Source organism: Psittacula echo (genome assembly GCF_963264785.1).
Source record: "Psittacula echo genome assembly, chromosome: 5".
In the NCBI taxonomy this organism is placed as follows: Eukaryota; Metazoa; Chordata; class Aves; order Psittaciformes; family Psittacidae; genus Psittacula; species Psittacula echo.
Window position 1 is genome coordinate 61,145,052 of NC_137739.1, and position 207,196 is coordinate 61,352,247.

The 207,196-nt window shown below is 43.0% G+C and overlaps 2 protein-coding genes across 5 annotated transcripts; one reads left to right on the plus strand and one right to left on the minus strand.

Annotated features, from left to right (window-relative positions):
• Positions 1-27,318: 27,318 nt before the first annotated feature.
• CHGA (chromogranin A) lies at positions 27,319-39,322 on the plus strand (the record flags this gene model as incomplete). Its single annotated transcript, XM_080619150.1, has 8 exons — positions 27,319-27,364; positions 27,886-27,932; positions 31,931-32,024; positions 32,405-32,473; positions 34,630-34,725; positions 36,476-36,973; positions 37,439-37,896; positions 39,097-39,322. The coding sequence occupies 8 exons, from the start codon at positions 27,319-27,321 to the stop codon at positions 39,178-39,180; spliced, it is 1,392 nt and encodes a 463-aa protein (XP_080475276.1). The 3' UTR covers positions 39,181-39,322.
• Positions 39,323-42,599: 3,277 nt separating this feature from the next.
• ITPK1 (inositol-tetrakisphosphate 1-kinase) lies at positions 42,600-192,437 on the minus strand. 4 transcript variants are annotated; one of them, XM_080619802.1, is made up of 11 exons: positions 191,760-192,437; positions 190,968-191,154; positions 156,116-156,140; positions 115,385-115,510; positions 106,019-106,136; positions 62,737-62,835; positions 61,568-61,608; positions 57,220-57,385; positions 55,124-55,191; positions 53,493-53,655; positions 42,600-48,671 (listed from the first exon to the last, which is right to left on the minus strand). In XM_080619802.1, the coding sequence occupies exons 2-11, from the start codon at positions 191,060-191,062 to the stop codon at positions 48,349-48,351; spliced, it is 1,224 nt and encodes a 407-aa protein (XP_080475928.1). In that variant the 5' UTR covers positions 191,063-191,154; positions 191,760-192,437; the 3' UTR covers positions 42,600-48,348. The 4 variants fall into 4 exon arrangements, with proteins under 4 accessions (XP_080475928.1, XP_080475926.1, XP_080475927.1 ...); XM_080619800.1 differs by lacking the exon at positions 191,760-192,437 and adding an exon at positions 191,524-191,706; XM_080619801.1 differs by lacking the exon at positions 191,760-192,437 and adding an exon at positions 191,507-191,706.
• Positions 192,438-207,196: the final 14,759 nt, after the last annotated feature.

Genomic DNA, 207,196 nt, shown 5'->3' on the forward strand with positions numbered 1-207,196 from the left:
TGTTTCTAAGATTCAGTGGTGTGTATCAGTCCAGTCTACGCAAGAAAGTGTGGTTGCAATACTAGTATGACATGTTCGTCTGCTTGGAGAAGAGGCAGATCAACAGTGCTGAAGAAGCAAGTAGGCCTGAGTAGTAAGTTTTGAAGAGGAAGAATGATCTGGAGACCAAAGTCCAACCACATGCTCTGTACCTGGGAGGACTGAGTTCATCCCTCCCTAATAGAATCACCTGTCTCTCACCTTTGCCTCAGCATGCTGTAGGTATTTAAGGGCATGTCCCTTAAATCTGTCCAACAGACTTTATTTCAACTTTATTCTCTTATGATGCTGAAAGACATCTCCTACCTGTCATAATTTTAATCATGTCCCTTATATAAAAATGAACTGTGTTCTGTACTGCAGAACATGAGATTTAACAATACAAACAAAGCAGAGGAGGGACATGACTTTCTAGGCTTGTAATAGGCACATTGATGCTGAACTGCCTGGTAAAACGTATTTTTCCCTGAATATTTGACTAGTATAAGATTATTATACACTTCCAAAGAGATCAGACTTTCTCTTGTGCTCTTTTTGAAGGGTGAGACAGTGGCAGCTGGTATTCTGGAGTACTACTTTCCAGAAAAGCTCATAATACCCTTCTGAAGAACTGTCAAGCACATGTTATTGCTGATTGCTACTATTTTGGCTTCAAATTAATTCTAAAGTGTTCCATTTAATGCTGGCAAATGGCTCGTCCAGAATAGGCATAGCTTCATAAGAATCATAAGATGTATGGGCTGGAAGGAACCTTAAAGATGATCTAGTTACAACCCCTCCGCCATGAGCAGGAACACCTTCCACTAGACTAGGTGGCTCAAAGCCGCATCCAATGTGACCTTGAACACTTCCAGGGATGACACAGCCACAGCTTCTACGGGCAACCTGTTCCAACATCTCACAACCCTCAGAGTAGAATCATAGAGTAGTTAGGGTAGCCCAAGTTAGGCTCACCCAAGTCAGTTTGGGAGACCTACATAATAAGCTGTATATTGCCCCAAGACCCGTTTAAAAGTCCCATCTAATCCTGAACCTTGAATCCTTTAGCCCCAACCATCATACTGCTTAGCCTAAACCCTGCCTCTCCAAATCAGCACCTCAGCCCCAGGTCCCTGCCTTCCCCTTGTGATCTTACACAAAAGTACAAAGATCTTGGCCGCAGGAGGCTCAGAGCTAACACAGGGGTATTCTTCTTTGCACAGTGCAGAGGTAAACTGTGTAAATCCTTTCCTTAGGGTGTTAGGGATAATGAAAGCTTACATGGCTTCAAAATTTCATTAAATTTTCTTGGAAGAAAAACCAACCACAGGCTCTTAAACTGAAAAATGTTGTCTCTGGTGCAGGAAGCCTCTGCACTGCTGACCACTGGAGGCAGCATCACGATGTGGTTATCCAGTCTTAGGTATGTCCCCAAGCGTTTGTTTTGGGCTGCTGGCTGGGGCAGAGAGCTTGTGCTGTCCGCGCAGTGTGTTCCAGTGACCCATGGCTGGTGCACTCAGAGGGCATGCTCCTGTCTGGCCGTGGTGTCTGCCCCTTCTTGCGGGTATTTGGGGCAGGATGATGAGCTACACAGACCTCTGAGCTGACTTAATAAGGCTCCTCTTATACAGCAGGATGCTAGCATAGACCCTAGCACTGTGCAAAGTCCTGCCAAACAGGCAGCTGCCTGGTTACGGGGCAGAGCAGGGTGTGCTGAAGACATCCAGGGTCTTGAGCAGTCACCAGCTCCATGTGTGTCAGTGACAGCTGTGCAGGTGGGATATCCACCGCTACTACAGAAACACCAGTGGTGAAAAAAGCAGCTAAAGGCTCATATTTTCATCTAAATGAAGGAAATGGAAAGGAGTTATTCAGTCAATACCAACCATTTGCCATCTTTGAAAGCTAATCTTACGGAGGTTGATTGCAGCAGCAGGTAAAGAGAGGGGGCACATCTATGAGAGGAGGTTTGCATGGGCTTCCCCTTGATGCTGAGCTCCAGCAGTGGCTCTGACTGAGCAGCACTCACATACATGTCACCACATGTCTTAATCCTCTAGCCATGATTTGCTGCAAAATCTGCCTCCCACGTTTTCATACTGTCTGGATGACTCATGTTCTCCCCTCTTGGCTCAGCTGGCAGCCGTGAGAACATGGGAAAGCAGGGAGCCAAACTCTCCCCCCGCTCAGTGGCAGGGAGCACCCCTATCTTCTATGGTGCTCTCAGCACCCACAGCACTGGTTTTGGCACCTTGGTGTGTACAATGATCTGGGTTCAGACCCTTGTAATGAGGGCAAAATAGGGAGGATAGCACTTCCGTTACCTGGGAAAGCAAATAGTGTGAGGGGAAGGGGTGTTTCCAGCCACACACTACTGTGGAGCAGTGTCAACAATGCCACTCAGCAGGGAACTGGAAGTCTGAATGTGAGTGTTATACGGATCAAGCCATGGGTGTGGAGAAAGCATCTTACCCCTTACAAATCTGTGAAACCAGGAGGAGAGCTGTGGCTCAGAGAAACACTGCAGCCTTTCCTGGCCATGTGAAGGTGCTTTCACAAGTTGGTGAGTGAAGAAGCTGGCAGAGGGAAATCACTGTTGGATAAAGTTCATGGTGCTGAAACCACTGGCAGCTTGTATTTGGAGGTGCCCACACAAGCTTCCAGAGCAGGTGGCGAAGTGGCTCTGCCCCAAGATGGAGCTGCAGTGATGTCAAGCACCCACACCATGCAGGAAGTGGTTTGCGTTTCTCAGACACCTTCTGGTTTTGTGGGGACACAAGGGAGGGCTGATGTGGGTGGGTACTCTCTTGCACAAATCTGCCAAAGCCTGGATTTAAAGCCCACATAACATGGATGCTTGCTGGTCTGGGAATGTTTTGGAGCTAATGGTGTGGGCAGCTTCACTCTGTGAGCTACTTCTCTCTCTCCTATGTCTGAACTAAAGCTAGGGAAAGCTGAAGCACTTAAGCCCAACCTAGAGCAATTTCTGCCTTTGTTACGGTGACATCTAACCTAATGGCTTGACAAAAAGGTGGAGCAGTCCGTGGTGAACTGTGGATGTAATGGTTCAGATTCCACAGTGACCTGTCCACATGGCAGCTCATAGCTGTGGCCTCAGACCAGCAGCTTGCCTCTTTTTCCAGAGCATGAGCTCTGGAACAGTCTTGGGCATCTGATCAGTCTGGAAGTGCTTTTTTTCCTCCACCCCAAAGCCAATGAAACGTTCCCCTGGCTCAGAGCAGGGGGCTGTCCCCTCATTGTCCCCCAGCTCAGAGCAGGGGGCTGTCCCCTCATTGTGCCTTCCTGTGCTTGCACCATCATCACTTTGCAAGCCAGACCAAGGGGACAGTCTACCCAGCTGCAGCTGGAACAGGTTGTATAGATGTGCAAAGCTGAAGCGCCCTGGGCTGCCTGCCATTCACTGCTCCCTGCCAGGCGGCTGCCTCCCACTCTGCCTACAAGGCAGATGCAGCCGTGGAGCCTTTTGGCAGGGTCCCACATGGCTGCATCATTCATCATCCGGCAGGATGGTGGTTGAACTAGCTGTCTTGTGGCCTCCTAGCATGAAAGGGTGCAGCACGTCGCTGCTGGGAAGTGAAAAGAGCTCTCTCCCTTCCCAGTTTGCCATGCCTTGGTGTCAGGTATTACCATGTCATCCTGTCCTCATCACACATATCCCGTTCAGTACTTGCTTCTGGCAGACCTTGGGAAGCTCTCGCACACTGGGAGAGTGGAGGAGGTAGGAGGATGTGGGCGAAGGGTACAGCCATCAGGCTGTGCTCTCAGGGGACTGTAAAACTAATGCATTGCTTTATATGGCTGGGGATCTTTGATCACTTTTGACCTTAAGAAGTAAGACCTGGAATGCTAAAGTAAAGAAGAAAACTCACTGCCATAAGCATGAGCTCGTTAGTGACTTACCATAGTAGCTCAGCCACATTCAGGGCAGAGAGCAGTGACCCTAGCATGGCTTTGAAGAGACCTGAGTGATTGGCAGCTCATCTGAAACACTCAAATTCCCCACATTAACCAGCATTCTAGGTCTGCTGTGCATCAGGTCCCAGGCTCACCCAGCAAAGTCACCTCACCACATCAACACAGCTGCAGAGATGGATAAAAATGCAGACCTTGACGTGCCTGCTGTTGTACAAGAGCTCAGTCCTTGGAAACGGCGCTCCATCTAATGTGCCAGCAGCTCTTAGAAGGTCAGAGAGCTGGATGTGAGCAGTTGTGACTGTGACTTAGACCTTCCTCGGGTTTCTTAAACAATTTTAAACAACTTTTCACATCTTAGCTGCTGGAGCTTTCGTAGGAAAAAAGCTAATGAAACTCTTACTGTCTTTCAGAATGTTTTAACAGAAGTAGCTTCATTGCTCATATCTGGATAAGAATGTAAAAGGGGGATGTGAGCTTTGAGGGCCTTTTAAATCCTATAGACCTGCTACAACTTTTCAGATAATCTTAGAATATTACGGTCGACATATTCATACAACCAGCAAATATCTCTACCAGTATGGGTATATTTTGCCCCCTTTCTTGTATGTAAGATTTCATCTCCATATACATCTACCTGCTGCGCCAGGAAGAAGCTTGTTCTGATGCCTTTCCCCACCTTGCCATTAGTAATTTCATTTGGGAGCCCTGAATATAATTAAAAAAACCCCAAACAACCCAGAACTTCTGCTTTTGCAGGAATTACATTGTATTTCCAAGGAAGTGCGAAGCTCAGCTTGGAAGTTATGAACCTCTTTTCTGAGAATCTCTTGAATCTGCTCTGTATCACTTGAATTCCCATGTTCTTGGACAGGGTTTGAAGCCATCTGGCTGGATCTTCCGGCTGCAGTGCACACATATATCAGATTCTGCTGGGAGTAATGTTAAAATGTACTTACTTTAGTGGATGAGATACCAAGGTATTGACTGGAGGCATGAGTCGATGTCACTGTTAATTCATGCGCCTCATTACCCTACTCAATCAGCTGTCATTCCACTGGGAAATGTTGCTGTAATTAAGATCCTGATGCTTTTTGAGAAAAAGTAGTAGAAACAAAATAAATGAAGGAGAGCTGCTCTCAGCTGCTGTAAAATGCAGTCATCGTGTTTGACTTTTCTGCCAAGCCAGAAGAATGGTGTTTGACACACATCGTTGATTGCTTGGAAGCAAGCTATGGAGTGAGACCCAGGGCAGCTCTGTGAGTAAGTGTTGAGTTTAGGGTGAAAATACAGCGTGCAACAGCTAAGGGCTTGAAGCATTGTCTCAAAGAGAGACTTTTTCTTGAAGCGTTGGGTTTTCTTTCATTTCCTAAGCTTGTGCTTGCCCTCAGTGAGTTATGTTCTGCTGCACAGTGAGGAGTGGGGAGGGGACTCGCATTTGGGCAAGCCTCTCTGAGCAGGCATCAGGAGCATCAGTTTACTGTGCAGTCTGTGTGATGGGAGGGAAGATCTGCTTGCAAGTGAGTCCACTGATCAGTTTAAAAACAAGGCTGTGTTACAAAAGCTTCGTGGCTGAAGTAGAGAGTCTGCAGAGGCACGAATTACATGCCTCCAGCACGGTCTTTCAGGCTGCAGAGGACATTAAATGTAGGCAGTATATCTGAAACAGCAGAAGTTGGCAGAGGTGTAATCGATAATCTGATGTCCTGTAGACTCTCAATGAAATCCCTTACTACCCCACACCAGCTGGTTGATTTGAATTTCTTCCCGGCGTCCCAAACTATCCTTTTCTTAATGCACTTGGTAGAACTGCAACTGGCTTGGAAAAGAGCTGTGGTCAGCTGTCACAGAGCCACTGCAGCAGGCAGCCCCAGGAGGCAGCTGCAGGCAGGGCTTCCCTTGGGGATGCTGTGCCAGCAGGGTGCTCCAGGCCATGCCGTGTGCTGTGCCCATGCAGCCTCCCAGCATGTGTCCCGGGGATGCTTTCCCTCATGATTTCGTATCACAAAAGTGATACGCTAACCCACGCTCCATTGCTCTAACCTGGATATAGGTTAAATAAGTTAACGAAAAGATTCTCAACCAGTTAGACAGAAGAGAAGAAGACACATGCTTTCTCCTCCCTCCTAAGCTGTTTCCTGAGTTCATTTATTCTATTAAAGACAAGTTAGATAAACCCTAGCTTGGATTCCTCAATAATTGCTGTTTGCATGGTACAGAGAGCAGCTGGAGATGGAAACAAAAAGGGGAAAAGCTGTTTTCACTTCCCTATCAGCATGAAATATTCAGCATTAAAGAGCAGAAATTAAGATCTGGCCTGACAGAGCTGGCACAAGGGTCACACTTTGACAGGGACATCACCCAGCCTGTAGCACTGTCCTGTAAGTGATAATCTCCTGGTACTATTACACGCAGTGTCATTATGACTGTCAGCTTTAATAAAGCACACTTCCATTTGCTATTTACTTCTGAAGACTTCTCCAGAGCCATGGCTAATCCAGCATGCAGCCAAGTTTCATCAGGAGGGGTTTTTGCCTCGTCGAAGTTGGGTTTTGGTTACCATTGGTGGTGTTAGCTCAGCATTTTTGTGCCTGCAGCAAGAAGAGCCTTTACAGTGCATCAGGGAACCACAGTGGGAGTGAGTTATCCGTCTTCTGCCTTCCCCAAGATCTCAGCTGCTGCTGGCAGCGCATGGGGGCTCAGATGCAGAGCCCTTTCCCTTCCTCCCACGAGGGAGCCATGCAAACGGGTGCTGGGCATCCTCCAGCAGCTGAGCTGTGGGGACACAGCCACCACAAAGCCTCTTTGCATGAAACTTTCAACAAAGTCTTCAGCCTTCAGCATCTTTCAGCCTCTGCTTTCAGTTGATTGCGCAAGCATGAATTAAGCATTAGGACACCTCTGTTCTGCAAGGACACCGAGCACTGATACAGCCCTGTGTTTTATTCATCATGAAGAACTGAATCCTATTACATTGAAATTTCAAATATTAAACTGTATTATATGGAGATGTGGAGGATAGATGTCTGTGTATCAACAGATCAATTTATTCATAGGCTCTGCGGGTCCTAGATAGAGGTACAAATAAAGGGAAATCAAGTTACTTGTCCAGCCTCAGACAGTAAATTAGTAGCTGAGTCAGGAGAAGTGCTGAGGAGATGTTATTATTCACTGTTGGTTACATGGAGAAGCTTAGAACCTCCATCCATAAACATCCATTTTATGTGTGCAAATTATCACCGGCTTTCCTGAGATGGAGTTTATCTAACGTTTTGAGAATTCCCTCATTAGCTGCTGGGAAAAGGCTGTTATGGCTTCTTCTTTATTCTTCCATGCAGTTTTATTTTAAAGTCATCAAATTACTTGTACTGCTTTTCTTAGCATGTGAGTTTGACTGACCTTTCCTAAGATGAGCTTGGTCCTGCTTGAATGGACACCCAGCCCCTGCTAACATAAAGAGCACAGCTGAAGAGACAGTGAGGGGTGCAGAGTCTGGCTCCTCTGACAACCTTCACCCCTCACCTCTTGCTGCAAGGAGCAGGAACCAAGTTGTGCTCCTACAGACCCTCTCCCCTGTCATGGGGTGTACCAGGGAACACCTTGCCTCTCAAGCCCTACAAGAATCTGGATGCACTGGGCTGTCTAGAGAAAGCCTGGGTGTCTTTTGTGCACATCTGACCCATATTGTCAGCGTGGGTGAACAAGGTGTTGTCTGCTCTTCCACAGCACCGAGGAGTCAAGCAGACAACACGAATTAAAAATTTATCTTCCCACATCCCAAAGACTGGCCGCTGCCCATCACCATCCAGAGAGTGGCTTCCTTTTATTTGTGCCAGAAAGCTTCTCTACCTCTGGCTCCAACCAAGGTTACTCAGGAAATCTGCCCTCAGCACTGAGCCAAAAGAGCTGCTTTCTAGAGCAAAATGTCCTGATTTAAAGATTGATGGCCTTTCGTGGCTATATTATCCCTTAGCTAACTCTTCCTAAAGAGCAGCCCTGGCAGTGATCTTATCTCATTTGAACACTCAAGTGCATATATTCATGGAAAATACCCAGAGGGTAGATGAAGGTCCTTCACTGTCCACAGAACTTAATTATGGAGAAATGGCTGAAAGGCAGTAAATAGTAAGTCTGTTACAGGTCTAATGGCTTCAACAAGGTTTCACACATCTGTGAAGGCGAATGGCAGGGAGAACGTGGACTTTATGGAAAAACATGAGCTCAGCTATCAGTGTAGTCTTCTCTTAGTTGAGATCAGGCCCATATCAGCCTCTGAATAACCAAGTACTGAGTATGTCTACAGGCTATTTAAATGGTGCATTGTCCTTTGTTGTGTTCCACCTGTTGAAACTGGCCAACATAACTAAGGGAAAACATCTTGCTGAAAAATGTATATCCATATACACCGAAGCTAGTAACAAAAGAGAAGGTGCATAAAGGACCCTCCAGTGCAATCTTTAATTTGGCAACTGAATATGCTGTGCCTGGGGCAGCACAGATGGGATGATATGGGGTTTGTTTCCCCAAGGCATCTCTAAGAGAAGATGGCATGGTTGCAGCCCAGTAGTCTGAGGTTCCCATTGTTTAGCCCACTGTTTTTAAAATGCCACTCACATGTAGCCAATAGAGTGGCTACAGTTTGTTGGTTCTGAAGGTAGAAATGGGATCAGTGGGGGCCCGGTAGGGATGCAAACCTCCTTCTGCTTCCTCAGGCAGAAGATGAGGACTGAGGTATAAACTCCTAATTACAGGGGGAGCTTGCACAAATTGCCCAGGTGTGTAAAAGTGTGAAGGCCTAAGTACTGTTGTACAAGTTGTACTACTTGCACTGAAGTGCAAGAACTTGTTCATTTCAGAAAGTGCTCAGGACACAAAAAGACATTTCAAAAGTCAGAGAAATCAGAAAGGGCAATTTCAGAGCAATAAATTTAAAATATGACCTGAATTTCTCAGGTATACGTCACACATAGCAAAAGCTCATTCTGTGTTGCTTAAGAAATACAGTTACCTGCAGCGCAGGTATCAGCACAGTGAGATAATGAAGATTAGGAAATGAGTTGGTTTTTAGCTCTTCATTTGTAGTCGTGACATTGTGGCTTGGGTGAAGTATCCAGGCAACAAGCCAGGCTTCTTGATTAGCAGTACAATACCTGGCTAAACATATAGTTCACACGCACAGGTCTAATGAGACTGGTGCTAGGGGAAAGGAGCATTAAAAAGTTAATTAAGATATGCTTTTTGAAATGCGTTATACCTTATTGTTGTTGGTGTATCACCTGCAATGCCCAGCATGGTTCAGTGAAGGCTGTAGCCAGATCCAGTTACAGAACATCTGCTGAAGAACAAAGTGTGTCCTCCGCAGAGTGGTTGCACCACACTGAAGGGAGATGTCGTGCAATAGCAATAGCCCTGACTATATCCTCACATTCAGTGCATCTTGCATAAGAGTGTAGAGGTCAATGCAATCTATCACAGGAGCTCAGGGCAGCTCTGGGTATCCAGACTTCTTAGGGTCAAACAAATTTAATTGTGGGTAGCCCTATTTTTAATCCTTCCTCTGTTGGGCATGTGGAGGGACACAGTTTGTCTCCCAGAGCATGGTTTTGGTGCTGGCATACATCCAACCCTGCCACGTACACCTGCACGTGAGCCAGGAGGCAGACGTGTTCCTAGGCACCAGCTTGTTTAAAACATCAGCAGACCTTCCTCTCTGCTTGCTTGTCACCTGTGAAAAAGCTTCACAGCAATACACTGCAAACCCACTGTTGTAACAGTCTTTGTTGTGGTAGATTGTATTTGATCAGTCATGGGTTGGTATAAGTGCATCAAACTGGTTACCCATCACAGTGACTTCTGCCCTAGCTTCTCAAAATCATTTTGTGTGTTTGCTTGACTGTAAGTGTACAGTAACTATTGAATTTGAAAGGCTTGTTAGGCAAACATGCCCTGATAGAGTCTGTGGAAATCGTAAAAGGTAGATTAAATCAAGTGACTTTGCTTTTGAAAACAAATAAATTTCCTATGTATTCTTTGCACTCCACTAGTTAATTTCGTAGATACTCATAAAGCAAAATATTAAACTAGACAGTTGTTTTTGTTCGTTGATACTTACTGTATACGTAATGAAAAAATAACAAAAGTGGATGTTTACTGAAAAGCCCCTGCTCTGATTATCTTACTAGAAACAAAATAAAAGCGAGGCTACTAGGCTGGATTTACTGGTGTAGTTATATTTAAACCATGAGGTTATAACAGCTCTGCACCTGAGCCATGGAGCCTCAAAGCTTGTTATGCTTAAACTCTGCAATGAAGGGAGTGATTGGGACACAAGTTTCAGAAGCAATTTCTACTGTTGTTTGGATGATTTTATATGAACAAAGGCTTTTGGTACAGTTCTGAAGGCCTTCTTTAAACACAATTAGTTATTTTCCAAATCCACTCCTAGTGTTACAAACAGCAACATTGGCTGAAGCATCTAGAAAATGTGAAGTGCAGTTGATTCCCTAAAGGCATTCCCCAGATGCTCGGCTTCTGGCAGGCCTAGCTTTTGCCACAGAACACCTGCTCCTATGGAGGAGCACTTCTCCCATGTCAGAGGCAGCATGTTTGGAACCCCAGCCCTTGCCTTCCATTAGCAAACAAGGGAGTTACAGCCGCCTAAGCCAGAGCACGCTGTGAGCTCCCAGGGAGCCATAACTTGTTTTTTCCATTATTGAGGTGGAGTATTTTTTAACTTACATACTTTAATACAGATATTGTTGATTAATTCGCAAGGCTGCAGTCCAGAGACTGGGCAATTGGCATTTGGGTAGCCAATGGTTGTTAGCCTGGTAGTAACCGCGGGGCAAAAAAATATGTGCATGAAGTGATATTTAACAATTACAGGTCTGGAAATAGAATTAGTGACAAACAGTGTCACTAAAGAGTAATGGTTCCTGTCAGGCTCTAACCAGACAGCAAGAGACATGCTGATGACTGTCATGCACCTTCCTTGGAGTGTCTCCAGAAGGGACTTGCTCCCTGCAGTACATTTTGAGTGAACAGATTGTTCTGTGAGCAGTGTAGGTAACAAAATCTGGGTTTTTCTAGTCCCCTCTAACAGTTTCACCACATGGTCTTTACTTCAGAGTCTTTGTCAGTGCTGGTGCGAGTTGTCTGAGGGCTCCTACAGCAGCTGCCAGCTCATGAGCCCGTGCATCCCTGTTGGCATGTCTAAACCACTATTTCCTTGGTAAGATAGATCACAGCATCAAGAAATCCACAGTCTCTGCTCTGGTCCTGCATTTATTATGAAGAGTCCTTATCTCTTCTGTAATTCATCTCTTATACCAACTACTTCTTCCCTTATTAAATAAACATAGGTTTCCTTTAGTCAGCATTATGTATCTAAGTTTACCCAGCAATCTGTTTGAAGTCATTTATCTATTGGAATAAGGAGGAAAGGATAGATTGCTTTTTAACCAGAAGGATTTAGCTTTTGGGTTTCTTCATAAATTCAGCAAAGGATAAATTAGCCAACAGCTGTATTAAGCAGAAGAACTGCAGAGATAAATCCTTTGCTTGGAGGAGACTTCACTCCCTCCATGCAGATGTTTGGATCTTTCTGTCTCTCTGAAGATCTCTTTCTGAGGATTCTCCACTTGCTAATTCCCATCATGATAAGCAGAAGGCCTGTGAAGGGGACACTTACAGCTGCTTCAGCTGGCCTTTCCCGAGGCTGCTCTGCCTAGAGACTAAAAATGTAGCAGCTCCTTAAAAGGATGGAGTTTCATCATAAGAAGTCCCTGAGAAATGTCCTACAACTTGAGCAAAGTGCTCCTGGGGCCAAGCCTCTAGCCTCCATCCTGCCTGACAGAGTGAGTCATGAGGGATGTGATTTTCCCTTTGTGGGGTTCAGCCCTGGTCCTCAGGTTGTGCCTGAGCAACTGCTAGTACCACAGGACTTGGGGAATATCAGCTCTGCATTTGTTTTATCCTCCACCTTCACGATTTTGAGAATCCCACTCACATCACTCCACATCCCACTCACATCCTTTCCCTAAATTGAAGTGTCTCAGCCTTTGTGTTTCTCCTCCTGCCTCTCTCAGATGCTACATCCCACTGATTTTTTCAGGTGCTCGTCATAGTTTAGGTTATTTTTCCCCTATCTGCATTAGCTTCTTTATCTCCACTGAAGCTCATCTGCCACCTTCTTCTCCATCCAGCAGCTCTGAGGTCCCTCTGAAGTCCCCTGTGATGAACAACGGGTTGAGTGAGCAGCAAGGTTACAGGCAGTCATTAAGCTGGGAGAACATTCATCAGCCCCAGTCAAAGGATCCAACAAGTCAGAGCCATCTCACAGGGCAGGCTAATTGTAGAAAATTATTTATTAGGAGACTAAGCAGAGATCATTACGCTCTGAAGTCTGAAGTTAACATCCACTGTGGTTTCAGTCTTGCGAACAGTAAAACAGTTGTTTTCTTTTTACAGTCATTTGCTTCAAAACCCTGGGTACCTCGTCCTCCCTGCAAGCTTTAGACTTTGTGTGGGATTCATCAGGGGCAGTGGCAGAGCACTCTGACCGTGGGCACACCTGCTGCGCCCTCTTCCTTTCACCCATCACAATTTTCCCTTTCATTTCAGTGCCAGTTATTACCATTCCAGAAGAACCTTACACTCAAAGGAGCTTGTCTGAATATTTTGATATCCTTGTAGTTTGAAAGTTGAATTCTGCAGTTTTCTCCTAATTTCTCTCTTGCTTGCCTCAGGTGAGATTTTCCAATTTAGGATATGGAGAACTGCTGAGAGTTGCCTGCTCTGCAGCTATCCTGTGCAGCTGTAAGTTTGCTACCCCATTTAACCCCATTTACCCAGCCTGTTCCCCAGCTTTCTTCATTGTAAATCAACCCAGCCTATCCGCACACTCATGCATTTTCCAAACTTCTCATTCATGTTGCTTTGTCCTGGGTCTTTCCCATGTCCTCTGTCTTTCACAAAGTGGGGTTCCCAAGGCAGAAGACAGCAGCTCCAGCCAAAGCCCTACAAGAGCAGCAGTAACCCTGCTATGTGTTATAGAGAAACAAATGAAAGACATTAGCAAGGAAGCTCCTGGGTTAGCCCAGCTTGGGACCGTGCTCCTGCAACCTCCACTAGTAAGTCCTTACCAGAATTTCTCATTTCCATCTTGAACCCAGTAAGGATTTGCTGATCTGTTCGTATCTACTAGAAAGCTGTTTCAGAATTTCACCTTCTGATACAGATATTCTTCCAATTTCTGGCTCAAGTGTTTTCACAGGTAGTTTAAACCCTTTTATTTATTTGTTTGTTTGTTTGTCTGCAAGAGCTGCACAACCTTCATACCCAGTTTGTTGTTACTATTTCCCTTGAACCTTTTTTGTGGATCTCCATGCAATTGTGCATTGATTTCCCTTTTCTGCTTGCAGCAATTTGCTTTTCCTCTCACTCAGTTTTGTCTTGAAGGTTTCAGAGCACTTTTCTTAGTCATCAAGATAATTTTGAATTATGACCCTTCCTTCCAAAGATCTTGCAAACTCGACAGCTTGGCTTTATTCAGACATGTTGTAACCGCACTCCATTCCTCATCATCCATTCTTTCACATGCTGGTCAGACATGAGCACACATCCCCTGGCTCTTGCAGTGCTTTGGTACACCTTTTACTCTTCCAGTTTATCAAGTAGCTAGACTCTGTTCTCACAGCAAATACATGGTCTCTCTAGACTAGGTTTCCATGCTGATCACTTGAGCATGTTCTGTAGGAAAGTGTCTAAACTTTTCTTAGAATTAAATCTGTTTCCCTTAACCACTAGACTGAAGAGGAAAGGATAAAATGAATTGACACAGTTTACTCTTGGCAAATCCCTGCAGTGTGTTTTGTATAAACTCACCCACCTGTAGCTGATTATTAATTGAGGGTTTCATAATTGGTTCCAGCAATCTTTCCAAGAATCAAAGCTAGGCAGATTGATTTAAATTCCTTGGCTTTCCCTGCAAGGTTGGTACTATGTGTTCCTCTGTTATTCCTCTCTTATTCCCCAGCTACTTAAAAGCAATTGCTGATAGCTTGGAAATGGCTTTGAATGGGTCCTTAAGCCCTTGCAGATGAATTTTTTTTCTGGTTCTGCAAGCCGGAGCACATCTCACTAATCTAAATGTTCTTCGAGCTCTTCTTTCCTTATTGCATTCCATGGCTCTAATCCGCTTGTATATGTTTCAATTGTGTTCAACATCTGGTTATAATCAACCTTTCTCCAAAGTTTGAAGCAGAAAATAACAGTGGATGTTTCAGCCTTTGCTGAATCATTACCTCTCCAGAACACAACCTCCTTTTTCTTTCTCTGTAGACTGTGGTGCCATTAACCCTTTCCCTATGACTTCCTCAGATCTCCTCTCAGTAGGTGTGATGTTAATGCCGTGTGATAGAAATCACATTATTTTATTAACACAAGTGATTCAGGAAAAGCTGAAGCAGTCTGAAGGTTTGTCCTTGCTAATGCACCTCATATCCCTGTCTGTAGGTTCATAATTATATGTAGACATGATTTAGGCAAGGTTTGGTTCTTTATGTTATACACTGGCCCCAGAATGAAACCCAGAAGATAATGGTTGACTCCTGGTGAAATATATGGGGTCTGTACATGTCTGAGAGGGAGATAAGAAGCTTTGTCGAGACTCATCTCTGAGTCAGCTTGGGTACCTGACTCAGGACAAGGAGGACCCTATAGCAGCTTGGGCCTCAGATCCTACATCATCTCCTCAAGAAAGGTACCTACATGTGGAAAGGACTGAGCAAGAATCACAATTTCATGTTAAAAACAAGATCCAGCAAGGTAGCTGTAGTGCAGTGCCCCTTTCCCACCAGGACAGTATTTGGAGCATTCCTCCCTAAAAAAAACAAAAGTGTTTCAATGCTTCTCTTAGCTTAGGATGGTCATCCCTGCACCCAGTGGGCATCCAATGCCAAGCAGAGTTAGAGAAACCAGCAGCCTTGGCAGCACCTTTTTCCTCTGCACCCGTCAGAGAAGCATCTTCAGCTCTTCACCTTTTCAAACCATCTGTGTTAATGCAAATCTGCGCATCCCATTGCTCTCTTCACAGTCAAATAGAATTTACACTTGCTTTGCAGCATCTGCCTCCAAACTCTCTGGGCCAACTCTCTGCAGGGGGGCACTTGAGCCCTGCAGCAACATCCAGCCCTGCAGATAGGCTCCTCAAGCGCATGTGCCTCAGCTCATGACTTCAAGGTTCACTTTTCCCCCAGGCAGCTGATAAGCAGCTCTGCAGTAGCAAAACCGTGCTATCACATAACCCAGGTTTAGATGATGATCCCTTTAAACAGGAATGATATCTGTCAGAACAGCTTTCTTAAATCCCGAGATAGATACTGCTACTTGCATTAAATTGTTTTTCTTTGTATTAGCTGTTTAATGTCATTAGCTTAATATGCACTTGCATTTACAGAGGAAGTGTTTATCTGTATAATTTCACCAGAAACTGTGTTTGACTAATTAAAAAAGGAGGGTGGATAGGATTGCTGTGAGGATTTGAATGTAAATGCACTAGCAGATGCTTCCTGATCCTCCCAGCAGAGTACATCACTTTTAATAAACTTAGAACAGATGGCTGACTGCGGTGTCAAAGATGATCTGTATCAAAGTCCCCTATGCACCCTCCCAGCCAACTCTGTCCTCAGGCCTCAAAATCCAGAGAGGTGAATCCTCACCTGCATCCCTCTGGCAAAGCTCCCTCCACCTTAGGAGTTCTGTGCTTACTCATTGCAGCTGAGGAGCCCTCCCAGGGGTGCGCAGGGTTTCTGCTTCATGGGTCCTGTGGAAATGTGATGAAGCCGCTTGCTGGAATGCAGAGCCCATAGTTAGATTAATTAGGCTGCACAAGAAGGAGCAAGAGGTAAAGTACAGCTAGTTAAAAGTTCAGGTGTTCCTCTTCTTTCTTCTCCATGGGAGCTGGGTCCTGCTGATTGCAAGCAGGAAAAGCTCCTCTCAGTTCAAAAGAGGAGCTTTTAGCTTGAGCCAAGCCTGCAGAACTGAAGTGAGCTCTCACTGAAACCAGAATTTTGGTGTACCAAAATGATGCTAAAACTGTTTATGTGTTCGCCTTTTCTTCATTTAAAATATGAAAATTATAGAAAATTAATAATGCTTTCTTGAGTTTTTCTTTCCTAAGTCCCAGAGCCCTCTCCAAAGACGTGACATATAACTAGGATTTTGTCTAAGGAGTGAACTGAGGTACAGAGCAGTTAAATGTGCTGCAGAGGTCATGTGGGAAGGGAATAGCAAAACTGAGCATAGAAACCAGGTCCCCAATCTTTTATCATGTTTCCTCAATTTAAGCATGTCCATTACCTGACTCACTGCCAGCTTAGCACTGGTTTGAGCTAATGAGTTGCTTAACTACTTCACACCTACTTGCTGCCCAGTGCTGCTGCCGCCTGGTCTGGTTGCTAGCAGTAATTGTAGGAGCTGCTGGCTGGCAGTTGAACAGCAGCAAAGTTTGTGTGACTGCTGGAGAGGGAAAACAAGCTGTATGATTCAGTAGAAAATAGAAGGCGATTTTCTGACAACAGGGAAATGAGTTGAGTAGATCTTCCTCTGGACTGTCACTAGGAAGAGAGAATATTTGTCTTGAGGGACTGCACAGTTCAGGTGTTGCTAGCAGCTATTTCAAAGGCCACAAAGGGAATTAGGCTAACAGACTGACTTCTAAGTATCTTTCCCATCTGCAGCTCAAGCAACATAACCAGAGGCAAATGCAGGCTTAATTCCATAAAACGAGTTAGGTCTCATGAACAGTGCTGTAGAGAGGGAACATCTGGGACCTAGTGAGCAAAATTTCCAATGTGAAATCCTCATGAGGTTAAGGGCTGGCACTAGGAAGCTGTACTCTGCGTTCATGGTAAGAAATCTGGCCTTGGTGCAGCCTAGCAGAGAAACAGAGGGAGATGACATTCTAAGAAGAAAACAGAGATCTATGCTGAAACTGCTACTGAAACATCCCCTTTTTAACCAAAGCACAACAGAAAAGCATGTGGATATTCAACAGAAGGAATGGCAGACTGGCAGCAGAGTCCAGGGGAGCCTCCTGGAGAAGATGATAAATCTGGAGCATAAAAGTCCTGATCTGGGTCCCTGTTTACACTGTAGACCTCCAGCAAAGGCTGGATGAGACATACGGTGTCTCTGCGCCCATCCTTCTGTTGATTAAAGTGGATACCTATAACAGAAAAGCATGTAAAGCTGAACAGCCCAAGTTACACATTAAAGCAGATAAAACTTTTCTGGAATTGGTGAGGATGATGTGGGAACATAGTGTTCAGGGTAAGTGCAGGATGCAATTAAGCCCTCTGGAATTAAAATCGAAGAATGGGGTCAGGGGTTTTCAAAGAAAAGTGGGTGGATAGCAAGGAGGAAGCAAATAAATTTCAGGTAGGATACTCTGGAGGGGAGAAAAGAAAACATAGGTAAGGACATTATTGAAAGAAACAAAGAGTGTGGATGTGGATGACATGGTCCTTGGCCAGCATGACACCTGCGTATCACGCAACCTCCCATAGAGCTGAGATAACCATCAGCCAGTCCATCCCATTGCCTTCTTCAATAGACATCTCATACAAAACTGTGTCCTTTCATTTCTTGTTCAAAAGTAAAATATTTTTGCATATTGGAGGTATGAAATTAAGATAACTGCAGTGTGATTGATAGTGCGGGGGGTTAAAAATACTTCATAAAACTTAGTCTCTGCTAGTAAAATGAAGGCTTTGCTGCTGGATGAATGCCTGTCTTGGGAAGTTCTTTATTTTAAACATCCATTTATCACTGTAGCAGGGACCATTGGCTGCAAACATTCAGTGACTGCAAAATGAACTTTCCCATGAGTACAAACTCATCATTCAGCTGTAATGATCCAAAGAAAAGTTTCAAACTAATCCATACAAGAAAAACGGCAGTGTCATCCTGGGATGTTAATAGGAATAGAAACATCATACAAGGTCACCCTGGTAATATAGAGGAACTATATTTTCTTGAAGAAGAACCTAATATGTATCTAAGGGTTTCAAAACTTTGCTTTGCCTCTGTTCCAGCAGCAAAGGGCCTGCTTCTGGCTCATTCCAAAGTCCATGTGCATCCTATTGAAATCAGCAGTGGATGTGAAGGTTACAATTTAATGATAAAGGAGGTTAAGTAGGACATCAAGCTTCTTGCTATTCAATGAGTGATCTTGTCGATACTAACAAACATATTCCAAGGTAATTTCTGGTGGTCAGGGGATACTACTAATATGGAAAATAAAATATCAATACCCCTCAAAAAGGAGGAAGCATCTTCACTTGGTGGATGGGGCAAAGTGAGGCACAGGGTAGGTGTCAGCTTCTTGGTTGTTTAAACAGAGCAGCTGGCATAGCTGAGCCAAGATTCCTGCTCACTTCAAGATTCCTGATCACTTTTACTCACTAACACCATTTCACCATTTTGTGGTGGTTTTATTTTACCTCTGACGGTCTGACTTCTCTAATTAGTTGCTTTGGGGTTTTTTTTGTTACATAGGAGTGATACATAAAGATTTCCTTTTCTCATCTCTGATAAATAGAGGTAACAGCTTCATTAGACAATTGAGTGCTCTTCCAATAAGAGATATAACAATAACAGCAATGCGTTGTCCCCTGGGAGCTTTTTTTAACCACAGAATACAGGCAGCTGCTCTAATTGTGCTGTGCTGGAGGCCTTGTGCAAGGGCAACCAGGGCTGCTGCTTTTCCTGATAGCATCTTCGGAGCAGAGCAAGATGGAGTTCTGCATTAGGTTCCTCTATTACAGTGTGGATTTCCAGTGGGCCCCTCTGATAATCTACCTCTTCTAATTAATGAAGCTGCTCTCAGAGTATGAAAAATTAATTTCTTTGCTTGGCTCAAGGAATAAGCCCCGACAGGTTGATGGTTGGAAGCATTCAGATGTAAAATTTTAAAATAAAATGAAATGAAACTGGATACCCAGGGGTTTGTGAACAGAGGTGGAAAGATGAGGGCTGAATACCTCATTCCTCTTTGTGGCTATTGTACAGTGTGTTCCTGCTGTTTATAAAGGGTTAACAAATCATCAATAGATGCAATAAGCATGATGAAAACATGAGTAGCCTGTGATCCAGATGGTTATAAACATACCAGTTGATGCTGGTAAAGATGGTTTTCAGCGCAGTTATAAAGAGAGCTAATCAAATTATGGAAAAGTGTTTCTAAAAAATATTTTGATGAACCAAATTTGTTTTCAGTTCAAAGAGACTGAAATATGTGTTCTTATATATTAAAAAGTTAGAAAAATTATCCCATTTCTCTTTTGCTTTTATTTGTTTAAAATACAGTCAAAGTAGACATTGACCATTTGTATTGATCAACCCCGCTGTAAAATGGACTGCCAGTCAGTTTTCAAGGAGGGAGCTGATTTTGTCTCTCAGCCACTGAGAGTTTCTACAGAAATTATCTGGGGCTTTATCGTTGGAACGCTTGCACCTGTTTCTCCACATTTCACAAGAAATTCAAAGCAAGTGAAATCTGCATCTAAATATATTGTTGTTCCTATTGCTCTGACTTCTAAAATACTGGTTTTAAGTCTGTAGCATCACCTGTTGGATGTTTCATAGCTTCAAAGCCAGAGAGGCATATGGTTTTGTCAAGCTGAATCTCCTGAAGTAGACAACAAGCACCATTCCAATGTCTAGTAGCAGAGGAGAGAGAAACTGGTCAACATGTACATCAACAGCCGCGTTAAGGCAAAATAAATCTCCAAAATCATGGAAGGGTTCTCAGGTGGGAATGCCGATTTGCTACAGTTCCTTTCAAGGAGGAGGAGGTTCCTGTTAAGGTTTTGCAGGACAATTTGAGGTGCAGCAGATGCCACTTATGTATGGACTGGAGTGAAAATGAGTAATGGCATGTCTGCGACAGTGGAGGGGCTGGGGAAGGACACTCAGGTCATTCACACTTGCCTCCTGCTTTCAATCCTGCAAGAGCAGAAGAAACCTATAGCTGTCATAAAATGTAGATTAGGCCTAAGTTATAGCAGCAGGACCTATATTACACAAAGAAAACAGTGGGAGGCAGGAAATACCCTTTCCTCATTAAAACTGCTCAGAGATCACCTCCTTCCATGCAAGGACAAAGCTGATGGCAGGAGAGCCCTACCTCAAAAGTAAAGGGAGATGTGGGAAGACCATGATCCTTCACTTCTCAAGTGAGCACAGTAGTGGCATTTGTCAGCAAGAAACCTTATTTGTTGAAAACTGGTACAAATAATTCTTCGTGCTAGAGCCCACAGAGGCAGCTGTGTGGAGACGTGGCCCTCTGAGGCAATGCTCCTCCAGAGAGTTTCTGCACAGGTGATCTCGAGCCTGAGGGCAATCTGTGAGTGACCCAGGCAAGCAACTCAACAGCTGGTGTGGCTGGAGGAGCAGTGGGGACCATCTCTATAGTCATACTTGCAACCAGCCTGAAGCAAGTTGGCTCTTTGATCAGAACTGTTTTATACATAGTGGTTCTGCAGGTCTTTGACTCACCTCTGCCATATATGAACCCTACTCACACAGAAACCTGCTTCAGACCAGAAACAACTTCATTCCTTCGTGAAATACCACTTTAGATGAGCTGTGTTTCTTATCTGGCTGATTGCCTTGTTTTATTTGACCTCTAAGACAACAGGGAACATCTGTATAACTTGACGCCAAGTAAAGCAAGTTGAACAGGAGTAGGTGGCTCCTGAAAGCCAAGGAGCTCACACATCCTTGCAAGGAAGGCCAGAAGTACTGAACTCAACTTGCTCTTGCAGCAACTGAGAAGTGCACCCAATACATGGCTCTCCTTGTCCTGGCACAAGGCAGAAGTTAAGGCTTCACTGAAGCTGCTAATGACAGAAGTAATGTGAAGCTAGTTTAGGCAACGGGAGAGTCATTCCCGGTCTTACGTCACAACAACCCCATACAACACTACAGGACTGGGGAAGAGTGCCTGGAAAGCTGCCTGCCAGAAAAGGACCTGGGAGTGTTGGTCAAAAGCTGGCTGACGATGAGCCAGCTTGTTCCCAGGTGGCCAAGAAGGCCAACAGCATCCTGGCCTGTACCAGCAGTAGTGTGGCCAGCAGGACTAAGGAAGTGATCAGCCCCCTGTACTCAGCAGTGGTGGGTACTGGAAGAAAGACATTGAGGTGCTAAAGCATGTCCAAAGAAGGGTAACAAAGCTGGTGAAGGGTCTGGAGCACAAGTACTATGAGGAACAACTGAGGGAACTGAGGTTGTTCAGCCTGGAGAGAAGGAGGCACAGGGGACACCTTATCAGTCTCTACAGCTGCCTGAAAAGAGGTTGCAATGAGGTGGATGTTGGTCTCTTCTCCCAAGTAACAGCAGTAGAACAAGAGGAAATGGCCTCAAGTAGCATCAGGGGAGGTTTAGATTGGATACTAGGAAAAATTTCTTCACTGGAAGTGTTGTCAAGCGTTGGAACAGGCTGCACAGGAAGTGGTTGAGTCACCATTCCTGGAAGTACTTAAAAGGTGTGTCGATGTGGCATGTAGGGACATGGTTTAGTGGTGGACTTTGCACTGTCAGTTTAATGGTTAGATTCAATAATCTTAAGGGTCTTTTTGAAACTAAATGGTTCTATGATTTTGTGATCTCTGATTCATAGAATGGTTTGGGTTGGAAAGGATCATCTAGTTCCAATCTGCCTGCCATGTGCAGGGACACCTCGCACTAGACCATGTTACCCAAGACTGTCCAACCTGGCCTTGACCACCGCCCGGGACGGAGCATTCACAGCTTCCTTGGGCAACCCATTCCAGTGCCTCATCAGCCTCACAGTAAAGAACTTCCTTATATCTACCCAAAGACAATTTCTTCCATCTGTTTAAAAGAATTACATTGTTTAGTTATATGTACATATTTTTATAAGAGGAATGGCAGCAGAAATATATGAATTCTGGCTACAGTGCTCTTTTACAAAACTACTCTTATTTAGCATAGTTTGATTTTTCCAGGCAATGGAGCAAAATACAAATTACCTACAAAACCTGCTATCCCAACTAGTATATTTGAAAATAAAATATCATTATTTACCTAATATTTGTCATCTAGAGATCTTGAAAAATTTTACAAGTAAGAATGACCTTGAAATATCCTCTCTTATTACCTCCACTCCACCGAGTGAAAGTGCAGCGCTTACTCTGTTGAGCGATTTGCCACGTTTGACAAGCTGAGCCAGGAATGGGGTCTGTAATGGAGTTGTCTTATTGCCTGTTCCTTCCGTGGTATTGCCCATTGCTTTCAGCTGGATCGGTTAATGCTCAGAGGCCAGCAGACAACATTTAGAATCATAGAATAGTTAGGGTTGGAAAGGACCTTAAGGTCATCTAGTTCCAACCCCCAATTGCCTGACAGTTCTTTGCAAAGTAAAAGTAAGTCTCCCAGTTTGATCCACCTATGAAGTGTTGCTCTGGGGTTTTAGAAACATAATTGATTCTGGCATTCAAATATACATAACAATGTTTCCAGTATCTATACCCACAAGGAGTCTGCTCCTGTACCATTCAAATTCAAACTCCCATCAATGTGACCGCATGAAGATCAAGTCTTGAAGCTCCCTTTCCCAAGAGCCTTCCCAAGGACAGACGGAGCACTCTCCCAAGACTCATAGGCAGGCTGTCTAGGGCTTGCATCCTTCCATAGAAAAGTACAGGAAACCTGGAGTAAAGATCTAACTAGATGTTTTGCAACCATTGCCAAGTTAGGCCAAGTAGTCTGATCTCAAATAAGGAATTATCAGACTTAGTAAGCAGTGGCTGACATGCAAACATTTCGCCTCCAAATGACCCAGAAGAACTGACCCTTCCAAGCCACCATGAGGTGCAGCTTGAGTAATTGGAAGCCTGCTTCTGCTCAGGATTTGTCTGGGCCATCCGGAAACTTTATAGAGCCTTTCACTCTCCAAATTTTTATATTAGCACAGGTTTATAAAAATCTCCAGCTGAGGAAACCAAACCTGATCAGCCTTTGGTGGGTCTAAATTAATATTCAGAGGGAAGAAAGTTTCAAGTCTGCTGTTAGCCATGTATGTTGCTGTTGGGTTGGGTTTGGTTTTTTTAAGACCTCTTCTGAACAGCAGTTTTTCCCCCTTGTACCTGATATCCTCACTATTACCTTTACTACTTGCCTGAGAACCCTTAAATGTTCTCCTTGCCTCTGGAAAATGCATCCCAAACTCAGGAAAGGAAGCCAGGTCGAGGACTCAAACCAAAACTCACTTTCAGTGAGTCAGAGTCTCTCTATTGACCTGAGTATGTTTGGGCTCAGGCTCTTAATGAACAATTGTTTGGAAATGCAAACAACAAATTTGCTCTGTACACTTCCAGTTTCTCACTACATGAACCTATGTCAAGCAAAACAGCTGCAACGTTCCCCTCAGTACAGAAAGTCATGTACTCACTGCAGCTTTAAATATGAAGTGAATATCGTACCCATTTATCTTCTCTGCCTGGGGAAAACCTTTCCATTTCTGCTCTGCTGGGGTTACAAAGACAGCAATTGCCTCTTACATGGCACGAAACACGTACAAAGATTTCACTGTGTTTGTGGTTATCCATCTGCCTCCATAAAACAAAAAGCTATTGAGAGCCAGCAGACATTGTTTCAGGAAAAAAACCCAAAAAAAGTTAAAAACCAGAGAGAGAAGCATGGCCAGGCTTTTCTTCCTGCTTTTTTAATTCCCAGCAAAGTCGGAAGTGTGATTTGTCCTGAAACATTCCCATAAGCAGTTACTAACAGACGCTGAGTCTGAATTCAGCTGACTACAAACGGACAGGAGATCTTCGCAAGGTCAGTGATAGAAGCCCAAACTTTTCCCTCCACACAGAGCAAACTGGGGGCCAGAGAGCTGCGTCAGCATCTCCCAACTTTTCTTTGGGCTCATCCTGCAACGTGGAGGAACCTGTCAGGATGATTTTGTCTGAAGTGTGCTCAGCAGAGGCTCTGCTGCATTTGAAAGTGCCTCATGCTTCTGTCTCTTGCTCTGGGGATGGTAATTGCTGCTCCCCAGAAGCAGGGGCTGCAGCCCCAGCTCTCCTGGGAAGAAAAAGCATTGGTCAGGAAAGAAAAGTGAGCTCCTGTGGGGTAAGGAAAAGCCCAGTAACAGTAATTTAAGGTTCTGTGGCTGTTCCTCAGGCTGCTTTTTGCTGATTCTCTCAGGCAATTTAATACCTGAAAGGCTACCTCCTCCTGTTCTCTACTTAGTATAGAAGGAAAGGGTCTGCTTTGCATGTAAAGAGAACATTCATTAACTGGCATTAACGTGCAATCTGGTGTTCAAAACCTGCCTTATCAACAGAACATCTGAGGTAAGAGCCATCTGCGCTGCAAAGGCTGTCAATAGCTCAGGTTGTGCGGAGAATAGCCTGACCCAAACCAGGATGAATGGGTGTAGGGAAGGAACCAAGATGCTGACTGAGACCGATGAAGCCACAGTTGGAGTCTTTTTGCTTACCTGATTCAGGCTGAGTCAGATTGCCTAATATAGGCTGAAATAACTCTCTACTACTGACTTATTACTGGAGCATATCTGAGACCTCCAGACATCCTCTCTATCCTCTCTACAATGTCTTATATGAGGGAATAAATAGATCTTGAAGGATATTGACTCCTGAGACATCTTTGCACGGTCATTGCTAAAATGAAAACCAGGTATTTCAGGTAATGCCAGAAAGTTTCTGAGACACTAAGTGAAGACTGAAAAAGTCCTAGTAAGAGCAGGATACAGAATTTTTCTCTACAGACATAAACAGCTTATTTATAAGACTGGAACTGGTCAGAAATGTCCATCTTCATCACCTTGGCACTCACTAAATATCTACTCCTGTTCTCCATATACTAAAACACGAACTACTTCAGAGACCCACAAACCTGCTTTTCTCTTGAAGTCTGCTTCTGGCATCACCTTTCTCTGAATGGTGTAATACCTTCCACTTTTTTATTTGATCACTTTTGCTTGCCCTGACATGCTTTACTTTGACAGTTCCTAATATAGCTGTGCCTAATGAGACAAATCCAATAGCAGAAGTACTAATTGTGGCTGCATTAACTGTTTCATATCAATTTTCCTCGGCAATAAATATTAAAAAATCATCATCCATTATATGCCACTACAGTGAGAGAATGCATGCCATCCCTGGAAAACATTTAGTTTCTCCTTTGCAATGAACCTAATGGATGCAAGACCACAGCTTGAGAAAGAGAGAAAAAATTATAGTCATGGGCACTATGTATGTTGTTACATTTGTCAGAAAGAGGCCCCAGGGAAGAAAAGGGCTTCATGTAAGAAACTGGATTAGAACTGAGATAATTTGTAGCCCTAATAAGATCAACATTTATATGTAACAATAAGTAAATATTGACTAGGTAAATAGAGCCTGAGAAGCAGATCAATGTGTTTCTCTCTTAGGAATACATAGGAATTAACAAGCTTAATAACGTTCAATATTTCAGATTCAGAGACTAAAATGCTCTGGTGTATCCCAAAGAAGTAAAAGGCCATTATATATAACCTCCTTCTCTCCTCCCCCAATAAATAATTCAACAACACACACACACACATACACACACACGCAGCCCCAATGGAACAACCAGAAAGAAAGGATGTCCACTGTTCCTGGAGGATGCAGGTTCTCCATTCAACAAGACTGTCATGGGTGTTAATTTCATAGCCTCATAAACACTTAACAATCAATCAATGTCATCCACAAAGCACCGTTCAGAGGATCAATTTATTTCCAGCTTTCCTCTGCTATTAAATAAAAAATGCAGCAGATGAGGGGCTTTAATTTTGCATGAGGGGGCTTTTACAACCCAAATGTGCCTTTCAAAGCATGCATCTAAATCATATAGCTATTAGAGGACATTTGGAAGTACATTTGGGAGCACATTTCCATGCGCATATGGAAAAAGAAGGTGGAAACCCATAGTGCAGTCTGTGCTCCCTGGTGTCAGGGAGTATATCCTGACATACTACTTATACCAGAGAGGAAAGTTCTCATGACCTTAGAATGAATATGTTTTCTCCAACCCCTTGGCTGCAGGACCCTCCAGTGAGCAGAGGAAGGTAGGGCGCATTTTTCTGAATTTGGTTTTCTAGTATAAGTCCTTGGCTTTTGTGGCCTCAGAAATTGCTTGAGGGATAGCACACAATAGCAGAGGTGTTATTCCTAAAGAAGCATTGTCCTAAAGAAACACTGGAGTCACTTCCAAAATAGAACTCTAACGGCTGACCTGACAGATGCTCCATCCAAAGAATAAACAGCCATTTTGTCAAGAGCATGGAAATGCTTGTGACTAAGAGAATGGTACAATTTGTTATGTTCTCTCTCTCCCTTGTTAATGGAAAATAGTCACTAGGTAATATTGGTTACTTCAGCTTTCGAGTGCTTAGCAGTGTAGGTGTAGGGTGATGCTACAGTTTGTTTTGAACCACTGAACAAAGCATAGCAACCTCTTAAAAACTGCTGGTAGAGACACAAACAATCTGAGCAACAGATCCACCAGACTTTGCTATTTACCCCAAATTATATCCTACTACTGAAAAATCTTTCATAAAATACGTGGGACTTACTATCTCCCTTGGCAAACCTGTTTCATGGTGACCAGTTCTCTGGCTCTTGACCAGTCTTACAGGCATTTCTATCCTCCATGGAGACATTTAACAGGCATCTAAAAACTTAAACATCTGTTCTAGACTTCTGCGGTCAATGAAAGACAGGGGCAGCCTTAGAGGGCTAATCCATCTACAGATGGCTATGCTGGCTGGGATACCTGAGGTGACCCTCATTATTGACTACTGGTACACATAGAGAGGGCACATATGCAGAGGTGCTTGTAGATTGCAGTGTTGGGTAAGGTGCTGGAAAAATGATATCCTGGAAACATACCTCACAACATTCCTGCACCTGCTGAGTGTGAGAAGATGGAGTGCCTGGAGCCTGACACCTCGCTGCTGGAACCCTTTGCCCAGGCAGCCAAGGGAGTCGGGGGGATCCTGGTGATTGGTCCCTCCTCCAACACCCTGCGAGTGGTGGAGGCTGACGAGAAGGCTGTCTGCGAGGGGAGGGGGGAGAGAGGAGGAGGTGGCTTCCTCCTGACGCCATTTCCGAGGGGCTGAGATATATAAATGAGCCGGTTGCTGCAGTGCCCCATCTGGGATTTTCAGCCAGGGCACTGGTGCAGACACGCGCGCACGGTGCTGGTCTCCCCCCGGCACGTCGACCGGAGCCCCCACGCCAGGGACAGTCTCACCCTCTGACCTTTTCTCCCTCCATCTATCCCGCCGGCACCATGATCCGCCCAGGGCTGCTCGCCGTCCTGCTCCTGGCCATGCCGGGTAAGTGGGACTGGGCTGGGGTCTGTGTCTCCCATACTCCCGGGACCCCCAGCCCCGCGTACAGCCGTGCCCCCGCCCTCCTCTGTTGCCTCAGCGGCCCCTTCAGCACCGTGGACAAGGGATTATCCTCCCCCATTAAGCACCGTGGACAGCGGCCACTGCAAGGTCACTGCCCGGGACCACGAACAGTAACTTCCCTTCCCTTCCCTTCCCTTCCCTTCCCTTCCCTTCCCTTCCCTTCCCTTCCCTTCCCTTCCCTTCCCTTCCCTTCCCTTCCCTTCCCTTCCCTTCCCTTCCCTTCCCTTCCCTTCCCTTCCCTTCCCTTCCCTTCCCTTCCCTTCCCTTCCCTCTCCCCAGGGAAGGCTGTACAACACAGACATCCAGCTGCTGCACCCAGGGACTACTTATACCAGAGAGAGATTCCCCTCTTCTCCACTCCCATTTTTTAGCAGGATGTGACTTTTCTGCTTGTCTCCCAGAGGTGAATAACAAGCTCTTTCTTTTTTTCCCTCACCTTACAGCCATCTCCCTTCCTGTGACAAACGACATGAGTAAAGGCGACACTAAGGTAAGGATGGGCCTGTAGTGGAAGGGATGAGTTAAGATAAAGGATATAATGCTTAACCTGGTTGGTTTTGGGCTTCTGCTGAACTACCCTGTAGGAAGTGATAGAGATTTGCATGAGATCCTCACAGCAGGATCCATCCCCACTCCCTTCTTATCAGGATTTACCCTTTGTGCATCCTGTTCTGGGCACCTGGGCAGGAAAAAGTCTCTCAGAATGTACCAAAGGGATCAACAAACTGAGAAATGAGGAGGCTGGGGATGAAGGTTGGGTATAACCCTCCCTAGTCCTCCTACTTTCAGCTTTTCAAAGCTCCTACCAGGAGGTGACTCAGGGGAGAGTGGTGGGAGATGTGATTCAGGAACAGGCATTGCTGGAACTGTGTGTGTTTGAGGGAGCATATACATCTGAGTTTGTATGTGTGTAGTGTGTTTCTTAAACATACATGTTCCTGAAGAATAAGCAACTGACGACTCTCAGATTGTTAATCCATCCTCAGCTACTGCTCAGCCTCTCTGGGCAGCAAGGAGCAGTGTGGGACTTGGCTGACCTCTCCAAGCCTTCTTTTATAGGCTTCCATACATACCTCTGTGTCATACCTCTCTGTCTTTCATAGCTGCAGTTCACAAGTGTGAGTGCTCTCAATGGGCTTTTGGCACCTAAATGCTCACATAGGTGTGTTTGCCTGTGTTGAGATGTGACAAATACACCCTCACTCCTCCCCTGCCCCCCCAGTATTATTATACCTATAGCCTTTCAGATGAGATGATCTCTTTTAGCTGCTCAAATTAAGAATTCTACAACTTCTAATTTAGTATAAATTAATGTCCAGAAAGGAAATGCCAGCTATTTCCCCCTTACTCTTTGAACTGCTTTGTTTCATGAGAACTTCTAGCCACATCATGGTTTTCCCCCAGCAGCAGTAGGAGAGGGAACAATCATGTCAGTCTCAGCCACAGGCTCCATTGTACAGTGTCTCTGCTCATTACCTACAGGGCAAGTGCCATGAGCAGTGCCCCTCTGTCTCCTGTCACATGTGCCTGGGCCTGGAGAGCTTTGTTAAGAGTTTTAGCCTGCTTAGCCCTGGCTGCGGATGAGCCATGACCTGTGAGCCACTGGGTTCCTGCTTCAGACTGTGTGCTACTGACTGAGAAAGGGGACTCGGGGCAGGCACTTGCCCCTTCAACTGGCCATGCCAGAGTGGGATGCTCTTTGGCCGTCTGGTGGGACAATCCATGGATTTCACAGTTTTCCTTGTGAAGTCTATTCCCAGGATGTAAAACATGGCATATTTGTGGAAACTGGTGCAGCTCCATGGAAATGCTTCCACCAAGGAAGGATTCTTTCCTGAGCTTGTCACCTTCCTGGGTATTACACTGACACAATCTCTAGCTGAGAGCAAAATCAGATCGCACCTTTCTTTTGAATTTGCTGCAACTAGAAGGAGCCATTGGGGCTTTTCTGCCTTCACCATCCCCTGAGACGCAGCATTTCAGTGAAGGAAGTCCTGGTCTTCCGTGACAAATCAGGTCAGAGAAAACATCACATGGGTACAGGAGTGAGCACTGCAGTTTTTCCTACACACCTGTGCCACCAGCTCATGTGCCACAGGCTCTGTGCCACCAGCATTTGTGAGTGGCTCAGTGCACCCACAAATGCAGTGGCTAGTGCAGTGGCTAGTCAGCATATGCAGGCCTTTCCCGGGCAGCTCATCCTACTTCCCTTACGCAAAGGGCTTTCCATGGGGAGCTGAACATGACCAAAACATTTACAATATCTCTGGTGTTTGCCCACTCTTCTGCTCAAAGGACACTATTTCCCACTTTCAAGCATACATTTCAGAAGGTCCTGAGCATAGCTGAGCTCAAATGTGGCAAAGTCTGTCTTTGTAAAGACATGATCCTTTGGAGATTTCTGTGTAGGGACAGCATGACCAGCTTTTAAGGATCTAGTTACATGCTCATGGTTAGAGGATATCTATGGCAAAATTCCAATCTGAGTTCCTGCACTGGATTAATTACATTCATTTGGAAAGGATCTCCTCCATGTGCTGATGCAGGCTGTTATTTCATGACCTTGTGAAGCCTCAGTCTGTTCTTATAAAACGTCCAGGAGTGTTGTGTAATGACTGCACTCTTCCTTTCATTATGTTACAAAATTCCTCCTCAGAGTTGGACATATTTCTCTGGTGACTGATGTATTTCTTTGTGTTCAGACAAAGACCTTAAATTTGCTCAGCAGTCTTCAAAAAGCTTGTATAGAACATTTCATTGGACCAGACTCTTATTTCTCATGCTGAGAAAGTTTTGAAGCTGCATCCAGCAATAACTGGCTCCATAGGCTGGGAAATGTGGGAAGCGAAGTATCAGAATCTGGGGTTTCTTCTATTTAATGGTAAAGTGACTCAAAGTCTTCTAAAATCAATCTTAATGGACTGCTTGTGGTATAGGAAAATGATATCAGGGAAATTTCCCTGCTTTCCTTTTAGTAGATCTTTCCTGTAACATTTTCATTCCAGCAGGCAATACCTTCAAACTGTGTAAGTAGTTAAAAGAGCTCAGCATGACCTGCAAAAGCAGAATTCTCTCCTTACACTGGTGAAAATTTTCCCATTCCAGCTGGTCAACAAATATAGCCAATTGCTTCAATGAGCGACACTGTAGATGACTGGGAATTGCTGAGTTGCGTTTAATTTCTACTGCTGCCACACTGCACTGCTCTCCTGAGAATGGCACATTGTGAGGGAGATCAGGGCTCTTAGGGCTGCCTGCAGAAATCAACAGGAGAAAGATGTCCAGTGAGTGTTTTTTTTGCCCGCAAGGCTTACTTCTATTCTTTTTTTCAACTTATCCTTTCTTCTTCCACAGGCACTTGTGAGACCTGCATACTTTCCAGGCTGCTTTAGAAATAGTCATCCTTTTGAACTAAGCAGCCTGATTCCTGTGCTACTAACGGGCACCAAACTGTAGTGAATTCTGCTTTCCCTCCTGCGTGACCATGTGGGTCTACCATGAACACACAGCAGGGCTCCTGGCTGTGTGTCTCAGTGTGGCAAGGACGCCTTCACCCCTGCCAGAGGTGCCATCTTGCCTTTGTGCTTGTGGCTTTATTCTCCTACCACACATACAGCATTGGGTGATCCCTGTGGAATCAGCAGTGGTGTAGATGCCTGGGTGAAGAGCTAGGCCTGCAATCCCTGTATAGGTAACAAACTAGATAAATAATGCTTCTCATTTTACACCAAAGAAAAGGGCTGCTGGAAAGGGCAGGCCCAGAGCTCATCCTGTCTGGGAAGCTGCCTTAGGCAGTTGCAAATGCTTCCAAGGAAGTAGGAACTTCCTTACTTTCAGGTAACCCACCTCCATGTACAGCTCTTCCAGTCTATAATAGATGTCTTGAACACTCAAGCACAAGGTCAAACAGTCATGCCCAGAGTGTCATGTCCTTCTCTAGGGCTTGAGAGCATTATTTCTCATCCCTGTTTGAAAGTACCTTTTGCTTCACTTTGCCCTCTGAGCCTGGCTGCAGTCTAACTATGGTGCCTTTCTCAGAGCTTATATAGCTTGCAAGATTTCAAGGTCACCTACTGAAAAGCTATGACCACTTGTCGCTCTATACAACCTCCCACTGAGACGTTTTATGAGCTATATTGACTTGAAAGAGGATGATTTTGAGTTTTCTATGTATATATCCAGATCTCCTTTAATTTCCTGATGTGTTCAGCCTCTGGGATGGGCTGGAGTAATGAGATCTCCAGTTGAAGTGTGTGTCATGTTGAAGAAGCTCCTCACATTGCCATGTGTCATTTGCTCATTTCTCAGTTTCAGGAGGTACCTTCTGCTCCTGGGTTAGGTAGAAGAGGAGCTGAACATTCAGTTCTGACTCAACCAGAAAAGCAAGATCTGTACCATCATCTGCCTCATTTTAGGCTTGTAAAAAATAGATTTAGGAAAAAAATACAAAAGAGCAGTTCTTTAATTTGTATTTTCATCTCTTTCTAGGTGATGAAATGCATTGTAGAAGTCATCTCTGATACTTTGTCGAAGCCAAACCCCCTGCCAATCAGCGAGGAATGCCTAGAAACACTCAGAGGAGGTACAGGCTCAGATTTAATGCTGGGTATCAGCAAGAGCAGATCTGGCACCCGACAAGGGGTCCCCCACATTCACCTTCCTCATTGTCATGCCACTGGCTGCACCAGGCCCCAGAAGTGGGGACAGAGCTGCTGCTCAGCCCAGGCCATGCACCATGCTGGCATAGTGGCTGGGGAGTGCTGGCTGACATGAAGCTGCCTGGTTTTCATGGGACCTTCCTGTCATCTTAACCACATGGTTAAGAGATGTGGCAGCAAATCATACCATGTGAGAGAAAACAGCAAACGAAGAGGGAATTGGTATTTTGGGTTCTTTTTAATTTCTTGGGGGTGGTGGGAAGTTGCCTTTGACCCCCTTCTGTACCAAGTCTCCCTATTGCAGATGAACGAATCATTTCTATCCTTCGCCACCAAAATTTATTGAAGGAACTTCAGGAAATTGCTGCTCAAGGTACAGTGTCACTATAGCTATTTGGGAAGAGGGGCTTCATCTGTTATAATCCCTTGCACAGTTTTTTTGTTTGGGTTCTTTTCGTATTTAACATTAATTTGACATGATAGTAATATGTCTTAGGAGATACAGCTCCAGGACTTCCTGTAGAGACTGGGTGAGTGGGAGCAGGAATTTGGCTTATCGTAACTCCAATATGCTTTTTGATGATTTAAATGACAGTCAAAGTAAATTGGTGGTGATGCAGAGTATAGGCATTTTGGAGTGGGAGAACCCTAAATGGAAATGCTGCAATCTAATTCAACAAATAACCACCAGCTCCCGAACAAGAATGAAAGGCAAGAAAACCTTCACTGTCTGTGCAGCTAGAGTCTAGCGCTAAACCAAGGTGTGACAGAAGGGAAGCCTCACTGAACATAAAGTGGGACTTGCACCTGAAAGACCCCAGTTGAGAACATCCTTGAGCTAGTGGGGATTTTTCTGCTGACCTCCTTAGCTTGAATGCACGTTTCTTTGAAGAAATGCAGGCTGCTCACAGCAAGTCAGTGTGGGAGCAGCAGCAGCACAGAGCTGTGCAAAAGGGTGTGCAAGGGGAAAAGGCCTATTCTCAGGGGCCAAGGACCCTAGAGCTGATGGGCAGGTCCCAGGCAAGGCTAGCTCAAAAGGAGTGCAGGTTCCTCCACCCAGGTGATGTGGTTGAGGCTGCAACAGGGCTCTCCTCAGGCTGCAGGGAGAGGAGCCCCTGGCCTTCCCTCCTCCTTCTCCCTGGAGTAAGCCAGCTGGCAGCCTTTCTTTGCCAGGGCACATCTGTACCCTGCTCCTGTGTGGCATGGCTGCCAGGGATGGCTGAAGACATTGCCACCAGACTGCTTTCAGAGCAGGGAAGCCACAGAGGCAACAGGGGGAAGGGAGGGGAAAAATGCAAGGAGTCAAGACTGGGAGAGATCCTCATGCAGCTCCCAAAGCCATAGTTTGGTCACTACCCAAATGCCACTGGTGGAAGCACCAGACAGGCAGTGACCTCAGACAGGCTCCGCGGGTGATCTGATCATCCAGAATAAAGAAACCTGAGCCTCTTCCATGTGCTGGGATGCAGCTGCTCAGGCACACCAGGGTTGTGTGTGGGAGTGCTCAGCTACCAGTCAGGCTGGGCTGTATAGCATGGAGCCCACGTGAAGGGACATGTTTTACAAAGGTGCAACTTGCTCCACTCTTTCCTTGGCTTGAGCCCTTCACTTCATTTTGTCCCAGTGTAACGTAAGCTCTACCCTACAGATCACAGTGATTGGGGGTGGGAGAGTCATGTAGCCCAAGGGAAAAGCAAAGGTGCTTATTTGATCTCTTCTGTGCTGCCTGCACCTGGTCCTGCTCAGGCTGGAGAGCCCATACCAGCCAGCCCTGCCCTGTATAGGGCTAGAGATGACTGGGCTGGCAGTGTTGGCTCTTGCCTTCTCATTAAGGTGTAGAAGCAGGACATGAGCTGGGTTAGACAGGGCTTGCTTGGCTTGCAGATCCCATTGGGATGGGGCTTCCTGGGGAGTGCTGGTTGCCAAACAGCTGCACTCTGACTTCTGGCTCCTGTTGCCTTCAGACACCTTTCTCCAGGGTGTTGCTTTCATTGAGCTGACTCCATAATCCCAGCAGCTAAGGTCTGGGGCCTTGGAGCTGCAGGCTGTCCCCAGAGTGGGAATGAATGCTGCTTCTTCCTCCCAGTGTCCTGGGGAGAGGGGCCCCCACAACCAGGCTGCAGGGCACAGAGGCTTTCAATGCTCACCTCAACAGAGGTATGTGGGCAGCTTTTGTCAGGAGGCAATGTTTACCCTTCAATACTCCAGTGGTTTTTTTTTTTGCCTCTGTGCTGCAGTTCAGCATCCCTTATTCCCTAGCCCTCCATCAACATTAGTTTTCCTAGCAACCTTGGTTCTCTGTTTGTTTAGAGACCTTTTTCTTTCCATGATGTTTTTGATGGTGGCTTTGTTACTGCAGTTGATTCATGGATCTTCCAGTCTCACTTCTCACACCTCCCCTTTGGCAAATCTGTCTATTATAGAAAATATACATACAACTGTAAAGGACACAGAACTATTTTCCTACCTCTACTTTCTGAAACACGGCAGGGGCTATTGCCTTTCCCTACTTTTTGTTACTTGACACAGGTGCCAATGACAGAACTCAGCAGCAGAAGAAAAACAGTGGCTTCGAAGATGAACTTTCTGAAGTCCTTGAAAGTCAAAACAACAACAAGCAGAGAGGTCAGTGTCAGCCTACCCCCCAGGAAATCCAGGTCAGGCTGTAAACAAGGGTGCTTTTTCTAACAGCCTTGGTATGTCCGTCTGCTTCTCATTTAGGCATCTTCTTTGATGCTGCCGCTGACACACACAAGCAACCCAGTGTTTGCTTTGTTCTTACTTGCCAGCTGAAACAACATGTAATTTCTGAGCTATAATAACTGGTAATGATCAAGTTACCAAACTGATACTGATCGTTCCCACCAGCAGTCACTCCTAATGCTTAAAATGAGCCACAGCCATGGGAATTCCATACTGAAAGGCTCATGATACAGGCAAGAGTAATCAGGGTCTGCTCTTGCTGCCCCTCTTTCCAGGCATCCAAGACATTAGGTTATGGGTCTTTGAAAGGGAAATTGAACTGGAGATGAACACCCCCTCACAAAACACCTGCATCTTGGAAAGATCACATCCAGCTGGGATTTCCACTTGTCACTATGATTCTATGGCTGGGTTAGAGACGGCGGTGTAGCAGAAAAGAGGGTTTGGCCTCTTCCCTTTTCCACATCAGGAAGAGATGATGCCAGTGTGGGTGAGATGATTCCTCGTCCAGCAGTAGCACCCCCACAGAGGGTCTTGAGTGGGCTCTGGGCTGTGTGACTGAGCCACAGCAGCACGGCATCGCTGCGACATCAGCCTGAAATGATGAGGAGCGATACCCTTGGGGGCTGCTGCTGCAGGCAGCAGAGCTAAAAGTCATTGAGGAGGATGGGTGGCACTGGGTCTCCCTACTGAAAGGGCAGACCTGAACCTCTTGCTCCAGCAGTGTGGAGACTGCATGAGGATGAAGCGTGGCATGTTGGGCCAGCCAGGCCCACAAGGGATCCAGATGACACCAGTGCAGTGTCAGTGGTGGTCAGCAGCCCTGTATGACAGGCTCTCTGCATCCCCTCACCCCAGAACACTCCTCAGCCCTTCCTGGGGATGTGCCCACTTTTCCATGCCCATCTGGTTTTCCCACTGTTCTTTAGCCCCCCATCTTTTCTTGTGCAAATTGGAATGGGTTGCCCAGGGAGGTTGTGAATGCTCCATCCTTGGCGGTGTTCAAGGCCAGGTTGGATGAGGCCTTGGGTGGCATGGTTTAGTGTGGGGTGTCCCTGCCCATGGCAGGGGGGTTGGAACTAGATGACCTCAAGGTCCTTTCCAACCCTAACTATTCTATGATTCTATGATTTCTATGGCTAATTATGATAAAAGGCCAGACTCTGACATGAGCAAGAGCATATACCCAGCCCCCATTAAACTCCTGTTGAGTGGCTGCCCTTCCTCCAGCTAACCTGCAAGCAGTGCTTGCTGTCTCTTCAACCTGGTAGGAAAAATAAGGATGTGATATTAGCGCAGCACTATGAGCAGGGAGAGCTGTGCAAGTGCCATATTGCACTCCTAAATCATTTAATTCCAAGTGCTGTCTGGTTTCATGCGGGGCAAGTTTGTTGCTGGCATCTCAAGAGATGGTGATGAGGACCGCGCCGCAGCAAAGCACTTTGGCATATGTTTAACTTCAGCCTTGCGAGTCTCTCCAGGAGAGCAGGCATCAGTGACAGCACCAGCTTGCTTGAATGCAAGCATATGTTGAAGTGACTTGAGAAAGGATCCATGGGCTGGTTAAGCAGATTGCTGAACAGGGCTGAAGCTCCTTAAGAAATGCACAGGCTTCACTGGGTATGAAATGAGCTCTCAGGAGAGGTGTTGCTTCTTGCTCCTCCCTTTGCAGATGCAGCAGGGGAGCGCCCTAAAGAGAAGCAGCCCACTGGGTCCCTGTCTGAGCTGGCAGCACGGAAACGCCAGCAAAATGAAGATTCACGAGAGGAGGGGAAGAACAGCCTGGAGGAGAGGGAGCCCAGGCCACGGGATGCCAACCCTGGTGAGAAGGAGTATCAGGAGCAAGCAGAGAGCAATGAGATCAGGGACACAGAGGATGCCCAGCGAGATGAAGCTTTGGACAACCACATCAGTAAAGACTTCAGTGAGGATGAGCAGCAGCAGCAAGAGGATGAAGAGGAGCAGCCCAGAGACCCCAGAGACGGCCTGGACCTCGAGGATGAGGAACAGCAGCCATCCAGGAAGGACCAAGAGCAGAGCAGGGAGGCAGCAGGGGAGCATGGGGAGCGGGAGGATGACAGAGGAGATGATGCTACAGAGGAGGATCCTACCGAAGCAGAGAGGTCACTTGATTTGGCTGAGGAGGACGAGGAGATGCAGGGAGACGACAGTATGTATCCCAGATGACTGCACTGATACCTATCCGGGATGAGCTGAGGGCACTGAGACAGACAGATAAGAGGCTTTAAAGCCTGAAAGTTCAGGCAGGTGCATATTGGGTTTACAGAAATACCCCTGTCAACAGCCACCCAGACCCCCACACTAGTGCCTGACCACATGGGCCTATGCACAGCACGTGACACAGGCCCAGGAGCTGCCTTGCTGCTCACTGCTCAGCTTCCATAGCATCTCAGGACAACTGATTCCTTTTTCTTGAACTTCCTACATGGTTTTTGTCTGCTGCCTCCCAGCCCTGTTACTGACACGGTGACATGAGAGCAGGTATTTCTGGAATGCTGGGAAAACAGGCCTTAGTCAGGAAACCCACCTTGCATCGCCCCTGCAGTCTAGGTTCAAAAGTGGAGCGTACCGAGGTTAACACTTGTGATCTCTGATGTGCTTAATGCTCTTTCAGATAACAACGATGCTCTGGGATTTGGCAAAGATGAGCGGAGCTCTGAGGAGGAGGAGGAGGAGGAGGAAGAGCAGTCCCGGGCACTGAGAGGAGGAAGGCATCACCTGGAGGATGAGGGGATGCAGGGTGAGGAGGACACCTTCCAGCCCAGGGATGCCAAAAGTGAGGAGATGGAAGAGGAGTGGGAAGACTCCAAGAGGTGGAACAAAATGGATGAGCTGGCCAAGCAGCTGACATCAAAGAAGCGTACGGGGGAAAATGATAGTGGGGAAGACCCAGACAGGTCCATGAAAATAGCATTTAGATCCCGCAAGTATGACTTCAGTAGTCCAGAGGAACATGTGAGAAGGTCATGGAAGCACCACTCTAAAGAGGATAGCAGTGAAGGAGGCTTCCCACTTGCTCCCATGCCCGAAGAGAAGAAGGATGAAGAAGGCAGCGCTAACAGGAGAACAGAGGTTGGTGTACGTAGCCTTAATAAATTCCTGCTGGTTATTACTGGGGAATCCAAATTATGCTTAGAGGTATGGATGGTACCTTGGTGTTATGCAGCCAGCATTGGTTCTCTGTGACATTAAGGAGAGGATTGGTTGCCTTTTAGCCACTCAGCCCTAGGGATTATTGAGATTTGCACCACGCTGTGTTTTTGGTTTTTATTGTTGCTTTAGTGACTAATGCAAAACCATGCCCTGCCCAAGAAAGTCTTGAAAATATGACTTTTGCACTGGCCTGTGCTGAGCATGGTGACCAGAGCTATATCTGGAGCTTGGGGTGGGTTTTGTATCCCAGAGCTCCTTCAAGTCAAAGGGAATACTTTCCCTGGGCCGGGGATGGAGTCAGTAGTGTCAGACCTCCTACAGAGATAAACCAGGGGTGCAGCTGTGGTGGGAGAGCTGGGGCCATCATCTCAGCTCCTGCAGACCTGCTGCAAGCCACAGGTGATGGCAGGGGTGAGGGACAGGCAGGGCTGGGGCTGGCAGCGAGACAGGGCCAGTTGTGCACGACCAGAGTTCAGGCAAAGCCATGCAGTTAAGAATCTGAGTACCTGTGCCAAATAAAATAGCTTCAGGTGACGGCATAAATACACAAGAGCCACTGCAGAGAAGGCACCAAGTGACGGGCAGCTTGAACCTTCAAACCAGTGGCTTCCACAGTCACTGTTTTCCCAAACGGAAAAGCATTTTCCATGCTGACACTCAGGGCAGTGTGGGGAGAGGGGACAGCACCATCCCCTCCACGAGCAGGGCACATGCTGCACTTGCCACAGGTCCTGATTTGACATGACAGTCTCAGAGCAGGCACTCGGTGTTGTTTGGTAGCACCTGCCCCAGCCCTGGCTCCCAGGCAGCCATCTCCCTTCAGCCTCAGACTCTGGAGAAGGAAACCTGTTGGGGGCTGCCCTGCTCAGCAGCCGGGTTGGAGAGGGACAATAACTACATCTCGTCTTCATCACCAGTTGCAGCCATCCAACACCAGGACAGGACTAATTAGTGTTGCACACAAATATCTGTCCAGGGGAGCAGATGGGGAGATGGGGCAAGACATTGCTGTGCTCATACCAGCACTGGCGGGTAGCCCTGCACAAAGCTTTCCATAGTTCTGGGGGCGAGGGCTGCTCACCAGTGGCTGCTGACTTGTGTGCGGTGCTTTCTTTGCAGGACCAGGAGCTGGAGAGCCTGGCCGCCATTGAGGCTGAGCTGGAGCGTGTTGCCCACAAGCTGCACGAGCTGCGGCGAGGCTGAGGGCCCGGCCCTGCCCGGGCAGGCAGAGGCCACTGGTACTGCCCTCCCACCCACCGCATCTCCATTTCCTGATGCAAGAGCAAGCAAGCGGAGCAGAAGCATCGCACCCAGGAAACTGACCTTGCTAGCGCCCAGGCCTGCTTCCCTCACCATGGTGTTGTGCCCATCACTGCTTCTTCACCTCATGCTCCCCTGTCCACTCACGCTCACCCGCCTGGCTGGGCGCTGGTGGGTGTGAAGAGCAACCTACATATGTGTTTTCTGTCGGGGTGGGGTTTTTCCCTCTCTTTTATAAGACAAGACAGCTTTCTAGAGAGTTTTCCTTCCACTGGTAGTTTCACTGGGTAAAAAAACCTGCAATAACTTGTTATCTTTTGATTAAAAGCTAAGAACTCTGACTGTAATATATTCTATATAAAAAAATTATCTAAGGAAAAATAAAACTGCTGTGGGTCCATTCCTTTGTTCTGGCAGCTTTAGTCTCAGTCGTCAGCACGCTGCAGGGCTTGTATAGTCCTGGGGGAGAGGAGGGGGAATGGCACCCTCCCCGCAGCATGGACACGTTGGCATGGCACTTCCCTCCTTCCCCAGCCTTCAACGCTACTGCCCCCTGAGGCCCAGCATCGAGGACACCTTCCAGAGGTCGTGGGCGCTGCAGGGCTCTCCCTGCCTGCCCAAGGTCTGGCAGTGCCATACAGCCCAGCCTTGGTTCTGGGTGTCCCGGGCACTCCAGTGAGACACAGATCACAGCCATAGTCCATTGAAGATCATGGGGTTGACCAGAGAGAATACATTTGAGCAGTTTAAACACTGGGCAATGCTTGACCAAGTCAAACTATCTGGACAATGCATGAGTGGGTTAAAAAACCCCACAAGTAACAAATAGGCTACTCATAAGGAAAACTGCTGGCCTGTGTTCCCCAGGGGTGAAGGCCAGTCCTGAGAGGATGCCACTCCTCACAAGGAGCCGTGGTGGCCTGACACCTTGCTGGTGGGCAGTGAACCTTCCCCATCCTTAGGGCTGCAGGCCACACACCAGCTGCAGTATGGGGTGCTGCCGGGGCTGGAGAAGCTTGCCCCAGAAGTCTCTGAACACCAATCATAAGACTTCATGTGTATCAGCAGAAGAAGAAAAAGCATTCTCTGCCAGGGCTGCATCCCACCCACCCACCCCTAGTTTGAAGCTCGGTTCTATCCCATCATCAGCAACCCACAGAACAGCTGAGATGCTCCAGGAATGGCTGCCAGGCTTTGATCTTGGCATGTTCCTTTACTTTGCCAAAAACATTGGTGCTGTTGGCCTGTAGAGTGAATTGCCCTGGAGGTGGGCATGCGGGGTCCCCACAGCGCAGGAGGTGCTGGGTGTCCAGAGCTGTCCTTCTTGTCCCCAGGGAGGGCTGGAGGAGCAGCTACATGGGCAGTGCCTCTTGCCCCATCCCTGGCCAGCCATGCAGCAAGAGGAGGAGGCAGCAAGGCTCAAAAGCCGGAGTGGAACAAGCCAGAACAAGGCAAAGGGTGAGGGCCTGGCTGTGAGGAGTGCACTGGCGTGAAGTGCAAGTCTCCCAACCCCATTCTGAGGAGATCGCACTCTCACTGACCTCAGAAAAATGCATGTAGAAACAGGATGAAACCAACGCTGTTCCACAGAAATGGCACTAAAATGTTAATTATTAGGGAGTTAATATAGCTGTAAAAGTCACATTTCACATAGTGATTTTCATTTACATTTTAATTTGAATATAGTGTTTAGTTTCTCCTCTTTTTTTTTGTGGCAGAGCCTCTGCCAATAGCATCGCCCATACAAACCCTTGCAAACTCAGGTCTATATGTCAAAATAAATTCACAGAAACCCTCAGCCACTCACCCCTACCCCTGCCAAACGGAAAAACCCCCAAAGCAAAACACCAATCCCAATCCCAAGAAACCAAACAACACAGCCACCTCCAAAGGAGTTATGACAGGTTTTTCCACAAAGGATGGTTGCAGCAGACAGAACTTGCTGCAAAATCAAGAAGAGGAAAAATCACGTTACTTGATGGAGCTACTATAAACACTGTTTTAACTGGATATTCAAGCAATCACAAACATTTGGTACCCAAGGACTTTCTTCAAAGGGAAAGATGGAGGTTCAAGGACTGAGCACGGCACCTGGGAGGATGCCCCACCAGCAGGGAAGTGCTGGCCCTCCCATGGGCTGTATCTCTGCTTGATGGTGTCTCCCAGCTCACCACTGCAGGGCTTAGCCTTGGGCCTGACACCAAGCGCTGATCCCCAGGCAGTGTTTACATGAGTGTCCTTGCTGAGTGCTTGTTGCTTAGCAAAATTTAATGCCGCTGGGTGAGATATCTCTTTCCTGCAGCAGCCCCACATACAGTCCTGATTAAAAACCCCGCTAGGTTTTTTTAATCAAGAATTAATTAATCAAGAATTAATCTTGAAATAAAGAATTCCCTATCCACGATGATAAAGGAAGAATCTACTCAGAAGCCTATGCTGGGAATAAATGCTTAAGTATAGCAGTAGCCTAAATCCCAGTGGTGTTTAGCTGTGTTACATAGTAAGACAAACACTTCCCACTAGTGTTAGAAATCAAATCAAATCTTGCTGGTACAAGGAGGTCCAAAGTAACTGCAAACAACTGCACTGGGGAAAGATGCGAAAACCGAATTCTCATGGAAACAAACTTCCTTCAGTGAGCTGCTCACCTTGCTGCCCTATCCACTCATAAAGAGAAAGCAAAGTAGTAGTTGTTGTAAGGCATTTATTTTCATTATGTGTTGGCAAGGGACAATTCTGTCTTCAAAACAATTACAGAGATAATGCCACAAAACCTACCGCATATTGCTTTACTGTTGAAACCAAAACATTGTCCAAAACAGGTGCTTGCAAATGAAAAGAAAATGAATGCATTACCATTGAAATCAATGCTGTTAGATGAAAGCACCATCGCCATTGTCAGATCAGATCAGTCATGCAATCGAAGACGCCAAATAGCAAGTATTTTTGGTTTGTACAGTATGCCATGATCTTTTAAGGGTTTATAGAATTCTATACAAATTTAAGTACAAAATGGGAATCATGTTTCAGAAATCATAGTGAACCGGGCTGAAGTGAATTACAAGACACACTTGTTAACACTGTACAGCTGGATCTGAACACAGGTATCGATGAACTTGTAAAACCTAGCACACAAACAGAATGGTCCCCAAGATTCAGCCATGCTTAGGTGGGGAGCAATGCTGGAGAGTGAAGGAGAATATCCAACACTATGGACACCCAGAGGGCCAGTTTGCTCAAAATCGGGATCCCAAGGAATTGTTGTTACTTCATTTTAAGAATGACTGCATTTTAGCATGTGATTCTCACAAGGGTATACACAAGCTGTATCAAATACTGGATCAGAAATAAATAATAAAAGATACATCTAATACATCTTTTATTTTTAATTTTTTTTTTTTTTTACAGCACTGACTTTACAAGAGGATAAACAACTTATTTTTAGGGGCTGCTAACATCTGAAACAAAGAAGTCACTATTTTATACTCAACATATACTCAACCTTTTAATAACTTTATATATGTATATATGTCTTTTCACACAAAAAATGTTAAAATAATTTATATCTAAAAACTACTGTGTAAAGAACAAAGGAGGAAATAAAATGTGGGTTTCTTTAAAAAGGATGGAAGAGGAAGACCTGATTTTCATGAACTCCATTCGCTGTTTCAGCTATTTCTGGAGTTTCAAGAGATTTCCAGGCCATCAACAAAAGCTTTCCAACATGCTGGGCACTCTGCAAACTCACGGCACGCTGGGCAAGGTCACCTGCAAGGGAGCTCCTGTGGCCTACAGGCACTGGCAAGCATCAGCTCCAGAGGATTCAGGGTAAGAAAAGCAGAGAGAAAGAAAACATCTCCCCAGATTGCTATTAAAAAGGAGTTAAATTCTGTACCACTGGTATCAGGATTATACTCCCAAGCTCTGCCTCTCCTCACCCTCCTTCTGCATCATAGATACAGGACGTTTTCTTACAGTGGATTTTCTATTTCCACAAGAAAACTGCCCCAGAAGCAGGGATGGACCGGATCCCAAAAGCCACCTGCACACACACACCTTTGCTTGTACAGATGCTAATGTGCTCGTGTTGCTCAGGAATTGCTCTAACATCTCCATTTATACCTGGATCCTCACAAACTTCAACCATCTTTAATAATTTTTGTGGCCATGTAAACATGACAGAATCCATGTTGGATCTGAAATACATCAGGTCAAAAGCTCAAGTGTTGATGGCCTGGATCCACACAGAGTGAACAGGGAAAGGAAAGGTAGTAAAGATGTGGCAAGTACTTTTCTGGAGGTTACATTCCTCTCGAATGGATATTAAAGCAATGTTACAAACAAAATCGGCAATGTGATCTGCAACGGCGTGTCCATTTCTCTACGAAAGTGAGAGGAGATTATATTAAAGGAAATCTTTTAATCTACACAAAGCACTTTCACATACTCCTAATTACAAAACACACAGTTGCAACACAATAAAGTAATTGTATACTGAATACAGAAATCAATACATCTCTTACTAAAATGGAGAGAGGAAAAGAAAATTAGCAGGGTAATGCAAGTGAACTCCTGCAAGTATGCACATGGGGAGAATGCTACAAACTCAAAATAGACTCTATTCACTAAAAAACCAAAATTCAAGATCTTCTGCACAGCTGTGGAAGGCAAGGCTGCAAGCTAGTGTGAAAAAGCCTGACTCACTTGTCACTGCTGCCACTCAAAGACTTTTGGGAAACCAGTGTTAGTCTAAGAACTGAGAAGCCTAGATGCATTTTCTAGCTTTTTTCACTCTTTTTAGCCAGCCAATTCAAACACCTCTGGCCTCATTTATTCTGTTGCCTTTGGACTGTACCCTGACTCTGTTATCTATCCAGTACTCCACCTGCTTGTTCCCTGTCTGGATACAGCCCACAGTTAATCTGGAGAACCCGAGGCTTTATCTTGAGCAACCCTTCTTACCTTGGGAAGCCTCAGGGTCAGGTTTATAATTTGTACCCATCTATAATGAAAGCAAATTAAACTGGTAGCTTTCCGTCTGAGCAACCTGCTGCAGACCTCCTCTGCACAAACATTCACACCTTAAGGATGGAGATCTTTAAACAGCTCTATCATTCCAACTGTCTGAATAGTATTAACAAAAATAGTGCATCCTATCTACTGACCAGCTCAGTCACTCGGCTCCTACAGCATGAAGGTTGAATAGCTGACACATGGTTAACCAAAGGCAAATCAGCATCGACCCAGTGGTTGTTCTGCACTACACAAACCACAAGGGTCAGCACCAATGCTCCTAGTTGGGCTGCATTTCTGCAGTTGGTTTTCATGTAATGACCGGGATGTTCTGGTGCAGTCATTACAAACCCAAGCATAATGCAGCAAAGTCACTAGATGAGGAGGAGGATGGTGATGGCTTTGCCATTGCAGGCAGTAATGATACTACTCAAATTTTCTTCAATGGGGAAAAAATCTTCCCCTGCTGAAGCCAATTACATGATTACAGTGCAAACAGGAGTCCCATCTCCTCCATCACACTGACAGAAAAAATGGAGAAATTCGAATCAAGGTAATGATGTTCTTGTGGATTTCTAACAGTGAAGCAGAACAGAAATAGATCCCTAACAAGGAAACTGGTGACCATGTAATTTTAATAAAATTGCTCCAATCAACACAGCAATAATAGCTATGCCTCTGAAAACACAGCAGAACCTTTTCTAACCCAAACTAAAAGAATTCAAACAGACATTATGGAAAATCTCCCTCAGATTGTCTGCAATTTTAAGAGCAAGGGCATTCTGGTATGGTCTAATATGACTAAACTCCTCTACTTTTACGAAAAAAGACTACAGAATATTAAGTAACTTACTGGGAAGCTTATCTTAAATCAAAACTATCCTGAACTTATCAAAGGAGGCAGCAATTCAGAAAAGCACTTTAGCACAGGCTTAATGTCATACGCATGCTTGAATGTTTTGCAATAATGTAATTGTATGTCTGGCTACTTGGTAATTTACAGGTTTGGCTTTTAAAAGTTGGTCTCCCACTTTGCTCCTGTGATTTAGCAACATTCTAGCCATAATGAGCCATAACAATGATTTCTGCAAGGAAATACAGTAGTACAGCAATTGCATGGTAATTTCTGTGAAAACTCTATTGTAATGCTATATCATAATAGGTACCTGCATATCTGCACCTGGTAAATTAAAGTGATACCAATACATTTGATAAATAAAAAATAAATTACAGACTATGGGAAAAATATCACTGATCACACCAATGACTTAAACTTGTTCTCTAGTTACTTCTGAGGTCTGGAGTAATAGTTAAATATAGTATTTCTCCAGCCTTCAGAGAATTACAAAATAAATTTCTAACAATCACTTGTAAACAAGTTTAAAATGCACAATTATATTTCAGTAGTTTATTCTGGAGAAATAAAGCAGTGCAAAATAGGCCAACCAAAATTCAGAAGGCAGCCAGGAAAATAAAATTCTTATTTGATGTTCTAACTAGGAAACAGCATACAGACTTTTCCATTGGATCCAACACTCAGAATCATGTAAACATACTTGGTTTAAAAGATCTTGAGTTACTAACCCAGTTCTAACATCATTGCTTCTTCCCTACCACCCAATTAAAAAAGAAAAACAACCACCAACCAAGAAAAAACAAACAACCCAACAAAAAAACCCAATCAAAACCCAACCAACCAAACAAAAAAACCCATCAAAAAACCCCCCAATCCAAGCCATTGTAATAAAGGAAGCAAAAGGCAAATCTACAAACACTCCACCAGCTGGTTACAAGAAAGTACCATACAAAAATATGCACTGGCAAGTTCCTTCCTGAGGGTATCTTTTGTTACACGTGTAACATAAAAACACTTCTTTATTTTAAACAAACAAAAACAACCCCCAAACTGTAGATGTCAGATTTATTTCAGTCATGGCTTTATGAAAGGTTTGGTCTCTCATGAATACCTTTATAAACCCTTACCTATGTACATCTGACTCACACCAAAACCACTCAAGATCTGCAAGCTGCAGACAATGTGGGATCCAGCAGCTTCAAAGCATATTGTGCATATTCACAAAGCAGATTGTGAAGTGCGCCCAGCTCAGAACTGATCTGCAACAGCTGAGGAAGTTGGCTGCATTTACATGCACCCTGGAATTTGGCAGATATCACACTCATAAGGTCCTTCCAGTCTCTACAGAAATACCTTAAAGTTAGTAACCCCTCTAAAGGTGGAATAACTTTTCTTGTGTATATCAGCCTTGCAAATCCAATCCTGGCTACAGCAAATTCCTAAAAATGGCATCTTGGGAATAAACCCAATCTCTCCAATGAGTAGAAAGTAGAAAAAAAAAGTAGAAACACTGCTTACACAAAAGAACTGCTACACAACACTCCTCAAAACTTTTTCCCCTCAAGGACTGATACAAACAGGTAGGGTAGTGACATCTTTTACACAGTTTGATGTTCTCTCCATGGTCTACCTGGGCTTTAAGCTCTAGATCCTTTCCTTTTGAGTAGATATCTAACACATGATACTAACCAAACTGGTATTAAATGCTGCAGTGATGGATGCTTTAAAAATACCTGCTACAGAAAGACAGAAATTCCCGTATCTGCAATGTAGAAGCTTAACTAAGGAAATTTTCTTAACGCTACCCCTCTTAAACATATAAAATACGTTATAAGCCCTAAAAGGGGCCCTAAAAGGGCTTATATGGGGAAAGGAAGGCCACTCTGCCCACCAAAATAGTGTCTCTGTTTTCAGCGCTGACAGACATAGATACTTCCAGTTTAGTGTTCAGAATTGGCAAAAGTTGCAGGAATTCTTAACAGCAGAAGATGCTGACATGCTAGAAGATGCAATAGAGGGTGAACACTGTAAGTTTACTGCATATCTCAAGAGATACAAATAGGCTGTGTTGTAGTTCACAAATAGGATAAACTGCTATTGTAAATTACCACACAGCCTCATCTGGCAGCTTGCAACAAAATAATGTGGTCTCTAAGCTAGAGCTGTTGTGCACTTCTACCTCATACAAAGGTACACAATTCTGCTTATATTCAATTTGCAAAAAAAAAAAAGAAAATGCACAGCAGCATGGATCTGTGGAAGGCAGCAACTGTGATACCCCTTAAGATCTGCAGATCAGGTGTACTGCTCCAACGAAATGCGTGGCTCTGCAGCCTTTTTGCAGAGCTGTCCCAGAGTCCTCACAAGTGCAATGGAGGGAGAATCAAATTTCTTCTAAGAGATGAGCTGCTTCTATTAACTCTTCTAGGACTTCACCACTAGCAGACAATCGAAAGGATTACATTTAATTTACTAAATCACTCAACCTAACTATCAGCATCCTGTCCAGATAGAACATGTGCCGCTGTTGGCAAACATGGTTAGGAGCTGCTTTTGATTGAAGCAAGGAGGCCTGGGGGAAGAACTGCAAAGCTGCAACCAGGGTGATCAACCTCTGTTCTGCACCCTGAACAACCACACTGCTCTGTCCTACTCAAAGTGCCAACAGCTTTACAGCAAGCTACCTGTCAATATCTTGACTGGTCAATGTTTCCAGAGATTTGGTTTAGTGATACTGAAGTTGTCTTAGCTTTCTTTTGCAATGGCCTACCTGGAAAAAGGGAACAGGGAATATTTTAGGCAAAAATCTCTTGCACTGTTGCATTCAGACACTGCATTCAACATTATTATCTTCTTGAAACCATGAGGTCCGATTTTAAAATGCTGGTCACCAGTGATTAAAAAGAACAATAGAAATGAAAGAGCAACCCTCCCACAATGAAAGGACTAGTGTTAAAACCCACGTGTGTGTAAACTCACTATAGACTTACAACTGGAATCTGATGAAATGGATCTGAATCACTTTCTTGCCCTCCCCATTTCAGTCCATTTCATCAGCCAATTAGGTTAAATCAAACGGAAGGAATTTTCATTTTGTTTTTCTACGTTGTGTTTTGTGTTGTGGTTTGTTGGTTTGGTTTTGTTTTGTTTTGATTTTTCACATGTACTGTTACAGCCTGATCTGGTTCTGGGACCACAATTTGTATCCCTGTGGCTTTTTCTCAGTCCATGGCATTAGCAAGTTATTGAGAAGAAGCTTTTGTTGCCAACGTAGCGACGCAGTGCTGCTGGAAGCTGGGGGACACTGCCGAGTTGCAGCCTAGTCTCTGGTGTTGCAGTTTTACTGAGCTGTTGGTCTCACTTTCCACAATCCAGGAGGAGTCTTTTCCCATGACGCTGAGACAGCCTGTGCTAGCGCAGCATATCCGCTCGTCCATGATCCCGCTGGTCTGCTCTGTCAGGAGCTTGCTACGGTTTAGCTGGGTCACCTCAGGTGCCTGACCCTGCAGGACAGCAGCTATGTGGTTCAGGAGATCTGTGAAAAATTCAGAAACGCCCTCATAACCTGAAAAGAGGAAAAATGAAGGAGAGAAAAAAAAAAAAAGCAATTAAGTAATTTTTCCAAGTTCCTTGAAAGGCTTTTTCTACCACTTTATTCCTTGGGCTGTCCTTGTCCTCCAAGGACAAGGCTTCTTTTCCACAACGTCATTTTGAGTGACTGCATGAGCAGGTTAGTTTAAAGACGAACAGAAACCTTTGCTACAAAAACACTTCTGTTCAATCAAAACAACCTGTCACCTTTCAGATTTTCTGTTTCTTTTTCCTCCCAAGTATATATGTGTATACATAATCTTAGGTATATTCTATCACTTGTTGCCAAGTCCAGGTTTTTCCCTAAATTACAAACTTTGTGGTGAAACAGTGATCTTTTTTATTCTGATTCCAGGTTTATGATGGACAGTAGCTCTAATGCAGAGTCTCCTTGAGGGTCTGAACTCTCTCTAGAATTTCCCCAGTAATGCCCTCAGTTAGGGAACCTCAGAGGCCAGTGTGGCTGGCTTTATACCCTACAGAAAAGGGACCTTCCCACTGTGCAAGCATGTGATGCATGTCTAATCTAACCTAACTTGGCACCTAAAACATGTTCCTGCTATGAGCAATGTCTGAAAAAGCGCTCAAGGGACAGCAAGCATGTATCAGTGATACAGTATTGGATTGAAACATCAATCTTTTATTTCAGTACCGAAACCACCTTTCCGCGTGTTCTGTTAAGTGACTTCAAACAATTTGTAATGCAGAAGTTAACAACAAGTTTCCTGGTTAAAAAGTTGCTCAAATACCAGGAGACGTGATATTTTTGGTGACACAAAGGGTGGTAGTAGGCGTAGAGAGCTTCTGGCTCTATTTTAAACACTCTGGTACAGCCAAAGCTTTATCATTGCATTCATTTTATAATTGAAACAGACAAGCAACGTATTGGCACAATGTCTTGAAATGGATACTGCATTACCTAAAATTGTTATAAATTTGATTGAGTATGTAGAGATGTGTCCTGGGTTCAGCAGTAGCAGTCATTTTTCTCCTTCTTAGTAGCTGGTGCAGTGCTGTGTTTTTGACTTTCACCCTGGGAACAGAGCTGATAACACCGATGTTTTTAGTTGTTGCTAAGTAATGTTTAGTCTGACCAAGGACTTTCTGAGTCTCGTGCTCTGCCAGGGAGGAGGAGAAGCCGGAAGGAAGCAGAGACAGGACACCTGACCCAAACTAGCCAAAGAGGTATTCCATACCACAGCACGTCATGCCCAGGATGTAGCACTGGGGGCAGTTACCCGGAAGGGTTAGATCACTGCTCAGTCAGGCTGGGTATCAGTCGGCAGGTGGTGAGCGGTTGTATTCTCTTTCCTTGTTATTTCTCTTATCATTATTATTATTGGTGGCAGCAGCAGTGATTTGTGTTATACCTTAGTTACTGGACTGTTCTTATCTCAGCCCATGGGAGTTACATTCTTTAGATTCTCCTCCCCATCCCTCCGGGAGTAGGGGGAGGAAGGGGGGGAAGTGAGCGAACTGCTACGTTGTACTGAATTTACAGCTGGGCTTAAACCACGACAAGGTGACATATGACATTCAGTGTATTTAATGGGATAGGCTGATTGTTTTAAAATGTCTACAAAAGTATTCTGAAGCTGACCTGGTATTAATATAGGAGACTGAAGCAAAAAATAACAGTTTAGAAGTCTCACGTGAACAGCACACATACACACAGCAGCACATGAGCATAACCAGAGACATGCACATTTTAGAACACTTTTAGTGAGTGATCGCAAGGCAGAAGAGTCCCTCAGATCCATAAATAATACAATTTTAATCTCCATTCTCTTGTAAAGACCAACTTTCCTAGGCTATAAAAACCCAACTTCCTGAAAAAATTAAGGAAGAGGATAATTTCACTTTAAGATAAATGTGGTGATTTTATGGTGCATTTATAACCATTACATTAAGCAATTAACTCTTATTTGGGCTTGCTACATTGCTTTGGATTTTAATGAACTTGGTCACAGTTCTAGATACTTAACAGGTCACACAAAACATCAGCAATGTGAGACAACTGCTTCCAGTTTTCCTTTCTCAAAGGCCCTTAAACAGGTTCAACAAACAATTGACCATTTCAAAACATCAACTTTCCCACTGCCCCACATGATAATCCATTGGTCTGCAGAGGGCAACTAGGACTCTCACAGCCATTCAAGGGAGCCAGAACAAGGTCTCCACCTCTTTGACAGAGGTGCTTGTTACGCTTTCTTGCTTATGTAAAAGCCAGGGGATTAGGCTTCAAATCTACTCAGAGTGCTTCAAACACCCCAGGAATAAGCCATCTCCATAGTAACAGCTTTAATATTCAGAGAGGAGATCTCTACCCTAGAGTGTTTCGTGTCTACTCGCTGAAAACAAACCAGCCTTGTTTGAGGGCACCTGGCAAACTTAAAAAGAAGTTACTTTAAATATTTAATGGGAATAAGATGGCCAGTTATTTAGTTCTGAAATCAGCAGATGTTACAGCATAAGGAATCTGTATGTATCAGGCAGGCTTCCTCTGTGCAAGCCCTCTGCACACTGAGTGTAAAGGGCCAAGTAATTCTGCCTGGTCACTCAGAAGAAACTTAACACACTTGTAAAAAACAAATACAAAGAAGGGAGGAAGAGCACCATGGTGTCTCAACTCTCAAGCCACAGGATGCTGGGGAAGGCTGCAAAGTCTGTGTACGTTACCTCGCTCTGTTCACTGGCTGCTGCTGCAGGCCTCTCAAAAAAGGCAACTGTGGGCCATCACTGTGCTGTGATGATAACAAACCACGAAGGGCAGATTAAATTACACCTTCAGAAACCACTAGCAATGAACTCTGGATTCATGTCACACAAGGCATCAGTGGGAGGATATAAGTTCTGCATGCCTCAAAGCACAAGTTGCATGAATCGTGCTCCAGCAGGTACTATCCTAGCACTGCCCACTGAAACTATTTTGGAAATGCCTGCCTATAAGAGGCCTGAATTTTGCTATGCGGAAAACAGCCCCCAGAATCTTCTGGCTGAGCATGGATAGGAAGGATGTCCACCTAGCAATGCATCTGCAAACAAGTACAACGTAGACCTGTGCATAAGAAGCTTCCCCATGCTCTCAAGCCTCCTGCAAGGACTAACACACTCTATTAATTTAATGCCTCTTCAAAGACAAATTACTGTACAGATTAAAACACAGGATTTGGGCTGAGTGTCAAAAACTATTGCCTTAGGGTAGAAGTACAATAGAGCATGAAGCTGAAGGTAGTTCTGCAAACTTCTGCCATGTCATGAAGACATTACTCCTCTTTAACTAGTTAGTTTGCCACTAATTGTTCCCCAATCTGGACTTTTCAGCATTTCAAGAAAAGGGGAATTTCAGCAGCCTGTGCAAAGTACCAAATCCAAAATAACACTTGAAAAAAACCCTAACAAACAAAACTAAGACAAACAAACAAACAAAACCAAGCCACCCAACCCAAAAACCAAAATCAAACCCTCCAAACACCAAACCAAAATGCAGGATCGCAAAAGAATGTCCTGTATCTTTGACTTCCAAGACCCAGTGTCTGAAATATAAACCCATTCATAAAGCTGATATGGTACCATCTGACACCAATTTAGGTTGTTTCATTGTCTTTGCCAGAAGACTGTTTTCATAGGTATGCAGATTGCATCAATACCATATGGTAGAACCAAGCTGCAAAGTGACCCGAAAATAGCAGGGCCAGAGTTCTAAAAGGAAGCCAGTCACTGTGGAGATAGACAGGCAAGGTATTACGGGGCAGCAGTGGGGATGAAGACCCGAACTGAAAGATTTAGATAACTGGAGCTCTGGGCAAGATCTCTAGATGTAAAGATACTACAGCCATATTGAAAACTCAAGGTCTTCAATGACAGGTTAAATAAACTACGTAGTGGCCTGTATACACCTCTGGAAACAAGAATCACTATTCAGGTAATGAGAGGAGATTCTCAGATTGAAAAACCCCATGCAAAACAGCATCAAATGAGATGATGTATTCTTTTACCATGTTAGGTTACTAATATTTAGCACAACTGACAGAGCATTTTACTGTCTCCTCTTATACACACTTACAACTCCTTTTAACAATTCCAGTGGTCAAGGAACTTGTTTAGCTGTTTCCAAGACATACGTTGCACTAAAAAAAGGGGAGGACAAATTTACCTGTTTTCAAATGCTCCATTCTATTGTTTTACTCCAGGATGCACTTAAGAGAACCTGTGAGAATATTCAACTTTTTACACCAACTTCTCTGCATCTACAGTTTTATCATTATCATCACATTTCTGGTGCTATTGCTTTGTGCATAAATGTCTTTTTGTGGGGACTCACTTTACAGAGGAAGAGATTTTCAAGGGAACAGTTTGCTGCTTCCACCCCCACAACACTTTTAATGGCACAGAGTCTGGAAAAAAAGAAATCTTAAAATGCTCTCCTAAAATAGAATTTCTTCTTTTCTCTTCAGAATGTTGGACAGGTCCAGAAAGGCCAGGTGTCAGCACACAGTCTCACACTTCAGTTCCTGGGCATCCCTTAGCAAGGAGGGGCATGACAGCCATGTTACAGCTGGCCACTAAAATTTGACCATATCTCTTAAAAGCTGATATTTCAGTAGCACATTCCATATCTAGATTAGGATTCTGCCCTTCCCAAATCAAACAACATCTTATCTGAGACCAATCTGGCTGCTGCTTTCCTGTCCCCCACCTGGGGAGCAATGATGTGAGACACCAGCAGTAAAACTCCACGCTAAGTACACATGGCACAGTTTCCACAGAGCATGAGTGGATAAGCCTTTCTCACCTGGGAATGCATTTATATCGATGACAGCATGCTGCCCAGTCTGATTGTTAATGATGATATCAATTCCAAAGAGGGAAACTCCCAGAGCTTGCCGCAGCGCCTTCGAGATTTCCCGAATGACGTCATCATTTGGCCGCTCAAATACTCCTTCGATTTTATCCAGCTATAGTGAGTGGGAAAAGGCACGTTACTGAGGGACTTTGAAACAGGCTTTTTGGAAAGATTGATTTTCAGAGGTTTCCAGGTGCATATCCAACAAATCTAATTGCAGAGAACCAGTGGCATGAAACAGAGAAAGACACCAAAGAGAAACTGCTTTCATAACTCAGAATCCTCCCTACATTGGAAGTTCACTTCCTCTAAAGTACCTAGCTCTTCCCCTTCATTCTGGTGCAGTTCTTGAGAGATAGAGCAGTGTAGGAATAAATGAAGACTCAGAATATTTTAAGTACTAGATCTACACCTTAATAAACCAAATACATCTGGTGTGTTTAACCCCGTGCTGCAAATATGCTGCATATCATTCTGTTATTTCAATGTAGAATAAGACTTATGTTAAAGTGCTGATAAAAGAGACTCCTGCTATTAATCTGAGACATACAATCCAACTCAGCTGATACCTTCAGGGCTGAGGCTAATTCAAAGGGCATATCTTTTATGTGGGTTTTCATGTATAAATTGTTCCATAAAGATTTATTACAATGAGTAACTCAGGTTAACCCTGTCTGACAGATATACCTTTCTTCACTTTTTAAACATGTTAAGCAGCCAAAGTATGCTGTTAGGTATACAGAAGCATGTATGTGTATGAGAGAGATGGCAGGTAAATCACAGAGCATATACTCTAAGTTTCAAAGTAAATTTAGCCATAAAGGGATTTATGACTAGCACAATTACAGTTTTAATATTTTGCATGCCTATCGATGGTGTACACAAAATTTAATCATTGCCAACTATGGAACTACTTCCCAGTAGAGCTTGTGAAACAGAAAAGAATCTAGAGACTCAGATCTGGAAAGGACCCAGTTCTGTAAAGTGACTTTCTCAGCAGTTGGGTGCCCAAGAACTTGTTAGGATTCTTATGTGCAAAGCCTATTGAAAGGACTGGCAATGCAACCGTGAACCTGTGCAGCATGCTGGCACTGCTGGACTCGGAAGACACCCAGAAATGGTCCTGTGGTCACAGCTTGGCTGTGCTCCCACCACAGACAGCTAATGGCACTTTGTGGCCCTGCCCAACGTAATTTCTTTGCTTGAATTTTCACCATTTGTCGTTCCTCACAGAACTGAGTCCTAGAAGGATGATTCATGCTTATTAAGCTCTTTGGACAGGAAAAGGCCAGGTGTTTGCATTCAAAACTTCCTCATTCCCCTTGCCTAGATTAGCTTTAGGGAGTTTAGGACTGGCAAGCAGCACAGCCCTCCTGCATCAGTGCTTCCTCACCGGAGCTCGGTAAGGAAAACCAGAGGGGGACACAGTCATGCTGGCTCGTGGTACCAAACAGACCTCAGCCTGCAACACAGAAGCAGACAACTTGTGAAGGAGAGTCACTAGCTGCTAATGCTTTGATAAGAAAGGACTAGGTAAGTTTTACAGCCATGCTAGAGGAAAAAAGATCAAGTGTACTTACTGCTGTTAAGACAGATGAGGATTCCGGTTTTGAAACATTGTGGCTGTTGAAAAATATTGATTCTCTGTCTGGAATTAAAAGCAGGTTGTAAATAATACACCAAATTTTACTTTCCACAGGATTAGTGTAAGGAACAGTAGATGGCACTGCAGACTTGGGAATCCAGTCTTGATCCCTAGTGCGCAGCGCACACCACCCACCCCACCCGCAGGGCCTCTCCTGCCTGCTGGCACTTAGCTGCCTGTGGAGGCCGTGGTCACCCACGGGTTTTGGCTCTTGGACCACAGATAAACAGAACTGCACGGGGTTAAGTAGGCACTGGTTTTCTTTCCTTCACCTGAGCAAATTAACTAAGTTCAGTAGGATAATTAAGTTCATTTCTACTAATTCGTTATACTCAAAGTGACAGTTCCAATGCCAAAGTGTGTGATAGAAAGGAGAAGCTGCATTCACCGCAGGCAGTAGATCGCTAGCGTGTAGGGTACACTGAGATCCCTGTGAACCTTCGGAGGGCACTGCCACCATGGATGAAAGCAGTAAATTTCACGGTCAGGACCTGCCTTCCTTTTGGAGGCACCACAGGAATGCAGGACATATCCTGAGGTGACAGAAGCCACGAACATACTGGGAGAATCATACCAGCACCTCCCAACCCACTTGCTCTGTGCTGGAGGTTTTACTGGTGGGGAGAAATCCACCGCAGGTCTCCCCTTGGAACTGTCACCACAGGAGACTGATGGCATTGTACAGACAGTTCGCATGGGAATACCTGAGTCAAAGTCTCAGCACCCAGGTGGCACCAGCAATACAGTATTTCTGCCATGCTGGTCTCTCTGAGTGGATACTTAAAAGCAGCTGTAGGTCCACATTTGCTAAAGATGGGGAAGCTGTGAGAAGCAAACCCAAATCTACTCTGTAGTCTGACAGCAGCATATAATATTCTTGCCTTTCCTCCCATTTAGAAAGGCCCTGTACCATCAGCTCCTGGAGTACCTCAGCCGCCAGATCTGTTTAATTGTCAGATCTGCCTTGTCAGATGCCTGTAGCACAGCCCCCTTAAATTCTCCTGATGAGGATAAAAAATGCCAGACACTTACCCTAATCTGCCCACAAAACTCATTTTTATGTGGGCTTCCAGACAACTTTCAAGTCTTACACTAACAGATGAGACATTAGACAAGGCATTTTTAGAAAGATGCCTTAAAATGCTCCCTTCCAGAAAAAGTACAGACCAACTGTCATAATAGTTTACACAGATTCTGGCCTACTTCATTTGGTCAGGACATAGAGCAGACCTAAATGTAAACACAGGTATACATGCCTACAGACAAAGACTTACCAGGATCCTACTGTACATATACTAACAAAACACATATCTGTGTGCAGATCGCAATGGTGAACACATGTGGACATAGTAGTATCAGCTGAAAACACTAACAAAAATGACAAGAAACTGGCATTTGTTCATTTATCTCCTTTACTTCAATACCTTCCCCTCTCCCATCCCTACCTCCTCCATTTGTCTAGTTGCAAGCAGATCATGCTCCCATTCAAGCACTACTAATTCCTTCTTGCTTCTGCTGGACCACAGAATACAGTTCTCTGGAAGGGAACTTTTTCCCATAAAGGAAATTTAAGCAATCTTTAATGATATAATCAGCACAAGTGATCTTTAATTTAAACACACACGCATAATCAAGGTAAAAATAGGGAGAGGAAGTTCTGAAATGATGGAATCCAGGAAATTCTCTCCAATGCACATTTATAAACAAACTCTGGAACAAATGACACATGAACTTATTGTAAAATGAGAATTTCTCTCCTTCTCCCCCTTTCCACATGACATAAACTACTATTTCTAACAGGTAAGACTCAGGTTACCATTGCATAAATATTTACTATACGAATGTCATTCCTATGTATTCCAGAGCAGATGAGTTATGTCTCTCCCTTCCTACTGAAATAATACAGAAGAGGAAACATGGTATGCAAGGACCAGCTGCCTTCATGTCAGCAGCCTTTTCAAAGATACTTTTGAGCTGTCTGCTGCCAAGGCTCCATGAACTGACATCTCCTTTTAAATGGGCACAGCGTACCTGAGATTCCTGCAGAGAAGTTCTTTAAAGATGGTCTTTTCACCACTGTGTAGGATTCCCCAACCACAAAGACTTTATACAGCACGGCATTGTGATTGATGAAGCTCTGAATGACGCAAGGGGGGTGAACAGCTTTCAGGCCCTCCTGGTTGAAGATGATCGCCATCTGGAAACAAGCATATACAGTTGTGCACAAGTCTCAATAATTTCATGCTTACCCACTATCCGACTAGCAGTGAGGGGGAACATCTACAGGTGAATATATATGAATATATACTGACCACTTCCTTCTCAGCAGCAGCTAGTCCTATTTCATTGTATTTCATTTCACTGACACACTACTCTCCATAAGCTTTCATTTTCAATCAACATTTTCTTCTCAGCTCTTTGCAATTTCATTTGCTACTTCTAGCTGGGAAGCTACTGCAACTGCAGGTACAACAAAAGGATGAAACATCTGATCAACACAAACAACAAAGTTTGTATTGAATACAAGAGTGCATCCTGAGAACAACAGAAGGAACAGCTCTGTGTACTAACTACAAGATCTTCCCCACAGCCCTATTTCCAGTGGTCTGGTTCAGTCCAGCTGCGATGGCCTAAACACCAGGGTTTCACCCACATCTTCAGAGAACGTTTTCCAGACTCCAGTATTTCTTGCTGGAAACAAATGCTGGTCTAACAACATTCTTGGCCTAGTTTCACCCCATTATTTCAAATGGTTAGTCCTCTTGAAGGCACTGGAACAAATATGCCAAAAAGGAAGGCATTTATAGGGCCCGAATAATGAACAGCTGCCTCAAACTGCATGGAAGCGATGCTGGTAGGTGCACAGAAGTACTTCGACAAATCAGCATATCTCCAGCACGTTACACTGTTCTATCGATTCCTCCATTACCATGCTTACAGGCATATATATAATTACCATAACCACAGTGCTCCATTTTGCAGGTTTGTTATTGGAGTATGGATGCTGCCATGGCTCCAATTCAGAACCAGCAGCAAGCACCATTCTGGCACAGGCAATGAAATTACTTTAAGAGATGCACAGAGTATTATGGTAAGACCCAGAAGCCCAGATATTTGCCAAAGCTCTTGTTTCTTTTGCATTTCTTTCCCTAGAAAGGGTTGAGCCCTATAAGTACAGAGTAACGCATCATCATGGTCCTTCATGTCAGTGAGAGCCAGTGCCTGTATTCAGGGTGGAAGGAAAACCCTGACGAGATTTCTCAGGAGACAGCAGTGAGCTGCCCTCTGCCTGAGAGTTCGACTCCTTTCATATTGGAGCAAAGTCCAGCCCAGGCTGGGCACATCACGTCAAGAAAAAGCTGATGAGACCTCAGTGACAGTGGGTTCTTTAACAAGCACAGCAGCTGTGCCCATGAAGAGTAGATATTCTTGGTCTCATTTTGAGAGGGGAGGTTGTACATATTCAAAGTGTTACCACATTTTTGTTCTTACTCCTCCTCATCTGGTAAACCACATGAGGTCACATAATTGTCTGCACGCATGTGCAATGACTCAGTAGATTAACATTTTCTGAGTTCAAGTCAATGCACGCATTCATTATCTACTTGCAGCTGATATTCTTACTCTGTCTCTATTATACCAGATGCTATCTATCTGACACTGCAGTGTAAACTTGTGAGTGGTAATAACCTGTGCAAGAAAACCTACTCTAACTAGCAGAATCATCTATCAAGATGATTCACAGCAACAACATTGTACCTCATTTGTCTTTCACTGGTGGCAAGAAACACTGCTGTCTTCTTCCTTCTGTGCAGACTGTTGGCATTATAGTATCTACAACATCACACTGCCAAAACCTGTGCTGTTCCTATAGTGTTCTCTTCAAATATTAGTTAATTAATCCCCACAAACAAGTATTTATCCTATTTAGTAAGTATGGAAACCCAGAGAGTTTATCTTCTTGTCACAGAACTGACCTAGGCTACTGGAACCCATGTGAAAACTCTTCTGCAAAGCTTGTGTCAGTGGTCCCGTGGACTAGCACACAACCCATACAACTCCCATGGTGTTGTGTTATGCTGGTTCACTGCGATGTCTCATGGGTTTTAGCATGCACGAATACAGCTCCAAGAATTTGCTTGCAGGGTGCACTTGCTCTTTGTCATCTAGCACAGACCTGCTGTGTCTGGCAGTAACATGGGAACAATACTTTATATCATAATTTCCAAATAGCATTCCTCATTACAAATGCAGAGCTCTTTTGAAGGCAAAACAAAACATTTGGCACCAACAATTTTTACTGACAATGTCCTTAAGGAATTCAGTCTCAAAACCCACAGTGATTCTCTGCCTTTTCATTCCTGTCTGCTTAAGACTTAGAAAAATGTCATCCTGGACACATTTCTTCAGGTTATGGGTCTCAGTGATACCTCGTGGCAGCTTTACCAAATGTCAGTTATGTTCTGATGGCAGCCAGGAAGGATAACCTTCAGGCATCATCTCTGTTCAACTCTAACAAATGATGCTGATACACTAGGATTCAAGTCCTGAGCTGGCCAATGTGACTTCTAGTGCAGAGGCCATATAGAACTGTGGGACACCACAAGACAACTCACTAACAGCACCTTGGCTTAACTAACTTGTGTTCTCACTGCAAATTGTGCAGTCTGCCAGCCCTGGCTGGTACCAAACGCAAACTCAAGCCTGCACCTTCAGCTGTCCCTGTTAGCCAGTACTTGAATTTTCCAAATAGTCATCTTAGGAAGAAAAGCAGGCTTCTGGTCAGGCTGTGTTCTAGTTCCAGTGTCAGCTCTGCAGTGGGAACATCTCTACAGAAAATGAAGTCATATACCAAAAGCCAGAGGAGTCAGTAATAAAACAGGCAACAAATTCTTCTAGGCAGCATAGGCTTCTAGGCCTATGCTCCACCTTTTAAGCAGACTATACTGTAAGCAGAGTATTTATTCTATGCTTCCCTTGCCATTATTTACTATAAAATAGTAATTACAATTACATTTCCTCTCTGACAATAAACACACTTTTGGACTATTCCTGAAAACTCGGTAACTCCAAAAGTGACTACTACTACTAACTATGTAGAGTACCACGCAAGACTCTCAGGCTTTTTTCCAGAGGTCCTCCTAGGCTCCAGTCCTAAGTTCCTGTGATAAAGTGCAGCCTACAACTGTACTGTAGTCTAATTTTTGCTCAGAAAATGGAATCCTGGCAGGAAGCTGAGGTATGTCTGCACTGTATGAAAGAAGAGCAAAGCAAGATTCACCAGGGACATGAACTCCAAGCCTGACTGGACAAGCACTGAAAGATTCATGCATTTCAGGCTGCAGCGGAACTTTTGACAAAAAGTTCATCAGGGAAGCTGAAGTCTTACATTCATTAACAATCTAGTCCCCAAGCATTCTTGGGAATGGTAGCAAAAATATATAGCAGCAGCTTCAGCAAACTAACAGGACTGTCTGTCAGCTTGTGAAATGATCCAAGCTAAGGCCTGCATGAAAAATCTCCCTGCATTTTTAAAAGGAAGTGCTGGTTACTCAAGATTTCAGACACAGCCATTCTGCTCATCTAAGATTTACATTTTATTTTGTGGCCTTCAGCCCTCAAAGACACTGCAGCAATGTACTGCACGTTTCAGAAGCAGATGGAAAACCTGGACTGACGACCATGTTGTTAACAAAGGAAGTCAGGATTTAGGAGAGCCAGCAGCAAGGGCTGGATTCTCAAAACTGAGTTGTGGTAAGCAGGAAGGCAGGAAGCACAAACGGAAAAGAATTAAAACAGGACTCAACTCACCTAAATTTAGAGGAAGCTAGGCTCACTGGGAATGCGCTCCTTCCAGGAATACACAACCATTTTAACTGCAATTGCCTTACGGGAAGGAGTGAAGGCAGATAGTTCTATCAGCCCTGTTCTCCCCACAGTTCCAACTGTACTATTACAACTCAACATGTCTGGAAACTGTGTTTTCTATTACCTTCCCCTAAGTAAGAGGACCCAGATGCTTCATCTGCAGCATAAACCCACTTCTCACCTGTACCACATACATGTTGGAGAAGAAACATGGTGGAGTGGAAACATCACTTAGTGTGACCTCCCACCAAAGGAGAGGCTGAAGGAGATTCTTTGCAGACAGAGCTGACTGGAGACTACAAACTGCTAGATACAAGCAACTAGATCATAGAAGCTAGAAACCACTAAAAAGAACTTCCATTGTGTAATTAAACATGAGGGAGAGGTGGGGAAAGGGAAGTCGTTTGGGCATAGCCCTCATTCTGCCTACTGGAGGATCAGAAAGCAATCACCAAACCACCATGGGGGACTGAAAGCAGGGGATAAGACTGCAGAATTTTTTTTAACTCACCTCATGAGAGTTGGTTCCATGGGCCACTCTGGTTTTACAAACTGGGTAAATAAAAAAGAGAAAAAAACCAATGCACCACTGAAACAGGACACACAAAGCCCTTATAAATCTGTTCCTATCCACATGTGCAAACACTGGAGTTCACCAGACCAAGGTATCGACTTTATGAGATATCAGTGAATGTCTCTGCTTGAACAGGGTCCCCAGTCACTGCAAAGCTTGCTCCAAGCCCTATTCTCTCAGCTCCTCCCTGTAACTAATGTGCAAGCACAGGTCATTACTCGGACTGGAGAGAGGTGCAAAGGATCACCTAAGAAGTTAGTATCACTACTTGTATGGCCATTCTGATACTCAGAGGGCATCTTCAGAAGTATGTGATTTTGCCTGAGGCTGGAGCTACTTTACACCTACCACTGTCCTGAAAACAAAGGAACTGGGACACAGTGAAAAAATTCTTTTCCTACCTCCCTGTTTTGGGGGAAGAGCAGGAAACAGAATGGACTGAACCAAACCAAGATACAATGTATTTTTTGCAGGCAGCCATACAGGGGGGGCACCAAGGGAACAAACACCAACTAACTGATTCTGCTCACTTTATACTGTAAGGAATCAAATAAAGGTATGAATTAAAGCCCTACAATAAAGCTTGGTACAAAGCACAAACAGTTCATAGCAGCTGTTTGACGCTGTGGGCCCTTGGAGCCTGCTATCTAGGTTAAGTTTTTACACTCTTTCTTCTACGCTCTTACATTTCTAGCCTTGACCAGGGAAAAGGAGGGGTGGGCGAAAAAAAGCAGTTAAATCAGTTAGGCAGTGATTTTCTCAAGAAAAACAATGAATGCAGCTGGCATGATAAAATTCTTGCACAAATTCAGGGCAAGAGGCTAACTTTGTTAGAACTATTAGCATTTCCCAGGAACACATGTTTACAGTAGTGACATGTTTAAAGAAAGGAACATCAATAAAAGGCAAAGTAAAAGCTGATAGGGAGGGGTTTTGTTCCACATTCCAAGCAGACCACTTCAGAGTGTTTGTTTCAGCAAGGTTTTAACGTCCCTGACATGTTGGCAACGAAACTCACACTCCTACAGTGTTGGCTATGCCTTGAGGAGTGTATGTGCAATATTCAGGACCTACTAAAAGTGACAAGGAAGAGCCCGTGTACATACTGAATGGGAATGCCAGTCCATTCTTCTCTATAAGCTGCAAGGTATCTTCTCCACAGGCACTTGTCAGCTCCATAAAGGGTGGTGAACAAATCCTCTCATCTGCAAGACAAAAAAAGGAAGACTCATTAGTGATGAGGGGTTTAGCTTCTCAGCTGCATCATTACCAGTTCTCTCCATACTAACTGCTTCTTGATAGTCAGCTTTACTTTAATAGTTGATATTAAAGCACCCGAAAGATTATCAGCCAGGCCTGAATTTGGGTTTCTGGAAACATTTCAGAAGATGAAAGGCCCAACTTTCAGATAATCTAAATGGAAATATAAAGCCCATGTTTTCAGTTAGGCAGCAAAAACCATCAGCCGTTTAGGAATATGTAGCTGTAAAAGACTTAGCCAGTGAGGTGAAAAGCAATTGGGGTTATAGCTCTTAACATTATGCCTTCTGGTCTGTTCCAGAGTGTTTCTGTGACGTGAACATCGTGCTTGTTCACATGGGGTTGCAGGAGGGCTGGAGTCAGATCCCATCCCTCTTAGTGACTCAGTAGGTTAAACTGCTCTAGAATTCACATCCTGTTCACTGTAGGAGAACTTTGATTCCCCTAGAAATGCAGCAGAAGAGGGAGGAAGCACTGTAGGAACCAAAGTACTTAAGCATAAATCTCCATCTCTCAAGAGAGCTGGGTTGCAATTTCAAGCACAAACAGAACCTTGGCTTCAGCCACAGCTCTGGGACAGGTCAGCAGGCCCAAAGACTTTCAGATGAAAGGTGTTCCCACATTGACTAAGTCAAAGCAAGAACATCACCTAGGTAAGAGCAACTCTCCAGCTCAATGAGCAGTGTTACAAGTACTGCCTCCATGGAGTTTCAGCTGTGGCTGGGTTAACTTCAGAGATAGAAATGAATTGTAACTCAAGTAAGCTGTGCAGTACTGAACCACAGTTCAGAATTGGCCTGCCAAAACTAATTTCTAAGACTTATTTCAAGAGAAACAGCATAACACCTTCCTGCAAGAAGCAACAGGAGACCAGCACAAATGATGGGAGCGACTGTACCCGCAAACCAAGTCACAGGTTTATGTCAACCAGCAACTTGTCTTGAAAATAAGGAAAACGTGACTGTTACTACCAGCCACCCACATCTATGCCAGTGAGCAGAGAATCCAAACAGGTGGAGGCTATGCCATTGAGATGGTGCAGAAACTGAAAAGTACATGTAAACTAAAACTCCAGCAAAACTAACTATGTATTGTGAGAGCACCACGCATCCAGAAACCACTTGATGAGAATTGTTTAGATTAATATTTTTCATTTCATTCTAAGTGTATGTTTATGCATGTTCCCTCCTAGAAAATTAAACCACTGAAAATATGAGAGAGGCAAAACTCTATTTTGGTATACATATCTCAATACATGCTTCAACACTCTGTGAATATCTCAGAAGTCCAGCCACTGGCAATACTGTTCCTACAAGAAGTTTTATGTGAAAAGACTGTTTTCTTACATCCTAAAAGGAACAGAAAGATTGATGCTTTGAGGTCAACCTCTACAAAGCTAAACAAAACATCCCAGACTTCAAAGCTTTCAGTTCACTGCTATGAAAACAGAAAGTGGCATCCAAAAGTGACAGGTACTGTTAATATTTACAAGCCTTTGCCAGAGTGAAAGTTCCTTACTTGGATGAATTTAAGGAATCAGATTTAGTTTACAGATACTTGGGAACAACTTTGGCTTGGCAGCTCTCCCACCCATATGCTTAAGGCTCACAAATAACTTTGCCTTCAGAGTGCAGATGCAGAGGGATGTATGGTTCCTTCTCACTTCCCTCCGTTTCTCTTCCATGAAAGGGAGGATTTAGCATTCCTGCCGATTACATGACACTTGCATGGGGAGATGAAGGAAGGGGCAAACAAGTAATTTCTTTGACTTTATACTTAGAAAAAGCCACCTGGATCAACAAAAATTATCAGAGAAGACTCTTAGCATCTCAAAGTGCTCCCGCTGACTTTGCACAGCACTGGCACTTTCTCCACCAAGACAGCAGTTCTCGCCTACTGAAGCCTCTAAACAAGACCACTAATTCCCAGCTAGACCCGAAGATAAATAACCCCTGGCTCAACACAAGATTTCAGTGTGGCCTACAGCTAGAATGCTGCTGCTCTTAGTTTAGTTTTACATACTGCAATTCTGAAGGTTGCTGTAGGTTAAAAAAAAGGTCCTTCAGCTGCCAGTGATGATCCCCTCCTCCTTCCAGGGGTGGCAAACACATGCCGAAGCTTCCTCACATCACCAAGCTCCTGTTCTCAGAGTGATAGGAGTCTCAGCATACGTTCTGTGCACTGATGTCCAGGACAGATCTAATTCAGTGGCTGAGCGCCAATCTCAATACTGTTTTACATCAGCATGGAACTACACAATACCATGACAGGTCCAGAACTGCCAACTGAACAGCAACAAGGGAAGACTCTTCAGATCAGGAGAGGGTTCAGCTCTCACTTCAGACAAGTACCAGAAGTATCTGTAGCATTTTTTGTTGTTAGAAACAACAGATCATAATTAAATTTCAAAGTCAATATGCTGTCACTATCTTCCTCCTCCATCCTTGTCCTCATTTTTATTGTAAGCCTTGGCACAAACTTGGCAGTGTATGCTTTCTATATTTTCCTTAAATTATTCACCCTTTTCTTCAAGATTATCTGACCTCATAGGGACATCCCCCTCCCCTCATTTTTACTTTCTGCATTTTTTTCCTCACACTCATCCCCATTTCTTCTTTATACTGTCTTTTTCCAGCTGTTATTCCTGTTCTTCCACTGCTACCTACACTTTACCCCTCCATCACCTTTGAATGGAGACCCCAGCTGGGATCATATTCATTGCAAAAGCAGGGGAGTATTTGCAATGGGACCTCTGGCACATCCTACTCTGGGTGAGCTTTGTCAGAGGATTGCTTCACTCTCATAGAGCAACAACATTATTATGAAGATGGAAAACATGACTAATGAAGGCCAGTTTACAGAATAGCACAGCTAACCAACACGAGAGAGGTGAAAGAGTACTCAAACCTGGGTGTTGATGCCAAGGAGGGGATTATTCCAGATGAAGTTCAGCAATAGTGACAGGAGCAATGGGATGTAGCAGCCTTCCAGTATCTGAAAGGGGCCTATAATGATGCTGGAGAGGGACTCTTCATCAGGGACTGTAGCTACAGGATGAGGGGTAATGGGTTCAAACTTAAACAGGGGAAGTTCAGGTTAGATATAGGGAAGAAGTTCTACACTGTAAGGGTGGTGAGGCACTGGAGCAGGTTGCCCAAAGAAGTTGTGAATGCTCCATCCCTGGCAGTGTCCAAGGCCAGGCTGGACAAAGCCTTGAGCAACCTAGGTGAGGTGTCCCTGCCCATGGCAGGGGAGTTGGAACTAGATGATCTTAAGGTCCTCTCCAACCCTAACCATTCTATAATCCTATGTGCAGATGGGGAAGATGCAGACTAAACACTGGCTGGGGAAAAGAATTTTTGGCAGTGAGAATGCATGGAAATCTTTACGATTGGGACTTGTTTTAGTAAAATATAAGCAGTGCTCCTCTGCTCCTGCACCACTGGTGGCCTGCAGACAAACTCCCAAACAGTTACAGGATACCCAAACCCCCAAAAGGAAGAAGGCGTGGGAAACCTAGCACTAAACACACACTCCCATTCAGCAGGTAGGCAAATAAGAGAAAAATCAGAGTAATATATGACTGTTCCCAGTTGAACCAAATCTTACATGTTTGTAAATGGAAGCCACTATGACAGGGCTCTACAATATAGTCCCTGGGTGGTTTTTGAAGAGTGTAGATGGCTCTTGCACTATAGAAGTTTGAGAAGTACTGATACAGAGGACAGCTGTAGATCACTGGGGAAAAAAAAAGACCATAAGAACAGAAGAACTGTAAAATAGTTTTCTATTCAGATTTCTTTGGTCTTTATTACTTTGGAGAGGTAAGGCAACAAATATTAAATTGCAGATCAATGCTCTGCATTCATAGATCAACAAAGTGCATTTCCTTGTCTTTAAAAAAGGAGTTTAAAAAGAGAGTCCTGGCAAGGATAGCACAAAACCTCTGGCTAGAGAAAAAACCCCACAAACATGAGGAGGTCACCGCCTACTAAACTTCAGATTTACAGCCTCAAAATGTCTTCCTACCTTGTAATTCACCGTCCTTTACTACCTAATCTAGGGATTAGGAAGCAGAGCAAACAGGCTGCTCCCAGCACCGTCAATCTCTTGCCACGAGACCATGACCCCATCAACAAATGCATCCCGAGTTCCCATTTGCAAAGTGAGCAAAGGCTTCGCCTGTCCTTGGTGAGAGAGGGCTTTAAGGAACTGGTTTAAGGAGTTCCAGGAAAATGACCTTGATACTTTGGGATCATTGCAACAGCTGAACAAACTACCGGTTCGAAACTTCAGTCTGAGCATTGGCAACTAAAATCCTGAGAGTGTCACTGGAAAAACATAAAACTAAAGGTGTTTACTAAAGAATATCCTATCTTCTGACCAGGCTCAGTTCTGTCTCCTTAGCAGCATCTTCTTCTCTGTTTACACACAGAAGCTAACAGGAGTACCAAATGAGGTGCATGCTGAGGAGAAGGAAAAGGTAAAAGAAGTTGGTACAGTGAACTTCTGAAACAGGTGGAGGGAGGATGCCATTTGTCAAAGGAGCACTAAAGGAGGCCTTGAGTCCTCCAGGTGTCCAACAGACTTGGCTCAAAGCACATGAGTATGCAATCCCCTAATTCTGCTTACCAATTATAAAGGGAGCACAGCTTGTGCCTGAGTTGCTCTGGCTGGAAAGGTTGCCAGGATTATTTCTGAAGAAAAGGGAGAGTAATTTAATGAAAATAAAGAGGCAAACATGCCAAACTTCAGAACTTCATCCAACCTCTATACCACACATTACTCTATGCAGAGAAAGGACAAAGCTGCTCCTCAAAAGTGCTGTTCTCTGCTGTGAACACCCTTAAGATAAGGAGAAAAACATCCATGCCAAAATCAGGACTGGCTCAGGTCAGGCATCATCCAACACTCAGAGCAAATGTTAAGCCTTAAGCTATCTGAAAGATTTACCACAGATGGTATCAAACTCTAAACTTCCTATTTTGTTAAGAAAAGCTACTCTGTAATAGAATAGTTGGCTCTGTGATTTGAAAATGCTTAAGCCTCTTTAAAAATAAATGTATTTTCAGTAAACTGTACTTTCCACCAGCTTGCACTGTTGCACTCTGCTCCTGGGGGGATAGAGAGGATGCACAGCCAGGGCAACGTCTTTTTCTCTTAATAAGGGGAGGAAATCTGAACTTCCAGCTCACCCCTGCCTCCTAAGTTCATTTTTAACCAAAAAACCAACCAACCACACAAAGAAGCTGGCAGGTTTTTTTTTTAGCATGTAGCTGGACCTTATCTTGAAGGTATCTTAATTCAAACCACTACATGACTTGGGTTTTTTGCCCTTCAGAATCCCTTTAATCACTGTAAACTTTTCATAGCTCTGGACTGTCACTTCTGCTAAGGTCAAAAGTTGGTACATCAAGGAGTCAGCCAAGCTAAGCCAACCCACAACTTCAGAGCAGTCCAGTCTTGATCATCTGGAATGAACCTCGTCCTCAAGTAGGCAATTCTTCAGTTGAAGCTTTTTAAACCCCACATACTCACAAACACCACAACTTTTTAGCACGTTCAAGCAGGTTTATTTCAGCACTTCTGGGCTCTATTAAAAATGCTCTCAAGTTGTTTTCCCTTCCCCTCAGATGAGTGCTTGAGGAATACTGGGCAGAACAGATTTATTTCAAACGTATGTCAATCTGTACCCATCACTGAAAAATCAACCCATATCCGAATATCCATGTGTTTGCATCTTAAGTCTTATGTCTGTGGGGGAAAATTCCAGTTCTCATGATTAAGCAGCTCTATTTGGGGAACATTTGGCAGCATATTCCAAAGACACAAGAGGGCAGAGCAGACTCAGCTTTGAGGGCATGATTTTAACCTTACCCCAGCTTGACATACAAGGAATTGTGCACTGAATAACTATGTTAAATGGAACATCGGCGGAGCAGCAGCCTTCATTTCTAATAAAGTAGTGATTTTGAAGCATCTGGACAGTGAGTGAGGAAATCTCACAACTGACAAAAAAAAAAAAGTATTAAAAAAAATTCCCAATAACTTGCTATTTATTTACATGCAATTCAGGAATGCTAATTATGGGTTTTGAACACGATGAATTCAGCTTAGATTGAAGAGAAATTATAAAAGATAAAGAAGAAATAAAGGCAAAAGTCCAAGCAAAGCCAAACTGATTGAGTTTCCCCCCCCATCCCCAGCTGAACTCTTATTTAGAGACAACCATTTCACAAAGCTATCCTCTGTACAGGATCCTCCCCTACGTTTTAGATCTAGACTTTCATCTTACACCCACTTTCCCCAGCAGAATACTCCATTCTGATTCGCAAGAAAGGAATTCATCTCATCTCTTGGGTGCTCAGGCTGAAAGAGGCAGGTTTTGCTAACACGCATTCAGCTTACTTGTGGTGATAGAGCCTCAGGAGTACCTGGCAGTAGAAGAGTACAGCTACTGACATGCCTTCAGTTAAGATGGACCTGTAGTGAAACACGTTCACTGACACAGCCCGATAAAGCAAGCTCCTGGCAATGTAACAGATTTAGAGATGACAAATTATCTCACTCAGGAGACAGCATACAGTCTGCGAGATGTGTGTTCACCATCAAATAGCCTTGGTTTTCAGTAGGTAAGAGCAGCTACTCACCATCTTGCAAATGCAAAGACAGGAAGTTTTACAGTCAAATTAAAAAAATCCAAGCACAACTCCAATTACTAAACCACATGCCTTTAGGTGTTTGAAAAACACAGCATTTTGTCAATGTTTATATACTTACTGTACACAACCACTAAAGCTTATTTCCTGTAGTTTGACAGGATTACCCAAGAGACAGAACTATCTACCAACTTCAATTAACCCCCCTCCACTGTTTTTCATGCTTCTCAGTAGTATCCCATGCAAAGGCTCTTAAGGACGCACTCTGGCACACCTGACCACACAAAAAGGAACCAAATGGAGCAATTCCCAGGAGAACCTCCTGTTGCTTTTCAGAGCCTGTGTAAAGAAGAATGTTAGGCAAAACTCTGATAAGTAATGATAACAGGTGGAGAAAACCTGCTAGCACAGCTTTTGTTGAAACTGAAGCTGTATCAAAACTTGGAGAATCACTTTACAGGCAGGAATGTTTCCAATGTTATAGGATGAATGAAAGCAATTTTCCTCATCAAGGAAAAAAATTAAAGGGATTGTCTGGCAAGCTCAAAGATGACTTTATCTTCATTTTTACCTCAGTAATGTTCCACTCAGAACCCTGGCATTGAAAGTATTGGTATCTGTGAAACCCCAAAAGCATTTGCAGAAGAGAGACAATGCAAAATCTGCTCTGCTTGTCTGCTCTATATTAAAATGCAAGTATCAGTTTGAATACCTGAACCCAAATTAAAGCCAACTCAACTATCTCTAAACAGTAGTTTTTACCGCTGTCTCATATCCTTACCCATATATGCTAGAGAGAGGAACGATAGTTAGCATTTCCATTCTCAAGCAACAGAAGTTTTTGATTTTAGTACTCTTACCAACATGGACTACCCTAGTACACAGAATGATAAATGAGCCTCAAAGCCAAGAGCCAGTATCCAAATGTGACTCCTTCCTGTAAAATACAAAAGGTTTCTAATGGTCCTAAGGCAGCTGATTTCATGCTTCTTCCCTGAAATACTGAGAAGAAACTCCTTAGACTTCCACGAAACAATTTCCAAACTAAATTCCCATTTGCAAACTACACATCTCCAGGACAGGATCTGCTGAGACGCTGTTTACATCCCCCTGGCCTAGATGGTGGATGAGACCAACGGACAGTTGTGTGCACTTCCCTGCATAAACACACTCCGCTTGAAAATGGCCAGGCAGCACCAAGGCCCTCATGTGCTTGAACAATTAACATAGCACCAAGGTTTCTCATATAACCAACTGATGCACAGGATAAATTCACAGCAGAGAAAGCACCAGCATTCTCTGTGCAGCAAGATGCTAACCATATCTAGGAATCTAAGGTGAGCCTTGATGGTCCAATGCTGAACTCCCTACTGATTTTATATGCATGTATGCATGTAATTCTACTTACATAAGTGCATTACTTTCTTTCAGTTGAAGAATCAGTCTCTATGTGTCTTATACAGAGCACATTGTCTAACAAAAAAGAAAACCAGCAGTGAGTACATTCATGGTAGGGGGCATGGTGAAGACATGTCACAGGCAGCTTTTTCTCATCTACGACAGAGTTCATTTGCAGACATTAGAGTACCCAGAAGAGTTGAGTTCACTGAAGCTCTTTATAGCCCTAATCTAAGAGGGTTGATGGCCCTTAACCAGATCAGTTTAATGAGCTTTTGGAAGCTAAATCCTGGGAGAGACTACACAATGCATGTCCCACGCTTTCAGTAAATACCACTTCCAATCTATACGTGCTGGATCAGAGGCAAAGCAGAAGAGCAGAAGCCCACAAGAGTGTGAAATAGTAACAAAACTCTTTCCTAGGTAAAGAGAAATTTCAGGGACACACACTGGAAGGGGCTCTTATAGTATCAGCCAACGCTGAGATCAAGCCTCTGTAGTACAGCAAGACTCCTGCAGCAGCTGTGCCCCAGCTCAAGCTGGGAAGGAGCAGGAGCTGAAAGAGCATGCTACTTGCTTTTATTACCAGCTCACATGCATGTGAACACAAAGCAAAGTGGAAGTGATATATATGCAGATCTATAAAACACAGCAAGCTGCAGGGCTGACAGCAAGCTCTGTGGGAGAGGATCTCCAGTCAGCTCTGTTGTGGGTCTACCTCTGTGCTGAGAGGTCAAAAGGATTTTCCAGAGACTTGGTGAACACTGATTTCATTTGAGCTTCATTATGTAAAGCAGCTTCCCAGAACACAGCTATACAATAGCAATGCATTTCTAACTGCGTCATGGATGACACAGAAGAATGTAGTATTTCAGTAACAGTGGAAAGAACTGTTTAGTCTGAAACAAATAGATGTTTAAACAAGAACAGAGAAACCAAAGCAGAGACTTGGATATCAACTTAACAACATATGCAAATGACAATTGGTCCCAAGTTTACATGTAACATGGGAAACAAGAAGGTAATGCCCTGCCCTAACACTGTCTTCGCACAGGTTAGCAAACTTCTTCAACATATGGAGGACTTTTACCTTCCACACTTTGTGGTGTGGAAGAAACAACACTAAATGAACAAGGTTTTTTATTAAGAAGCATTTTGTATTTTCAAATGAGGATCTTAAAGAAGACTTGTAGGCAATCCTGAAACACTTAGGAAAATGTAACTGTGAAACACTTGTTCTGGCCTTGAGGGATTCTGCTCTGCCTTTGTCTGTGATGGCTTAAATGCTATTGCTGCGCACTACAGGGACTGGTGCAATTTGATGATTTCTCCGAGGTGGGGTGGATCGGGCTCACCCTAAAATCAAGGAGAAGAAATAACTTCTGAGACAAAAAAGCCAGGTGTATTTCAAACAGCTACTCAGGAAAGCTTTGTCAGTGTATGCTTTTCTGTTATAATTCTGTTGGTATAACTATAGCAAAGGAATGCACACATACCACTTTGTTTACATTGGATTAGTTTCCACCATTACAAAGTTTTCAGACAGCCCTGTACATTTCTTTCCCTAAACAACTCTGCAAAACACTCTGGGTAGATATTGCAGGGAACAGCATTCCCACACCAGGTCCCGAATGATAAAAACACTGTGCAACACCTGTGAGAAGTATTGGGAGGCAAGGACTAGCAGTCCTTACCCCCTATCCCAAAGCTGTGCTGTTTTGTAGAGCTGACACTATTTCCACACTGCTGACAGGCTGCAAGGAGGAAATTCTGTGCACCAGGATTGTGAGCGGCACCATGAAGAAAAGGTAGTGGCCACTGAATTGGCAGGAGCATGTGCCCAGACTTCGTATTTCTGTGGATGTCATCCACTAAGATGCCAGCCCTCTAGCAGTATCCAGTACAAAGCTGTTTCTATTTCTATTTGCTCTTGTGCTGTGAGGCTAGGTCTTTGGTCCTATCTTTGATGCAATTGATGCCTGAGTCTCTGGTTTGACGCTGAACATGTTGAGGTGCTAGCAGTAGCCAGAAGTCTCTTATTCCCTGAAAACCCCAATGCTTCAAAGCAGTAAGTCCAGCATTTGATCTCCTCCAGTAATACTTGGGCAGGACGCAGATGGCAATAAAAAAGCGGCAGGAAGAAGGACAGCTCCACCAGAGCAGAGTCCCTGACTGACCTGCCAGCAGCACATATGGCAGCACCAGCAGCCAGGCACCCTGTGACGGCAGCCTCCTGAGTGTGGCTCTGAGCTCCCACAAGCTGTGTGCCAATGGGTAACCATGACAGAAGGGGGAATTCCTCTCACCTAACTCCAGCAAACTTCTTTATGCAAGCTCCCTTTGTACCTGCTTAGTCATTGGGAACGGGCACATCTGGATAGTGATCTACTTTATACAATCAATAATTTCAGATTAATCACTTCTATATTCTAGACATACCTTACCTCTGCCCACTGACTGCAGAGAAATGTAGACTCCTAGCACTGAATATACATGCAGCTTTCAGCTAGATAGTGTCAGGTGCAATGAACTGCCCTTTGCTGCCAGACAATTTATCTTCACAAGAACTGTTGCTGCAAAGTAATCTTCTGTTTTCTTGAAATGTGCATTCCTGTTTTGCAGAGAGCAATGCTGACCTGTATAGTATGAATACACAAAGAAATGCATATCATTTTCTGGCTTCAGTTGCTACATTGACTCCTAATTCATGAACCTGATACCATCTCCTGTCAAAGAAACATGACAGCAAGGACAAAGGTGATGTCCACATGCAGAAAAATGCCCTGAGGGAAGCCCACCAGGACAGAGCTGGTGGCTGATTTCCTCAGTTTATATCCAGGAACACTGGCCGGGACAAACTGTCTCCTGAATCATATTCTCCACTTTGGCTCCCAAATAAACTTACTAGTATAATTTCACTTTAAAAGGGAGCGCAAGTATTACCCATGCCTACCTGACAGTAGGGGTGTCTCTTGGTTTTGTCTTGGGCTCCTCAGCACAGGATTTCTCCTGCTTACTGAATCTCATCCTTGTAACAATGTACTAAACCCTGGATTACACCTCTTGCTTAACTGATTAGCACAGACTCACACAGTGAGGGAAATTCTTTTTCTGTGTATCTCTTTGTAATGCATTGGGCAGGAGGAGTTACAGGGCTCTGCAAGTGGTTCCCATCTGCTGATATAAGGACCACATGTACTGAGGTATACCTTTTTCCCTCCTTCTCCATTGGTTTATGCATTTAAGACATGATATACCAGCTATGTCTGTGATATCTAAGAAAAAAATTAGTCAGGATTTAATGTTTATGGGAAGTGCTTTCCCTAAAACTTAGAACATTCTAAAAATTGCAATGCCTTCTACATATAATGGCCACTTTTTCATTTATCTCTTCTTTATCCCCTTCCTTTTACAAATGCAGAAAAACATTCACTGTCTAGGCCTTCTCATCCTGGAGGTCCTTCGGTTAGAGGACTGCTTCCAGGTCTTCTCACATACTGCTGGTTGTCCTTTTTGTTCACCCAGAGTCCTCCTTGTTCTTCTATCTGATGACTCACCCTGTCGCCATTCCTGACCTTCCCTTTCCTGCCTACACTTCCGTCTTGTCAAAAGCTTTCTCAAGAATAAACTCCTTCTGTGACATTCCCAAACCCATGGAATCCCTCCTTAAGCCCCCTCTGCCACAACTCAAGCTTATACAACGACGTTTTTCCTTGCTTGGGTGGATCCTTTTTACATCTTTCCTTGCTAGTCCATCTAACAACTTTAAAGTTGCAAAGACAAGTCTTACATTTACTACTCTTCTTAATGAAGTATATATGAAAAAGCCAAGTAATACCTCTAGAGGAAGAACCCTCAAATATCATAGAATCATAGAATAGTTAGGGGTGGAAAGGACCTTAAGATCATCTAGTTCCAACCCCCCTGCCATGGGCAGGGACACCTCACACTAAACCATGCCACCCAAGGCCTCATCCAACCTGGCCTTGAACACCACCAAGGATGGAGCATTCACAACCTCCCTGGGCAACCCATTCCAGTGCCTCACCACCCTCTCAGTAAAGAATTTCTTCCTTATATCCAATCTAAACTTCCCCTGTTTGAACCCGCTACCCCTTGTCCTATCACTACAGTCCCTAATGAAGAGTCCCTCTCCAGCATCCTTGTAGGCCCCCTTCAGATACTGGAAGGCTGCTATGAGGTCTCCACGCAGCCTTCTCTTCTCCAGGCTGAACAGCCCCAACTATCTCAGCCTGTCTTCATATGGGAGGTGCTCCAGTGCCCTGATCATCCTCGTGGCCCTCCTCCGGACTTGTTCCAACAGTTCCATGTCCTTTTTATGTTGACGACACCAGAACTGCACACAATACTCCAAGTGAGGTCTCACAAGAGCAGAGTAGAGGGGCAGGATCACCTCGTTCGGACCTGATGGTCACACTCCTCTTGATGCAGCCCAGTATACGGTTGGCTTTCTGGGCTGCGAGCGCACACTGAAGCTGGCTCATGTTCATTTTCTCATTGACCAACACCCCCAAGTCCTTCTCCGCAGAGCTGCTCTGAATCTCTTCTTTGCCCAACCTGTAGCTGTGCCTGGGATTGCTCCGACCCAGGTGTAGGACCTTGCACTTGGCATGGTTAAACTTCATAAGGTTGGCATCAGCCCACCTCACAAGCATGTCGAGGTCCCTCTGGATGGCATCCCTTCCCTCCAGCATATCAACCGAACCACACAGCTTGGTGTCATCAGCAAACTTGCTGAGGGCGCACTCAATCCCACTGTCCATGTCACCGACAAAGATGTTGAACAAGACCGGTCCCAACACTCATCCCTGAGGGACACCACTCGTTACCGGTCTCCAGCCGGACATCGAGCCATTGACCACAACTCTTTGCGTGCGGCCATCCAGCCAGTTCTTTATCCACCCAGTGGTCCACCCATCAAATTGATGTCTCTCCAATTCAGAGACAAGGATGTTGTGTGGGACAGTGTCAAACGCTTTGCACAAGTCCAGGTAGATGACGTCAACTGCTCTGCCCCTGTCCATCAGTTTCGTAGCCCCATCATAGAAGGCCACCAAATTGGTCAGGCAGGATTTCCCCTTAGTGAAGCCTTGCTGGCTGTCACCAACCACCTCCTTGTTTTTCATGTGCCGTAGCATGCCTTCCAGGAGAATGTGCTCCAAGATTTTGCCAGGCACAGAGGTGAGACTGACTGGTCTGTAATTCCCCGGGTCATCCATTTCCCCTTCTTGAAAATGGGGGTTATATTTCCCTTTTTCCAGTCATCAGGAACTTCACCTGACTGCCATGTTTTTTCAAATATGATGGCCAGTGGCTTAGCAACTTCATTTGCCAGCTCCTTCAGGACCCGCGGATGGATTTTGTCAGGTCCCATGGACTTGTGTACGTTTAGGTTTTTAAGATGGTCTCGAACCAAAGAGGGAATTGAAGAAAACTGAGCTACAGCATAGCTGCAGACTGGATTATTAAGACAATGGGCACTGAGTGGGTGCAGGAGCTGTGTAGGAAGCCCTTTGAACTCCTGATCAACTGTCCACAATTCCCCAAACATACTGTACCTATGCCAAGAAATACAGGAGATGCAGACTCCTAGAAAGCCAGACTATATCATATCCACCCCTTCTGAGGTTGCAATGAAATATACAATTCACAACAGCCAGTAACAGGATGCATGACAGTGACTGACAGATGGACCTTCTGGAAGATGCCTTGAGTCACACAGACACATCCGTTCTGAAAACACCGTCATTCTTTGAAGCTCAGAGTATCCAAGCAGTGCAGACAAAAGTTCCTCTTCTGTTCAGTGTCAATTCCCAGTTTTTACCAGATCCTTTCTCAAAAGAAAAAGAACATCCCATGTCTTCAGGAAATGCTGTTCTTTAAGAAGTAAATAGCTGCAAAGTCTTGGAGTACTTCATTTGCACCTGCTGACTATCTACCAACCCATTTTTTATGGGTGACAATGCTGCAAATGTATGTCAGACCCTACGTTCTACATATGATATATCCTGCGCAAAAAATTTAGAAGTTGCTAACAGGATAAGTAAAATCACAGTCTAAACTGTAACCTTAATTATGTTGTAATCAAAGCAGCATTAAAGACTACCCAGCAGAAGAATCCTGGGTTCATACCATACCAGTTGTAGGATCTGAACTCTAGGTGGATTAGAAAGTTATGGAAAGAGCTAAATTCTTGGCTAATTTTCAAGGAGAGAAACATTGCTAAGCTCAACAAGCTAGACAGCTCTCAGCATGACCCATCATGGTTTGTATAAAATATCTTTGATTTAGTAGACATGCTATTTCCTTTCCGTCTGATCTAGTTAATGACCTTTTTCCAGGCTTTGGGAATCTGGGTACTTTTGACAGACTGAAAATTCTGTAGCAAAGTCAGGGTAACAGAAGACATTCAGAAACAAAGCATTTCAAAAACAAGGAATGTATCCATAGGTCTGGGAAAGCTAAATTAGTAGAAAGTGCAATTAGTAGATTTCTGAGCCATGCAGTCATGTCTTTCAGTCAAAACTTTACTAATCTGCTTCCTAGTAGACGAAAAGAATTAGCTTGTATTTGCAACGATTAAAAAATCAAGCACAGAGTAAATACTAAGATTAAACTTTCCAACTAGTGAATATCCAGACTGAAGAATGCCCACAGAAAATCCAAGCTTCTGTCACTGATTCACATTTCATTTACACTGCTCTCGTGAGACCTCACTTGAATTATTGTGTGCAGTTCTGGTGTCGTCAACATAAAAAGGACATGGAACTGTTGGAACAAGTCCAGAGGAGGGCCATGAGGATGATCAGGGGACTGGAACACCTCCCGTATGGAGACAGGCTGAGAAAGTTGGGGCTGTTCAGCCTGGAGAAGAGAAGGCTGCGTGGAGACCTCATAGCAGCCTTCCAGTATCTGAAGGGGGCCTACAAGGATGCTGGAGAGGGACTCTTCATCAGGGGCTGTAGTGACAGGACAAGGGGTAATGGATTCAAACAGGGGAAGTTTAGATTGGATATAAGGAAGAAATTCTTTACTGTAAGGGTGGCAAGGCACTGGAATGGGTTGCCCAGGGAGGTTGTGAATGCTCCATCCCTGGCGGTGTTCAAAGCCAGGTTGGACAGAGCCTTGGGTGCCATGGTTTAGTGGGAGGTGTCCCTGCCCATGGCAGAGGGGTTGGAACTAGATGATCTTAAGGTCCTTTCCAACCCTAACTATTCTATGATTCTATGCTTTCTAATACACAAAGTTTCCCATGCCTCAAAGATTCTCTCAGCACCCCTGGGCTATCCAATGGAGGTTTCATTTTACTGCCTGGGAAGCTGAAACAGACACTCAGTGAACTGACCAATGCAATAATGAGTTTCAGCAGCAGGATCTGGCTCAGGATGTACCCCCAGTTTTCCCAAGCTCCCATAACAGCACTCCTTATTTGGAGATATTTCCCTTTTTACAAAGGCAGTGCTTGTCACTACTCCATTTTACTTACAGTGAAAACAAGACAAAACCATAGAAGGATTCTTCAAGAGACAGGCTGCAAACATGGGTGGAAAACCTCATCTTTTGTGCCTGACCCCCTCTGGACCAAGAACTTACCAGTTCCTGCATCTGTCCTGAGTCACCGGCTACTCGCAACGCAACAGATGAACAATACATGTTGAGGCATTTAAATACACATAAAGGAACATATGTTGAAATAAAAAAGTGCAGTGGAAAAGTTTATAAAACTGTGACCATCATATAGAGTATGAGCATTTTAGTTTATTCCAAGAAGGCAGAATGTGGTGCTAAATAATGGTAGGATTTGCAAAGATACATAACACAGACACATAGCTCAAGCTTTATATGAGATTTCCTCGTGTCTGGAAGCTCAAACGCTTGTCTATTTACTTGGTTTTAACTTTATGTTCTTGCATTGTATTGTGATTACTAGAGATTGCTTTCTTGGCCTTTGTGCCCATGGATGATTTCATGTAACTGTGCCACCAGCACCACTCAGTTCTGTAGAGCCTCTCGAACACAAGGATCTGCACATCAGCATTCAAAGCACTTCAGAAAGAAGCAGGACATGTGCTGTACAAACATCAGTTCTCTGGGGCAGGGAGGCTGCACTTTCTGACTTTAATGCATATTTACAGAAGATGAGATTATGCAAACACACGAGTTCTGAGACTATGGATTTTCCCTGACAAGAACAATTTAACTTTCCTTCCTCTTCTCAGAGGCCAGCACTGGCGCCACTTATTAGCAGAAGCCAGAGCACCACATGTTAAGCAAAGCAGACTACGTACAGCTTTTCTGGGTAACTTCTTCATGTTACCAGAGAAAAGTGCAAAACCAGGAGTGATGCACCTTCTGTCTCACAGGAAATAGTCCTCAAAACCTGACCTCAGCAGCTTCTCTTTGAGATGCAATGTGGAGGAGGATGCTGTTGCTTCTCCATGCTGCTGAATTCAACTCAGCAAGAAGGGGAAAGCACTTAGGAGGGAATGCTGTGTATGCCAAAAAAGGATGTGTTAGCACCGTACCAGGACACCAACCTAGGCAGCACCAACGTTTGTTTTGTTCCAGTAAGTCTGACTATTAGTCACATTTATGCACCAAATGCAGCAGCCAAATGCTGCAGTTAGACATATGAGACTTGTACAGGCAACTCCAGAAACTCATTCATCCTGTGCCAAAACACAATGTGCTGCCAGTTAGAGAGGGGGATTCTCACTCCAAGAATAAGGGTGATATTCTGTTTCCAGAAATATACCAGTCAGAGGCAACACAGGACCTGAGAACAGGAGGAATATACCAGACTCAGTCTGACATCGCACTTGTCCTTGGGAAACCCTTAGTTTTAGCAGAACAGGAGGAGGAAATGCCCTGAGCACTCCCTATAAGGTCTCCACAGGAAGAAGAATTGATTGTACTGTTGAACTGAGAAAGTGGGGGAAAAATTAGCTGTGTTCAGAACTAGAGAATCACAGCAGGTGCCAGTATTTTCCAGTCTTCAGGCATGTAACATCAACATTTCAAGCTTCCCTGTCAAGTGTTTAATAGTAGTCTCTAGGTTCCTTAGGAATAGTCTGCACAATGTATAGCAGAGTACAAAGGCAGGAAACCGTTGGGGGATTTGGTTTTTTACTAAAAGGGGAAGCAGAGAACTTGCCAAGTTTCTTGTGAAGAAAAGATGATTACACCTTGGGTAATGCTGCCAAGGACACGGCTGCGATCCTTATGGTGGTTAGGCTCCCACAGCTTTTCAAAGTGCCAGGGAGCCACAACCAAGAGAACACAGTAGCAGCAAAGAGCACACAGCAATACACCTATCTTGCTTACACAAAAATCTGTCATTGTTGCTACTTGATTCTGCAGGCCACTTTCATACCAATACACAGAGGAGGGAAGCATCCTGTGCACTTCATTCCTCCAACAGCAACAGTTTAGGCTTTCACATAGAACAGGCAGTTATGAACGCAGAGGAGACAAAGTTTAAGAGGACTCATACCCTGCAGCTCCTTCACATGATCTTGATTCAGAGCACTTAACACAATAATTTCTGGAGTTCTGGTGAAATACTGTCCTGGGTTCAGCAGTAGCAGTCAGTTTTTCTCCTTCTTAGTAGCTGGTGCAGCACTGTGTTTTTGACTTTTGGCCTGGGAACAAAGCTGATAACACTGATGTTTAGACTGACCAAGGACTTTCTGAGTCTCGTGCTCTGCCAGGGAGGAGGAGAAGCCAGGAGGAAGCAGGGACAGGACACCTGACCCAAACTAGCCAAAGAGGTATTCCATACCACAGCACGTCATGCTGGGGGAGGTAACTGGGAGCTACCCGGAAGGGCTAGATTGCTGCAGGGTGGGGGCGAGGTACCGGTTGGTGAGCGGTTGTATTCTCTTCCTTGTTATTTCCTTTATCATTATTACTATTAGTGGTAGCAGTAGTGATTTGTGTTATACCTTAGTTATTAAACTGTTCTTATCTCAATCCATGGGAGTTGCATTCTTTTGATTCTCCTCCCCGTCCCTCCAGAAGCGGAGGGAAGAAAGGTGGGGGGGGAAGTGGACTTCGTGGTTCTGATTTACGGCCTGGGCTTAAACCACGACAGTTCTTTTTGGCGCCCAACGCGGGGCTCGAAGGGTTGAGATAACAACAGTTCTTTTTTGGCACCCAACGGGGGGCACGAACCCACGACCCTGGGATTAAGAGTCCCATGCTCTACCGACTGAGCTAGCTGGGCAGTGGCATGGGGCACAGCGTATGTTTCCAGCCATCCGGTGGTTGCTTCCACCATGATAAGCACATGGCGCTTGCCTTGGCGGGTTGGTGGGAGTGTGATATAATCAATCTGCCAGGCCTCCCCATATTTATACTTCAGCCATCGTCCTCCATACGAAAGAGGCTTTAACCATTTGGCTTGTTTAATTGCAGCACATGTTTCACACTCATGAATAACCTGGGCAATAGTGTCCATTGTTAAGTTTTCCCCTAAAATCAAATCCCCTTGAGGTACGCATCGGACTTCCCCATCTTCCCGCATTACCCACCAAGTATATCCAGGTCCCTGAGCAAAAGCAATCCCACAAGTGGGTTTGCCTTTACCTGAAGCAGGAATAACCCAGACTGTCTTCCCCAGCAAATTCTTCATGTGCACCACAGGAAACTTTTCCCCCTCTACAATATGTAAAAGTTCTGACTGGGCTGGGCCAGCCCTGTTGGCAGATCCTCTGGTGTTGACCAACTAGGTGGCCTTTGGTAAGTGTGTATCCCAATGCTTCCAAAGCACTGGAGGGGCCCAGTGGATTAGATACTTGCCCATACTGTCCAGCCTTGGGGAAAACCTCTCGGTCTCCCTCAGCTCCCTGCAGCCTCACAAAGACGGAGGCGAGGACGAGGGCCAGGACAGTGAAGAGCAGCGGGACGGCCAGGTACAAGTCCACAGCCACGTCTTTGTTAAAATTAATTTTGCTTAAACCACGACAAACACCAACTAAATGCAAAACTAAACTCTTTCATTTCCTTCTCTTGGCCCTGTTTGGGCCTCATGGACAAAGGTTTTCCACTGCAGCAGACTCACAGAAGGTAAGTTTTAGCTCCAAGACTGATCAATGTGGAAAATACAAAATCAGAGAGGCCCCTTCCTTCCCAACAAGCCCTTGTCATTCACTTGCATTCTTCTGGCGTGAGGCTAGGGAAGGAGGCAAGCACTCACTCACTGTTCAGGAGGGCACAGGATAGGACATTCACGCTTACTCCGACCATCGTCTACCTATGACAGGAGAGCAATTAACATGCAAATATGTCACTGGAACAACCAGGAGGAAACCAACGCAAACACCTTGCTGGAAGAGCTTGCTGGAGGACTGAAGCTCTCCTACTGCAAAGGAAAGTAGAGGTAGGCTGCTTCCTAGATGGATGCAACTTCATGGCCACACAAGGCAAACGAAGTGACATCCTGAGGAGAAGGGCACTGCCACAGCTTCTGTCAGCTAAGACAAAGCAGAAGACATGCCTAAGCCAGAGTACACATATATCTCAGCACCTTTTGAAACTGTAACTCTTTAATACTATGTGCTTTATTCAGTTAATATTCTTCCCACATGAGGCTAGATTTGAATTTGCTTTTAAATCTGCTGGATGACCTCTTCTTCGTATACCATGAAACAATAATTATGTTCATTTTGGCAATGGTTATTGGTCTGTTATTAAAACGAATACCTGTCCTCAGTGTCAGTTTCTTCCCAAGTAAGAGAATATTCTATAAATACATCCCTGTCAGCTAGCCAATACTCTTGTGTTATTTTGCATAATATTGGTGCACCTTCATAGCTCTTCCCCTATAAATACTTTACAGGTCTATCTCAGACAAGATGAAATTCATTTTCTGTATAAAAGACAAATAGCAGGATAGATGTTCCTGTAGCACAGTGACAAAGCATTATCAACACATCATTGCCAACTGGCCAATTATCGTATCTTCACTTGCAAGAGTTTGAGGGCTAGGTATGAATGAAGTTACCACCCTTTTTTCTCCCCTTTCTGTTTATCCTACTAAATAGGAAATCCCAGAGAAGGCTCAGAGCCCACATTTAATAATGTATCTTTTAAACCTTTTTAAAGGTTTGTCACCTATTACAGGTCGTGATCACCCTCCCTTTGCCCATTTTCCTCCAGCTTCCCTCTAAAAACAACTTAATGATTTTAATTTAATTTTTAACCTTTGCATCAAATTGCAAAAGCGCTTATATTCTGCAGCATGAGCCCAGTCACTGTGTTCTGCCTACATAAAGCTGCCAAAATCCAGGGTTAAACTGCAGTCAGCCAAATTTCAGACCACTTCTTCAGGAGGACACAGTTGAGGAGAGGTTCAAAAGCCACTTCTCAGCACAAGGTGGGATCCTCACAGGCAGCATCCCACCTCAGACAGCAGGTACAACCTGCAGGCACCAGCAACAACATCCTTAAAATAATTTCCCATGTATTTCATTCCAGATACTCATCAAAGAAGCCTAGACATACGTCAACTGACTTTTTATTTCAATACCCATCTGACTACAGTAAGACCAATAGGAGGGATGAGAGGGGACAGGACTTAAATACACCATGTGAACTAGCTAGTGGGTTTCTAGTTCTCCTATCCTAGGCTTATCCTAGTCCACAAGAGAAAAGTGGTCTCTCTAAGAGACCAAAAACATTAATCTAGCCAGGATCAGGAAGGTGGTTTTGCTCCCCAGGAAGAGACATATCCTTTGCATTCCAGGTTTGTGAAGCCCTGTGATGTTTTCAAAGGATGGAAACTCAGATGCATATTTGTAGTGACTTGGTGCGTGTTTGCACTCTCCTGTGGAAACTGTTCCCTAGTTTTCACTTTGTTTCTCTGTATTATTTTTCCTTTAGGTTCCCCACTTCCTTTAACCCTTGGTCTTTGCCAGGGAGATACTCAGCATCCTTGCTCACTTGTTTTGCTTTTGATTGTTCTGATGTTCTGCTCATCAAGTCCAGTTAAAAACATGGGCAATAACATATAGCTGGAAATTAACTTTAGGTTAATTTTAAATTGTGAATCAGATTTTGTCAGATGGATTTTTTTTTTTTTTATTTGCTTTGTAGCAGTAGCTGTGTCTGATTTGGGGCTCAGCTTGAGAAGTTCAGAAAGCTGCTCAGATGCTGGCTCTGAATCTTAGAGAAACTCCATATACAAGGCTCTCACTCTCCTTCTTCCCAGAAGGGTTGTGCTCAACTGATTACACAGGCATCTCAGTCCACTACAGCATGAAAGGAACCAGATCTGCATAACTCCCTTCCATAGCCCATCTTCTTCATTTTACCTTGAAAAGGAGCTGCAAATTCAGAGGCTGCTATGATTCTGAGCTAACACATGCCCAGCAATGAGAGCTACCACATTACTGCAAAAAAGCCTGAAGGAAAGTATGTTTCTCCTGCATCATGCAACGCTTGTGGCTAGATGTAACCATGATGCAGAAATAACCTGCCCCCTGCAATGTGACACACAGCACACTCTGCACAGTGAACACAGAGGACCACTGCTGCTCTAGGCTTTGCATGCTACAGCTGAGTAGAGTATTTCAGGATGTTGTAAGACTGAAAATCAGAGCAGATAGATGTCTCCATCTCAGTAATATCACTTGAATCAGTAATTACATCAGAGATGTTGGTTCTCAGGAGAGTCATTTGCAGGATTATGGTGAGAATTTGGTTGATAGGCATTTTCCCATTATGGAAAACCCTTCAGTAAGGGCACTGTTGTTCTGTCCCATAAAGGTCAGCACCAAGAAAAGACACTTCAGGAAGTCCTGTGACAAATGGCAGACCTACCCCAATATTATCTTATCCAGCCATCAGCCAGAGATATCTCAAATAGTAAATGCAATAGAAAAACAACAAATTCTGTTTTAGGAAGAGTAGCTCTCTGGCCAACAGTCTCCCAAAGTTTAGCTACAACTCTTCACAGACACATACATTAAGCTTAATTAAAAAACAAATATACAGTCTGGTTTATTTGAACCACATTTGATGACATATCACCAGCCCACAGACTTTTCCTCCCCTACACCAAGCTCAGACTTTAGCATATGTAATACTTCATTTTGTGCAAACACATCTTCCTACAGGATAAGGCTCATTTCATTAAATTATCATTAATTTTAATTACCACGCTATCTCAACTCTGGATATGTTGCCCAGCCCTAAAGATATATTTTGTTTCAAACTAGAAAGAAGCGTCTCTCTTCTGGACTGTTTTCAAAAGCCATGACATCTATTTAAACCTAATGACAACTAGTATAAAGGAGAAAGCTAAATCACACTACTGAAATGGTAAAGACCAAGACTTTTGGCGACATTGGTATCTGAAGCCTGAATAGTATCTCTTCCTTGCTGTTCTTGCTTGCCAGAAGTATTCTGCAATGGTGAGACAAGCATCACTGTCTGAATCACTGAAAATAAAAAGACAAGGCTTCAGACCCAGTGCATAACACACCGCTACCAAGAAGGTACAGATCTACTGCTGGCATGGAAGCACACATGCCTACTGTGTAATTAACTCAGATTATAGCCTTAACCCAGATGGCCTGAACATGAAAATGTGTGGCTAGGTTTGGAGGTACTTTAATTCAGGCATGGGCTAGATCTGGTACCTCACTTTTATGCCAGCTATTTCATGTTAAGATGCAACTAAGTTTAAAACTAACCCAAAAATCTTATTAAACACTATCAGTCCATCAAGGTTTGTGCTACAATCCTCCCAATCCTTCTAGAAACATATTTCTTTATTGACAAGAGTGACTGAAAATGCTATATGGTGCCCTGGTACTGCACAGCCTTGGGCTACATCCTATGCAGACAGGCGACTGCAGCAACGGAGCACATTGGGATGGGGCACAGGGAGTATGTGGTTGAAAACCTCACATGTGTGTGGCCATAGTGTGTAGTGTGGACCTTGCTCAAGTGGCCAGCACTCTCAAGTGCCTAGAGAAGCAATTCTGCTGTCACCAGTATACTTATCTTCATAGAGACAGCTTTCATAAAGAGAACGTAAACTGCACTTACTTCTCCTTCTCAAGCTTGGTGGGGAAAGTGCTATTGCCAGCAATTCAAGCTCACTGTGGAATGAACTTCCAGTATTTTAAACTGGCAAATACTGAGCAAGTCAGAAATCCTCCCCAGTGGGGGCCCTGGAACAACTAAGAGTTAATAAAATGGGAAGGGAGAAATGTGCACACACCTGCAGACACTTGGAAGACAAACAGCACCTGTCAAGCTCTACACCCAGATTTAACAGGTAGGTAGGGCATTTGCATTCACATACTGGAACATTTTGTCTGTTCTTTTTCCAAAGAATGAGCATGAATTCCACTGGAGAGCGCTTTAGTTTTGTACATCTGTTCAACCTAGAATTAGGTGGCCTCAGGTTCTCTTACAAATAACCTTGTTTGATGTTTGCATCTACTGAACTAGAGCAGATGTTCTCTAATCAAGTTTTTCTTCTGATTAGGGTGAGAAGTGAGCTGCAGTATAAGAAGAGCTGTTTCCAGCACTGGTGACACCTGGAACTGAGGATGAACAATCAAAACTGTTTCATTTGCTGTTTAGTATCCTCTTTTAGCATTTTATTTGGTATGGACAGAGAAAACATGATGGTTTTGTTTGTGTGTTTGGTTTTTTTTTTATCTTTCTCTCTGTCTATCCTCCTAAAAGTCTAACTGCTACAGTCATGCCCTGACAGGAAAATTCTGACATTTGAATATCTGTTCTCTCACCTATAATAACAGGTATTATATTCTATCAAATAATATGTTGAATAATTAGGTTTTCAATAGCTTCACAAAAAACCCCAAACCAACCCCTGTTTAAATTTTAATTACTGACTTCTTTTGCAATACCCCTTTCAAAAACCAGTGTGAGGACTAGCAATTTATTCTCATTATTATTAATGTAACCCCATTACACAGCCTCAATTTCCTATTCCTCTGAATCTGCCTTCTCTCACTCATGTTCCCTGCATCATTTTTAAGGGAAAGAGATGAGTATCCTCCCAGAAAGGATCCCTGCTCCATCTTACATTCATAGATGATGTAGCCAGAATGAAAAAGGGAAGGCAGAGAAAAGACAGAAGAACAACAAAAGGTCAGAAAACTGAAATTTTTCCGCAACATCATTCCACATCAGAAGGCAGCGAACTCACAGATCTGACCCACAAATGTTGGTTAGAATCAAATCAGCTGGATGAGAAGTGCTGGAGGTAAACCAGGATGGCATGAGTAATTCCATTCACCTTTTGTAAAAAAAAACAAACTACCCCTACTTCACCCAAACCAGAGGTAACTCAAAGCAGAGCTACGCACCACAATTCTCACCTCGTGTAGTACAGAAATGAGATCTGGGACCTGCAAAGAAAATGATATACCTCTAAAATGAACTCTGCAATCCTTCTGCTTCTTAAAATCAATACATGTTTCTTCTCACTCCGGTGCCCTAGCATAATGCAGGCAGAAGGGGGGTAGAAGGAGCTGGGTACCAAAAACCCCACCATCTTTTGTGGGAGACAGGTCTCACTTCTCCAGAGCTTCCTGCCTTGCTGTTCTGTGCCCTGTAATTTTCTTCACTCCAGAGGTTTATTATAAGGTCTGAATCAGGTTCTACAGATGTCTCTGACTGTAATAGGTCTAACAAGCTTCAGTTTTGTCTCTGCAGAAAAAAAATTCACAGCAGTTCCCACTACAGTGATTTTACACTCTTATTTTTCAACTTGAAGCAGAGTGTGCAGGAATAAACTCAGAGACATAGAGATGATCAGTCAGGCTGAGGGTCTGGTAGGCTGAGCAACAATGACATCCATCATTTGACACAACCACCTAAGGCAACACTGGGATTTGTGCAAGTAATTCATTTCTGAGAATTATGCCGAAACATCCTCTTCCTAATTAAATCAGTCCTGAGATCTCAGTAAGACTTTCTGGCAGATGCTTGCTGCTTATGCTCTTTCAGAGCTCAGCTCCACCACTCACTGATGGATGAATTCGCCTAGCACAAGCTTGCACCTATGCTAATTTTTGCATCTGTGTTTTGCTATACTAATGCCTACAAGTTACATGTGACAGATACCCTGGGAGTTATTTTTCATAACTTTACACTGTCCACATACCCACTCCCCCCCATCCCCCCTTCAGCACAGATCTGTTTTCTTGTCTGGTGGTTTTTTTAAGCTCAAATTCACCTGGACTTCTCTGTGAGCAGAATATTTCACTGCAGAAGGAGAACTGTGGGTTGTTTGGTTGGGTTTTTTTTTTGTTTAAGATACCTGGATTCAGGAGACTGACTACAGCACAGGTCTTACCAGCCTGAAGAACTCTGCTTCACATACTAACAGTCCATTTATGCTTTTTTTAGCTCCCAGCTAGAAAATACACCTTCTCCAAATAACTACACAACAACCAGTTCTTTCATACTACTTGGTGCATCAGTTTTAATAGTCTCAAGCATTTCTACAAAATGGCTGTGAAATCCAAACTGTAAAGGACTGAAGAATTCAACTCTATGCTTATGCTCATAGTACAATTACAGACTGTTACGATATTTAACCTGAACATTTCTAAGGCATGCAACTGTAAAGGTGCAGTACCAACCCTTTGCATTTCACTATCGATTGAAGAATTAAGGATTCTTAGCCCTCTTTAGATTTGTCTAGATATTGGAGAAATGACAAACTAAATCATGAGATGATTGAAATTATGTCGTAAAATCAGGATCTAAATAGGTCCAGGAACTCTCATTCTAATCTGTGCTTTTCTACTCAATTTTGGCTTGCTCTGAGCAAATCCCTTCTGAGCTACATGTCAAGATATTTCTATGATGATCGAATGAACAAGTATTATTTATGGCAAGATTTATATAACTACCTACACGTGGGAAGCTCAGCACAGTGTATTTTTAGCATCAGATACTGCAGGCTTCAAAATAATGACGAAATTGAATGTTTAAAGAAACCAGGTCATAGCTCAGAATTCATCTTTCACTAAATGCTGTTTCAAAGTGTTTCCCCTGTATGCAGTTACAATTAAAAGCTATGTGGACACCATGGAAGCCTAACTATTTTCCCCTAACACTGTTGGCACATTTGTATTACAGTGGCATTGGAAGGTGGATATTTTGAGCACTGTCCAAAACACACGGTAGAAGGTAGCGTCTCCTTTAGAGAAGTTTCAAACCAAACAAATAGAACTGATGAAGGTGTGAAATGAAGAAACAAAGGGGTGAAGTGATTAATACCCACCCAGGCACCATCAGAAAAGCTTGGAATAGGATGAAGCCTTTCAAGCAACAACACAGGAATTCTTCTATAGGTTTGTCTTTAGCAGCTTTACATCTCTGTCTCTATACCTCACTGGTTAACACAATACCCTTGCTCTAATGGAGATAATGGTAGTGAAGGTCCTAGATTAATACCATGTGCCCTACAGACACTAAAACCACACATCAACAGCTTAGTCTTTAGAAGTTGCAGTACATGGTGTATACAGCAGCGAAAAAAAATAAAAATCACACCACCAAACCAGAAAATGTTTTGAAAAAATCAGGATTTGTTTTTAAGTCAAAAAAGGAGAGAAAAGGAAGCCTGCTTACATTTGGGTTTAAAAGAAAACAAACTTCCCTATAAGCCTGCACAAACAATCAGTGCATGTGGGTCTACTTTTAAGAAAGGAAGAATTAATTCTCCTAAAAAGGCTAACCAAGTATGGAAAGTTATTAAAATAAATTCTCTTGGATGAAATAACATGAAAAACAAAGACTGCATGAGCACACAGAAGGAAAATGGATCAAAACCAGCTGCATATGACAAGACACATTAAATTCAGTATGAAATGCATTTGTTTTACTCTTCAGTTCCAGGCAGGCTTTTACGTTCACTGCAACTAAACAAACACTAACGATCTAATGCAATGTACTAACTTATATGGTTAAAAATATACCTAAAATTTGGTATGTTTCTGTTTGGGAGATAAGTATTGTTTAAGGATTCTTTTCTATTCCTAAAACAGGAGGAAAGAAAATAATGTGGTTGTGATAAAGAATTATGACTGTTCTTTTTTCCTAAAGATAAAATTGTTGTGATAAATCAGAGATATGAATAGAGAAGATAAGACAAATACTGCCTGCTTCAGAGAAGTATGTACATATCTAGGTGTGATTCTCATCCAGTAAATGCCTATTATGCTTTGAATCCCACCTCTGTCTCAATATGAGCTGGTTTTGTTTATGCCAATGTTCAGAAAATGTGAAACGGCCAGTGCAGACAGAAATCTGTGTTGTTAAAAGAAAATGGTGGTACTTTTAGGGGGTAAACATGACTGTTTGGTTTTTGTACTTGAAATTAGAAGGGATTCTCAACTGTTCAAGTATTCAGGCTCTTGACCCACCTGCCAGCTGGAAGACAGGGAGCAGAATGAAGCCCCCGTAATCCAAGAGGGAATGGTCAGCAACCTGCTATACCACTTAAGACACACATAGGTCTATGGGCCCGATGGGATTCACCCAAGGGTCTGAGGGAGCTGGCAGAAGTGCTCATCAAGCCACTTTCCATCATTTGTCAGCAGCCCTGGCTAACTGGAGAGATCTCAGCTGACTGGAGGTTACCAAATGTGATGCCCATCTACAAGAAGGGCTGGAAGGAAGGTTCACGGATGTACAGACCTGTCAGTCTGACCTTGGTGCTGTAAAGGTTATGGAGCAGATCATCTTGAATGCTATCACACGGCACGTACAGGACAAGCAGATGATCAGGTCCAGTCAGCATGGGTTTATGAAAGGCAGATCCTGCTTGACTAACCTGATCTCCTTATATGACAAGGTGACCCGCTTAGTCGATAAGGAAAAAGCTGTGGAAGTTGTCTACCTGGACTTTAGTAAACCCTTTGACACCATTTCCCACAGCATTCTCTTGGAGAAACCGGCTGCTCATGGCTTGGACGGGTGTACTGTTCACTGGGTAAACAACTGGCTGGATGGCCAGGCACAAAGCATGGTGGTGAATGGAGTTAAATCCAGTTGGTGGCTGGTCACAAGTTCCCCTGTGCTCAGTACTGGGGCCAGCTTTAATATCTTTATCAATGATCTGGACGAGGGGATTGAGTGCACCCTCAGTCCGTTTGCAGACAACACCAAGTTGGGTGGGAATGTTGATCTGCTTCAGGATGGGAAGGCTTTACAGAGGGATCAGGACAGGCTGGATCAATGGGCCGAGGCCACTTGTAGGAGGTTCAATAAGGCAAAATGCCAGGTCCTGCACTTGGGTCACAACAACTCCATGCAATGCTACAGGCTGGGAGAAGAGTGGCTGAAAAGCTGCTCGGTGGAAAAGGACCAGCTGAACATGAGCAGCCTGTGCCCAGGCAACCAAGAAGGCCAACAGCATCCTGGCCTGTATGAGAAACAGTGTGGCCAGCAGGGACAGGGCAGGGATCATCTCCCTGTACTCAGCACTGGTGAAGCTGCACCTCAAATACTGTGTTCACTTCTGGGCTCCTCACTACAAGAAAGACATTGAGGTGCCAGAGTGGGTCCAGAGAAGGGCAATGAAGCTGGTGAAGGGTCTGGAGCAGCTAAGGGAGCTGGGGTTGTTTGGCCTGGAGAAAAAGAGGTCCAGGGAAAACCTTATCACTATCTACAACTACCTGAAAGGAAGTAGTAGTGAGATGGGTGTTTGGTCTCTAATCCTAAATAACAAGTGGTAGGACAAGAGGAAATGGCCTCAAGTAGCACACCAAGGGAAGTTTAGATTAGATATTTAGAAAAATTTCTTCACTGCAATTGAACTAACACAGAAAGTCCAATTTCCTTGTAAGAAGAACAAAAAAGGAGAGTTTGGTGTGCATAACCAGTCTGCCTGTCCTGCTCTTTCTTTTTTGGGTTCTGCTGGAGGGAAGCAGCCTTACAGGCACATATCTACTACTTGAAGATGTTTCATCTACACCCCATCTTTCATCTCAGTAATAGCTTAGGCGGCTATTACTGCTACATCTGGTGCGTGAAGCAAGTTTCAGGGAGACAAACCTTAACAAATCAACCATATAAGGTCCTCCACCCATACCTGCCTCCAGAGAGGCAGTATGCCTGTATTTGGCACAGAAACCACTATTGTTTCAGATATTCATTACATAAACAATTTAAAAGCTTCTCTAACCACTGAAATGACGGCATTGGTTACATTGTCTTCAGCCTGTTTCACAGAGGATTTGTCCTAATTCACAATAGTGTCTTTTAGAATAATCAGTCTGAGGAGTAAGGCAAGAGGGAAGAGGCAAAATATTGCATGATACTGGCTCAGGACAGGTGCGCACTTGCAAAGAGCTGCATCCATGGAACAGTTCCTGCCAGAGGTGCAATTACAACCTGGAATGGTAACCCTGCCCCAACACCTGCACAGATGGAGTTATACAGACTATAAAGGTGCTTTCTTCTGGTATAGTTCATCCCTCCTCCCATGCTGGAAGTTGTGCAAGAGCATTCGCATTAGAGCTGTCACTCACTGGAAGGAATGAAAAGCAATACACCTAATGCAGATGAGCTCTCAGATGCTCCTAGATGGGACTCTCCTGTAACTCCAGCCCCCCACCACTGCAAGGCCAGTTTGTGTTTTAGTTTTGCACATAACTGGCTTACAGCTATAGTAAGTACTTAGCATTAAAGTTCAAAACAAATGGACAAGCCATAAGGCTTGCACTTTCACCACAGTTGTGAAGCAAGATGCTTTTGAGTGAAGCATAAACAAAGCTCCTTTATTCTCATCTCACCTATGTGTCCAAAAGAGCAAGTCATCTTTCTCCCAGAGACTCCTGGGCCAGAAAGCTGTGGAGTAAGAGTGGGAGAGGAAGGGGAGGAAGCGAGGAGATATTGTCCTTTCTTTTCTTCTCCAAATTATGAAATCTCAAAAATGCTGACTCTCTCCACTACTACTTTTAGTTTCATTACAAATGCAAACTTCTTCAGTGAAAATAAAATGGATATTTTATGACCCCTTCTAAGTTTCCTTGTGAAATACTAGAAAACAAAAGCAATTACAATGAGCTCTGGTGTCTAGGATATTTACTTTCCCACAGCCCAGGACCTTGAGGGGAAGCACTGCACTTAACAGAATTGCCTGTATTTCATAAACAGCTCTTAAAATGAGATGGCATACAAACATTGTGGGGTGGTGTTGGAAGACACACACTCAGAATGACTACAAAACCTAGCAAGTGCAGAGCTCTGCACTCCCTATGCACTTCTGTTATCTAGGTAAACATATTGTGAGATTTAGCAGTTTAAGTAACTGGCAGCCTAATAGCTGATTAGAAGGCTTCGTGACAAAACTTATGATAGCTGCAAGTAATACGTCAGCATAGGTTTTACCCTCCAAAACTCATACCAGACTCTGGGTGGCAAAGGCAGCAAAAGTCAAACAAACAAAATTTCATCGGCAATATGCATACCTGCATGACGACCTAGAACAGATCTATGGAATACCAAAAAATTCATATGGTAGAATTCCTTTCCCTGCAGCAAAATACAACAGAAGTCATTTGAACTGGCTAGCTTTCTTGGCCCCTGCTTTCCCCCGCAACTGCATCTGCCTTCCTGCCAAAACTAGCAGGTTTTTTTTTTTTATATATATATATATATATATATATCTTTTCTTAAATAGGAACTAAAACATTGTCCCCAAGAGCAAATAGCATCAGCAAATTACACAGTACAAGAAATTAGTTGGTGTGATACACTTTTCTCCTTCCAGAAAACCAACACTAATTGCCCAATACTGAAGTAACTGCAGTTTATCTCCTAGCAAATGCTTATGAGGATTCCCAAATCAGCAATTAGCATCTGTCCCATTGTGCTTCTCTGCCTAATATCTTACGCAAATTACACAATTTATAGCTTTAGATTTAATGTGCGGTTGCCTAACACCGCGAGGCAAGAGGAGCCTGCTGATTCAGGAATGCATCGCTTGACTGCCTCACCCTCGTGAAGCAAGTGACAAACTCATTCCACAGATTTTTCCACCACAGAGAAAATACTTGTTCCTGCAGCAGGACATACACATGAACAGGTGCAGCCAGCCCACAGCTCCTCTCCCGGCACCCAAAAAATCAGAATGAGGTCAGCTTCAGCCCAGAGTCAGACAGCCAGAGTAATGGGACTGTGTCCAGCTAAAACACGCTGCTTTTTGTAAGGGAGCACAGCCAAACGTGTTCAGGTCTGGCTGTGCTGACCCACAGAGACTTTGCTCAGTGGGAGCCCAAGACTATTTGGACTGCTTATCTCTTATGTCAGCACATGTAAGCATACATCCTACAGGACTACCTCTGTGTTGGCCCCACATAGGACAGATATCTATTAACACTTCAGCCTGACTTCATTAAGCTCCCTGGCTCAAGCTGTCAGTAGCTGATGTTTTTTATTCTGAAGGACAATCAACATCAGAAAATACTGGTCTGGAAAGGTTACCAGGTTACCTGCCCCAGTCCAGCAAGTCTTGCATTCCAGCAAGACAAAATGCTCCTAACACCAACATTGGAAGACACTTGTCTATCTAACCTGCTCCTAAAATCTCCAGTACATGAGGTTTGAAACTATTCTGTTAGTTTGTTCCAGTACTACAGTAGCTTTGTGACCAAAAATCTTGTCATACTTACCCCTTCCTCAGGGTGTTCAAACAGCATACTCACAGGCTTCCCAACTGCTGACTAACCCTGAAAAGTTTCCCCTGGTGAAGCAGGAAAGTTCAGTTGACATTTCACAGATCAAGAGAGTAAGCAGAGGTGTCATCAAAGCCCTGAATCTCAACAAGAGAGATCAAAACTACCCAGTACCTGGCCCTGAGGCTCTATGTGCTACATTTCTTCAGAAACATCAGGTAACCCAAGTCAAACTGAACTGACAGAAAAATGTAAGTATCCCTTCAAATTTGGCTTAAATGAAACTGCACCAGCAATACAGATCCTAAAATGTCAGAGTCATGTAGATGGAAAAAAATATCAGAGAAGAACATATGTATGCCTGAGATTGGTGAATCTTGAGCTCATGTCTAGGTTTTTGGGTGCAACAACTGATACAGCCTTGCTGGAAGCTGACACAGTGCTTCTAGGGGTGTGGAAAGCGAGCGAAGTAAAAGGAGTAAGTTTCATGTAAATAAGTGCACATTGTGCTCCATAGTAAATTATACAAATGAAATGTTTCCTCAGGAAATACATAAAAGGTTTGTGTCAGCTTGGTTATGTAAACAATAAGATCAATAAACAACAATAAGCACATCGTAACTGATTCTTGCTCCATATTTATTCACTCATCTTTCTAGCTCTTTGCCTTTAGATTTAAATGCAGAAGGTTAATTGACGTAACGTTCATTGAATGTCTGCATGTTCCTGTATAAAGAATTCCACTGTGTGTCTTTCCATCCCAAAAGGATGGATGTTGATCTAAGACATTCAGTCCTCTTAACCATCTTAAGATACTAAATCTTCTTAGTCATCTAAGAGTAACAAGCGATAGGACTTACAAGAGGTAACGGCCTCAAGCTGTGTCAGGGAAGGTGTAAACTGCATATTAGGAAAAATTTCTCTACAGAGAGGTTGATCAGGCATTGGAACAGGCTTCCCAGGGAAGTGGTGGAGTCACCATCCCTGAAAGTGTTCAAAAACCTCATGATGAGGCCCTCAGTGACACGGTTTAGTGGTAGACTTGGCAGTCCTGGGGTAATGGTTGGACTTGATGATCTTAAACGTCTTTTCCAACCCAGTTGATTCTAGGCCTTGCTCAAAATGCTGTATGTAGATTAATCATATTATATATGAACCAGAACTTATCACAGGTTGGGGCTCATATTCAGTCTCCCTACTACTTACCTAGATGAGTCAATACACCAGCAACTAAGTAAGCTGGTGTGATAGAATAAACTCTCAGTTTTAAGTGAAGAAATAGTTTCAGTGTAGGTCAATTTTCCCCACACACAACAAAGACTGCACTGGACCTTCCAAAATTAGTAAAATACAAACCAGAAAGGACAAAGCTCTTCCTGAACATGAACATCTTCCCTTGCCTTCCTAGTACGTTCAGCATCCCTTGGTCAAAAGAGGGACCTCATTTAGAATATGTATATACTCTTTGTCCATAGACATATGGTGCATAGAGATCTGCAAGACTGACATTTTGCATCTCTGCAGCAAATACTTCACTGCTGGCTGGCACTCAATCAGAGACAGAGTAAGCACCCCCATGGCATCCACAAGTTCATTAAGAAGGACCTGGAATATGAACACTCCCCTTGTGTAGGAATTCCAATGCTGTATCTAAAGTTAACATGCTCAGTAACAGCCGAGTGCTCCCTTCTCTCCTTGGCCCAGCAGACACTAAAGCAGCTGGCAGCTGAACTGCAGCCCACGGGAAATGCTGCAGCTATTCTGATCATGGAGCAGGCTTGTTAGGGCAGGCAGGTGGGCGAGATCTGTGAAACACTCGCTGTTCAGTCATTTTCATATTTACATAGGAGATAAATTTTGCAACTGGTCAGTTTTCCTCATGATTTTGCCAGGCAGCAAGGGAGGAAATGAAACAAAAAGTTTTAAAAGTTGACAAGTCCCAGTGTGCTAAGAAACACCTTTCCCCAGACAACACACCAGTGTGATCCAGAGGATGACCTCCTTGATCCTAAAGAACAAGAGCTAATAGAAAAACTTCTTCAAGGGTGTTCAGGACCATTAAGTCCCTGCCCTGTATTATAAGTGCCTGCCCTGTGATGCCACGGTTCAGTTCCCTCATGCACACCCCCTTGCCCACAAGGGGCTTTAATATAGCAGAAGAGAGCACTGAAGAGAAAAAGAGTCATAACCACATCATCCAGCCTTACTTCTGGAAGAGTAACAGCTTTAATATATACCTGAAGTTCCCATTTCTCATAATAATTAATATAAAATCCTAAAACTTTATTCCCAAGATTTTAAAAGTGCCAAAACAGTACTACTTGTGCCATGTTAAAATGTTATGTAAAACTAGAAAATTCTTTAAATCATCACTACAGCTTTAGCCATTCCTGCTTCCTGGGAGACAAGAAATGAACACAGGAATTATCAAACCAAATAAGACCACAGTTCAGATGATGCCATGTCAGCTCCATTTCTGAAACTGGGCAGTGGATTTCAAATAAGAGGAAAGAGAATATTTATTGTCCACACACATAGCCCAAGTTATGGAGTTCAGAGTTAATAAATGGAGTTTCTTTCTAACACCCAGCAGTCAGTACCATATACTTCTAACCATAAGTTTGTAACGCCTTTAAACCTACCTGTGAATGTTTTCTACCTTTTTCAGTCCAGCTGTAATCTTATAGTTTATGGCAAATGCACACATATTCAGTGGAACTGTTCTCTGACAGGGTAAGAAAGAGAAAAAGGGAACATTTTTCCATTTATTCATATTTTGTTTACTCAGGTTTTGTTCCACTTCTCCTAGCCCCAGGTTGACCTCGCTCTCCCCTTGTGTGGCTGTCTCTTGGCACCAACCATGTCCCTTTTTTCCAGGATTCCTTTCATTTCTAATGCATGTTTTTAAATTCAGGAAAGCAGAACTAAAAACAGTCTTCAGGGGAAAGAAAGTGCTTTATTTCCATAACTGTATGCTCAGTATCTTCAATGCTATTTTTGGCCACCATAATCTTTTTGTTTGGTTCTGTTGGCATGTTCTCTTTTGACTACTGAGGCAGAGGGGGCAGAAGTTTCCAGCGAGCTACCCATTGTGACGCCAAGGTCTTTCCTGAGCAGTTAGTTAATGTAGAAGTTAACAATGCATGAGCTGTCCATATTATTTCTTTATGGGCCCAAGGGACTGCAATAAACTGTATCTATCATCATTCTGACTTCTTCACTGACTTTTGGTAGACCCATCTGATATTGCTGTCTCCCATTGCCTAGAAAGAAACTAAACACACTGGACTTATCTGAAAAATCTGCCATCCTGTGTATATCTGCCTTTTCCAAAACTGCTAATAAATATCCTGGAATGCCACTAGAATGGGATGCTTGACTTGTCACATTGAAAGCAGTTTATTTATCTCTCTGTTTTTGGTCTCTGTCTCACACTTTCTGATGCTTAAGTTTACTTAACATCCACCCTCCAAAGAGTGATTTTTCATTTACTTTTGAAAGTTATTTCAATGTGCTGACTTTTGTTCAGCTATTCAATCTGTAGCTGACAGCTTTAAAGAACTATAATATGCCAGAAAGCCTGAAGGCAACCAGAGCAACATGGCCACGCTGTGTCATTTGGGGACACACAATTTCTACTATTCAGACTATTTTAACCCCATTTAACAAGCACTCATTCACTCTCAGTGTGCAGAACTAAACAAGTTTCATGTTTCCCTACAAATGCCACAAGTTCTAAAACATGCTTCACATACAGCTTACCCACAAAATAGAGTATGAAAGGATGCAATGTTTGTCTGTAACCCTATCTTTCTTTTCAGCGTAGCATCTTTCAGTTTTCACTGAGCTAGGCTGTATCCTGCAGAACCAGTTTTGTTTCCTTTACAGAAATGCAGTATACTGACCTGAACCATGATTACTGACACTCCAGAAGAGCTGTCTTCATACAGCCATAGCAGCCTAGGGATGCATTTGGATCTGTTTCCACCCCATATGCAGTGTTTACTAACCACTATCAAAAGAAGGATACCCCAAACAGGAAAAAGAGCAAGATGTTAGTGGTGTAGTGTACCAAATGACAGTAACAAGTAAATGACCTTACCTAGAAAGTCTATCAAGCAATTGAGGTTTGGATCCACTCAACCATAAACTAACCAGGACAAGAAGAAACTTGGATCATCTCAAGTCCCTCTCATCAACCTTTACACTCACAGCCTCTCCCGCTCTAGCTTCAGAAAGCCATTTGGAAAATTCATGAGATAGAACCAATTACTGACATCAAGGAACATAAAGGGACTCAAACTTCCATTATTTTATTTGCTGATACACTCAGATGTTGTAACAGTTACAACAAAGCCAGTAGATTAGTGAAACAGGAGCTGAGTCCTTTTAGACTGGATGTTAGTGGCCTTGGTAAAGGAAAGCATCCTCTTCATGGATGCCTCAGGTACTGTTATCAGCTGACCCCATGCAATCCTGACAAAGCCTTAAGGTATTGCTGGACTCTTTATGAGGATAGATTAGAATCTAACCAGGGGTCTCACATGTTGGATAGATACTTGTCTGAGGAAATGTGAGGGGTGCTACTTTTCTTGCCCATACTAGACTACTGTGACACATACAAACACAGAATAGTTTGGGTTGGAAAGGACCTTCAAAGTTTACCTAGTCCAACCCCCCTGCAATGAACATCTTAAAATAAATTGCTTCTTCAGCAGCGAAAGTGACATACAGAATCATGTTCTACTAGCTGAGTCCTGGTTTCCAATACAGATGAAAGAGTCTATTTTTCAAGACTTAGTTCTTCTTTCAAGACAAGTATGAGTAGAAGCATCAGCCACTTACTGCAAAAAGTATTCCCAGTTAAGTTTCACACTGATATTGTGAGCAATTTATCTTTCATTGCTCCATGCTTAATTTTTCTAGCACTCAGATACTTGAGAAAAGTATCTTCTGTTGTTGGATGCCAGCCAAGGAAATTTCTGCTCAGGAGGATCAGAATAACTTGAAACACAACTGTGCTGGAATTTAAAACATCTGGTTTATTCAGCGAAGACTTCCTCATGACAAGAAGAATCCCTGCTCCTTCTTTCCTAATTCCAGAGAGACAATAACCATCAAAAAATTAATCCATGTTCTGTTCTTATACCCAAACTGATGCATTAGGAATGCCTCATGACAATGGAGTGCCGTCATGGCTTGTATCTTTACCCCGTTAAAGCAGATTTGGTCATTCTTCAGAGCCAACAAAGCTCAAGACACAAAATTCATAGAAGCTCTTGCTTATTTTGAAAACTCAGGGACCATCAAGACTACTAGGATCAAAGATGAGGATTGTTTGTTGGTTCAAGAAGTTCTGGCTGGCACACTGTGAGACAAAAAGGATAAAATATTTTCTGTATTATTCTCAGGCCTTTGTGTCTTTTGGACAGCAGAGTAAGCTTGAACAATCCCATGCTGATGTGTCTTAGCAGGCCAGAGAAAGCCTGAGAGCAGACTGCCATTCCTGGTTAAAAGAACAGGGACTGTGCCTGTCATTTCCACAGGGGCCTCCAGCTTTCTGGTCCCTCCTACCTACATCGGGATAGAGCTGACAGCTCAAAATAATGAAAACTTGGGAAAGGAGAGGCAAGAAGGAAAGGGAGAGTCTGTTCATGTTTTCTGTTTATAAATGTCTAACTTTCAGCATTCTTACCTTAGAAAATCCTTTCGTAAACTACATTAACAAGAGCAAACAATGGTACAAGAGAGGAGATTTCAGCTCCCCTTTAGGGTTTTCCATGTTCTTTGCCTGCTACTTCTCTCAGGACAGGATTAGTCCTCTGGAAGCAGCTGCCTTCTTTAGATTTCAAAGCCAGAGCTTGTTTATTGTAACACCAACATGTCTGGGTCCCTTTGTCAACCCCCCCTAGATGAATGAATGCGTCTTTATGAGAAAGGCATCAGGTGACACCTCCCTGGGTCAAAAGTCCCAGAGTCATTGCAGTTTGACAGAGCAGGACTGAGAGCTACCAAGTGCTGACAGCCGGGCACACAGCACTGCCACGTGCAGCACTGCTGTGTGCTGATGCGTTTGGACAAGCTCCTTTCAGTTACAGCGAATATTAATTCCATTCGTTACTCCTCTCCATGCATGCACACAAGTTTTCAGACCAAAATTAAAATGCAGTGAGTGAACACGCACCACACTTAGATAGAGATAATGAGACATCTGTTCTTGGTGGAAAGCAAGCATACAATCAACAAGGGAGACTTCTGCATTGAAAAACTGGTGTGGTTATTGGTAGTAGTTAACATCAGCTCTCTAACTTAGATGTCCCTACAGAAACAAGTGAGCCTCAGGTGGGTGATTTAGAGCCTTCAAATTAAAACCAGATTTTTTCATTTCATTTTAATAGCAGCTTCAAATACAGATAGAGGTGCCTGAAGTTGACCTGTGTGACTATTCTTCTACCTCCCCTCTGACCAAAACTGGTATGAAAAGTAGGCCAAAGAGAGCAGAGGCCACAGTTTCAAAAGGGGAATGCCTAGAGCTATGTATATACAGCTATTTTCAGGCACTTTTAACTTGGTGGCCTGATTTTGAGAAGTTCTGAGTATGTACCACTCCAGCAATGTACACGCTCCATAACTTAAAAAAATAAAACCTAACTACCTACATTGGCCTTGAACTGGAAGTACCCAGTTTTTTAATCAACAACAGATCTACAATTTCTGTTAAAAGGATACCTACACAAACTGCTTGGCATCAGAGAGTCACTATATCAGAGTATGTGTATCTGGAAAAGAGGTTTCTTCCCTGTGGCATCTAAAGGAAAAGACAGGTCAAGTGTCACTAGAAGAGAGAGAGATACACAGGGATGACATGCTGTGCCCAAGGTCATGCAGCAAGTCAGAACAAGCATCAAGCAGAAAACCCTGAGCCCCAGATCAAGTGCCTTACCCATTACATCATGCTGGGCCTTGCTCCTAGTCACAAAAGATACTTGCAGCTGTTCAAGGAGTTCTTTCTAAGTCAGACAGACAGAATCTAATAAGAAATGTAGGGAAAAGAAAAGGATGCCACAATCTGTTCTGCAATATACCCCCAAATCAGAAAAGGGTGCACACAGAAGCAACTGCATCTAATAGTAAACAATCAAATATAAATTATTACATGCTGGGATTAAAATATCACAGCTGAAGAGTTTTATACTGTTTAGTGTCCCAAGAGAATAGATCCCATACTTCAAAAAAGACGTTAGAAGAGAGAGAAATTCAGGAGTCACAGTTTGGCCCATCAGGAGTTCTCCCATCTAGGGGAATCCTACAAAGACCAGCTTTTGTAGGAATTTTAGATTTGGAGTTAAATTTAAGAATCTAAGATCAGAAGATTTTAAAATAATGAGAAAAGCCAGGTGGAAGTGGCTAAAGAAATGAACTCCAGGGTCTGCAATATCTGAAGGTCAAATATTATTGAAGAAACCTGCAAGTCACTTGAGACAGCAAAGGAAGCCGAGTAGCCAATGGGAACACTGACTAGGTAGAGCATTGAGTAGCATATTTACATTATTTTTCATTTGAAATCCTCCAGTTTAGATCCTTACTTGTAAGATACGTAGGGAATTTTAAAAGCTTTTAATCTTTAAAACTAAGTATGTAAGGTAAAAAGGTTAGCTAGTGCCTAGTCACAGTGATTATCTGCTATCATCTTAGGCATAACCTAAAAAGTCAGATCTTGAGTTCCGAGGCTCTAGGATCCCAGCTTTTCAACACAAGATCAGAGAATTTAGTTGTTTTTCACGAAGTTAAAGCTTAAAACAGACACAGTTCCAGCCATACGATACCCTGCTAAAACAAAATTTCCGCTAAATAATGCTCCTAATCTTTCACCAAACATTACAGGACCTGATCTAGAGCACTATATCAGAAGCATTTCATTACAGATAAGTAAACAAAGCAATACGGCTGCTAAGAGAACTCAACAGCTATGCAAAAAATATATTCAGTGACTTATTTCAACATAGATCTGCCAGCTATGTATGACACACATTGGGAATGTAACCTTTATTTTCTCAAACCTTTTTAAAAAGACTCAGGAGTGAAGGTTTCAGAAGCACTACCTCTTTTAGAGCTCGCACTCAACAGAGAACAGGATAAAGAGGAAGTCACAGCCCTGTCAAGACTATTGCTTAAAAAAGAAGAATTCATTAAAATCAATGCTAAAATATCTCTTACAGACTTCCCCCCCCCCACTTCCTTCCAAGGGAGATATCACTATGTATACTGAAGATAATAATCTCTGCAAAGTCACCTAGCAACTGCTACAGCTGCATGCTAGCACACCAGGCTCAAGGTGAATCCTGGAGCAGGTCACCCAGACAGGTCCTCCAGTCTCCACCTGTGAAGACACACAAAACCCATCTGGATAGACTTGGGGAATCTGCTCTATAATATACTTCTTTGAGCAGGGAGTTGGACTATATGATCTCAAGAGGTCTCTTCCAACCTCAAGGATTCTGCAAATCTGTGAACTTTGTATTTCCACAAGGACTGAGTGATTACAGTGTCAGTCTAGGACATGGAAAGTTCCCTTGCTTTCCTTCAGACTACATGTATAGCTCTTGCCTAGTACTGTTCTCCTCCACCTCCTTTCCTTTAGTGGCTGCAGAAACCCTGTGGCAGCAGAGACAAGGATTATGCCACAAAGTGCTTTTCCAACCCATTCTCAGGAAGCTGGATCAAAGTACTTATCACTCATATACCTGACTCCATAAAGAGAGAGCTACAGGACTTTCAGAAAGCCTAACAATGTCCAGATGCCGAGTTTTAAACACATTAAATACAGATTTCCCTTTTTCAGGAAGCATGGAGAATTTACTGTCAAAAGGGCAGGCAATGCATTAACTTGGATATCTGAAGGATAATTACATTTAAAATCAAGCTGTTTATAGAACATGGGTCCCTACTGCTGCAGAACACTGTCATCTTATCAATACCTGCCATTTTCAAAGGTGCAGGCAACACAGAGGGAGGAAGCAGCATGCAAACTGGAGCCAGCAGAACGCGTGATCATCCTCCCTTTAACCCAACTGATGCAAGTCTTTAGTTATACAGCTCTTCTAAGGTCTAGAATGATAAAATGAAGCACAAATTGAAGATCATAAATAAAGATTACACTTCATTTATAGTTACTTTAAAACATAATTCAAATAGATGTGATGATCACCCTGAATCCAAAACTGGTCTACAAACAAACACTGAATTTTCTTTTGAAAGAGTTTCAACAGCAGACGATTTCTCCTTATACACATTCACAACTCTCCAGAGTTCCTGTCATTCCTTTGGAAGAGATACTCCCTTACACTAAACTTAACCCATAACATCAATACTGTATCCTTCTTTGATAAACTTGGCTCTCCAGTTACAGCTAAAGACTAGCACTATTTTCTTGGCATTGACATCCATTTTGAAATTCCAGAACACAAAAAGATGTAGCTCCTACAACCTCATGCTATTCACAGATGTATTACTTCTTGTTTGAGTTTCCTAAGTGCTCATGGCCTTGGGGTATGACATGACAGCTGCAAGTAGAAAAAACAATTTAGCAGGTGAAAACAAGCAGAAGGAAAAAAACCCACAACACTGTCTAGAGGGACACAACTTTATTCTCACTGCAGATCATTATATGCAGGAATAGAGAGGCTGATCTACTTAGGCCAGAATGAGAAGACAGACAATTACTCAGCTCTCCTGAGATTTCCCCTGCAGAATACAAAGTTGGTTCAAGGTGTCTGTCATGATATTTCTGATGAAGAGACAGAAATAAGATGAGATGGAAAGAGGGTGTAGAGGACAATGATGATACAGGGACATGGGAAATATGGCCACCTAACACTGCATCAGCCAGCGAGAACAGGTGAAGCTTTTCCTTACCTCATTCCTCTACTTTATTAATAGTTTCTCTTTAAAGTGTCAGTTTTAAATGAATACAAGCCTACTTTTTTCTTTTCCCTCCTTACGCATTTATTCCTTTTTCACATCAGTTTGACCAGAGGAGGTCAAAATACGCACAAGACAGACTACTCACATAGATGGAATGCTCTCCAAAACATATTGTAATAAAAGTAACTGTAAACAGTAACAATACTGATAGCAATTTAGGAAAAATAAAAAAACAATCCCCACAAAACAAACCACGCCCCACCCCACCAAAGAAAAAAAAATCCCACAACCCACCCTACTGAGTATCTCCACTGCTAGAACAAAATCCTAACTACTTTCTCAGAGCACAGGTTTCCCTCAGCACCTCTCTCCTGTTCACAACTAGCAATAACCACTCCATATCAAAATGCTTTTAAACTAACTGAGCATTCTCTCCTAAAGAGATTCCAAAAGACAAGGGAGAGCACTGTGAATTATTAGTCTTATTTTTACATAAAGACACTGCTGATGGGGCCAGGCAGGTCAGATGCAAACAGCATGTCTACAAATTCACAATTATAAAAATAGAAATTGATAAGCTTCTTCTCTGCCAATCAGGATAGTGGTAACGCAGTCACAATGGTAATTCCAGTAACACCCATCTAGAACACAGTTCAGCAATGGGATTTCCCCAGGTACAGTCATGTATATGAAACAGTTACTTCAAGAGCTATTCTAGATTTAAACTCAAAAGCCAATAAATTCTTCAAGAATAAGATAGTAACAGCAATGGAAAGGGAATGAAAGGCTAAAAACCCAACAGTTCCGATGCTTAAAATAATAATAAGGTATTAGAATTATTCAGGTTGAAAAGGCACATCTTCTAAACATGAGAATACAACTCAAATGATGCCAAGTAAAGACAACAGTCTATGTCAGGTAACTAGCCAACAACAGAAATGCATTTATGTTACTCCTAGCAATTAATTTGTGCAATAGGCTTCCAGTGCTTCTAAAAGATCATAGCTCTATTTACAATTTAAATTCTTTCAGTCCTTCCCAAAACCAATTTTTCTTCTTCCATAAATCTCCCTCAAATTCAGGCCTCAGGATTCTTATGGCAAGCTGCTGAGTTTCTACAGTCATCTCAATTCACCAGCATGCACAAAAAGACAATGTTTCCAGAAGATTTCTGGGAGTGCTCACTGTAGTAAATATGCTCCCCATTAAATCCACATCGTATTTTTAACCAGATGCAAACCTCCTTTGTGTACATGGAAAAAGAACATGAGGCTCCAGAGGGCAATCCTGTGACGGAGGAATGCTTCAGTGCTTGTGCTCCCATGGAGAGACAGAATGCAAGGAGCCCAAAACCCCCTACTTCAGACCTCACCTCCAGTCTCCAGAAGCCAGCTACTTCCTTCTCTAGTCACAACAAAAACCTTCAGGGAGAGCAGGTATCTGCCTACCTTGCATGTATGCCTCTATTTGCCGAATTAGCTCATAAGACTTGGATCGGTCCAGAAGTGTGCGAATAGCTGGAAGAGGGTCCAGGATAATGGTTTCTGGATGAGCATCAATATACTCCTAGAAAAAAATAAAATAAAATAAAATAGAGAAAAAAGAAAAGTCATTAGGTTGGCTGAAGAGTGTGGAAAAATAATGAGGTGGGGAAAAGAATAGGCCAAGTGAAAAGGTTTCTCTTTAAAGGCAGGCAAACAGACATGAGCAACACACAAAGTCACTAGGTAGTCTGGACACTGATATTTGAAACACACAAGCATGACAGGTAACTGTTTTAGGATGTCAAATTTCTCTTGTGGACTTGCTATGAGCAGCAAAACCTGTCCTGCAGTCACATCAACTCAGAAGGGAGCCAGTAGCAAAGTGCCACAGTAACAGCTGTGAGCAGGGGTAAGAAAAGCAATTAGGAGAAGAAAGATGACACACTGCTATACTGGGGTCAGCCTTGCATCAAATTACACTTACTATACCTGAACGCCACAACTATCTGAACTAAGCTCAGAACTACGTCTGGGTGCTTTAATGTTTTTATTATTGCTGTCCTTTATATGAGCTGAAGAGAGTGTTATGAGCTGGACAATAAGGGCTGGAATTTTTTTTGGCGGAGCTGAAGAGATTGTTGCTTCACTGTGTATTCATTGAGCTTTGAAAGCATCTATCTCGCTGCTTCTCTAAGATCATACTCTCCTATCTTGACTGCAAGAACAAAGTAAAGTTCATGCTGTCATGAATCTTCATCTTGGGAATCCAATGTGTCATGACTGCACTATTGCGTTGTGGCCATCAACACAGACACAGCTGCCAGGTATTGCCCTTGCAAACCTAACAAAACTTCCTTCTCGGAACAAAAGCTGAGTTCCTTCATCATTGCCCCAACCTGGAATCACAAAGTCAATGGGATGAACAAGAATCCATCTTATCCTATCCAAAATCAGACAAATATTTCCAAACTTAACATCTGTTGTACCAAACTTCCCAAAGCACCTTTACATTTACACTCATTTATTTAAATCCATTCATGCAAATGCATGGTAAATGCTCCTGCAAGTAATGGACTTCCATGAAGTCTTACTGCCCTTGAGTTGATTACTTCAGAGAACAAAACATACTCCAAAAGATACTTGGCCACATTGTGAGGTGGCCTCAGGAGGCACACTTTGCTGGACACTAAGCTAGAGAGAAAGGAACAGCATCATCTATTCCCAGCAAGAGATTTTGTGCCAGACACTGACTGAAGAAGCAGAGTTCCTGCCTCCACCCCTCCTAGCCTGGCAAACTGTTGCTTTCTGCTGACTATGTAGTCTGAACTGATGGCTTTCTAAAGGGAATTATTCTTTTGAGGCTAAGAGGATCCAGCATTGGGGTTTAATGAACCCATTGCATCACCCACAGCAGCAAGTAGCTTTCCTTCACAGGACATGAGACGCCTTTCGGTGGCAATACCTGTCTGACGTATTTAATAACCCGTGCAGAACACAAACAGTGAATTCCCCAAAGATATGCTCAACCTCGCTACTACCCGTGAAAAGTAAGGGACAGAGCCTTTTGCACAACCAGTCAAGACTGTCAAACCCAGAGGTTGTCTCACCCTTGCAGTGTAGCCTGCATGAAAAACTGCTTCAACTCACTGTAGCAGAAGCTGGTCTCATTTCATGTCATTAATACCCAGAACTTACATGTAACTGTTTTCATGAGTCTCCTGCCCCTAGGACTTCAGAGTCTCAAGCAGAGCAGTCAGCTTTCAAATACAGAACAGCTGGGGATTTTTTAAGACATGGAGTAACTTATTACCTAATGCATCTTAAACACCCATGCATATGTGCCCTTATATGCAGCAGCTAAAAGACACCTTGTGGAGCTAGGATGATCCAGTGATGAGGCCATTAGCTTAAACTTGGTGATCATGAAACTGTACTTAAGCATTTCAACATATGAAAACCATAACAAGACACCATGTTAGCCCCTCTACACCTCAGCTTAAAAGACAGATTGCTACCACTGTATGCATCTTCCTGAGCACATGGAAAGGTTGAGCAGCCGGTAAGTATACACAGTAACCAGATCGAGCAAGCCATAGCTCTAAAACATGGCCTCAGCAGAGGTCTGACAGTAAGCATCCTGCAGTATTTCTGATGCATATACTAGCTCTTCCTTTCACACTGTGCTAATTACCCCTTTGCTTGACCAGTCTCTGGTTCCCTGTTGAATTCAGGCTCCTCATACTTCCATCCTGGCCCAGCAACTACTCTGTACATACTAATCCTTCCCCTCACATACACATTTGTCCTGCCTGTGGCCTTCACTCCCCTTCACTCCCCTCCAAGGAGGGAATGGTTTTTCTCTCTTGCTCCTTGTGCACCTGCCCAAATCTTTCTGATGCTCACATCGGCACTGAGGACTAATCTCACCTCCCTTATAGGTTAGCTGCATTCCATTTGTTATTTTGGCTAAGGATTCCCAGAGACAGCCTTGCTTTTTCACACTTTCTATAAGGAACTTCACTGTGTTTTATTTATAATGATAATAGCTCTAAACTGCATTAAAAGATCATCCAAGCAGTAAGCTTGACGCAGCATAACAAAGTTTAACAGGAATTAAGGCATGATCCCAAGTCTACTGTACACTAGGCAACATGTCAACAGAAGGGAGCATCTTAGCTGACTTTCCAGCGACCTATTTCTCATCTTATTGCCTTGAGGAGCCTCCAAAAAACTCTGCAGATGAAGGAGGAGATGAAGGATATTTTCCAAAAGCCATTTAGAGTCTGGAGGACTTTAACAGACTACTATAATGTCAAGAAGAACTGCACTGAGTGTAAGGTGACAGACCTCCACACACACAGGTGCCGGAACATTAGATTTCTTTATAAAACAAGAAAGTTTCTCAGCATCAAACCTTTGTCGAGTACTATTCTTCATCTCTCCTCCATATATAGGCTTAGGTACTTGGGCAGGCAGAGGGCACAGGAATAGTAAAATTCAGAGATGTCAGCAGGGCAGTGAAGATCTTCATCACCTGGGTAAAGGAAGGGACTAGGACCTGAAGCACATGTCTCCTACAGCTACTCTGGGGACAGGCTACAGATCTCCCATTTAAAATGAATCCAGAAATGGTCTCCCCTTTGGAGCAAAGGAGTCTGTCAGTGAAGAACAAGGTCAATGTATTTGCATAGGTCATCTCTAGTTGAACACAGTTAGTGGGTAACTGCTGAGGTTGTTTAGGGAACAGAAACATCAAAACAGCACTCCAATCTTTACAACTCTGCTCTTCTCAGTATACTGTATTGCTTGGATTTCCATCACAAAGCACACTAAGCCATCACTGAATATAAAACTGTGAAGATTATTTAACAGATTGGAAAGCTCTGCCTGAGTAGCAGCACTCTTCCCATGGCACAGAACTGCTCCACTACTGGAAATACAGATCTGGATAAACATGACCGGTTTGTGTCCAAGAACTTTGATGGCAGATGAGCTCCTGTAGATATGATCATGAAAATGGAGCAGCTGCAGAAGGAAAAGAGAAACACTGGAGCTTTTAGTACAGCACCTTTCAACTTTGAATATTCAAATCTTCTCTGTTCATTCCAACAAAACAACTCTGCACCCTCCTTTGGTAGCTTTACCTAAGACTAGTATCCAACAGCAGACTTCAGCAACCCAAGCAACAATCTGGAGGATATTTAGGCTTCTCAACAATATTTTGAAAAGGCTCTGTCCTTGGGTTGCAGTTCAGCTTGACCTAGACACATCAATGTTTTCCTCTTCCTAATCGTTGACATAATAAAAGCAAACAAGAAGGAACAAGGACTTTTAGCAGATCCTCCTTTGCTTGTATTCCAGACTTGGCATTCAGTCATGCTCTGTACCAGCCCTGTTACTGGCAAAATACCAGCAATGAAACTTGAAATCAAAGAGCAATCAAGTATTTCATGTTCCCTATTAAATACCTCTGGCTATAACCCAGATATTAAACAACAAAAACAAACGCCCCCCCTCAAAAAAAAAAAAACAAAAAAACCCACCACCACACACAAAAAAGCCCCAAACCAAACCACAAACCCAAACCAAACCAAAACAAAAAAAAAAAAAAAAAAAAAAAAAAAAAAAAAAAAAAAAAAAACCAAAAAACACAACAAAAAAAAAACCCAAAGTCAAACAAAAATAGCCACAACACACAATAAACAACTTCTCTTGACAAGCCTATGTATAGATGAGAATAGAGTTGCTTATCATTTTACCCAAAAAGGTAGCTATTTTCTTTAAGATATATCTATTCATATTTTAACAGAAAGTTGATACAGTATCTACTGCAAATATTAGGTAATTAGATAATAAGAGAGACTCACAGACTTGATTTTATTGCTAGGTAATAAAACTTCAATGATCTTTCGTTTAACATTAAACAAAAGTTCCATATAAAAAGAAAAAAAAAAAGTTAGCAAATGACACAGTAACAGCATTTGGATTTGTGTTTTCCCATGTACAGAAACATGAAGATGACTGCTTGTAACAACAGATCAACACTTTCCAGTGGGGAAACAATGCAAAGACAGACACCAGCTGGTCTAAGGAGTTTGCATCAGATTCAGACTTACAAGTTCCTTTTTCTTGTCTTAGGCTGTGATGGCCTCTTTTCACAGACACCAAAGGTAAACGTGTAGGGCAAGTTGGATCTTGAACACTTAACCTCCAAACTGTCTGTCTTTGAATCTAAAAGAGATTCCTGCAGTGGCTGGGATGAAGGAGGCAGCAAGGGGAACTGGGGAAAGGTCCTTCCTATTACATTTCTATTCACTACACATCTCAAAGCAACTTTCTGAGTACTTAGCTTCTCTGTCTCACCTTCAAAAGTCCAACACTGCTTCACGTTGCAAATACCTACCCATAAGAAGCTATCTACCAGTTAGCACTCAAATGAAAAAATTTTAGTTAATTTTGCCTACTTATAAGGAATTTTTCAAATGGGAAAACCACGGGTATTGGCCTTTGAATTCAGGTGCAAAAAGACCATTTCAACTGTCTCATCTTGTCTGCCCAATAAGAAAAAAATTTACTAAAATTTGATAATTTCCTTTGATTTTTCAGTTGCCTTTTCTCAGCAGAGCATGTGAAAAGAAATGTGAAATGCATGGGTTAGTAATCTGGAGGAGTTAGAGGAGCATTAAAAATCCACTGCACAATCTCCATGAGTAAGTACTCAAATCATATTCTCACAGCTGAGAATTCTGAAGAAAGCAATCAGTGCAGCAAGAATAACACACTTCTCCCCTTCCAAGCAAGATCAACACTCCTTCCCTTCCAAAATCATAGAATCATAGAATCATAGAATAGTTAGGGTTGGAAAGGACCATATCTCCCTAATTCTCCTTCCTCCCAGTCCCAAACCCATCTAAGGAAGCTTTTAAATCAAGAATCAAAGAGCCCTTCCTGGACATCTTCAGAGTGGGAGAGCCAACAGTCTGAGGGCAGGGGTGGGAGGAAACACTTAAAATTTTCATCAACTTGACAGCAGAAGCCTAGGCATAAAACCTGCTTCTGATCTGTCTTTTTAAGAAGGTTAATGCAAAGAGAAATCATTCAGAAAAAGTTCTGAAAGACAAATTAATAACCCTATTGATTTTCCATCATTAGAACCATCATTTTGAGTGGAACAGACTAGCACAAAGCTGCAATGAACGAAGCTACTCAAGCCCCTGTACAGCTATGACAAGCAGCTGCTCAGAGAGTATTCTGCTCTAATCAAAGCATAACAAAGGTTCCTCAGCCAAAACATTTTCTTTTTACAGAAAGCAGGAACTGGGGTAGTTTAGTTCTCTTTCTTACCAAGAACCCTGGACCTGGAGCACAAGCAAGTGAAAGGACACCTGGAGTCTATGCTTCTTCCCGCTTGATTTTTCTCCATGTTCCTCTGGTCAAGAAGGAACCACCAAGGACTACAACAATTATCACGATTACTTTTTACCAGGCAATTAAGAACAGTCATTAAACAGCAAGTCAAAACCAGCATGCTAAGAGGCTTCACAGTCTATTAGCCTTCTCCACCAAACTGTACAATGGTTCACCACAGACTCCAGAGAGCAGGCACACAGAATCACGTAAATGTGTTTCCTCCTCAGCTCCTGCAGATGAGATGGGTCAAGGCCTCTACAATACAGCACTGGAGAAAAGTTATTCTTACAAAGGTCACAAATTAAGCTCAGCAGATCATTTCTCCTCCTGTGGTCAAGAATCGCTTGCTTTCTACATCCTGGAAGACTGCTTTATGGAGCCAACAAGTATCATCTTGCTGTTAAACTTACAATCAACAGCAGGAAAATTCGTCCTGTTTGGTGAAGATGATCAGAACTTTGTCAGTCTATCTAATGAACAATAACAGAACCACACTTGAGCAGGTGCCAGAAATACCACAGTGCTTAGGGAACATCACAAACACATAAGTAGCTCTCTTGCCAGGTAGTCACACTTCATGTTTTTTAAGTTACTCATTGGTTTTAGTTTAACAAAACCAAAACACCTATTCTACCTCACATACTTCATACAAATCATTTATTACAATTATTTTTTTCTATGGAACATATTTATCTTCAGTTCTAATTAGTTTTCAATATCTTATAAATAATACAGGGCAGATGGAGACAGACAGCAGTTTCCTGTCAGTTTCTGCCTTGTAGACAAAATTACATGAGAATACCCTTTAGGTACACTCTGGCATGTAATTCAACACTGGCAGACCTCTCCTCTGCTTCACTGGTTCCTCGGTACATGTTTTACTACACTGAAAGTTTCCTGCATGCCAGTGATGTGGCACAACTCAGTCACATGTGCAGAACCAGAAGCCCAAGGCCTTGGTTTATGGGGGAGAGTATATCATTCAGAAGCCTGCTCACAAGGGTACAGTTCAGTCTGTATATCATGTGTTGTCATAGCTACTGAAAAGTCATACCAGAGCTCCCAACAGAAACAAACCAACCTTAATTCCTTATGACAGCTATTCTGAGCTGACCTCAAGGGCTTCTCATATTAATCTCGAAAGGGACTTAATATAATTTCCTTTAATTTACAGCTTGCAAAACAAAAGCTTAGGAATGCCAATGGGATGGTCTAGATCACACTAATGAAACTGTGGAAAAGCATGTGACTGAACCCACGTTCCAGGATCCCCTTCTAATTCTTTAGACATCACCTTGCACTACTTCGCAGGAAGATGTAATCATCAAAAAATATACATGTATTAGATAATACAGTGTTTAGTATACAACCAAGAACTAATGACAGGGAGAGAAGAACAAACATCAAGTTCTCCCTTAACATTCTTGAGTTTTTTATTAATTAGTGCTTAAATTTAATATTTTGAAAAATGAAGGCCCCGGCCAGCTGGGTGCAAACATTTCACAATACCAATTAAGCAAGTTTCTTAGCATAACCCTGCAACAGCCCTTCTAGAGTACGTTAGGCTGAAGCTTGCCACTGTAAACAGAGCAACGCTAAATTGAAATTAGGAAGAGCATTCAAAAAGGCTAAAACCATCATAAACAGGGACATGATATGAAAATTAAAATGTACAGAAGTCCTCAAAGCATGAGCAGAATTCGCCACCATCCTTTGTACAGAAGACACTGGTATAAGACAATGCTCTGTATCCACAGGGTGCTTTTCACCCAATTTATTTCTGTCTTAAGCAGTTCATACTATTAGTTGAACTGTATTTACCAGCCAAGTCAGGAGACAGAGAACTATTTCTTTTCCATCTGACTTGCTCGGAGGCTTATCCTCGCTTCCATTCAATCTCTACTAAGTGAGCTCTGGAAAAAATATATACAGAGCATGCATTACTGTAGAGAGAGGTATTCTACTGACACATTTGCTTATTAACAGACCCACCAACAATTAAAGGGTGCTGACTTACATGCAGCATATGCCCCAGGTGTGCGAACAACCTTTGCCTTCTACTACACTTGACACAATCCAAATTTCCAGTATTATCAAAATAAACAAAGGTTCGGTTTCCCATCAGTCTCCTGCAAAATTAGCTTCACCAGAACCACAGTATTATTTTTGCTCAAGTACCAATATTCACAGGAAAATTATGACCATTATTAAGAAACAGACCAATTTAGGAAAGGGTGGTATTAAGCTGAAGCACAGACGTAAGCACTCTATAGCAACGAAATAGCGGCAATAGTAACAGATGACTGAATTCCTACCCTATTATCTCGTCTCTGGATTACAGTAATTTCTGTTTCACCCTGCTGCAACCCAAACCTGTTCCAGCCCAACTTGTTTCCCCTTTTGTTCTGTGTTATTCTTAGAAGGCAGCATGTTCCTGTGCTGTGGAGGTATTTAGATGAATTTATCACTATGCAAATCCTACAGGAAGAATTTGACACGCTGTATCAAATACCTCTGCCAGCACTCGCCATGACGTCCTGCATCAATGAATGTTCTCATCTGTCCACATTAGTCAGTGTGTCACAGGAAGCATACCCCAGTCCAAAGCAATGACCCAATAACTCACCCATTTACCGTACATGCTGTATGAGATTAAGCCCAAGCTGCCAACAAAAAACTCAGGCATAGGAGACAGTGGAGGTGATATTAACACAGATGAACTTGGCAGTATGGGAGAGAAGATCTGGGTCACGGAACACAGAGAACAGTAAGATTTGTTTGCCCCAGATCTTAAGAGAAGGTTTCTTACTGGTTTCCTTCAGAGGCCACCTTTTAAAATTATGAAGGTGTTCCTTTATCATTTTCATCAGCATTCTCCTAGTATACTGACAGGAATTCTTTGGGAAAACAGTTCTCTGTACCACTATGCCCTGCATATTTCTGACCTTCAGTGTAAACTTGAGGAAAGAAAAATAGAACAGGGCCCTCAATACTAGAGGACAATCACTCACAGTAACCTTGTTATTACAGAAATTAGTATTCCAGAAATTGGGAAGGCCAGACAGAATGGGGCCAAATTAATTTAGTGGCTTCTGTTGTAGAGAGAAGCATGTAAAGGACTCTGCAAACACCTGTTCCTTTTTGTGAACAGCACTCATTCTCTTGGAATGAAATCACGACAACATTTGGTGGAAAACCAGTTCTTACTAACCTTACCAATACAATGCAAAACCTATCCAAAGGTGCAAGTCCATTTAGACTGAAAAAAACTATTTTTGCTGGGCCATCAGTAGTAGGGCAGCAGTGTGCCAGAGAGCTCTTTTCATCAAACCCTATCAACTGCACAGGAAATACTGAATTTAATGCACTAAGATCATCCTCCTGCTTGAAATCCATAAAGACTATTAAAGAACCACTTACCTGGAACCTTTGAACCAGCTCCAGTGACTGACTGTCATTCTGGTCTGCTTCAAGGATGACATCTGTCAGTTTGTGTATGATCACATCCAAAGGGCCCTGATCTTCAATGGGTTTGGTGAGGTCAAGCTGAAGAAACCAGAGAGAAACCTTTTATTAATATATGGAGAATGTGAGGTTCTTATTCCTACCACCATCCAAGGTGGTGTTGTCACACAGAAGGCATTTACTTTACACACTGCCTTTATTTTGGTATGTTACCCAAATTCATGAGAATTTATATTTCACTGAATGTCAGAAAACTTTACTCAGACATTTATTTCTCAGCAGTGTAGGTCTAATTTCATGAAAAAGCAGTTAAGTCATCGGCAAGCACACTTCATCCAAACACCTTCCTGTGCTTCACCACCCTGAGCTGCCATTTCCCTCTTCAGCTTTCTTTCTCAGTACGTACACACACATGCAAAAGGAATGTGCCAACAAAGGTTATCGCCACTAATAAAAAGAACACCTACTGTGCCCTTTGCCCTTTGGGATTGCACAAAACAGCACCCAGGTAACACAAAAGCAAATGACTCAGGATCTCTGCAAATTCATCTGCTGCAGTAACAGATATCTAGCTGGTAAGGAGGAGTGCACTCCCACTAGCAGACCTTGGCAGTTAGCTGGATAGGGGACAAAGACTGGAGTGAGGTGTGCAGAAACTCTGCTCCCAACAGCATGGGAAAGCAACGAAATGATAGCAATGGGCTGAGTCCCCAGGAACTCAGACAGGGTACTGTGAGCAGACGAACTACCTGTACCGGAAATAGACTGAGTTAGGGATATCCTGAGAAAATCTTGATGCAAAGAAGGCTACTGGACCTGATGGGATTCGTGCAAGGGTACTAAGAGAACCGGTCAATGTCATTGTGAGGGCTTAGATTTATCAGGACATAAGTCAAAACTGTGAAGACTGCCACTAAATGAGGGGAAAAAAAAAAATCCACCACAAGAACTGTCTGGTTGCAGCACAGAGGCCCACAGAAGCTGTAGGATCTCCATCCTTTGAGGTTTTCAAGACCAGAGTGGACAAAGCCCTAAGCAACTTAGTCTGAATTTAATGTTCAATCTGCTCCGATCAAGATGATGTATTACAAACCCCTAAGATCCCTACTAAAATTAATGATCCCATGAAGCTACTTACTGGTTTTGACCATTCATACAGTGTAAGTACCAAACTGGCTCATGTAGCCAACACACTGGGCTGACCACAGCACAAAAGCTCCCACATTACCAAGCACTGCTCTTCAACCCATTGTGGGATCTACTGCATAAGTGGCAACTTAACCTTGTAAACTTCAAGCCAGGAAAAGAAAAGAAAGATAGGTGTATGCTCACTAAACTGAAGATAGCATCTAGTTTTACAGTTACATGCATGCTCCTTTCCATTGCTGCTACCTGTTTCATTCAACTCTGGCAGAGAAAGGAGTCGAGGGCACAGGAGGGAGAGGAAGGCTGTTTCAATAGAAGCCTGGCCTTCATTGTCCCATTAGCTTGAGGTTTGTTCTAATAAAATTTCTCATCCTGCAGAAATGGCCCTGCTTTGAATTAAGGAGTGCCTTAAGAAAGGTAATGATAAGACAGGATGGCCGGAACTCAAGCACCAATAAAACTAAAACAGCAGAGACCTAGCAGCCTTGTAATAATTTGGTAGTTGCTAGTATAACTGATCCATGTAGCTGAACTGCTCTTCTTTGTAGGCACTCCTACCTGGGCTAGGCTTACTTGGGCAGAGTAACTGAAGCTTCCTACGGCACAAAAGCAAACTGAAAGACTGCCAATTCTTCCCAACAGAGACCACCTCTGCTTGTCCATTACCATACACTCCTACTAACAGTTACAGATTGAGGCTTTAGCACTATCTTGGAAGTACTTATGCAGATTCTAATACAACTGGAAAACATATTGTGCATGTCTTCTGAGGAGACTAAGAGATGCACTGTCCATAGTTACGCAGCAGACCCTCTACATGCAAAGATTATGCAATGACAAAGACAAACAAGACAGACATCATGTGGATGCATGGTGATTGGTCAGCTGTGCCTGGGGGAGACAGTCCACAGAAGGTTTGGCTGTTCTGGCACACGGATTTTTACTTCTATGACTAGTGCAACACAAAGGCTAAAGGCAAGCATAAGTGTCTGCAAAATTAAGGCAAAGTGAAGGGAATCGCAGCTTGGCTAAGGATATGGAAGGAGATGATCTACTTCTATAACCAAGTTCCAGAAAAATCAGTTAATATCCTTAAAATAAATCTCAGATGACCACACTGCTTTTCCTGAGGTTTTTTCATCTGCCTATCACATCTGGAAAGAACAAAACAAAGGGTGCATTTAACTAGGTCAGAAAGTTCCCAGTTGCCAAGGTACAAAAATGTGAATTAATCAATTTTCAGGACTTCCAGTTTGAAAAACAGCAAGAAGCAAACAAGCATTTGAGATTGGTTACCCTTTTACATTATTTCTGCATTTGCAGCTCAATCTGCACAGAAACATTCAGAAAACAAGAAAACAGTCCTCCTTTTCAGCCTTGACCCAAGAATAGAAATAAGCCTTCAAGGCATATCCAGGCATTTTCACCACAATGTTTTCCAGAAGCATAAGACATCTGGGCAAGATAACTTCACAACAGTTGTGCCAGCTAAAAGCAAGAGGCATATTTTGAGAATGAAACTAAATACATCTTCTTTGCACATCAGAAAGTGTAAAAAAGGCCCCTCTGTAACAGTGCTCTGCTTCTCCTTCACCAGGAAAGCAGTGCTAGAAATGACAGCACACTAAGGGAGCTACTCCAGTAGGAAGTTCAGTGACCACTTCAAAAAGGACAGCAGGTACATTTCAATCACCCAGACCTTCAAAATCTGATCCAGTATTCTGTGGATTGGACAATCAAACCATGTGCAAAAATAAGTTCTCTGTGTTCTGGGCCATGCTGTGGAAAGCAAATATTCCTGAGCTGTGTGGAATTTGGAAGAGATCCACCTTCTTTTTAAATACTAAGGAAAAAAAAAAACAAAACCAAAAAACCAAAACAAACCAAAACAACCCCCGCAAAAAAAAAAACAACAAAAAAAAAAAAAAAAAAAAAACACAAAAAACAAAAAAAAAAAACCAACAACAAAAAAAAAAAAAACCAAACCACGAACTAAAAGGAGAAGAAAAGGAAGAAAGAAAAAGATTTGAGGGGGAAAAAGAAGCCTTTTCAAGTGAAGTATCAGACCCAAGCAGAAGTCAGTGAAAGCAGAGTGCAAAATTTCTGATAGCCCTCTGGTGAGACAAACAGTGATTCATTGTTTGTCATCAGCTGGAATTTGAGCCCTCCTACTCCCCTTCTCTTTCAGCATCTCTCTCCAAATGATCTTTGCAGTTGACATGATCACCCAAAGGTTTGTTTTTGCACAGAACTAACACCATAGCAACAGAAGTGAGAGAAAAGACTTATCAGCACCAGCTTGAAAGAAGAGAGATATGGCTATGGTACCTTCTCTTCTGTGAGGTAGGCTATAGCCTATTCTGCTTGCCCCCTTTCCCCCCCCCCCCCCTTTAAATTTTTTTTGCTTAGTAAAGAAGTCCAAATCAGGCATTGGTTTCATGGCATTGTCACTTACCACCAAACCCCCGCAAAACTCAGGTTAATGACATGGAAGACAGTAACAAAGCTGTACACAGAAAATGCCAGATACATGGCAAACACATGGCTTGGACAGGTGTGCTCTTTGCTGGGTAAAAAATTGGCTGGATGGCCAGGTGTGAAGAGTTGTAGTGAACGGAGTTAAATCTAGTTGGCTGCTGGTCACAAGTGGTGTCCCTCTTGTACTTGGCACTGCTGAGCCTGCACCTCAAATACTCTGGTCAGTTTTTGGCCCCTCAGTACAAGAGAGACACGGAAGTGCTGAGGCATATCTAAAGAAGGGCAACAAAGCTGGTGAAGAGTCTGGAGCAGCTGAGGGAACTGGGGTTGTTCAGCCTGGAGAAGAAAAGGCTCAGGAGGCACATCTGAGAGGAGGTTGTAGCAAGGTGGGCATCCGTCTCTCCTCCTAAGTAAGAAGTGACAGGACAAGAGGTAATGGCCTCAAGCTGCACCAGCGGAAATTCAGATTGGATATTGGGAAAAATTTCTTCACTGCAAGGGTTATCAAGCACTGGAACAGGCTGCCCAGGGAACTGGCTGAGTCACCATCCCTGGAGGTATTTAGAAGATGCATAGATGTGGTGCTTAAAGACATTGTTAATTTACATTTGGACTCGATGATCTTAAAGGTCTTTCCCAATCTAAATGATTCTATGATTCTATATGCCTTTCCAGATCTTACAAACCCATATATGGAATAAAACAACCACTAGATAAATGCTTTTATCATAGCCGCTATAGATAGCCTGCTCATCTTCTAACAGAAAGACTGTCTGGGACATAAAAAAACACTCCAGGCTTAGAAACGTCACAGTCCCCCCTATTAGGCTTCTCAGAGCATCCACTGGAGAGCAAGTTACAGGCATACAGAGCTCCATCTCTGATGTCCTCTCCCCTTCCCCTCCCTCTGTCCTCCAGAAACACACAGCCAGAGCATTATCCAAATCATTACACAGGAGGGCAAAACCAGTTTATTTCCATTAGGTATAATTTGTTTAAAGTTTTGGGGTTGTTTTCCTCCGGAACACTGGCAATCCATCTGTATTGCAGGGACAGGGCGAGCGCCTGGCGGAGTGCCATGGCTCTCCTCTGGTCCCAACTGCAATCCCACACACGTATTTCTGGAAACCGTGTTTAGAAATAAAACTGTGTCCAAGTGAAAAAAATCTGGATTTGTTCACTCAGGAAAAAAACCCCAAACAACTGCAAATGTTGGATTTAGCAAAGAGAAATACCATTTATCTAAATGATTAAAAATAGGTTTGTATTTTTTTTAATTCAGTGTTTCCAGTCCATACTATAATCAACTGTATTTCAGAATCTGGCTGAGCAGGATTTGTGTTCTTGTTTTTCAGAAAGCTCTTCTTCAGAAACAGTTTTTGGATTATCACTCAGATGAAATGAAGTCTTAATACCAACCTGCTCCATTCTCTGAAGAGGGATCTGTCCTCTGCTATATCCCTGAGGAATTTACAACACATCTCTCCATTTCTATTTATCCTCACTTTTCTACTTTTAAGCATTTTGCTACCAGTCTCCAAGTGGCTAACAAACTCCACTCACCAGGATGCTGCACTAAGTTCTTCGGAAAGAACCCATTAAATTTTCAAGTAGAGACCTGTCAATGCTCCACCACGTATCCAAAAGTCCCTCTGTGGTAATTTAACCATTCTCCTCTCTGTAAACTGAACATACAGCACCAGCCTGACCTGACCTCTGCTCCCTGACTACTGAGGCAGTATATGAAATCTATACACAAATCTATTGTATCCTGTTATTCAGCTACTCAGTTAAGGCTGTACTGTGGGGTTTATTTCAGACTTAGTTCAGCTTCTTAAACTCCACTGAATATAAACCTTCAGGGTTTTTTTAGTCATCATCTTCCTCTCCCAGGGCTATTTTCTATCCTGTATCTTCACTGCATGCATTTATATTAAAAGGCTTGTAAAACAAAGCCTTTTAAAACTTTTCCTTCTTGCCCAAGGGTTTACCTTCACTGTACGTTAATGCTGAGCAAATCATAATGAAAAGAAGTCATGAGCTCTGGGTTGAAAAGCCAAGTCTTCAAGAAGCCGAACCCTATCAGCTCATGCACTGGTGGATACTCTTCTCTCCCCTAAAAAGTTCAGAGATGAAAGCTTCTAAAAATACCTCAAGCACCCTGAAGAGAGAAGGGAAGCAGCAGAAATCAATACTGCCAAGTCTGCTGTTTTACCTTACTGTACAAAGTAAACAAATATACACAGGATAGTCTAATTACAGGAGAGAAGGTGCTTGTATTTGAAAGGAAGTTGGGAAATTTTCTGAAAGAGATCAGGGAAACACTTGTGCATGTCCATTAGACCTACTTGTACAGAGCAACAGCAACAGAATGGCACAAAAGTCTTCCTGTTCTGACAAGCCAAAGGGAAGTACACTGGACCAAGCAAGACGAGCATGTCCTCCTTTCCCAAATTAAATCCTGCAGGAGCAGTCCAGTTTTGTCCCTCCACCAGGACCCACAATACTTGCTATCAGGTCTATGCAAGCACAAAACTGACGTGACTGACTCCCTGCCAAAGCCCATGGAAGGTGACAAAGTATGTATCTGCCTACATTTCCTCATGAGGAAAGACATTATCTTACTTTGTATTTTCACTTATATATATGCTCTCCTAAAACAGTCATATACTCAAACTAAATAGATATTTACATATTTAAGAGAGTTTCTCCTCATCTCTCTGGCCAAGGAAGAAAGTGATCTGGGCTGTTGTCATGCATAGCTAATGCAAATAGCACTTGCTGCTGCTGCTAATGGGGCCAAAGGATACTGAGGGAGAACATAAACCCCTCACAGAAACACCAGCTCTGTCCTGCTGCAAAGGGCAACATGGACCTAACCATCAAAGACTCTGAAGAAACAGGAAAGAGTTCCCCAAGAGACTATTTTCTCTCTCCACATCCCCCTTTCCCAGCCATCCTTCCCCGGTGCCAAATTAACTTGTACATCCTGTTGCAGCAATGGCAGCAGCAATCTGAGAAAGGAAATCTGCTGCAGTATGGAGACTTCCCACCCTCAGGTCTCTGGCTCTCCCCTCACACAAGAGAAGAGGGCATCACAGCATCATCAGCAGCTGCCACATCAGATGGGAACTCTTTCCCAGGCAGGAAGGAAATGCAGCTTGAAGATACCCTATGTTTTTGCTAGTCTTCTCGGAATAGAGGAAATTAACGACTGACAGATAAACTTACCTTTCTACTGCTGTAGGACGCTAACTCTACAGGTTATCCTTTGCTGCTCTGCCTAGCTTAGTTCAAAGGAGGAGGAAAGTGAGTCCCACACTGGGACACATTGTTCACAATTTTGGATGCCAGCAACATCCCAAGGAAAAGACATGCCTAAAGGTGAGGAGCAGCAAAACATAAAGCTATGAAGCTCTGCTGAGTTCCCATTTTCTCAGATACCGAAACTTTAACACCAGAGGAGAAGATCTCAGGTCTAACAGATGGTTTCTTTGCATTTTCTTGCACTCATGTCAGAGCATATTACTTTGCAGTCTGCTTGGCACAAGTTGCCAGCGTATGTGTGAATACTATGCACATTTTCAGGAGTTACATGCTGCTCCTCTCCTGGAAGCTAGGTATGATCTCTGAAATGTTTGGGAAGTTCTCACTTTTAGCTGTATTCAAGATAAAATGATGGAAAAGGAATCTCATAGCTTACACTACATGTACTAACATACACAGACACCATTTATGGATTACTTCCCTAACTGCTACATAAACTAGCCTTTGTACATTCAAGGCTTGTCTTGCAGTCAACGCAATACCCCAGGATTATGTGAACCCCTCAGGAGCATCACTTCCCCACAGTCTCCCCTGCACTCTTCCACAGAAGCACACAGCAAGCCAGTATCGCTGTCGCCTGTGCAGTAACAGTGACAGACAGTGAATCGCGACTCCTACTCAGTGTGCAGAACAACACTGGAGTAAGTTACAGCATCTCAGTTACCCAAACCTCTCCTACTGCCCCCCTCTCCTTTCACCTCTGACCATGGTATTTCAGACTCCATTGAGCATCACCCTCATGTTAGCACCAAATTTTACCCCTTCACTTCTTCAAAAGCAAAACAAGAAAAACCATCTTTGGGCTATGGCTGAAGCTCTTCACAGAAATTATTTTGTTTTCAGTAGTTTTTTTTACCCAGGACTGAAGCTTCGTTACTATATTGACTTACAGCCCAATGCAAAACATTATTTCTAGAAAATGAACTATAACTTATTTCAGTTTATCTCCTTATCTCCTGTACAACACTTTGACAGTTGCAGAAAGTTCTTTCCAGAACTTGTGATGGCGCAGTAATGGCTGTTTCTCAGCACAATGCTAAAGTGAGAGCTCGTGTCTCATTAGGGCTGGACTGCAGCAAACAGGTTTTGGTATGCAAGTGGTTAAGTAGTTCAGTCTTGTTTGGGGATAGTCCGAAAGGCAATTGCTGATTTTCAGCACTGCAAGAGGAAAAATCAATGTTACTCAAATCCAAAAAAGCCTCTTGCCAAGGGAGTCTCCTGAGGTCATTGAGGCTCCCATGGATTAGGAAGGGCAGCAAAACAAATCCAGAGATTAGCAAAGTTGAACAGAAAATGTGTGACATGGGAGGATTAGCACTCCAAAGAAGGAAAGCAAGTTACAGAAAAACAGAACAGAGGAGAATGAGCAGTTGGTGTAACCTGCTGCTGAGACTGCTGTACTTTACTTTCTGTAACAGTCAAAAAGACAGTGTGCATGTACGCCAAATTAAAAGGCTATATAGGGAATCCCAGTAGTGGAATGTATGGAGAAATTGTCAAGTGGTTCAGAAAATTTCTGGCTCACTTCTTAAATCTTTGGAATGGGCAAATCAGATCCAGAAAGCCTAAGACTTTAAGAGGAATATTTTTTATGTTTCTTTGAGTGAAATGGGTCAGCTTTAGCCCAGCTACTGATCTGACAGCTCAATCAATCCTGTAGGAGGGCAGACATTAAAGGAGGAGTGGAATGCAGAAGCCATCTATGGAGAACACTCCAGCTAATCCAGAATACAGAAATACTGCAGCACTATAGCCAGTACAACTTGGGTCAGCAAAGGGAGGGAGGCGAGAAGGGCACACTTAACTTCTCAGAAGCTTTCAGTGCTTAATTGTAACATCATATAAACATCCCAAATATCAAGACCTGACAGTACTACAAATATTAAAAAAAAAAAAAAAAAATTAAAATTAACTACTGGATACAGCAGAAGTTAGGATGAAAGAAACATGTTCTTCTGAAAGTCTCTCTTGGAGGTATGTAACATGCACTGCACAACCTCCTTCCCTTTGGCTGTGGGATTATGTAAGTAGAAAAGCTGATATATAAGTAACATCCCCCAGAAAGCCTCACTACCACCCTGCATCTTAAGGGCTGAGGAAGCTCAGCTCTGGACTTACACCACACAGCTCAGGCTCAGCTTAAGGATAATTCTTCCACAGCACCTGTCAAGCACCAAGAGCAGTCGGTGCTCCTGTGTGTGCAAATGCACATCCCAAGAAATTACCAGTGTCTCTGCTATAATTCTCACTTCAACAAAGCTTCCAGCTGGTGATCAGAGAAGCACAGCCAGGCTCCTGGCACCCTCTTCACTTCTCTTAGCTACCAGCCCTTGGAGAGCCGTGTTTCTAGGTGCATTTCCCTTTCTCAAGAGACTCTGGATGATGCTGAGTTGTAAGCAAACACAGGTAGCACCTGAAGTACATCTAATGCAGTCTGCTCCTAACTTTGCTGAATTTGTGGTCTTCATTATGTACTAGGGAGTTTAAATACACGTGGAGAGAACAAAAGCTATTAGGGTAGGAATTTTTCATGCTCTTTACTTGCCCCCCCCATCTAAACTAATTAGGATCCTTTCTGAAAAACAAAACAAAATTGAAACATTTCTTTTAACAAAAGATTCTCCTTCATCCAAACATATTCTTATAGTGTTGCTCCTGGACATTGGGGAGCAGGTAATGTTTATGCAACTGTGAAGAATAGAGGAGGAGGGAGAAGTACACTGGAACATGACAGGGAAGAAAGACAAAAGCAGTCAAAACACTACAAGATTTAGTCAGCCGGCGGAGCAGAACGGGAAGGAATATAAATGAGTCAGGTTGCTTTTAAACAAAGATAAGGCCATGCTTAGGATGATTTGTATCATATCCCTATGCTGCATGAGCAGAAATCAGAAGAGAGACCATGAAAAGATGGAAAGGATTGTGGCGATCCCTCTCATCTTGTTCCAGCAAGTATTATTTACAGGTGAATGAAGCTGCCTTTCATTTACAAAGCATCACTTCAACTTGAAACAACTGCTCCCATTGAGGCAAGATGATGAAACTGTTTCTTCCAAGGATTAATTTAAAGGCATTTGTAATGGTCTGAAATGAACATGGCTGCAAAGGTAAAACCTTTGGCTCATAATTTTGCAAACTTAGTAAGAGGGGCATGGGTGGAGATCACAACCATCTCCATCCATATTAGAGAGACGAACAGAAAGTGAAGCCAGGAGAGGCAGGAAACGTTCTAATATGAAGGAGTGCAACAGGTCCTACTCGTTGCTTCAGCAAACACTATGGCTTAGAGAGGCTGATCCCAACAGTTAACGGCCAACAGTTTGTTTCTCAGGTATCTTTGCTTTTTACTTCCTATGTCTGACAAAGTCCTTGCAAGTGGTCCATGCTTCAGACTTCTTTTCTCACCCAGGTGAGCTGGATTCTAACGCTGCACTTGTCCAACACATACAGACTTGTCATACAGACATTCAGGACTGGCACAAGCAGAACATTTTAGGTAAAATTCTCTTTAAACAAGAGCGATAAAAACTCTTGCTCTTGTTGTGCTGAGGAGGTCTGACAACTCCACAGTTTTATTTGGACATAGTCAGATATTAATGAGAATGAAACAAGAGGAACTGTACTATTAGGGGAGAGTAGTTTCCTAAACTCAGGAGAACAAACACTAGGACTCAGGTTACAGCCCAGCTATTCCAAAGCAGGAAAACCAACATATAATTTAGTAATACAAAGAATGCTACATCAAGCTGGGTTAGCTTGTATTACAGGATAAAATGGTGTACAGCTTAAGCATTTTTTCATGATCTCAGGATGACAAATTGATAAACGAAGTAATTAGTAAAGACTGCTGAGCTGTGAAAAGCTCAAGGATTTGATCATAACGGATGCTTGGCGTTTCTTGCAGTCATGCTAAATAGTGAAATGTATTTTGGGAATACATAAAAAATAAGAATAATTGGGATCTCTGAGCAGCAAGTAAAGGTTTTAATATTAAAGATAATATGACAAAGGCCCCAAACTTTACACACATATCTGTCCTCAGTTTTCAGCAAGAATAAAGATGCTGACCATGGGAGCAAGGCAAGTTGATAAAAAAAGATGGGTACAGATATATCAATGGGTACCAGCAGTCAAAGCCAGAACTCATGGAATGAGATTCACTTAATCTCATTTTAAGGAGTTGATAAATACATTGTAATTTCAGGTCTCTCCTTGCAATCAGAGAGAAAAGAATAAATACCTTGATGTTTTAAATTCACCTAGCCTGCTTTACAATCACATTCTAGCATATGAGGAACTGCACCTGAGATCCACCCAGAGGGAGCCTAGTGGAGTGGCACAGATGCCAGGTGACTCTGAAGAGTTTAATGGTTGAGGTGAGGAGAAGCTGCCTCTCTCCCATAACTGGATACCTAAAAACTAAAACTAAACCACTCTCACCTAGAAAATAAAATCCAATTAACACAAACACGGCCTAGGAAATCACAGTATGGTGGCACAAGGGTTCTGAATAACTGAATCCATTATGGAGTGCTTCCCAAGGATCAAAAAAGTGCAACTATACTAGGGAAAGAGCAGGAGGAAGAAAAATGTCAGCTACTGACTGTTCATCTGACCTAGCACCAGTCAAGCATTTCAGCACATTTGAAGATATTGAAAAATAATCAGATCTCTAGAGGTAAATTAAAAAAATGTAGTACAACATGAGATGAGGTATGGTACAGAAGATGGACCAAGCCATCTAACTGGCTGTATGACCAGAAAGTGCAGTAAAGCTATTTTCTCAGACTTCAGTAAAGCATGCAGTCAGGTAAACTGGAGAAAGACAAGAACCAGCATAACAGGAAGGTGAATGGAGAGCTAAATGAAAGACAATGGCTTGCATGCCTGTAGCAGCAGCACTGAACCAGAGAGGGCATTCCTCAGGTACTAGCCTTGTGAACATTTTATTTAATATCTTCATTAGTGGTCTTAGCACAGTAGGTAGGTTACTGATAGACCTTAACAATTACACAGAAGTCTAACTGACATGACCATTCAGACAGAAATAAGACTAAATACAAAATGAAAGGCTACATGTAGCTTTTCACAACTCACGATGCAAAAAAATCTACCCCATGCTCAGAGAAGGATGCTAGTATAGTAGCTGAAGTGTGACTGTGACAAAGATAATCTCAGTTTCACCAGGATGAGGGTATTCTGGGTGAGGTTTGTAAGAGTCAAGCTAATATAGAAGGGACTACTGAGTCGCCCCCACCCCATCGAACAGCTGCACCCAGTTTAGGGTATCTGTACCTAGAAATATAAACTCCAAATGAAAATAAATGCTTAAGAATTCATAGGATCATAGGATCATAGAATAATTAGGGTTGGAAAGGACCTTAAGATCATCTAGTTCCAGCCCCCCTGCCATGGGCAGGGACACCCCACACTAAACCATGCCACGCAAGGCCTCATCCAACCTGGCCTGGAACACTGCCAAGGATGGAGCATTCACAACCTCCCTGGGCAACCCATTCCAGTGCCTCACCACCCTCACAGTAAAGAATTTCTTCCTTATATCCAATCTAAACTTCCCCTGTTTAAGTTTGAACCCGTTACCCCTTGTCCTGTCACTACAGTCCCTGATGAATAGTCCATCCGCAGCATCCTTGTAGGCCCCCTTCAGTTACTGGAAGGCTGCTATGAGGTCTCCACGCAGCCTTCTCTTCTCCAGGCTGAACAGCCCCAACTTTCTCAGCCTGTCTTCATACGGGAGGTGCTCCAGTCCCCTGATCATCCTCAATTCAACCAAACTTTCTAAGTTACAGGCTTAAGAGCCTAGAAAATCCCTTCCACACTTACATCCCATGGTCATGGGTCCTTCAGAACTACAAATAGGAGCACTTGGGCTAATGCAGATTCTTAGACTGTTAACCACTTTCTAGCAAGAAAAAACTTACCATAACCATAAACACTGCTGCTGCACTTGAGTACTGCTTTACTTGATGCTTTAAATGAGTGCACTATAAAGAAAAATCTGCTACCCAGGAACGTGTATTTCCCTAAATACTCTTCTGGGAACAAAAACTAGGAGGTGCAGCAATGTAGATTAAACAGAAAAATCTCAGGTTTCAAATTATCTGAACTCACATTTCGCTTCCACCATGAAGAGAGCGCTAAGTGAGCAGCACACAGGCAAGATTAAAAAAAAGAACATCAGAAACATCACTTAGGAAGAAGCAGGCAAAGCAGCACTTTGTCATCAAGCTGTAAATCACGTCTGGCACACTCCCTAATTCTGGGCTCTTTCCTCACCCACCTTGACTGATGAGCCTTCCTCACCAGATGGAGAGGGAAGCTGTAGCTCCTCCCTTGGCAAGGCACCCAGGCCCCACTGGACTTCCACGAGGATCCTGCAGATACCTTATCTCGCTAAGATGGCTGCACTGGCTTAATGGAGTATCAATCACACAAAATTAGGTCAGAACTAATGGTTAATAATAGTTTCAGGTGCTGTCTCCCAGGCCTACCATCTGACTATTGGGGTTTTCAAATTACATTACCCACCACCACTATTAATTTTCCCTTTCACTGTTCAAAAGACTCAAGTGAACAGGAAAATGACCTCCTATTCAGGGAAGACGGTGAATGCAGCAGTAATTAAACGAGCTAGAAAAAGAACAGCTAAAATTGTACTTCTTTTTCCTCACTCAACTCAGTTTACAGGAATCTCAAATGATACAGCAATAGGTAAAACATCCTCAGAACAATGGAGTCTATAAATTGTTGGTATGCCTTCCAGAGACACCAAATTCCATCCGCAGCATTCATGCTAATTTTAACAGGCAAAGATGGGAACTGGAGAAAATAGTTAAAAGAAGAACACAGCTAGCGTGTGAAAAACCTGTTTGTGTAGCTTATAACCTCATGATAGAGAAAACCAGATAAGCTAGAAGGTCTCATGTGATAACCTAGTTTTCAAAGCATGTTTGCATGCACTCTATCCCTGAACTCTGATATCAAGGCATTCATCTTGACTGTCACTCAGCTGTCTGTTAAGATGCTCTAACAACTTCCTACCTCCCTCTGCTGCTTCTCATCCATCAGCACAGATGATGCTTCACTTGCTCTCACTTTCTTATGAACTCTTTTGCACAAGGGTAGCTCCAAACTCCTTCCCAATTTCACCTCAGCATCTCTTCTGCATTGCTTTCACCCAGGCAAGACCCATCCAGCCAACTGAAATGAAGGGCTGAGGCAGCTCCCAGCTCCCTGCTCTACCAGACATCCCCAGCAGCCTCTTTCGACACTTAGCTCTTTCTCCCCTCGGCTCTGCTTTTCATTGTAATTTAACATCAAGACCATAATCCTAGTTTCTGCTTTTCTGCCTCTGGCTCTTTCCTCAACCTCTGCTCTTGCTCCTGTCCCAGTTAGCTCTCTGAGCTCCCCTCTCTGCACCAGTCTCTGTGAACACTACCATGATCAAGCTGCCAGGCCTGCTGTTTAGAAAACATCATCAATTCTGTCAAGATCTCCCCCTCTCTTGCAATCCAGACCTTCCAGATTCCTTGTATACCTCACCATGCTGCCCTCCTTTTGGATCAGAGTGAAGCTCTCCCCTGTTCACCTTCAGAATTCTGGAGCTTATTCTCTCACACATCTCATCCATGTACAAAGCCAGCTTCCACTACCCACTTCAAAAATCCCACCAGAGCCTTTGTATTTTCTTCGATCCTGCTGCTTCAACCTCACAGAAGCTTGCCATACACATTTACAAAGCTCTGTCACTAATAGACTTCACAGCCCTTTTTCCAGTTCCTGCTTTACTAAGGGACATAAGGTCACTTCTAAAACAGCCAAACCCCCAAAACTCTCCTGCATTTTCTCCAAATGGCCATTTGACTTCATCAACCAGCTTGACCACACATAGAGAGAAACAGGAGCATTGGTGTGACACTGCACCTAAATTAAAGCGGCTACACAGCTTTTAGATGCTCAGTGAAGACACAATGAACCACTAAGAACAGAGTAACATTCACAGAGACCACCTGGGAGGCATCTCAGCTGAAGTTAGAGCCTTGGCCAGTAAGAAAGTTGTTCATAAACCAAGTATAACACACACAAACTACTTTATTTTTTTTTTTATATACACACATTCCTACCTTTCCAAAAGCCCTTGTTGGAGAGGATGTACACATGCATTTCCCTCCTCTCCTTCTGAGCTAGTCAACTTTCGCTTAGGATATGGCACAGAAGAAACCACCACATGTTGCCACTCTGAGCCATCTTCTGAAACTGAAAACTTATGTTCAGCCTCTCTGCATTTCCCAACAGTCACTTTTCACCACTGTAGTATTTAAAGGCCTACATTCTGGGGAGGAAAGAGGGCTTGAAACCAGTACAATGCAGTTAACTGATACCAATTTATAATTAGAAGTACTCTCCAACACAAGCCCTTTGAACACTCTTTCCCTTGCTTGTCCCACACTCTGAAGCCAAGCCCCTAACCGTAAGCAGTCGCCTCTGAGTTAGACATCTGAGTGGGAAAAACTGAAACCACATATCATTGCTGACATGATGAGACAAAATTCACACCCAGAGGTTTTCACATACAATTGAAAAAAGTGACCTGTTTGATGACAAAACCCCTTCTACATGCTCTATTACTGACTGACTGGTCTTCACTGTCAGTCTACACAAAGTATCTTGAAACCATTTGGGCACAAGTACATTTGAAACTTTCAGGACAAATCTCCATTCCTAAATAAAAAAATGTTTTTGTTACTGAAAGCAGGAAATGTGAACAAACTTCTGATCTCAATTTATGGCAACAGTCACGTAAGAGTCAGCTTCATAAAACTTCATGGAAAACTTTAATGAGGATTTTAACGGGCTGTGCTGAAAAAAGTAGCAGAATTCGTCCCCTTTGCACCCCCTGATGCACTGCACTGCTCAATTCACTAGCATCAAAAAGCTGACTTCAAAACTTCAGACAACTGGCAAAAAGAGTTCCTGCCAGTGGGGTTTACCCTGCATATCACAGCAGTATAAAAAAGCTAACTGCTTCCCAGCAGGAGCTGGTAAAGCAGTTTCCAAAGGCTGCTTCCTCTAAGCCGTGTTGCAGTGAGAGCCTGGTCTCTTTTGGCGAGGCACTCCCAGGAGAAGGCAGTCAATCCTGAGATGTCCAATTCCTGCTTCTTACCTTACTGGAGGGATTAAAAAAGAGCATTTCAATTTTCCCCTTCCTGCTGCTTCACACCTCTCTATACGTCCCCTTTACTTCCCTTCATCCCTCACTGGCAGCTGAGGATTACTGCTGAACTGGCATCTCCCTCTTCAGCCGGTTCACAGGGCCATGACTTCCTGCTGGCAATCCGCAGGGCCATCCCTCGTTGCTGTTTACAGACAGGAAAGACCGAGGTGTGTGACCTAGCTGGCCCCTATTAAAGATAATGTTATCGCAGCTCCAATTGTTCCTGTCTACATCTGCTGGTGGGAGGAAATAATCAACATGTCTCAGCTGAACAGGGGATGTCAGAGAACCATGAATCAGAAAGCTGCTTGTATCAGGAAACTTTGGCCATATGTTGCATTAATAAAGGATTTTTTTCCATAACTGTGCTAATAAATAGCAACTTCCCATTATTTCTCCCTATTTCTTCCTATTCACACAGAAGCAAAAGGCAGGGTGTTGGGTAGGCAGTGTGGGGAAAGGCAGAGACCTAAACGCAAAACCAGAGGTAAACCTTTCTGGTGCCTTGTACACAACTGCAGCCATACACAGTGTCTAACGTGTACAAGACCTAGGCTGCAGTGAAAATACAACTGCTAGCAAACAGGAAGCGCTGCAGGATTCACATGCATGGCCTGAAGTGCTGAACTCTAAGCCAAGTCCTCAGAAAAACACACAGACTGAAAAACAACGGAGGTGTTCTCCATACCAGCTTCCTACTGACCTACAGCAGGACCCACTGTGGGGACAGCTTGGCGCTGGGAGTGCCCTCTGCCACCAGCCTTCAAGGGCTTTTTATTCTACACAGCAGCATTTCCAAGGAAAAGTACTAAGATTATAAGCAGTTGAGTTGCAATATTTGAAGTAAAACACAAACTAAGCTTCAAGGCATCATACTCAACTTGAGAAGGCTTAGTTTCTGTCTCATTATTACCAGCACTACCTTGGTTCATTAGACTGGATTCCTTCAAGCCGCAGTGCCTTCTTACATCTAGAAGTTCACCATCCAGAAGGTAATTTAAGCCCTTCCTCCACCATGCATTTTTGTCATTAGCCCATTTTACATTCTAAAGCATTTGGTTGGCACAGGCCAGGTATTTCTGTTGTTTGGGTAAAAGTTAATGCTCTGTTAATGCTCTTTTTGAAAGTCCCCCTCCCATCTCTACACAGCCTTAAGCAGACATCCTACCAAGATGGAAAGACATGGAGAGAGAAAACTTTTAACTATATTTAGCATATTTATGGCACTGAGACATTTTCAGTTGTGCAATTTAGAAGAAGTCAGATCACTATTGATAGATCTTGAGTTTTGACATTCCATTTTTTCACCTATTCCATTTTCCTCCTCCAGTTAATTCAGCTGCTCAAAGCTTTTCACATCCTTCAAGAAATATTTAAAATACACTGACTGAATACGCCTTTCCCAACGCTGGCATTGAAACAATTTCCCTAATTAATGGCTAAGAAGATGGCCAAGAGACATTCCCAATTTCCTTAGAAAATGGGTGACTATCTGCTAATCACCCTTTATCTAGGCCACCTCATTACTTATGGCTATGACTGCTAAATGTGGCCTGGCTAAAGTGAAGATAGAAGCATGTTCACCTTAACTGAGAGTCACCTGTGCAAACTCTTTGCCCACACAGTTCATGTCACCACTCCGGCACATGGGCTCTTCACCTATGGGAGTGACACCAGCGTGTGTGCAGAGTAACCAGCCTTTCACAACAGTCCTGTAAAGTGCACTGCTGTGCAGAGCAGTAAGAGAGTGACCATGGCTGAAGCCTTGTTTCATGATTGAAGGAAGTGAGTGTTGCAGACATGGGTTAAAGGTGGACAGAAAAACAATTTGATTTTGATGAGGATGTGTTTGCCCTGAAACAACTATTGAAAGCTGTATATAAAAGCCTGGCTGAACTGCTTCATCATATTCTCCTAACTGAAATTTGAGTGCAACAATTTACACAAAACCAGTAAAACTTCCCTTCTGCACCAGACAGCTTAACTAAAGACAAAAATAATCTCAGAAATTTGTATGTAAGACTAGACACTCTCCTCACAATTATTATAAAACCTCAAACATATGGAAGGAAAAATAGTGCAATGTGTATTATTCTCAGGTTACTAAAGAGCTCATCGGGGTGGGCTTCTCTCTTTAATAAGTCCTGGTGTCTAAAAAAAACTCAGCAGAGGGAGGGGAGAAATGGAAAGACTCAAAATAAGCCAGTGTTATTGAAACACTGCTAGATCCTAAATAAAACACAACAATACTGACCAAGTAGAGACAGAGAAGACCTGGCGTGGCTCCAGAACACAATAACCATTTGTCTTCTTTGCCAGAGGCAAGCAGCAGCTGGGGATGCCACTCGGGGGGGATAAAATAGCACCACGCTACAGCTGGAGGATTACTCCCACGAGCAGTGCAATACATAAGAATAAAAGATGACAAGTTAGATGAATGCCCTTTGAGAACCTTTTCAGAAAGGACTAAGTGCTCTTTAGGAGTAGGAGGAAAATTAAGGATGCAAAAAACTGCCAACATAGTTTTGCCAAATTCACTTGAGAGTGAAAATGAATCAACATGCAAAAGGAATCTGAATCAGCCTGAAATCCTGCGAGGAAACCCTGGTGGGCAGATCCCCAAACAAGGGAGTATAGAGCATTTTCTTAAGAGTGAATGGGAACCCTTTGAAACACTCCCCAAAGCTTGCAGGATGATTATACATACTGCAAAGGGAAATTCTGAGTGGCAGAAGACATCTCAGGCATTTCATAACAGGAGAAAGAAAGCAGAAAGCCAGCAAGTGGTTGATATTTATTTATTCTATAGTAATACCTGCTTTAACATTAATGTTGTAATACTATCTGTAAACCTACCCCACCACAAAATCAACCTTTTGGGGAAAGGTATAAGATTGGAATCAAAATAAAAAAATCCTTCACAATGCTATGTTTTCTGTAACATAACTCACATCCTTGCATTTCCTACCCGAGTTCACTTCCCATGTGGCTGCTTCAGTATGTAGTATACTAAATGATGACAGAAGTACAGGTGCCTCAGAAATAGACCCTTGTGGCAATACAATGAAACGTTCAAAAAGGATCAGACCAGGAATACAGGAAGTTTTTCTGCCGAGGGGTTGTCACAGCTAAACTGGAAATGTCTTCTCAAGTGCAAATGGGAACGAAGGGAGAAAAAGAACAAACTTCTATTGTACGGCATCGAGATTTACATAAAGTAAATTATAGCCCTTTCTAAAACACTGTTAGGTCAATATATGATATCCTTGGTACTGACATGGAATGGAAACAATTTTTTTTCTGCACTTTTCAAGGCTGCCAGGAAAAAAAGCACTAAAATGTTGGAAGGAACGTGGTGACCAGCAACAAAAAACAGGGAAAAGAGCTCGATTTCCAACAAGAATGCTAAACATGGCTAAGATATCCAAGGCAACATAAAGATTCAGGTTCCCAGGTCACAGCTAAATTTAGTTAGGTACTTAAATTTATTTAGGCACCTAAATTTCCCAGGCTGTTAGTTTGAAACTCTTAGGTTACAACAAAACAAATAAGTTACCATAAGATAAAGTCTGTGGATTTACAGCTCATCAACAACACTGAAGGTAGGTAGCTGTGGAGCAATCCTACTTTCAGCCAAGGAGAATGGGCCGTACAGTAAAAGAGTATCAGCATCAGAAAGGTTCCATGCTAGAAGACAGATAATGCTTAAGATGAGCAGCATACAAAATGGGTTAACTAGGACAGACGGGATGAAAAGAAGGAAATGTATGGGCTGATTTGGAGAAAGCCTTCCTGGTAGACAAATATGTTAGACCACAGAGCGATCTCTCACAGGAACTGGTGAAAGCCCCGTTGGTTGGAGCTTTTCAAAGAAAAATTTACTCCAAACAACAGACAAAACATAGGAAACAATCCTGCACTTCAGGGAAACAGAGCGTAGGTATTTCCGCATCTACAGAGGCCCCCTCCCCAGTTTAACCAACCAGAAAAGCTTTCTGTAGGCCTGTTTATAACTGGGTCCTTTCTCTTTGCCGCAGCAACTTTGCTCCCAGCAAAGCATAACACCACCACCATGCAGAGAATCAGGTCTGTCCCTTCCTGTAAGGCAGCAGTTCTGTGACCACTCCAATCTCTGCACTGCCTGCTGTCAGCTCTGGGCCACGCCAGTCTGCAAGATGTGAAACTAAGACCAAGAAAAATTACCTATTGCATTTGAAAATGACTGACTTAATGCACCCTGTAGAGATGGCAGACATTTGCCATGTCTTTAACTGAGGCAGGCTTGCAGGGTTAGAGTTCTGGGATATTAACGTATTGCTTACTACAGATGTGTCATTCAGGCTTTAACTGGAGCTTTCCTATTAAGTCTCCTCTGAGGTTTAACAAGCCCTTACATAGCTCAGCTCTGTGGCATTCACTACGCAATAGACAGTGGTACATCTGAATACACTAATTATACAAAGAGACTTATCACAGTTAGAGTGCAGCCATTAACTGTCCTGTAGCAATTCAGGGCTGAGTAACCGCTGGTTTATTAGCTGTGACCTATAGTACTTACAAAGAGACATACCAATGTAAATGTATTTTGGTAGTTGCCGTATGCTGTAATACGGTCTGTGGTTCCAGGCACTTCCTTGTATCAACTACCAACAACTAGGACTTCTTAAGTCAGGTTCATTTCCTGAATGGACAAAAGCTTCTCTCTTCACAGAAAAACTTAAAGAAGTGACTGTTTTTAATATCCGGCAAGTTCATAGTCTCTACAGAATGTGCACTTTGACACGGAACAGACTACCAGCACAGTTAGGAAACACCCTATACAAGCATAACTGATTTTATTTACTGTCTGATAAGTCTTCAGAAGGACCCTTGGCTCACCAGCAGCCAGGCAGCAAAGATTATGGGTTATACACTTCCACAGCACCTCCTGAGTCAGGTGTATCAACACTATGGGCACCTACATCTGATAAAAGATGCTGTAAGAGATAAAGGTAGTAGTTCAAGCAAAGGATGCCCTGTCATATTTATTACTGCCATGAGTAACTGACACTAAGACTTCATGGCTCATCATCCTTTCCCACTGAAATCTATTATCTTTATTCCTCTTCCTGCCTTTACAACCCAGGGTGACCCCAGAAAGCACAGGCACTAGACAATTCATCTGCAGGCTGCACTGGCAATGAGTACTATGCCATGGGCAGGCTCAACTTTGGCTATCCTGCTAACAGTGGCAATTTCAATTTTAAAGATTTTATTGCCTGTAGACATAAGCAAAATGGAAGAAGAACTGACGCATGCTTAAGTACCATTATATTTATCAAGATAATAAGCAGCAGAAATTGTTTCTATGATTAAAACCAATAAAACATAGGAACACATATAAGATACCACAATTTTTTTTTTCAATATAGCTGATCCTATAACATACAAGAAAATAGGAGAGCAAGATTATCCAGAAATTTTCAAAAAAGTTACTAATGCTTATTTTGCATTTACCTCATTTACACTTGCCACAGTTACTGGCATAGCAAGAAAACAGGCAGAGCTACCCCAGAGCAAAAATTAACCACTTCCTGTAGCACCCACAGCAGGGTGCCGCATGTGAGAAGACCCCCAGGTAGCTACAATTGCAAGAGCACATTCTTAAAACATACTGACTTGGCATGAAATCTCACAAGAGCTGGGGTAAAACACCCAACAGAACTCAATGGAAGAAAAGGAGAAAACAGCTGGAACCATCAAGGCTGGTATGATGGAAAACCAGAGGCTCTCCTGCAGGAAGAGCAGCACTGGTGAAGCTGGGGCACCGCAATCCAGTTATGTCACTACCACAGTGGTGGGCTTTGTCATCAGCCACCTAAATGTAATGAGTGGTGCTTGAAGGCAGAGGCAAGGAGAGAAGAAAGTGGCTCCTCTCTCTGTTGCCCAGCACTTGCCAGGCCACACTGCACAGAGCACCAATGGTACAGGCTGCACCTGCAAAACAAAAAACCCCCAGGTGACCATTAGCTCCACACATCCACGTAGCTTTCCTCCCTACTAGATCCTCCTCTTTTTGTAGCCTTCCTCCTGTTTTTGTACCCCTTCTAGTCACCTCCTTGTCCCACTGTCACTAACATACCAGTGCCCATGATGCAGGAAATCTGTTTTTATCAAAGCAACTGGTCAACAAGTAGTGACCTGGTGAATTGACCAGGGAAAACACATTCTCATTGTACAAAGGTGTGTGCCAAGCAAGAGAGGGTCAAATTCAAACTACGAAAGTAATTCTGTTGGGAAAACAGTTCACTGCCTCTCAGAGGCTCTTAAAACCTCTTCAGTCACTTAAAGGCTCTTAAGTCCCTGATGAGATTCAGACCAATACTGCTAATGGGCCAAATTAAGGCCCAGAAAAATTATTCAAAGTCTCCAAGGTGGGAATGAAAACAGGTATTTTAACTGCTTGGAACAGCCACCACAAACTGGCTTAAAACATGTGTGGCTAGGGTTTTGCTTTTGCTTCCTTTAGCCAGTTGTCTCCCCAGGGAACAATAAAATCCACAGAGGAGCCAGCCAGCCTGACCCTTCCAGAAACCTCCTGCCTTACCACACTGTGCAGAGAGACCAGCTTTCCCAGGCGTACAGTTCCCCCATCAGTTATTCGCTTCTGATCCAGCAGGATGCAAGTCACTGGAAGAGACACCTCAACTCTAAAACCAGAGCTTGCAGGCTAAGGAACTAAATCTTACAAAAGGCAACTTGCCAAATGCTTGACTTAACGTCTACCTGGTTAACTTGAACCATGATTACAGCAGTATGTTTGGGATCAATAGGCAAGAAGGGTAGAATAGGAGGTTACAGCACATTTTGCCTCCTCCTGCTGGTAAAGCTTCTCAATTCTTACTCTTCAAGATACAGAAACAGAGCATGTCAACAAGAAAAAATGGAGATTCACCCTGCAGCAGAGACTAAGAATATATACAGGAGAATTCAGCTGTTTTCTTCTCTGCCGAAAATAAACGTCTCAAGTGCTTCAAGTAACTTCTAAGTATAAAAAATAGTTTATGAAAAATGGGTGTCTTTCAAGCTCTCTCCTTCTACGGAGAAGTTCCCAGCAAGCATGGTAGGAAATAACTAAGACCTAGCAGCAATTAATTTCCAGCCCACTCAATAAATCGCATTTTATCATTTTTATCTCAGATTGACACAAAACAGCTAGATGTAAGCTAATAACCTACTACACAAACATGACAGCAGCAAAGTAACAATTTATTGGACTTATTCTGAGCTCTCTGATTTGGTTGGATTTCACTTTAGGAACCAACAGCAAGGGAATTATTTTTACCAGGGAATATGAAGTTTCTCCTCTTCATCCTGTGCCTGTAGGAGGGATGACCTTTGTTTTCTTGTAATAAAACTTTACTTTCCCAGTCTTTATGTTAGACATACCAAGCTCATGACACTAGTCTGCTATTTCAGAGTCGGAAAGTTGCCTAGACTTTTGGAGAAAATGGGAAGTATCCTCAAAAACATGTCTGAGACTGCTCTGTCTATATGGTAGTTGAAAATGCAATGGGAGACAAGGCTGTGGCACATTCACACTTGCATTAGCCTGATTCTTTCTACAAAAAAGAGCAAAGGAAGACACAGTGGTATCTACTTTGGTCTGGAATAACAACATAACTACGTATAACTATGTCTCTTCAACAGATTAGCAGTCCACATGGAAAAATGCCACTATTGCCACCTGTAATGGCTAATCCTGCACCCCACTTTCCCAGCTACACCACAGAAGCAGTCTCACAGCTCCTGCCCAGAGGCACCACCTCCAACCACAAGACATGCCAGGCTGCAGAAAAGGTTTTTAACCTGCACGGATCTTGGCACTGTAAAGCTAGTCCTGTTTACACAATTAGCCCAGTCCCCTCTGACAAAACCAAACTAAGCAAAACCCCGTATCAGCCACAGATAGGTTGAGATGTTAAACTCAACCACGGAATGAGAACAGCCTTCAAGTGCTTCCTATTAATTTTCTTACACCCTGGTATAGACTCGCCAAACATCCTGCTGAAACCCTACCTTCCAATAGATGCCAACGCAAGGAGTCTCCCTGTGCTATTAGAGAAAGCAGTTTCTCACCCCCTCACCCCTTCAAAAAAGCATATTAAAAATGCAGCAATATGCTGCTGCTGTTTTTCCTTCTTTCTTTCTTTACGGGGCAGAGGTTCTGCAATTCACCACACTACTTGCTTGGCCTCTATATTTATGTCTACTAAATTTGACCAGTTCCCACAGAAGCAAAGTCCTCCACAGAATACCAAAAGTATCTCATCTTGTGGGGAAAACCCTTTAGTTAAAAAAAAAGGAAAAAAAAAAGTTGCATCCTGAAATTTGGATTAAATTTGTGTTACTTGACTCCCACCCCCCACATAACTACCATGCATATGGAGTATGCATGTTCTTTTTGCATAGCATGGTATCTCGTTAACTGCAAAGGAAAAAGTGTAATCACTAAAACATTAACAGGAATTTCTTATTCTGTGAAGCTACTAGGAAATAAAAGGTCAAAAGCCTGTAGGTTTAGCTTGCTTCTACTGCATTGCCAATATGTAGTATATTTATAAATGTATTTTTTTTTAATAGAGCCACAAGAAACACAAATACCAGAATTGTGCTATTTTGTATAATTATGATAATCACATGGAGACTGGAATTCTTCTGATGACACACAGGCTGTTGGCATGTGGAATTTTATATATTTTACTTTGAAGTTAGAAAGAGAGAAGTCTCTCCAAAGTGACCAAAAAAACCCCAAAACTGCCATTTCTATAAATGTTCACTGAGGGAAGGACACCAACAGAATGGCTACAGCACAGAGACCTGAGAGGTTCTGCCTTCCTGTGCCCATAACTAGAAGTCTCCCATGCACATTTACATCATTAAGTAATAAAAGAGTTCTCAGAACAACCCAAACACAATAGTGCAAAAGTAAAGATGGTCAGAAAACCTGCTGACATCAGAAAATGGAATTCATTCAGAAAACTTTATCAGCTATGCTTTTGGGGGGTGGGGGAAACAACAGACAGAACAGTACTCACACACACAAAAGCTTCTGCAGAGAGGGCTGCTGCATTCATCTTTGCTCCCAGAGGAAACTGTGCTAGAGCAGTTGGCATTTCCCACAAACATTAATAGCAGCTGCTCAGCACCTCTGAAAAGCAGGCTCATTACTTAGCAACTTACCCTCAGGTTTCACATACAAGAAGGACCAATATGGTCATCTGACTTGTCCTACCACCCAAGCCACAGAACTTACCCTCACTATGACCATTGTAACTGACAATCTATCAAAATATTTATACTTGTAAAAATAATAACATCACTATTTTGAACAGTTTGAACTGCGAAGTTAATCTGATACCTAATAGCATCTTTTAATGATTACTTCCCCTCAACTAGAGCACGTCATTTCCACTGCAATGCTTGCAAATTTAATCTTCCAACTACACTTTCTATGCCACAAAAATAAAAATCACCTTCCAAAGTCTGGAGAAACACGTGAAAATTTAGTGCTGGCAGCGTTAGTTCTGCTACATTTTAATTTTGAGAACATTGGAGCCTGTCTCAGGCTGCAGTTCAGCATTCAGGAGCGGGTCAGCAGGCAGGACTCTAAGTGAGGTAGGTCAGGGGACACTACTCCACGTGTTCGAACATTCAGGTTCCACCTTCAGCTAGCAGTTAGCACCACAGCTTACAACCCAGGATGTGCTGCAGGCAACACAGGAGGTGCAAAGTTCTCTGCTGCCTGACTCTGCAGGAAACAAGGTGTGACAAGCAGCATAAGCTGGTACACAGCTGCAAAGAGCAGAAGGGAGCCCAGCAGTTTACAGGGGACTGTCCCATCATCAGTGCTCCCTATACATAAGTCACCCACATGCTATGCTCGCATGGGTTAACCCTATGCAGGGCAGGTCTGTGATCACATACAGGCAGAGCTATGCATGATCTGCCTCCCCTTTGCACAGGCAGAGCAGACCTAACCTAGCTTTGCCGGGGATGCTGCCTTGCCTTACTGATGTGGCGTGGGGCTTGGGAGGCTAGAAAGTCCCATGGAGAAACAAAGCCACACTAGCATAAGTTTGCATAGTAAACTCTGCAACACTAGCATAATTTTGCAACCTCAAAATGAAGGCTGGCTTGCCTTCAGCCAAATTCAAGTACAGGCACAGGACAGACCCTAAACATACGATCTTCAGTACAGCCTGTTCTGAACACCACAGCCCTGGATTTGGAGAAGGCTGAGGTTCTTAAGGACTTCTTTGCCTCAGTCTTCACTGGCAAATGCTCTGAGCGCACCACCCAAGTCTTGGAAGGCGGACGCAGGGACTGTGAGAATGAAGACCCTAGGCCCTCTGTAGGAGAAGATCTGGTGTGAGACCATCTTAAAAACCTAAACGTGCACAAGTCCATGGGACCTGATGAAATCCATCCACGGGTCCTGAAGGAGCTGGCAAACGAAGTTGCTAAGCCACTGGCCATCATAGTTGAAAACTCATGGCAGTCAGGTGAAGTTCCCGATGACTGGAAAAAGGGAAATATAACCCCCATTTTCAAGAAGGGGAAAATGGATGACCCAGGGAATTACAGACCAGTCAGTCTCACCTCTGTGCCTGGCAAAATCTTGGAGCACATTCTCCTGGAAGGCATGCTAAGGCACATGAAAAACAAGGAGGTGGTTGGTGACAGCCAGCATGGCTTCACTAAGGGGAAATCCTGCCTGACCAATTTGGTGGCCTTCTACGATGGGGCTATGGAACTCATGGACAGGGGTAGAGCAGTTGATGTCATCTACCTCGACTTGTGCAAAGCCTTCAACACTGTCCCACACAACATCCTTGTCTCTGAATTGGAGAGACATCAATTTGATGGGTGGACCACTCGGTGGATAAAGAACTGGCTGGATGGCCGCACACAAAGAGTTGTGGTCAATGGCTCGATGTCCGCCTGGAGAACGGTAACGAGTGGTGTCCCTCAGGGATGGGTGTTGGGACCTGTCTTGTTCAACATCTTTGTGGGTGACATGGACAGTGGGATTGAGTGCGCCCTCAGCAAGTTTGCTGATGACACCAAGCTGTGTGGTTCAGTTGATACCCTGGAGGGAAGGGATGCCATCCAGAGGGACCTCGACACGCTTGTGAGGTGGGCTGATGCCAACCTTATGAAGTTTAACCATGCCAAGTGCAAGGTCCTACACCTGCGTCGGAGCAATCCCAGGCACAGCTACAGGTTGGGCAAAGAAGAGATTCAGAGCAGCCCTGCAGAGAAGGACTTGGGGGTGTTGGTCGATGAGAAAATGAACATGAGCAAGCTTCAGTGTGCGCTCACAGCCCAGAAGGCCAACCGTATCCTGGGCTGCATCAAAAGGAGCGTGACCAGCAGGTCAAAGGAGGTGATCCTGCCCCTCTACTCTGCTCTCGTGAGACCTCACTTGGATTACTGTGTGCAGTTCTGGTGTCCTCAACATAAAAAGGACATGGAACTGTTGGAACAAGTCCAGAGGAGGGCCATGAGGATGATCAGGGGACTGGAGCACCTCCCGTATGAAGACAGGCTGAGAAAGTTGGGGCTGTTCAGCCTGGAGAAGAGAAGGCTGCCTGGAGACCTCATAGCAGCCTTCCAGTATCTGAAGGGGGCCTACAAGGATGCTGGGGAGGGACTATTCATCAGGGACTGTAGTAACAGGACAAGGGGTAACGGGTTCAAACTTAAACGGGAAGTTTAGATTGGATATAAGGAAGAAATTCTTTACCGTTAGGGTGGTGAGGCACTGGAATGGGTTGCCCAGGGAGGTTGTGAATGCTCCATCCTTGGCGGTGTTCCAGGCCAGGTTGGATGAGGCCTTGGGTGGCATGGTTTAGTGTGAGGTGTCCCTGCCCATGGCAGGGGGGCTGGAACTAGATGATCTTCAGGTCCTTTCCAACCCTAACTATTCTATGATTCTATGATTATTAGAAACAGCAGTCTTACAGCATTGGCACAGAGCTGCAGAGTTTGAATACCAGTCCAGACCCCAGACCCCTCAAGGAAACTTTCACTCCTTAGCTATTACTTGATGAGGCACTAATTAAGAAGATTAAACAGATTAAAGTGTGAGTTGCTTTAATATCAAATAGTTCCTTCTATTTTAAATACTCAAGAGATGCTCCATTACAACAGCTGTAAACATCCCATGAACATCTACAGAAGCAGACAGCATCATTCTATCAGGATGATAACCATGTAAGTAAAGATGGAAAAGCAAAGAAGTTTAGTCACACACAGAAACATGGAAATGAGTTGCTTTCTTTTGCTTTAGATTTCTATTTAATTGCTGTTTCTGGGTGTTTCCTCACTGGTTTATGGTTCGTCATAGTAGCATGAGAATGTCGTAGGCAGCCTCACTGTGCAACAGGCTGTTGCTAAGTGATCCTCTGCAAACATTCAAAGATCTTGAGATAAATCATAAACAATCCTGATAGATTCAATAAATATAGTCGTAGAACATCAATCTTAAGAAAAGTTATGAGAAATTAAAATTCCCAATCATCAGCAACTATGCTTGGTACTCCTATCTGCTGAAGTAAACTGTTAGCTCTTCTTTTGAACATTAACTTGATGGTATTACTACATCAAGACGTGGCTACAGACAGACCTATCTGGGCAGTAACGAAGATTACCTTCAAGACAGCATTTCCACAAACAGATTATTTTTCATGCATGATTATACAGCATTTACATTGCAATTCCTTACACAAAGCAAAGATGACAGCATAGCATTACTTGTAAATCGCTTACGCTGTAGGCAGAGTTGAGCTGTACCTACTCCAGGAGTGTCTTGGACAAAAGTTACAGAAAATGATCCTAAAAACTCAATATTCCCATATTCAGCACTAAGGAAAAGGTAAAAGCAGACAGATTTTTTGATTTGAGAAGCACACAACAAAAGAGTCACAGAGCTGAGAGCTGTAAAAACACACAGCAGACCCCCTTCTGGCTGATAAGAAAGCACAGGATGCCTCACAATGACGTCAGCTTACTCAGACTACCACAGCTCCTGGGACATGACCATGGCTTAGCAGCTGCATAAAACCAGCTTTCAAGTCCCAGGTGCTCAAGGGCAGTGGGCTGGCCACACCTGCTTTCTAGAAGTGCCTTTGATTTGAGCTCAGTCCTTCCAACTGCTCTCCCACTGCAATGCTGCAACCACAGTGCTTCCAGCCGGTTGGCCTGGGGTTTTGCTGGAGCAGCTGCTGAGTCAGGCACTCTCTCCTCCGTTACTGTTTGGAGATGCTCTCTCTGCACCAAGAGCGGAGTGGTTGGCAGGGTAGGGACTTGGTAACCAAAGGTAGGAGTGTGACAATGCAGACCTGCTGAAAACATCATCTAAACCTCAGTGTCTAAGTCAGCACTTTACCATTTAACAAAAAGAACTCAACAATGAACAAATTATAAAGATAGCTGGGAAAACGCATTTCCATTTGCTACCTAACTTTCCACTGAGCAAACTAACTGCCCACTGATGATTAGGGCATGCTGCTATCCTCTTCCCTTCCTTGTGCCATATTGAAGTGGGACCTACTCTGTGCTAATACAGTGGCAAATATTAAGCCTCTGAGCTGCTGTAAAAAATGCTGACTTTCCTAAATTAGTAAAAAGACATTACACTGACTGACCCTTCAAAGCCACTGCAAGACCTGGACCATACAGGATACACTGAACACACTCTATCCCTAACAACTGCATGTAAACTAAAGACCAGCTCTGGCACAGAACTATCATATCTATGCAGCACTCAGTGCTCACAGAGCCAGCGCAGCTTTTGTGCACATCCACTTCTACAGGCTCAACTGAAAAGGTCCAGACTTTAGGAAGCACAGAGGGACAAAAAAAAAGGCAAAAAATAAAAACCACCAGAAAAGGATGCATCGATTAATCATAGAAGTGGGCTGAAGAAGCTCAGAGGAGAACCAGCAGGCAGTAACATCTAAGACAAGCAACCACAGCATTTAACACAAGAAAGCAGAGAACTTGAGCACTCAACACACCTGTTAGGCAAGACTGATGACTGGGGTGTAGTTTCCTCATCCAGCAGGGACTGAACACAGTAAGGGCGGTGCACTTACTTTACTGGCAGGAAAAAGATCCTCTGGCCAATGCAGGAGCATCACTATTAGAAACCCATCAGCAACTCTAACCTGCCTTTTTTGGCTCAGAGGAGGAAAACAGTAAGAAGCAGGGACTGGTGGGAGGATCTGGCATCAGTAGGGAGCAAATGCTATCTGTACCTGTTTTTCAGTCACTTAATTCACTGATAACCAGCCATTAAGGCCTTGAATGTTATGCCAGTCATTGCAGCAGGCTCATTAACATGTAACCTGCTTTGACTCCATTTAAAACTGCTTTGTACTTAAAAAGTTCTGTTTCCCCCTTTAAAGCCACTTAAGGATGTTATCATAAAAGAAAGGGTATTACAAGATAAGCTCATCTAGGTCACAGGAAAGAACATTTTTCAAGCTAACATAATGTACAAATGATCTCTCTGCAATCAACATAAATTCTCTATAGACTGCAGTTAGCCTTCTCTTTAATCTTTGCCATCAGTAAGCCAGGGAACAATTTTAACAGTAACTATGCTGCTGAGGTTACAGACCAGTGGAGTTGTGCAACAAAGTTTCTTGTACAAGAAAACAATTTCAGATGCACTTAGACCTTTGAGTAAGGGAAGCTCTTGGGTTCAATCAACAATTTACTACAAAAACAAAGCTAAAAAGCTTTGCAAAGTCAGCCAAAAATTCCTCTGCAACAGTTGTTTCCCTTACATCTCAGTCTCTCTACAGTACTAGCTCAGATCCAATGGCATCTTTTCCATCCCGTCATCAGATGATTCTGTCAGAATGCTGTAAATAACTTGTTTGCACTTTGGCAACATACCAGGAGGAATATATTTTTTTATAATAAAAAAAGGTTTTCACTAACTACTGGACATACATATAACACTCACATGAGGACACAATCTATGTGTAAGTTAACATGTATAGCAACTGTAGACACAAACCCCCTTTTATTCAGGGAAGCACATCAGATGTGAAATTAAATGACCCAATTGTAATTCATTGAAGAACCTAAGGTTGAAAAAATTATTAGTGAACTCAAGTAAGACACCCTGGACCCTAAAATAACACACAAAGAATACTTTTTAGTAAAAATCAGTCCATTGCATAGGTATGACATAAGTGTGGTCTATGGTTTGCATTATAGGTGTAGTTTCTGCTCTCCTACTCATAGCCTCTGTCATCCTATTTTTCAAAGACAAAGGAACACCACCCACAGTTTGATTTAGGCTTTTTCATCATGACTGAAATGTCAGATATCTTAATGACTGGTTGACAATACTGCCTTAGGATCTTACAGGTCAACAAGCAAGCTTCAAGCAAAGCTACAAAGGACAAGTTCTCTTGACATGCTTTTACTCATCTATAACATGAGCAACAACTAATTCTTTCAAGTCCTTTACAAAAATAACCTAAACATAAGAACAATTGAAGTAAAATGCACCATGGCAACACCATTTCAGTGACAAATCTATGCTGTACACGGAAGGTAGCCTTGGGTTTGCTTCGTTTTTACTGTGCAGTTGAGTCACTCAGTGCATCTACGTATGTAGCCTCCTAGGAACAAAACCACAGCACTGTACGGATGGGTGAGCAGGAGGGGAAGCAGCAGAGCACAGCCTGCGACTACCATGACTGAAACTGCCTCACAGCATGGCACAGAAAAAGCTCAGCAGTTTCTGTGGTTCCTCTGGCTCTGGGATTTATATAGATTCACTGCTGACATAGCACACTGTCTTTTTAAATATACTAAAAGTATCATCCCTGGTATGAATCTGAGCAACACAGATGCATTCACATGAGCCTGCCAGAGGAGGGTTGTCCTCAGGCTCTGTTCCTGTCTATGGGAAGAAAGTTAACTCCAGCCCTCAATCTTCTCTTTGAAAGAAGTTTGCCGAAAGAGAGACTATTTCCACCACTTGCTAAGGGACTGCTTAGGGCAGATCATACCAATTACTATTTCAATCCATTTATTAACTGTGGTTGGCCCACCCTTGCTCCTGGCACAGCCAGTAAAGAACCACACTAATCTCATCTAGGAGGCTGCAGCAACAGTCTCATTTTTGACACATCATGCGAAGAGGGATGAAAAAAAAAAAATAAAAAATTAACATACCACAGCTCTCAAATTTTCCATAAACTTGACCTTATATTAAAGCAACACACATTTTTCATAAGCCACTTCTACCTCCCTTTGCAGAAACTATGCTTGTAACCACCTAAGTTTCTCCTGTCTCCTTTCTTCCTTGGACTGAAATCCTATACTCAACAATACCCACCCTAAGCTATTAATTGCATTGCTTTTGATACCAGTGCAGAATTACGTTTAGCAGTGAATGTTCTCAAAAACTAAAGACAGCGATTAAAAATGAAGTCAAAAAGGCCATGGGTGTTTTCCATCGATATGCTAAGTCAGTATGAGAGATACTGCAAAGTAACAACCAAAGGCATAGAAAACATCTATAGCAAGTGCAGAAACCTGTTCTACCTGACCTGCCTATCTTTAGACATACAGCAGAGGTCCACACTGCTGCCAAAGAAAAAACACACATATTGCTTTCACCAGAAATGCAGAGTTAAAGTGAGTAACATTCCTTCTAGCAAAAGCCATCATTTTAAAACACAGTGTCCCTTGAAGAAAAAAAAAAGGGGGGGGGGGGGGGGAAAGGGAGAGGGGAAATGATGTTCAGCTGTCCCCATTAAGTTGAAGTCACTCTGCTTTCTTCTGCTATAGTTTTGTGAAGGTAATCAGGTACAGGAAAACATTTCCAGGTTTTGCTGTGTTTGAATGTGCCCTGTTTTATGCAGGGGCAGATGAAGTACACGTGCCAAGACTTCTTCTAACTTAAGGCTAAAGATCAAATACAGGAAAACTTAATAAACTTTAGTACTTAACATCTTTAAGCACCAGGTTTTATTGGAACCCATTCAATCTTGTGACATGAATACATTTATCTCCTTTAATCATGAAGTGCCATAAAAGCAAACAAGCATACAATGATCTCCAGATACAATTATCTCAAGTCACAGCTCAGATCAAAGGAATTAAGTAACTTTTAGAGAAGATGGAAAAAGGAAGTCAGCAACACATACTAAAAAGACTTCCCCAGACTCCACTGATCTTCTGCAGAGTCCTCCTGAAGTTCAGACCTACCAGCACCCTCATCGAGGAAGGCAGGTATACAAATGGTCTCCTTTACTGTTCTGATGATATCCTCTCTATAAAGCTTTGGTTTGAAGCAAGCAAGTCTGAGCTATGATGGACATCAGAGTCATTGCTCCCAAAGGAACATCACTGTCCCTGTGGAACAAAACTCCAGGACTGAAGACAAGCCTACAACTGCTGTCACAGGAATGAGCTTGCAGCTCTGCCCAAGCAGAGAACTGCATGATTTCACCTCCCAAAAGGATGAGGCAATTCATCTGGGAGAGGACACTTCAGTACCAGGGTCAGACATACAGCCACGCGGGGCATGGCATTATATTAACTCCCCATCCTTCCTACTTCAAGAAAAAAACCTCAGGAAAGGTCAAAAGAGCTACATGCATATCTGTACTTCAACACCGACTTTGCTGTTTCAGCAAACTGTAAATGAGACAGGTTGGTTTGAAAATAAAGCATTTCCTGAGACACGTCTCCAATGATACACACTCCAATGAAACACACTCCATGATACCATGCCTAACACCTGCATACAGTGAGACAAATAATCCTATTGTTTCATGCAGCCCAAAACTAAAGCCTGGTCTTTGCTGTTCCATAGGCACCACTGCAACAATCATTATTAATAAAATCAATGTCTAATTGCGATTTTGTGTAAAGACTGGGACTCTATGCTGCAAAATATTCCTAGCCAAAAGGAGGCAAATACAGTTTTAATCCCCACCATTTCTGTTGGGGTCTTATTTTTATCCATACTGTTTCTTGAGGAGGGATTTATGAAGCTCTGCAGTTCACAGAACTATCTGGGAAGACACTTGCACACTGATGACTAAAAGAATATTGTACAACAGCAATCTTCAGAAATTACCAGCCCCCATTAATAGTCTTGTTTTCCTTCACACACTCATCTTACTCTGCATCTCCTCCATTCAGGTATCTCAAAGCAGCTTAAATGGCATTCCACTAGATGGAATATTACCTTCATTAGGAAACAGAAGCAGAATTTTGTAAGGGAGTTGCCCAAAGAACCTTGACTAACTGACAATGAAGGCAACTCCCCACTGCCATCTCAGCCCCATTACAGTCACCAAAATCTTTGGCAGAGGTCCCACAGGAACTGGATTTCCACCCAGGACATCCCAGCTCCCAGCCTTTAGCACTGTTAGGAATCACTGCCTCATCACTACATATCAAGAAGTCAGAAAAAGACAAAGGGGCTGAGCAGAGCTGGCTCCATGGGCCAAAGCAACACAAGCTCAAGTCTGACAGCCATTCATTACACATTATTTACAGATTTCTAAGTCTTAGTAATACTTTCACTCACCCAGGTGACTTCTGCAAGACCTCTCCTAGGCCACTGGGATTCAGTGTCAAAAGCAAGCAGTCAAACCAGACACTCTGAGCCACAAAAATTTCTTCATGGTTCTCTCATGCACCAAGAGTGAAAACAGATCAAATCTAAATGCATTTTGATTTGTTTGGCTTACTCTGTCTAATTTTTAAGGATAGTGTTTATTTATTTAATCTGCTTAATCCACATGGTGGAAACGTTCTGTAGTCTTCTCTTCCTTCCCTGTCCCAACAGATGTGTGTGTATTATTCTTCCCCACTGGACCAGAAAGGGCCACACTGTACCCAACTGACCAGTCTCCTGATGCAATATATAGAAGCATGCCAAAACCATCTCTCCCTGCACTGGAACTGTGCTTCATTCCTGCTGGGTAATGCTGCCTCTTAAGCAACAAGAAGATCTCACGTAGAGGGATCCTCCCTGCTGAGAAGAACAAGAGACAGGACACTGCCTAGGATTTGCTCTTCCATGGTCCTGCTATTTCTGGGTTTGACGCTGAGATTATTATACTTGTTTGGAAGACCCAACTTTGTGTCCTTAGCAAGTCTGTGCAGCACTGACACTAAAAAGTATTAGGATCTTTGGAAGATTTTAACCATCAGCCCCTCACCTTCAAGCTAAGTACCAACACAATCCAGACTGAGGAGGGTTGGAGGGCTGCTGTAGCATTGTCTCCAAAAATGCATTGAAGGCAAAGCAGACTGCCATTCTTAGAAGAACATGCACTTTGCTGATGACCTGGCATGCATGTAAAAATAAACTTTCTTCTCCCTGTACTAAAGAGCCAACTCTCCAACATCTCAACAACCGTGCTTGCTTTGGAGGCTTTCCAGTCACATCTTTCTGTATATGCTATCAGATATATATTTTAAAAGCTCCATTTCTCGGCTAGAACACTGCTGTCCCAAGCTTATTCCATTAATACTTCATGTGAAAATAAACCTCTCCACATTTCAAGAAAACAACATTTCCCTGGCAATGATTACTGGAAACTGTTGTCACCAGTATTTTACTTTGACTGAAGAATTAAAAAAGGGAGGAGGGGACCCTCGATTCTCCTTCACAGGCTCCACTAAACCCCATAGCTCAAACGACAGTTTTCTGCTCCAAAGTAGAAGATTTCACTATCTCAATACCCAGAGAACTGGGGGGGGGCAGGAAGGAAAAACAAAACAGCAGCTGACACCATTGTAACTACTACTATCAGCTGTTCCACATCAGAAAACATGTTGTCCTCCATATCCCACTGCTATTAAAAAATGTGCAGCTTGAAATACGATGACTAATCCCACTTTTATAGCCAACTGACTAGAACATCTTTCTAATACAAAAGAGTGTTAGTGTTAATTCAAAGCAAAAATACCCACCAAAAATGGGGAATTTTAAAACTAGAAAAAATGGGAACAAGAGCCCTAGGAAAGCTTGGGTGTGGAGGTGCTGGAAACGGCTTTGAAGTCACGAGAAATACAAAGGCTCCAAACTCTGTCACACAAAGACCAAACTGGCAATCTGTCAGAAGCCAAAGGGCTGCAGTTAATTATTCTGGATTTGCATAGATTGTGAAACAAAAATAAATGCATGTCCCCATCAGAGGTACTTGTGATGATTTCCACTTCACTGCACATGTTTTCAATCTTACATTCTTCAAAGTAAGCCAAACAAATTTTTCCTGAAAAACAAGGTAGATGGAGATGTTCTCCCTTTCCCTTGCCAGCATACAAAGTCATAAGAAACTGGATACTTTACTGGGTAAAGAAAAATTGACAATTTTCACTTCTAAATTTCGCCCTACACTGATTTGGGGAATGGACGGGTAAAATTGAACAAAACCAAGCTGTTAATAAAAAAGATCAGAAACAGCTTTACCTTTTAGAAACTACCCAAAGCCCCTCTTTGCTAAATTCCATGATAGGAAATAGGGTCTTTTTTAATAGTAAATGCCTCATCAGACACCCACTGCGTAACTTCAGAGGCAGCCTTTCCCTTGAAACAGTGATGAAAGAAATTATTAAGAAATACTTCATCTTAAAGGTATCTTAAATACTTGCATTTATTGGCAAGTCACCCCAATGCCAGTGCAAGAGCTGCTCTGCCTCAGCCTCTATCTACCCAGTAACTGCCCACAGACCATGGCAGATGGACTTTGGTCATGTTTGTCACCTGTTCAGAGCATCTCCAGTCCTCCTCTGGCCACCAGATGAAGCTGCTCCAGCTGAGCAGGTAGCTGTGAGGGGTGGGAAGAGCTGGCAAGAAAGAGGAGGTATGTAACTGCCACAGGAATGGCAAGAGCAGAATACTTTAAGGATTTAAGAATACAAGAATATATTAAATGCAGCCTTAAGATTAAATGCAGCTGAATTTGTGCTGTCTTTTTGCTGGAAGAAAGCCAGCAACACCAGGTCTGCTGAACACCTTCAATTGCTCTTCCCTTTCGTGTCCCACACAACAGTACAGGGAAGTCCTGACCCCTTCTGAGACCGCTGCAGCTTGTGGTCCTGCCACTCAGGTTTGCCAGCACAGCTCCCAACAGTGCTGGGGCTGGTACTGCTGCAGGTTCCCTACAGGAGCCAGTGGTCATCCTTCAGTCTGCCCTCTTGCATAACTGGAAGAAGAGTGCTTCCTTACTTCATGGGGCACGAACAAAAAGCACCCTGATACTGGGTGATGCCTACTCTAAAAAAAATGAAGCAAATGAACTGCCACAAGGTTAGAGATGTAGCACAGTATTCTGTTAAGAACCTGTATTTAAAAGCCAGGAAGACATTTGGGGTTTTTTCCTTGCAATGTGAGACTGGTATTTAGCTGCCCCCCACTGACTTGGATTTAAGCTGCAGAAAGCAAATCTAGATCCAAAACATTGCCACATCTTAAAGATGCTGCTTCTCAAGAGTTCCAACGCTGCCCACTGGAAAAACAGAAATGAGCTAACCCATTCATACTCCCAAATGTTTGTGTGCAGACTCATACTGCCTTTGGAAAGTTCATAACCTTGAAAGCTTTTCATTTAGTTCACCTACTGTACTATCTTTTAAGCCAGATAGCTTGATGGATGTTATTCAATTGTACTATATGATGTCACACATTTCAGGTCCTGTGCATTGAGTTCACAGTGAATTCTCATTATGTTAGAATTCAATCAGTATTTGTACCAAAAAAAAAAAACCAACCCCAAAGCAACCAAAACCAATTATTTATCACCACACAAGTTGAGAGGTTCTTTGTTTGTTTTCAATGTGATGCTTGAATAATGTCTTACTGTTGGATAAAGGAGCATGCCTGCTTAGCATCCCACTGCCGGTCCTATTCTTCCATTATTTCTCTTTGGAGAATGTGTATGTTGCCCCACTCAAGAAAAATAGAAAGCTGGAACCACTTTTGCTGCTGGAACAGAAAGCCTGAGACAAGACAAAACACAGAACTTGAACACAAGTCACAGAATGTTAATTGCTGTCTAGCAGCAGCACACTGATAATCTGTACAGCACAATTAGCCTTGAGAAAGCAAAACAAGAGGATTTAATCAGTCTAGGTAAAGAAAAATAATTCCTCCCTGCAGGAAGAAAACAGAAGTCACACAAGTGCTTATTTGAAGACTTTGAAGACTTCCCTCTAGTAGGAGGAAACCCTTTCCTGCTCCTATGAAACATCTTTGGAAAAGAATGATCTGGAGTCTGTTCACAGAAGTCCGCACATGCCAGTCCATCTTGCTTTGCTATCTGAAAGCCAGTAACCGAACCTTAGCTTTTGACTCACTATTGAAAGCACAATTACATTCAGAAAAACTTTACATTTATGTAAAGAAGAAAACAGATTAACAGCCTGTGTGTTCTTGTGTTTTGAGTTATTTGTCTATTGTCAGGTGTAAGAGCTGGTTTCTCTTGAACAGGATGGTTTCTTTCAAGGAGGAGGAGGAGAAATAAATCAAAGAAATGCTGCTGTTTAACACAGGAAAATGACATTCCCTGTCAAATAAACTTCGTCCAGCAGATCGACACCGAGACATCCTCCATATAGAAGAAGGGCTAGTGGCATGGATCATGTGAGGTGACTCAAGCAAAGCTTTCTAGTAATGCTGGATGAAGAAAGGGCCCATTTCTGACACATCCCCTAATAGCTACTAGTACATGCATCAGGATACATGAAGCAAATGATAGGTGAGGGAAAGCACACAGCCAGCCATCCTGCAGCAGGCATCAGTGCTTTTGAGGTGTGCCTCTGGGGCACAAATTCCCAGTATACGTTAGTCTAACATCTCAACTATGCTGTAAAATTTGAGACCAGGAACTACTTTTACACCAAGTCCTACCTAGTTCTGTTCAAATGTTTCCCAAAATGCTCTTCCAATAAAGAAATCTCTTCCAATCAGTTTCTGTCAATCTGATGACTAGCCATTAAGCTACACAAACATCAGAAAACTAACAGGTAACCCATAGAAGGACAGAAATTTTAATTTACAAGGTGAAATGGAATTTGCCCTCTGCTCAGCTGATCAGTGCATCATTGAATTCATCTCATACAAGCTACCTTGCTGCTTAAGCGTGCAGGCATGATGCATATAATAAATGCAGACATTGGATTGTAATACACTGGGGTACTATTAAAACAATAGTGTCCCCTAGACAGCAACACAAATACAGACTAGCTTTCTTCCTGTGCTGCTTCTGAAGCTGTCCTTCACAAATGCTGGTTTGTATTTATTAATATGGAGATGCAATCACAATTCATGAAAGAAGCTGCTGCACAGGTCTGAGCAATATGAGGTACAAGTAAGGAAGATGATGTTGTAGTGGTGAAAGGTTAAATGCAGCCAGAAAAGGACATGCCCTCTTTCCTTGTAATACCATGCAGCTCTCAGACACCACAAATACCTGAAAGACATTATCCAGTTTAACTAGCAATGGGATTTTTTTTTTTAAAGTCTTCTGACTGTGGATTCTTTAAAATAACATGACCTGACTTTTCTGATTTTTTTTTTTTTAAGTGCTTTTCTTCTACTCCCTGCTGGTGTTGAGAAGCACCTTTCACATGGACTTAAGGGCAGCCTCAACTACTAGTGGGTAACACCCCATTTTCCTCCTCTCTCTTCTGTCCTCTCTATTGAGGCAGTTTCATCTCTGCTACTGAGACATGAGAAAACAAGTGTGAAGAATACACTGACCACTTTAGAGTCAAAACAATCACTAGATAAGCATAAGCAAGAGTGAAACCTATGACATACAGCTTTTCTAAGTACACAGAAAAAGCCAGAAGGAAAGAGCATGCTTCCCCTTCGATTTTTTAGGGCTAGAGTGCTCTATGTTACAGCTGTCCTTGTAATCCTTTTCCAAGTTGCCATCATCCTTTAATTAACATCTTGCCTGAAATACAACCCTTCAGACCTGGGAAAGAACAAATGTAGCCAACACCTGAACTTATCTGTAGATAGGCTACAACTCAAAGGCACTTGAGTATCATTTCCCTTCTCACTGTGTTACAAGAACATTCCTTCTGCCATAGTTTAATTCAAAGGCCAGCTCTTGCTTCTGTTAAGCCTGACTGTCCATGCATGCAATAAACACTAAGTAACATCACCTAATCAACTATCAGATCTTACTTATCAACAGACACAAGAAAAGCCTAACTGCACTCCCACTTTAACCAGGGCACTTGCTGAAACTAGATGGGCTCAACACACACTTCACAAAAGAGGGATACTCTTTTTCCAAAAACAGTATCCAAAGGAGTGAATTGAATGGAAAAGAAAGAAAAAATAATTAAGCCCTGGTCATGCTGACAGCTAATTGACTGCATTTTAAACATTCTTAACAAGAAAATGGGAGGAGTGGGGGAGGGGAGGATAAAACACATTTTTTACTCACCTGTACTACTTCTACTCCTCTTTTCCTGGAAAAGAAGAAAAAGAAAGGAATGGTTAATGTTGAAAACATAGGGAAAATGTAAAACCAAACACTAATGGAAAAGGGTTGCTTCATACTAGAATGCAAACAATAAAATTTGCACTAATGAACCTGATTCAAATTCAGGAAAGCACTTGTTCAATTTCATTCCCTGCCTAGGAAGCACTTTGGCAGTTTCTGAGTCATGGCCTCAGAAATGACCCAAAATGCATACTAAGCAGCTGCAGTACTGGGACTGATACAGCTGCCAGGTGAGCAGAGTTAGCAGGAGGTGATGTTATGGAGGGAGCATCTCAAATTTAGTCACTTCTACTTTGCTCTTCATTTCTCATCTGACCTCAGAGTGTGTGAATTGCACCACAGCACATTCCACACGCTTGATAGATTATTTGATTTTGATGCAAAGATACATGTATAAATGTCAGGGAGAATGAACACAGCACCTTAAAGCCATTTATCATCTTATTTACAGTCTTGCTCTACTCCTGACATCTTGGTATGCAGAACACTTCCCAGAGCTACACATACAGAGTGACTTGCATCAGTTGTTCTCTGTTTGAAACCCTTGCCAAGAAACTTCCAAGCTGTCCCATGGCTTACCTTCATCACAAGCACAAAGATATCCAGGCTGGCTCCAGGAACCAGCTCTGCAAACCAAGCAGGGAAAGGGACAAAGAAAGGGTACAGGCACAGGCCAGGCCCAGAACAGACAGACTGCCCTGCAGCTGGAGCACCCTGCCCAGATGTGCCATCCCGCTGCGACTCCATTGCAGATATATCCCCACAGATCCACTGCTCAAGACAGATGATCCATTCTGGAAGCAGTGCCTCAGAACCACAATTATTTAAAACTCCAGCTGGTGATTGGTACTGCACTGTGTCAGATGGACCTAACTACGCTGGCCTCAGCAGAGGCAACAACCCTTACATCATGTAGCTGTGTCCAAAAAAAAGCTAATAAATTACAGAAGCAGCCATGCAAGCAAACACAAACAGCTTCAACCTCATAAAGGGAGTATGTTCCATTGTCCCAGCCTGAGCAAGCATCAACCTACTGGCTAGGACAGGACTCTACGTGCATCAGCCCCCAGTACCAGGGCTTGCTTTGGGCAGAAATGGACACACACCCAGGTATGTGACCAGGGAGACAGACACAGCGTAGAGTGATATCCTGTTCCAGATGGTGGGCTGTGTAGATGTGGGGACACCAGAATGTGCAATGCCCAATGGTTTAGACATTGGACTTCGAACACTTGTAATCAGGCTGGCTCCTGCTGGAGCACCGTTCAAATACTTGGGGTTTGTCAGAAAGGCCCAAGCCTCTGAATACTGCTTTGACCAACAGTTCTAGTGATCCTGAAACACCAGGAATAAGAGACTGGAGAGGCCTACTAATTATAGACCAAAATGTTGAGAATTGCAATTGCTAAAGCTGATTTAGGTAGATCTGTAGAGATGGCTGTCTTACCAGTACGAGAAATGAGATTCAGGTACATGCAGCCAGACAATGCCCAGTCACTGCACTTGACAAGTTATCAAGCAAAACAAACTATTTCTGCTCTAGTCTTGAGAGCAGGACTGAATCTCTGGCACAAAGCCCAGGTATCCCTGCTCTGTGCCACCCTCCCAGTATAAGCAGGCTATTTAAATATGTTAGAACCCTCTCCTCACTTTGAGGACACAGGAAATTTAACACAAAAATCAAAAGCCTCAGCAAGCACAAGACAGGAATCTCTCTTCTTCATCCCCACTAAACCCATATATGAAAATCAAAGACCCTTTTGGGGCAAGGTCATGGATCAGGACTGTCTAACTCTGCCCTCAATGCTTTTCTATCTAGGAGTGCCTGTGGTGGTGTCCATAGTTGCAACTGCTGCATACTGCTGAATACACAATGGCTCCTCCAGTTTTCCACCCAATACAGTAAGTCTTTCTTTTGAGAGCCCATTACAAAGATGCCCAAAGGGACCCGCAATCAATCAGCATCTATGACACAAATTGCTTCCTTCTTGCACTTCACCAGCCTGGAGTTTCTCTGGCTTAGAAGCAACATGCAACGCACAGCCACAACAGAGAGCTTGTCGTTGTTCAGCAAGAAAATTAAAAAGCTAATGAAACCAAGCACCTCTTGCAGAGAATTTCAAAACCCTCTTGCAGATAACAGTAGCCTGTAAGTGGTGGGTGATTAATATACTGCCATTACAGTGCGGGAAGCATTGATTCAGCTGAGGCTGGCAAGAGGAATTCCAACTGTGTTTTGAGAAGAAACTATGAATCTCACAGAGAAAGAGTTAATAGCCAAATTGTCGAAACCATGATTTTGATACAGCTATGCAAGACAAATAAGAAGTATTAGGTGAGGAAAGTTTATTTTTTGTAGATTAGGGCAGCAGCCTGCTCAGAAGCATTCCAAGTATTGTAAGCTAAAATTTAAAATAACCAAACCAGCTACATTTTTGCTGTGTTTGCCCTGGAGTAAACTGAAAAACTCAAAACTGCCACTGAAATACACCAGGCTTCAGACAGGACTGCTCCAGAGCCGCTGGAAGAACAGAAGCTGATGGCAAAAGCTGCATTTCTTGCTGTGCCTGCATACACACTAAATAAGCATCATTCTACTTTGAAGAAGAAAAGTCCTGGCAAGCTGGCTGAGAAAGAGTCAGTCCAAAGGTCATCTATAATTTCCCCAAAATGAACTTTGCAAATCTACTGAAACTTACGGAAACCAGCTGTAGTGCTGCAAGACAAGGAAGAAGCCAGAGCAGCAGACAATCAGAACGAGAAGGGGCGCCTGCTGCTGGTAGGATATCACACATGCTTCATGTGAAGGAGGAAGCAATTACTAAGGTTGGCTTGTTGCAGTGGGTCTTCCCCTTTTTCAGAACAGAAGGGGGGGTGCTCCCCTTTGGTTACCTGAAGCATGAGATCTTTTTATACTTAAGCTCAGGGGATGAGAAAGCACAGAAGCATATGTATTTTGAGGGTTAGTTAATTTGGGAAAAAAACTCAACCAAAAAAGCATTTAAAAAAAAAAAAAAAAAGAAAAGAAAAAGAAAATATGATATTTTAAAGACAAAAGGTATCCAAAGAAGCTGGATGTCAAGCAACCACACACCTCATTTCTAGCATTAGCTAACTCTCTGTCTCAAAGATTTCCCAAGCCAGTTTACTCCAGGCTTTTCAGCCAGGCAGGTCACAGCTGCAGGCTCAGGGCAGCAAGACATCCCTTACGCAACCAAGCATGCAACACCATCTAACCACACGAACTGCCTCACGTCACACATGAAAGGGCTTAGGGACAGGCAGGGAAAGAAAGCTGATCCTACACACAAAAAACTATAGGGCTCTCAAAAAAAAAGCAAACAGAGAGAATGAAGCATGCTGTGGGCCACAAGCAATTCCCCAGCAAGGGTCTGTCTGTGCAGAACACTCAATGGAGACGAGGTGTTTGCTGAATTAACTGCTCTGAGAATCTGACAGAGCCATGGACCAGCCACTACTTATTCCTATGGTGCTTAATACATCCTACAACTTTGGTGTACGTCCTTTTGGGCTGTTTCTTTAGCAGAGGATAGGGTTTCTGATAGCTATGCTGATACATGCACCACAGATGCACTTAACATACACAAGATACTAAAACAAAGTCCTCTCACCAATGCAAAACACAGATGCTTGCATGGGTACAGGACTGTAGCTGAGACACAAGCAGCAAACTGCACATTCTGAAGACAAGCCAGCTAAGAACAATTAAGTGAGGGATAAAAGAATACGTCCAGGAGAGACAGAATGCTTCCTGAGGTACTAATGCCTAAGTCAAAGGTGCTGTCTTCCTGGGGAGGGGTGGGGAGAGGAGGGCTATTTCACCTGGAGTACTGACCACTACTCTTGTATCTTTCATGGTGTTGCCCATGACCTTTCTTCCCATGTAGCTTGAAATTGAGCCACAGCCTACCAGAAGAAGGGCTCCCATTGCCACCTGTCCTGCCTGCCTACTGATATTGGCAAGCGGCTATACAAAACCCACAGCAAGTCTCTATTTCTGAAAGGAAAAGAAACATTATTATGAGCTGTTTTTTCCCTCTCTCTCCAAAGGAGCAACACAACTGGGTCAAAGAGACTGCATCTGTCCACTTCCACCGAACAGATGCTTGAAAAATGGTCACTTTTAAACTATATTCACAGATGTCCCTATTTTTAAAATACATTTCATTCCAAAGATCATCTAGACAGGGATCTGGTACTCCAATCACCAGCCCAGGGCAGGAAAAACAAAAAAATATCAGCAAATGTTAGAAAATCTCTGGGAGAAAAGGGGAAATAGTGTCTGAATGTGATAAAACTAAACACCTAACTTACTGCAAAGTTTCAATCTCTTCAACTGGCTTAGTATGCCTAAAGCTATGGAAACCCATATAGGTGCAGCACAAATTACTGATGGGTGCTTTGCGTGTTCCCTTCCTTCAGCACACAGCTCTGCTGAATCACACACTGCAACACTTAAAGGAAAACCAGAAGCATTTACGTAACTGCTGCATTAGCCTGCAATACCAATTAAAACCCAGAAACTTGTTATGACTTACTACTTCTATACCTGAAACCAGTGAACAACTCTACTGGGTAATACAAGCCTCACCATATACAGCAGCAATTAAAATAATTACATGCAAGCTGACTTCATGTTTAAGTTAGAATGGTGTATGGATTTAGAGAAGAATTCAATACCAAATTGCCAAAAATACATTAATCAGTGCTTTGGAATTGATGTTTTTCCACAGCCTCAAACTATGTAGAATAATTGGCTTTTGGGGTTGGGTTTGTTGGGTTGTTTTTTAACATCTAAAGTAAACAGTTTGGATTAATTCCTCGCAGCATCTACGACATTATAGTGAATGACAGTTAGAAGAGAAAACAACTATCAGGTCATATATCATAGCCATGGTTAAATTAAGTAAAATTTTTGCTGTCTGGTCTGAGTGACAGATTGAAAAATGCCAAGCCAAATTTACAATTCCAAAAGTAAGAAGCAATCTTTGTACCTGTTTTAATAGCCTACAAAGTTATTAGCGCACACAGTGAATTTCATTTTCTCAGATAGGAGGATGTTTCACCTCCAAAATTTCCCATGTAAAAACGTGGCAAATAATAACAATGTATTGCTCTGATATAAAATATAGAAACATTTTCCCAGAAAAGCAATACGTTGGTAAAGGGAGTTGTATAAATATTAATGCATCAGAGCAAAAAACTGCAGCTGCTAAGACTCTGCACCATACTGAAACCACCAGACACAGAGAAAGGCACCAGGCAAGCAATATCAAAGCAAGGCATGAGAACCAGCCAGTACTGGCCATCTGCAGCCTTGCAGACAGCCTGTTTCTCCTCCTAGCATGAAGGCAAGATAAGCTCATTCGCCTTAGTTTTTCCATCAGCAGAATACCCTGCATTTCTGTTATTAAATATGAGCGAGGATCCTTCCTTTTACTAATCTTCACCACTGATGGACTCCACCTTTTTGTCTATGAGGGAAGAAATCAAGCAGCAACCCCAACACACGGGTGCTCCGTGTCTGGGGGCCCCGGCTCCCAGCCACAGCCATCAGTACACATGGTAGTTAACCGAGAGCATCTGAAATGATGAAATCCATCCGCGGGTCCTGAAGGAGCTGGCAAACGAAGTTGCTAAGCCACTGGCCATCATATATGAAAAATCATGGCAGTCAGGTGAAGTTCCTGACAACTGGGAAAAGGGAAATATAACCCCCATTTTCAAGAAGGGGAAATGGATGACCTGGGGAATTACAGACCAGTCAGTCTCACCTCTGTGCCTGGCAAAATCTTGGAGCACATTCTCCTGGAAGGCATGCTAAGGCACATGAAAAACAAGGAGGTGGTTGGTGACAGCCAGCATGGCTTCACTAAGGGGAAATCCTGCCTGACCAATTTGGTGGCCTTCTATGATGGGGCTATGGAACTCATGGACAGGGGTAGAGCAGTTGATGTCATCTACCTCGACTTGTGCAAAGCCTTCAACACTGTCCCACACGACATCCTTGTCTCTAAATTGGAGAGACATCAATTTGATGGGTGGACCACTCGGTGGATAAAGAACTGGCTGGATGGCCGCACGCAAAGAGTTGTGGTCAACGGCTCAATGTCCGGCTGGAGACCGGTAACGAGTGGTGTCCCTCAGGGGTCGGTGTTGGGACCAGTCTTGTTCAACATCTTTGTTGGTGACATGGACAGTGGGATTGAGTGCGCCCTCAGCAAGTTTGCTGATGACACCAAGCTGTGTGGTTCGGTTGATATGCTGGAGGGAAGGGATGCCATCCCGAGGGACCTCGACATGCTTGTGAGGTGGGCTGATGCCAACCTTATGAAGTTTAACCATGCCAAGTGCAAGGTCCTACACCTGCGTCGGAGCAATCCCAGGCACAGCTACAGGTTGGGCAAAGAAGAGATTCAGAGCAGCCCTGCAGAGAAGGACTTGGGGGTGTTGGTCAATGAGAAAATGAACATGAGCCGGCTTCAGTGTGCGCTCGCAGCCCAGAAGGCCAACCGTATCCTGGGCTGCATCAAAAGGAGCGTGACCAGCAGGTCAAAGGAGGTGATCCTGCCCCTCTACTCTGCTCTCGTGAGACCTCACTTGGAGTATTGTGTGCAGTTCTGGTGTCCTCAACATAAAAAGGACATGGAACGTTGGAACAAGTCCAGAGGAGGGCCACGAGGATGATCAAGGGACTGGGGCACCTCCTGTATGAAGACAGGCTGAGAAAGTTGGGGCTGTTCAGCCTGGAGAAGAGAAGGCTGCGTGGAGACCTCATAGCAGCCTTCCAGTATCTGAAGGGGGCCTATAAGGATGCTGGGGAAGGACTCTTCATTAGGGACTGTAGTGATAGGACAAGCGGTAACAAGTTCAAACTTAAACAGGGGAAGTTTAGATTGGATATAAGGAGTAAGTTCTTTACTGTAAGGGTGGTGAGGGACTAGAATGGGTTGCCCAAGGAAGCTGTGAATGCTTCATCCCTGGTGGTTTTCAAGGCCAGGTTGGACAAAGCCTTGGGTGACATGGTTTAGTGTGAGGTGTCCCTGCCCATGGCAGGGGAGGTTAGAACTAGATGATCTTAAGGTCCTTTCCAAACCTAACTACTCTATGATTCTATGCAATGTGGGAAGACTCCACTGTAACATGAGGATTTTTTGTGATTTGGTTTTTTGCACACAGAATATCAAGCAGGCAATTGATCAGAGTTAAATTTACAAACATATATCCCACGAATCTTACCTTTCAGCAAGCTTTTCCCCTTCAGTAACCACAATTTTGGAAAGATTTATAGCTTAAATGAATCTAAAGCTGGCATTTGGGGGAGGGAGTCCTCAATTTTCTCAGACTGCAAAGCATCATAGATCCAAAGGAGAAGGCAAAAAAAGTGCACCTTCATAATCCAGTAAGAACAGATAATATAATATAATATGGGGGAGAAAAGGTCTCACTTGAAACTAAGTGCTCTCTAGATGGGCTGAAAAATAATGGGACTTTGGGCTGTCACAGAGGACCTCTTAAGTAGAAAAGAAAATCAGAGGATAGCCACATTTGTGCGTTTCTTCCTTGTTTTTATAAACAGGGAATGGTTGAAGCAATAGCCATCCTCATGTATCAGACACCACAACACCATAAGTGATTTTCACACCACCACCCCATTCACACATGACATTCAGTAAAACCATCTGACCTTCTCCACATCTTCAAAGAATTATATAATCCCATTTATGGCTGTGAAAGTGCTTCTAAGAATGCTGTATCAGAACAAAGAGGCAGGACTAGAAAATAAGATAAAATCTTGGTAGGGCAGCAGCAGCATCACTCCGGTATTCACCTGCAGTACCCCAATGCTTCCACATGCCACAAATTACTACCACAACACACATAAACACTCACCAGCATCTCACAGCAAAAATCCAGCTAGAAACCCACTAACCCCTTATCCTGCAAGTGTAATGACAATGTGAAGTATCCAACATCATGACTTCAGAGGTTCCGAGTAGCAAGGAGAAAAAAGCCGTGAAAGAAAGAAACTAGACACTGTAAGCAGCAGCTAGATGAAATCTACTGCCTTTAGTCACTAAATATTAAGACAAACTTTCAGTAATGGCTTAATGAAACATTGCAAGGCTACTGATTTTAGCATTATAAAACAGATATTGTGGAAATAAAATCTGTATATCCCAAGTTATAAAAGTCATAAAGTACAGTAAACACAAACTCAAAAAGGCTCTGTTTTCTTTTTAAAGTAGCCATTTAAAATGGATCAGTGCTGCTGAGCTCTGCCAGACTCTTTTCTTGGAACTAGTGATCCCAGGTTCTGGGAGCCCATACTTGCTGCTTTCCCAGTAGTGACACAAAACCTTTAACCACAGTCTTTTGAGAAAAAAAAAACCTGAAGGGCCATCAGTGGGAAGAGGGAATGACTAACAGCTGCACAGAAAAATTATTAAAGGCAATGAGTTATTGCCTACCAGACATTCAGAGGCATATATAGTACTTGATGACAATTACAAGCAATTGAGCAGGGTTCAGCCTTCAGCCATAGGCTTACGCCACCAGACATTACAAGATCCAGTTTCCAGCTATGGCAGGCAGCCACACCATGTGAGCTCTTTATAACCTTGTTAAAAACCATCTTTAAACCAAGCTGGTTTGGCAATGTATCTTCCATTACAAGACATTAATTTCCCAAAGGTCAGAGTGCTTCAAATTTGCAGGCTAAATTGTTCCACCGTCATCCTTTGGCTTCAATAAACTGCTTGCCTCCTTAAGCACTGCAAAAAGTATACATGTCCTCTCTGCTCCCAGCTCCCTTTGTCTCCCTATGACCTCAGCCACCCCAGTGTTAATATGGCCCTCTGCAAAAAGAAAACTAACAACCCATCCCTTACAAAAGTCTTTCTAAGGTCACGAAGCACCAGTGAAGACTGAAAGAGACCTGAGAAGAGGCAGCACAGTCAGTATCTCTTCTGGGGACAGATACAGTATTTACCTTTATATGTATGTATATAGATAGATATATAAATAAACTCTCATTGCAGAGATTATTAGAGGATTCCAGGAACGTAAAATGTGACAGGATGGTTCCTATGAGTGGAGTGTTGAAATGGAAGGATACAGGTTCTTCAGGAAGGACAGACAAGGGAGACAAGGAGGGGTTGTCATCCTCTGGTGTCACTGACCAGCTGGAGAGCATGGAGCTGTGCCTGGGAATAGATGAGGAACCAACCAACAGCTTATGGGTCAGGATTAAACGGAGGTCAGGGACAGAGGACATTATAGTGGGGGTCTGCTGCAGGCTGCCCAACCAGGAAGACCAAGAAGATGAGGCCCTCTATAGACAGATAGGAGCAGCTCCACATTCACAGGCTCTGGTCCTCATGGAGGACTTCAACCATCCCAGTATCTGTTGGAGGGACAACACAGCAGGGCATAAGCAATGCAGAAGGTTCCTGGAATGTGTAGACAATTCCCTATTCACCAAGAAGTACATTAGTTTGGTAGTAAACAAATACACTAGACTGGTATTTTGTTTACTTCTGACTTTCCAGATATTGCCAAATTGCAGGAAAAAACATCTCACTTCTCAACATCTGTTACGTCAAAGTAGGAATGCAGTTATTAATGTCTCATCAACTCCTCCAGTACCAAATTGGAACATAAGACAAAAACTGAAAGACTTGCCATGAAAAGCCACCTATACTAAAGCTGAAAGAACAACTCACACAGACTCAGCGCATGAAGATTTCACCAGTGTCATTTCTGGGTAATGCTGCTAGAACTGCTCCAGTCTGAAAGCTAATGGGAAATTCATTCTTCCCTGTGCCAGTGGTAAATCCAATAAGGATATACTATTTTTCACTTTTCCACATGCCTTAAGTCATAATCTTTTTCACTTCAAAAAAGATAACACCCTGTGTGCCCAAAAAGCACAGTGTAATGGTAAGCAACTGTGCAAAATGGCATTAGAACTAACTGCCAGAACAATGCCACTTTAAGAAAGTAAGCGACAAATTAGAACGGTCAGTCACAAATAGTCACATGAAACAAAGAGCAGTAACTGCAAAGAAACAGTGAACAACACAACTGGCAGTTAACTGGAGATATTTACTGTCAGGAAATATCCTGAAGCTCCTGTGGCTACAGCTAATAGATTTCTTATGCCAAAGCTCCAAAGAGGACTTGGAAATAAGAGCACACTCAACTACAGAAGTGCTTCTGCAAGCTGAAAGTGCAGGGCTGCAGGTTCAGTTCAGGCTAAAAGTTTCTCCCCTACAAAGCTTCACCATTTTGTCATGGCAGGGAGAGCTGGCAGCATGCAACTCTTGCAATGACAGACTAATACAGTTTTAAGCTTATACTGTATGCCAGCCGCATTTTGACACCTTTCATGAAGCTTTGTCCAGCAACACACTAAAATCCTTCTACCTTTGCACAGGTCTTTCTAATTTTATGCTTCGACAGCTCTCAAATCAAACTAGCTAACAGTACTGGTCAAATGCCTATTCTCTAGAGTGAGATGCCATCACATCTAAAGTCAGCTGCAGTGTGCAGTGTAGGCAGAGTACTCTTAACTCTAGCTACAATTACATTGGCCTCTGCATTGCTTCTGAGCAGTATCAACTCTTGAACAGAGGTTTACCAGTAAATCCCTGAATTGCATCAGACAAGATAATCAAGCTTCCTGCCTGTCTGCCTCCTTTCAAAGACCACATCTTTTGCAACTGGAACTAAGAATTAACAAGTGCTGAAGCAATACATAGAGTCGAATCAATGCACATATGTATCTATGCTGCTTCTGCCTACCTACCTATAAAATCTATCTAGAAACTGGAGGCTCACCTAGCTTTAAACTCCTCAGCTCAGGTACTAAGAGCTATTTTATTGTACCAGCACAACTTAGGGCAGACTTTAGTGCTCACCTAAGGATGTAGTCAGCTACTGGGTTTTGCTGCCAGACTTTATTTTTAATTTTCAAAATCCCCTGAGCTGGTTTGTTTAAAACAATCTCACTGACATCTTCTTGTACTACAGGAAAAACTAGACTGAATCATAGGCCCATTCTGACTGGAAAACAGGATGAGAAGGGCAGAACAGGGATAAGAAGAGAATAGATCTTTTTGTTCCAGCATAGGCAAGACTGTCAAGGGAAGTGGAGAAAACAACCGGTCCACCCCACTGTATTAGAAGGACAACAGAATCAGGTTGCTGTTACAGATATCTATTTAGGAGAGCAGCTCTCAGAAATAAAGGATCTAAGCCAGATGCAAGCAAGCCTCGGTTTATTCTAGGGCTTCCTTTAGGCTCCTGCCTAAGTGTTCATTGTGACCCAACATAGTTACTTATTATTCAATGTATTTTAATTTTTAAACCAAAGGCTAGTAAAACCTGCACACATATTTTACATATATAAAACCTGCATACAGGTTTTGTATATATATATATATATATTCTAAGAGCTTTCTCTCAGAATTGTAACAACTACCAATTTCTCCTTAGTAAAACAGCTACCTTCCATATTTTGGTTAATCAAATACATTCAAAGTTTCTGGGGCTTTTATAAGGCAAGATGAGGTTTGCATAGGGACTGCATACATTTTTCCCTTCATCTGAACAACATACAATCACAATGTATATTATGACATGCAGAAAATTATTTCATTTATAGTTTTAGACTTAAGCCCTATCAATCAGATTTAGGCATCAAATGATTCTTCTCTATTATTGCAGATAAGCTCTCCAAATCACTAATACTAGTTTACCAGTATTAATGCAAGTGACATACTATTATCAGCTACCAATCAAGGTTAAAGAAACAACACAGAGATTTGGACTGATGGCATACATCCTGTAAGCACCTATCTATATACCTCACTGTATTTATCTACATAGAGAGAGAAAGGGATCTTCAGATTAAATATATTTATGTCATGCCCTACATATAAGCCTTCCCAATACCTCCCTGGTCTATCAGGACAGGGAGAATTCAGATTGAAGAAGTTCAACACATCTGGTAAGCTAACCTACAACATGCATAACTGTTGACAGCAATTGTCTTTTCTTTGGAAGAGGAAAGCAAAAGAACAGAAGAGAAAAAATGACAAAAGGTGAACTGGTTTGGGCTCTCAAGTTCACATAAGAATTTTCAGTGCCCAACCTGTATTAGCCTGCAGTAAGCAGCCTTTCTGAAAGTGCCTGGCAATTGCCCTCTAAGAATCTAAGCCCTTCAGGACTTCTCTTAGCTTCAGGTATCTGCCATAGTAATTTTTAACAATCTCACTGGAGCTGGCACACAGCTACCTGACAAGAGCATACAGAAAAAGAAACCATATTAGAAACAATCATTTACCAGAACCATTATTTACAGTCTGCCTTAACTAGACCACAATTCCTCTACACTGTGCATTTGTAAAGCACCCCAGACTATCGACCTGGAGAACTACTACAACACTCAGGGGGGTTCTAGCAATGCAAATCAACTCCGATAGCAAAAATGATTCAAAGAACAGTGTGTCTTCTTCAAGTCTCTGGAAGGTTTGCAGAGAACTCTTGGGTCTCCTACCAAACTCCCGTATGAGGAAAGGCTGAGGGAGCTGGGTCTCTATAGTTTGGAGGAGACTGAGGGGTGACCTTATTAGTGTATATAAATATATAAAGGGGGAGTGTCACGAGGATGGAGCCAGGCTCTTCTCAGTGGCAAACAATGATAGGACAAGGGGTAATGGGCTCAAACTGGAACACAAGAGGTTCCACTTAAACTTGAGAAGAAACTTCTTCTCAGTGAGGGTGACAGAACACTGGAACAGGCTGCCCAGGGGGGTTGTGGAGTCTCCTTCTCTGGAGACATTCAAAACTCTCCTGGACACATTCCTGTGTAACCTCATCTAGGTGTTCCTGCTCCGGCAGGGGGATTGGACTAGATGATCTTTTGAGGTCCCTTCCAATCTCTAGCATACTGTGATACTGTGAAACTGATGTTCAGCATGTTAAGACCACTTTGTGGCATTTGTTGTAACAGTGTAGAGGCCTAGAAGAAAAAATTCTGTCATAATACTTGAAATCCCAAGAATGAATTAATTAGGAATATCTGGGAGGATATTCCTCCCTACAAACGCCTTTCTACAAAGGACATAGGTACGGCAAGCCAACCTGAAAAGCCTTCCATGTTTGCTGGGTTCTCACACACTAACTGCAGATCAGAATTGTTTCTTGAGCAAAATAAGTACTTTTTTTAAAGGTAGTTGGAACAGACGTGTGCATAGGCTAGAAGCTGCCCCTTCCACACCCCTCCTCTGCCCACTCCCCATCACCTCTTTCCAGCATGCTGCAGGTGCTCCATTTACTTTCCTAAATCTTACCTAGAATCCTGCCTTCTACCCAAATAAAAGCACCCTAGCGGCTTGCCTTGTCATTTAAAGGAGCTTCACTGCTATCATATTCAACATAAGTATGCTGCACAAAGACCATCAGTCCAGCATGGACAGTGCAACCACACTCTGCTGGGCCCAGGCTGGCACTGCAAGTTCTGCAGGTCTCTTGCACATCACGAGGTAGAACAAATGCACACCTCCACTTTGCTAAAACCAAGGGGTACAGAGAGAGGCGCATGTCTGCCAAACCAGCTCTCGTTTAGAAACAGTTTTTAAGGCACTAACCCTGAAACCAAATGCCATACATCCACTGCAACTTTCCAAGACTCTGGGAAGCAGCCTTGAATAAACCTTTGGGGAGCTTTTATAGAGGCCAGACACCTACTGAGACATACGTGAGAAATGTGTAATGCACCAATTTTTTTTCACTTCTTGGATCTCTAAAAGACTGGGCATTTCTTTGGCAGAAATTAGAGACATATTTCAATTCAGCAACTCGGCATGCAAAAAATGAGTTTATTCATCTCCAGCCAGGCTTCAAGTAAGATATACGGTGTCTGGGGCTTTTTCCTTCATGCAAAACTTCATTATACAAACAAGAGAAAGTTAATGCAAGAATGCTAACATGTCTGCTCAGTGAGGAAACCTGATTGACACTTTCTTTCCCCTCCTCCATAAGTGATGGCCCTAACATTTTGGCACTGTACAAGTCAGACACCAAATCTTCCTCAAGTTTTGTTAGCTTTGAGAGCACTTGCGATTCCTTGTCTCCTACACTCACTAAGTGACCACTGTTTACATATGCAAGGAAGAAATTTTCCTCTGTTTATGGAACCAGAGTGATTCATTGGCATAACTGACAACAAGAGTCTATACCGAGAGGTTACTGTGGCCAGCTATACACAGTCACAGATACCAACTCAGTGTTTCATCAGGTTAAAAGGACATTAATGGGAAGGTTCAGCATGAAATAAGAAAGAGACATTCATAGAAATCTTTTCTCCTCAAACTCTGCATCAGTTTAGGTTCACATAACTCATCCAGTCAGTTCCTCTGTTTTGTTTGCTCCCTTTGAGATGCATTTCAAGTTTCATCCTTTAGCTTGGGACACTTACGAATGCAGCTGTTATTTTAAAGAAGACTGGCTGGTTAAGCCTCAAGTACAAAGCTAGCTAAAAGCAGTTCCAGTATCACCTGAAACTAGGTTTCACCTTTATTTCACTATGTAGCTTTCCTCAAACACAGTATGGGCCACATTAATAGAAAACAAAAAGCACTTGGAATCTGAAAAGTGCCAGTCTGCAGCCTGGCACCCTATGTGAGAAGAAAAAGAAGAGAACACATGGTACAAATTAAAGAAACGTGAACTTGATTGTGTTTCTCCATTTCAGCAGATCCAGATGCCAATACCAATAATGGGAATTTCCTTCCCCTGCAACTGACTCTTCTGCTTGAGTTTACGTCAACATAGATCAACAAAAATTATTCTACTTTATTTGGAAGCCTCATTAGAAAGGCTTGCAATAAAATGAAAGCTTGGCTTGCAACAAGCAACGATTGTACTGTTTGAAAATATTTCATTTATTGACACATGGCCAACTTCCCTGAGAAGCAACAGGATAGAGCACTTGACAGCACTGCAGTGAATCATCCTGGTGATCTGCACAAATTACACACAATCCTAGAAATCAAGTAAAAAGTCTACAACTGCAATATCTGAGTATGGTCCTACTTAAAAGAAAAAAAGCTCTAAATGGAGAGATAGTGAATTAATAAATATTTTTTTATTATAAAACACACAAAAATATTAATAGTTGATGTGAACACTGAGACACACACACAAAAAAAAAAACAACCCCGAAAAAAGCCATACCCTGTGGAGGAACCTTACCATAAGGTTGGGATAAGAGAACCAAGTTTTACATTGGTCTTGTTGGATGGGGCTGCAGTTTGAAGAGTTGGAAATCCAACACATGGAACAAGGTACCGCTGCCAATCTTTTAATATCAAGGCAATGTAAGTCATGAATATTCACAGAAATATACCAAAAGCTTTGGGCAGGGGTAGCCATGCCATTGGCATGCACAGGATCAGCCAAAGCCAGGAAGGTTAAACTTGAAGCTGGAGCTGAGACTTTGTCTCATTGTCTAAAGTTTCCATCACTCATACAGTTTCCGTACCCCAAAAGGGCAAAAAAGTATCTCTCAGAAATCTCCACCCTAGGTGGTGAAAATTCCCTGTCCTGGTGGCTCAGTCCACTTCAGAGAAGCACATCTACATGTTTACAAGAAAGATGAAAATCCTCCTTATTTTTTCCACTCCACTGGCTTCTTGCTTTAAGCACTAGCATATGTACAGGTCTGCCAGAACACCCATTTTTTTGTTTGCTTCACTGCATTGTTTACAGCGCAGTAAGAGGAAAAAAACAAAACCCCTAACTTTTATCATTCATAAAACATATCTACTGCCTTTTTACCCAAACTGTAATACAAAATGCACATCCCCGTGTAAGGCCCAGTCAATGACAAAGACAGAAGTTCTTCAACGTAAGTCCTGTTTGCTCACAGGAAGTTTAGAACATCCCACTTCTCTGAACCAAACAGTTTTTACTGATCATATTCAGCCCTTCTGCAGACACCCCTCTGCCAAAAGGTCACCCTCAGAGGTCTGTCTTGGGACAACACGCACAGCACGTGCCTTGCTGTCTCCCACACCCCTGACCTTCCACAGCACACTTACTACTAATCTCTCCTGCACAGGCACACTGGGGTACACACACACACAGCGTGCTCTAATTAATCCTGCCCTTGTTTTTGTCATAACTTATCCTAGACAGCAGCTGTTACACCCATCGCTTCCATCCATGACTGAGCACATGTGTTCTAAGACCATAGCTTTCCCAAATTTGACCAGGGTGTGCAGGAGCTGATATACAACCCCCAAACTGCTATTATATTTCCTAACCAGACTCCATTGGAGCCCAGATTCAGATCTGCTGGGAGGTCTGCTACACTGCATAACTGGAAGAACTAGACAATTTCTTGGGCCTCCTCAGATTTTCTAGAAGCTGCCTTTACAAGCCAAATCATACCAGCTCTGTTACTCATACCCTTGTTCTCTCTCTCAGAGAGAGAAGAAAAAAAAAAAAGCAAGCCTAAGGCCAATAGTTCAGCTTCATCTTGTACATTTGTTTACCTTCATGGACTCATCTAGATACTTTGCCTCTCCCCATTACAACAGTGGTGTGATCACAACACACTGATGAGTTTATAAGATAACCTAAATCCCTCTTAAAGGGAAAAATAAAAAGCTAAATTTCTCTTCTAATCTACCAAATTACCATTGTCCTTATCATTGTTAATGATGCGGATGTATAAACAGCTGATCCAGCTTTTGAGTAGGAGCTGGAAAAGCAGACATGAAGGCAGCAATTTGTTTTCCTTTGGGTTATATTTGTCTGGCTCCACCCTGAAACTCACTCTTCAATCCCAATAATTGGCAGCAACTAATTAGAAGGAAAAATGCAAGTAGTTTATTAAACATTTGATTAAATGTTGATTACATGTTTGATTAAACACGATCACAGAACAAATCTCCCTTGGATAAGCATACTCATTTTGTCTTGCTCACTTCTTTTGTTTATAGACATCCGAGATAAGAACTGTAGAGATGATGCTATACCACACACAGGGATTTCAAGCCTATAGGAGACTCCACAACACAAGGCAGAGAAGTTGAGGATTCCTTTGCCATTTCAGGTAATTCCCCATGTTCTCTCTTTAGGGCTTTCACATTTGGCTGTGGGATGTCATACACAGGATCAGCTCAAAGATACTGCCAAAATTACGTAACAGGTAAACTGGAGAGACAATCACCATAAAAGGGACTTGTAAAAAGGTTACAGCTTTTAAACTACTGTAATTCTGAAATATGTACAAGACTTGAAGAAACATTTTACATGGGGGGGAAAAAAAGCCACGTTACACAACAGTTTCAGATGATGTTGAAAATTCCAGATGTCTTAGATAGATCCCAGATACAGTTCATCTGCTGTGGGAAATGGGTTTTGTGCATCCCATCTGCTGTCACTTAAGAGTTATCAAGTAATAATGAAAATGACTGAACCATGTAATACTATCAGAATTTTAAACACAGAGAAATGTACACATTTACCTTAGTAAATAAAAATAATATTTGCTCAGAGTTTTTCCAGGAATTCTTGTTTGTGAAGGCAAAAGAAAATCCTTGACCACGTGTCTGCTTTTACATCCCACTAGCACATCAATGTGCAAAAGCAAGATTTCTTATCCCCGTAAGTGTTTTTCCCAGGCAGCATGTTTTCACATCAGATCCTTGCATTCCCTGTTTCATAAAGGAGGCGGCTGCTCCACACCCAGCTTTACGTAACCCCCTTGCATGCAGTAGCTCAGCCTCACTGACTTCACTCTGGTGCTGGGTGGGTATTATCTGCCTACCTGGCCTTGCAGGGTTTCATGCTTGGTCAGCACACAGTCCAAGGTGCCACACTAAGCTGCAAAATACATAGGTATCACCTTAGGAGCTGAAGCTATTCCAATTTAGAAAAAAAACATTACTCTTCAAAATCACCCAGCCCTCCAGAAGAATGAAATTGTGATGGTTATAAAAAGATAATCAAAACTCCGTAAAAGTTGCACTCTTAAGAGGCCATAAATGGTCACTATCTTATTTGGACTACTCTCTTACATCTCAAATGGCGCACTACATCATCCCTATTTTCTCTAATTATTTTCCAGATAAAAGTAAAAAAATTGGCAGGATATATTTTCTTTTAAGACTAACTTGAACACCTACTTTTTTTTCTCCCACTCCTGAATTCTAGCATCACCATCCACAAGGTGCCAAAGAAGTCTTCCTCCAGCCTGGCCTACATGACCCTGTACCACTACCCCAAGGCAGACACCAGACAAACATTACCCCAGTCCCACAGACAGCTCTCAGACCCACAAGGCTGCACAGCAACCAGCAACCTCCCCGAGGCACAGCTAACCAACAGCCCATCAAGGCCAGTCTAACAGCATCAATGTCAGCCTTGATTTTGCAGCAGAATCCTCTCTCAAGGCCTGGCTTCAAGACAAAAACGTTTCAGTGCAAAGTACTGAAGTACAAACTCTTTGAAACAGCAAAAAGCACTGGCCTGCATATTAGTCAGACATAACACCTACAGTTCAAATTACTAATTTCAGATGGAGTTTAAAACAGCAGCTATGTGCCCCAGGGGACTTTTAAATCACAGACCCTGCTTACAGAGGTACGCTACAGATCTGTTTATATCCTCATCTTCAGGATATTCAGTCAGAAATGATGCTGGTAAGGTAACAGATCATTCATTAGTATTTTACACCACTGTTTGCACATTGTGGTGTTATCAGAAAAATCTTAGTAAATTCATGCCTAGACTTTTTCAGGAACACTTTCCTGGCCAGCAGGTCAAGGGCGGTGCTTCTCCCTCTCTGCTCTGCTCTCCTGAAACCCCACCTGCAGTGCTGCCTTCAGCTCTGGAGTCTCCAACATAGGAGAGACATTGACCTGTTGGAGCGTGTCCAGAGGAGGCCAGAGAAGATGCTCAGAGGGCTGGAGCACCTCTGCTTATTAAGACAGGCTGAGAGAGCTGGGCTTGTTCAGCCTGGAGAAGAGAAGGCTCCAGGGAAACCTTAGACCAGCTTCTAGTGCCTAAACGGGGCCTGGAAGAAATCTGCAGAGGGACTTTTTACAAGGGCATGTAAAAATTGATAGGACAAGGGGAACCTGGTTTAGTGGAAGGTGTCCCTGCTTATGCCAGGCAAGATAGAACTAGATCATCTTTAAGATCCTTTCCAACCATTCTGATTCTCTGGTGAAGAGTAACTTCTCTACTTACATCACTAAGGAAAAAAAAGAAAAAAGACTACAGACAATTAGGAAACAAAAAAAAAACAATGCTGTATTTTTGGCCATTTAAGGCTATGAACTGAGAAAGAATGAACAAGCACTTATGTTCAAAAGTTTAATATTGTTAAAATCAGAAATATTTCTCTTTTTTTCAAGTATTTGTCTATAAAATATTTCACTGTAACTAAGGCCCTAACCCACAAAGTCTTGCATCCTATCTAACAATAAACTGCTTGCAGATGCTTCTCAAGATAACCTGCACGCTAAACTTGCCATTAAACTTCTTCTGCCCATACACAAGGGAGAGAACTACAGAGAGAACTTATTATCAAATATCAAGAACATAATATCAAAGATCAAGTTTATTTCCATTTCTTTCACTGCCTTGGTGCTAGGACTGCTCAAGATGCATTATCCAATGTCTCTACCCATCTACAGCCATATAGTTCTTGCGCTGTAATATAATGGCACCAAGCCAAACATCACTGCATTTGCACCTTTTTTAGTAGTGTAAGTAGGCATAGCATGCTTATGCTGCCGAGTACCAACACCTCCACTGATGATGAACATGCTAGAATATGCACAGCAGAAGCTGTGGATGAAGCCTGCCATTCTCTTCCCTTTGCTTTACACACTATAGCTTCATTTTCACCACAAATTAAAATGACCAACTTAGGAAAGCCAATGCAAGAAGACGAAATCTTAGCTTGGCAAAAGCTGAGCATTCACTCTGTATATGATCAACTAAAAATATTTACCAGGTAACTAGATCTGAGAGAGAACAGCAGGTAAGAGGTAAAATTGTTAAAACATATTGGGATCCTCAATAACAAGGTTCAATGATACTTCTTTTACAGAAATCACCAATAAAGAACAGCTTGAGTTTTTAATTTTGAGCCATGCCTTAGAATTGATAGACACAAATTAAGAGCTGCTGACAAATAGCAAGATAAAGTAATAAACGCTTCGCGTGTCCTTTGAGATCTAATGATCTATGAGCCATTAGCAGTCAGTTCAGCCACAGGACAGCATTCTGACAGGTTTGCATTATCTCTATCTGCATTTGACAGGTAAATAAAGTATTATATTGAGAAATTCACTGACTTGCTTAAGTTACAATGAAGCCTATTACAGAGCCAAGAGCCAACCCTATTTGGCTGCCAGGCTAGCGCCTGATTCAAGAGACTTTTATCTATTCTCTCTCTTTGATTGCTCTGTACAAGCCCCACCCCCAGTAAATACACAAAAGACATCAAGATTTAAACATGTCAATTCTTTGCAGCTCGTCTGCATACACCTAAGACTTTACTCACATGTCAAAGCTGTCTGGACAGTGTGCTTCAAAACCCACTTGTAGTCAAACTATACATTTACAGTACAGCAGGAAAGAGTCACCTCTCAAGTTTTTTGGGACTGGCTTTGCAGGAATGCCTCCGAGTTCCTGGGCTAGTGTAGGCATCCAACTCTGACATCAGACATTTCTGAATAAACAATTTAATTTCCTTAAGTGTTGCACGGGAGGGAAAAAGCCAGGGAAATAATTTTCACATTCAAAGACATATAGAGAATGGGGAGGGGAAAAGATTTATCTCTTTAATTGCTTTTGCTTCATCAAAAGGATATAAAGCTTCACTGAAAGAGACCCTTCCTCTCTGTTCTTATAGAAGGCTCTAATAATTATTCCATTAAAGCCAAAGCAGCTACTGAAAACACCCCCCCCACACAGACATTACTGTTTTAAAGACCAAAAAATATTTAACCAAAAACATTTTGCAGCACAAGCTTTCCTTTACTGTTATATTAGCAGCACTGCAAGGCTACTCCATTCTGCATGGACAAACAAGTGACAATCTATTTTGATTTAATGAGAGATGAAATAGGGAGATTTTACATGTACCCTATGCATTTTCCTGAAACACGTATCTTGTGTTTCAGGTTTCATTAGCACCAGCAGCAAGCGTGCTAAAAAAATCTATTCTTACAGGGAGTTTTCACACCCACATATCAGTCAATATAACAAAAAGGCAGCAGCAACACTAACAAGTAACAGGAAACTCAAATACTATACTTAGTCCTACAAAAACATTTCAAATTACACTAACAGATACTTCCCTGGGCCAAGAAGGCATCCAGAGTACTTTCAATGGCATCATGGTTGCATGTTTTAATTACTACCTACCACACTTTTGATTCTTGGCCGTCAATCATTGTTATCAAGCCATTACATCTAAATATCTGTAACAAACTTGTGCAACTGTGAGCAAATTCAATGTCCATCCCACTCTCAGGTTTTCCTTAACAACAAAGAAAATCTGACCACCAGGTATATCTAGTTCCCAAGGAATCCAACTGCAGAGATTTCCAGCAGCTTCAGAGGGAGTCGGATCAGACAAAGTTCTGCAAATGTGCTCAGCTCTCACCAAGGTCAAGAAAACTCAGCACCTGAACAAGCAGGAGCTTTTGAGCATCTCAGCCTAATTCATATGCAAGGATTACAGTTTTAGGAATAAGCACAAAGAACTTGACCCCCATCTAATTTGTCTACAGAACAAGATTTAGAGATCTTGATCTTAAACATCAGGGAACAGCTTTGCTCCAGAAGAAATTTGTGGTAAAGCTGTCTTAGAATAAATTACTTTGTTTCCAAATTTTTTTGCCCAAGCTACAAACCAGGCATTTTACTTAAGGTCCCCTAACTGCACTTGTAGTAATTTGGGGTAGGGGGCAGGGAGGAAGCACGCCTTTCCACAGTCCACTGGTACCAAAACTGACACACAAAAAGAAAAGTAACTTTACATGTACACGTTAGCTACCCATGTTCTGTGGCTTCAGAAAAACATTTTCCTGTTTGAAGAAAGCTCTCCTGTCTGGTTCTACAGACCTGTTTCACAGTGGCAAACAGGAGAAACTAGGAATAAGGAAAAATCAGGGAAGTTACTTGATAACATACTAAGAGCCACGGCACATCAGAATGAAGGTCCTACTCTGCCTCTAGTATGGCTGTTCTCTCTCTCAGCCAAAGAAACATCCCAAAATACTGTTTTTCTTCAGTGATCTCTTGTAATCAGAACACCACTATTTCATTACCACTGCAACAATGCTAGAGGAAAACCTGCCAAAAAGGAATGGACTTAAGCATTACATTATAATAGGTTATTCAAGACAAATGAGAGATCAAATCACAGCACAAAAATATTGTGCCAATCCCCACCTAAACAATACCTATTGTAAGCCAAGATGCAGCACTACCCTGATCAGGAAACTGCTTAACACAGTAGCACAAAATGAGAACAAACTTTTACTAGAAAAGCTGGTGGTTGGCACCGCACACATGGAAGTGATAGTCTGCTGCAACCATAATTCTGTACTATACACCTGAGTTTATCTTGCTTGGAGAAAAAGAACAAAACTCCCCAATGACCCTATGCCTTTCTCATTCCATCATTTCTGGCTCCTTCTAGCATCATGTTGGGCTCCAAAAATGTCAGACTCAACCAAGTAAAGTCCTTCCTCTCCAGAGCCTTCTCAGGGAGACATGTGCTTGTATATGCTAAAGATCCATCTGGTTTAAATACAATAACAAGAACCAGCGATAACCTGTTATACACCTTAAGGAAAAGATGGCCAAGAGAAGCTTTACGTTATATTTAGACCAGATAATGGTAAGACCCACTGTTCTTACTGCAAAGAAGGCAAGTTCTGATCCACAAAAAAGCTCTACCTTGAGCTGCAATGCTACATGCAAATAGGCAATCCATCACTAGTAAGCAACAAAAGTGATGAAGACCAATGTCCTATGGCACACATAAAGAGTAAAGCTACAATCACATTGCACAAACAAAGGGATCAGAAGGGAAACTAGCTAGAGAGTTCTTGAAACAAAGTTAGCCTCAAACAAAAGCAGTTTAAACTCGGGGATGTCTCTGACCAAAGATTTTTCACTCTACTGAATTGTAAGTAAAGCAAAATTCAAAGCACAAATTCTCCCAGATGTTGAGAACTGAGGGCCTAAAATAGCATCAGAAAGAGAAAGAAAATGGAGCTTCAACCCTCTATCAGCAGCAAGCATGTACTTTCTATTCCTCAAAGCATGCTAAAGTCTTGGTTCTATAAAGGCCAGGGAAAAGGTCAAAAAGGTCTCTTCGAAATTCACTCCAGCCTGGATAGAGTTCCTGGACTTTGATCTATCCCTTGATACAGAAGGAAAGGTTGCACCAAAATGTCTAGCGCCAAAGTCAAACTATAACCCATCCAGCGTTTGTCCACCTTCAAATAGATCTCTTTTCCTCCTATAGCCCCACCTCCTATTTGCAGTCCATGCAGGCAGGAACAGCTAAAGGTGTAGCACAAACCACCATCTCTCCATCAATTAAACCAACTTTAAAATGTGGTAGCTTTGAAAAAGAAAACTTCTACTGAGTGACAAAGGATGCTGCTCAATCATCACTTACTCTTTGCACAGCACACGGTGCTCCAAACTAATGTGCTGGCAACAGTACTTCCCCCCTTTCACACTTTCCCATTTGCTGCCAGATTTAGTGTGCAGGTCAGCAACTACAAGTACTACTTTTTTCTCACCATCAGCCTTTCATTAAAACGGTAGATTTGCTTGGTTTCTTTTTCCCTTTCCTCCTTCACATACACTTATACACACTTTTACTGGAGTTTTCTTTCAGCACTTGAAAACTCCCAGATTGACAGCTCCAGTGAATTAAGCTCCCTCTTTGTCGGCAAAACAAGAGCAGCACCACAGGCAACCTCAGAACAAGCTCCTTCTATCCTCTTCTTCCCACCCCTCCAACTAGCAAGTGTATCTGAATGGTGAGCTTTGCACACAGCTTTATCATGCCAGGGAGCCTTGTAAAGAGTCTCTGATAATTGTGGGTTACCCAGACTATCTCACAGGACACTAATGTTAAAGCCACACACAATGGAAACATCAGAGTTGATGCATTATCGGCATGCACCTGTACCAGACAGCACAGTAACTCTGAAACCATGAGGCTGGTCTAAACATATGCAAGTCTCTGCTAAAAGACTGACTGCCAGAGAAAATCTATTTTAGACAAGTGTGAAAGAACACTGAGCTGAAGCAACTCCTAAAGCCATACCTGAAACTACACAAAGGCAATGTTAACTGAAAACCAACAGAAAGACCAAAGAAATTCACTGCTTTCAGTATCAGACAAAAGACTGGGGAAGATTTTATTTGAAAATGTAAATTTAGCATAAATGGTACAGAGAGAGTGCCTCTGTTACTACTGCAGTACTAATACTGTACTTTACTTCTGGAGACCGCTCCTCTGCTATGTTACCAGTTAACCTGCTGAGGCAGCAAATGCAGATCTGGATGCTCTCTTCAATTACAAGGGGTTTTTAGATTCCACAAAACCCTCTGCTCTTAGTTGTCAGTTACAGATTAGCACGCACCAGACGAAGTTAGAAGATGACTCCTAAGATGTACCCAGCTTTTAGTTCTCCCTCCTCCCTCTTTTGCAACCTTTCTTATTTTTAGCAGGAAAATCTGCTTTGGGGAAGATCTGACTTTTGAACTTCTGACCACCTCTTGACTGAAATTATGTATTTCTTTTTAAATTGGTCAAGATCCAGGGTGTTCTATTAAAATGAACATGTATATGTACACTTAAAAATAAGAAAAACAAAAACCAAACAAACAAAAAAAACCCCACCAAACCCAACCAACCACTACTCACAACACAGCAACTTTGTATGTGCTCATGTTTTACAACAAAACTAGAAAATAACCAACATAGGCCAATAACCTCCTTCAAAAGCATATTAAAAGGTTTATGTGGAATAGATCCATCTGTGGCTATTAAACATGGCACTAGTGGTCCACCTTGGCCTCCAACTGGGAGACTTGGAGACACACTGTACATAATGCCGTTGTCTCCTTTGAGAACACACACAGAATTAGTCTCGAGGAGAAAAGACAACGTAGAAAGAATCGTGCCCCGCCTATACCACCCAAGGAGACCTTTCACTGTGCTTTTCGCAACCAGATTTGCCTATCCCACATTGGCCTTTTCAGTCATCAGAGCACTTGTAGTAAGCGTGGGTAAAGCCCTTCCCAAATCTTCATTTGTGAAGTCAAGCCATGATGAATGGACACAACTGCTGCCGCCCAACACTGTAAACCAGTGTCTGCCACGGGGAAGGTGAACACATTTGCTCTGTGCCTCACACCTTCCCTAAGCATCTGCTACAAACATCATTCAGGTCCTGGCTGGCCAGGTTCAGGTCTGCTTGGCTGATCTCACACTATTCAGCTGGCATGTCAACCAAAACACCTGCAAGCAGGTAGGGCCTCAGGTACCAAACAAAACATACAGATGGACTTTTGCAAGAGCAACCTCACCATTTCCCCCGCTACCCTCTCATCCTTCAAATGGCAGTGAGGAGAGCCCATGCTGGCAGCACCAGTATCAGTCTCGGTGACAGCAGGCAAAGAGGGCTGGATCCTCAGCATGTAAAATCTGAACTGAGTTTTTGTAACACAAAGGAATACCATGTTCCTAAATAAATCAGCATCTGCAGGCAGCTATACGACATGCAGATGGAACTAAAGAGCAACAGTTATCAGTATTTACATTCATCTCTGCGTTTTTTTAGTTACAAGGAAATAACCAAGGTTCTCATTGAAACACACATATTTAAGAAATAATGCACCCAATCAGGTTAAAGTGTTCACTGCTGGACTCACTAAGCCATAGCATATTGCTGAAACAGGCAGTGTTTTGTAGCCCACCTACACAAATGATGACATTCTCCATCATTATAGTGAAACCAGGCTGATAAGGAATAAGCTTAGTCATTATACCAGTTATTTTAACCACAAAAGCCATTTCAGAGTGGCAGGGAGAAAACGACTACAGCACTGTGGCTGTCGATGGGGCAGGCTGTGGCATGTTACAAGTGGACCTTTATGGTATCATTTCCTTCCAGCACATTAATCACCCCAGACATCACTTGTTCTATCAGCTATTAACCAGCTGCCCCAACACTCAGATAACTTTATCTAGGTTCTGCCATGAGAGTCATTACTAAGCACTACAACATGCAGAGCTGAAGGCGTTGTTTCCAAAGAATCCTCCAAACTATTTCCTCCTGCTGCAAGAAAACACACTAAACATGTACTTATCCATACCTAGCATGATGGGGAAAATTACAGAAAGTAAAAAACATCACAAGCAGTTTAAAACACACAATTTCATAAAAAGGACAACTATGTTGCTTATGGCCAAAACATACAACTTAAACCAGGTCTCTTAAAGTGTCTATTTTCAGCTTGTTAGCACTCTTCAAGGGGAGAGTCCCTCAACATGCACACACCTCTGTGGTGTGGTCTGACTGGACAAACATAGGGCTTCAGAATGATGGCCAAGAGCATCCCGCCTTCACAGCTCAAGATTTAGCATTCTGTATTTTGCTACAGACACATCTCATTCAAGTGTTTTTGCTACAGACGTCTCATTCAAGGAACAAGCAGAACCAATGCATTACAGAGGGAAAGGACCAAGATGGCTTGTTGACAAGGAAGAAGAAAAGCCTGTGAGGCATGTGATGAAGAGCAAAAATATGCTCATCTTTTTCAGGGGGAAGCACCAGCTCCCAATTCCTCCAAGCAAGCAAGCATGACTCAGCAGTATGTGACAAGACACCACAAGACACTTCATAAGTCTTCATTAACTGGCATCTGAAAAGATTAAACAGCTCAATGTGAACTGAACCTGCTTCCAAGTTCCAGGCCTGGCTCTGCCAATTACTTTCCCAAAAGTGCCATTAGATCCAGAAACACAACTTTCTCCATTCTACAGATCAGACTCCTGGGAGCCCTCCAAGCCACCTCAGTGAGCGCACAGCCTGCTGCCCATACAGGTAGTAGCCTGGTTGTGGGAAAGAGCAGACTTCTGCTTTGGTTCCCAAATCACAGGAATTATTTGACAGAATTTATGAGAGTGGCAATTGCACCCCAGCCAAAATAGCCCCAAGCACTGCACTTGAGAGAAAAGAGAACTGCAACTAAGGTTTTTTTTCCACTTGAATTAAAGCATATCCTCTTCAATGAAACTCAGTAATTTTGAAAGCCATTCTTAAAGTACATGTTTGTCTTCCAAATAGGATTTCTGTCTGCAGGGAAAGACAATACTAACTAGCACTTGTGTGGTATTTGGACAGTATGGAAGTATCAGCAATTTCCTCCTTGATCATATAAAGGGCATAACTCCTTCTGAGGAGAGTTAAATTCCATCAGTTCAAAACACACCATTGTTTTGAGGACTGAACACTGAAGTAAAAAATGAGAAGATAGCCAGACAGAAGAGGGCTTGTTGCACAGCACTATGGCACAGACATGTGTAGCACAGGTGCTTATTTTATCTACTATCATGCTTATTTTAGTGTGTTTCACATGCTCTGGTTCCTTGGAACATGCTCAAGAACATCATCTCACTAAAATGTGTCAACTATTGAGAAGAATAGTACATTTTCTATCCAATATCAGGAGATACACTGTCAATCAATGCTTCCCAGGTGCAGTGCAGTACATTAAGGCCATTGCTCTCAGGTTAAGCCTGTTTATTCAAAAAAGCTGCACTCATTTAGACTGCGCACCTGGAGTTCCCAAGTCACAACTCCTGAATTAGTAAAGGGACTTCAAACTACTTAATGTACACCAAGAACTGTTTCTCAGCCACATTCTGTGCTGTCACAAACCAGACACAGCAACGCCCTCAGAAGTCAACATCTTTGCCTTGAACTGGGACCACAGGCCCATGTCATTCTCAGCATGTTTGTCCAAGTCAGTCTTGAAAGTCTCAAGCAATGAATTCCACTGCCTTCTAGACAACGACAGTATCTTTTCCACTTACCCATCATCCCTTCTTCTTGGCACAACTGAAGCCCACTACTTTTTGTCCTACCTGCAGTGGAACTGGGGAATAAACTTGTGTGTGCATGTGTGTGTCTGCTTGTGGTTTTTTCCTACAACAGCTTTCTAAGGTGTCCAAAGATCCATCTCCAGCTTTCTTTATGTTTAATAACAATACAAGGCACTGTATTTTCAAAAACCCTGATCCTTCTCACTGCTGTCTTTTGGGCACTTACGAGATGATCTGTTTTTTTCCTTGAAATGACATGCTCCAAACCAAAGTAACCAAACCCCAAAGGCAGTAGGTAAGGTTACTGCAGCAGCAGCCTTATCAGCGCCATGCAGGATGGAGGCATTACTTCATGTGCCTCACAGGCTCTGTTCCACCTTATGTTTCCCAAGATGACACAGGCTCTTTTTTTTTTTTTTTTTTTTTTTTTTTTTGGCAACGCTGTCAATTTGTATTCAGCTTGTGATCTTCAAAAGAATGCAGATCTTTCTCTGAAGAGCTGCCACCTGACCAAGCTTATTATTGTTCCTTGCTGCATATCAGTTCTAACAGGTTGTGGTAAAGGGATGACATAAGGACTCAAACTTCCTGAACTTGAGGTAAATGATTGCTAGATCACAAAACAGAGGCACTGTGAAAGGGTGACTGTTACAGTCCCTTCTGTTGATGAGTGGTTGTGCCATGTATTCCCCATGAAATGGTTCTGCAAGCACAATGCAGTAAGCACTTTGCAATAAGGATGCCTACCAATAAGGGCTCTCAGAGATTAAGAACACACATATATCCAGTTCTTCTGGGATGTAAAGTCTTTTCTACAGACTATTGGAAGGAGCAGGAACCCAGAAATACAGTGAACTTTTGCTCCAAGAAATACATTTACTTTTTCTTACTACATTCAACACCTTTTCATGGCTTAGTACAATTTCTACCATTAGGTTAGTTGTAAGTCTTTGTTAGAGCTGATGTCAAAGAAACCTACCCACCTGTCCGGGCTCCGGTTACTTCTCATGATATAGTATTTCAGACTAACACAAGCAACAACGGGAGCTATTGATCAACACATGTACGTTTTATTTTTATGGCTTTTAAGGCTGTAAAAGGTAACTGGCACAAGCCAGGCATTTAACAAAAGTAGTATTTAGGGAGGGTTTTTGTGGGGAATTGGTGTCAAAGAAAATTCCCTGAGTTCTTCCTGGAAAAAATACACAGTATACTTCACAGCCTGCTATATAAAGAAGCAGATTAATTTAATAGCCTGAGACCAGCATTATTCTTAAATCTGACTTAAAAATCATGGCTAGGTTCTCATGCACAGGCCATGGCACATAAAAGAACACAATATTTAGAAGAGAAAGAGAGCCATACATATCTACAGCACTGATGACACTGTTTATTTTATGGTAGATTAACTAAGTAGCTTCTCATATGTTTTAGAAGAATGCTTAACTACCTATCAGAGAAATGAAATGAGAAGAAGTTGAAGAATTCCCAGACAACTGGGCTTTACTAGAAGGCATTCTCAATCACTTCACTTCCATTTTCTTTTGTGGGCAGAATCTGATTTTCCCAGATTTTCTATAATTTCCTGAGAACTATTTTCTCCAGATGCTCACCCTGCTTTAACAAAAAAAAAACACAGCACAATAAAATCTGACCATAAATAATCTGGACATGAGGATGTACTGGCACAGTTCTTCTGTCTGTCGAGCTGCAAAACTTATCACAATGTGGATTACATCTTCAGGCAACTCTTCAACTCCTCTGCTATTCATTTTCTACATGTATAAAGAAGAAATTCTGATTCATGCATATAGCTACACAGAAAAGCTACCACATTACCATGCAATCTTACAAGTTGTACATGTGAATCCTTTTGCCCAAAATAACCGAGAAGTAGCTTATCATTCATAATGGGATGACTAAATTATCTCCTCTTGGATGAAGCATACGTACTTCACCTCATATCCCTGTAACTTATTCACGTTGCCGTAACCTTACTGCCTTGCGTCTCCATGGCTCCCAGAAGAGACTATATTAACAGCTGACATGCAGAGCAACTACCGAGGAGCAAGAGGCTTTTATAGAGCAAATGGCCATTTGTAAATGGCTGCACCTCACTAATCTGAACTGGTGCCAAACACACACAACTGATCTTCTGAACAGGTACATGCATTTTTCTGTTCTTTCACCACCACTCCTCCTATAATATGAACAGTCATCTTTTTATTCACAACATGCAGAGAAACCCGGCAGAACATCTATGAGTATTTTACAAAAGATAATACGGATATCCAAGAGTCTTTACCACCACCTGCAATTCACACCACAGCTCTGTCATCTGTGTAATGGAGTGGGGCACCTCCATCTTCTTCACCTTGTATTAGTGCTCGTGCATCTGAACGGTGACAACCATGCCAAGGTCAATGTGATGAGCGGGGAACTGATTGGATTGAAAGTCTTTGCCAACTGCATAACAACTAAACCCAGCTTGAGACAGAGGACAAGATCAAGCAGCTAGAAGAAGGAGGAACTTCTTTAAGCAGTGGGAGAGACACGTGGCAATGAGAGAATTACATGCTTATATTACAGGCTCCGAAATTGTCAGGAGTCCCTAAAAAACTTGTCTTACTTTTTAGCAGGCCATAGATGCTCTGTATTTTGCCAGTAGCCAGCTACCCAAAGCTCTGAGATTGTGACATCACCTTGGTGGAGCTGAACATAAAGGCTGATGCACAAACCTGAGATGCATAAACCAGACATTTGCACACTGCAGCCCCATAAGGGGCTCTACTCAGGTCACTGCAGCCACAGCATATATGCTAGCATGTAGACAATAGTGGGTTCAACACAAAGCATGGCACCCTAGCAGCTTCACTTAGAAGCACGGGACAACTTGGCATTAGTAGCTTCTTAAATTGCCTGCTAACTAGTGAGTTCACTGAAGAGATAAGAAGACTGCACTGAATTCCCTGTTCCATACAGAAGAGCTCAATCCCACATCAGAACTCAAACACGAATGACCTGATACCAGCAAGGCTGAGACAGAGACTCTCTTGTCCCCACTGAAACTGCAATGATGCACAGAAAGGAACATAAAAGCCTTACTCCACCAACAGCTTAAGTAGAAAGGAGGTGCTGGACAGAATCAAAAACCCCTGTGGGAAGCAGAGACCAGAACTGAGAACACACCTCCTCCTGTAGGGATGCCCCTGCCATGGTGCTACAGTAAGAGCACATAGGATGGCTATCCCAGCACCAGGGAAAGAGCTCACGTTCCCCTCTATACACAGTGGCAGGTTCAGCCAGCCAATCGGAGTGAGCCTGGCCCATTTTCAGGTTGTCTCCTTTGGGAGACATCAGCTGCAGGCTCAAAACTGGCCTTCCCAACTGTCAGTCCAAGTGCTCTAACCTCCAGATTGACAGCTCTCAAGGTGCTATCCAGGGACCACTGATTCTCTGCAACAGGCCTGTAAAACCACACTGTCTCTCTGCTCACCACCCCATTTAGAAGCCCAAAAAAGATGTAGAAGCATTAAGGGCTGCAATGAGCTGTAACACAATTATTTGGGAACCACTGGTGTGGGCTATACATGTGGAGGTAAGTATCACCACAGGCATTGCTTTCATCTCCTTGGGCTACACCTGGAAGGCACCGCCAAGGCTGTTATGTCTACAAAGAATACAGCTCAGGTAGGACGTATCTAGTGTGCCAGAGTGAGGACCAGAAGCGCAGGTGAGATCAAAGACCTATGGTACAAGGAAGATTACCTTGTGGATATAAAGCTTAGGCAAAAGCCCCAAGACATCATGTCCAGGCAGGACTGCTACCCTGTCACACATTACAAGAAATTTACATACCAAGTGAAAATTTTAAGAAAATAAGGCGGATGTCTGTAAATTCTCCAGTAACAAACCTGGAAGAATTCAGATGTCAAAATTTAACTGGGAAACCTACTGAAAGCCAGCAGACTAAGCTGCACTTTAAAGATGGATACAAACATGAGAAACGTATTTAAAGCTCCTGCGCAGTCTTTGTGGAGCAGAAACCTGAAGGTAGGCCTGCCTGTTCCCCAAAGCAGTGCCTTAACTGTAGGTCTGCTCACACTCATGTCCCATTTCAGCTAGGACAAGGTAACAACATTTCAGTTTAGGAGCACTGCTGGAGAGGAAGCCTGAAAACACTGTTAAGAAAGCAGTTCAGCACTTCGACTACCTCTCAGAGGATGGCTCAAACAGATTTTGAAATGTTGTACCGGATCCCTTTAGGACACCAGTGCTTTGCACTAGAAGTGGCTGCGCTGGCAGACTGCACAGAAATGAAGATTCTTCTCATCCTAACAACACTCCCAATTAAAACCTAGCTTCAAGAATTCATTAAGAGGCTTCTCTAACTTTCCTGGATTATATAACTGCTTCATTGCAAACCCGCACAAACAAAACTGAACTTTGTAGTCATCCAGAAAGTATATCCCTAGGCAACAAGCAAATACATTCCAAGTAACAATCACCATAAAGTACACAGAATGGAGAGACAGACACACAGTCCACTCTAATGCATGAATCACTGTACACGAATGACTACACTTGCCTTATTTCCTACCATACGCAACGTTTCTGGTAAGACGTATGTTGAGCTCAGCACTGCTTTTTCTACAGCAACAAAAGTTTACAAACACACAAGTAATCAAGTAGGTATTATGCATACAATACTTGAAATCTATGCCCAATTAAATGCAGCTTCCCATCAGTGTCAGTGGAAGTTACTGGGAAGGAAAGGGAGCATCCAGTACAACCTGCTCCAGTGACTGCACTGATCTTTAAAGCAAACACTTCACTTCTACAGAAAGGCTCATATTAAATGTTTTTAAAAATATCAAAGCATGACTGAACAGACCTATCTGTCCAATGATGTAAATACTATTCAAAGAGAGATTAGCCTGTACCAAATGAGATAGCCTAATTTTCATCAATAAATTAGAAAACTGTAGCAAGAGAGATGCTTTCGGGTCAGTTTTCACAGTGCTGCGAGGACCTAAGACTATTAATAAATTTGTAGAGCACCCAAAGAAATTGTATACCCACATCACGCAACACAAGTGTAAGGAATTTCTGAAGTAGAGAGAAACAAAGCAAAGAACCTAGTCAAAAAGAGAAACAAGCACAGCAGCGGGCAGAAAGTCAGTTTTGGAAATACCTAAACATAAAAATGTAGAGCACATAATACCAAAAATGAACGACAAATTACTACAAAAAGCAAAAGCTTTTTACGTATTTTCTGAGATTCCCCTTAGCTTTGGGGCACAAAGCATTAGAAAAAATAACCAAAAATATTAGGCAAAGTCAAAGCTTAGCATTATTCATCCAGAAGTATTTTGTTTGAAGAATCACATGGAAATTTTTGAAGACATTAAACCATAAACTGTGGCCTTTTCCATACTTTAAAAAATTCTGTTAAGTTTTTCGTGAAGTTGACAGAGAGGATACAAAATGCCAAGAACACAAGCTGATGTAAAAGCTTCAGTCACTCTCTCAAAACAGTTTTCTGTTTCTTCTGCCTCCTTCATCTCTATAGAAAGGAGCAAGTGCTGCCAACAGAAATTTGACAGGGATTGGTGTTTTTAGCATGATATGCATTAATAAAGTGTACTCGAAGTCACGTAAAACATATTCTGCAAAGTCTGAACAGACACCACACAAACCAGAATATGGTTTATTTAGAATATTTTCAATCATCAAAATTTATTCCCTATACTTGTTACAAACTTACTATTAGAATGAAATTAATAAGAAAAAGCTTTTATTCAGTATCAGAAGCTGTAATGCATGTGTCACAAGACCTTGGACCCACATGGAGTTTACACTTTCAATTACATAATAAAACTCTGTAATATACTGCATATATTATCCTCTAAACTATTCAGATAAAGTCTAATTACAGCTTATCGAACTAACCTTTACCTCTGGCACTGCAGAAAACAGGCACAGGTACACTACCTTCAGACATGTAATTTACATCTCGGGTGAATACAAGCTCACTCAGGGATTTGCATTACCCTAATTTTATGTGTTTTTGCAGGACACGAAGGTAAGTTACTCCCAGACTCTTCCTAATAACTCTGCTTCAGCTCCAAATCTTAGCAAGCTCCTCAGAGATCGCAAATGAGACTATTTCACCGGGAATACTAGGGACCTTTTGGGAAGCGGTGAATAGAATTGCTCCCAGGCAGTAAACCAGGGCTGTGCCGGGCCCTTACACACACAGACACACAGGGACGCCGCGCAACGCCCCAGACCGAGTTTCTCGGGAGCGTGCAGCAGCGCCCAGGTGAGCGGGAAGCAGGAGACCTCAGCCGCGGCCCCGCGGGCACCGACCCGTCCTGTCCCTCCCAGGTGCCGGCGGGCACAGCCTGCAGAAGGCAATCTCGCACCGAGTACAAAATGCCCGAGAGCCGTGGCAGGCCACGGCCGACCCCGCAGCGGCGCGGCCCCGGTCCCATCCCGAGGCCGCCGCGCCCCTCGGCCGCCGCCCGCCCCAACTGCCTCACGGCCGCCCCGGCACTCCCCGCGGCGTGGCGAGGGCCGCCTCCTTACCGGCACAGCTCGGCGAAGGCCTGGAAATTCAGCTTCCTGATCTTCTTCTCGCTCAGCCAGTAACCCACCCGCTTCCCCTTCAGAAAGGTCTGCATGGTGCCGGCCCGGAGAGACGGCGGCAGCCCCTCGAGGAGAGGAATCAGCCCAGGGTGGCGGAGGCAGCCCGGTTACCGCTCTCACTCGGCGCCTGCGAAGCAACGGCGTTAAGAGAAAGGAAAACCAGTTGGTTCCCGCGGAGAACGCCGGCGCTACCCCCCGCCCGCCCGCTCTGCGCCGCTGAACCGAGCCAGGAGCAGCCTCCGCCGCCGGCAGCAAGCGATGTGCAGCCCCCGGCAGGCCTTGCCCCTCACTGGCAGGCACCTCACCGAGGCAGGCAGAGAAGGTGCCTGTGCTGGCAGGGAAGCCGCTACCCCTGCCGCCCCACTGAGCTACTAGCCCCTGAGCAGCCAGCCGACCAGACATGCTGCCGCTGCCCGCCGAGCAGCACCCACCGCGGTACCCCGCCACTCTTCTCCAGGGCCGCGTCTGCCCGCACGGACCCTACCGCCGAACTCGCCTCCGTGCCTGCCCGCCGCTGCTGCTACTACTGCTGCTGCTGCTGCTGCGCGACCGCAGTACTGCTGCTGCAGCCTCTCAGCTCCCCATTTGCCCGCTATTCGCAGCCGCCTCCACTTCCTCCTCCTCCCCCGGCTCGTCCCCTCCTCTCCTGATCCCACCCACAGCACAGGGGCGGGAGAGGGGGTGGGCGAGCGCCGCCAGGACACACCCGCTGCGCCGCGGCCCCGCTCTTACCGAGGGGACTCGCCCGGCGCCCGCCCCGCGGGCACGGCGCCCGCGTGCCGCACGACGGCCAGCAGGGGGCGCCTGGGGCAGCGCCACGCATTAAAGAGACAATGTCCTGGTTTCGCGCTAGCCCGTCCGGCGGAGGTTCATGCCAGCCCGGCCCCGCGGAGGGCACCTCGCCTGGGCCGGGCTGGGTCTCGGGCTAAGGTTTGCGCCGCTTTCGTCGCTCTCGCCGCTTTCCCCAGCGGCTCTGCTGACCGCAGGCTGTGTGCCGTGGGTATCCTCCTGCGGCTATCCTCCCGCCCCCTCCCGGAGCTGCTGCCGGGCGGAGCACCCAGGGTCTGACCGCCGAGGGGAGCTGAGCCGTTCCGTGTCACGGCAAGGGAAGTCGTGCCCCGCCGCCTTGCCCAGAAAGAAGTGCCAGGCGACAGAGTGGGGGCAACTCCCTGGCAACCCCAGGGATCCGCGGGAAAGAGCGCGGGCCCACGCCCGGCCGTGCTTCCCCTGGGCAAACCCCTCCTTGAAAGGGCTCCCCGCGCCGCGTCCCAGCGCCGGTTCTCCGCGCTCGGCCGGCCGCTGGAGGGATGCCGGTGCTTGACCCCGCCGTAACTTGTTTTTCCAAAGGAAGAACAGTTTATACAGCTACTTAGATTTCCTAACCGGTAAATAAAACCAGTTATTCAGTATACAGGTGTACATCTTTCGCCGAAAAAAAAAAAAGGGTTCCAGTAAATACAGGGTTTCACTGCAAACCCAGTATCTTCCTTCTTCCAGTATCTGGCAAGTATCTGTAAAGATTTACCAGAAGTTTCAGTAACAGCTATTTATTTCTTTAGTTTTTTTCTTTTTTTTTTTTGCATGAGGCAGGAGGAGGCAGGCAATGCCCACGTGAGCTGGCATCCTGATTTTTGTGTTGTGCATTCCTAAATACAGAGGCAGCTCTTCTGTGCTCCAGAGGAAGAATGTTTTAGTCTGAATTACTGTGGTATCTCACAGCACAAGTATAATCTCCCCATCTTTTTTCCTCCCTTTCATCTGAAATTAGTATCATCCAGCTGGCAGGTTTTTCTCTGTCTCTTTGGGAATGTCAAGCACAGCTTTTATAATCATTGTCTTTCCCTGTGAAAGACAACCCTGAACCAAGATTCAGATGATGCTCCTACAATGATGCTTTCTGTGCATCAGGCTCAGAGCCCCATACAGCTGAAACTGCTCAGCAATTTCTGCTGACTCACAGTGCCACAACAAATGTGGTTTAATAACTTCACCACAGTATCAGAAAAGTGGTAGAAGGATCCATTCAAAGGAAAGAAGGGGGAAAGCCAGGAAAACCTTAAGAAACACAAAAGGGGTCACTGACCTAGGGAGCAGGCAGAGACCATTTTACATTCCTGTCATTACTTACCTGAACAGTGAAGTCATCCCAAACCAAGAGTCTGTTAGAAGCATGCAGGGAGTGGAATCACCTGCAAACAGCTCTCACCAGTGTTTTTTGAAAATGTATATAATTGTACTTTTTCTCCATTAGTGGTTGCTTTGAGGACTATACATGTTTATTAAATTACTATTAAATCATTTGCCATTGATATGGCAAAATGTTATAGGTTATGTTACAACCTTTATTTTTCAGACCACTTTTATCATGTTTCTACATATTGCATAGTTCATTAATTAATGTAATTAGAACTGGTAAATGTATTTTGATAGCATGATTCCTGCTGCACAACATGTCTCTGATGTTTAAACCCTTCAGGGAAGCAGGGTAACTTCAGGAAAATCTGTAACTCAAAAACATCCAAATAGAAAACTTTATCAAACATTATCAAAATTAAGAAAGAATCTGCTCCAAACTGATTTGAGTTTCCTGTTTGAAGTGTTTCATTTTGCCAGTATCAATGCTTTATTTCAGCTACTGAACTTATGGACTTATTTTAGACTTTATTAAAATTTGCATCAGTATGCTAAGCTCAACATTTGTATTTGTATCAGAACAGAGCATGGATGTATTGAAACACGACATCTTCCTACATTATTTTTCTGAATGATTTTTCTTTAAGAACTGTCACAGTTTCAGGCCAATCCAAAACACAGTCTGCAGAGACAGAAAGATTTATGACCTGTTCTCCAGACATGGGACAGCAGGTTTTCAGAGGTGTTGAGCATTCTTGGCTCCTGTAGAAATGAAGCATAGGAGCTACAAAGGAGGAATTTGCTTTGTTCAAATATAGGCAAACATGAATGATGCCTATCAGAGACCACATTCAATCTTAGGAAGGAGAATGCTGGTAAATACCTTCATTTTAGACTGGGTTTTTGTTGTTTTCTTATTTTTTAACCCTTGAACAAGTTCAGATGTGGGGACTGTATTTCATCTTGTGCGCCACTGTACTGCATTTTACTGCACGATATTTCTACATAAATCACAATCCTCTGTTTACATTGCAAAGCCAGTTCAGGCAATGCCAAACCTGTGACCACATGAAACTCCAGGGTAATGTTTACCCAATTCCTGATCAGGAGTAAGCTGACTATTCCTGTGCCTTTCTGTGGCCCAATGCTGTAAGCTACAACTCATGAGCTGCTTCATGCTAATTAAAGGGGTGAGGGTTGATTAAGATCTTGAGCCCTCCGGCAAGCAGAACTATCTTCATCTGAGCTTCAGCTACAGGTCAAAGCAGGTTTCCCTTGTTTAGCTGGAACCTCTCACACCTTGTCTTCTAACCCCTTCAACAAATACTGGGGCTCTGAGGAGGCTGGACACTTTCAGTGTGGCACAAGTTAGTGAAATTCCATGGGAATTCATTTTAGGATAAGATGAGGCATCTTCTAACTAACTTCATTAGTTACCAAAGTATATTTTCTCAATGAATGATTAAAAGCAGTTTTCTTAGCACCTGGCAAAAGCCATGACAGGAGCTTATGCAATGGTTGAAAAGAAGCTAAAACTATTTTCACTGCATGTAGTTTAAGATTTTTACAATTGAGCTTTAGTTTTTATTCTTACAGGACAGATGTTACTCTGCTGCAGATAGGCAGCAAAAGACTGAGTCTTCTATATCAGGACAGGTCTTTTCTTTATGCAGTCAGTCAAACCTCCAAGTTGGATCATGTGCCAACACAGCACTGCTGGAATGAGGCTGTAGGCAGGAGGGAGCATGAAAAACCCTTGTATGTGCTGCACTGCAGCTTCTTCTTGGCTTTGAGGGACTCAGAGAAGAGCCCTGGTGCTGCACAAGCATCTGTGATTGGTCATCACCAGTGTAGCACCTAAAGAGAAATGCATGAGGACCATGGTGAGCTACCATTTCCTCAGGTCTCTGCTATATCTACATCTGATTTATTACTGTGAGATTCATAAAAAGGCCAGATATTACTTATTTTCACAGTGGTTCAATAGAGGATGCATGCGAGTGAAGCTGAGCTTTTCCAGTTTATGGGGGTTTTTTATATAAGTACTGGCAAAACACATTATAATCTCAGCTGTTGTCTGGGAACTTCTCCAAATGTACTCTGGACCAGCAGCTTTTAAATGATAAAGCAGTGAAAGTTAGGCCTTGGGGATAAAATCTGAGTTTTGATTTTTGTGTTCAGAATCACAAAGGCCAAGGGGCAAACTTCAGCCAGCCACTAAAGGGTTTGTGCAAAGGCTCATGGGAGGGAGGCCCCTCTAGTGGCTGAATCAACCCGACTTAATTTCTTTTAATGACCCGTGGCCCATAGAGGCTGCACAGGAGGATTGGCCTCACCAGCTGGAAATCCAAGTGTTATTTTACAGTCGACTAAATCAGACATTGCTGTTTACTGATGCAGTCTCTCAAAAAACTGCCACTTGTTCTCACCTTCTGCCATCCCCTCTTTTACAACAGGTCAAGTGCTCATGTGGCTGTGCATGAACAGGATCAGGGAGCAAGAAACTGAGCTGGACTAAAACAAACTCAAAAAACTGACAACAGCATCTAGTCTTAATCCAAGCCAATTCCCCAGCCTAGATCAGCATCTTTCTTCCTACCTGTTTATAGTGGCACAAGGCAGAGGCTGGAAGAAGGCCAGGTAAAGAAAGCACCAAGCTGCCTTTTTTGGTCGCAATGCCGTTTTAGAGCAGCCACAGAGGATGGTGAAAGCATGGCATTCACCTGTGTGACTGCTCCCTCACCTAACAACCTACACAGTTTATACTGCAGTATTTTGATTTTAGAAAGAAAAGGATTAATGAGGACTGCCTGAGACTCGTCAGTATTTGAGACCATGTAGAGCAGAAGAAGGAATTCAGCTAGAAGGGCTCAAAAACATTCCAAAAGAGAGTAACAGTGATGCCCGGCAGATGACCAGCTCTGTGTGGGCCAATGCAGTGCTGTTCAGGGATTCCTGAGCTAACTCTCACTAGCCCCAGTGGATTGCTGCTTAGCTTGCTACCTATTATACCAGTAGCACAGCAAGTTCCAGTCTAAAACCAGGGTAACTATGGTGGTTTTTTTAAACTTGAAGGAAACCACCATTAGGAGAAGGTGTGTCGTACTCTATGTAAGGCTCCAAAGTTTGGCTATCCCAAGCTCTGATGAATGTACATGCTGCAGGAAAGTAAGAAAGGGTTTGGCTGCCAAGTCTGCTTGCTTGGCTTGCAGCACTTTGGGTACAGGCTCTGTATGAGTTTATAAGCGAAGGAAAGCATATCATCAGTGAATAAAGAATTTAAAATCACAAAAAACATGGCCAAGATGCAAAAAATGGAGAAGTCCTGTGCCAATACAATCATCTCAGTAGATTTTTCAAACGGAATTGTTTGTTATTCAGATCCCAAGTGTGGGTACAGACTGCGCTGCTCTACATTGCTGTAGCTCTCCAGCCTGGTACTATGGGAATAAGCTACACAGAAATAATGCTCATGCAAACTCTTTCATTACAGACACATGGAGAGATTTACTTACCTGATTGCTTCAGCATAGTTAAAATGATTCAAACTATTAATGCAAACAAGTCCTGAAAAACTGTTCTCTGAAGAATTTGGGTGGCCGGACAATATCTTTGGATTAGAGATTTGGATGAGGATTAGGCTGGACTGAGGTTTGCTCTATCTACAGTTTGATGCTTACAGAGTTACTCAAGTTATAGGTGCAGTGGGGGGTTTACTCAGGTAGTTTTAAGAACCTATGACAATTCTGTGAGCATGCTTCCAGCAAAATCAGCCATCTTTAAAAAAAAAAAATCAATTATATATATTTTGTATTGCTAGAATTTCTTTTTAATTACATAACTAGCTTTAACATGATGAATGTAAATTAGACTGACATGGATGTATAATTGTTATGTATAAAGTGACCTGGACACTCTATACATACACTGGTCACAATAGTACTACCACTATTATCCCATATTTTGCTGGCTTCCATGTGTCTTTGCCTCTTGTGTTAAAAACACATTATTCCAGATGACCTAAAGCACACACCCTCATTCCAGTGGTCCTCCACTTCCATGAGCTGTTTCTGGCTACAGCTGAACCCTTTAAACTGCTGAAACTGAGAAAACAGGAAAGATAAAGGTCCGATGTGGCTTACAGTGCCACAAAATCACTTGCACTTTCTTCTCTGCTTATGCCTCTGAAGATTGAGGACCCTTTTCCTGTTTTGTTTAATGCTTCCTTAGAGTTCAGTAGAAGTTCAACAGCCATTGTGCTTTCTGATTCTGCACGGTCACATCAGGGAGACATTGGGTTTTTCACTCTCTGGGAAGGGCAGCAATTTTAATCTTTTCAGAAGCTACCACAATAAGTAGAGTTATAAGTGCGAAAAGGATAGACATAGAAAAGGATTTCCAGAGCCCACACCAGCACTAATCCAAAGCCAACTAACTGTAGCATATTAAAGAAACAAACAAACAGACAAAAAAAAAAAACCAACAAACAAAACAAACCAATCCATTTGATAGTATCTCCAGCACATGAGCATGTTGTAGAAGAACAGATTTCACTTCTGCCTGCGATTCATGCGCTGCATAAACTCATGCTTCATCAGCAAGGTTTAGAAATGTTTTTTCAAACAACCCCAATCCTAATGGAAAAGAGCTTCCTCTGGACAGCCAAGAGTTCTTTAAAACATGCCACAGCTATCCTGAAGTTAACTGAAGATGCTACTGAGAAATAACCTAGAGGCACAGTTTGGGAAAGCCCTGCTATGAGTTAGGTCCTGTTCCTTTTGTGCTTGCAAAGCTCTCACACTTAGGAATCAGTGGTGCATTGACTTGACTCCTACTTCCTATTGCACTAGAAGCAGCAACAGGACCTCTCTTGCTCCACCAGTCACTCTCACCCTTGTCTTTTTCCCACTCAGAATGCATTTTGAAATATTATCAGTACTCAATGACCAAGAGGCTTTTTTAATTCTTGCTAAAATGCCAATCTCATATCCAGAGACGAAACAATGCACAAACATCTCCTCCACACTGCAAACATTCTCTGTCCTGTAACATCCCATTTCTACCTCCTATTATACACAGCCCTTCTAAGAAAAAAGGTCATATAGAGTAGAATTGGAAATTCAGGAGGCAAAGTTACAGAAAAAAGGAGATAATCAGCTGTAGCATAAAAAAAACCCCAAAAGCTGGAATCATTAACTGAGCCCCCAATTTGGTTACAGCTCCAAGCGTTTACTAGACATTCATCCTAGTTAAGTGAGATATATAGCTCATTTAAGATCACAAACTTTCAGACATTTTAAATTGCCTAGACCCTGGAAGACACCTGCAGTTGCATGGATGATAAATTCCATTAATACTTGTTTGTTGTACCACCGTACTATTAAACTATTATCTCACATACTCAGTGCCTGGCAGTCTGTAAGTAAAACGTAGGTAATGAGAACATCAGAATGTGGAACATGTTATAATGCCATAGTGTCATTATGGGGCTGCCTGGACAGGAAGTGCTTACCAATCATTTTTGTAACAGCTCTAGGGATGGTTCCCTAGACAGAATCACTGCACACATTGCTTGTGTTTCTATGCATCTCTGAAGAGGCTGCTTCTGTGCATCATGTTAATATACCTCTCATGCAAGAGCAGCCTTTAGAGTTGAACACGCAATTCCTATGCTGCCCTTTTGGATTTTCCCTTCTTTCGGGGGGGGGGGGGGGGGGGGGGGAAGGTTAAAAAAAAAGACTGCTAGTGTCTGAACCGATGAAGCCTGCTTGCCTTGTGCCTCAGTTTTCTGGCGTGATCTCTGAAGAAAGCTTTTTGCATGGATAGAAGTCTGTAATAACCCATGCCTATGAAGATTGTCACTGTTTGATAAGGGGTGAGCTCACATTGCACCTCCTCCCTCCATCAGGCCACTATTCCATCAGCTGACTGCCAACTGTCACAACACACATAGGAGTTCAATGTCTTAAAGAGGTCTATCCTTCTATGTAATATTTTCAAATTGTACAATAAATCCAGATACATACATACTCCCTCATTTATTTATTGGGGAAAACAACCTAAAGAAATCAGATGGGAAGCAAGTTAAAAGAATACCCTTCTTTAACCCTCAGCACTCTGTGCAGTGGTTATTTCTTCACCATTTGCACCAAGCCTATGGAGCAGGATTCTTGTTCAACATGGAGGCCTGACAGGAGAAAACAGAGGGAGAGAAACACTCCAGAATAGATGGAAAGAACTCATGCCAGCATTTAGACAGAGGAGGCCTGAGGACATGCCAAGGAGCTGTCATAAAAGTATTTCAACCACTAGGCAAAGAAGACACTTTGTGGCAAAGGGTACCAGACATAGTGCCGAGGCAGACAAGCTCCCCAAAGAACACAGCTGCTTTGTGTTCACATTCAATGTGCTAGCTAATGCCTGCCTTGTACTATCTTTTGGTATTGTCAGATCAATAATGGGTTTGTATTATTTGAAAGCTGCACTCTTGAAAAGAAATTCAGTGTGGCACAATTCTCCCTAACAGCACAGTAATCCTAATAATATAAATTCATAAATGCATATGCCTTTTATGTCATGGGGTTTATTTAAATTATTGTTATTCACTGGGTAACGTAGCTTCCTGCCCCACAATCCTGCTCTGCAACCCTCCATCCCTGATGAACAGAAACTTTTACTACAGACAGGCAACTTGTCTGTCAAAAAAGCCAAAATAACTTGAAAGTCTTCCCTGACTGGAACCAGTCTTCACTAAAACTCTCTCTTATTTTCACATACAAAGTACAAAGCATAGCAGCATTTCTAACGCACAGTAAATCTTCCTCAGAAACCTCCATCCTTGTTATCAAACCTCCACCATTTTTTAAATCTCACAAAGGCATTTGCTGGAGTTATTTTACAGCTACTTGGACCACAGTTCTCTCTAGAAAGTGGTTTCATAAACCAGAGAAGTTAGCTCAGATGTCTTGAAGGTAAAATTGATAGTGGTTTCAGGTGAAATTTTGGCTACTCTGCAATAAAGCAACAAGCTGCCAGAGGGACTGACCACAAATTGTAGGACCTCTTCTGAAGATGATGAGGCCTGGATCAGGGTGAGGGACAATGAGAATGTGGGTCATGTCAAAGGATTTCACCTACTCAATTTTAAGAGAATTCAAAGCTGAATAAATCTTTGTTCACAGAATCATTGAATCATAGAATACAAGTTTGGATGGACCTTAAGGGTCATATGGTCCAACCTTTCATGGCAAAAGCACAGTTTAGACAAGATGTCCCAGTACCCTGTCCAGCTGGATCTTAAAAGTATTCAATGTTGGGCAATCCACCACTTCCCTGGGGAGTTTATTCCAATGGCTGATTGTTCTCATTGTGAAAAATTTTCTTCTTGTGTCCAACTGGTATCTCCTCATCAGTAACTTGTGCCCATCACCCCTTATCTTTTTCCATGTGACTCCTTGTAAAAAGGGAGTTTCCATCTTCTTTTCAGCCACCCTTTAAATACTGAAACACAGTTATGAGGTCTCTCCTGAACCTTCTTTTTTCAAGGCTGAACAAGCCCACCTCTCTCAGCCTTTCCTCATATGACAGGCTTCTAAGTCCTCTGACCACCTCTGGGGCCCTTCTCTGGACCCTCTCCAGCCTGTCCACATCTTTTTTGTATAGTTGAGATCAAAATTGAACACAGTACTCCAGGTGTGACCTGACAAGCAGTGAGTAGAATAATGACTTCTTTATCTCTGCTGATGATGCCCTTATTCATGTAGCCCAGCATTCTATTGGCTTTCTTCAGCATGGCAGTGCATTGTTCACTCATATTGAGCTTGTTGTCCACCAGGACCCCCAGGTTCTTTTCCCAGCCTTTTCTGCACTCTTGGATTGTGTTTACCCAGGTGCAAGACCTTACATTTCTCCTCGCTGAACTTCATAATATTCTTGTTAGCCAACTCATAATATTCTTGTTAGCCCACTCATCCAGCCTATCCAGGTCACCCTGCAGGGTGGCTCTCCCTTCCAAAGTGTCCACTTTCCCACTTGGATTGGAATCATCAGCAAACTTGCTCAGGATACACTTGATCCCATCTTCCAGATTGTTTTTGAAATTAAACAGTGTTGGACCCAAAATCAGTCCCTGGGGGACCCTACTAGTGACAGGTTGCCAGTTTGAAAAACGGGCTATTTACCACCACCCTCTGGGTATGGCCTGTCAGGCAGTTTCCTACCCATGGCACAGGCCACTTGTCTAGACTGTAACACACCAGTTTAGGAGGAGGCTGTGGGAAACTGTATAGAGAGCCCTGGAGAAATCCAGGCAGACAATGTCCATCACTCACCAGTAGTAGATTTGCAGTCTATTCCTATTTCTGGCTGCACCCTTCCCTCTAACTGGCAAAATGGAGTAAAATACTATAATCTTCACTTGCCACCAATGACAATAGTCCCAAATGACACTGGTGTACCATCACTCCGATGTTCTCCACACAGCTAGGGAAAGGAGATCTTCCAGGTCTCACAGACTTCCCTACAGTGACAAAACTCTTATGTTGCTGGCTAACACTGGTGCTTTGGGGGTTACATTTGTGCAGATTTCCAGACAAATGGCATTTACACCTTATGTTCTTCTGTCCTTTCTGATCCCCCTAGGTTAGCGTGGCTGTTCTTATCCACCAGCCCAATGCTACTGACCAAGACTCTAAGCATTTTCACTGTGTGAAGCCACTCCAGACAAGTATCAGCCTGCCTGATTTTACTTTCATCCTCCATCTCTATGGTGTTTATCAAACATACCAAGCTAAAGATTTTCCACTGCTCAGGAGGCTGTTTTGCCAGAGCACTAATCACTTCACAGATGTGCAACAACCTGAGAATTATACTATCTGTTTAGTGACATGAGACACATTCAATGAGATGCTAATTGAGGCTAGATACTTTTTCATGTGGAGAAGGTGTTGGTTTGGGTGCACTTAAACTTGTTATAGTCTCATACCAGCATATTTCTTTACCTTCTAAGTATTGCCATGATCATAATATTACCATGAGTACATTTACATTTTGTTGGTGAAAGGCAAAGAGAACATACATTCATGTGGAAAAGCAGACATACTGTCTGTAAGAATGCCAACAAATGGGGTAGCAAATGTGCTATGATGGAGATATTTAAATATTCACCTGATGCTTTATGACAGAGCATGATGTAGGCATTACTGCCTGAAATTTCATTTCATATAGGTGTCATAAGAGCAGCAGCTTATGAACTGCACAGTAAGGAACTAACATGTAACACCTTTTGGTTTAAAGATTTGCAAATACTGCTTAATGTGCTTTTGTTCAATGAAATGCAAATACTCAGCAATAGCTTAATTAAATTCTCAATTTGAGAGTAACCATCAAGTGCTGTTAACATTTCCATTCACATGCCTGAATCATTCTGGGTCTCTATGCTGATTTCTGGTACAGACCTCTAGCTTGGGCTTCAGAAAAAGTCAAATTCAGGTAAAGGTCTAGGTGAGCACTCAAAAGCTTCATAACCACAATGAACCGGCTTTTAGCTTCCACTAAAGCCCCTAACAACAGCAGCCCTCCATACAGAAGAGGATAATTTACTTCCTGTTGATGAAATTTATATGAAAGGCCCTCGCTCCCCAGATGCTGGCTTTCCAGTTGAGCAGACAGCTCTGAGAGTGCACTTGAGTGAGTAACGAGGTGCTCTCCAGGTCTGACACTAGGATTAACCATCAGGTACTTCTGTCATTCAGGCTACCTCTGACAATGATGTTCCATTGCCTCAGACAAATCTGTTATTCATCCAGGCTTAGATTTTCTTTCTGTAGGAACTATGAAGGATTACTAAAGTGCCCATAAACCAGGAGAACTATAAGGGATACCTGCTGTATCAGACATGCAGCTCAACAGGCAACTAAAACATGGAGTTTATTACTAGAAGTGCATAAGCTACCAGTTTTGGTTAGACTAAATAAATACCATCAATAAATAAGCCTGACTGTGTGACATTTTGAGGCCGCAGTCACTCTCAAGTGCCCAACACAATCATTTCCATTATTTCCATGCAAAACCCAAATTACGGGGTCTAAGAATAAACAAAGAGTATGTAGAACAGTTCTGAAAATAAAACCACGTAAGACGATAAGACAAACCAGTGTGCAAAATGTTCAAGTAATAAAATGTTCTGAAGTGGCTAAATACAAGGTGATTGAAGTATTCTATGGAATGAGAAACAATAAAGGTTTCAAGAACAGAATGAATTTACATGATAGAAAAAGGAAATAATTGATGCTTCTGCAGGAAAGTGGGAGTTTCTGTAGGAAAGTACAAGTTAGAATGTACACAAACATTTCTGTGACTAAGAACCTTACATTGGTTGGATGGATGTCTTACACGTATGCCTCTTGCAGTACATTTTAGAAGTTGGTAACTATGTGCTAATTCCTATGCTCTAACAGGACACAGAGAAGAGGTGCCTAAAAGAAGTCAGACACACATACACAAGCACTGTTGTTTTGTTGTTGTTTTTTTTTTTTTTTAATGAAAGCTTAGATTCAGCAAATCTCAGACATTCTATCAACCCCAAACTTCCATCATGATCTGTGCAGGAAAGCTGGGATCCTTTTGAATGTGGGAAAAGGCCTAATCTGAAGTGTGTTCTTTCTGTGTTTGCTCAGTAAAAGAAAGTTATGCTTCAGGAAAGTCTAAATATAGATATTCCCTGCTGCACACAGTTCACAGTCTAAACAAGACAGGCACAGCCTGGGAACTGGGCATCTCAGAAGAGACCATGACTAAATCTCTTTAAAGTCATTCTACAGTAATACTGACTTGTTTCACAAAGGCCACAGTAGGAAAGATAGATTAATAGAAACTAACTCTAGTAAGTGACTGTCAGCGAGGATTTTTTTCAATGTATTTTTCTGCTGATGGTTTTTGAAAAGCAACTCTTTTGGGCCAGCTGAGCAAAGCCAGCATTTTTGGCCTGCAGACCAAAAATGAATCTGTTCTTCTTTTTAACATGGGTGATTTTTCAGTTAACTTGTTTACATGAACAAACGTGTCGGCAGCATTGAACTCAGCATGGAAATTCAGTAACTGTTCTCTTCTGGCAGTAAGAGTAGCCTTTAGCTGAAATCATGGAAAAGCAGGTTTCTCAGAAGTTAAATGGCAGCTCTGGAAGTGATTTTTTGTTATATATTATTTGTGGAGATGTAGTTTAAATCCATAAACTCTAATGAATAACACTTTTGCTGAAATGTGGTTTATAACTGAAAACTGCTTTGACCAAAATTCTGCAGGATAGTTCTCTTTCCTTCTAGATCAGTCAATCCTGGGTCACATTGTGACCTGTGAGATCAATACTGAATTGCTTTTGCATAAATTGTATTTGTCTTCTCTTTAAATAAATGCCACGGAGAGAACTATTCAGTCACTGATCACCTCTGCTGGTATTTTTTTAGTGTCTTTTCTCAGTTCTTGCTAAACTTTGAAGCCACTTTGTAATTGACTGAAAACAGAAGGTAAACTCAAAGATTTTATTTCTTTCCTCTCAGAATTATTTTGACAGCAGACAATGTAGACATGAAGCTTATATTCAGTGGTAGCAAATGAACAAGGAGTATCACTGCAATGAAATCTAAAAGTTCAGTCTAAAATCCCTTCTTCATTAAACACCCAGTTCTTTAGAAGCACTCTGACAAAGGATAATAGTATGTAATTCTAGCTTTGGCAGATGTCTACTGTGGATGTTTGGGAGAGTTAGATAGCTATTCCATTTGTAAATATCAAAAAGCTTGTTGGAAAGATGGTAAGTATTTCTAGAACTAAGAACAAAGTATGGCTGGTACTCAGAAAACCTGGGTAACAAGACTGCCTGAGGCTTCACTCAGATGTGGCTGCTGCTAAGAAACAATGGCTAGAGTAGAATTTCAGGAACAGAGTATTAAAGATCAAGGTAATTTAAAGTCCCAACATTTCAATGCATAAGAACCAAGTGAAAGGAAGAAAAGATCACCATGGATTACACACAGCTCACTCAACTATTTCAATGCAAAATTAGAAGAAATAAAATTAAAAAAAAAAAATCAGAAGAGTATTACTTTACTTCGAGAAGAAAACAAGATACAAAACACAAAGTAAGGATTCATAAAGCATGAAAAAAAGTATATGAAATCAAAGCTGAGGGAAACTAATGTTTCTGACTCACAACAAATAATAATATAATAAATTGATCAAATCAACCACAACAGGATACTGTTAAACTCACTGCAACTACATCTAATAAAAAAAAGTACAAGGAAAAGATTGGAGCCTACTAGGGTCTGAAGAAAGTCTTCCTTTCTGTCAGTTGTCCTCTTCCTCCATAAGCCAGCAAGTGAGCATTTTCAAGGAGCTTTGTGCTTCATCCCTCACTCCTCAGCAGCTTAGCCCTGCCCTGAAACTAGTCTAACCTCTTGGCTTAAGGTCAGGTATGATCCTTATAGGACCAGCACATGAGCTTATGCCCCTTCTCCTCCTTTATGACAGTTTTTGCCTTGGAATCCCAACACATATGGACTGCATAGGGATCCCAGATCTCCAGCCAAGAGTTTGGCTTAGAGTTAGAATTAAGAAGGAAAAAATCCAGGAATGTGGTGTTCTTGATGAATCAAAAATCAGTGTCCTACAAAGTGGAAGGCTGACACTGTCTTGAGAGAAATGTTTCTGAAATCAGATTCTGACTTCTGGGTTACTTATCAATACCGAGAACCTACCTATGACTACGTTAAATCTTTATCTACATAAAGAATGCATGGTGCACTCTGTCCTTTGGCTCCTGTCTTCCATTTGTAAGCCAAACTAATTTTGGGAGGGGTACTTATCTCAGGTTTTCTACCTTTGCTTTCTATTCTGGCCAAAATCTAAGCCTAGAGAAGACCTTTAATACTAAGTCATGAAAACTTTGCTTGATGCAAAGATTACAACTAGCCTTCTGTTTCCTATTATCAGCCCTCATTTGTCCTATGCACTTTATCAGGACTCCTCAGCTGGGATATCTGCAGTGTCCCTTCTTATACTGTGCCAAAGGTTAAACATAACACTGAATTTATGCAAACTGAGATCTAGCCCAAAAAATATTACAAATCACCCTTTCTGGTCTTATGCCTTAGCTTTCAAAGGCAGTTTGCGTTTGCTATAATAACTCCTCAAATATTTTATCTCTTTCTCTTCATAACCGTCATTTCAGGCCTATGGTTAACATAGAAGAAAAGGCTCACAAACCAAGCAAGTTAAACCCTGAACTATCATCCCTTTACAACTCTCCAGAAGACAGACTTGTTAAGTAGGAAGAAGCCCCACTTTTCACTCCTTTTTCTTCAGAATCTTAACTGTGAGCTTTACATTTAGTATGTGCATCTACTATTCACACAGTCACATATTAATTCTGACTGAAACCCTTCTCTTTGACACAAAGGTTGCTATTCTAAATTAAACAGACTTTTTGCAGTAGCTATTCCATTTCCTATCATTACCTCTAACCCCAATATAAGGAAATGCAATAAAGCCATACTTGAGTAGAAGGTTTGCCAACTATACAGGAGCTATATTCACTTATAGATCATCTGCAATCTCACCTGTAAGAAGGGAAAGAATGGCATTTAGTTGAGAGCAGTGTACTGGGGAAAAATCATAGAATCATAAATAGGGTTGGAAAGGACTTAAGTAATTAGCTGTATGTAGTTATTCACACCTACATCCTTCATCAGAACTGTACTAACAGTTTATGTAAACTCCACAAAAGATGATGAAATCCTCACTTAAGTGCAAAACTTCTGAACTGGGAATCGGGCTTTCACCTGGCCTGGGACAGGCTGGCTTTGCCTGCGGCTTTGCCTGTGGTGTTGAGCTCCATCTAGTGTCCTCACAGTGGCAAAGGAGATACACTTTGAGCCTCTAGTTGAACGAGCATAAAACCAAACAAATCCCAAACAAAATAAAGCAGCGCGGCTTAAAGAGAAGTTTCTCTGTGCCAGAGAACTTATTTCCGAATTTGT

What these genes read in the sequence shown, in the direction of transcription:
- ITPK1 (XM_080619802.1), bottom strand. Translation starts at nt 191,062, where the DNA reads ATGCAGACCTTTCTGAAGGGGAAGCGGGTGGGTTACTGGCTGAGCGAG. An exon ending in GCCTTCGCCGAGCTGTGCCG is followed by an intron (nt 156,141 to 190,967) that starts GTAAGGAGGCGG and finishes CTTCTTTTCCAG; the next exon opens with GAAAAGAGGAGTAGAAGTAG. An exon ending in CCTCATCTGTCTTAACAGCA is followed by an intron (nt 53,656 to 55,123) that starts GTAAGTACACTT and finishes CACTCACTATAG; the next exon opens with CTGGATAAAATCGAAGGAGT.